The 285,269-nt window shown below is 47.6% G+C and overlaps 5 protein-coding genes across 14 annotated transcripts; 4 read left to right on the forward strand and 1 right to left on the reverse strand.

Annotated features, from left to right (window-relative positions):
* Window positions 1-725: 725 nt before the first annotated feature.
* Window positions 726-20,584, forward strand: TMEM59L (transmembrane protein 59 like). Of its 2 annotated transcripts, none has more exons than XM_089774911.1 (8): window positions 726-959; window positions 7,390-7,495; window positions 8,927-9,021; window positions 14,899-15,045; window positions 16,142-16,250; window positions 17,128-17,239; window positions 17,773-17,914; window positions 18,400-20,584. In XM_089774911.1, exons 1-8 carry the CDS (start codon window positions 837-839, stop codon window positions 18,559-18,561), a joined length of 996 nt encoding a protein of 331 aa, XP_089631037.1. In that variant the 5' UTR covers window positions 726-836; the 3' UTR covers window positions 18,562-20,584. The 2 variants fall into 2 exon arrangements, with proteins under 2 accessions (XP_089631037.1, XP_075759006.1); XM_075902891.2 differs by having other exon boundaries at window positions 728-959; window positions 17,797-17,914.
* A 24,443-nt stretch (window positions 20,585-45,027) lies between these two features.
* On the forward strand, window positions 45,028-77,143 carry KLHL26 (kelch like family member 26). Of its 2 annotated transcripts, XM_075902884.2 has the most exons (3): window positions 45,028-45,115; window positions 66,317-66,499; window positions 71,531-77,143. In XM_075902884.2, exons 1-3 carry the CDS (start codon window positions 45,069-45,071, stop codon window positions 73,110-73,112), a joined length of 1,812 nt encoding a protein of 603 aa, XP_075758999.1. In that variant the 5' UTR covers window positions 45,028-45,068; the 3' UTR covers window positions 73,113-77,143. The 2 variants fall into 2 exon arrangements, with proteins under 2 accessions (XP_075758999.1, XP_075759001.1); XM_075902886.2 differs by lacking the exon at window positions 66,317-66,499 and having other exon boundaries at window positions 45,032-45,115.
* Window positions 77,144-97,791: 20,648 nt separating this feature from the next.
* CRTC1 (CREB regulated transcription coactivator 1) lies at window positions 97,792-181,042 on the forward strand. Of its 5 annotated transcripts, XM_075902878.2 has the most exons (15): window positions 97,792-97,980; window positions 128,580-128,696; window positions 134,052-134,189; window positions 135,727-135,788; window positions 137,939-138,033; window positions 140,888-140,973; window positions 143,343-143,386; window positions 144,602-144,822; window positions 151,413-151,540; window positions 152,385-152,447; window positions 152,586-152,636; window positions 157,365-157,466; window positions 163,848-163,934; window positions 164,728-164,908; window positions 165,617-181,042. In XM_075902878.2, the coding sequence occupies exons 1-15, from the start codon at window positions 97,807-97,809 to the stop codon at window positions 165,826-165,828; spliced, it is 1,761 nt and encodes a 586-aa protein (XP_075758993.2). In that variant the 5' UTR covers window positions 97,792-97,806; the 3' UTR covers window positions 165,829-181,042. The 5 variants fall into 5 exon arrangements, with proteins under 5 accessions (XP_075758993.2, XP_075758990.2, XP_075758996.2 ...); XM_075902875.2 differs by having other exon boundaries at window positions 152,385-152,636; XM_075902881.2 differs by lacking the exon at window positions 157,365-157,466.
* A 3,789-nt stretch (window positions 181,043-184,831) lies between these two features.
* On the reverse strand, window positions 184,832-209,808 carry COMP (cartilage oligomeric matrix protein). 2 transcript variants are annotated; one of them, XM_075902883.2, is made up of 19 exons: window positions 209,491-209,808; window positions 207,141-207,226; window positions 203,806-203,857; window positions 200,838-201,004; window positions 198,761-198,898; window positions 198,578-198,655; window positions 198,286-198,444; window positions 197,728-197,832; window positions 197,383-197,490; window positions 196,245-196,404; window positions 192,618-192,736; window positions 192,176-192,228; window positions 191,337-191,521; window positions 189,748-189,926; window positions 188,384-188,432; window positions 187,271-187,467; window positions 186,836-187,008; window positions 186,458-186,597; window positions 184,832-185,711 (listed from the first exon to the last, which is right to left on the reverse strand). In XM_075902883.2, the coding sequence occupies exons 1-19, from the start codon at window positions 209,567-209,569 to the stop codon at window positions 185,653-185,655; spliced, it is 2,286 nt and encodes a 761-aa protein (XP_075758998.2). In that variant the 5' UTR covers window positions 209,570-209,808; the 3' UTR covers window positions 184,832-185,652. The 2 variants fall into 2 exon arrangements, with proteins under 2 accessions (XP_075758998.2, XP_089631134.1); XM_089775008.1 differs by lacking the exons at window positions 203,806-203,857; window positions 207,141-207,226; window positions 209,491-209,808 and adding an exon at window positions 201,965-203,244 and having other exon boundaries at window positions 184,833-185,711.
* A 44,477-nt stretch (window positions 209,809-254,285) lies between these two features.
* Window positions 254,286-284,951, forward strand: UPF1 (UPF1 RNA helicase and ATPase). 3 transcript variants are annotated; one of them, XM_075902871.2, is made up of 24 exons: window positions 254,286-254,789; window positions 263,197-263,339; window positions 264,298-264,387; window positions 265,553-265,720; window positions 266,518-266,698; window positions 267,607-267,768; window positions 268,578-268,662; window positions 268,861-268,959; window positions 269,464-269,581; window positions 271,133-271,292; window positions 271,439-271,557; window positions 271,841-272,005; window positions 272,281-272,395; window positions 272,979-273,122; window positions 273,592-273,805; window positions 274,016-274,133; window positions 275,976-276,132; window positions 276,647-276,789; window positions 278,144-278,318; window positions 279,412-279,493; window positions 279,815-279,976; window positions 280,387-280,604; window positions 281,803-281,941; window positions 282,516-284,951. In XM_075902871.2, the coding sequence occupies exons 1-23, from the start codon at window positions 254,589-254,591 to the stop codon at window positions 281,920-281,922; spliced, it is 3,339 nt and encodes a 1,112-aa protein (XP_075758986.1). In that variant the 5' UTR covers window positions 254,286-254,588; the 3' UTR covers window positions 281,923-281,941; window positions 282,516-284,951. The 3 variants fall into 3 exon arrangements, with proteins under 3 accessions (XP_075758986.1, XP_075758989.1, XP_075758988.1); XM_075902874.2 differs by having other exon boundaries at window positions 254,287-254,789; window positions 281,803-281,925; XM_075902873.2 differs by having other exon boundaries at window positions 254,287-254,789; window positions 269,473-269,581; window positions 281,803-281,925.
* The last annotated feature ends 318 nt before the right edge of the window (window positions 284,952-285,269 follow it).

A 285,269-nucleotide genomic window follows, 5' to 3' on the forward strand; every position in this document is an offset into this window, starting at 1 on the left:
TAAAGTCCCGGTCTTCACAACATCCTCTGGCGAGGAGTTCCACAGGTTAACTGTGTTGCCTTTTGTTTGTTCTAAACCTGCTACCTACTCATTTCATTGGGTGCCCCTTTGAACTTCTGTTATGGGAAATGGAATAGCTCCCTGGAGGCTGCGTGGCCGAGCTCTTCGGTACCACGGAGCCCTTTGCCGGGGTCCAGACCAGAATTTTTCCTGCTAATTTAACCCTAATCTCCTGGTACTGTTCGGAGTCACTCAAGTGACAGGACTCGCCCCACTTCCACTTGCAGACTGTCCATGTTTCGGCGGCGCATCCACGCGACCTGCCTGGCTTCTGGGAAGGCCCGGGCAGGGGGCTGCCAGTTCTCGGCCCGTCTCTTGGTTCATCCAGCGCATCGCATGCCCCCAACCCTGCCGCTAACTGGCACCTTCTGTTGTCCTGCGCCAGGCCTCTGCCCGCAGCACGATGGGCAAATTCATGCTGGGGGGGACCCCAACCAGGGACGGTGCCAGCAGGCAGGGTGGCACCAGCCCCCCCTCCCCAAAAGGGAAATCCCAGGCGTGCCAGAGGGGGCTCCCACAGGGTCCTGGCTGCCCCCCAGCTGCAGGGCTCGGGCTGCCCGCCCCCTCCAGGGCAGCAGGGATGCAGGAGGCCCCGTTGCATCCCCGCTGGCCGCATCTCTCCCCCCCTCCTCCCTCCCCGCGTCTCTCTCCCAGCCTCCCTCGCTCCGTGCACCGCGCGTCACGCTGCTCCTGCCACCGCCGGGCACCGCTCGCTCGCTCGCCCTCCCCGTCGGCTGCAGGCGCCCGCGGCCCGGGGAGTCCGGCCACGGCTCGGGATGGCGCTGCCGCTGCTCGCGCTCGGCCTGGCGCTGGCCGCCGCCCAGGACCCCTTCGCCCCGCAGCTGGGGGACATCAGCGCCTGCCGGGAGCGCTGCGCCCAGCCGCCCGGCGCGACCCGAGTGAGCACCGCGGGGCTGCGCGGCGCCTGGCCCGGCAGCGGGGAACCGGGGGGGGGGGGGTTGGGGGAGCAGATTTTTCCAAAGGGGGGCTGAGCAAAAGCAACACGCTGGGGGGGGGGGGCGTCAATCCAGCCCAGGGCGGGATCCTTGGTGGGGGGAGGTCCCCCCCCTCCCGTCCTGCTGTTGGATGCGGGAGGGGCACACCCCACCGATCTCGGGGCGCTGGTTTGTTTTGCATGCGGGGAGGAGGCGGGGGGGGCGTCATGATATTTGTATTTTGCAGCCGTGCAAAGGGGGGGGGGGGGTTTGTCATGTGTCACCCCAACCCCCCCCCATCCCTTCCAGCCAGGCCCTGCCGCTTTCTGCTTGGGCAGGGGATGGGGTTGCCAGGGTCCCCATCTTAAAGCCTTGAATTTCTTATCTGGTGCTGGATGGGGGGCGAAATCTGGAGGGGAGGGGAGCGTGTGACTAAAAATCGCGGCTATTCGTCAAGGCGATGCTCTTTGGCTAGCAGCGCCTGCTGCCCAGGTGCTGGGGGCAGGCCACGACGCACCATTCGGGTGCCGGCAAAATTGCAGTTCATCCATTTTGTTTGGCGAGGCACCTGGTGTCCAGTGAGAGCTAAAGCCAGTGGGCTGGATCTGGCTGGGTTATGCAGCCGGACACCTGCTTTCTTTCCCATGGCTCCCTTCTCACAGCCCTGCCACCCGGCTCAGCTGAAAGATGCCTGTGCATCCCCCCCACCCCTCAGACAACCCATGAGCGAGACAAAAGCACTGCATCCCCGGGGCAGCTTCTCCTCCCAGGATGCCTCCTCCGCGAGGGGGGAAGGGCCGTGTCGGAGCCTGGTGCCCGAGCACTGCCAAACTCGTCACACTGGCGTAGGCGCAGCAGGGGCTGAAGCTGTCGTTCGTGCTGGGGTCGACGGCGCTCTCAGGAAATCGCTTGGGTATCGTGGATAAGAGCTGCAGGGATCAGAGAAACCGGGCAAACAATAATCATGGGGGGGGGGGGGGAAACAGTTCTGGCTTCTAAACAAATAACTTCAAAGTAAGGTCTTGGATCAGAGCCTGCCTCAGCTTTTGTGTAATAATGTACCATGGCCGTACATTGGCAGGCGGAAAAGGCCATCAAAGATCCATGTGACAGATCCAAACACAGCAGTGGAAAAGCCCAAGTGGTTGTTTTAAAACCAGTCACATTTACTGCTGTTAAAACCACTTCTAGGAAGGAAAAAGCCTAAGAACGGCCACACCGGGTCAGACCAAAGGTTCATGTTGCCCAGTGTCCTGTCTGCTGACAGAGGCCAATGCCAGGGGCCCCAGAGGGAATGAACAGAACAGATAATCATCAAGTGACCCCTCTCCCATTATCCATTCCCAGCCTCTGATAGAGGCTAAGGACACCATTCCTATCCTCCATGGATTTATCCTTCATGGATCTATACTCCATGAATTTATCTAGCTCTTTTTTGAACCCTGTGAAATTCCTGGCCTTCACAATATCCCCTGGCAAGGAGTTCCACAGGTTAACTGTGGGCCGTGTGAAGAAATATCTCCTTTTGTTTGTTTTAAACCTGCTGCCTATTAATTTGATTTGGTGACCTCTAGTCATCCGACACTAAGGGTACGTCTAGACTACATGGCTCAGTCGACAGAGCCATGTAAAATAGTTTACTCGGCATAGTCAAAGAAGCAGGGATTTAAATAATCCCCGCTTCATTAAAATAAAAATGGCCGCCGCACTGTGCTGACGATCAGCTGATCCGGCACAGCGCGGCAGTCTAGACGCCTCGAGAAATGAGGTTTACCAGAGCGGTCGACAAAGGCTTCCCTTGTCGACTGCGCTACGTCTAGACTGCCGTGCTGCGCCGGATCAGCTGATCGTCGGCACAGCGCGGCGGCCATTTTTATTTTAATGAAGCGGGGATTATTTAAATTCCCCTTCTTTCACTATGCCGAGTAAACTATTTTACATGGCTCCGTCGACGGAGCCATGTAGTCTAGACATACCCTTAGGCTATGTCTACACTGTGGAGCTATTTTGGGATACCGGAAGTATCCTGAAATAGCTATTCCGCGTCTTTAAAGCAGCCCGCTTTTTCGAAATAGTTTTTTGAAATAGCGGGCATGGTATTCCGGCGTCCCTGTAACCCTCGTTCCAAAGGATATTTCAGAATAGTGCTTTATTTAAATTTCGAAATAAGCTATTTTGAGGTAAGGGTGACGTGTAGATCCATAATCCCTGCTATCCATAATCCATCAATAATAAGAGTTTACTTGAAATATGATTGAGATATCCCCAGGCCCGTTCACAGTATCCTCTCTGGTCATTCATCAGGAATGAAGAGTCTGATCTTTTTTCCCCCCAGATGTAGTAACCGATCCTTTGATGATATATTGAACAGGCTGATTTGTACTTTTGTTTGTGTGGGGACAATAAAAATATTTTAAAACTTGCAAGTGCCCAGATGTTCCCATGTGCTCCTCATGTCCAATTTAGGGTTTATTTTCTGGATCGTCCGTTTGCAGTAAACGATGTTTCGGGGGAAGGATTTGTTCAAATGAGTGGGGGCAGGAAGGGGGCTGTTCTGGGTGGGTTTCTGTGCATGCATGCGTATGAGAAGTCAAGTTATTCTGAAACGGGTGGCTCATTTTGAAGCTATGTGGGCTGCTTTCTGGTTTGTGATCCTGCTAGTTGTTAAAGTTGCTGGGTGCAAATCGAAAACATTTTTTGTGGGGGGGGGATCTGTGATTTTATATTAGACCCATTTAAAATGTGCAACCTGCTTGAAGTACAGGACACATACTGCAAAAAGGAGAAGCCTGCAGCTGGCCTTAGCAGCTAGCCCAAGTGTGTGGCTGTACGGTGTGGGTCTTGTTGCAGCCACCTTGCTCTGTTAATTCTGAGGTACGGCTCGTGAAGACTACAGGTCCCAACATGCAATGTTCTGTCAAGATCAGAGTGCCTTTGCTGGAGCAGTGCATGCTGGGATCTGTTGCCTCTGTCCATTACACCCCCCCTCCATGCTTAACAAAAACAGGGCAAGCAGTGCAGTGGAATTCCCATGGTTGTTTTTGCACGAGGCTTTATCTGCCTGCGGTGTGGCAGAGAATGGAGGGGACGGGATGCTCCTGCCTTCCATGGAGACATCAGCACCTTCTTCCTGCTGGAATCACCCCTCCGAGACAGGATGGGCATGAAGCAGTGATTCCAGAGGAACAGCCAGGGCTTGGATATGTCAGCTGGGGTATCCCCTTGCAAGTGGCTGTTTGTTTGCCTTGTGTGGGGACGGAAGCTGCCAGGCTGGAGCCCCCCACCCTCCCATCCCCGTTTAATCAGTTAACCAGTTAAACTGAATGTTTAACCAGTTAACTAAGTAAACGGGATTTTACATCCCTAGTCGCTGCCTGAAAGTGGAGTCTCTACCCTGCTACCTAGCTCTTTTCATGAATAGATCTGAAAGGCCTTTCCAAAGAGGTAGCATCACCGCCCCCCCCATTTTACAGATGGGGAAACTGAGGCACGGAGTGAGGAAAGTGACTTGCCCAAGGTCATCTAACAGGCCAGAGGCAGAGCCAGAAATTGAATCCAGATCGCCTGAGACCCAGGCCAGTGTTCTAGCCAAGAGACAGCAGAGAGACCCAACTAAGACCAGGCGGGAGTTATTCCCATCAGTCTAATAAGCACCTGCCCCAGTCACTGCCCAGCAGTCTGCAGGGAGGGTGAAGGAGGTGAGTTTTAAGGCAAAATGAGCGGGAAATTAAAGTGGTCTTGGACCAGCAATTGCAAGCAGGGCTCTTCTCTACGTGCAGGGCAACCTCATTGCAGCAGACTAAATGAGCATAAATCTAGAGTAGGCCAAGAAAGGAAACTGCCTAGGAATGGAGCCCTGGCCGGCAAAGGGAGCCCACGGAATTGCGTGGTTTGTTTTCAGACCATGAGCCATGTTCCCTGTAAGCTGAGTGCTTGTGCGGCCACCCAGGAGGATTCAGCTGCTGCCCAGCTGATTGGCAGCGCGCCCACCTCCAGCAGCATGAATGTCTACTGGTGGTGCACATCCACATCTTCCTTGGTGCATGTCACAAAATTTATTCTGCGTGCATATAGAAAAAAAGTTAGAGGGAACATTGACCACCAGTGATTTATTCCAAAAGGAGGGGGGCAAGGAAATTTCCCATCTCTAACCCGCTTGTCTTTTGGCTCTACATGGTCAGCCACCCCTCAGCCTGGCAGTGAATTTCTCCCTTTATTAGGGTAGCATTCAAAGACAGACTATTTACCTAGATCTACAGCTGCAGAACCTCGGATGGCACAGGATGCCAGGGATGAATCGCAAGCTGCTCTGAGCCCGGAGATGGGTGCACCGCCCTGCATTTCTCACACGCAAACGCGGCGCAGGCAACACAGATGCCGTTGGCTGGCCTTTGGCACCAGCCTTTAGATCAGAAGGATCCATTTTACACTTCCTCTCCCCTGTACCAGACAACTGGCCTTTCTACTGAGGGAAGCCCGAGGGCGAGGAAGCGGGAGAGAAGCATCCTTGCTAAGACGCACCTTAACCCCTTGCTGTCCAGGATCACTAAAGCAAGTTGCCCCGCATGTAGAGAAGAGCCCTGCTTGCAATTGCTGGTCCAAGGCCTCTTTGATTTCCCCTCTTTTTGCCTTAAAACTCACCTCCTTCACCCTCCCTGCAGACTGCTGGGCGGTGACTGGGGCAGGTGCTTATTAGACTGATGGGAATAACTCCCGCCTGGTCTTAGTTGGGTCTCTCTGCTGTCTCTTGGCTAGAACACTGGCCTGGGTCTCAGGCGATCTGGATTCTATTTCTGGCTCTGCCTCTGGCCTGTTAGATGACCTTGGGCAAGTCACTTTCCTCACTCCGTGCCTCAGTTTCCCCATCTGTAAAATGGGGGGCGGGCAGTGATGCTACCTCTTTGGAAAGGCCTTTCAGATCTATTCATGAAAAGAGCTAGGTAGCAGGGTAGAGACTCCACTTTCAGGCAGGGAGTATGGATGTAAAATCCGTTTAATTAGTTAACCGGCTAAACATTACATTTAACTGGTTAACTGATTAAACGGGGATGGGGTCGTGGGGGGCTCCAGCCTGGCTGCTTCTGTCCCCACAGGAGGCTGCCGGCTCCAGTTTTGTGTAGGGCTGCTGCTTCCGGCCTTGCATGGGGCTGCCAGCTCCTAGCCTGTGTGGGCCAGGAGCCGACAGCCCCACAAGGTGTGAGGAGGGTCCTACAGCAGCCCCAGGCATGATCCCTATGTGCATAAATAGCAGTAACGGAACACCACTTCACCCGGGTGGAAGGATGCTCAGGGCCACATGCTGTGTTGCCATGGCAACTCAGATGGACGGATGCTGCAGGGGGAAGCGACAGCCCGCTGGCTGCATGCAGTTGTGTGGTTGTTTCCAGGCAGCCTCCTCAGGGGCCGTATGGGGCAGAGGTGAGCCTGGGGCGAGGGCCTAGGCCTGGCCTCACCTCCCAAGGCTGCTGCTGAGGGAGGGTCTGGGCGTGAGGGGTGACTGCCTGGCAGAATCGGGCCCTGGCCTAGGCCTCTAACCGGGGGGAAGAGGCTGGTTCCTGCCGCAGCCCCGAGCCGCCCAACTGCTGCTTGGTGAGGAGCCGTGGGCAGGTTGCTGGGCGCAGACCACAGGTGGCAATTGAAGCCAACGGTACCTCGGTCCTTTTGCCGAAGTTCCGGGTCTGCTGAGAGGCCGGCGCGGCCCAGCCCCATGGTTGGAGCCGTTCCTCTCGGGCCAGTCGGGGCCCTGGCAGGGGGTGAGGCTTCCTGGTGAACGTGCACATGCACGGCGGCCCACAGACTCCCCCCCGTGCACGGGCCCACCGAGTCTGTGGGTGTGAGAAACACCCGGTGCCATCAGCAGGCCTGTTGGCTCGCCAGGGGCTCCTCCCAGGCCGGGGGGTTTCAGCCTTTTGTCCCGTGTGGATGCCTACGAAATGGCGGTGCGGACTCCTTTGGAAACCGTAATCACAGTCTGAGGCCTCTCCGGGGACCCCCAGACCACAGGCGGTAAACCACTGCTCAAGTCCGTCCCCCGGAGCCCTAGGCACAGTCCTTCCCTGCCGTATACTCCGCAGAGCCACGTCCAGCCTCGCTGAAAAGGCCCAAAGTCCCGGGGTGCACTGCCCCTCCGGGGAGACGGTGCCACCGCCTTGACGTTGTGCTGGGTCTTGCTGTGTGTGGGCGGTTGACAGGGAGGAAGGATCGGGAGCGGGTGTTGATGACCCAGCCACCAGAGTCCTGGTCCGGTGCAGAGAATGAGCCACCCTTCCCACCTCCCCTGCAGTCCCACAGCACAGCGGGGTCCCCAGGGGCTTTTGGGTATTGGCAGCGGGCTGGGGTGCAGCCGCTGTACTGTGAGCTGTGTCATCTCCTAGCTCTCCTCTTCTCTCGGCAGGACGCGGTACTCGACGCCTGTTACCGAGGGTGCCGGCTGTTCTCCATCTGTCACTTTGTGGATGTGAGCGCCGAGCTGAACGCAACCAGAGCCGAATGCGAATCAGGTAAAGAACAGCACAGCCAATTAACGTTCCCTCCCCTCTTCTCCCGCCGCCCCCTCTGTTACATTGTCCAGAAGGAGCTTCTCCACTTAGGCTGTCAGGACAGAGACTGTTTCTGCTCCTTCTGCACCCCCATGCCGTCCAGAGAAAGTGCCACGGCCGGGGTGCACTGTGGTGCAAATCCAGACCAGTTCCACTTGCTCCTGGGTGCAAATCTGGAGCAGTTCCACTTGCTCCCTGGTGTAAATCCAAACCGGCTCCATTCTCTCCCTGGTGTAAATCCAAACCGGCTCCATTCTCTCCCTGGTTCAAATCCAGACTGGCTGCACTTGCTCCCTGGTGCAAATTAAGGCTGGCTCTGCTCACTCTCTGGTGCAAATTAAGGCCGGCACCATTCGCGCCCTGGTGCAAATCTGGGCCAGTTCCACTTGATTCCTGGTGTAAATCCGGACCAGTTCCACTCATTCCTGGGTGCAAATCCAGACCCGCTCCACTCACCTTGTGGTGCAAACCAGGGCCAGCTCCACTCAGTCCCTAGTGCAAATCATGGTGGTCTCTGTGCACTTCCTGGTGCAAATCAGGACAGAGCTCCTGGAAGATGGAGGGTCACGTGGGGGCAAGGCCCCAGATGAACCCAGTGGGGCTGTGACCATTGCAAACACCAAGGGGATTAATAATGTTCCGACTGGGATTTCACGCTCTCAAAGCCTCGCCACCAGGCTGCTGCAATGATGTAACGTGCCCTCTGCAGCGACCTAACACCCCTCGTCGGGCTGAAGGCTGCCCAGTGAGCTCCCAGCACCATGTGAGCCGGCCGGGCTTCCTGCCCCCCCCCCCCCCCGGTGGCGATGCACTACCGTGCCGTGCCCTTCCCCACAAGGGATCCCACAGCGGTTTCCAGAGCCTCGCTGAACTGCAGCTGCCTCTGGGGAGGAGCAGCCGGGATTCAGCGCCGGGGAGGGTGGACTTCGTAAGCGAGGCTCTTTGGGCAAACCCCTCCCCTTGTGAAAAGTGCTCCCACCTGGAGGCTTTCATGGCCCTGCAGAGTCGAGGAGGCCTCAGCGTCTCAGGTATTGTAGGAGACACATTGCTGGGGTGCCAGGGTAGCTGCTTGGAATGGGGGCTGAGCTCTGGTCGGGGTGCTCTGTGGGTGATGGTCCCTTGGAAGGGGTTTGGCTGGTGCACCTGGCTCTCAGCCCTGGAGTAGCTCGGGGCAGAGGAACACTGGCAGCTACACTGGGAACCCTGGGCCGGCATAGCAGGGGGCTGTGGATTTTCTGGCCGAGCAGTGTAGGGTGGGTGGACACCCCTGCTGCCCTCTGCCTGGCTCTAGGCCGTGCTGCCGGCCCCTGGTTGTCCCGGGCTCTGAATCCACTCGCCGCCTGGTTGTGAGATGCCCGGGCCTTGACTGTTCCTTCCCTGCCTCTCTTGCAGCTTGTATTGAGGCCTACGGCAGCGCGGAGGAGCAGTTCGGCTGCACCACTGGATGCAGAAAGCAGCTGCCCGAGGCGCAGGGCTGGAAAGACAAGGTATGAGCCGCCTCTTTCCCAAGGGCCAGCGGGCTCAGATGCCGGGGTGATGGGCCTGGAAAGTGCAGATCATTGCGGGGGGGGCTGGAATACGCCGTACAGCAATGGGTGCGGGGAGCCACTGAACCAAACTGCACTTGGTAGATGATGGGAACCGGTTTGAGCCGGGGGGTGCGGCAGCCCCTCGGACCGCCTCGTGGCAGCGTCTATGGATCCTAGTCTGAGATCCGCCCCCGCAAAGATCCCCTCCTGCCGCCTGCTCAGTTGTGCGGCGTGGAGGCCAAGGAGCAGCAGGAGTTTCATTCCCATGAGGGTCGGAGGCTCCTGGGATCAGGATTAGCGCCAGGGTGCATTCCAGGCGGGGGCCGGCAGCCAGCTATTACTCATCGCTCTGCAGCGGCGAGCTGACCATCTGGCCAGCAGATTGGGTGAGCTGGGGGAAATCCTGGATCGGTCGCACCTGGAATGGAGGCCCCTTCTGCAGACAGTGCTGGTCCTTCCAGGGTCGTTTGATGCCACAAATGACAGTCGTGCCCTTCACTCGCCGCTCGGGGCTGTCTCTCCCGGTGCCCTGTTAGAGACAAGCAGCAACCCCCTCCAGGCCCTGTTATCACTCAGCACGGCTGCATGTGATGCCCCACACCCCGCTACATGGCAGGAATGCTCCCAGGGGCGTTCACGAATCACGGGCTAGGTTGACACTATCGGGTTTTATCAGAAAAAGCGCCGCAAATTGTGCTCCGCAATTTGCGGTGCTTTTTCCAATTGTTTTTCCGGAAGAGGCTTCCTCCTCTTTGAGTACATCTGCACTAGCCCCATAGATCTATCTAGGGAGGCTAATGAGGGCGACCGAAATTGCAAATCAAGCCTGGGATTTAAATATCCCATGCTTGATTTGCATGTTCCCGGCCGGTCGCCATTTTGGAAATTGACTAGCCCGAAGAAACTGCCCGGGTCTACACGCGGCATTGAAATGGGATTCTGATTTAAAGCCCCTAAATCGAATTAGCTGGTAAACCTCATTGCAGGAGGAATACCAGCTAATTTGAGTTAGGGCTTTAAATCGGAGTCCCGTTTCACTGCCACGTGTAGACGCAGGCAGTTACTTCGGGCTAGTCAATTTCTAAAAATGGCGACCGGCTGGGAACATGCAAATCAAGCGTGGGATATTTAAATCCCGGGCTTGATTTGCAATTTCGGTCGCCCTCATTAGCCTCCCTAGATCGATCTAGAGGGCTAGTGTAGACGTACCTTTCAGAGGAGCCCTTGTTTCTTATGAGACGAGGAATGTAGGGCTCCCCTAAAGAGCGTGTTTGCTCTTCCACAAAAAAAAGTGGAAGAGCAGACGCGTTCCCTGGACGCGGTGGGCTTTTTCCGGGATACCTCCGTTTTTTCCAGGATCCCAGAAAAAACCCTTGGTGTAGACATAACCGCACAGAGAAAGGCACAGGCCAAATCCCCCCAATCTCCCAGCTTCGTGCCTCAGGAAAAGACCACCCTGCCCAGCTCAGGACAGGCACTGCAAGCTTATGAGTTGTCTCACCACTTCATCAATGGCAAGTGGGTGTACAGCAGTCTCCATAAACCTGAGCCGATTTACCAGACACTTCAGGCGAACTCACTGGTACGAACAATCGCTCAGGGTGTGTCTAGACTACAGGGTTTTTTCGAAAAATCTTCCCCTGCATCTAGACTGCTGCCGCATTCTTTTGAAAGTAAATCGAAAGCACGCGGCAGTTTTTTCGACCGCGGAAAACCTCGTTGTGGGAGGAAGAACGCCTTTTTTCGAAAGTGCTCTTTCGAGAAAAGGCGCTAAGTTATGCAAACTGTGCTTTTTCGAAAGAGAGCATCCAGACTGCCTGGGTGCTCTCTTTCGAAAAAGCGGCTTGCCTTTGCGAAAGTACTGGTTGTCGTGTAGCTGGTCTTTTTCGAAAGAGGCTTGCTGTCTAGACACAGCCTCAGAGAAGTGTGCTGACTAGAAAAGATGGGTCTGAAGTCAGAGTCAGTGATCAGACACATCAAATCCAGGCCTGCGGTCTAAACACTCAACCCTGTTAGACAGGACACCGTGTCTAGATGCAGCAGTTTGGATATTGCAGTTCACAGGACACCGGTCGCACCCTGGAGCCCTGGGCTGGGCCGGATGGCGGCATGGGCGAGCCGAGCAGCTGCCCAGGGCGCCAACCCATGGGGGCGCCTGATGGCAGCTGGAAGGGGCGTGTGGTGTCCCTTACAGCTGCCATCAGGAGCCACACGCCCGGCTCCTACAGTGCTGGCCCCACGGCGCTGGACAGCAGCACCCTTGCCCCCACGGCTGTGGGGCCCTGCACGGCCCAGCGTGTGCACCAGCAGCGCTGGCCGGGCCGGGCTGGGCAGCACATCTGCCGTGCGTCCCGGGGGCAGGCCCCGGACTTTGCACCAGTGGCTGTGGCTGGCGTGCACATGTGCCGTGTGCCCAGGGGGCAGGCCCGCGCCCCATGGGTGGGCCTGCGCATGCGCACAGGTGGGGTGAGGAGGAGAGACCAGCAGGCCTGGGTGGGGCCTGTGTTGTGTCCATGTGCTTGTTGGATCTCTCCAGGCCCGGCCGAGTCCCCCGGCGAGGTGGGGCAGTGCCCCGGTGTGGCTTTGTGCAAGCGAGTCATTGCCTGGTGACTCCCTTGCTGGACAAGGGCCCTTGATGGTTGTTTGGGAGCTGGGAGCTGGTGCTGGGAAAAGGTGCAAGAGGGAAGAGGGACCCAACCCAGCCCGGCTGCGGCAGGGCCCACCAGACATGCAGCGGGTGGATCTGGGTGCTCTCCTAGGGCCTTCGACCGTGTTCCCCCCCCTTTCTGGTAGGCGGTTTGGCACGGTCCCCCAGGGGAGTGCTGCGCTTTTGGGGCAGGGCTCTGTCCCCTCGTGGCACCTGTCCACGGTGCCTGCGGGCGCCATTTCCAGAGCCGGGAGCAGGAAGCGCACAGAAGCCAGCTGCCCCCCCAACCTTCTTCTGCACCTCAACCCCCTGCCCCAGCCTAGAGCCTGCACCCAAACGCCCTCCCAGATCCCGACCCCGCACCCCCTGCACCTAAACTCCCTCCCAGATCCCGACCCCGCACCCCCTGCACCTAAACTCCCTCTCAGGGCCCGGCCTCGCACCCCCTGCACCCAAACTCCCTCCTAGAGCCTGGCCCCATGCCCCTCCCACACTCCAACCCCTTGGTGAAAGTGAGTGAGGCTGGGGGAGAGTGAGCGATGGAAGAAGGGGGATTCAGTGAGTGAGGGCGTGGCCTCTCAGAAGAGGTGTGGCCTCCAGGGAGAGGCGTGGCCTCAGGGAACGGCAGGGGCGGGGCAAGGGCTTTGGGTTTGCACAATTGGACAATTGGCAACCCTGGGCCGGCATGTGGGAGCCCAGGCTGTGCCAGGAGAACACACCCCGCAAGGCAGCTGGCGCCTACGACAGGCACCCTGGGGGCGGAGCATTGCTGCCCAGGAGCTTCCACCTCCCCGTGCCCCAGGGCTGGGGGGGCTGGGCCATGTGCCACCCAGGAGGCCGAAGCCACGAGCCTTCCTCCCTCCCCGCGCTCTGGGGCCGCATGTCACTGCACCTCCCCATGGTGCCCAAACAACTGTGTTAGCCTTTGGTCCTGGGTAGAGGCTTTCACCTTTGCAAGGATGGCTTTCTGCGGTGGAGAGCAAGGATCAGGCATGAGGAACCAGACTGCCGCGAGCTTCTCAGCCCAGGTGCTCAAAGGGCTTTCTATTAACTAATTGAAATGGAGACTGGCAATGAGCATTAAAGACGGGGAAATACAAGCACGGTCCAGTGACATGCCCAAGGGCGAACACAGAATCAGTGGCAGAGGGCAGGGTTTTGCTTTGGGAGGTGGACGTCTCAGTTGCATGGCTGTATCCAAGTGCCAGCTGTCCCTGTTAAGGGGACAAGCATTTGTCCCTGTGTCCCCTGAAAGAACTGGTGGAGTCGGGGGGAAGTCTGTGAAAGGCCAGGTCCGGAGACTGGTCTGCGCTGATTGCATTCCAAACATTCCTTTAATCATTAATTCAACCCAAAGTGTTTTTCCTTTGGAGTCGTGGGCAAGCAGGCAAAGCAGATTGAGCATGATGACGAGCTGCAGAATCTGACCTATTTCTTCCCCCTTTGCTCATCTCTCTGCTCTGGCCTTCCCCGCCTTAGAAAAAGTATCACACCCCATGGCAAGGAGCCGTCAAGCAGATGCTTTAAAAAGTCACACACCTTGCAAAGAGCCAAGAATCCAGGGCATGGATAAGCTTCCTGGAGAGAAAGGCCCTTTGGCATCTCAGCTCTTTTGTTTAAGACTTTTTCATGTGAGTTCAGTGCCGGTGCAAAGAGCCTTGTTTATCTGCCGTGCTTCCTGCCAGCGCGTATTGACTCTGATCTCGGGTCCCACTCTTCCTCCAGCCTTCATGCTGAGGCTGGTGGCGCGGGGCATTAGCGGCCCTTCAAGAAGGGCACAGATGCATAGACAGTAGGACCCCTGGACTGAGTCCTGCTGTGTCATTTCATTCCACTCACTATCCTGGGCTTTCTAGAGGTTCTCTGTCTTCTGTCCCTGTCATGGCTCCTTCCCCTCTCTGGCATGATAAATGCAGAAGTGGGGGCCAGCAAGTGTACCCCAAAGCCTTATCTACCAGGCTTTGGTATAAAACTTCCCCCAAAATCTTAAAAACCTAGATCTTGGGAATAAAACTTCCGCTGCCACCACCCAAATGTTTATAAAGAAATTAGGGGGAAGATCATTTGGGAAATCTCACCCCTAAGATAAAAATCAAGGCACACAATTAACCACTGCCAGGTTAATACAAAGAAATGAAAGAACTTTTATTATTACAACAATATTCCTGATGCAAACATAATGACTAGATAGGGAGGTAACAAAATATACTCATGGAGAAACTCCATGGGCCTAGAACTTAGTTACAAAGAAAAGCCAAAACATCTTTTAAGCAGGGCCAGATCTCAGATCCCATACCCAATCCTTAAAACAATAAAACCTAACGAAACTACCTAAACTTTACCCTACTTACAGAAAATGAAGAATGGTGTCTTGGAGAGAGAGAGAGACATGCTTGTCCCTCTCTGTAGCTGCAGAGAACTCACTCCCAGAGAGACAAAAGGGAGAAAGGAAAAAAACCCAAATTCCTTTGTCCCAGTTTGAAAAGTCCCACCTACATTCCTATTGGTCACTCCACCTGGCTAGGTGTAGTTAACCCCTTAATCCCCAGGCTGCTGGCTAACCCTCATAATCATGACAGTCCCCTTTGCTGGAATATCTGAGCATCTCCATGTCATCAGTGGATTAACGGGCAGGGCTGTAATCCCCCCTTGCACACGTGGGGAAACCGAGGCACACATCAGCTCAGGGACTTGCCCCCGGTCACAGAGGGACTCTGGCAGAGCTGGGAACTGAGGTCTAGTTTCACAAGGGCTAGGCTACTGTTCTAACCACTAGCCAGTGGTTCCCAAACTTTTCAGCATCACGTCTCCTTTTTGATTGTTGAGAAACTCTCACGCCTCCCCCCCAAAATAGCAGCAAAACTTGGAATGGGAGTGACGGGGGTGCGTGTGGCTGGGTCGCCTCGCGCCCCCCCTGGAATTTCAGCATGCCCCCTAGTTTGGGAACCCATGCACTAGACTATCCTTCCACTCTCAGAAGGTTTCATAGCTCATTTAGGCCAAGAGCACTGTCATGGGTCCTTCAGCATGATCTGGTCGATATACCCGCTTGAGAACCCTCGAGCAGAGCCTCGAGCCCAGAACTGCCTCTCCTGTGCGCGGGAAAGCGGGGCTGGGGTGGGGCAGGGCCACGGGGTGGTTCCCAGCTGAGCGAGCCGATGGCCTCTCTCCTCTTTGTTGACTCACAGAGTCTGGAGCCGCAGCCGGCGTCCTTCTCCATGTTCGACTTGGTCTCCAGCTTCTGCAACGACATCGTCAGCTCTGCCCAGAGCTTCATCTCCTCCACCTGGACCTTCTACCTGCAGGCCGACGATGGCAAAGTGGTGGTGTTCCAGGTAGGCCAGGCTCCCGCTGCGGCGGCCCTGGGGGGCAGTTGCAACAGAGCAGGGAACCCCCATGCTTCAGGGCACAAGCTGATGCTGTAGCAGGGGTCAGGAAGGGGGTTGCATTTATCCCACCCCCGCTGATCAGGTGCATTTGCCTTCCTGCAAAGAACCGGGAATGGGAGACCACATTAGATGGCCAGTGGTCAGGGATGGCAGGGAGGTAGGACTAGGGATGTAATCGTGTAATCAATTAACTGATTAACCGATGAGCAAAAGCTTATCTGTTAATGCTATAGACTACACACGTTTCCCTCTCCCTGCCAGTGTGTTTCTCAGGCCTGGCTTGCAATGGGTCCGGGACCTACCCCTGCTGCAGCTCTGCATTTCAAGTGTATTAAGAGCTGGGCAGGCAGACAGCCCGGCTCAGTTCTAGCTCACACTGGGTCCAGGAGCTCAGACCCACCCTAGATTGAGGCTGCTACCACCCCACGCTGCTGCCTCTTTCTCAGAAGCAGCAGCATGGGGTGACAGGCAGCCGGTCCACAACGGGAGCTGGTTTTTAAACTGGTTCCCCTCGCAGACCAGCTCCTGCCTGGCACCCCGCACTGCTGCCTCTGATACAGAGGCAGCAGTGCAGAGTGGCAGCGGGCTCCTCAGGAGGGAGGCCGGAGCGCACTGGCTGCTGGCCCCACCCCCAGGGGCTATAAAATAGTCGACTAACTGATAAAAGTTCACGAGGTTACTCGACTATTCAGTTAACCGATATAAAACATCCCTGGGCAGGATACTGGGCTACAAGATGGAGTCACGGTCCAGGGCTAGACTAGATTCTAACAGCCCTGCATGCGCGGACTAGAGAGTTTCTTAATCCCCTCCCGCCCTCAGGCACGGCTGAGGTGCAGGCATCCGAGAAGCACTCTGCACAGACAGGCTGACTGACAAACTGGTGGGTGTCGGGTTAATGCCGTCGGAGGGATCCGCCCCTCTAAATCCCAGCTGAACCTGCGCGTCCCTCGCCCCACGGGCCAGACCTGCCCCACAGGAGGCTTTGGGGCTTGGTCACCAACTGCGTGTTCGTCCTTTTTGTTTGTTTTTCAATGCTCAGTCCCAGCCGGAGATCGAGTACCCGGTGCCTGAGGTGCCGGTGCCCAAGTCGGACCTGATGGAGAAGTCGTGGCCTGTCTCCAGTTCTAACACCCTGAAACCTCACACGGGTGAGCAAGGAGCAGTGCTTGGGCCTGGGTGAGGCGAGGGGGCCAGGAGCCACTGGAAAGCTGCTTTCAGCTCTGAGCTTGTTTCTCTACAGCCCCCTGGGATGCCCAGCATGGGTGTGGTGTCTGCCTCGGCACCCCTCTCGCCCCATGCCCCTCCTCCACCGAGCCAGGCCCGTCCCCCCTGTGCTGGAAACTTCCACACCACTGTTTCTTAAACGGTGTTCCGCGGCACACTGATGTGCTGCGAGGCAGTTGGAGGTGTGCCGTGGGAGAACAACAGAGTACAAAATGGCCACCCTTAAAGGGGCAGGCGACTTTTTTTTTTTTTTTGGCTCAATAACTCCCCTCCTCCCGACCCTTTTTTCTTTCCTCAACAAAAAATCCTTGGTGTTCCTCATTAAAAAAAATTATTGTTTGGTGTTCCTCGGTCTTAAAAACTTAAGAAACACTGTTCTACAGGCATCCAGAGGCTTCGTCTTGACTTGGGGGGCGCCAGCACCTGCTGAGGCTGCCAGTGTGAGGCCCATGGGGGTGGATTTGTGCTGTGAGCACCTAGCTTCTAGGAACCAAAGCGAGACCCCCCCCCCCAAACTCGCACTGAGGGGACGGGGAGCCAGCACCCTCAGCCTGAAGGGCTTGGTGGTCTGTGCCCGACCTCCCGGGGCTCAGTTCAAGGCCTAGAGCGAATGGTGTTTTTAAGTCCTTTTGGGGATGGGTTCGTTCTTCTAGGCTACTATCAAGAAGGCTCCTTTTCTGCCCCCCCAGTCCCCAGCCTTGGCACATGACCAGGGGCCCCTGATTTCACTGGGGGGTCAGGTGGTTGTGCCCAGCCTGCTGTGGAAGGGGAGTCATGTGGGCCTGGGTGTCATCCTGCCAGGCCCCCAGGAAAAGCTGGAGAAACCCCCCCTGAAAGAGCCAAAGAGCAAACCCAGGATTCAGCACCCGGAGACCCAGCAGCCAGAACACGACTTCCTGGGCTGCATGTCCAAGTAGGTGCAGGCCGGGCCCTGTGGCGCGCGGGGAGTAAAGGGAGAGCCAGAAGGAAAAGGGCTGGCAAACGGGGTGGGGGGCGGTACGAAGGGGGAGGAAAGAGGATGGGGGCTAGAAAGAGGGTGGGGCGATAATGAGGTGGGGATGGGGATTTCCACTGCAGAATAAACCATGTTAGCAAAATGTTACTAGCAAGCAGTGAGGTTATTTGAGTGAGGGGCGGGGCTATTTGAGTGAGGGGCAGGGCTATTTGAGTGAGGGGCGGGGCTATCTGAGTGAGGGGCGGGGTTATTTGGCAAGGGGTGGGGCTATCTGAGTGAGGGTGGGGCTATCTGGCAAGGGGTGGGGCTATCTGAGTGAGGGGTGGGGTTATTTGGTCCAGGGTGGGGTTTCTTGGCAAGGGACCAGACTGCAGAGAGGATGTTCTATGGAGAAGGCAGGTAGGTGGTAGCCAGGGGAAACTCTTCCCTCACTGGCCTGTTTGTGGTCCCCACGCCCCGGTCCCCAGCCATAAACTTATCCTCTCTCTTTGGCGGGGGGCGGTGGGGTGCTCCAGGCGCTCAGGCCTTCCTCGCTGGATCCTGGCTGCCTGCCTCTTCCTCTCCATCATGGTGATGCTGTGGCTGAGCTGCGCCAGCCTTGTGACCGCCCCGGACCAGCACGTCAAGACCCAGGTAGGGAGCCCGCCGGGATCCTAGGGCAAACTCAGGTGCAGATCCCACCGAGCTGGGGCCCCGCGCGGAACCCAGCCGCAGCCTGCCGGGGGGACGCCAGGGAGACATCGGGGCAGGCTGGGGGTAGTTCGCAGCCTCGGCTGCCTTGCGTTAACTCCTGGTGGAGACCAGCGTGGCGGGGACATGGAGCGGGGAGGAGAGCCGAGAAAGCCCAGATACTAACTCCTCCTTTCCCATGTCCCCAGGACGCCAGGGCGCTGGCATGTCACAGCCGGTCGGGAGCCAAGCAGCGCCCCAGGCTGGTTTATTTTGGGGTGTTGGGAAATGAATCCCAGACACTCCAGAGCTGGGGTGATAACAACCTCTGAGCTGGGTCCCTGCTGCCACAGCCCCTCCTTCCAGAGAGGGCACCCACGGGTGGGGCTTAGCTCTGCCTCCCTGAGCCAGGCCCTGTCACCCACGCTGTGGCTCTGATTCTCTTCCAGCCGCTGAGCATCAACGGCGATAAGGAATACCTGGAGGACCTGGATGGCCCGGCCCCCTATTCTCTGCACCCTGTGATCGCTGTCACCATCTGCCCTGCAGACGACAACGAGGAGGCGGGGCCGCTGCCCGTCAAGGTGGATCTGGACAAAACCGTGCTCTAGAGCCCCGCCCCTCCCCGTCCCCCTGTCATCTCCATGTCTTATTTCCTGTGAACATTTTAATGCAGCCCCTCCCCCCGTTTTGATCTGCCTTCCCGCTTTCTGCTCTTTTAAAACCCGTCCTGAGCCGGGGGGTGGGCAGCCTGAACCGCTCCCGGCTCCCTCCCTTGTCCTCCCGCGGGTGAGGGGGGACTGTCCTCTTCCCTCACTGCCCCCCCGCTTCACAATCCCAGCAGGGAGCGGCAAGGTCCCACCAGGCAGATCTGGGTTCTCGCCTCCTGTCTCTGGGTCCTTGCAGCTTTTCTGGGAAAACACTGGTCTGGGGCCTCGGCTGGGTGGACTCAGGTGGCTGGTGGGAGCAGAGGGGAGCACAGGTGGGCGGGGGGGGGGGGCAGAGGGCACCCTCTGGTGGGGCGGGGAGAGGGCATGGTGGGGCGGCGCCTGTCTGGAACAGGGAGCTGCGTGGGGCGGGGGACCCCTTGGGGTTCACGGCGGAGCCCTCGCCTGGCATGCGCAAGCGGCTGGGGCGGACGTGGGGAGGGCCGTGGTGGGGCGAGGGTGCATCAGCGGAGTGGCTCCAGCTCTCGATTCGCCTTCCCCGGAGGCGGCGCAGGTCGGACGGTCCGAAAGGAGGCTCTGGCCCAGGCGTGCTAGGAACGGAGTCAGCCTCGGGCGCCGCAGCCAAGCGCTGAGGCCCAGGCAGCTCCCGGCTGAGGGGAGGGATGGCACCCCTGCAGCCCGGCTCAGACAACTCGGGTACATCTGGCAGGTAGGCAGGGCCGGAGTCCCCGAGGCCAGACAGGTGTCAGGGATCTGCCAGGACTCTCCCTCCCATAGACAGGGTGTCTGTCTGGTCCTTGCTCAGTGCAAGGAGCCAGGAGAAGCCTTGCTCTGAGCCAGATGCAGAGGCGGGTCCCTAAGAGTGGGGGAGACCCACGGGGAGCTGTATTTGGAACCCCCTGTGGCTCCTTCACACCGCTGCTCCGGGTTCTCCAGTGGGGACGGCGCTGCTGTGGAAAGGCTGGGTGTGGAGCCAACTTGAGCCATTTGGCACCTTGGCACCTTGCCCCACTGCCAGCCCCCTAGTCCCAGCTCCCACAGAGCTCCAGCACTGCCGGGGGGCAGGGGAGGGAGGTATTCCTGAGCCAACTCCTCCTGGGTGCCGGAGCATGCTCTCCCACTGCCCCCTTTTCCTGCAACTTCTCTAGCTGGCGATTGTGTTTGCACGACCCAGTGGGGAGGGGGCCCTGTCTCACAGACCTTCCGTATCTCTTGACTTCCCATGTCGCTCCCTTCCCGTGTTGTTGTGCTGGTGTGTAGGCCGCTGCCCACTGGGCGCTCTGCACGGGCGCTCGTGCTGAGAATAGCCTTCTGCAGCACCAGGGAAGCCGGCCAGGAAGCCGGCTACGCATCTGTCCGTTTGCCTAACGCCGTCTGTATAGATTAACTTATTCCCCTGGACTCCCTCACCGTGGGTTTGAAAGCTCTCTGTCTAGTGACCTTCTCCTATGACCCTGCCTCGGTTTCACTGGACCCTGTAGGTTGTTATTGCAAAGAGACTCTTTCATCCTTTCTCCCTTCTGAGTTCTGTATCGTTCTGTATCATTTTAATGTGTGCAACATATCTGTTTTTTGGAAGGGGGGGAGGGCTGTACCGGGAGGGGGCGGGGGGGATATTTTGTGTACGTGCTGGGATCCGTCCCACTCTTTTTCATGATCGCTTTTCGGCAGATCAGCTCAGCCAGGTGGCGTTTGTGATGGAGGCTTGGCAGCCAGTTCTAGCCAGCGGGGCCGCGCTGCCGTCCGAGTCAGCCATCGGTGTGCCCGGTGCGGAAAGACCCTCCCGGCTGTGGCTCCGAGGGGAGCTGGGTGGAAGCGGGGTGCGGGACTGGCGGGTCGGCAGCGTGTCTGTCCTGAATTGGTGGAGAAAGTGGGCGCGAGCTTTATTAAAAAAAAAGCGGTGAAGGGAGCGCGGAGCTGGCTGGGAGGCGTGGGGAAGGATGGAAATAAAGGTTTGTAAAAGAGCCAGCAGGGCCCGTGGCTTTTTTGGGGTTACCGGGGGAAAGGGGGCAGCGGCTTTCCATGTTGGGGCTCGATGGAGAGTGAAGAGAACCAGCTAAACCCTTATCTACTCCCTTCCCTGATGCCAAGTCAGGCAGTTGAGCTAAAGAAAGGGGAGGCCTCCGTAGAGTGTGAAAAGTGCCCCCCCCATCCCAAGAAGCAACCCCCCGGGAGACGGCAGGGGTTTATCGGCCCAGGACCCTCCACCCCCTGGGAGGCCACGGAGCCCTATGTTCCCCTCCTTGCCCTAACGGGAGCAGCTGCCCCATTGCGCTCTGCAGCGGGTGGCTGGCCGAGAGCCGCAGCGCAGAACGTCAGAGCTGGCTGGCCGAGAGCCGCAGCGCAGAACGTCAGAGCTCGCGGTGCCGCCTGGCCTGGTGTGGCCTCCCCGTGCCCAGGGCCGCTCCATCTCTCCAGCCCCGCTGCGCGTCGTTCGGCTGCTTTGGGCTTCCTCTCCTAGCTGAGGCCAGTGCCGTGCGGCTCCCACCAGGATGCGGGAGGGAAGACGTTTCCCATCCTAGACTCCTGCCAGGTCAGCTGAGGACAGAGCCTCCTCTCTTCCCTGGAGAGAAGGGCCCGGCAGCCAGGTCTTCTCAGGGCCCCACCGGGAGGCCATCACGGCACAGAAAAGGGACCAACGCTCTGTGGGAAGCCAAACGTGATTTGCCCCCGACTGAGCAAGAAAGGCAAAGTACCGGGCCTCTCTGAACGCCGCCCCCTCGCCGAGCAGGCCGTGGGCCCCGGGCAGGCGCCATCGAGTGGATTTCAGGAGTGGAATGCGGGGCTGTGTCTGTGTGATTTGGGGGTTGTTATGGCGACAGCGAGGACTCATTCCAAGTCAGCCAGCAAAGGCTGGGGTGGAAATCTGTGTGAAGGGCTGGATCTCACGTCGGAGCCTTCCCGGCCGTCTCGGAGACAGGCAGACGCAAGTGTCCGGGATGGAGAGCCCCGCCGGCTGGTGGGGGAGGGGGGAAGTCACATGCGGCATGAAAACTCTCCGGAGAAGAGATGCTGTTTGGGGAGCAGCCCTAGGGAATCCCCTCTCTAGAGAATCAACAGCTGCCTGCATCCAGCAGGACGCAGGGGGCTCAGAGGAACTCCACCCAGCGTTTCCTGCAGACCGAGGGCATTTCCCACCCAGGCTGTGGGGCTGCCCCCTCTCAGGGTGCACAGACCGGTCTGAAGAGGGAGTCGAAGAAAGCACCTGGCCGGGAGGGTGGTGTGTGATTGCACCAGTGCATGGTGGCTGGGCAGGAGGCTGTTGAAAGATGCATCATTTTTTGTGGGCTGTCTGGGCACAGCTGCTGCCTTGTCAGCCGGGCTGTCCAGCGGGGAAGGAATAGAGGGAGATACATACCCCCATGCACACACCCATGCATGCACACACCCACCCACTTATGCATGCACACACACCCATGGACACCCACCCACACCCATGCATACACACACACACCAATGCATGCACTCACCCACACATGCACACCCATGCCCATGCACACCCCCCCACACACCCATGCATGCACACCCATACACACACACACTCCCATGCATGCGCACACACACCCATGCACACCCACCCACACCCATGCATACACACACACCAATGCATGCACTCACCCACACATGCACACCCATGCCCATACACACACCCCCCACACACCCCTACACGCACACACCCATCCATGCATGCACACACCCACACCCACACCCATACACCCCTCCATGTATGCTCCACGCACACACCCTCAGGGGTCCTCCGGTACCTGCGCCAAGTGTTGTTACTGTTTTTTCTCTTCCAGGTACGTCACAATGTGGCCGCAGACTGTGTCCATGGAGCCCCCTTGCAGCTCCTGGAATGGCCATTTGTGCTGCCTGCTCCTCTGCGTTGGTCCCCGTCATGCGCCCCAACCCACCCTGGGCCCCCTTCCCTTTAGGGCTCAGTTCCCCCCTTATCTCGGCTCCACCTGCCTTGGGGGGGCAGCCATCCCGCTCCGCCCTTGGAGTTCCCTCTGTTTGTCTTTCCACCGCCCATCTGGGGTCTACCCCACAACTCCATTTCGGCCCCCCCTAGGCGTTGCCCGGTGCCTGTCCTGTCCCTGCTAGGGTGTCCTGGCCCACACCTCGCCGGCTGATGGATTTTGGGCCCCTCCAGTGTGAAGCCCCTGGGCAGCTCTGTCTGTTTTGGGCCTGCTAACTGGGCCAGGTGGCTTTGGTATTGACCCTCCCTTCGGTTGTCGTTGTCCAGTACCCCCTTACTCCTTCACCCCTTCTGCAACTTTGAGTGTCCCCTCCCGACCCCACTGCAGTTTCACCAGCCTGCTCTACACAAGCAACCCTGCCGCTGATCCACTCACCCCCACATCTGGCCTTCACAACACTGCCCCCCAACCCTGCAATGTTCCCTCTACTCTCTTCCATCCAAGTGCGAATTTTTTTCCACCCATGTGCATAACAAATTTTGTTTTGTGCACCGAGGCATATGCCAATGTGCACCACCTGTAGAAACTAAACCTAGCTGTGGGCGTTCTGCGAATCAGCTGGGCAGCATTGGACTCTCTCCTGATCCTCTTACAGAGAACGCTGACCCTGGGAGCTGATTGCGGTTACTCCTTCCAAGAGCTTCCCATCGCCGCAGTGCAGCCGCTGCGCTCCTGCCGTGCACATGCCGGCAGTGCCACAGAATGGGGCCTTTCCCCCCACAGGCAGCAGGTTGTATCCCGGCTGGTCAAAGGGACTGTATTTTATTCCTGCCTCGCACCCGTAGCTCTCGCTACTGCGGGAATCTTGCCCCCTTCCCCTCATCCTGCTTGTGCTGGACGAGCCGCTTGAGAGCACCCCTCAGCCAGTTTACCGCTGCCTCCAATGTCTCTCCAGGGCTTAGTGCAGCAATGGGGAACCTAAGGCCCAGGGCCTGGATGCCTGGATCCGGCCCCCAAGGCTCGGGGCTTCCCTCCCCCCAGCGTTGGGGTGCACATGCTGGCGCTCCAGCCCCCCACCCCTCACCACAGCTCCTTCCGTGGGGCTGGAGCGCCAGCGCCTGCTCCCCGGTGTTGGGGGGGAGCCCCAAGCCTTGCGGGCCCGAGTCATGGAAGCCAGAGCCGGAGCCGATCTATGGGCTTCTGCCTGGTGGGGGAGGAAACGGCTCGCACGCTGCCGCGCCTCCTCCCCTTGGCTGGTGCAGTAAAGTGCCACCTGGAGGCTTCCCCCCCCCCCAAAATCTGCTAGTCCGGGCCCCCCAGCCTCTGCTGTGTGAGGGGAACGTGCTTCTCAGGGGCCGTGTCTGATGGGGGGGGGGTTGCTTCTCACTTCTGTGTGGCCCCCGATTTATTTCCCCGTGGGTCAGCAGCTCCCCCACCCAAAAAAGGTTCCCCCACCCCTGGCTTAGTGGTACCTGGGACATGCAGCGTCACGTGATCTAACAGCCTGGCGTCCATGACCGTTTCCACATCCTGCCCCTCCGGCCTCAGCATCTGCTGCGCCCGTCAGTCAACGGCTGCACAAACGGGCCGGGGCTCACCCGTCAGCCCACCCGGCCGCCCTGAGTTTGGTGGTATCTTTCGGCTGACAAGCCCGCCCCGTCCGGCACAGAAGCCTCTACCGTGGCCTAGTTCTTGGCCTGCTGTTGGCTCGATGCGTCTCTCACCAGCCAGGGGCTAAGCCTGGTGAGCTGGGGTTTCCCCAGCGGTGGGCTAACCACAGCATCCGTTAGCTTTGATCCCAGCCAGGGCCGGCCTTAGGGAAAATGGAGCCGTGGGCGAACGTGTAGTTTGGTGCCCTTGACACGTGTAGGCATAGCACCCCCCAATTCTCCTGGCACTCATAGGCTCCCCAACCCTGCACCCCCATCCTGTGCTCGCTTGACCACTGGCCTGTGCACAGTGCCTCTTTGCCCCCAACCTCCGCACAGTGCTCCCTTCATCCCAATGCCTGCATTTCCCTCCAACCTGTGCTCCCAACCCCAGCCCTGCGCTTCCAGCATGTCCTGCCACACTGCCCAGCAACGCCCATACCCAGTTGCGCCTCACCCTCTGGCTACAACGCTCTGGGCATGGGCCCAGTTTGCCCAGCCCTAAAGCCGGCCCCGATCCCAGCCCACGCTGAGCACAGTCCATCAGTCCAGCTACTTCGGGATCATCCCCAGGCTCAATTTATGGAGTCCCAGCCCCCACGACTTCCATCCCCCCCCAGGGCTGTTGTCCCATGTTGTATTAATTTTCTTCACTCAGCACACAGTTAACCTGTGGAACTCCTCGCCAGAGGATGTGGTGAAGACCGGGACTTTAACAGGGTTCAAAAAAGAGCTAGATAGATTCCTGGAGGTTAGGTCCATCAATGGCTATTAGGACGGGTAGGAATGGTGTCCCTAACCTCTGTTTCTCTGGAGGTGTGTGACAGGGGAGGGATCATGTGAGGATTTGCTGTTGTGTTCCCTCCCTCTGGGGCATCTGGGATTGGCCACTGTCGGCAGACAGGACCCTGGGCTGGATGGACCTTTGGTGTGACCCAGTCTGGCCGTTCTTAATTGCTGCTCTCTCTGGTCCCTCTCACACTCCTGAAACACTGGCGGTTGCTCCTGCATTTCTCCCAAGCAGGCTTGTCTCTGGAAGGCCTCCATCACGCACTGCATCGCCCTCCCAGCCGCCGCGTCGGCTCCCCCCTCGTTCCCAGGTTCAGTCTGTCCTCTCACGGGTCACCTCGGGAGCCTGCCTGGCTGGCAGGGGAATCCTGGACAACTCCCCCCCCAGTTCTGAACGGGCTCCCCCTTCGGCTCCGAGGAGGCCCTGGGTGAACCCACAGGTACCTTGCTGCAGGGCAGCCGGTGGGCAGAGCCCCCTGTCCGCTCCTGGCTCAGCCCTTCTTGCCGCTTGCTGCTCGGTGCTGTCCAGCTCGTCAGCTCATGGCCTCGTTAGCTCAACGGACCCCGCAGGGCCAGTCCTCCCCGCCCCCCTTCCAAAGCCGAACTGCCTGGTGGGCTAAGAACCCGGCTGGCGGCTTGCAAAGGGCTGAGCTTCTAGCTGCTAAGAGGGCCCCGTGTGTGAAACATGCTCACACCCACACGTTTCACACAGACATGACGCCTCTGCAGGCTCCTCCCGCCCCACAGACACCCATGACACATGCATGCCCCATGCACAGCGCCAAGGGGAAATCCCAGGAGGAAGGCTCCCTTCATTGTGAACCTGCAGTTTCCAGGGACCCTGTGGTGGAGCCAGCCATGTCACTCAGCCCCCTGGGAACCTGGAGTTCATCGGTTTGCCCAGGGCACGTGGTGACAGGCGGAGTCCTGGGAAGTGACAGGATTTCTGCACCCCGGGCCTCAGCGTAACAGCCGCCCTCAGGCAAATCTCCCAGCAAAGCCAAAAGAGGCGTGGGTGGGTGGCATCCCAGCCAGGATGTGGGGCCACAGCTCCCCCGGGACAGGGGACGGACAGCGTCACACGCAGCGTGCCGCACACCCAGGTGTCTCGGCCGCGCTCTGGAGGGACCCCGGCGAGGGCTGGCGGGTCTCTACGGTCCCATAGCGTCATGCTGGGGCATTGGGGGCACCCCTCACTGCAAAGGGAGACCCCCCCCCACAGCCCTGCTCCCTCCAGGGGTGTTAGGGTCAGTCCAGACTCAGAGCAGAGAGCGCCCCCTACCGAGCCCCTTCCCTGCTGGGGGGGTGACTCTGCACCACCCGTCTCGTTTTTGCTGAAACCGACTCCCACGGCTCCCTCTCTGAAATCTATTTAGGTTGCTGCCTCTCCTTAGCTCCCCAGAGTCCTTCAGGCTAATTCTCTGGCGCGTGGAGCGGCCCTGCCACTGCGCGAACCACGCGGCGGCCTCGCCACAGGCTGCGTGTGCTCTGCCGGCGGCCCGGCCGTCACGTTGCCACGGCAACCGGGTCGTGGCCCGTTGCTCGTTCGAAAGCCACGTGCACGGGAGCCCCGGGGGGTGGGCGGGAGAGGCGACACCAGGGTGCAGGGAGTAAGCCACCACGGCTGCGGAGCCAGCGATGGGCGGGCGAAGGGCGGGGCAGCTTGGCCTCCATGCCCAACGCCTGTGTGAGGCCTACAGGCACGTGGGCCCCTAGGCCGGTGGGTTTCAAACGACGGGTCGTGACCCAGCGCTGGGCGGTGGAATGTCGGGCGCTGGGTCTCGTGGCTGCAGGGGAGCAGTGAGGGGGCTAAGACAGCTTCCTGCCTGTCCTGCTCTCGGCCCCAGAAGCAGCCGGCAGCAGGCTTGGCTCCTGGGGGGAGGGGAGCGCACAGGGCCCTGCGCACAGCCCCTGCCCTGAGCACTAGCTCCGCGCTCTCATTAGCTGGGAACCTGCTGCCGGCTGCTTCTGGGGCACAGCTGGGTCTGTGGTGCCAGGAGAGGCTGGAAGCTGCCTCAGCCCCCCCCCCCGCTGCACTGCTGACTGGGAGCCACTCAAGCGAAGCCCCTTCTGCTCCAGCCCTGACCCCCGCAAAGCCGGAGCCCCCTCCTACACCCCAAAGCGCCTCGTCAGCCCCACCCCGGAGCCCACACTCCAGTTACATTCTGTCAGGTTGCGGCATCAACGATTTTCTTCAACTGGGGCATGAGAAAAAAAAGTTTGCAAAGTGCTGTCCTATGCTGCAGCCTGCCAAGCAAGAGACCCTCCCTCTTAGGGCTCCGTGCCCACCTGTATGCGTCAGCTCAGTGCGGGACAGGTCAGTTCTCTCTGACAGGGAGGATTGGGGTCCAGAAAATCTTGGTCTTTGCGCTAAGGCTGCCCACCAAGGGCCGGGGAGGAACTGGTGCCACATGGGCTGTGGATACCTGTGACCCTAGAGCCTAGACTGAGCCCAGCCAGGCTGCCTGGCAGCTTGTGGGTCCTGCTGGCCTGGGATACACACAAGGAGGGACACAGAGGTGAGAGGCCAGCCCCAGGGCTAGGGTTGCCAGATGGTTGAAACAAAAATACTGAACACCCGCTTCCCCTTCCCCCCAAAAAAACACCAGGAAGAAATTTTGTGGAAGGAAAAAAAAGGGGGAGACTAAAGTTGTTGAGCAAAAAAAAAAAAAAAAAAAAACAACATTAAAACAGCACGTCCCCTTTAAGAGTGAGTGCAGGGATAGGAACAGCGGAGAAGTTGAGCACTCAGACCCAGGGGAGTCATTGCTGCCTCTTGGTCTTTTTGCCGGCAGCCATTTTGTGCAGGCAGCCTTGCGGAACCAGGTAAGCATGGGGTCTGGGGTTGGGGGTGTTGGGGGCCAGGAGGGGGGAGGGGGGAGGGGAGGCTATGTGCTGAGTGTTTGTAGGGTTGCCAGGTGCCTGGCATTTTCGCCTCCTGGCTGGGGAAAAAAAAAATCAGAAACTGCCAGACAGCTTAGGTGTCCAGTATTTTCTGAATTTTTTTTACTGGACAGGAGGCGAAAATACCGGACTGTCTGGGTGAATACCGGACACCTGGCAAACCTAGGGCCCTCATGGCTGTCCAGAGTGGGGCGCTGTCATTGCTACTGCAGCATTTATAATGATAAGGACCCAACGTCTTGTGCAGTGTTAAGCTTGTAGGAGAGCCTGGACGACCTTCCCGTGACTAGAGCAACAATGTCTGCAGTGCTAGGCCTTGTCCAAAGGATGGGTCTCTAACACACCACCCTAGGTCTGATTTTAGCCTGGGCATCCACATATGTACACATGCCAGGCCAGAAAGGGTGGGGAAAGTCAGTAGTGCTGCCCAATTATGCAGAAATTGTACAGGACAGAGTGACCAGGCCAAAAAGAGCAGAAACAACCTGGCACTAGTAAATCCCATTTTCTGATAAGAGAAAAATTCCAGAGACAGACGGAAAAAACTATGAATGAAGCGCTTTTGCAATATTTTGGCATAGCAAAATGTATCCTAGTTATTGACATAATAGATATTTTACATAAAGTTGTAGCTGATTGGTAGCTATGACCAGAATGACCAAGTCTCGCTTTGCTATAAATTGGGTTTAGTAAGGATGTTGGGTACATCTAGACTGGCAAGATTTTGCGCAAAAGCAACTGCTTTTGCCCAAAATCTTGCCAGCTGTCTAAACTGGCCATGAGAATTTGCGCAGGAGCACTGACGATCTAATGTAAGACTGTCAGTGTTCTTGTGCAAGAACTCTGACGCTCCTGCTCAGGAAAAAGCAAGTGTTCTTGCGCAAGAGGGCCAGTGTGGACAGGGACAGGAATTTTTTGCGTAAGAAAGTCCTGATAGCGAAAATGACCGCCGGAGCTTTCGTGCGCAAAACTGCATCTATGCTGGGCACAGATGCTTTTGCGCAAAAGCAAATCTTTTGCGCAAAGGCACTTGCCAATCTAGATGCTCTTTTGTGGAAATACTTTTAATGGAAAAACTTTTCCGTTAAAAGTATTTCTGCAAAATCATGCCAGTCTAGACGTAGCCAATCAGTGGGAGAGAATAAGCAGGATTAACTCACACGTCCTGCTCTCGATGTAACAAGAAGGAATGGATCCTTTCACACCAGGGCCGTTCTGACATGTGGGAAACAAAGGAACCACGACCGCTGGTCTGGCACTGTAGGTAGCATACGGGTGAAGTGTAGGTGAACTAGGCTTAATTATTGTATTATAATAGTTGTCTATTACGTGCTTTTGCATTGCTTTGTGCTGTATTAATTGCTTTAGATTTTAAACCTTACATATTTTCAATTGTACAGTGATTGTTTGTAAGGCTTGGAAAACTTCAATAACTATGTTAACTGTTTAAAGCTTGACATAAATAAGAAAATGGTTAGGTCTCTCCGGAGTGTTCTGGTTTCCCTTGGATCTAAAATCCGAACCACACGACAAAGCTCCAAGCTGGCATGCCCTGAGGATACTTCTGCTGCCTCACTGCTCATGGCATAACTTTTATCTACAGGGAGCTACTGCTGGGCAAAGAGTACTGCTTGGAGTGGAGAAACATCTCTCTCTGGGAGTCACCCTTGGGCCGAGGCCCTATGTAAGCCCCGACAGCTCATGCCCAGGGAAAAATTCACCCTGGGTGAACAGTGGCATTAAAGTCGTGGTGAATTCTGCCCCTCACCCTGCATCAGCCCTAGCAGGAATCCCCTGCTCGGGACTGAAGCTTTGTTTCTTGCTGGGGCTGCTAGCATCAAATTGCTCTCTGCTGGCTCTAGGGTCATGAAACAGCGTCCAGGAGCAGGTGAAGAGAACCCCAACCCTAAGTAGCAGGAGATGCATGAAATTAACTAGTTCCACTCCCCCCCAGAGGCGACCAGTCCATTTCCCTTCAGATCCCCCCCCACCTTCCCCGGTCCTGTATGTTTATTACAGAGGAGACCAACAACAACAAAATCTCGATGTGGGGCCTTAGCTGCAAAGAAAGAAAAACCTGCCAAGCAATCTGCAGTGGGATTGTCACCCTCCCAGCCCCGCACTGCAGCAGATTACACGGCGGGTTGTTCCCCCCCTGCTTTGGAAGCAATCTCCTGCAGCAGGCAGTGGCATCTGTGCTCCTCGACGCCCACACGCGCCCAAGCAGCCCCTGCAATTCCAGGCGCAGGTTGGAAGGAAATTCCAGACCAGTAGGTGGGGCCTGTTAGCCGCAGTAGAATAGAAAACATGAGTGACTCATCAGGTAGACTAGGAAAAGAAGTGCACACACCCGCACACACAAAAACCCCCTGCACATGCACACGCGCACGCGTGCACACACACACACCCCCCCCCCGCACACACAACCCCCCCCGCACATGCACACACACCCCCGCACACACAACCCCCCCCGCACATGCACACGCGCTCGCGTGCACACACACACACACGCACACACAAACCCCCCCCGCACATGCACACGCGCACGCGTGCACACACTCACGCACACCCCCGCACACACAACCCCCCCCGCACATGCACACGCGCTCGCGTGCACACACACACACACGCACACACAAACCCCCCCGCACATGCACACGCGCACGCGTGCACACACTCACACACAACCCCCCCGCACATGCACACGCGCATGCGTGCACACACTCACACACAACCCCCCCCGCACATGCACACGCACTCGCGTGCACACACACACACACCCGCACACACAACCCCCCCCGCACATGCACACGCGCACGCGTGCACACACACACACACACACACACGCGCATTCCCCACCCCCACCCCTCAACCCCTCTTAAAATCCATGTAGCTCCGTCTCTCTCTTACATTTAATACCTGTCAGCTGGGTGCCAGCGTGTTAGCCTCCTACCCTAGTTCCCTTGGGAATAGCAGCTGTGTGTGGCTGCCCCAGCTAAGACCTGCCAACCCAGGCCTCTTGCTGGGAGGGAAAGCTGGCAATTCAGCAGCTGAAGAGGGGGAGGCCAGCGGTGCTGTCCGTGACCCACGGGAGGTGTGTATCTGGGTGGAGAACTATTCTACTCCTCTGTTATTCCTGTGGTTGGGATGGTCACACTCTGGCAGCCTGTATAAATCGGCTTAGTGCCATTAACTCCTCTATGCACCAGCTGAGGATATGCTCCCGTGTTTCATTAACTCATTTGACTTCCTGTTTTCAAAGAGTCTCCTTCCCTCTCCCCTGGCACTTCCCTCACCCACTCTGCTCCTTCCTGGCACCCATCACTTGCCTGCATTCTTCACCATTTCTTTCTAACTGGAAAAAGCGCCTTGCAGGGCAAGTCCTCAGCACCATCATGGCCAAGACACCTCTCATGTTGGTGTGTGCCCAAGCTGGGAGACTGTAGGTCAGGGTCGGCCTTCAGGCTGGGCAAACTGGGCCCATGCCCAGGGTGCTGTAACCAGAGGGTGAGGGGCACCAGGGCATGGATGTTGCTGGGAAAGGGGGTGGAGGGTACTGAGCAGGGGGCAGTGTGGCAGGACACGCTGGACGTGCAGGGCTGGGGGCGCAGGTGAAACTAAAGTGCAGAAGTTAGGATGAACAGGGCACAGTGCAGAGGTTAGGGGCAAAAGGAGTAGCATGCGGGGGTTAGTGGTAAAGGGGGCACAAGATAGGAGTGCGGGGGTTGGGGAGCCCATGGGTGCCAGGGGAATTGGGTGGTGCTATGCCCACAAGGGTCGCGGGCACCAACACGCAAGTTCGCCATTTTCCCTAAGGGCTGGTGAGCACCTGCAGCTCCCTTGGCTTTCAGTGGTTGTTGTTCCAGTGGTGAGGAGTTTGGCAGAGCTTGTTCTCGCGCCTCATGTGTTCACCCTTTGGAGGACAGGGCCATAATTCAAAACGATCTGGACAAATTGGAGAAATGGTCCGAGGTCAACAGGATGAAGTTTAATAAAGACAAATGCAAAGTGCTCCCCTTAGGAAGGAACAGTCAGTTTCACACCTACCGAATGGGAAGCGACTGTCTAGGAAGGAGTACGGCAGAAAGGGATCTAGGGGTTAGAGTGGACCACAAGCTGAATATGAGTCAACAGCATGATGCTGTTGCAAAAAAAGCAAATATGATTCTGGGAGGCATTAACAGGTGTGTTGTGAGCAAGACACGAGAAGTCGTTCGTCCGCTCTACTCTGCACTGATTAGGCCTCAGTTGGAGGATTGTGTCCAGTTCTGGGCACCGCATGTCAAGAAAGATGTGGAGAAATTGGAGAAGAGCAACAAGAACGATTAAAGGTCTAGAGAACAGGACCTATGAAGGAAGATTGAAACAACTGGGCTTGTTTAGTTTGGAAAGGAGAAGACTGAGAGGGGACATGAGAGCGGTTTTCAGGTCTCTAAAAGGGTGTTGCAAGGAGGAAGGAGAAAACTTGTTCTTCCTGGCCTCTGAGGGTAGGCCAAGAAGCAATGGGCTTAAACTGGAGCAAGGGAGGTTTAGGTTGGACATTAGGAAAAACTTCCTGTCAGGGAGGTTAAACACTGGAATAAATTGCCCAGGGAGGTTGTGGAATCTCCATCACTGGAGAGATTGAAGAGTACGTTAGATAAATGTCTATCAGGGAGGGTCTACAGTGCTTGGTCCTACTGTGGGGGTAGGGACTGGACTCGATGACCTCTCAAGATCCCTTCCAGTCCTACTATTCTATGATTCTATGATATCACAACCCTCCCCCCACAGTCCGGGAGTTTCTGCTCCAGGACCAGAGTGAGGGGGTGGAGGCTGGCGGGCAGGCGGGCGCTGCAGTAGCAAACCTGCGTGAAGTGAGCTCGCTGACACAGGAGCGGGGATGGCAAGGCGGGACTGAAGGGAGGGGGCAATTCCAAAGACATCACTAGCCTTGGGCACGTCAGCCCTCCTCTGTGCAAGCCGTCAAAACTCGTGTGCGGATTAAAAGCGAAGTTTCCTCCCCCTCCTATTGCTGCTGCTACGGGCTGCTAGGAAGCCAGAGGGGAGGTTTCTTGTGAGGCCTGCGAGCTTGGCTGGGGGGGGGGGGTGTCTCTGTGTGGGAGAGGGAGACGAGCTAGCAGGTCATGTAAACCAGCAGGTTTGTCACTGCAGAGACCGCTGCTGAGGGGAATTACAGAACCGGCAGCGCCTCTCTTCACTGGAAAAGGACATCCGCAAGCGAAGCGGGCTGTGTCCATGAAAGCTCGTGACACCAGCTACATGTTGTGGTAGTCTCCACGGGTGTGTCTACACCCCCCCGTTATTTCGGAATGGCCGCCGTTATTCCGAAATAACAACGCGAGCCTCTGCCAGCCCTTCCATTTTTTCGAAATAACGGACGGCGTAGTCCGACGTCTGTAAACCCCATTCCACGAGGATTTGAATGTGCCATGGCCCCCCTATGACTTTAGAGCAGGGGTGGGAAACCTCATGCCTGGGTGCTGGATCCGGCCCCTAAAGCTCAGCATTGGGGAGTCTGTCCAGCCCCTAGCCACCCACCTGCAGGGTTGGAGCACATGAAATCTACCAGCCTGGGCCCCCCGAAGCTCTGGCGTGGAATAATGCCTCTTCCGAAATAGCTATTTTGAAATAGAGCATGAGTGGACACTCCACTGCTGCTATTTTGAAATAGCTCCTCCCCCGGGCCATTCTAAGTAATTTCTTCCCGGGGTTTCCTGGGGCTTTAAATGGAGGTAGTGTGTTCACATTAGGGGAGCCTGCCTCAGACTCGTTTTGAGGCTGCAGTGTAGACATGCTATTTCGAAATAAGCTATTTCGGAATACATCTTCCAGAATAGCTTATTCCGAAATAAGCGTGCAAGGTAGACGTACCCTAAGGTGCTGGTAGACTAGTCGTTGTTTTTAAGCTTTTCCAGTTACAGGCTAACACGGCTACCCCTCCGAAGCTCTGCTTTGGCTGCCTCCGTTCACCTCCCAGGCCTGAGCACCCGGCTGTAATCTTATCCTGCCTCAACAAGCACACCACGCTGTCATGGTCTCATGTCTTTATTTCTAAGGCTCAGTAGGAAAAGACTGGGTGCTGGTCAAAGCCACAGCATAGAATCATAGAATACTAGGACTGGAAGGGACCTCGAGAGGTCATCAAATCCAGCCCTCTGCCCTTGTGGTAGGACCAAATACTGTCTAGAGCAGGGGTCTCCAAACTACGGCCCGCGGGCCGGATGCGGCCCGCGAGGCCCTCTCATCCGGCCCGTGGAGACCTTTTTGTCTGGCCCCGCCTTCTTCCGCGTGCCGGTGTGACGAGGCGACCCCCGCCCGTCCCTGGGGCGCCGCCGAACGGGCCCTTCTTGCCGCGGGGGGGGGCCCTGTCAGGGGTGTGTGGCGTGTACTCACGCCGCGCCGGGGCAGGAGAAGCGGGCCGCTCCGCTGACAAGCGGCTGCGCGGCGGCAAACGGCACAGGGGGCGGGGGTTAGCACGGGCGGCGTTCCCCCGCCCAGACTGACAGGGCAGCCGGCCAATCAGGGGGCAGGATGGGCGGTGGTGGTAACGCCCGCCCGGCGACGTGCGGGGGAACGTGAACCCCGGTGGGAACTTTAAAAAGGTGACCCCTTCCGCCCGGGGGGGGGGGAAGGAGTGAGCGGTGGCAAGCAGGAGGGGAGGACAGCGTGCAGAGGAAGGGGAGAGCAGGGGGGAAAGCCCCCCCCCCCGAATCTCAGGTCACTGTTGATGTTAGGGACAACAAATCTAAAGCCAGAAATGTCTGCTATTTTGGCATCCAGGAAACAATTTCACCATTCACACTAATACAGATGTTCATGTGTAGTGTATCAATGTGTTATTAAATAATAACTGAATAAAATAATATTAAATAAATAATTAAAAACAACATCCATGTTTTGATTGTTTTTTATTTGGACCTCAAGTGTGTAGTCGGCCCCCGAACTGCTGTTTGATAGTTAATGCGGCCCTCGGGCAGAAAAGTTTGGAGACCCCTGGTCTAGACCATCCATGATAGACATTTATCTAACCTACTCTTAAATATCTCCAGAGATGGGGATTCCACAACCTCCCTGAGCAATTTATTCCAGTGTTTGACTACCCTGACAGTCAGGAACCTTTTCCTAATGTCCAACCTAAACCTCCTTTGCTGCAGTTTAAGCCCACTGCTTCTTGTCCTATCCTCAGAGGCCAAGATGAACAAGTTTTCTCCCTCCTCCTTATGACACCCTTTTAGATACCTGAAAACTGCTCTCATGTCCCCCCTCAGTTTTCTCTTTTCTAAACTAAATAAACCCAAGCATAAGTATTTATACTAGCTAGTTCTGGGCTTGATGCCCCTACCAACCAGTCTCCCTAGCAGGAAGCAGCTACAGGTGCAAAGGATCTCCTTATAATTCCAGTTCTCTTTGAGCAACCCTGGACATGAACTGGCTGCCACTGCCTCACATTGATTTTGAAGGGAGAGGGCTCTTCCCAACCAGTCAGAGACAACAGCCTTGCAAGGAACGCCTGGGCCCATCGATTCAGCTGTCTCCATCCGGGGCAGGATTTGCAAAAGAGTGAGCATGGCCATCTTCTGGCCCTATCCATCCCTCTGCCTCACTTTCTAGGGGGCTGGGAGAACGACGTGGAACCCCCTCAGTCAGCTGATCTGACTATTCCGAGGTCACCTCTGCTTCATTCCCATGTTACAAAGGCACCAACCCGTGTTCCTGGCCCACGGAGTACGTGGCTTTGTCCAGCCAGCCTTACGTCATGCCATTCGTGCCCCTCTCTTTGTGATGTCATCCGACGTGGCCACCCAACGTTGCAGCAGGCTGGGAAACTGGTTCCTGCCCCAGGCCTGCCTGCCCCGAACGTCCAGCCCGTGCGAGTCTTGTGAGCGTGTCTCCTCTCCCATCCCTTGTTACTAGCAAAATGCAGGACAATGTAGCACTTTAAAGACTAACAAGATGGTTTATTAGATGATGAGCTTTCGTGGGCCAGACCCACTTCCTTGTTACTAGCACTGAGCCAAGAGGCAGAGCTGCGGGTGACTCCATAAAAACACAAACAAATGAAAACCAGGCTCCTCCTGGCGATAATGGGATTGGTTCGGGCTCCACCAGGCACATTCCAGTGAGGCCCAAGGGACGGAGGCGAGGGGGGAACCTTAATGAAGCCAAATTACTTTCCATATTCAAATGTCAAAGTTCAGCGAGGTGCCGCTGGCTGCATCTGGCACGGCGGCTGCCTGGTGGCTAGGCGGCGGAGAGGCATCGTGCCCTCGGCAGCCAGCACGGAGCGTCTGGTGTGTGCCTCCCACCTCCAGCCAAGTGACATGCATTTTCCATTCCCTGCTCCTCATTAGGGTTTGGAACGCAGGCCGTGTTACATCTGGCCACGAGGGGCTTTGTTTCCCTTTGTGTTTCTTTTCCCTGTGTTTTGCTGTCATGTGCTCCCTTGCCAGACACGAAATCCAGGAAACCTGATCAGCGAAAGTACAAGTGTGGGGCTGTGGTTCGGCAGGGGGGCGGGTGGGAATTTTACTCCCCTGGCTGCTCACGCAGCAAAGCCCGTATGCACCTGCTTAACTTTTAGGCACTCGAGTCAGGTGGTGTCCCTGAAACGTCAAATCAGGCGCCTGCAGAAATGTTTGTCCGGATCAGGCCTGGGATCAGTGATTTCTACCACTGCTATTAAAGGTACCTCCTGATACTGTAAGCAACCCCTGCCTTCTCTGGGGCCGATCCTGGTGAGCCCTGGCGAAACCTTTGGGTTTCATTGACCTGAGTGGGAGTTGAAGGAGTTGAGCACCTCACTGCTGATACTCTCCCTAGATTGGGTCCTAGCCCAGCTCTGCACCCTCTAGTCTGCTTGGGGAACTGGGCTAGGGATGTTAAATATCGGTTAACTGACTAGTCGATTAACCTCCTGAATTCTTATTGGTTACTCGACTATTCTATAGTCCCCAGGGGTGGGGCCAGCAGCCAGAGCACTCCATCCCCATTCTCAGGACAGCCCCTGCTACTCCACGCTGCTGCCTCTGTATCAGAGGGTGCCAAGTGGGAGCTGGTCTGTGAGGGGAGCCAGTTTAAAAACCAGCTCCCCTCACAGTCCAGCTGCCTGTCACCCCGTGCTGCCTCTGATACAGAGGCAGCAGCGTGGGGTGGCAGCAGCCCCTATCCAGTGCAGAGAGTCTGAGCCTGGTTCCTAATACATTTTAAATGCAGAGCCGCAGCAGGAATAGGTTCCGGACCTGATGCGAGCCAAGTCTGAGCTCGGCTGCTGGCCAGCCTACTAACAAATTTACTGGTGGGGGGGGGGAGGGGGAAATGCACGTCATCTATAGCATTAACAGTTAATCGACTTATCGGTTAATCGACTACACTATTACATCTCTAGACTGGGCCATTCTTGGGTTTGCAAATGCAGAACAAAATCCCAGCATGCACTAAGAGGAGGCTAACATAGATGAAGTTTTATCCCAGGACCTGACACAGCTCCTAGTCCCTGTCTGCACAGCCAGGTTGCCTGCCCCATGGCGAGGGAGCAGATATCATGGCGAAGGGCCATGCGTTGCTCATATGCTGTATTGTCATTTCAGCAGTTTATTAGCTTAGGATTTGGGGTTTTCTTTGGTCTTCCTGCCATGCGAAAGAGAACAAAGCCTCATGAGTTTGACCTCTTCCCCTAGCTATTTGGGTCTGGTGGGGGGGGGGGTGTTTGCTGTGTCATGGGTTTTCTGCTTAGCTGGATGTTCATTAGCTGACCAAAGACACAGCAAGATTTGCAATGGAAATCGGCAGAGCTACAAAGAGGAAGAAAGACCGGTGTTAAGGAAGGTCCCCAGATATTCTGAGGGAGAAGCAAACGTGTCACCTGCTTCCTGGTGGATAACAATGCTTCAGCTGTCTAAAACTTACCAGTGTGAGAACATGATAGTAAAGAGATACTGTACAGTCAGTGCTAATGAGTAACTTGACAGGCCAAGATCTTGGGTGTCCAGGAATCAGGTCCTCCAATTATTACGTTGCCCGGCAACCCACTCATTTACTCCCACGCTCAGGGTACACACACATTCTCTGCCACATATGCTCTCCCCCTCTTCTCCCCAGGATTACGGGGGATTAAGGAAGGACAGTCTGTCAAAAATCAAGAGTGAACAAAGCCAGCTGAGACAGAAAGAAAGGCAACCGGCACTCACACAAATTAGAACAATGGGATACAATTATTATTTACATTCGTTTTATTTCTAGACCCTGTCTCAGCTACTTAAACTATGCTGATGTAAGAGTGATTCTTGCAAGCCAGGACAACACTATAGCTATTAGAGATGAGCAGTACCCTCATTTCGGGGGAAAAGGGAGATCAGTTGGCGTTACCAGCTGGGCAGTGGGTAAGTTTAATCAGCAGGACTCAGGGGAAAAGTCACAGGATAACTGGTCACCCCACCTGGCTCCAGCTACATCTCGCTTTGCAAAGTTGCAAATGCTGCCTCCAAAGCAGCAATTGGCCAGAAGGGTTCACTTTCGCATCTCTCCATGACATTTAGGCGATCTCTTATTCCCGTAATATTGCAGGAGAGCTGCTTAGGATGTGTTTCCTATCCCTGTTCCCTTCACCCAAATATGCAAGTGCTGTGGTTTGTGGTAATACTGTGTGTTATGAGAGATGCCTGTGTATATAGTTAATAAATAAAGTGCCAGTAGATGGCACTCGAGAATATGCAGTGCTGCTAACGCATGGTTTTCTCTCTAGTCTGGCAATATTTGGTGTGTTTTTCAGAGCTCCAGCTTCTGGATTCACGTGAATACGTGAGACTCTCATCTTTTATTAAAAAAAAAAAAACTTGGTAGACCCTTGTGGTTTCGGAGTAAAGCTTGAAAATGTGAGCCGAATGCATGCTGAAGGCTCAGAATACAGAAGGCAAAGAAAAACAACCACACATGTATTATTATTTTAATAACTCCTCTGGTCATTTGCAGAAGTGGGCTGTGCCCACAGAAGCTCATGATTCCATCTACATGTTTTGTTAGTCTATAAAGTGCTATCAGACGATTTGTTGTTTTTTAAGTTTATCCCGATTTTTAACACAGTCTTATGGGGGGAGGGGGGGCATTTGATGCATGATTTTTGTATGTTTGAGGTTGGAAACACTACATTCTTTCCATCAGTCCCACTGCTATCTTGTTATTTGCTTTCTGCATCCATGCCTGCGTTTACAGTCAGGCTGTGAGCATAGTACACAGGCCGTCCTCACTATAAGTCCAAGATACGTTCCAAACAACTTGGACTTATAGCAAAACAGCTTAAAGCAGGGAATTTTTCCTCCCGTGGCCGACTTCCATTTGCACAATTTTTTTTTTTTTGCATGGGAGAAGAGCGGGGAATGGGAAGACTTATAATGAATCAGTTCCTACAAGCATCAATGACTTTAGCGCGAAACAGATGTACACTGGGGCAAAGGATAGCAGGGATGCCCTGTATATCCACTTAGCTTGGGCGCTATATGAGGACAATTTAAGCCCTAGCCTGGTTCTTTGGAAGATTTCAAGTCCGTGCTTTGCCACAGAGTCCTGTGTGTCCCTGGGGAAATTACTCTGTGTCTTAATTCCCCATCTGTACAAAGGGAATGACAGCCTGGCTTTGTCTGCCTGGAGATTGGGAGAATAAAAACATTATAGACTGTGAGGTGCTGAGATATCACAGCAATGAGGGCCATGAAAGTACCTTAGAGAGATATAAACACAATAATGGCACGCTCCGGGCTACAGTCTATGCCCTAGGTAGGGCTAAACACACTCCACAATGAACAAAAGTAACAAAAAATGGCACATCCTCTCTGTTGTCAGAGATCAATGCCCAACAGTTATATGAAATAACCAGAAATATCCCCCATTGGTTTCCTGCTCCGCATGACACGAGGCACCATGCCTGGTGGCCAGAGGAGTTGTAGCATGCATCTTATAAAGGTGTTTTTCAGGCTTGGAAAGACCTGGTGGGGTTTCCTTTAACTGTGGTCTGGGGAACATGTGAACGGCCTTTACAGCATATGGCCTCACCAGGCTTTTCCTGCGGGGGAAGCAGAGGTGTGATGGTCATAGCTCCAATCCTTTGATCTGCCTCTCTTCAGAAAAGGCCTGTGTAGTCACTGCCGAGAAAGCCTGAAACTAGAGGGCAGCCTGGCTAGACAGCCGTCAGCAAAGCTGTTTTATTGCTTTCCATATATTGGGCTGAGACTTAACAAATAAAGTCAGAGTATGTCTTTTAAACATTTAAAGCAGTAGGGAGGATGCAGGGGGAGGAGTGTTTATAGGGCACCGACACAGCTACAGAAGGTAGCCCTTAGGGAAAAGTGTAGGTTGATGGAAAATGAAGTGGAGGCCAATTTCAGAGGAAAGTAGCACGTGTGTTTGGTTGGGGAACCACAGAGTACAAGGTTGGAGACAACACCTGAGCTCCTCGCCGCCAGAAAAACAGTTCCGACAGTACCGTTTGTGTGATGTGTAAACTAGTGGTATGCCGGGAGGGGTGACAAGTGCTCTAGAGGACAGGGTCATAATTCAAAATGATCTGGACAAAGTGGAGAAATGTTCTGAAGTAACATTGGATAAATGGACGGTAAGATGGATAGAAAGATGGCTAGAAGGCCGGGCCCAGTGGGTAGTGATCAATGGCTCGATGTCAGGATGGCGGTCGGTTTCTAGCGGAGTGCCCCAAGGTTCGGTTCTAGGACCGGTTTTGTTCAATATCTTTATTAATGATCTGGATGAGGGGATGGATTGCACCCTCAGCAAGTTTGCGGATGACACTAAGCTGGGGGGAGAGGTAGATACGCTTAAGGGCAGAGATAGGGTACAGAATGACTTAGACAAATTGGAGGATTGGGCCACAAGAAATCTGATGAGGTTCAACAAGGACAAGTGTAGAGTCCTGCACTTGGGACGGAAGAATCCCAAGCATAGTTACAAGCTGGGGACCAACTGGTTAAGTAGTAGTTCTGCAGAAAAGGACCTGGGGGTTACAGTGGCTGAGAAGCTAGATATGAGTCAACAGTGTGCCCTTGTAGCCAAGAAGGCTAATGGCATATTAGTTTGCATTAAGAGGAGCATTGCCAGCAGATCCAGAGATGTCATCATTCCCCTTTATTCGGCTTTGGTGAGGCCGCATCTGGAGTATTGTGTCCAGTTCTGGGCCCCCCACTACAAAAAGGATGTGGATGCATTGGAGAGGGTCCAGCGGAGGGCAACCAAATGATTAGGGGGCTGGAGCATATGACTTATGAGGAGAGGCTGAGGGACTTGGGTCTGTTTAGTCTGCAGAAGCGAAGAGTGAGGGGGGATTTGTTAGCAGCCTTCAACTTCCTGAAGGGAGGTTCCAAAGAGGATGGAGAGAGGCTGTTCTCAGTAGTGACAGATGGCAGAACAAGGAGCAATGGTCTCAAATTGTGGTGGGAGAGGTCCAGGTTGGATATTAGGAAAAACTATTTCCCTAGGAGGGTAGTGAAGCACTGGAATGGGTTACCTAGGGAAGTAGTGGAGTCTCCATCCCTAGAGGTGTTTAAATCTCGGCTTGACAAAGCCCTGGCCGGGTTGATTTAGTTGGAATTGGTCCTGCCTAGAGCAGGGGGCTGGACTTGATGACCTTCTGAGGTCTCTTCCAGTTCTATGATTCTATGATTCTAAATAGGATGAAGTTTAATAAAGGCTACTGCAAAGTGCTCCACGTAGGAAGGAACAGTCCTTTTCACACATACAGAATGGGAAGCGACTCTCTAGGAGGGAGTCCTGCAGAAAGGGATCTAGGGGTCATAGTGGACCACAAGCTAAATATGAGTCCACAGTGTGACACTGTTGCCAAAAAAGGAAACATGATTCTCGGATGCATTAACAGGTGTGTTGTGAGCAAGATACGAGAAGTCATTCTTCCGCTCTGCTCTGATTAGGCCTCAGTTGGAGTATTGTGTCCAGCTCTGGGTACCACATTTCAAGAAAGATGGGGGAAAATGGGAGAGAGTCCAGGGAAGAGCAACAAAAATGAATAAAGATCTAGAAGACATGACCTATGAGGGAAGACTGAAAGGATTAGATTTATTTAGTTTGGAAAAAAGATGACTGAGAGGGAACATGATAACAGCGTTCAAGTACCTGAAAGGGTGTTACAAGAAGGAGGGAGAAAAATTGTTCTCCTTGACCTCTGATGAGAGGAAAAGAAGCAATGGGCTTAAACTGCAGCAAGGACGGTTTAGGTTGGACATTAGGAAAAACTTCCTGTCAGGGTGGTTAAACACTGGAATAAATTGTCTAGGGGGGTTGTGGAATCTCCATCACTGGAAATATTTAAGAGCAGGTTAGATGAACATCTACCAGGGATGATCCATCCTAGACCATGCTTGGTCCTGCCATGAGGGCAGGGGACTGGACTTGATGACCTCTCGAGGTCCCTTCCAGTTCTATGGTTCTATAAGAGCAAAGAACTGGGAGCCAGGAATCCTGGATTCTGTAACTGACTCTATGTGTCTCAGGGCAAGCCATAGCTGTAAAACCAGAATAATAAGAGGTGTTGTGAACCGGTAGGTAGGGCACTAGAATGAAAGCCAAGAGTCCCTGGGGCTCTACTGTTAACCTGCTGTAACCTTATGCAAGGCACTTCTCCTCTCTTTGCCTCTCCCCTCCCCCTCTTGGCTTGTCACAGCTATTTACAGAGCCGGCCCACAACATTTTGGCACCTGAGGCGGGGAGTTCCAATGACACCCCCATGCCCCTTCGCTTGGGCAAAACTTTGAAAGGTCTCAATTCTGCCTTCTTCCTGTTGGGATTGGTCCTGCCTAGAGCAGGGGGCTGGACTTGATGACCTTCTGAGGTCTCTTCCAACTCTATGGTTCTATAATTCTACTCCCCTCATGGGACTGTTCTGCTACCTACATACGCACCAGCAGCAGACACAATTTTCTACATTCTGGGTCCTAGTGGCGCCCCCCCCAGTCTGGCACCTGAGGCAGCCGCCTCAGTTTGCCTCATGGTAAGGCCAGCCCTGGCTATTTAGCTTGTCAGCAACTTGGGGCAGGTACCGTGTTTAACACAACCGGAGGGGGGGGGGGGGACATTCTTGATTGAGGTGACTTTATACTATAGGAATGCAAATAAAGAACTAGTGCTTTCCTCCTTGCCAGGGACGTTGTGTGGCTGACTTCATGAATGTCTGTGAAGTGCCTAGACCATGGATGAAAGGTGCCAGGGAAGTGTCAGATATGCTGAAGTGCTCCACCAGATCTACAAGGATCAAGTTAGAAAAATACACATCCATGTTTATAGCTCACATGGAACATCAGCATTTTGCCCAGCTGTTGAAAACTTGCATCCCTTACCACTCCACTGCCACCGATTATGATGTTCCACAACAGTGGTTTTCACACTGGGGTCTGCAAACAGTATCGAAGATTTCCAAAATGTTGTAGGGGGCCTGCAAATGAAAAAAGGTTGCAAGCTGCTGTTCTGTGTGCATTGGGAAGTGGCAAAAAATGAAGCTTTGGACAAAGACCCAAGACCCGAGGATCTTTCACAACAGAACAGCACACTTTGGAGGGTATTGCTGTTCTGCCACAAAGCTATTTGTTTCCGTGAATGCTGGCACACCTGGGCAGTGTTCTAATAATTACACAGCTCAGGCTCCTTGCAGGGGTTCTCCTGCTGACCGCAAACAGGCGTGACGTACAGCATGTGCTGGTCCTGCACACGGACCACAAGACACAAAGCACAGGGGCTGCTTGTAATGCCTGCGCAGGGAGACTGCATAGTCTTTCCATGGGAAGGCATCGCCCCCTCTGAAGTCAATTACATACCAAACCCAAAGTGGAAAGGTTAATCACTTTGGTGCGGCCCAAAGTAGGTGCACGGAACTGTGTGAAATAATCATATCACATAGGAGAAGCTAGAGATGGAGTTTCAAGTACATAAAAGGGTGTTACAAGGAGGGAGGAGAAAAATTGTTCTTTTTAACCTCTCAGGATAGGACAAGACGCAATGGGCTTAAATTACAGCAAGGGAGGTGTAGGCTGGGCATGGAGGGAAACTTCCTGTCCAGGCGGTTCAGCACTGGCATAAATTGTCCAGGAAAGTTGTGGAATCTCCATCATTGGAGATTTTTCAGAGCAGGCTGATCAAACTCCTGTCAGGGAGGGTCTACTCTAGATGGTGCTTGGCCCTGCCGCGAGGACGGGGGAATGGATTTGATGACCCTTCGAGGTCCCTTCCAGTTCTATGATTGTATTGTCCAGGCACGGATGTTTTAGCCTGTGATAGCGGCAGTGGCTTGCAGCCGTGGGCACCTCATTGCCTGGTATGCCCTGTGGGCAGCACTGGCGGGGGGTCCCCTTCCCCCGCTGGCTCTGTGCCAGAGAACCCCTTCGGAGTGAGTCTCTCCACAGGGTCCCTCCCTCAGGGGCCAGCTGCTTTTTTGTAGGGCAGCACTCTGGGATCTGGCCAGTTCTGTGGGGTGACAGCACCAGGTGGCCCCAGGCCTCTTTGTGGGGCAGCGCCAGGGGACACCAAGGACCCAGTCTCCTTATGGGGGCACCGTGGGGCAGGGGACTCCTGGGGGCAGCGCCAGGGGACACCAAGGACCCAGTCTCCTTATGGGGGCACCGTGGGGCAGGGGACTCCTGGGGGCAGCGCTAGGGGGCACCAAAGACCCAGTCCCCGGGGGGGGGGCACCGTGGGGCAGGGGACTCCTGGGGGCAGCGCCAGGGGGCACCAGGGACCCAGTCCCCGGGGGGGGGGCACCGGGGGGGGGGGCACCGTGGGGCAGGAGACTCCTGGGGGCAGCGCTAGGGGGCACCAAAGACCCAGTCCCCGGGGGGGTCACCGTGGGGCAGGGGACTCCTGGGGACAGCGCTAGGGGGCACCAAAGACCCAGTCCCCGGGGGGGGGCACCGTGGGGCAGGGGACTCCTGGGGGCAGCGCCAGGGGGCACCAAAGACCCAGTCCCCGGGGGGGGGCAGGGGGCAGGGGACTCCTGGGGGCAGCGCTAGGGGGCACCAAAGACCCAGTCCCCGGGGGGGGGGGGGGGCAGGCTAGGGGGCACCAAAGACCCAGTCCCCGGGGGGGGGCACCGTGGGGCGGGGGGGGGCAGGGGGGGCGGGACGGGGGGGGGGGGGCGGCCGCCGGCTCGCTCCTGCCCCTTTAAAGCGGCGGCGCAGGGAAGATGGCGGAGTCCGGCGGGGCCGAGTTCGCCTCAGAGCGGCCGAGCAGGTGAGCGGGGCCGGGGGCCTCCAGCTGCCCCCGCCCCCCCCCCCCAGGCTCCCTCCCGGCCCCCGCCCCCCAGATCCCCTCCCCCACCTGCCCCACTTCTGCCCCCCCGGTGCTCCCCTCTTTAGCCCCCCTGCTGCTGCCCCCCACTGTCCCCCGCATCTGCCCCCTCTGCTGCTGCCCCCCTTCTGTGCCCCGCCCTGTCTGCCCCCCCCCCGCTCTCCTAGACTGTGCCCCCTGCCCACACACCTCTGGCTCCTGCAGCCCTCTGCCCCCCCCCCACCAGACCCCCCTGCCCTCCCACCAGACCCCCCTCTGCCCCCCCACCACACCCCCCCTCTGCTCCCCTTCCTACACCCCCCCTCTGCTCCCCTTCCTACCCCCCCCCGTGCCCCTCAGCGCCCCCACTTAGAAACTCCCCTGCCCCCCCACGGCTCCCCCTTGACACTCAGGAGAAAATAAAAGTCCCAAGAGAAAGAATTGGGGGTTTTATTTTTTTCCTGCTTTTCTGCTTGGAGACTGAGGCTCTGTTTTTTGCTGCGAAAAAGGCGGCGTTTTGATATGGCGAGCTCTATACAATCATAGCTGGCGTGAGATGCAGGTGATCTAGCTCGTGGGAGTCAGTTTTTGAACACACACACACACACCGGCATGTACACACTACTTGTTTACATCCCCATAACCATGGTGCAAAACTACGCCCTTTCTGCAGGGTGGACAGGGGCAAATCTGGCAGCTGGAGAGGGAAGGAGGAAAAAAAAGAATAAAATCTAGTTAATAATCCCTTGTCTTCTCTGATATTTGGCTAACGATATTAAAAGGCGCCCTTTCCAAACTCTGCAAAATCAGGGTCTTTCCTGGTACGCAAAGGGTGGAGGTGAATTCTTGCTCATTTGTAATTTCTGGATTGACTTCTGCAAAGACCAGGCCCTTCTGAAGTCAACTTTTTTTTCATAAAAAAAAGTAGACTCAAACCTAGTCACAAGTTCCTGAAATGAACAGTGGGCATCGATGTTAGTGTGGGAGGGGGAAATGAATTCTTAGGGTTTCTTCCAAGATTAATTTTCAGTCAAAATCTAGTGTTTGAAGAAATAATTGCTGCATCCTTGTTAGATTTGTATTGCAGGCTCTTTTCTTTGTGGGTGGGGGAGAGCAAGGAAGTGAGCTGTGGCAAACAGCAACAAAGTTTGCTCCCTGCCTCTCTCTCAAGCTGGTCTCAATTCTTGGGTCAGAGCTGCTTCCTAGGAAGGGGCATAAGCATTTGGGCTGAGATTTCTGACATGGGTTTTCCAGTGTGCTATTTGTCACACTCCAGGATTGCTGTCTATACAGTGTCAGTGAAATGAGTTACACTGAAGTCTAGTCTACAGTAGAGAGGTTTGCTGGTGTTTCTATGCCAGTAGAAAGTGGCAGACCCTTTTAGTGTACATGCGGTTATCTACCATCAGAAAGATGCTTTTGCCTGCATGGCTTATATGAGTTTCCCAAACAAAATAGGTTGTCAGCAAAACCGACATTTTGCAGTGTGACTATGTCTATGCTAGGGGTTTTTGTTGGTTTAGGAAAGGTATAAAAAATTGTACTGCTAACCAACTTTGTTGTACCAGCAAAAGTTCCTAGTATAAACCTATCTACTCGATGCTTACAGTGAATTTTGGACCTCATCATTTTGCACCTATAGTTAGGATTACATTTTCCAACTTGCATTACTTTGCATTTATCTGCATTGAATTTCATCTGCCATTTGTGTTGTCCAGTCACCCAGTTTTGTGAGATCCCTTTGTAACTCTTCATGGTCAACTTTGGATGTAATGAAACCTCGGGGGGTAGCCGAGTTAGTCTGTACAGAAAAAAACAACAAATGGTCTGATGGCACTTTATAGACTAACAAAACATGTAAATGGTATCATGAGCTTTCGTGGGCACAGTCCACTTCTTCAGATGACGAGAGTTCTGAGTTTAGAGTGTGCACACCCAAAATAAATAGATGGGGGGGAGGAAAAAAAGGAGGTGGTGAGAAACAGGGAGCAGAGGGTATAGAAAATAAGGGGGTTAAGGGAATCAGATCACTGATTTCCTTAACTTCCCTATTTTCTATACCCTCTGCTCCCTGTTTCCTTTCCCTTTCCCTTTCCTTCCCCCCCCCCCCTTCTTTCCTATTTATTTTGGGTCTGCACATCCTAAACATACCATCTACATGTTTTGTTAGTCTATAAAGTGCTATCAAATCCATGTTTTTAATTTAATGATCTTGTGTAGTTGTATATCATCTACAGACTTTGCCACCTCCCTATTTACCCCTCTTTCCAGGCCATTTATAAATACGTTGAACATCACCGGTCCCAGTACGGCTCCTTGAGGCACCCTGCTGTTTTCCTTTCTCCATTGTGAAAACTGACCATTTATTCCTACCCTTTGTTTCCTGTCTTTTTTTTAACCTGTTACTGAGCTATGAGAGGACCTTCCCTTTTGACCCATGACAGCTTGCTTTGCTTAAAAGCCTTTGGTGACAGACTTTGTCAAAGGCTTTCTGGAAATCTAAGTTCACTATATCCACTGGGTCACCTTTTGTCCACGTGTTTGTTGACTCGAAGTTCCTGTGGAACTTGTGGATAACTCTCTGAAAAGCAGTGACAGTCAAAAAAGCCAACAAAATATTAGCAACTGTTTTGAAAGGGATGGATAATAAAGCAGAAAATATCCTAATACCGTTATATAAATTATGGTATGCCCAATGCCAGATGCCCCAGAGGGAGTGAACACAACAGGGAAACATCAAGTGATCCCTCTCTTGTCATCCGTTCCCAGCTTCTGACAGGCGAGGGACACCATTCCTATCCATCTTGGCCAATAAGTATTAATGGACCTAACCTCCAAGGATGTATCTAGCTCTTTTTTGAACCCTGTTAAAGTCCTAATCTTCACCACATCCTCTGGCAAGGAGTTTCACAGGCTGACTGTGTGCTGCGTAAAGAAAAACATCCTTTTGCTTTTTTTTTAAACCTACTATCTATTCATTTCATTTGGTGACCCATAGTTCTTGTATTATGGGAACAAGTAAATAATACTTTTTCCACACCAGTCATGACTTTATAGACCTCTATCTTTTATAGATCCCCTGAGTCTCCTCTTTTCTAAGATAAAAAATCCAAGTCTTTTTAATCTCTCTTCATATGGCCCCTAATCATTTTTGTTGTCCTTCTCTGAACCTTTTCCAGTGCCAGTATATCTTTTTTTGAGATGAGGTGACCGCTTCTGTACTCAGTAATCAAGATGTGGGCGTGCCATGGTTTTATATAGAGGCAATAAGATATTCTCTGTCTTATTTTCTGTCCCTTTTTTAATGATTACTAACGTTCTGTTCGCTTTTTTGGCTGCCGCTGCACACTGAGTGGATGTTTTCAGAGAGCTATCCCCGATGACTCCAAGATCTCTCTTGAGTAGCTGTAGCTAAATTTGGTCCCCATCATATTGTATGTATAGCTGGGATTATTTTTTCCAATGTGCATTACTTTACATTTACCAACATTAAATTTCATTTGCATTTTGTTGCCCAATCACTCACTTTGGTGAGATCTTTTTGAAGCTCTTCACAAGCTGCTGTTTTTATGTTATTAGAATTAGCTGTATGGGCAGGGCTCGACAAACTATTGAATCTACTCGCCCATGGCGAGTAGATTTCAGCCCAGCGCCCCGTTTACCGGCGGCACACTCATGCGCAGTGCGGCTCTTGCTCATCCGCAGTGCAGGGCTGGCGAGCGGCTTTCGCCGCTGTTTGTCAAACCTTTTGTGTGGGGGATAGGAAACGAAGGAGCGCTGGAATTCCATGCGTTCCACTGTATTTGTATTTTTAAACAAGAAACTCCAGTAAAAACCCCAATGTTTTTATTGTGTTCTAGCAAAATTGTTTAGCACCAAGAGTAACTGGAGTGTTCTTTATCTGGGTCTCTAGAAAAGCTTGTTGTGGTGCAGGGCGAAGGAGGAGTTTCTTCCCACTTCTCCAGTTGGGATATTAAAACACTTTGCGATGTGTACGTCTGAGTCTGTGAAACTTTTTTGTTTTAATGAAAAGATGATTGTGTGGAAGGTTTGGTTTTCCTTCACTAGGAAATGTAATCATGCATAATGACAAGTTTTAACAGGTTCAGTGATCTGAAGCTGCAACAGATAAGTTGGTAAACATTAGCTCCAGATTTACTTACATTACTGACATAATGTTGAACCCACATGTTCTTGTCTAGAGCTGATGTTTCTGTTCAAAAACAAGGGTTAAACATAATTCAATTTCTTATTGAAAACAAAGCTTATATGACATTATTCCTGATTGTTTTTCAGGAGGTGTTTTGGATTATTTGGATTTTTTTAAATTTATTGATAGGGGTTAATAGGAACAGGGTTAAGTGTTCCAGCAAAACATATGGGTTTCCGTCAAAATTGTCCATCCCCAGCTGTTGTTTGTATGCAGAAAAACATTTGATTCCATTTAAGTATTGACAGATTATAGGATGTTTTCAGATTATTCGGGTTTTGGGGCCTATTTTAAAAATAGCAGCTATTTATTTTATGTTCTGATACGAAATATTTTATGTAGCTTCCATCCCAAAATCAAGTGTTGCTGCTGTACTGATAACATCCCAGCCTTTCTTGCTGGGCAATCCAACAGCAGCACATGTGAGTACAGAGAAACCTACCTAGCACCCTGCATGTGTTGTGCTGGCCTTCCGCTCATTTGCTCGTCTTCTGAGGATCTGGCAGGGGACTGAAAAGTACAAGAATTCTTCTGCACATGGTTTCAGTTCCTTAGGCTCAAAATAATGGTGCCACACAAATGGTGTAGAAGGACAGCGTAACATCTGTGAGGCCGGCAATGGGAAGGCTGATTTTTTTGGCCCATCAGAAACTATAATGTCCCTTTGAAAGGCTATGTAATATTTACAGTTGATTCAGAAAGCAAGCGCCAGATCTCTGTGCTACACTGTTCAGGTGGGGGCTCTTCCATGCGTTCATTAAAACCTCTTACTCTTTTTGGTGTGTGTGTATAAAAAGCTACCTAATACAGTGTGACAAAGGCCATTCAGAGAACTTTTCAACATAGACGTCTGCAATTGTTGTTGTTTATGTATGTACTGTTCTAGAATGTATAAACCATAGCTCTCTGTCACTTGAACAATTATAAATATTAACTTGCAAACATTCTTTATATTTGGCAAAAATCCTGAAGATACTTCCCTTCCTGGCTGAATTAGGTCGGCTTAAGGTACACAATTCCAGGTGCACAATAAAAAACATAGCTGGAGTTTATGTCCCTTAAGCCGAGCTTCAGTATCATCTTCATGGCAGGAGGTCAACGGGAGAAGCACTCCCATTGACTTCCTTTACTCCTTGCGAGAAGTAGCAGGGTCAGCGCAAATAGAGGTGCCCTCGGGGTGTGATTTAGCAGGTCTTTACTAGACTAACAAAATCAAATGCTGCAGCATCGATCTTCCCACAGGTGGAGACATGGCCATAGTCAGTGACCAATTGCAGACATGGTCATCAACGATGAGATTTGCTGTAGAGGGAATAGGACATTTCTCAGGGACATAGATCTTGTGGATTGCTAGAATAGGTGACATAATAGTACATTGCTGTAAATACAGGTTTGATTGTGTTAAGGATGTTAAATATCATGTAACTCACTAATTGAATATTGTGTAACTGACTAATTGAGTAGTCGATGCATTTCTTCATTGATTATTCGATTAGTCAATGGGGCAGCGCTGCACAGCTGATCCTGGGCTCCATGAAGCGCTGCCCTTTTGAAACGTCGTGCAGCATTTCAAAGGGGCAGCGAAGTGTAGAGCCTGGGTTCCCCCCCCTTTGCTGCCTCTTTTCTATAGAGGCAGCAAGTGTGTGTGTGGGGAGGGGGGAAGCAAGTAGTCAACTAGTCCTTAACATCCCTAGATTGTGTATGCCGAGGGATTTCCATGTGCTAGCTTTTCTGGATTCATGTATGCATTTATAATCTACAAGCTGTTATAGCTGAACAGTGCTCAGTAATATGCATTCCTGTCACTTCTAAATCTTGTACTACGGTGTCATTCCTTCACTCGGGAGTGCAAGTGTGCCCTCCCAACCTAAGCTGTCTGCCTTTGCGAAGGAAGTAGTTGACACATGTATCCCGCTAAAGGGAGGTCGTGTTTCTAGTGTCTAGAGTACAAGACTGGGGGAAGAAACCTTTCTGAATTGTAGCCCTAGCTTAGCTACTGACTGGTTGTGTATCCTAGGTGTGTCACTACACCTTTCTGCACCCCCATGCTCGTCTTCATAGAAAGGGTACCTTCTACTGTCCCTACTTCCTGTGGATTCTGGGAAGGTGAGTTAATGTCGGTGCAGCGTTTGGCAGAGTTACGGCGCTGTGGGAAGTGGTGTAATTTGTTCTGGAATCATCGTAAGCCATCCGGAGTGGAGCATCAGCAGCGTGTTCCCTGATCTGTGGCGAAACTGTTCTTGCCTCATTGCAGGTTGGCTGTTTTGAAATAAAGGGCTCTGCTACTCTCGCTACTGCGTTTGCTTTCTTAAGAGTGGGTTTGCCTGAGCGTTCAGGTGGTTGCAGGAAGCGCCTGTCTCGAGACAGCGGGCATCACGTGCAGTTGGCGGAGTGCAAGGGAGAAACTTTAAGGTTGTCTCCTACAGTCCTTCATTGCAGCTATCCATGCATATGGCATTTCAGTGGTGCGGGATTGTTCAAACAACTGGAAATCCTGTTGGTACGGAGCAATAACTACTGTGCTTCGAATGCTAATCACTTTAACACAGGAACCCCCTAAAAGCAAGGAAATTCAGCTGTGGTCACCAAGCACCCTATGAACCAGTGGGTTCAAACTTCTTTGATTATGACCCAGTTGATGCTGCAACCCAACATAATTTGACAAGAGTGTGGGCTCTGGGGTGGGGCTGAGGATGGGCTTTGGGGTGCAGGAGGGAGTTCTGGCTTGTGGGGGAGGTCAGGGTTGGGGCAGGAGGGGCTGACCTTGAGCGGCTGTGCAGCAGGGCGGCTAAGGCAGCTTCCTGCCTCTCCTGGCACCGCAGACCCTGCTGTGCCCCAGAAGCAGGTTCCCGGCCAATGGGAGTGTGGAGCTAGTGCTCAGGGCAGGGGCCGTGCGTGGAGCCCTGTGCGCTCTCCCCGCCCCACACACCTAGGAGCCGGGCCTGCTGCTGGCCACTTCTGGGGTGCAGCACGGCCAAGGAGCTGCCTTAGCTCCCCTACCCACTGCTCACCTGATTCCCCTGCAGCAATGAGACCCAGGGCCCGACATTCCATCATCCAGTGCTGGGTCACGACCCGTCATTTCAAACTCCCTGTTATAAGCTAACCCATTAAGTCAGAGATGGTCTCAGCCTATACAAGACCATAGGCGGTTCTACATGCTGCGGCGCCGAGGCACCTATGCAGCCCAGAGCGAGCAGTCATTATAATCCTGAATTTATCTGGGTTTTGCATTGTAAGAAGCATGTGCACACACCTACTGTACTTCCGTTCACGTTTTCTTTGCAGTGCTGTTCAGTTACATAATTCCCCTTTATTGTTGAAAAGGCTGTGGTAAGAATTTAGTGCCTTTTTAAAATCAAACCAATTCCCAGTCCAAAACCTTGGCTTTGGAAGGGAACACTTCCTGCTTTTCGTGAGTTCATGGAATGCAAAGGGCAGTTCCGTCCAGCCCTGTGGATCTTGGTGAGGGAGGATTCTGACTCCAGAGAAGGTGGGTACAGAAGAGACAGCGAGACTCGTTTGGTGTCCCTTGGGAGGAGAAGCTTCCTGAACTGTCCAAGGTTTATAATGAGGTCTGGGTGAATTTCACTGCAGCATTTAAAGGCAAGGGGAAGAGTCATGCTAAGCTGTAGAAAAAATCCTTTCGGACTCTAGGGAAAGGCCATTGTGCAGAATCTCTGAATGGGAACTGACGAGGGAAGGTGTCGGGGCGGGCTGTAAATCTGGAATGATCTATCAGGGATGTGAGTGTGTAGCCATTTACATGATTAACAGTTAAGCCTGGGCTGTTACACCTCCACCTTTTGCTGCTCCTGTATCAGAGGCAACAGGGGAGGCTCCTGCCTGCCCCCCTGCGTGAAAAATTCAGCAGTTACATGTTGACAAAAATCAGTGTTTGTTAACATCCCTGTAATCTATCACTGGAAATAAGAGAAGCAAGTGGTATAAAGTTCTTTAGAAAAGCAACCACGCCTGCTCCCCCCCTCCCCCCCAAAAAAAGCACCTGCACAAAACGAGATATGGGAAATATTCCCCCCAACCAAGGAATCCTATAATATGGGTAAGTGAAGGTGCTTTCAGCACAAACACCAAACGAGAGCAGAATGCATGGACATGAGAGATGTGGGAGACCTACAATTCTCTCCAGTTTAAAAAAAAATGCATGTGTCTCATTTCACATCAAGAGTAAACAGGCCTGTTTTTCTTTTTTCCTTCTAAAGAAGGTGGGAGAAAGAGATCAAATGTAACAGGAGGGAGGGGAACCCAGTACAAAAGGAGATTGTGGACTGAATTGAGAGACTAGGATTGAGTTTATGTTGCTGTAACCTAATATACCTTTATTGTGAAGTCTTTTCCATTAGGAGACTTTTTGTTTCTTTAGGAACTATTAAAAAATTCAGGTTTGCATAGATTTATATTCTGTACAGTTGCCGCAAGGAGCTATTAAACCAGATTCAGCTGCCAGCTATGGGAGACAGAAATGTATACTGGTATAAATGTTTATGCTGTTGTTGAGTCACTGTAAAAATGATTGCTGCTTTTGTTTTTTTCTTTCAGCATCTAGAGGCTTGAGAGCGGATGGCTTCAGATTATGTAGTTGAAAAGTAAACTTCAGCAGAGTTTTACAGGCTTGTGAGTTGCTCTAGGAGTATTGCTCAACATTTCCTGCACTGTAAGGGACAATCCTGCCTTGGTAGGGCAGTGGCCTAGAGCAGTGGTTCTCAATCTGCAGCCAGAAGACCGCTTGCACACAGCTGTGGCCCATGTGATACCTTCAAGGTCATACCGGCAGTGGATATTTTAGGGATGTTCAAATGAGCGTATGGTGCTGTGTAACCACTGAAAATTCCAGCTGTTACATGGTTCCATGCGGGGTGGCAGTCGGCTGTCTGGGAACCGGTGCGCACAGGGAGCAGGTTTCAGAGGGTCCTTGAAGAGATTACATGGGCCACCGCAGTGTGCAAGCGGTCCTCTGGCTGCAGAATGAGAACCACTGCTCTAGCCCGTGTGTACTGGTTCCCACCTGCCCCGTGCTGCTTCCTCTGTATCAGAGGCAGCAGTGCAGAGCGGCAGGCAGCTCCCTGGGAGCCGGTGCATGCTGGGAGCTGGCTTTTAAGCCAGTTCTCTGTGCGGCGTGGGAAACTGCATGTTGGGCTCATTAATTAACCATGTACATGGTTACACTTTCACATTCTTAATAGATATTGTGTGGCTGTGGCCCAGATAACTCAGAGAGACTAGACTGCATATGCGGCCCATGATGGTAAATAGGTTGAGAACCGCCAGAATGGACAGCCTATGAAGACTTTTTCGATTTCTAATGTATATTAACTATCATCACTGAACTGTAGAAGGAGAGAAAATGAAATGAATTGACCTTTCCAAGTGTAACTGACACACCTAGCGTGGTTCACTGTCCTATGCAGTGGCACCTAGACCACAGCAACAGTTAAGACCGAGAGACCTCTACAGTAGTGGCTGGGAGGAAGCTGGCTTTTAGCTCAGAGGGTAGAGGCTCCTATACTCAGCTTCAGAGGTCCTAAGTTCAAATCTGCCTGGTGGCAGTTACACAAGGAAATGCTGTGGCAATACTTAGGTAGGGCTTAAAACGGTTCTGTTTAGTTAATGGGTTCTGTTTAGTTAATGCAGAGTAGATTGCATTCAAGTTTATGGCTCATCCGAGAATCTTTAGGAATGCAGTAGGAAAGCTTATCTGTACCCAGAAGGTAAGTGAAAAGGGAGGGAAGTAAGCCATATTAAGAGAATATGACAATACAGAATTTGGAACTGACCTTACAGTTCCACATGCAGCTGCTTGCTGGTGCTGTAAAGTCTGATTTCTTGTCTTTGGATTGAAGGGGCGATGTTTAAAATGCTCTGGCAGGCGAAACGAGGGTGTTTGGTTTTTGTGTGTTTCACTCTTGTTTCAGATTGGCAGTGGTGAGCCGCACTAATCTGGTGTGCGTGTGTGTTTATGGAGGAAACTACTTAGTGAGTTATGAAAGCTGAGCTTTAGAGTCCTATTCCTTTTACTGTATTGCACATTTTCTGTGGGGACAGAACATAGGTAATTGATACTCTGTCAGTTAGGGTGTGTCTGCTGCAGTTGGACACCTGTGGCTGGCCCAGGCCAGCTGACGTGGGCTCCCAGGACTCTGACTAAAGGGGCTGTCTAATTCAGCCCTGGGATCCCCCTCCATCTTGCAGGGTCTTAGAGCTTTGGTTTGGACTGAACCTGAACATCTACATCTCAATTAAACTGCCTCTTAGCCCGAGGCCTGTATGCTGAAGTCAGCTGGCGTGGGGCAGCCATGGGGTTTTAACTGCAGTGTAGCCACATCCTGATAGAGCAGGAGAGCCTGGAGGTCCTACTCAAGCACACAAAGGCATACAGCAACAGAGACCTGTCCCGCCGCAAAGAGTTCACAGTCTAACTTGGGAATAAGTCGCGACAAGTGTGGAGAACGGAGGAGTGAGGGAAGCGAGGACAAGCAATGAAAATACCACTGCAGGGAGACGTAGGCAGCTACCACACACAGCGCCGTGGCCAAAAAACGTTGTACATGGAGTAGATTGATTGATTTTTGCAAGGCCAGAAAGGGAGGAAAACAACTGTGATCAAATAGTGTGACCTGCTGTGTAATGGAGCAGAAAATTTCACCCAGTGACTCGGAATGGAGGGGACTGTTCTTTCCTTCTGTGTGCAGGGTGTCAGTGTTCTATGTTGTGTGTGTGCATGTGTGTGTTGTTTTTTTAATACAATTGGCTCTCTGGGAGAGGTCCAATCTAGCTGGCACTGGTTTGTGATAGGCGGGAGTGAGGAGCAGGGATTTGAAGGCAGGCACAGGGATAATTTCAGGTAGGATGTTCCAGTGTATCCTGATCTAATTCAAGAAATACGGAAGTGTGTCAAGGGGGAATGAAAAACAAACCAAGAGCCCCCAGTTCGTAAAAGCCTGTTTGGGATTGGAATGAAGGACTGCATTTTATGGCAGGTTCCATTTAACTTTGGCCTGCTGTGCGGCTTGGCGCCACTAGATGCCTCTCTGTTTTTGCTCACCGGTCTGTGGGAATGTTGCCCCTCTCGTGATGGTTGTGGACTTGGGGGCATTGTAATGGGCAAAGAAAACAAATGGCAGAAAAACCACAAGGGCTCCCGTTTTGGGGCCTCCGGGTGGCACAACGATGCAGAGAATACGTAATGCTTGTAAAAGATCGTATTTTATGTCGTTGGGATCGGCTGTATTTGGCTTGTTGAAACAAGTGTCGTTTGGCTTTGGTTTGGTTTAGAGCAGAGATGGGCTAGTGAGTGGGCCACATGAGTGGCCCTCCTTCAGCTTCGGGGGCTGTCAGATTGTCGTAACCAAGATAGTCTCCTGGGATTGGATAGTTTTGCTAACTGAGTTTGCACACCTAGTATTTATGCAGAGTGCTGATTGGACCATGGCAGCGCTTTGATTGGCTGCAGAGGAAACCCTGGGCTCATTGGTTAACATTTATGGTTACATGCAGGCTCCTGGTACACACAAGGAGCCATCTTAAAAGCCAGTTCCCCTCACGCACTGGCTCCATGGTAGCCACCTGGTGCCCAGTATCCGAGGTAGCAATACGGAGGGTGAGGGGGCAAGCGAGAGCTGGCATGCGCAGGAAGCTGGCTTAAGAGCTGGCTCGTCACACACATAGGCTCCAGGGAGCTACCTGCCGCCACATGTAACCACTGACATTTTCAGCGGTTATACGATTACTTAATTAAATGCATTTTAACATCCCTAATCAGCACGCACCTCGCTTCATGTGCCCTTACTTTATGTGCATGTCACCAGTAGGAAAAAAACCCTGTACGGATGGAAACCAGTCAAATCTGGCAACACTGCAGGGGGGCACCCGTAAACAAAATGTCTAGCGGGCCACACACAGAACCCCTACGGGCTGCAGACTTTCCACACCACTGGGTTAGAGGCTGGATCAGGAGTAGGGATGTGAAAGATTAACCGGTATGCAGAACCCTTAACAGGTGATGCTTTCGGGTTCCAGTTAATCATTAACTGGTGGGTGCTGGAGCAGTCCGATGGGGGGGACTCACCACAGACAGGGGTCGCTCCAGACCGGACTTGGCAGGTGGAGGGGGCCACTTCAGTCCAGCGGGACTGGAGTAGCCCCCTGCACCTCCTTTAATCAGTTAAACATAATGTTTAACCAGTTAACCAATTAAATTGGATTTTATATCCCTACTCTGCAGGATTAGCAGACTTCAGCACCGGAGGATGTCACCGAGTCGGGTGCTTTATCATATCAGACAGTATTATTACATGCATAGTGTCATGAACACAGGGCACAGAATTTGTAGTCCTTGGGATCTGGCTGAGCCTTTCTCTCCCTTGAGCTCCTTGTGTGTTTGAACTATCCTGCAGCTCCAGGAATGGAAGAGAGTAGCTGGTGGTTTGAAATGATTGGGGTACAGTGTCGCTGTTGGAGGAATTTGTGGGATTAGGGTCATTTTATGTTTCCCCAAGAGGGAATCATCCCTGCAGGATTAGAACTGGGCCTAAGGATAGCGCAGTCTTTGTGACTAGGGGTCCCCTTTTATGATCTTCCCAATCACTGCCGGATTGGGAACCAATCACTGCCGGAACCTAGCTTGAATGGCCTTAAAGCAAAGTCGGGGCTGAAGTGCTTTGCTGACCTGGGATCTTAGACATGCAGGCACCAGGTTGGTGCTCTGGGGATCAGGGTGCAGTTCCAGGCTGGCCACAAATATTGTTTGATAACTGAGCAAGTCGCTGAATCTCTGCGGACCTCTGTTCCCCATCTTTGAAATGGGCACGATGGTAAGATGGTCTTGCCCACGTACGTTGTAACCTTTCGGAGGTGGGGACTGTCTCCAGACACAGTGGCTCTCAACTAGAGGTTCGAGTGCTCTGGGAGTGCACACAGGTCTTCCAGAAGGGACCGCAACTCGGCTAGAGGTTTGCCTGCTCTTATAACAGGCTACATAAAAAGCACTAGCAAAGTCGGTACAAACTGAAATAGAGTGATTTGTTTTTACTGATCTATATACTATACGCTGACATGCAAGTGCAATATTTATATTCCAATTGATTTATTGTGTAATTGTATGGTAAAATGAGTGAATAAGGAATTTTTCAGTAGCGGCACGCTGTGACACTGCTGTAGTTCGGTGTCTGATTTTTGTAAGCAAGTAGTTTTTAAGTGAGGTGAAACTTGCAGGTACACACGACAAATCATACCCTGACGGGTCTAGTTGAATGTGTCCTAGCATGTGTATTTTGTATTTACAATTCCTGGCACTGGGGGGGTCCCAACCTTGCGTGGGACTTAAGAGCTACCTTAACACACATAATAATGGTTGGAGTCTTGTGGATGTTCTTCATTAAATACCTTTACAATTAAAAATTAAACCCTCTTCCCTCCCTGAAGGGCAGATTTTTCCTAACCTCAAAGACTTGAAAAGTACAAGATAGGGCAAGGTTTTCAAAGGTGACTAGTGATTTTTGGCTGCCCATTTTGAGGCACTTGAAAAGAGCCTGGTTTATTCAGAAACTACTGAGAATTGGGCCCATTGAAAGAGTCTCAGTTTGGGCACCCAGCTCACTGGGCACTTTTGAAACACTTGGACAGACGTGTTAGGCCAGACATGTGTATTCCTCCTTATTGTTTATGATGAACGAGTAAGATGCAAGGGGACGAAGAGAGAAGAGGAGGAGAAGGTAACAAAGAAAGAAGCAACATTGATTGTATTCATAAATGTTGCTTCCTAAAGGGGGTTGTGTTTCATTACAACTCCCTCTCCCCTCTGTGAATGTTTAATTAGCTGCTGATCATTATTGTTAATTTGGAGGAGGGTAGATTATTCCTGATGTTGCACCACTCAGATTCCGGCTTGTTGCTGGGCATGCAAATGGGTTAATGGACCAGGTATTTTGAAGAGCCGCAGGCTGAGTAGCAGCTAACAGCCTTCCTCACCCAAATTCCAAGCTGTATGTGTTCTTTCTGAAGGAGCCCTAGTAGTGGGTTTTGGGAGAGGGAAAACGGGCCAGAGAAGTGTTGTCTGGAAGTCAGAGCAAATACTAATACGACTCCATCAAACTCTTCAGCCGTCTGTGTAGCTTTCTGCTCGTGGGAAATGTGTCACCGTGAGTTGCTGAAAACAACGACTGTATCGTTTGGGCGTGTGAGATAAAGCCCAAGGATGTGAAATATTATGGTAACCATGGCGACCACTGACTTATCCGAGGGAGTTTGACTTTTTTGTTTTGATTTTAAGTCTCTAATTGTAGTTTAGAAATTGGAATCTGAATGTGCTTTTTACACAGGCACAGAGCTGACGGCATTTAAATGAACTCCCTTAGTAAAATCGCTCTCGTCCTGTCTTGTGAGTGCTCGGAAAGGAGGCACTTTGTATTCCGACCATGCGTGCAAAATAAAGTGAGTCTCTTCGGCTTCACTTTGGTTTGGCTGTTCTCGCTTATGTGGGCTTCGCACTGCCTGATAGACTCTCGAGCGGGCAGAATTCCTTTTTTTTTTTTTAATCCACAGAAAAGCGGTGCCTATGCAAGCTCCATGCACATGCACAACCGGTGCTGCGTTTTACCTTTCGAACCTTGTCTACCATAGGGACTCTTACAAATCCCTCCAGAGCTACCCCTATTAATCCGGATTAGAATGAGTGGCAGCCGAGGCACTTGTGGTCAGTCCTGCCTGCCACCATCAGTTGTTGCTGTTGTGTGTTTGAATTACAGTAGTGCCTGGAGTTCTGTCTGGTGTCAGGGCGCCATTCTGCTATGTGCTATACAAAGGACGAGACAGCTCCTGCCCTGAGGAGTTGTCTGTCTAAACAGGCAACAGGTGGGAGGGGAAATAGATGCACAGGGAGAGGAAGTGACTTGCTGAGGGCCTTGCAACAGAGCCAAGAGAAGAACTGTAGTATCCTGAGTCCCAGGCTGGTGCCACAAACACGGGATCGTGCTTCTGCTTGAAGCTACAGAGCCCTCTCTCTCACTGGCACCAAATGTGGTTGAGCCTAACCAGTGTCGGAACTGGTGGTAAAATTCCCCGGCGTGGACACAGTGGCAGAATCAGAGGGGAGCTCAGTATCCATGGGCCAAAAAATCCTTGGCCTTTTTTTTTCCGGAGGCCTTGTCTACACAGGGAAAGTGACCAGCACAACTTTTGCAGAACTAGCTATTCTGCAATGGCTTTGCTAGAATGGCTCCTCTGTTCTGGAATAAAAGGGACTTTTACTCTGGAATAGCGCCCACGTGGGAGAGTTACCCTGGAACAAGCTCTGCTGGTCCCTTGCCCCTTTATAGACAAGGCCAAGCCTGCTGCTGCTCAGTCTTGTCTACGCTAGGACAATTCATTCTGTTAGAAAATGTGCTAGTGAATGTTAATTCCTGGGCCTCGCTGCTGTCGGCTGATGTGATATGAGAGCTCTTGGCCACACAAGGTTGGGGAAAATGTATTGAACATTTGTTCATTAAGACGCGGGTGTTCTAATAGAGTGTTTGCCCCGGATAGAAAAGACCAAATGCTGCAGTTGTTTTTTGTGAGACCAAGTGAGTGAGGTAAAAGCTTTGATTGGACCAACAAGCTTTCAAGCCATACACAACTCTTCTTAGAATCATAGAACACTAGAACTGGAAGGCACCTTGAGAGATCATCAAGTCCAGTCCCCTGCCTTCATGGCAGGATCAAGCATGGTCTAGATCATCCCTGACAAATATATGTCTAACCTGCTCTTGAATATCTCCAGTGATGGAGATTCCACAACCTCCCTCCGCAATTTATTCCAGTGCTTAACCACCCTTCCAGGAATTTTTCCGTGATGTTCAACCTAAACCTCCCTTGCTGCAGTTTAAGCCTATTGCTTGTTGGCCTATCTTCAGAGGCCAAGAAGAACAATTTTCCCCCCTCCTTCCTGTGACACCCTCTTAGCTAACCGCTCTGAAAACCGCTCTCATGTCCCTCTCAATCTTCTCCTTTCCAAACTAAACAAGCCCAATTCTTTCAGTCTTCTTTCATAGGTCACAGTCTCTAGACCTTTAATCATTCTTGTTGCTCTTCTCTGGACCTTTTCCAGTTTCTCCCCGCCTTCCTTGAAATGTGGTGCCCAGAACTGGACACAATACTCCAATTGAGGCCTAATCAGCGCAGAGTAGAGCGGAAGAATGACTTCTCATGTATTGCTCAAAGCACTCCTGTTAATTCATCTTCAGCCCTGACGGGTTTTTTTTTCTTCCTTCCTTCAGGTTGTTTTCTATGAGCAATACCATTGAGGCCCTCTGAATCCCTTTCATATGGGCTATCATGAAGTCACTGCTTTGTAACTTGGCTGGCTTCAGATAGCCGCAGCGAGATGAAAGCCGTTTCTGTCCCATTACCTGAGTCAGCCAGTCCCTTTCACTAAACAGAAGCTGCAACTATCTTGGAGCTTATGGGAACATTGGCTGCTATCATGGGCAGTGTCCATGAAAAAAATGGCATGCAACGAGTTGTACCCACCCTACTTAGGGCTCGGCTACTCGCAAAAACTGTCCTGCTTGAATTGGTCTGTTAGCAGGACAGCGCCCGTGACTGGATGTAATTTACTGATATAAAGATGCTGTACACTGGAACTGCCGTTCCTGCAAGGGAATGGAATAATTATACAAAGCTTACGTAACTATAAGTCATCCTTTCAGCAGTGTAACTGTGTTAAAAGCCCATATCCTGCAAACGCTTTCAGGTCCTCTTAAAGCTAGTGCATAAAGCATTTTGATGCCCTTGGATGCAATGTAGATTGAATACAGTGTTGTTACTTTCTGTCAATGTGTGGGTTTTTAAAAATTTGTTGAATGTTTACACGGGGTGAATTCTGACTCGTTAATACAGGCAGCCACTTTACCTTGCTCCCTGGACTTGGAGGAACTTGAAATGCTGCAGAGGCAGTATGCTCAGCTCTTGGTGAAAACCACTTGGCTTTTCTCTAGAGGTCTCTATGCCTTTTGAGAGGCTCTGCAACAGAGGGTGGGCATAATGCTTAGTTTTGAGAGGAAAGAAATAAAATAAGGAAAATCCCCAAGTGCCCCCAAACCGATCTTACTAAACAGGGAGGGGAGAGAAGGTTTGCACACCAAGGGCATATTTAGGGGGAGCTCGACACTGCCGCGGTCAGTCTTCTGGGGTTTGATTTAGCGGGTCTAGTGGAGACCCGCTAAATCAAACTCAGAGGGTGCCCCCTTCAGTGCCAGTACTCCTGCTTTTCCTGTTGCCCTTCTGCTGTGTGGATGGTGCGGAAATGCAATTAAGATACATCAGCTTTGGCTATGTAATTAACATAGCTGGAGTTGCATATCTTAATTTGACCTTCTACTGTAGCGTAGACAAGGCCTGAGGGAATAGCTGGGAACCTTTGCATGAAGAAGGCTCTGTAACTTGAAGGCGTGTTTTGAGGCACAGAGCGGTGGACGGAGACTCTTCCTTCCATTTGCCAGTGAAGCCCTTTCTTCTCTATCTGTCTGTTCCAGCGACACAGGTACAGTGTATGCAGATGATCTCAAATTAGATGCAAACAGCCTTGCAAAGGCACTTTCCAATATTCAAGGCTTCCTTTTATGCTTCATAGTCTCTGGCATCCAACTTCTGCCTCTCCTCATTTCTAGTGTAGCACAAAGCACGGAGAGCGAGGACACATAGTATACTGTGTTGCACCGTTATTTTGTGCCCTGTGCTATGTCAGACGCGCAGGTGTGAGCTTAACTTGTTTTTATTACAAATCCCCTTTTACTAACTGAAGTGTTGTGAGAGACAAGGCCGGGCTTGTTGCCTCTCCCACGCCCCTCCTTGGTTTCCCCGTGCCTCCTTCTGTTTCCTGTGGTTGTGGTTATTTTTCTCAACTGGATGTCAGGTTTCCAGTTTCAGTCGTTTTTATGACGGTTTTGGGGTGGTACTTTTCAATAAACCTAGCAAACACGGGCAAACAAAAGCACTCCTTATGCTACTGGATTTTTCATGTGTTTTATCTGAAGGCACTAAAGAGACTTCAATTGTTGGATCCTTTGCATTTTTCACCCGCAAGTGTGAACATGAAGTAGACAAGAATGATTGAGCATGGAGCAAGGCAGTATAACTTGGAGTAATGAGATGAAACTAAATAATGGTAAATGAAGGAGCAATATTGGTACTGGGCAAATTTATGAACAGTGAGATCTTTTCTCAGGTCTGGCTTACCCACAGACTTTGGCTGAGTCTCCACTCACCGGAGGATTGACCCTCTGGCAATTGATCTTCTGGGATTTGATTTAGCTGATCTAGGAAAGACCTGCTAAATCAAATGCTGAGGGCGCCCCTGTTGGCGCACAAGGGAAGTTGGTTTTTTCTCCTGTTGACCTCTCACTGTGGAGACAGCACTGAGCTTGGCTTAAGGTATGTTGACTCAGTACATTATTTACAGAGCTGGAGTTGCATACCTTAAGCCAGGGGTGTCCAAACTTTTTTCAAAGAGGGCCAGATTTGATGAAGTGAACATGCGTGAGGGCCGACCATTTTGCCTGACATTCTTTGAACCATTAAAATTAAATGCAAATTAACTATTTTATGCAAAGTTTATTGCAAACGGCATACTTTTCATTTTGTCACATGGATGACAAATCTAAACAGGTGTTAAATCACTCTGCCTTTCATATCTGAAGGCCAGATGAAAAAAAAATCCAGGAAGCTGAAATATATGTCGGGAACATTGTAAAGTACATTACATATTATTGGTAATAAAGGTTGTCTGTCAACTTTTAAGTTAAAAAAATATGAACAGGAACATAACACCAAGTATACATGTGTCCAAATATATTTATAACTGATTTAGACCAACTGACATTAACTGAGATTTTACAATGTATTCATCTCAATACATATGGATTCGTTGGGGGCCATAAAAGATAGATATTGCCAAATTACCTGTGGGGCCGTATTAAACCGGAACACGGGCCGCAATTGGCCCGCGGGCCGGACTTTGGACATGCCTGCCTTAAGCCAACCTTCCCTCCGCAGCATAGACCTGGCCTTTGTTGCACTATTTTGGTTCAGGGTATATTTTCACCAAGATATTACACCAGCACAGCCTCTAATGGGGCTCAGTTATACTGATGTAAATGTGGCCTGTGCCATTCTAGCTCATTCCCTCTCCTGGAGCGGAAGAGCTGTCCCAGGTTCGATTCATTGTATTTAAGGCCAGGGACTAGCAGATCAGCTAGTCTGAGCTGAACATGCTAAATGTCACCCAGTTAATCCTTTGCTGAGCCAAACAACTTGTCTTTTGACTGATGAAAAACTTGTTTGGCTAAAGGGCATCTGCCTGCTAGCCAGCCCCACGGGGACCACTTTGGGGCTTGAACAACATTGATCTCAGTAAAGCAGTGTGGCCTTTGCATGTCGACAGGCCCTTACCCTGTGGCATTGTCTCCCATGGAAAGATGGACATTCAAAAACGAAACTGAATGTTCCATAAGGAGAGATCCTGCCCTGGGGAGAGGGACCAGATGTAACCTAATAAATCTCTTCCAGCTTCACTTTCTGAGATGAACCGCTAGTAAGAGGAGAGCTTTTCAGCAGTGTTTTATCTGAACTTTTCTTTTTAAGCCTCTCATTCAAACTGAACTTGGTCCACTAGTTCTCTCACAGGGTCCAGAGAGACTAAGGCTTCATATGCTCCAACCTCATTTGTCTTTAGCCACAGAAGGGGGCCAGGGCATTTTAATCCAGGCAACATGCTGTTCTGCTCGCAAGGGGACGTGGATGAGGACTAGTGCCATTTTCACTGAAGTCAAACTGATGCCGGAACCGGATTGAGCTCTCTGAACTAAGACTTTGTAATTCTTTCAGTCCTGGTCTGTAGCTGATTTGTAACAACGAATTGCGTGTATCCTAGGGATGTTGCCTCAGTTGACCACCCCTAAATAGACTCACATTAATGCCTGGGTAGACCCCCAAAGTGCTCTACGATGACTAGGGATGTGAAGGACTAGTTGACTGTCCAAAAAACAAATGCTTATCGGATAGTCGACACATTAGTCGACTAGTCCCTCTCACTCTCCTCCCCCGCTGCAGCAAGGGTGGGGGAGAGGTGGGAGGAATTCAAAGCCGCAGCACCGCATGGAGCCTGGGCCCAGATCCCGGGCTCCATGCGGTGCTGCGGCTTTGAAACGCCGCATGCAGCCTGAGGACACCCCAGCTGGTCCCAGGCTGCATGTGGCGTTTCAAAGCAGCAGCACCGCATGGAGCTTGGGATCAGCTGGGGACTCCCCGGCTGACCCGGGCTCTGTGCGGTGCTGCCGCTTTGAAACACCATGTGGAGTCTGGGGCCAGCTGGGGTGTCCCCGTGGCGTTTCAAAGCAGCAGTGCTGCAAGGAGCCCGGGGTCAGTAGAGGAGTCCTCAGCTGACCCCGGGCTCCATGTGGCACTTTTGCCTTTGAAGTGTAACAACAGCCCTAGGGCTGTACCAGCAGTCGAACGGGGGCCAGATTATGGAGCTCCTGGGAACTGCAGATGGCCCCCAGGCTGTGAGTTTGAGACTCCTGATTTATACGATGCTAAACTCCTGCAGCACGGAATGGGCTGGACCTTGCACCCCGCTCTGGTTGGAGGTTCTCGGGGGACGGAGCAGTCAGACGGAGGTGCGGGTGGACTGGGGCATTAGTCACAACTGCGGGGTCCCAGGTGTGTGTGTGTGTGTGTGTGAGTTGCTTGGCCATGTTTACTACTGTTTAGGCTGGCTCTGATCTGCTAGCTCAGAAGCCCACGGCTGGCTGTCAGGAACGTGAAACCATACCGTAAAAACTCGACAGTCGGTGGCCATCCGGCTGTTCCCCCTCCCAGCCGCTTCCCCAGCAGGTCGCTCCGCAGCCATCGCCCACATTGCAAATGGAAAACCCAGCCTGTTTCTCTTGTTCTGTTTTTAGCATGGCGGACAAGAACAGCGCCCTGAAATGCACGTTCTCTGCTCCTGGCCACAGCACCGTGCTCCTGCAAGGACTGGCCTCGCTCCGGGCTCAGGCGCAGCTGCTTGATGTCATCCTCACTATAAATCACGAAGCATTTCAGGTTCATAAAGTTGTCTTGGCTGCCTGCAGTGACTACTTCAGGTGAGACTCTGGCAGGAAAGCAGACCCAGGCAGCCCTTTGCCTTTCCCCCTCCGCCCTAGGAAAGGTGGCGGGACGCTGTTTGGGAAAATGAAGGGCCGGCTGCTCCCTCGCACCGAGTCGGGTCTCACCGAAGGCCGTGGCATGACTTGTGGAGCGAGCTGCTAGGTGGTATTTAATTCTAAGCCTTCCTCTCCTTATAGGCTGCCCGGGCAGTGCTCTCTGCCTCTCGGGGAGGGAATAAAGCTCATGGCCCCTCACTCCCCCCAGCGATGGCTGGTCCAGCTCATTAATGAGAGTCACTGAGTGGCTCTGAGCTGGAAGGATGGTGGCCACATCCAGGGCCGGCCCGAGCCCTTTTGGCGCTCGGGAGCGTGGGCCGCCCCCGGGCTCGGCGCATGCGCGGGCCCGCCCCCGCAGAGTGTGCGGGCCCGCCCCCCGGGGCTCACGGCGCATGCGCTGCCAGGCCTGGCCCAGCTAGCACTGCTAGCGCACGCGCCGGGCCATGCAGGGCCCCGCAGCTGTGGGAGGAAGGGTGCTGCTGGCCAGTGCCGCGGGGCCGGCGCTGCGGGAGCCGGGCACACGGCTCCTGATGGCAGCGATAAGGGACGCCGCGTGCCCCTTACAGCTGCCATCAGGTGCCCCCCATCGGTTGGCGTCCTGGGCAGCTGCCCGGCTCACCCATGCTTCTGTCTGGCCCTGGCCACAGCCCCCAGGGGAGCAGTTAAATAGCACTAATGCAAATGCTGGCTCGTTGTTTTCTCCAAGGTGTTCAGAACATCACAGTGGCCCCCTTGGTCGGACCAATGGTCCATCGAGCCCAGTCTGACCTGGGCCAGATGCTTCAAGGGGGAATGAACAGAGCGGGGCAGTTACGGGGGGTGACCCATCCCCCGTCGTCCTGGAACCTGGAGCATGGAGCTGCAGCCCTGATTGGCTTGGCTAATAAGCCACCGATGGGCCTATCCTCCATGCACTTAGCTAATTCTCTTATTTGAACCTACCGATACGTTTGGCCTTTGGAGCATCCCCTGGCAGGGAGTTCCACAGGGCGCCTGTGTGTCATGTGACGAAGTCCTGCTTTGTGTTTGTTTTAAACCTGCTGCCCAGTCAGCTCATCAGGCAACTGCCTGGTTCTTGTGTTATGGGAAGGGAAACATTTCGCTTCCCTAGTCCCCTTCACACCGGTCACGATTTTATAGACCTGCATCGTGTCCCTCCTTAGTCCTCTCTTCTCGAAGCTGACTAGTCCCAGGCTGTTTCACCTCTTGTTACTAGCGCTGAATGGATGGGTCCTTCTAGGATCCCTGGGAGGCAGGGCAGGACTGTCACCCTCCTGCTACAATGCAGAAGTGAGGCAGAGAAATGAGCTAAATTGCCCTAGGCCAGACCTGGAGTGAATTTGGGGCAAAGCAGGAAGTCAGACTCAGCCCTCCTCAATCATTAGCCAGAATCCTCACCAGGAGGCCACCCGACCTCTCTATTAAACTGTTACAGCGCATTCCAGAGCGGAATCTCGTCCTGGCTGGGAGAGGGCAGCTTCAGATGCTACAGGTACTGGGGATGCCCCAGGTGTTCTGATCCCCATGGGCCGCAAAGAGTCTGAGTTGCACTAGAGTTCTTGCTGAACCGCCTTTCGATCCTGGCAGCAAAAGGGGCAAAGGGCCAGCTGGCGTAGTTGGCAGTTCCTGCAGGGACTTAGCTGCTGAATCCTGATGACCAAAAACACCAAGCACCGTGTGCAGGGACGTGTGTCTGATTTTTTTTCCACCTCGTGTTGCTGCTCCAGGCTGCCTTGTGTGTCTGTCATCTTAGCCATTCCAGGAGCCGTGTTGTTTTATTTTCCATTAACCTGAGCCCTAAAGGTTTATTGCTCTCCCTAACAGGCAGGCAATTAACGACGGAGACGATCTTCCTCCAAATGCTAATCGCGCCATTTGTATTCGTAAACGCTGTATGTGGTGCTGCTGCTCGGGAGTTTTCACTGTCGCACCGTAATTGCCTCGTAGGTTTCTTTTAGAACTTCTGCTGTGCTAAGAAGGGCTGTTGTGGAGAACAATGGTGGCAGAGTCTGCTTGTTGAAGAAAATACCCTGCTTTTTATTCCGAAAGGTGTTTGGAGGGGAGAGAGCAATAAATGCCTCTTTCGTGAGTGTCTGTAACCAGTATTGCAGAACCGTGACACCTTGGACGAGAATTGCATTATTCTGCCTGCCTGTTTCCTTCTTCGCGTTCAACTTCTCGACCCCACATATCTGTATGCCTCCCACGTGGCTCCAAAGCCGCCTGTTGCGCGGGGAGATGGTTATGTAGCAGGGTTGTAATGTAATGCAGCTTTCTCTTGCATACACCCAATACCAGTGAATAGTATTCTGGTCACTGGCCTATGGAAGACCCGTTTTATCTCCCACTGCTTCGATCCCTCTGCTGTCGGTGCGCCCACAGTGGCCTGCACCACTCCTTGGGACAAAGCGTGGGGAGGGAGATTGCACCCCCCTTGCCTCTGAGGTCCCCAGCTATTGTTTTGCGCCTGTGTCTGACTCTTTGAGGGTACCGCGTCAGTTTCCTTCTCGCCAAGATGCCTCAGTTGAGGTAGCCGAACTCCTCCAAACTGCCAGATATTTTTGAGGTCGGGGTGGGGCCCTTTTCCCCTTCCTGGCCCTTCTAGGGGATACCTCTGCTGCGAACTAAGGTGTCACTGGAGTGCGGGTGTGCCAGGCAAGCCGGTTTTCCTGAGGATTGTGGGGGTAGCCAGAGCAGTGAAAACATGGGAGCCCGGGCTTGCCTTCCCACCACATCTTCCCTGCTGCTGTGACCCGCCCTAGCGAAATGAAAGGCAGTGTGAGTATTCCGCCAGGCGCGACAGCCACATCCTAACCTTTCTGGGCCGGCTCCTGCCCTGGCTGCCCTGCAGCTCCCTGGGGATACACAAATCCAGGATGGTGGAACTGGGAAGAGGGAGGCAACGGGGCCAGTTGGGGGATGGCAGGCCTTATAGTTGGGGGAAGCACATCTTCATTAGAAGCCCTTTGGACCTTTACGCAGCCTGGTTTTGATGAAGCTGGCTCCTTCTGGCAGCCTGTTTGCAGGAGGCCTTTGATCACCGGGGCCCCTCTGGCAGTGCTAGTTGGGGCATGTGTCCCCAAACAACCTTTGCACTCAAGCTTCCCCAGAAGTAACCTAAACCGTGCCCAAGTTTAATGTCAACTGAGAAATGCTCCCCGGCTGCAGCCCCATCACGTCCACAGAGTAAGAATGGGGGAAATGCTGGATTGACCTGGTAGTCTGCAGCTCTCCACTCAGCACGGCCAACCCGTGGAATAGAGACGCCTCCCACGGAAGTGATCCAAGGCCTGCTCAGCCGATTTGCTCACAAATAGATGTTGTGTTTAATTGCCGGCTAGTTCTTGACCACCTCAAATAAAAACACTGATGGTCCTTTAATAGGCTCGGTCCAGACATTTCTGTGACTGTAGGGTTGCCAGGTGTCCGGTGTCCGGTGTCCTACCAGACAGTGCAGTGTCTGGAATTCTCTGATTTTTCCGGCTGGGCACCGGACAGAAGCCTGACATGGGCGGCACTGCCAGGCTCTTGCACATTCACAGCTGGGAGGCGGGGCCGCAATCGTCGCTGGGTGCCTCTGGTCATGTCAGAAGCCTGGCGGGACGGGGGGAGTGGCTGGGAGTTCCAGCCACTCCCCCTTCCCCCACCAGGCTTCTGTGCAATCACAGGCTCCTAGTGGCATTCGCGGCTGGGAGGCGGGGTTGCGATCGCTGCTTTTTTTACTCAACCAAAAAAATACCGGGTGTCCGGTATTTTTTGGGAGACCATCTGGCAACCCTAAGTGTAAGACTCAGCAACGGCTGCCCTGTGCTCCTACAGTGCTCGATATGGCCTACGTGCATGGGCATTAGCCACAGGCAGGCGGTCTCTGTGACTGGCCACCAGCCTGCCCTCTGCAGCTCTCACAATTCCTAAGTGGAATGTGACCCTCCAGAAACATCAGATCCTTGCCTTGAGATTTGCAGCCAATTGCAAAGTGCTCCTCATGTCCAGAATCTGAAAGCTATTAATGAGTTCATGCACAATGCAATAGGCCAAACTGAAATCCGGTCCACAGCACCCGGCTACATGGAAACCCAACACATCATCCAACCTCCAAAGGCCAGCACCTGCAGAAATTGGGGTGCTTCTGTTGCATCCACACACACCCTCCCATTTGCATTTGCTAATCAGGAATCTAGTTGTGCAGTAACCTGGTTGTTTTTACAGGTCCATTAGAAGTGACTGTTGCTAAAGCCACCAATGTTTCTAAGCCCCGAGCATATGTTTCTTAAGGTGCTTTTGTTGTTTGTTGTTGAAAATCATCAAATGAGGGGATACGTTTGTCAGGCAGTTTGTATTGTCTGCCTTTATGGCGGAACGGTTAGTTCACTAGTTAGGGTGCATCTACACAGGACCCTAAACTCGAAATAAGAGATGCAATTTGCGCCACACAAATTGCGTCTCTTATTTCGATTCTATTTCAAAATAACTGATTTCGAAATTTGGCGCATCTACACAGCGCCAAATTTTAAAATGATGCGTTAATTTGAGACATCCCTTAACCCTTGCAGAATGAGGGTTACAGGGATGTTGAAATAGCACACCCATTATTTCAAAAAATATTTCAAAATAACAGGCGGCTTGTTAAGACTTGGCGTAGCTATTTCGGGGTACCTCCGGTATCCCAAAATAGCCACGCAGTATAGCTGGACTGGTGCATCCCTTCTCCTTCTGGTGTCAATGCAAGGACTGAAACCTTATTTTGTAACTAGAATATCTCATTCTTATCTCCATGCTATGTACCGTGTATAGTATCTGTTCTTTTATCTGAGTACCTGTTATTTTGAGCTCCCATTTCTCTTGTGCAGTTAGGCCTTTCAAGACATTGTGATTTGATTACCAGCCTGCACCCCACTCCCCAAAAACCCTTGAGGTAGGCAGCACATCACTTTACTCTCTCACATTTCTCTTTGTGTTCTTGATCTTCAGGGCCATGTTCACCGGAGGGATGAGAGAAACCAATCAAGATGTGATTGAACTGAAAGGGGTGTCCGCCAAGGGACTGAAACACATAATAGACTTTGCTTATAGCGCCGAAGTGACCCTCGATCTGGATTGTATTCAGGATGTGCTGGGTGCGGCTGTCTTCCTCCAGATGGTGCCTGTGGTGGAGCTCTGCGAAGAGTTCCTGAAGTCTGCGATGAGCGTGGAAACGTGTCTTAATATCGGGCAGATGGCCACCACCTTCAGTCTGGCTTCCTTGAAGGAGTCGGTGGACGCCTTCACCTTTAGGCACTTTCTTCAGATTTCCAAAGAAGAAGACTTTCTGCACCTGCCCCTGGATCGCCTGGTCTTCTTCTTGCAGAGCAATAAACTGAAGAGCTGCAGTGAAATAGACCTCTTCCACGCTGCCATCCGCTGGCTGCAGCACGACCAGTCCCGCCGGGCCAACGCCAGCCAGGTGCTCTGCCACATTCGCTTCCCGCTCATGAAATCATCCGAGCTGGTGGACAGCGTGCAGACCCTGGACATCATGGTGGAGGACGTCTTGTGCCGGCAGTATCTGCTGGAAGCGTTCAACTACCAGATCCTGCCCTTCCGCCAGCATGAGATGCAGTCTCCTCGAACCACCATCCGCTCGGACGTCCTGTCCCTCATCACCTTCGGCGGCACCCCGTACACCGACAACGACCGGACCGTGAGCGGCAAAGTATATTACTTGCCAGACACCAATGTGCGTCAATTCAAGGAGCTCACGGAGATGGAGGTGTGCAGCAGCCACGCCTGTGTGGCGGTGCTTGACAACTTTGTCTACGTGGTAGGGGGACAGCACCTGCAGTACCGCAGTGGGGAGGGCGCGGTCGATATCTGCTACCGCTACGACCCCCACTTGAACCAGTGGCTGCGCATCCAAGCCATGCAAGAGAGCAGGATACAATTTCAGCTGAACGTCTTGCACGGCGTGGTGTATGCCACGGGTGGGAGGAACCGGTCGGGGAGCCTGGCCTCCGTAGAGAAGTATTGTCCCAAAAAGAACGAGTGGACCTACGTGTGCTCCCTCAAACGAAGGACGTGGGGGCATGCTGGGGCCACAGCGGGAGGGAAGCTGTACATATCGGGTGGGTATGGCATATCTGTGGAAGACAAAAAAGCCCTGCACTGTTATGACCCCACAGTTGACCAATGGGAGTTTAAAACCCCAATGAACGAACCCCGAGTCCTGCATGCCATGGTGAGTGCAAATCTGAGGATTTATTCCCTAGGAGGGCGCATGGACCACGTGGACCGTTGTTTTGATGTATTGGCTGTGGAATACTACGTGCCTGAAACTGACCAATGGACAACCGTGACCCCGATGCGGGCAGGACAGTCGGAAGCTGGTTGTTGCTTGCTAGAAAAGAAGATCTATATTGTGGGGGGGTACAACTGGCACCTGAACAATGTCACGAGCATCGTGCAAGTGTATAACACGGAAACAGATGAATGGGAAAGGGACCTGCATTTCCCAGAGTCTTTTGCTGGCATAGCATGTGCTCCCGTTGTTCTACCACAAATAACAACCCAGAGATAACCAGGTGCGACTGGGCTGGCTGCAAGACCCTCTCTTGCATTGCATGTTCTCAGGACTGTGCATTGTCTCTTTGTTTGCAAATAACATTGTGTGTTTGAGGGGCGGGGGTTTGGGGGAGGGAAGGAAGGAGGAAAATAGCTTTCACCCCCTTCTCCAGGAAACCTCCTCCTCCTCTTCTTTAGCATCCTGGCAGCTGTTCTTGTCGGCCAGTTAGACTTAACATGCTGCAGCTAGACAAGGCTCCTTGGTTTTTTGGGGGGGAGGGGGAGATGCATTACTTTGCCCATCTTTTTAATGCCCTTGCATGTTGCAGACCGTAACCGCTCTGCAGTGGTGCTGAAGTGCCGTGGGAGGTTTAGATGAATTCCCATGTGATTTCATGAATGTTTCCTGGTTCCCAGAACTCATTGCTGTGTGTAGGCTTGTGTCCTCTTGTTTTTAACAAACAAAACCAAACTATAACATACTGACCTCCAGAAGCAATAAGGGGATGCTGGGAAGGAGACAAGATGGGGGGCTTGGCTTCCCAAGATGTGATTCCCCCCCCCCCCCCGCTTTCCTTTTGACTAATAGGATACAGGCAGTCCCTGACTTACGAACGGGTAACGTTCCGAACACCTGGTTGTAACTCAATTTGTTCGTAAGTCGGAAAAACCCTTAAATGCGCTGCCCGCGCTGTTTGAAAAACTTGATGCATATGGTTCTCAACTCGAAAATATTGTAATGGGGTTAATGGGAGGTTGGTCATAAGTCGATGTGTTCGTAAGTCAGGGAGTGGCTGTACAGGGTATCTCTGACCACTGAGGTCTGTGTCGATTCTGTTTGCTCTTTGCCAAACAGGACAGTTTAATCAACCTTCTCCTCCCACTCCTCCAGAGAGCCGCATCATGTTCTACTCAACAAAACTCCCCTTTCATTAGGGCCCCCAGACTTTACAACCCAAACGGCCATGTTGGCAGCTCGCCAGGAGCTTGAGTGTGTTGCTAATTGAATCTAAACATGCATGACTTTCATCATGGCCACTAAAGCATGTGACAGGCCCAGCAATAAGAACCCTGGTGGTGTAATCCATCTGCATGCTGAGGATGTAGGCAGAGGGCACCGCTCCTTCCTGTTTGAGCTCATTTCTTCCCCGCCCCGGGCAAATTCACCCACACTGGGTGCTTGTCCTCCTGCGAAAAGGTTCCTTTGCTGCCCCATTTATGAATAAGAAATGTCCGCTCCGAATACCGCCGAAATCTGTGAAATGTAAAGTTCTCTTGCTCCCAGATCTTTAAGTTGTTAACTAGAGATTCCTTTTGAGGACTTTGTGGTGTGTGAAATATATTTGTTTTCTGCCGGCAGAACTTCTCAGTGATCTTCTTTGTCAGGTCAGTTTTCTAAGGAGATGGGCCTTTTGGGGCACTGGAAGTTTCTCCTTTTATCAGGAATATTGTGTCAAGGGCTTCATTACCTTTCTTTTTTGGTGTATGCAAAACTTTGAGAAGCAGGTTCTGGCATTTCTGTAAATGCTAAGTTGTTACCTTTTTAGAGGGCGTATAAAAATCTGTTTTGCTAACGTACCCTTGCTCAGGCCCAAGTGCTGAAGCAGAATTCACATTCATTGGGAGAGATTTCTCAAGGATTGAAATTCAAACATTTGCAGAAGCGATGCAGAAAGTTACCCGGCTAAGCCCCAGATCTGACACATTCACCGTGAAGACGACCTGGTGAAAAATTAAATTCTCTGGTTTCATTCCTTTTTTTGGCCACCGGTGGAGGCTTTATTTTTATTCCTTCATTTTGCTGCAAGATTCCAAATTCTACGGGTAAGCTCCACGCGCTGGCGCTGAAGTAGTTTGCTACCCCATCTCGCCTCCCCTTGTGCCGATGTTGCTGCAAAAAAGGGCTTCTTGCCAAGAAATTGACACCATTTGAGAGGAAAGAAATGTTAATAGAAGGACTAAAGCAACCAAATAATGGAAGCCCTTTTATTAATATACCCTCCCTACGTGTGTTTATCAGTCGTTAGAAAAACCCAAATGTAATCTGCCTTTTTTTCTTCCAGTTGCAAAGTCCACGTAGCTTTGCATGGGGTTTCCTCTCAGAGGAACACTTCAATGCTCTTCCTTATTTTTTTTCTAACCTCATATAAATACTATTTCTAAGTCAGCAATGCAGAGCCAAAGAACAGCCCTCTGAAAACAAACCCAGGGGAATATTCCTAATGTTCACAAACTACCCTACAATAAACAAACCAGAGAGCCTGCATTTCAAGCTTCGATGGTGGTGATTAAATTGTTGCAGGGGAAGAGAAGAGAAATATACCTTACAAACTATGAAGAAATACATTCTTGGGCTTCTCTTTTTAAAAATTATTCTTGTGGAGGGGAAAACCAGTTTAGAAGGGTGGCTTCCTTGATAGAGAGAGATAAAAAGTCAATCCACAGTGTGCATTAATTAAACAGACCTGCTGAATTAGCCTACTCACTTGTATTCCCCTTCCATTCCCCCATGTAATCGGTGCTAAGGGGAGGGTTCCTGATTCTCTAGCTGGAGGTTGCTAGCAGAGCAGGGACATGCACCATCTCTGTGTTAATGGAATGTTGTTTTTATAGATCTATATACAAATACAATTATTTTTCATAACGTTAACTTCCAAAATTTTAGCTGTTCCTAATGGAAAAGAAACTAGCTGAACTCTTGTGAAAATGTGTATCTTGCCTACCAGTAATAAAAGTGGTTCCGCTCATGTATGATACCTAGCAATGGCTCTGAGCTCTTCTATGGCCTAAGATCTGTTACCCTGAAAAACAACTTGGTGCTTTGCTGGATAGAAGCAACCTGACTATATATGGGGTCTCTTTGAGGACCATACTGCTTTATTCCCAGGGTGCACAGCTCAACAAACTTTGAGCCTCAAAAGGACTCAGTGACGGCAAAAGGTTCAGTTTCCTGTATGCATTCTGCTACAAGTCTGTCAGCTGGGACGGAGTTTGCTTGGAAACCATCTACCTACTTCCGAGTAGCATGGACCTGTTTAGATGCAGATTTCTCCTCTCCTTTGCCCTGATCTCGTTAGCTTTAAAAGTCTCAGAGGGGGAGCCAGGTTAGTCTGTAGCTTTAAAAACAAATAGTCCTGTGGCACCTTAGGCTACGTCTAGACTGCATCCCTCTGTTGACAGAGGGATGCAAATCAAGCACGTCGAAATTGCTAATGAAGCAGGGATTTAAATATCCCTTCATTAGCAAAACATGGCTGCCGCATTTTTTTTGAAACAGCTTTTTAAAAAAAACAGCAGTCTAGATGCGGATCTGTCGAAAATAAATCCTTTTTCGACAGATCCTGTATTTCTCAAAAAGAGTGGTGGCCATGTTTATGCTAATGAAGCGCGGGATATTTAAATCCCTGCTTCATTAGCAATTTCGACGTGCCTAATCTACAGGGCTTGCCAAACCGCGGTGAGCCCCGCTCGCCAGCCGTGCTGTCTGGCAATCTGCGCATGCACAGATCGTCCGAACCCAGCTCTTCCGGGTTACAATCTACTCGCCACGGGCGAGTAGATTGTATTATTTGTCAAGCCCTGCTAATCTACATCTCTCTGTCGACGGAGAGGTGTAGTGTAGACACAGCCTTAGAGACTAACCAAAACATTGATCGAGTATCATGAGCTTTCGTGGGCAAAACCCACTTCCTCAGTTGAGCAGAGTGGAGGAAAAAAGGGGGACCCTCACAATTTATAACAGAAAAAGAAGGGGGGGGAAGTACCTGTCAGTTGTAGTGCCAGTGCTAATGAGGCTAATTGAGTAGCATCCCATACGTAGCTTTTGATGTCCACTGGGTGTTGAATGTAAGGAGAGCAGGTTTTATAATGGGCTGTCCATTGCAGGTCTTTGTTCAAGCCAGGAGAAAGAGTATCACATTTGCGTAGTTCCGCACTCTCTCTCTGTAGTTGGCTTGTGAAATTCCATTGTAGAAGAATGGCTACTTTTAATGAGTGCCCAAGCAGGTTAAAGTGTTCTCCTACAGCCGGGGTGGGGAGCCTTTTTTGGGTCGGGGGCCGCTGACCTGCAGAAAAATCAGTCAGGGGCTGCACACAAGAGAGAAGCAAAAAAGAAAAACCAAACCCTTGCAGACGTGGCCCCCAACTGAAGAGAAAGATGCTCCCCACATTCCTCTCTCGCACTAGAGCCAAGGGGACCCAGGCTAGTAGATTTTGTACACTCCAGCTGGGGCTGGAGCACCAATGCGGGCTCCCCAGTGCTGGGGGGGAGGAGCCCAGAGTCTTGGGGGCTAGATCCAGGCAAGTCGGGGCCACATCCTTCCCCCAGGCCTTAGGTTCCCCACTGTTGCCCTACAGGTTTCTGCGTAAAAACTTAAAAAATAACGAATAGTCTAGCAGCACCATAGAGACTGACAAAAAATGTAGAAGGTATCATGAGCTTTTGTGGGCACAACCCACTTCTTCAGATGAATCAGGTTTCTGTGTGTTCCCATTTGTGGTGTCTGATTTGTGTCCATTTATCCTTGGTCATAGAGACCGTTTGGCCAGAATCCATGGCAGAGGGGCATGCCTTGGCTTTGTGCCGATAATAGGACAGTCAGTTTGATGTGGCAGTGAAGGGCTCAGAATAAATATGCAGCTAGATTTGCCCAGAGTGTTGGGGGACAGAGGACTTGCTTCCCGGTTTTGTAATTCTGGTAGAACTACTCCTTGGCCACCGTTTGGCTGGTGAAGCCGCACTCTGCGTGAGCAGCCGTTGGCCTGGCAGCCTCTCCCCGCAAAGAATGAACAAAGCCAGACAAATGTTTGATTGCACTCTGAGTCATTTGTTGGATTCAAAGCAGCAATAAACATGACAGGGATAAACCTGACTTGGCACGCTTTTAAATACGCTTGAACAGATGGGGAGCGGGAAAAGCAAAACGTCATTGGCTCTAGGTATTTGTGCAGCACGGGTATGTCCCAGTAGGGGCTCGTGGCACTACCAGGAGAATAGTCTTTGACTTCTCACATTTTATGGGCCTCAAAATGTACCTAAACCTGGAATGAAAAATGAGACCTGTTGGCTGTGTCTGTGTCACACAGCGGTGTCACCTAATCCTGTCCCAACACGGCCAGCTTTGTCATCTTACTTTCATTTCTCCCTACAACAAAACTTCATGAATTCTCACTTCTCAGCTCCCCAGGGAGGCTATGGATCGGGATGTTGTGAAGATCAGGATTTTTAACAGGGTTCAAAAAAGAGCTGGATCCATTCATGGAAGTTAGGTCCATCAATACTTATTAGCCAGGATGGGTAGGAAAGGTGTCCCTAGCCTCTGTCAGAAGTTGGGAATGGGTGACAGAGGAGGGATCACTTGATGTTTTCCTGTTCGTCTCACTCCCTCTGGGGCATCTGGCATTGGCCACCGTCGGAAGACAGGACACTGGGTTAGATGGACCTTTGGTTGACCCAGTGCAGGCCGCTCTTATGTTCTGCTCACAAATACATCCCCAGCTATCTCACCCCAATCCTTAGAAGTGTTGACAGCAGGGAATCTTTCTTTTTTGATTTAGAATGAATAAAAGCACTTTTAGTCTTTTATGCTACTTCTGAGCATCCTGCCAATTATTTAAGAGGACAAATGCCATACATTCGTCTCACCCCCTTAGCAAGCCCCAGCACATGAATTCAAACATTTCCACAGCTGTTCACTGGCCAGTTCCTCAATCCCTCTCCCCCTCATCAGAGGCCAAATGAACCAAAGGAGCCTGCAGTGTCCTCTGAAAGTCAACCAATCCGAGGGCCTCTACTGAGAGCGTCTTGCCAGCCAACCCTTTTCCGCTATAGCTACAGTGATCTAGAGTCGCTTGTTCTGCTGACCAGAACTGTGGCAGCATATCATGGGGAGTTGCTGTCTGATGAGAAGTCCTACTACCAAAACTCCATTTCTAATCATACTGATCTCCTTTGTAACGCACTTTGAGATCTGCTGATGAAAGGTGCTCGTTTCTGAAACAAATGATTCAGCTTTCGCTACCTTTCTTTTTCTTCAGGCTAAACGATTAAAATATACTTAACGATGCACCACGGTGTTGGTTTGAAGTTATGTTTATGAGCAGACTTAAGCGACCAACTTCCTTAAGTTACGGTAGCCCTCCCGTAGTTAGTGTGAATCAACAGGGTTTCACTGTAGGGACCAGAAGAGGAGATTGGAAAAGACAAGATAGTGTGACCTAATCAATCTAAAGCTCTGTTTAAAAACAGTGGGGCCCATCCTCATATTTCAGCTGGATGTGGGTGCTTTTCCAGCAGTGCCTCCTAATATTGTCTTTGTGGATGCTTGATCATTTTGACCATATTTCAGGAGCTTGTAACTACCTCTCTAGGTCTCTTCCAGCCTTACATTTCATAGAGTCGTAGGTTTGGAAGAGACGTCGGGAGTTCACCGAGTCCAACTCCCTGCCCAAAGCAGGACCCAACTCTAACTAAATTACCGATGGTTCTATCATTCTATGGTTTGCTTGGGAAGAAACTTAATCTGCAAGGTTCTTACCTGGGCATTGTTTTTTTAATGGAAAAACAACCTCCCCTGATTTGCATTTTGTTGTGGGGACTCTTGCATTGGACCGTGCATTTTAAACCATGCCTGGGCATGTTACACTCTGGATCCTTAAGCTTCCTGGTTTTCCATCTTCATCCCAAACTACTGATTGAATTTTAGTAGCACAAGTCTGTCACTTTTTTAGTGGAATATTTAAACTGGAGGGATTACACAGTGAAATCTGGAACTATATTTAGGGGCCAGTTGCGATTTTAAGATCATGACAGTTCAAACCCTGCACGTTCCACAAAGCATGCAAACTCTGCCTGAGGTCTCGGCTGTGGGTCTGGCAAGGAGCAGCCTGAAGACAGCTGCCAAGCTAACTTCATCCACATCCTGAAATTAGATTCAGCTTGTAGGAAGGACAAAGGGTAAAGATGTAGTGTCCAAGGACTAGACAGCGCTAGGAGCCCAGAGTTGGGAACAGAAATGGAAACCAGACTGACTGCTACAGCAAAAATCTACTGTTTATTTACTGCAAAGAGAGCAAATCAAACCCACTTGGCTTGGTCTTGGAGGGTTTGTAGCTGCGATTTCACACCCAGGTCCCTGTCACATAATTAGGTAAAGAAATTTCTGTGGCTTCTTTAAAATAAAACCTTGTTCTCTTGTTTATGCAGGCCAGGGACCAAACTCTCTGTTTCTGGTTACACGGGTTTAAATCTAGAGTAATTCTTTTGAAATTGCTGGATTGACTCCAGATTAACACAACCAAAGCAGAATTTAGCCGACTAGCGATTCGTATCTTCTTCCACACATTGCTTGAGAATTGTACCTAGGGGCTTCTTACATATGATTATCTGATAATATTCTAATCAGGTCATTGCTTTGTGTTTCTGTAGGCACAATGTTGTTTTGGTTTAAGTGCCTCATTTCCCCCTAATCGGCGACAGGTTGAAGCTCTCTAGTCTGGCACCCTTGGGACCTGACTGGTGTCGAACCAGAGAATTTGCCGCACCACGAAAGGTCGATATTGTCTAGCAGCACAACCAACACTTCCATTGCTTCCTGGGCTCTTAGAAGACATTTAGAGGTACATTGAGAGCTAGAGAACACAGAGAGCCAGGACTGGTAGCTATAAACAAACTTTATGGGACTGCGGGAAACTTGGCTACACCCATGATAAGAGGACATCTGGCTAACTCAAATCATGCTAGGCCCTGCATGATGCCAGACCAGAGAGGTTCAACCTGTCATGCGAGCCGTCTAGGATCTGAAAGCTGGAATCCTATTAAATAGCAGCCATTCATCTTGCTGAATGGAAATCTTCTTTTCCGTGTCGGGGTGTTAATGGCTGCATTACGCTTCTGGTGCCTACATACATTTGTAAACATCACTGAGGGCTGAAGGAGACCAACTTCGTTTCGTGATGCTGCTAGAATGCGCGGAAAGGATTTTTGCATTAGACATGCGTATTGGCACTTTCCTAGGAAGTGAAGGCAGTCGGATGCCACCGTGATGGATGCATAACCCCCGAGATGGAAATGCTTTCTAGGTCAAGACTCCTCCTGTTGAGATCTGGATCATAAAGCGATTGGTGAGAGAATCCACCTAACGGACTAAATGGAATTTGGAGTTGGAAACGATTGAATTAAAAAAGCCTAAATAAGGCCACCTCTCTCCTCCCCAAACCTGACAAATGTCTATTGATCATTACTCATATAAAGTAGGACAGTCAGCGTGTGTTGCCTGCCATAACCTTTCTCTGCTTACCATATGGCTGGGGGGCTTGTTTGAGACTTACCATAAGAACAGCCATACTGGGTCAGACCGAAGGTCCATCCAGCCCAGTATCCTGCCTGCAGACAGTGGTCAATGCCAGATGCCCCAGAGGGAGTGAACCAAACAGGGTAATGATCAAGTGATCTCTCTCCTGCCATCTATCTCCACCCTCTGACAAACAGAGGCTGGGGACACCATTCCTTACCCATCCTGGCTAATAGCCATTAATGGACTTAACCTCCATGAATTTATCTAGTTCTTTTTTAAACCCTGTTATAGTCCTAGCCTTCACAACCTCCTCAGGCAAGGAGTTCCACAGGTTGACGGTGCGCTGTGTGAAGAAGAACTTCCTTTTATTTGTTTTAAACCTGCTTCCACTGTCAAGACCTCAGACTTTTAGGCCGCCATAGGCAACGGGAAAGCCGTTGTTTGTCGTCTAGGGCTGCAGCTATGGGGTAGGGTGGCGGAAGCCAGTCTGTAGCAGTAACGTGGACAATACGTCAACCTTTGCACCAGGGCATAGACACCATTTTGTTGGAATTCGGAAAGAGTAAACCGTGACCCTGTAAATTCCTTCCTGGGAGAGTTTCTGGCAGGAGCTTTGTGACTTACTCCGCTGTGGTTTATGGCTCGCTGTTTGGGGAATGTGTCACGCACATCATGCAAGTGACCAAAGCGGCAAATATGAAATACAGATACAGGTGACCCCTGCACTTACGACCTAATTGGTTCCTGGAGAGCCATTGTAAGTCGAATCCTTATTTCCCATAGGCGCAATGTTATAAATGGCGGTTCTGTCCCTGGAAATCTATTTCATACCCTGAAAATACCAAAGTCAACTACGGAAATGGAGGAAAACGAAACTAAATAGTTCAAATCATGCACAAAAATAACTAAGAAGTGAAGAGCGATGTGGTGGAGATGCGAGCAGTTCAAGCAGCAGCTGCAGACTGGCAAGTCTGATGACTTCGTACGTTTCCTGTTTTGGGTTGATGTATGGAGTCTGCGTCGTACACCGTCGTAAGTGCGAGCTGCGGATGTAAACTGGGGTTTTTAGGAGCTATCTCGCATGAAAAAAATGGTTGTAAATGCGGGGGGTTGTCAGTCGGGTGGTTGTAAGTCCAGGTCGCCTGTACAGCGGTCAAGATTCCTCACTTCAGATACAAAAATGATACAGGCCTACAAAGGCGATGATCCTTTTCAGTATATCATAACCTCTCCAGCGATGCCTTATATGAACCATCTTGCATAAAGCACCTCTCGGTTATACCATGTTCATACCCTAACCATATTTCCATAAAGCATATGGAATGCCATGTCCCCTACCCCTCAGAGATTCCTGCCAGAGGCTTGGTCGCTCACCAACGCGGAGGCAGAATGCCTAAAATCCCCTTTTGGCTTTGACGACGAGGAGTCCTGTGGCACCTTAGGGCATGTCTACACTAGGAAATTATTTCGAAATAACTAAATTTGAAATAACAAAATCGAAGTAGCGTGTCCACGCTATGAGGGACCCTCGAAAAGACTCCAAGGCAGGCTCCGTTAACGTAGATGTGCGATCTTGATTTAGAGCCCCAGTAAGCACTGGGGAACAATTACTTCAGATTACTCTGGGGAATAATTATTGTGAAATACCAGCTGTGGAGTGTCCACACTAACACTATTTTGAAATAAGCGTTATTCCCCGAAGAAAGCAGGCGTACAGATTTTGAAATAACCAGCCTGTTAATTTGAAATAACAGGGTCGGTAGTGTGGACACTCCACTGATTATTTGAAATAACTCCCTAGTGTAGTCCAGGGCTTAGAGACCAACAGATTTCTGCCCTAATAAATGATTCGTCTGTAAGGTGCCGCAGTACTTCTTGTTGTTTTTGCAGATACATAGAGGCCCGCAGATCTGTGGATATCTGCTTTATATCCACGGGTATCTGCAGCTATTAATGTGGATATATCCGCAGCTCATTTTTGTGGCTACAGATGCAGCTGTGGATACAAATTTTGTATCTAGAACCCTACAAATTTGGGGCTACCCGCTTTCTATCCGTGGGTATCTGCCTCCGCGGATATGGATGTGTATATCTGTGGCTCATTCTTGCAGGTATGGATGTGGATACACATTTTGTATCCCTGCTGGGCTCTACAGATACAAATTAATACAGCTACCCCTCTGAGACTTTTTAGTATTGGTTATGCAACCTCCAAATATTACCAAACACTGGCCTGTCATCCATAGGTGCTTTTGTTCCCAGGTTGCCTGAAAATGTTTTGGTGTGCAACATTGCTAATATAATGCAGATAGCAATGTCTTTTAAAAGGTAGGTGTCTTGGCAGTTAGACACCAATGCTCTGAGGTGATGTGCCTCAGTTTCCCCTTCCACACAGCAGTCTCGATTGGTTAAACTTTCTCTGCTGTGCCAAGTGCTAGCCTGTTTACAGGTGCTATTTGAGCAGCAGTAGCTTTATAGGACTTTCTTGTTACCACTCCTAGGGTGCGTCAAGACTACATTCCTCTTTCAAAAGAGGAATGCAAATGAGGGAAATTGAAAATGCAAATGAAGTGTAGATTTACAAATCTCACGCTTCATTTGCATAATCGCATCTGATCACTTTTTCGAAAAATTTTTGGGAAAACAAAGCAGTTTAGATGTGGTTCTTGCGGGGGAAAAAACCCTGTAAACCTCATCTTTTTTCAGGAATAAGAGTTCTTTTGAAAAAGAGTTGGTTTGGGTTTTTTTGAAAGAACTGTGTCTAAACTGCTTTCTTTTTCAAAAAAATCTTTTTCAAAAAAGCGACCGGACGTGATTATGCAAATGAACTGTGAAATTTGTAAATCAGCGCTTCATTTGCATTTTCGATTTCCCTCATTTGCATTCCTCTTTCGAAAAAGGAATGTAGTCTAGACACACCTCTAGTCCGTACTAGAGATTTTTCTACAAATCATGCACATTGCATTTTTAAACAGATTTGCCACTAGTATCAGTTTTAACCGACAGAGTGTGTAGTAAGAGATGTAAAATTACCAGCAAATTCATGACCAGGAAGTGCATCCAATTATGATTATCGTACCACACCTTCTGGCTAAACAGATCAGTTTGTTCAGTGTTCATTGAATCTTTCAACTTCAGTGTGTGTTTAGATACAGGTTTTCCTTTCCCTTTAGTAAAGGTTCTCAGTCCAGGTGTGTCTCTGGGTAGGCCTGTACACAGGAATTTCTCTGTGTGTGAGGGGTGTGCTTTTCTTGTAAATGTGGACTGCAGAGGTGTTGAATGCACCCCCCATGGTCCTCCAAGTAAGTGGGGAAATCAGCCCCAGCCTTCCCCCCACCGGCTAGGCCATGCTTAGTTGGGAGATGTTGGGGGGGTGTTTTCACACCCTTCGCTCCCCCCTGCATATAGGCCTGCTGGGGTTTTCGGGAGGAATGGGTGAATGAAGACCTTGTATGTTACTGACCCACCCCCTGTGGAGTTGCATTTCCTTTGCAGGGTGAAACCCATGCAAAGAATCCACCTCCTCCCCTGAGTTTATGTTGATCACCCCTTCACTCAGTGCTCGATGCCTGGATGGTGGGGAGGGATCTCCTTGCCTGGGAAGTGACTGTCACGGCCCCGTCATCAGGGGCTTCATTCGAGGGCTTGGAGGCCATGTCTATACTGACAGCTGTAAAGCGCTGGCACTTACGGTGCTATTCCCAGAGTGCAGCCGCGAAAACGCTACTGGGTGCCCACACTGTCCGCCTCCAGTTTAGGGAGCGGTGGATCCTGGGCGGTTATCCCACAGTGCCCCGCTTCCTCTTCTACTGCAGGGGAACGCGGGGCAGGCTGGTCCTGTCCCAACGCCCCATGGGGCATCGCTTAGCCTCCCAGCAATCCCTGCGCTTCCGTCCGCATTTGGCGCCATCTTTCAGTGGCTTCTGTGCTGTGCGCTCTGCCTCCCTGGGGTGCGGGAATGGATCCCCAGCTGCAGATGGGTCTCGCCAGCACCTCACCCGTGGCAGGGGAGTCGTTCCTGAAGCTGCAAAGTGATAATGAAGAGTCTGAGCGGCATTCGCACGCCACGAGATTGCTTGCGGCATTCACGGAGGTGCTGGCCACAGTGGAAAAGTTGGAAAAAGTTTTGGGCTCGGGGAACAAGCCCTAGTTGGTGGGATCCCACCATCATGCAAGCCTGGGGTGACGAGCAGCGGCTGCAGAACTTCCCAAGGAGGGAAGCCACTTTTGTGGGATTGCGTGCTGAGCTCGCCTTCACCCCGCAGCGCAAGGACATGCGTATGGGAGCTGCCCTGCTGGTGGAGAAGCACATGGCGATCGCACTGTGGAAACTGGTTATTCCAGGCAAGTTTTGGCTTGGTCACCAATCATTTTGGAGTGGGAAAGTCGACCATTGGGCTCCTGCTGATGGAAGGGTGCAGGGTTATCAGTCGCATCTCGCTCCGAAAACCTGTGACTCGGGGCAAGGTGCGTGAAATTGTGCCTGGCTTTGCACAGTTGAGCTTCCCAAACTGCAGAGGGGTGATTGGTGCCAATTGGAATGTGCGTGCCATCCGACCACCTAATCTCCAAGTACAGTCGCCCACAAGCGGTATTTCTCCACGGTTCTGCAGGTCCTTGTGGATCACTGTGGGCGTTTCACAGATATTAACGCAGGCTAGTCTGGAAAGGCGCACGACTCATGCATCTTTTGGAACGCTGGCCTGTTCCAGAAGCTTTAAGCGGGGACTTTCTTCCTGGACTGGACGATCACTGTGGGGGAAGTGGAAATGCCAGTTCTGATCCTTGGAGACCCTGCCTACCTCTTGATGCAGTGACTCGTGAAGCCAGACACATGGAGCCTTGACAGCAGCAGCAAGGAGCGTTTCACTAACAGGCTGAGCAGGTGCAGAATGACTGTGGAGTGTGCTTTTGGCTGTCTGAAAGCCCGTTGGCGATGTTTGTATGGGAAGCTGGACCTGGCCAATGATAACATCCCTCTAGTTATGACTGCAAACTGTACCCTCCATAATATTTGCAAAGGGAAGGGTGAAAGCTTTACTCAGGGATGAACCGAATGAAGCACAGTGCCTGGAGGCCAGGTTTGAACAGCCGGAGGCCAGGGCTATTAGAGGAGCACAACATGGGGCTATAAGGATCAGGAATGCCTTGAGGCAGCAATTTGGCGCTGAAAGTCAGTAAAACTTGTTGCTATGCATGGGAGTGCAATGGCTGCATTACTAGGGGGCTACTCTCATTGGTCCATGCGCTGGTCTTAGCACTGCACCAACCTTAGCTTTGCTGGGGTACGCGTGCTTGCTTGCTTTCGTGTAATGGAATAAAGATTTCTTTGCAACACATGAATTTTATTTATTAAACACGAGAGCTACATCTAGACTTCCCCCTCTTGCGCAAGAGAATCTGCAAATGAGGCGCAGCGTGAATATCGCTGCGCCTCATTTGCATACTTAATGAGCCGCCATTTTTTGCACAAGGGGCTTTTGCCCAAAAAAGGAGCCGTCTACATGGCTCCTTTTTGCACAAAGCCCCCGTCTTGTGCAAGAGCTGTTCTTCCTGGGAAAAAAGCGGCAGAACGGCTCTTGTGCAAGAGGGGGGTTTTGCGCAGAAAGGATCTATGTTGATTGCTCCTTTTTTGTGCAAAAGCCCCTTGCCCAAAAATGGCGGCTCATTAAGTATGCAAATGAGGTGCTGCAATATTCCCTGCTTCGCCTCATTTGCAGATTCTCTTGCGCAAGAGGGGGAAGTCTAGACGTAGCCAAAACGTAAACCTAGGACAGCAACGAAGCATGAAACAAACATTCGCAGGGAGGGAGGGTGGTGGAGCCTTCTTGTGCAGCGTGGTCCAAGAATGTCGCAGATTTGTATAAATCCACGGTTCATATGCAAGCTGCTGTGGAGGGAGGTGGGTGGCCCCCAGGGACAGAGTGGTGCCCAAATTGCACTGGCAGGGGCGGCGGGTGTGTATTGGAAAAAGTCCCACAGCTGCTATGTGTGCAGCGCATCCAGCCGGCTTGCTTGCCTCTCGATAATGTTGAGGAGCTGCTGCATGGTCTAGCTACTATAGAGGCTACTGCTCTCGTCAACTAGTCATACTCAACCGGCCAAAGAACCCCATGTGGCTAGCGTGTTGGACACCCCGGAACTAGAGCCTTCACAGTCTCTCAAAGGGGACGAACTTTTCCATCGCATTCCCAGATTCATTCTAGGTTGGGCACGACCCTGCTCCACGTATGGATTTTTGGGGAGATGGAGCCCCCTGCTGTGGGGTTCTGTCTCTTCCACTCCACCATGGTGCTTCATGCTTCCTTGGTCTGTTTCATAGCGAACATCTGGGCTTCCATTTCTGTACGTTTTATGTTCCAGGGCTAATTTCTGCCTGGCTGTGTCTGCTTGTAGTTAAACACTGGAATAAATTGCATAGGGCAGGGCTACTCAACATGCAGCCTGCGGGGCGGTTTGCGTTTACGTGGGGCTCAACACGTGGCCCGCGGGTGGGATCTTTTGAACACTGGGAACACGCTCCACCACGGTGAGGCATCTCCCAAGCGGGGTGAGCATTGAACGATGCAATCGGACAGGCTGGCTGGAACAGACGGGTACAGGGTGTCGGCATTTCTAGCCCCCAGGGAGGAGGTGCCGGGAGCACTGGGTCATTGTGTGAAAGAAGCTATTTGCATATATTTGCATACGTATTTGCATGTATATGCAACCACACTTAAGTTGTGGCCCTCAGCATGTGCGGTGAGTACATTGTGGCCCCTGGGGCTTCCAAAGTTGAGTAGCCCTGGCCTAGGGAGGTTGTGGAATCTCCATCTCTGGAGTTATTTAAGAGCAGGTTAGACAGACACCTGTCAGGGATGATCTAGATGGCGCTTGCTCCAGGGGCCTGGACTTGATGGCCTCTCGAGGTCCCTTCCAGTTCTAGTGTTCTGTAATTCTATGCTTCCATTTCCTTCTCAGCCTCGAGTTACTTTTGTTGCATGGATCTCTGGTGAGCTGCTTTTTGCTCCTCAGCTTCCATCTGTTTCAACTCCAAGGCTGTGTCTACCTTGGTGCGATCTTGCACCAAAGCAGCCGCTTTTGCGCAAAAACATGCTGCCTGTCTACACTGGCGGGGAGTTCTTGCGCAAGAACACTGACGTTCTAATGTGTGAAATCAGAGCTTCTTGCGCAAGAACTATGATGCTCCTGCTCAGGAATAAGACCTCTTGCGCAAGAGGCCAGTGTAGACAGGAAGCAGGAATTTCTTGAGCAAGAAAGCCCAATAGTTAAAATGGCCATCGAGCTTTCTTGCGCAAGAGAGCGTCTACACTAGCACGGATGCTCTTGCGCAAAAGCACATGCCAGTGTAGACGCTCTCTTGCGCAAATACTTTAACGCAAGAACTCTTGCATTATAGAGTATTTGCGGAAGATCATGCCAATGTAGACGTAGCCCAACTGTCTCCTGTGTTCCTTCTGCCTGGAATCTCTAGATCCGGCTTTTGGGTCGCTTCACTTTCACTCCTTTTGCTGGTTTTCCTGGCCCTAGTTCCTTTTCCTGAAATAAGCAAATAAAAAATACCAGGGAGGGAGAGGAATTATTTAAGCTTAATACCAATGTGGACACAAGAACAAAGGGATATAAGCTGGCTAGTAGGAAGTTTAGACTTGAGATTAGATGAAGGTTTCTAACCATTAGAGGAGTGAGGTTCTGGAACGGCCTTCCAAGGGAAGTAGTGGGAGCAAAAGATCTATCTGGTTTCAAGATTAAACTAGATGGGTTTATGAAGGGGATGGTTTGATGAGATAACATGATCTTGGTAACTAATTGACCATTCATTATCAGTGGGAAATAGGTCAATGGAGGGATGATAGGAGTTACTGTAAAGAACTTTCTGGGTGTCTGGCTGGTGAGTCTTGCCCACATGCTCAGGGTTTAGCTGATCGCCATATTTGGGGTCGGGAAGGAATTTTCCTCCAGGGTAGATTGGCAAAGGCCCTGGAGGTTTTTCGCCTTCCTCTGTAGCATGGGGTACAGATCACAGCTGGAGGATTCTCTGCATTTTGGGATCTTCAAAGTATTTGAAGGCTTCAATATCTGAGATATAGGTGAGAGGATTATTCTCAGAGGGGTGGGTGAGATTCTGTGGCCTGCACTGTGCAGGGGGTCAGACTAGATGATCATAATGGTCCCTTCTGACCTTAAAATCTATGAGTCTATGAGAAAATAACAAGCCAGTTACAACACTTTGTCTGTTCTCCAGCCACCATGCTCAAAACACTTAAAATCACCACCAGGATTTCCAGGCAACACGCTGTGTACCCTATCCTACTCGACGCTGCCACCCCTGGGAAGTTATCTGAGATGCTTAGACATGACTGAGTCCCCTCTGCCAGCCGGGGCCCCCTTTTCTCTTGGTTTCACTAGCTGGAGAGCATGGCTCAGTGAGAGCAAGAGAAGAGGGGACCCAGGCTAGCAGGGAAGGGGATGCAGTGGTATCTACAAACCTCAGGTGACTTCCCAGGGGTCCTGATTAAGGATGCAATACTGTCGTCGATTAACCGATAAGCAAAAGCTTATCGGTTAATACTATAAATTACACACATTGCCCTCCCCCCTTTGCCAGTAAATTTTTTAGCAGGCTGGCCAGCAGCCCGGCTCAGTCCTGGCCTGCAACCATTCTGGGACCTATCTCTGCTGCGTCTCTGCATTTAAAATGTATTAGGAGTCAGGCAGGCAGCCAGCCTGGCTCACGCCGGGTCTGGGTCCGACCCCCGCTGCAGCTCTGCATTGAAAGTGCATTAGGAGCTGGGTGGGCAGGCAGCTCAGCTCAGTTCCAGCTCACGCTGTGTCTCCTTCCCGCTTCAAATTGCTGTTGCATTTTGTTTGCCCTTAAACCGTTCAGCTCGGCAAGGAAGAAGCAGTGATCACGCCAGGGTCCCGCACCAGTTTTCTGCTGTCCGTAGTGCTGATGAGGAGGAGGACAGGTAAAACCAGGAAGTTAAGCAATGTGAACCAAATGGAAATACTCTTCTTCCAGGAGTGTCCCTAGAGGGGCTTAGGTGGGCATGTGCCCCTCAAACTCCTAATCGGAGGAGTTTTTTTTTTAGTTAGCGGCGTCTGTTCATTTTGCAGAGGCATCGAGTACGTTCTCGGAGCTTGTCCATGGCATGATTGACGCTCGCTTCTTCTCTCCTGCCTCAGTCTGAGTCAAGACCTCAGTGCGTCTGCTTTGCTGCGGCTAGTTTAGTATTAACACCGGTGCGGGTGTTCCTGGCCTTCGCTCGGCTTCAACAGTCGCCGTGACAACGGATGAATCCCTGTGATTGTTGGTACTCTCACGGCTCAGGCCAGAGGGTCACCTCAGGGAACCAGTCTCTGCATTACCCTGTCAGAAATCAGGGTAGTCAGGAATACCAGCCCCTCTTCAGGGGGGAATAAAATCCAGATCATTTACAGGGGTTGGTTCTGGGGTCGGTTTTGTCCAACATCTTTATCGATGACTTGGATGAGGGGATGGATGGCACCCTCAGCAAGTTCACAGATGATACTAAGCTGGGGGGAGAGGTAGATACACTGGAAGGTAGGGAGAGGGTCCAGAGTGACCTAGACAAATTGGGGGATTGGGCCAAAAGAAATCTGATGAGGTTCAACAAGATCAAGTGCAGAGTCCTGCCCTTGGGACGGAAGAATCCCAAGCATAGTTACAGGCTGGGGACCGACTGGCTAAGCAGCAGTTTGACAGAAAAGGACCTGGGGGTTACAGTGGATGAGAAGCTGGATATGAGTCACCAGTGCGCCCTTGTAGCCAAGAAGGCTAATGGCATATTAGGGTGCATTAGGAGGGGCAATGCCAGCAGATCTAGGGAAGGGATTATTCCCCTTTATTCAGCACTGGTGAGGCTACATCTGGAGTATTCTGCCTAATTCTGGGGCCCCCATTACAGAAAGGATGTGGATGCATTGGAGAAGTCCAGCGCATGGCAACAAAAATGACTAGGGGGCTGGAGCACATGAACTACGAGGAGAGGCTGAGGGATTTGGGCTTGTTTAGTCTGCGGAAGAGAAGAGGGAGGGGGGCTTTGATAGCAGCCTTCAACTCCCTGAAGGGGGGTTCCAAAGAGGCCTAGAGCAGGGGGCTGGACTTGATGACCTACCATCCCCCCTATCCCAGAGTATCCCTGTTGCCGTTTTTCAGTGAGATCCCCAGTGTGCTTGGACACTGCTTAAGGTGGAAAAAGGGGCAGCCAGTCCTAGCAATAAGATTCATCGCACCTGCTCATCCTTTTGTCAAATACATGGCGCAGCATTTGCCGAGGGAAGGACGAAAGCTGACACTGGGCTGAACGGCCTTCTTGCCAGAGCCTTATTGCAATCAAGATTCATTTTGGCTGCCAGGCCATGCTCTCGGCTGTAGCCCAGTCCCCACCCACACCTTACACTGTGCCGCTAGGAGTGGGCGAGAGACTCCAGAAGCAAGGCAATGTGTGAATATTTTTGTAAAGGGAATTGAATAACATTTTAAAAACTATTTATTTAAGAAGTTTTAAGCAGTTGACAAATACTTGCCATGTAAATAGGAGGAAGAAAACCGTTATCCCAACAGTTTAGCTTTTTTTGAGAGAGAGACGTGTCGGAATAGAGACATCAGCTCTTTCTGTCTCACAAGCTGTTAACGTATTAGGTGCTGCAATGAGTCTCGCTCTAGAATGTCGTTGCTACTGATTTTATTAAGTTTAACATATTTAGCAGACCCAGCAGGTCCATCGGATGTTCATATTCAGGAACAATTGGACAGGTGTGCTAGTTATTTTGCAGGCCAGTATATGTTGAATATTGAAGATAAGGTAAGCAGATCTCTATCTGTCCACTGACTGCTTTGCCAGGTATGTAATCGATGTGTTAATTTTCCATAACCACAACCGCCCATAATTTTGGAGCCATTACTCAATGGTTGGAGTAGTTTTTCTTTTTCCCATAAGAGTTTTCCACAGCTACTATTTGCAGCTGAAGGGCTAATTTTTCATTTCTTCATGTGTAACCATTTGCATTAGGAAGCCCCTGCAGGATTACCGACGGGTGATTACACAAATTATTTAAAAACCATGGAATGTGAGCACAGGCACAAAAACCTTCTTGAGCCATTGTAATTCATTCTCCCAATAACCTAACAGGACCACACACACAAAAGCAGTCAGGTAGCTCTTTAAAGACTAACGAGATGGTTTATTAGGTGATGAGCTTTCATGGGCCAGACCCACTTCTTCAAATCATATTCTGAAAGTGAACTAGCATGACCAAGGCCCGACAAATCAGTGAATCTACTCATCAGTGGCGAGTAGATTTCAGCCGGTCGCCTCATTCACCGGCGGTGCGCGCATGTGCAATGCGGGTCTTGCGCATGCGCAGCACGGGACTGGCGAGTAGATTTCGCCGCCGTTTGTCAAGCCCTGGGCATGACCATTATATAATAGAGGGATACAATGAAAAAAGTAAACAAATTCCAAACTAAGGAATCAGCTACATAGAACAGAAGGTGGGGGCGAGGGGACAAGGAAGAGACAAGGAGGGAGGAAATTGCTTATTGTAAGAGTCAATTAAGTGTCTAATCTGGAGTTACTACAAGCATCAAAAGGTGGGGAGGCTGTCTTTGTAATATGTAAGGTACTTACCATCTATATTAAGGCCCATTCGCAATGTGTTGAATTTTAGCATAAATAAAAGTTCTGAAGTTTCCCTCTGGACTACTGAGCCAAAGCCACTTGAGAAAAACATTGTTGGGGGGAAAAAAACCCTGTGTTCCCCCACCATATGCCATCAGAGAATCAGAAGTCGGGGCCATTAAAGGCTCTGCTGCTTTTGGGGTGCAATCTAAGCAAGCGGTCGTCTCTCACCCCCATCTTACTTCACAAAAGGAGAAAGGAATTTGAACTAAGTTTCATCTTTAGCATTTAATCTTCTGATGCCAATGTCAGCAGATTGGTCTTTAGATCTAAGGATGTTTGATATTCTCATGGGTATTAATCAGTTCTTCGATTGGGGGTAACTCTGCAAATCATTCCCACCCCTCCCAAACAAAAAATAAATGCATGTGGTTAATGAGTCTTCGTAAGTCACAAAATATCCATGTGCACTTAGCTCTGCAGATGCATTATGCAGCTTGCACTCTGTTAATATCACTGTACAATCAGTTCCATTTACTTTGCTGGGCTGTATTTAACGAGATAGTCTGCTGTTTATCTAATTATTTATTCCTGTTCTGTAATACATCAGCTACTATGTTATAAATCAACGAGGGGTTGGCAAATGGAACTTAAGGTAAAATATTACCTTGCTATTCATAGTAATAGGCTCTGCTTACAGAGGCATAGTTTCATCCATCCATAAAGGTGGATAAGTATTATTCTCTCTCCAAAAGGAGAGGCGGGGAACTGGGGCACAGAGAGATGAAGTGAGTTGGCAAAGACTGCATGAAGAGGCAGTAGCGGAGCGAAGAATGGATTTCTGACTCCTAGGTCTCTGCTCTGATCAGTCAACCATTAGAAAATACACCGTTATTGCTAGTATGGCAAGGACTGTGCATGTGGCAAAAGAATGCACCCAAAAGTTAGGACGCCCACTTTGCCTCAGCTGCTCCATAAAAATGGAAGTCTAAAGGCCAATGTGTGGGTGCTGGGAAATAGGAGAATGATCAGGATTTATTACTGCTGAATGCTTGGATCTCACCTATCCCGGTACTTGACACCATCAACACATCACTAACACAGCTGCAAGGATGACTTAGCAGCCTAAGTTTCTGTCTTAAAACAGCCACACTCCCTGGAACTGCAGTCTCTCTGCATTGTCATCTCTATCCTCCATGTTCTTAAAATCAGAGGCAGTGAGCTGCATGGATTTTACCAAGGGTGGAGGAGTCTTTTCAGGCCTAGCCTGCTCATCACAGACAGTAAAGATGCCAGGGCACTTTTCAGAAGAACGGGATGCCACCGAACAGACAGGATATATGTGTGTGTGTGTGTGTATGTGTCAGACGGGGTGTGTGTGTGTGTGTGTGTGTGCTTTATATACATATAGGAAAAATAAGGTATATTTAGAGGTTGGTGGAGGGGTATACAGTGGTAATTCTGGGGGGCCTTGTTCAATGTTCCCTCTAATTTTTTTCCATCCATGGCTATGTCGACACAGCTTCCTTCTTGTGCAAAAGCCTATGCAAAAGGCTGTTAGTCTTTAAAAGTGATCTTGTGGTTCTCCAATCTTTTGAACCACAAGATCACTTTTTCAATTTAAGTGCAATGTAAGATCTACCTCCATATCGTGCTAATATGCGGATTAGCATATTGCCACACTTCATTTGCGTAATTAATTAGGAGCCGTTTTTGCGCAAGAGGTTTTTGCGCAAGAGCTGTTCTTCCTCATTTTTTCAGGAAGAACGGCTCTTGCGCAAGAGGGGGGTTTTGCGCAAAAAGGCGCTGTGTAGATGGTGCCTTTTTGCGCAAAAATCTCTTGCACAAAAACCGGCTCCTAATGAATTATGCAAATGAAGCACAGCAGTATGCTAATCTTCACTTCATTTGCATAGGCTTTTGCAGAAGAGGGAAGCAGTGTAGATGTAGCCTTATAAGTGTGGAAAAAAATTTATGTGCACCAAAGTGTGTGCAGATGTGCATCCGCAATTGAAATGCCTGCTGCCAGGTGTGAGAGGCTGTGGGTGCTCTGCTAATCAACTGGCCGGTATTGGAATCTCTCTTGGGCAGCGGTCCAGATGCTCAGCTTAGGGAACACTGGCTATTATGCAGTTTACTGTGACATGTGCTGCTTTTATTGTTACTTTGTCCTCATTTGCATACCGAATGAACCGCCATCTTTGCAGAAGAGGCTCTTGCGCCAGAAGGCGTTGTCTACACTGTCCCTTCTTGCGCAAGAAAAATCTTCTTGCGCAGTGCCGTTACGCCAATTATTTTCAGGAAGAACGGCATTGCGCAAGAGGGTTTTTCTTGCGCAAGAAGGGGCCGTGTAGACAGCTCCTTCCGGTGCAAGAGCCTCTTCTGCAAAGATGGCGGTTCATTCGGTATGCAAATGAGGCTCAGCGATATTCCACGCTTAGCCTCATTTGCATACTTCTGACACAAGAAGCCGGGAGTGTAGACATAGCCTTTGAAAGTGGGTGTGAACAATGGTCAGGATGAGTTAATCACAAATGCCCCCTGCCCGCCTAGGACAAAAGGGATTATGAATCTGCCCATGAGGTTTACAGTGGTTAAGGGCTTTTGCTGTTAGCACTGGCAGCAGGCTGAAGAACATACAGAACGAGAGAGAGACAGAGGCAAAAAGCATGCAGCCCAGCAACAAAAGCTAGAGAGAAGTTCCTTTAGGTTTGGGGTTGGTTAGAGAAGCTTGAAGCTTTACCTAAGAAATCCCATTGCTGGGGGGCTGACAGACTTGCTCCTGGACATGTTCGGGGGGGAGGAGGAGGAGGCTTCAGCCTGGTGAGCCGGGAAGAGGCGGGGCCTAGGAAGCAAGGCCCTTTGCACTCTGGCAGCTATTTAAAAGTGCCAGGCCTATGGCCACCACCACTCCAGCCATGGTGGTGGCAGTGGCTGAGAGCCCCAGGCCCTTTTGAATCACCTGGCCTGCCTCCCCCCCAGTTCTTCCTTTGTTTGGAGAAGCAGGACTTTGCAACTTCCTTGTAAAGAGACAAGACTGCATGAAAGAAAAGACTAGACTCCATGGCTGTGTCTACACTGCACCCCTTTTCCGGAAAAGGGATGCAGATTAGACAAGTCGCAATTGCAAATACAGCGGGGATTTAAATTTTCCCCGCTTCATTTGTATAAACATGGCTGCCGCTTTTTTCCGGCTCGGAGCTTTGCCGGAAAAAAGCGCCAGTCTAGACGGGGATCTTTCGGAAAATAAAGCCTTTTCCGAAAGGTCCCTTATTCCTGATTTTAAGAGGAATAAGGGACCTTTCGGAAAAGGCTTTATTTTCCGAAAGATCCCCGTCTAGACTGGTGCTTTTTTCCGGCAAAGCCCCGAGCTGGAAAAAAGTGGCAGCCATGTTCATGCAAATGGAGCGGGGAAAATTTAAATCCCCGCTGCATTTGCAATTCCGACTTGTCTCAGCTGCATCCTTTTTCGGGAAAAGGGGTGCAGTGTAGACACAGTCCATCAATTTAGAGCTCACAACTGGACCATCCCCAGGGCTCCAAAACTTTGACTAGCCATTCAGGTCAAAGGTGGACATTGCTCTATATAACTAGCTACACATGCAAACAGGGTGCAGCACAAGAGTGCCCCGAAATGTGAACAGGGCCTGCAGTTGGCATCGTACTACAAATGCTCGTAACAGAAGCTTCAGGGGGTAGCCGAGTTAGTCTCTACAGGATAAACTTAAAAAACAACAAATGGTCTGGTTGCACTTTCTAGATTAACAAAACCTGTCGATGGTATCATGAGCTTTCGTGGGCACAGCCCACTTCTTCAGATGACCAGAGTCAGTGAAAGTCATGACTAGATACAATATGGCTATGTCTACACTGGCATTCTTGCACAAGAACATCTTGCGCAAGGGTTCTTGTGCAGGAACTCTTGCACAAGAATGCGTCCACACTGCCATGTGCTTTTGTGCAAGAGCATCCATGGCAGTGTGGATGCTCTCTTGCACAAGAAATCTCGGATGGCCATTTTAACCATAAGGCTTTCTTGCACAAGATATCCCTGCCGTGCATCCACACTGCCTGCTTGTGCAAGAGCTCTTGCGCAAGAGGGCTTACGTTTGTTAGAAAAGAGAATAGCTCTTGTGCAAGAAGCCCCATCTTCTGATATTCTTGTGCAAGAGCAGGCAGGCAGCATGGATGCTCTTGCAGGTTCTTGCGCAAGAACCTACCAGTGTAGTCATAGTCTATGTGTGTACAGCTTCTGGCTAGGGCTTGAATCCAGTTCTCCTGAGTCCCAGCCCAGTGCCTTATCCACCAGGCTTGAGCAAAGTCCACAGGGGCTTGTCTAGTTGACTCAGCACTGCCACCAAGAAGCAGCCAGAAATTAGACGTGAGGCCCCTCAAATTAATGAGCTAGGCTTAAATATAACATTAATGCACCTGGGGTGGTGGGTGTGGGGGAGGGGATGGGGGTAGAGCGACTAGGGACCGCCCCACCCATCTGCTCTTGCTGCATGGGAATAGGAAAGGTGGACTCTAGACTTACTGCGCGTGCGCGCTGGACGGTGCCCAACTTGTTCCTCTTCTTCCCCCCCCCCCTCCCAACTCATCTTTAAAGGGCCAGTCCCGGGGGCGGGTGAAAGCAAGACACTCCGCGCCTGCGCAATGGCGCCGTCCGCCTGGCGCCCCCGCGCACGCATGCGCCCGTGGTGTGCTTCGCCCCGTCTCAAGCGCGGGCGCCGCTGGTCCCCCAGCCCCCGCCCGGCCCCTCCCCCCGCGCATGCGCCTTGCCCCCTCCGCCCGGGGAGGGGGATGCGGACGGGGGAAGATGGCGGCTTCGAACAACCCGCGGAAATTCAGCGAGAAGATCGCGCTGCACAACCAGAAGCAGGCGGAGGAGACGGCGGCCTTCGAGGAGGTGATGAAGGACCTGAGCCTGACCCGGGCCCACAGGGTGAGTGAGCGGGGGAGGGGCCGGGGGGGCTCCGAGGAGCGGGGGGGCTGCGGAGGCGGGGGCAAGTCGTGTCCGCTCGGGGGGGGGGCTGAGGAGGGGCGGAGGGAGCAGGGGGGCGATTGACACCCCCCTCTGGGGGGCTGAGGGAAAAGGGGGCGATGGACAGCCCCACTCTCGGGGGGCGGGGGGATGATTGACAGCTCCGCTCTCTGTGGGGTGGGGGGGACCTGAGGGAGGAGGGGGATGATTGACAGCTCTGCTCTCTGTGGGGTGGGGGGGACCTGAGGGAGGAGGGGGATGATTGACAGCTCCGCTCTCTGTGGGGTGGGGGGGACCTGAGGGAGGAGGGGGATGATTGACAGCCCCACTCTCTGTGGGGTGGGGGGGACCTGAGGGAGGAGGGGGTGATTGACAGCTCTGCTCTCTGTGGGGTGGGGGGCAACTGAGGGAGGAGGGGGATGATTGACAGCTCTGCTCTCTGTGGGGTGGGGGGGACCTGAGGGAGGAGGGGGATGATTGACAGCCCCACTCTCTGTGGGGTGGGGGGGACCTGAGGGAGGAGGGGGTGATTGACAGCTCTGCTCTCTGTGGGGTGGGGGGCAACTGAGGGAGGAGGGGGATGATTGACAGCTCTGCTCTCTGTGGGGTGGGGGGGACCTGAGGGAGGAGGGGGATGATTGACAGCCCCACTCTCTGTGGGGTGGGGGGGACCTGAGGGAGGAGGGGGTGATTGACAGCCCCACTCTCTGTGGGGTGGGGGGGACCTGAGGGAGGAGGGGGGTGATTGACAGCTCTGCTCTCTGTGGGGTGGGGGGCAACTGAGGGAGGAGGGGGATGATTGACAGCCCCACTCTCTGTGGGGTGGGGGGAACTGAGGGAGAAGGGGGATGATTGACAGCCCCACTCTCTGTGGGGTGGGGGGGAACTGAGGGAGAAGGGGGATGATTGACAGCCCCACTCTCTGTGGGGTGGGGGGAACTGAGGGAGAAGGGGGATGATTGACAGCTCCGCTCTCTGTGGGGTGGGGGGGAACTGAGGGAGGAGGGGGATGATTGACAGCCCCACTCTCTGTGGGGTGGGGGGGAACTGAGGGAGAAGGGATGATTGACAGCCCCACTCTCTGTGGGGTGGGGGGGACCTGAGGGAGGAGGGGGATGATTGACAGCCCCACTCTCTGTGGGGTGGGGGGGACCTGAGGGAGGAGGGGGTGATTGACAGCTCTGCTCTCTGTGGGGTGGGGGGCAACTGAGGGAGGAGGGGGATGATTGACAGCTCTGCTCTCTGTGGGGTGGGGGGGACCTGAGGGAGGAGGGGGATGATTGACAGCCCCACTCTCTGTGGGGTGGGGGGGACCTGAGGGAGGAGGGGGTGATTGACAGCTCTGCTCTCTGTGGGGTGGGGGGCAACTGAGGGAGGAGGGGGATGATTGACAGCTCTGCTCTCTGTGGGGTGGGGGGGACCTGAGGGAGGAGGGGGATGATTGACAGCCCCACTCTCTGTGGGGTGGGGGGGACCTGAGGGAGGAGGGGGTGATTGACAGCCCCACTCTCTGTGGGGTGGGGGGGACCTGAGGGAGGAGGGGGGTGATTGACAGCTCTGCTCTCTGTGGGGTGGGGGGCAACTGAGGGAGGAGGGGGATGATTGACAGCCCCACTCTCTGTGGGGTGGGGGGGGAACTGAGGGAGAAGGGGGATGATTGACAGCCCCACTCTCTGTGGGGTGGGGGGGAACTGAGGGAGAAGGGGGATGATTGACAGCCCCACTCTCTGTGGGGTGGGGGGAACTGAGGGAGAAGGGGGATGATTGACAGCTCCGCTCTCTGTGGGGTGGGGGGAACTGAGGGAGGAGGGGGATGATTGACAGCCCCACTCTCTGTGGGGTGGGGGGGAACTGAGGGAGAAGGGATGATTGACAGCCCCACTCTCTGTGGGGTGGGGGGGAACTGAGGGAGAAGGGGGATGATTGACAGCCCCACTCTCTGTGGGGTGGGGTGGGGGGTAACTGAGGGAGGAGGGGGATGATTGACAGCCCCACTCTCTGTGGGGTGGGGTGGGGGGAACTGAGGGAGGAGGGGGATGATTGACAGCCCCACTCTCTGTGGGGTGGGGGGTGAACTGAGGGAGAAGGGGGATGATTGACAGCCCCACTCTCTGTGGGGTGGGGGGCGAACTGAGGGAGAAGGGGGATGATTGACAGCCCCATTCTCTGTGGGATGGGGGGACTAATAGCCAAGGAGGGTGATGGACACCCCTCTTCTCTATGGGGCCAGGAGTTCTGAGGGAGAAGGGGTGATTGACACCCACCTTCTCTATGGGGCACTGAGGGAGATGGGGATGCTTGGTGCATGGTTTAATTTCTGCCTCTGGAGAGCTGGGTTCCTTAGGTTGCTTCTCCCCTATAGACACAGGGTAAGGCACGCCATGTAGTCTGGTATCTCACTGACCAGTTGGTTGGATTTGTGGCATGGGGATTCTTCAGGCCCTTTTGCCTTGTCCAGCTTTTGGTGGTTGCCATGATGCCCACCTGCTGAGCAGAAGTAGGTTGTTATTGCTGGATAGGATCCGTTTTTAGGAATAATAATGAGCATCATTGTGTGGGTGAAAGCTGAGACTGAGGTGAGAGAACCATCATCTGGGTGTAAGGTGCATAAGGAATGCGGGGAAGATTTCAAATACTAAGAAGGTAGCACCCATCTAGGTTCAGGGCCTTTTATGCTTGGTCCTGTGCAAACATACAGAAAGGCATTGTGTCTCTTACTAAGAGTTTACAATCTGATCCTTGTTCTTCAGTGTAAATATGCATTTGCTTTCTTGCTGCCTTCTGTAGAGTGCTGAAAGCTTCCTTTTGCTTTACAAAATATAGAGCGATGAAGTCCCTGCCTTGATTAGCTTATAACTGAACTTAGACATTGTGCAGGATGAGTTCAGACACAAGAACCACACTGATAATAAATAGAAACTATGTGACTTCATGGAGTTGACATCATTAATATTTTTCCTGTTATATTTTAATTATTAGTGGTAACTAGAACACTTCCAGCTCCTTCTTGTCTTGTGCTGTCTTTGGGAAACACATAATTAGACATTACAGTGTAGCAAATACATTTTCAGTGCTTGCCAGGAACGTCAGGGTGCTATTTTGACTGCTTATGGATTTTTCTTGTTTAGATCTAGTGATGGTGGAGAGCGAGAGCAAGAGCCCTGTCCTTTAGTGTCTTCAGCTTGTGTGTGAACATTGTTGATACTACTTTAAATTTTTTTTTAAAAAGCATGCCTGTTTGTAGCCCCATTGCACCATGAAAGGGGACATGTTGAATTTCTCGTATTGCTTTATATTCCTTGTTATCAGAATAGCGTAAATACTTGTTTATTGGTTTACTGTTCTTAAAATAACTCGGTCTCTTTTACAAACAGAACTTTGTCCAGTAAAAGATATTACCTTACCCATCTTGTGCTTTTGTTTTAATGGAAAGACATCAGCTAACTCTTACTATGGCATATGGTGACACTGTTCACGTTACACTATTTGTTGACATTTAATGGAGGATGCTGTGTGAAGTTACGCTCTGTGTTAGGAGAGTATACTGAAAGCAGTTTAGTGATGTTAGCTCTTATCTGAATCTTTTCTTATCCCTTGTCAAGTTCTACCAACACAGTAGCAATACAAGTTGGATTTTGTAAAGAATCTATTTACATTTTCAACCCTCTGGATACTTCTCAAGATTTGAATATTCTTGAGAGAGAATTCCTGAAATGAACTCATAATGTGCCCTTTGAACAGTGATATTCAGTACTGAGCATTCACAATTTGATATACTTATATACAGTACGGCTGGATACAAATCACACTCCCAGATACAAGCATATCCAAATGTTTGTGTTCAAAAGCCGAGTTTGAATTTTACAGATAGAACTCTTCTTTAGTTTAAGGAAGACCAGCATTGAGAAAGTGACCCAAGCTGAATAACTTGTTTCAGGATTTTGGGTTGTGAAGTGATGGAAATTTTGACTAAATAGCTGAGCAAAATCTCTCTTTAGTGGATTGTTTATAAAATGATTTTTATTATAGGTATTTGAAATGCAGTATTAAAAGAATTAAGCACAATTTTGCTATTTGCTCTCAATTTCACTTGGCAGCCACATACACTTTGCTGTCAGTTTGAAAATGTGTTATTCTGATTCAGTTTGTGGAACCAACCCAAAATTTGTTCTTATTTTTTCATGATTAGTAATTGTCTTTTTGAAGTGTTTACTGTATTGTCTATTTGGTGTTAGTTATTGGTCATAGCAAAGGCAAAGACTTGCTATGGTAAAACTTGTGTATATATACGCAGTGACACTTTTCTGAGTTGGTATTCTTCCACCTACTTGTGCAGTATAATCAGTCGCATGTGTGTGTTTGTGTTTGTGTGTTTAAGTCATGGTATTTTCTTGCTCTTACCCAAGTATTTTAAATATGAAACAGGAAAGTCTTGATATTTTTTTCACACCAGAAACATATTCCCCCTCCTGCCCTGAAATTTAAATATTTTACATTTTAAAGGGAGCTTAGCCTACTCATGAGGAAATCGGGAAGAGCCATGAACTTACAGCAGAGAGAACTTGGGAGCATTTTTTTTAATTATGTGAAGCAGTGTGGGTGGGGAAAGGGAAGTGAATGGCTAACACAGGGAATGTACTGAAGTGTGGATGTGTTTCAAATAGAATTGCCCCTTGTGTATAGGACTTGTGTATAGGACTATAGCAATTAGAGAGATCTGTAAGACTCCCATCTTACCAAAGTGAGTGAAAAAGAACTCTTTATTGTGGGTTTCAGGGTCATAAACGGAAAGTAGAAGCAGTTTTTAATGCAGGGGAGTGGCTTTTTTGTGGACAGCCTCTTTCTAGGGACAGAGCATGAACTTCCAAGAGCTTTCCCCATACCGGTTACTCCTTTGTTTTGATCAGTAGGCCAGTCGCATCAGTCTCCCCAACAAAATACCTGCTACAGCAGAGCCTGATGATGCTTGCCACTGTGTATGTTACCTTAAATGATGGAGTAGCCACCTTTATCTTACTATACTTAAAAGTTTTTCCTGTGGGATGACAGAGTGGGATGACAGAGTGACATCATCACATCACTCTGTGTCCCACAGGAACATGCCCCACCAACTCCCAGCCTGACCCACCTGGAGGGCTGGGGCTGCATATGGCAGGGAAGCATGGTCCGACCCTTCCCAGTGTGAGCGGGTGTGGGAGAGGGAAGCGGGTCCAGCAGCTGGGCTGCAGTTAGGCCAGGGTGGAGAGGGAGAAGGGGGCCCTGGCTGGTGGGTGGGGCCCGAGTGGCAGAGGGGAGAACGGACCCTGGCTGGCATGGTGGCCAGGGAGAGCCAAGGTTGCTTATCTCCCTTGATGGGGAGTTGGTGAGCACAGCGAGCAGGGAGCGCAGCCCCCTAGTATATCTTGATAAATATTAATCAGTTTTCAAGATTATATGGACCAAAATGTTACAGACCAAAAAAAATTTCAAATAATGGTGGTCTTCATATATGGCCCTTCAAATGTCAGAACATTCAGGGTCTAAAAAAGTAATTTAGGGTCAGAATGCCATCTGCCGTTTAAAGGTGGTTCTAATCCAGTTGGGGAGGTCCTCTGGATTCTAGCTGTGTATTTAATCATTTTTGGAAGTTACTAGGATTTGAGGGATCTCTGCCAGAACAGTGTTTGAGCTCCCTCTTCTGGACTCAGCTGTGTTCACTAAGTAAGCACTGTTCTGAGAGCTGTGCTGACATGGATGAATCTGGTTCATAGACAAGGAAGTAAACAAAAAACTAGCGTCACATTAACATTTGGAAACATTTTACATTGTTCCAGTATTCTTGTGCAAAGGTTTCTGTTGTGGATAAAATCTTAATGATAATGGAAATACATGGAGTTGTTTCATTCATCCTCTTCATCTAAGGACTATTAATATGCCTATTATTCCCAATGGCATACATTGATTTTATTATGTTCTATAACAAACAGTCCATTCATTGCCATATTAATCCATATGATAGTTCTGTTAATGTTTGTCTGCATACTTTTTAAGACATGAGAAAACGGTATCTGCCTACATTACTTGTGGTTTTTCAAATGTTACTCAGTTATTGAAAAATATTTTTGTGAAATTCGTGCTCAAAATTCAACTTGACACAGTCTGAATGCTTGCATTTTGATGACAATAAATTTCGTAGCTTGATTTTTTTTCAATCCTAAACACAGAATGTGAAAACAATAACCTTAGTGTATTAGCAGTGAATAGTCCTCTGGCGCTGCAGAGACTAACAAAAATAGAAATCATGAGCTTGTGTGGGTAAAAGGGACTTCAGATGAATTGGCATGTTTTTTACCTACAAAAACTCATGATTCTATATATTTTTGTTAATGTCTAAGGTGCAACAGGACAACTCATTTCTAAAGTTGCAGATGAACATGGCCATGTGAAGTATCAGAGGGGTAGCCGTGTTAGTCTGAATCTGCAAAAGCGACGAGGAGTCCTGTGGCACCTTATAGACTAACTGAAGTGTAGGAGCATAAGCTTTCGTGGGCAAAGACCCACTTCGTACATGCATCTGACGAAGTGGGTCTTTGCCCACGAAAGCTTATGCTCCTACACTTCAGTTAGTATATAAGGTGCCACAGGACTCCTCGTCGCTTATGGCCATGTGAGACTTCTTAATGTATAAGCTGTAGCCACATGACTGAAATAACATTAAAAGAAAATGAATGAATTATTAAACAGTAAGTTAGCAAAATTTTTATGAATTGAGAGAATTTGTTTGCTTTGTGTTGAAGCCTATGTTAAAGAGCAATATGTCTTTCATGTTCATAGAACACACAATTTGCAAGCAATCAAATGTAGACACTATGCAAAACAGTATTTAAAGGTTAGTGAAACCAAGAATGCTAATTCATACACTCTTTAAACACCAGGCTAAATATTAATGATGGTAATGGTGTTTAATTTTATTAAGATCATGTTTGTTTTTGTTAAGAGTTTGATGAAAATGATTGAATAAATAAATGGTCTTTATACATGTGTAAAAACTAAAATATATTGAAGAAATACATCATGAAAAATGAGGGCCCAACATTGCAGATGCTGCAGGTAGTACTTCGCACTGGGCGTAGTCCCACTCAAGTCAGTGCAGGCTGAACCTGTCTAGTCTGGCACCCTTGGGACCTGACCGGTACCAAACCGTGGGAGGTCAATATTGTCTAGAGCATTACCACTTCCACTGCTTACAGGGCTCTTGGAAGACATTTAGGGGTAAATTAAAGCTAAATAACAGGGCAGAACACAGAGATCCAAGACTGGTGGCTGTAAACAAACTCTATGGGACTGCAGGAACCTTGGCCACATCCTTATAGGTGGACATCATATATATAGTAGCCCAGTGTCTGAGAGTCTGTAACGCTGAAATGCTGGCTGTTCCCTCTGGGCGGCCTGAGCTGCATGGGGAGTGTGGGGCCCAAACGGCTGCTTGCTTCCCCGCGGCTCGGCTGAGCGCCGCGGTGGAAGGGGAAGAGGGGCGGGGCGGTGATGTACATGGCCAAGGGGCGGGGCCATGGTGCTCGGCTGACTTCTGCGCTGCTCAGCCGGGCTGCTACGGGGGAGCCCAAATGGACTCTTGCTCCCCCGTGGCGGCCTGGCTGAGCGGTGCAGAAGTCAGCCGAGTGCCACGGCGGGAGGCAAAGGAGGGGTGGGGCAGTGACATGTGGTGTGACAGTGGCTCCAGGCCCTGCCCCCAGCCGTGAACGTCACCATCCCGCCCTCCCCCCCTTCACCTCCCACCGTGGCGCTCGGCTGACTTCTGCGTTGCTCAGCTGGGCTGCCGCGTAGGAGCAAGTGGCGCAAGCGACTGTTTGTGTTCTGTGCCCACATGCAGCACGGGGAGTACGGAGCCCAAACGACTGTTTGGGCTCCGCGGTACCCCAAGTGAGAGGCAGGAGGGGAAGGAGAAGAGAAAGAGAGAGACAGAGAGAGAGAGGCAGGAGGTGGAGAAAAGCTGAGAGAGAGAAAGAGGGGGAGGCAGTAGGAGGAGGAGAGAGGGAGAGAGAGACGGAGCGAGACACCGGAGGCTCAGGAGAGAAGACCGACGTGGAGAGACCTGAAAATCCCATCTTATGACGAGCTAATTGGCTAGTTCAGCTAAGAAATCATGCCGGACCAGAGAGTGCTGGACTAAAGAGATTCAACCTGTACTACTTGTGAAAGTCAGCACTACAGCTCTGTTATGAGGGTTTGAGAAATCAGGCCACAACATTACTTAATCAGTGTCTAAAATGCTTAGTCATTTTTAGGTTTTATTTCAAATCTCAGCTGCTAATTTCTTAAGTGGAACAACATTTTTATGTGATATTGTGCTTTGGTAATATTTTAAATATTGCCTAAAAATCAACACAAATGATACAGTAGGGATGTTAAAAATGGTTAAGTAACTGTAACCACAGTATAAAGTTTGTACTTCGGTGCCTGTAGTGCAGCTGGCAGCCTGGGAGCAAGGCTGGCAGTCAGTGTGCGTTGGGAGCCTGTTGCAGCCCCAGTCCAGGAAGCCTGCTGCACTGCATGTTCTGCAGGATAAGCTTTATACTGCAGAATCTGCAGCCTAGGGCAGCAGCCGGCTCCTTGGGAGCAGGGCTGGGAGCCAGAGTGAAACCGTTACGTTATAACAGAGTCTGAATACAACATAAGTCATGCAACTGACATTTTTAAAAAATTCGATAGGCATTGTGAAATAACGTGTGAAAAGAAGGATCTTCTGACACCGCATTTTAGATTTTTTTTAAAAAAAATTTAAAAAGATTTTGGTACTGCTCGTGATCTTTTTTTTAACAGAAGACTGCTTGTGTATTGTAAATATTAAAGAAGCAAAGGGTTAACTGGTTACCCAGTAAGTATGCATCTTACCGATAACTGGTTGAGTGGCAGCGGGCTCCGCCTTGCCAGATCACAGTTAACTGGTTAAAAGTTCTGTTTAACTGATTAACTTTTTAACCAGAATGTTACATCCCTAGTAAAACACATGCTTATAAATATGTAATTTTCAAGGACGTTAATCTAATTTTGATTTTTCCCCTCAAATGTGCATATTAATTTTGATTTTATCTCCTTAGGGTTTTTTATAAAGGTCCTCCCCTTTAAGTCCTTCATAATGATAAAGACTCAGGCCCCTGGATACCACATCTCTAAGACAAAGACTAGGTCAAAAAGTTTCAGAAGGGTAGCTGTGTTAGTCTGTAACTTAAAAAACAGTGAGTAGTCCTGTGGCACCTTAGAGGCTAATCAAATCTCTCTATCTCTCTATCATGAGCTTTTGTGGGCAAAATCCACTTCTTCAGATGAACTGGAAGCACATCACTTAGGGCTGGTTCATAATCTTCTCATATAGTAACTGAAGTTCTGTGTGCAGGTCAGAGAATAAAGCCGTTACCTTGCAATTGTCTGTGTGTGGGTAGACATCTGTGCATGGATCTAGCATCCCTGAAATGATTGGGGATTTGTGTGCGTGCAGGGGTCTGCTGGTTTGTAACAAGTTGCAGAATGCAGGCCTTAATGTCCAAGGGGCCATACTGTGTGTCCATTATCTTCGTGCATCTTGTACTTCTGATACTCACAGTCTTAGGGAGAGTTAAATGTGCAGAAATAATTGCACCAAATGTCATTCATTCTTTAGAAGATTTAGTGTGAATTGCATTGTGTGAACATGAAAGTTAATTACCCGCAAGGGAATAAAGAGTTTCTGTTCTTAAGGGACACTGAGTGATGTACAACTAGTTTGCGCTGTCCAAGGTCAATAGACCTGGTTGGTGGTTGATAGGCACACATACTTTATTTACTAGTGTAGTATTTTTTACTATAAACTTGCTTACATTTCTTTTGAAGAAAGAAAGGGAAGAATTACTTTGGTTTTAATTTGTCATTTACATGCATTCTGATTTCCTCTTAAGAAAATTCGGTAGTCTTTTCCTATAAAGTTGCAGTGTTCTTGTATTCAGGGTTATAGTGTTTTGTTAGATTCCTATCCACACGCAAGAAATTACATTGGTACAAATCTGTTCTATTTCAGCAGCATTTTGCAACTGGCAGTGGGAGAACACCATGTTCCGTTGAAAAAGTCCTGCATTTAAAGTTATTTTCTTTAGTTCAAGGGCTGGAGAATATCTAAGGTGCTTTGCCGTTGATAGGACTTGCTCAGTTTACAAATAAATCCATTTTAAAAAGATAAATGTGCTCAGCTCTTCCAGTTGTTTGAAGTCAAACTTAGCTTTTCCTTTCCAGTAAAATGCATTCTTTGGATCCCAGACAGAAATGCCAGAAGCCACAGTATTGGGATATAGACCAGTAGTGGAGAACAGTTAGTTTTTGAGAGTAAGTGTTTCCATGGTTAAGAGCCCTAAAAGTTGGTTTGTGGTGTTAATTTCTCAGTGTCCTGATTATAACCTAAAATCTGTCATTTTAATTAGTAATGTCTATAGTTACAAAGCTTCAGAGGGGTAGTCACATTGGTCTGTTTATAGTTACAAAAGTTGTCTTATTGACCTGAGTGGAGACCTGATCATGAGAATAAGAAACTCCTGCATGAATATGGGGTTGTAGGACTGAACCACAAAACCGTGTCTGTGATATTGAACTATTGATGAACGTTTTAGCAACATGTTTCTCTTAAAAATGTTTGAATGTAGATCAGGTGTAAAAACTATCTCAGAAAGCGTGATTGTGATTCAGTGGAAGAAAACTAGAGAGAACAATTTTGAACAGTCAACTCTTTTCAGTCATGGTTAGGGTAACGGTTGCAGAACATCATGCTCAGTAATGATTCCATTTCTTATAGTAAAAAAGACTTAAGATAACAGGTTATTACAACTTCTGCATTGCCAGCTGCATCTGATTTTTCCGTGGGACATCTTTGGCATCTTGTTTTTTTTTTTTTTTTTTTAATCACCTTAGATTTGACTGCCAATTGGGAGAGAGCAGTTTTTTTTTTTTTTTTAACTGATGGACAAAATACTACTTCTGAAGTAGCAAATAAGTAATTGGTGCTGGAGCCGATCCATTTATCTCACTGATTTTGTTACAAACTATTTGCTACATTTTAAAGAGATTAAGGATTCCCTCCTTCAGTGAGCTCAGTGTGAGTGAACTCATGCCCAAATGGAGCGCCTTTGAAATTCTGTGCAGGATCAGTGCCTGTGAGGTGGTATTTCAGCTTTTCATGTTTGAGCACAATAATTCTAATTATTTGTACACTTCACTGAAGTGTTTGCATTGAGAACATGTAAGGTGCTATTGCTTAGTAATTTTAAGATGATATATATTTGTTTACATTTATTCTTAAATTTTCTTGCTATGAACTTCTTTGCTTTCAAATTTTTTACCTGCGGTATTCAATTGAAAGATTTTAGTTATTTTAAAAAAAATTAACCTGCAGTAATGCTAAATGATTGGTTCAACAAAAAAAGTTAGTTTTATCAAAGTACATTTGGTTTGTGTAAAATGATTTGTTTGGTTTGTGTAAAATGACCATTCATATAGTACTGAACATGCTACACATGACAACTCCAACAAGACATTTGTCAAGGTTTCCCCTGGTACTTGTGTTTAGGGTCAGATTAGCATTGCAAAAGAGCATATTTTGTCAACCAAAGATGTTTGAATATGTATCACTACTATTATAAATGTAAGTTATAATGCTGTCCCTGAATAACTATATCACTGTTCATAACTGATTTCCTAGGAATTAAACATTCTTATCTCTCCCAGAACAATCCTTTGCATTATTTAAAAACAATTAATATGAAATTAATATTATTTGGCGTTTTTGGGGGGTGGGGGAGAGAAATAAAGTGACACATTCATTTTATGGGGTACCCTTCCAAATTTCATAAACATGCCCATTTCAATATTGGGAGGAATTGTGGTCTAGTGATTAGCATAGGTTATTGGGAGCCAGAACTCCTGAGTTGAGAACACCAGTTTCAGCCAGTAACTTAGTGTGTGGCCTTGATGATATCACTTAACTTGACTGTATTTCCCCCCTCCTTTAAAATGAACATAACATTTTATTTTGGGTCTGCACATCCTAAAACCAAAACTCCGGTCATCTGAAGAAGTGGGCTCTGCTCATGAAAGCTCATGATGCCATCTATGTGTTTTGTTAGTCTATAAAGTGCTACCCAACCGTTTGTTGTTTTTAAAGTTTATCCTGTACAGACTAACTTGGCTATTCCCTGAAGCATCTAGTTGATTAGTAAGGCATAATTTCCCTTTTCAGAAGCCTTGTTGACTTTCCCCCTCCAAATTATGTTCATTTATGTGTCTGACAATTTTACTCTTTATTATAGTTTCAACTAATTTGCACTGTGCGGACGTTAGACTTACCCGTCTGTGATTGCCAGGATCACCTCTAGTGCCCTTTTTAAATATTGGCATCGCATTAGCTATCTTCCAGTCATGAGGTACAGAAGCTGATTTAAAGGACAGGTTACAAACCACAGTTAATAGTTCCGCAATTTCACATTTGAGTTCTTTCAGAACTCTTGGGTGAATTCCATCTGGTCCCGGTGACTTGATATTGTTAAGTTTATCTATTTGTTCCAAAACCTCCGCTAATGACACCTCAATCTGGGACAGTTCCTCATATTTGTCACCTAAAAAGAATGGCTCAGGTTTGGGAATCTCCCCATTATCCTCAGCTATGAAGACTGAAGCAAAGAATTCATTTAGCTTCTCTGCAATGACTTGATCATCTTTGTGTGCTCCTTTAGCATCTCGATCATTCAAGGGCCCCACTGGTTGTTTATCAGGCTTCCTGCTTCTGATGTACTTAAAAAACATTTTGCTATTACTTTTTTAGTTTTTTGGCTAGCTGTTCTTCAGATTCCTTTTTGATTTATATTTTTACACTTAATTTGACAAAGTTGATGGTCCTTTGTATTTTCCTCACTATTATTTGACTTCTCCTTTTAAAAGATATCTCTTTATCTGTCACTGCTTCTTTTAATTGGTTAAGCCACAGTGGCACTTTCTTGGTTCTCTTCCTGTGTTTTTTAATTTGGGGTATACATTTGAGTTGGGCCTCTATTATGGTGTCTTTGAAAAGTTTCAGTACCGTTTGCAGAACTTTTACCTTTGTCACTGTACCTTTTAATTTCTGTTTGTTTAACCTCCTCATTTTTGTGTAGTTCCCCTTTCTGAAATTAAATGCCAGTGTCGGGCTGCCGAGGTGTTTTTCCCACCACAAGGATGTTAAATTTTATTACATTATGGTCACTATTTCCAAGTGGTCCAGTTTACCTCTTGGACCAGATCAAATAAAAAGTTCATTTTTTATTATTAAGAAGTGTTTCTAGAAAAGTTGTTTTTAAACTGTGTTCCACGGCACACTGGAGCGCTGTGAGGCAGTTGGAGGTGTGCCGTAGAGAACATCAGAGGTCAAAATGGCTGCCTCTCTTTTTTTTTTCTCAAAAAAAAAATCTTTTGGTGTTCCTCATAAAAAAAAATTTATGTTTGGTGTTCCTCAGTTTTAAAAAGTTTAAGAAACACTGTTCTAGAATGATATTTACTTTCTTGCCAATTAATCCCATCTCTGTTTTCCTTGGTGACTAGAAAAATACCATCCTTTGTGTCTGCACATACTTTTATTTTTGAGGCTGCTTGTGAGTCTTCTGCATTATAACAAGAATCAGAGGGGTAGCTGTGTTAGTCTGATGGTCTTCCACTGGGCAGGCAGCTATCAGCAGATAAGCAGGGAAGGAGTGGCTGGGAAGAGGGAGTAATTAACTGGCTTGGGGGAAAGTCCCATCTGCAGAGGAGAGAGAGGCAGAGACCCAGCAGTCTCTTCAGTCCTCCTGGGCTGGGTAAGGGGAGGTAAAGGGGCAGACTGCATGGGGTAGGAGGGGGAAAGAGGGAGTGATTAAGTGTTGGCATCCATGCAGTGAGGGGGGAGTCAGGGGAGTCAGGGGGCAGTTTGTTTGGGCATCTGACTCACTGCAGTCCTCTCTGTTAGGCTGGCTTGGAGGAATGGGGGGAAGCTTGGCATGTGTTTGTGCTAGGAGGACATTTGCGTGATTACATTTCAAACAAAGTTTGCATATAGGTGTTAAAAGAATCTTTTCTTTCTTAAGCCATTAACAGTTTGAGAGTCGGTAGCTGAAAAGAACAGTGACTAGTACTAAGGGGCTGCAGGACTTATTTGCAACATTCAAATGTCTACAAACCCTGAAGCCAGGTGTTAATTTGTTTGGGGGCTTCTGCTTTCCTCCAGCGGAAGGAGGCTAATTCCCTGCCTTTGTACAGCACCTTTGTAGTCAGTAAGGATACCTCACTGCAACTAGTCACAGGGGTCTTGTTTTAATATATTTTATTCCACATACAGCTCATTGAAAGTGCTGTCATATGGGTGGAAAGCGGATAAATATTGCATTTTAATATCAGCAGAACTGTCTTAAATGGGGCCTGTGTGTTGTGTAGTCTTGCCTTAATTGTATGCATGCCCATCAGTGTGAAAAGCTATTTGCATATATTTGCATGTATATGCAACCACACTTAAGTTGCCGCCCTTGGCATGTACGGTATCACTGTGTCCCCCTGGGCTTCCAGAGTTGAGCAGCCCTGCTCTAGATCAAGGTTTCAGAAGGGAGGTAAACTATAATTGATTGCCCCAAATCCCCTATCTGCCCAAGAATCGTGCTCAGTTCAAGAAGGCGTGTTACTATTTGAGGCAAATGATCATTTATTGCCAGCTCTTTAGAGGCATCAGCTTAAAAAGAAATATGTGGAGGGGTGTGTGGCTTTACAGAGATTTATTGTTTTCATTTCTAATAGTTCTGATGCTCTGAAATCCCTCAAGTGGTGCTCTGCGACCTCCCTGGGGCTGGACTGGAGCTCCCTTTTCTTTTTCCTCAGTGACACACAGATGCCATTTTTATGGTCTCTAATCCTGTTGGGTAGAGTGGGTTGTCTAGTTCTTCCTCTGTCTATAAATCCGGTGGCTAGCAGATTGCTTAAAAGCTTATGACAAGGACACAATTGCAGGATTTTTTTTCAGATTTTTTTTCAAATTTGTGGCATTGTTCCACCTTAAGAGGGGGTGACTAAGGAGGACAATTTGAAAAGTGCCTGACTCCCACCCTTGCCCATGGAGTTCAAACTTGGTTAATCTTTTCAGCAAGACCATATTTTTCACTTTTCCAGCAAAAAGATTTTATGTGAGCTTTTAGCATTCTGTGAATGCCACCTGTTTCCACACTTAAGGGCTTGTTCCTCGGCGGTACAGTTCTTGAAGTGCAGCATGAAAGTCGGAGGGTCAAGAACAAGTGTAGCCACAATTTCAAGAACTGTCAGAGGGAAAAGCATGTTGCAAAGTTTGACCTTGTTGGGATTGGTGAAGTGTAAATTGGGTAGCACTGACATGGTTAAATAACCTTCTCCTACGTGTGAATGAACACAAGACTCCACACTGGTTGAATCATTTATTTATTTTGTAACAATAACATTTTAACTAATGACTCATACTAGGCATGCTCCCAGCTGCCTGTCACTGGTGTACAGCCATGTGCCCTCATAGTACACTTCAAAGAATGTAAATATGTCCTGTTTGCCTTCTGATTTATGAAACCTGTAGGGTTACATAACTAAATATTCATTCTGTGGCTAAAAATAAAAACTGGAGCGTAAAAGGTTATTTTTATCATGTTTAATGAGGGCACCTCTGCTTTTGTTTTATCTTTCCTGAGGCATTTCTATTTGAGGAACAGGGCATGGGGCGAGGAGTAGGTATCAGGGAGGCAAACTTCATTCCAGATTAGAGTTGTTAACTTTCCTGACCAGATGGACCAGACATCGTTCGCAGCAGTGGTGTCCAGTCAGGAAATTTGGCAACCCTATTCCACATTATCTTGTGAAATACCCATCTGTAAGCAGACACACTTCAAAAATTGTTTACAGTTGGCGAAAGGTGGCTGTACCTCATTAAACGTAGATCATTTCAGAAAGGAGAGTTATTTTTATAATAAAATAACAAGCCAGTTTCAAGTCTGAGTCCAGGTTTAAGCTTTATTTTTAATTGTCAGTGGAAACCATCTCCTTTTGGCTGGATATTTTTCAAAAAGAAATGGTAACATTTGCAGAACTGGCCGTGCGTGCGTGCGCGCGCGTTTTTGTTTTAAAGCACAGCTAAGTTTTAGTTTGGTTTGTAGCTTACCTTGGCTCCATGCCCAACAATAGAACAGAACTCTGAAGAACAGTCACAATTCTAAGTCTGTATCCTGTTTTTACTTGTTACTCAGTTGTGACTGAGTTTTAAACTGAAAATTTTTGTTCACTAGAAATAGCAGTGTGTTTTTCTATGTTTAAATACAATCTGTTAAATTTTATTTTATTTTTTTACAAATGCTGCAAGATATGTTATGATTCCTTAGGCAAATAAGTTATACTAATGCATTTTCCAGAAGATATCAAACTTGGCTATTAAATAAAAAAGTGACACAGCATTCTATTAAACATCCACCCATATTTCTTTGGTATGTCCTATCTGGCTTCATATTCATATGCAAAAGGAATTTTGTCTATGAAGTATCAATGCAAATTCAGCATGATGTATGAATAATAAATATTTTCACCTCTAAAATGCACAATTGGCTTCTTCCAGAATAAGAGGCAACTATTGTATATCAGCAACCATATCTCCTCTTGAAGACATGTGGGTGTAACTTATATAAAATATATAATATTGCTTTATTCATAAGACAAATCTCTCTATTTTAGAGAGTTTGTGCGTTTATCTGTTCTTGAGTCCGTCTGTCAGCCCGTTTGTTCAAGAACTCCTTAACTGTAAGAGCTAGGACCACGAAATTTAGTATGCAGTTTCCTCTTACCCTAACTTAAAGCAAGGTCAGGTTTTGGTTTTGCCAGGAAAATGGGATGTGCCTAGAATGGGATTGTTTTCCATAATCTGGAAAGGGGCTGATGGGAAGGACAGTTACATGTGAGTGATCACTGGGGGCAGCAAGCACAGGGGACAGCTATATGGCAGGGTGACCATGGGGGGAGTGTGTGTGCAGCCAGACCAACAAAAGTGAGTAGCTGGGACCAAAGCTCTCTCTGTTGGTGGCCACCTGCCCAGGTAAGTCATTCCCAAACCCCTCCCCCCGGGCCTTTGGCTGCAGTGTTGGATGGAGGGGCTCTTGCCAGCCAGCAACCCTGCCACCCCAGAGGAGTATCGCTGGGAGCCGAGGTCAGGTACTGTAGCCTCGTTCCCCTTCCCTGCTCCTGAAGATGAGAAGTGTTGTCTCCCCTCCTTCCCCCCCCGGTGGAGAAGCTGGAGGGGTGACAGCTGCAGCACCATCCTTGGTGCTGTGGACAGCCCAGGTGAGTCCACCCAGTCTGACCCTTCCCTCCTATCTTGATTCCTGAGTCCCCCCCACTTCCCACCCCCCTGCCATCCCCCCCCCACACACACCCTCCCTCCAGCCCTCAAGGAACCAAGCAATGCCAGGTAAGTCTTCTAGTAACCTTCTAATTGAGGCCACCTTGAAGATTTGTTTTAAGCAGATGTGGGAAAATGTAGAATGTCATGGAGGCCTAGCTTTACGGAATTTATAGAAGAAGCCTAAGAGAACAAGTGATTTAGTGAAATGAGCCAAGGACTCAAATATAACTTGTTCATTAAGAATTCAGAAAAAACTTCTATAAACTCATGAAAGGCTGTAGTAATTCTTGGTTGCTTTGTAATTGTATGCAGTAAATACATCCACATGTTCAGAAATCTTGGCAGGGAATTGAATGATCACTGACTAAGCTTATATCAGTAAATACCTCAACTTTGACCTTTTATGATTGGGTGTTGTTTGATTGGTTGGTACTGATTTTTATCAATGCAGCATTATAAGTTCTGAGAACTTAATTTACGGCGTGTGTGTACAATTGTTACCCTATGAGCAGAGCTATAAAAAGGTATGTCTACACTTGCAACCTAGTTCGAACTAGGGATGCAAATGTAGGCATTCGAAATAGTCAATGAAGCGGGGATTTAAATATCCCGCACTTCGTTAGCCCCCTTGGTTCGAACTAATACGTCCCGGCATGCACTTTCACTTTCGAAACAGCTGTTGATCGGAATAACGTGCCGGCGAGATCATGCTAATGAAGCGCGGGATATTTAAATCCCCACTTCGTTGACTATTTTGAATGCCTACATTTGCATCCCTAGTTCGAACTAGGGTGCAAGTGTAGACGTACCCATAGACATTAGAAATGGGTACTACTTATTGGGCCATCTAATCCAGAGGTTCCCAAACTTTTTTTTGGTTCGCTCCCTTTCAAAGAGTTCCATTCTATGCATGCTGCTCTCACCCCTCTTCCAGGAGAGACAGTAGAGCAGCTGTTCCCAACCTTTTCCTCATGGGGACCCATTTTGACAATTGAGGAAGACTTGGTGACCCAGGGCAATTCAAAAAATGTGTGAATGGCTCCTTAAGAGCCACCTGGGGATACACCTGGCGACCCTTTTGAAATATAATGGCGACCCATATTTGGGTCCCTACCCATAGGTTGGGAAACCCTGCAGTAGAGAGAGAGTGCAGCCAGCTAAGCGGGCAAAGCTGGAAGAGTGGGAGGCAGGGGTGAAGAGTGGGTGGTGGGTGCCTGGGAAGATATTGGGGGGAGATTATATGGGAGACGGGATGGGGGATTGTTGGGTGCCTCTGGACACCCAAACCTCCCTCTGTCTCACTCCTGTCAGGAGCAAGGCATAGGTGCCCATATGCCCCCTTCCTCTTACTTGCTGCTGAGCCCAAGTAAGATTTGCTGATGCTGGGGAAGCTCCACTTCTGTGGAACTCATCACCAGGGGATGTTGTGAAGACCATAAATATAACTAGGTTAAAAAAGAATTAAATATGTTCATGGAGAATGGATCCAGCCATGTGTGGCTATTCGCCAAGTTGCTCAGGAATGCAACTCAGTGCGCTGGTTGTCTCTAAATATCTGACTGCCAGGAGCTGAGAGGTAACATCAGGGGATAGATCACTCAGTAATTGCCCTGTTCTGTTCATTCCCTCTGAAACATTTGGCACCAGCCATTGTTGGGACATAGGACAGAATGGACCAGTGTGGCCATTCTTCTGTTCGGTGCATATTTCTTCATGTGTTATCTTGTGTCAAATGACCTGCATAGGTTTTCCATCCAATCCATAGCCTAGAGCTGTGGTCACCAACGCATCAATTGTGATCGACTGGTTGATTGCGAGGCCTCGACCAGTCGACTGCAAGGCATTCTGGGCCCTTCATTTCCCCCCGCCCCCAAGAAGCCCCACTACCTACCTCCAGTGACAATGGAGATAGTAGCAGCTTCCCGCTGGGTGGATGGAAGTCCTGAGCTGCGCGTCACTTCCGGCGGTTCCGGAAATGAGCTGGCTGCTTCCTTGCCCCAGGTCTGTGGCGTGCCGGGAGCTTACTGGGGGAGTCCCCAAAGGCGCGTGCTGAGACTTCCCTTTTCTGTGGGAGGGGGGAGTCATCCCCGAAGGGGGCATGCGTGGGGGCTTCCTTCCTCCGTGGGAGGGGCAAAGGGAGGCAGGGTCAGCCCAAGAGGGGGCACGTGCGTGGGTTTCCTTGCTCCGTGGGAGGCTCACGCTGGCCCCGTGCAATAGGGCTTTCCTCCTCTGCGGGGGGGCGGAGGGAGTCCTGGGAGGAGGCGGGTGCAGGGGATTCTGTCCCCACTGGCACTCTGTCTCCTGCTGCAGAACCCTGTCTCCTGCTCCCCCGGCACCCTGTCCTCTCTCCCCTGCCCCCAGCTGCAGAACCCAATCCCCACTGGCACCCTGTTCTCTGCCGCAGAACCCTGCCCCCAGTGGCACCCTTCCCCGGTACCATGTCCCCTGATCCCACCAGCACAGTTGGGGCCACATTAGTGAGGCTTGGGGGGTTTTGGAGGAGTTATTTTTTTGCATCTCACTTGTGTGGCCCCAATTGACTTTTCTGTGGGTCAGTGACCCCGACTCAAAACAGGTTCTCTGACCTTCTCAGAAATAAAGACAATGCAGAAACTTTGTTTTTGACATAGTATTTTATTTAAAAATGAAGCCTGGCCAACAAACCCCCAATTGGGGCCAAGCCCCCTTCTGGCCACAGCATCATAACACTCCTGCACCCCCCTTTTCCCCAGACCCTAGATCTGAGCCTATCATACACTGGAACCCCTTGCCCTGAGCCCCTCACATACCCTGGCCCTAATTCCTGCACCCTCACATCCACAAGCCTGTGGCTTGCTTAGTACCCCAACCCTCCATCTGACCCCAACACTGCCTGGCCTGAAGCCCCGTCCCCGAGCCAGCGTCCCCTTCTTCACCTCTTCCTGCATCCAGATTTCCTCCCAGAGCTTGCACCTCTCACCCCTACCCACCCCCAAATCCCTCATTCCCACCCTAGAGCCTACTCATCCTGTCTCAACCCAGCGAGGGTACAGCTAGACTGCAGGAGTTTTTCAGGATTCCAGAGATATCCCAGAAAAACTTTTCTGCATCCAGGGATGCGTTTGCTCTTCCACTAAAAAAGCAGAAGAACAAACATGCTCTTTCAGTAACCTCTTTCCACGAGGAATAAGAGGGCTTCCAAAAGAAGGGGTTTTTCTAACATTTGGTTCAGTCTAGACAGGCCAAATGTTGGGAAAACCTCTTCCTACAGAAGAATGGGGGGGGGGAAGCAGCAGTATAAATGTTGGGGATAGCAAGTGATGGAGAGGAGAATACAGAGGGTGGGGCGGGGCTTCAAGGAAGGGGTGGGGTTTCAAGGAAGGGGTGGATCTTGAGGGGAAAGATGGGGCGGTAGATCTTGGCTTGTTCTGTCATTTAAAAAGTGATCTTGGGTGTAAAAAGGTTGGAGACCACTGGCCTAGAGACCTTATGGTTAGCAGACAGTAAGTGAAGTTGCAGCACACTTAGGACAGGAGTGTTTTCAAAGAGTTTGAGAAGTTGTGTCGATGAATTTTTAGTGCATGGGGCAGACTTCTGGCGCTTGGGCGTGAATATTGCATTTGATAGCATGTAGATGGATTGCTTATGTCAGTGGAGCTGCACACAGGTGCAGCAGTCCACCCATGTATGGTAAATTGCAGAAATGAGGCCTTGTTGGAAAATTGTGCAGCTTTTACTGCTTGGATGGTTTTGAAGAGGGTGGGTTTTATTTTAAAAAAGCTCCATGAAGTATAGCTGTGTAGTAAAAACACAGTTGTCATTGCTTTTGTCACTAAGGCTATGTCTACACTATGGAGTTTCCGGGATACCATCCTGGAAAAACTCTGCCATGTCCAGGGAATGCGTTTGCTCTTACGAATTTTTTTTTTTTATGTGGGGCAGGGAAGCAGGAGTTGGGTGTGTGTGTGTGTGCGTGCGCGCGCAGAGGATTGGGAGATGGAGGGGCTTGGGTGCCAGAGACTTGTCTGGGTGATGCCTGGCCAGCAGCCCAGCAGGGTTCTCAGGCAGCCTCCCTGCCTGCTCCCCCCTGCACAGGCTGCGTGGGTCATGCACATTGTGAATAGCTACAAGCCGGAAGGGAGGGGAAAATGGTGCTTTGAGCATTGCCTGTTCTTCAAACAGGCAGCTCTCATTGGCTAGAAACTGGCCAGTGGGATTGTTCTGGGGGTGGGGGCCGTGCATGAAGCCTCACTTCTCTCCCCACAGCTGTGAAACTCAAACAGCCTGGCAGCTGCTTTTCTGAGCAGTGTGTGGAGGTGGAGGGGGGGAAGCAGGGAGTCTGTTTGAGGCTCCCCACTGCATCTTGGTGGGCTGGATTCAGCCCATGAGCTGTATTTTGCTCAGCCCCATGTTAGTCAATAAATAATTTATTCTGTGGTGGGAGGGGGTGTAGGTTTTCTTAAATAAATGGGGTGAGGATCTGTGCTGTATACAGGTGTAACGTCTAAACATTCTAAAATAGTTATGAACCTAGACTGAGAAACCTGGTGATATTCTAACAAAAAGAGCTCTGAACCATGCTTCTAGCTGTTTCCATTGTTCCACAGTAACTGAACTGACATACTAGGCTTCAGAGAGGGAAAGACGGTGACAATCCTGGAAGTTTATTAAATAGATTAATCAGAGAGTGATTGCCATATTCTTAAGATTTTTATAGTTAAAAACGCAATGTGAATTTCAAAAGTTGGAACAAGAGGATTATTCTTCAGTAGTTAAAAATTAGTTTATATTTGGAGTTAAACTGTTGTGTAGTTTTGGGAAGTTTCTCAATCCAGGTAGAAAAAACAATATACTTTAATTTTTTGATGGCTTAAATTGATTGTTTTAAGTAGTGGCTTGTTGACTTAGCCGAAGGTTAGGCTGTCAAGTCCAGATCTATATATGTGAATCTCTTCTTTGTTATTCACTTATCTTTTCCTTTTAACATTTTATTTGCTTATCTTCATGGGGAGTCTTGTTTACTTTGGGAGAGAGTCTCAAATTCCCTGTTGAAACAACCTGGCCAGTCCTGAGGTTACTAAATTTTGTGTTTAGTTTAGGCCTGGAGAAAGGTGCCAGATTGACAACATTGGAGGCTGTGAACACAGCCTGGTCATTTGGATTGGCAAGCTTTTCTACTGCCGTGGTGGTGTTCCTTACTTCTGATCTTTAGGGGTGAGAGGGGAGTCTGGTCTCTATTTACCCATGTGGTCCTTGGCCTCTTCTGACTAACAAGGATAACGATTATGTTGGTGGTCTTTTGTCGATGTGGACGTGCAAAGAGGGAGCAGGACCGGCACCACCTCATTTCATATACAGGAGACCACATATTAGCTATTGAATAGTAAGGGTGGGTGCCATCCCAAAAACTTCTAAGCAATTGTAAATTCTTCTGAGATGTCTCTGTCTCTCAGATGGTGGTTTAGGAAGGGCAGTTCCTGAGCTCTTTTAAATGTTCCCTATCTGGGGGACTGTTTGGAGTGCTGCTCCATGCAACCTTATTTCAGCTCAGACTGGTTTGTACTAACAAACTGTCTGAAGACTCTTCTGTAGAGTAACTTTATGTATTCAAGATAATTCCTGCTAGCCCTTTAATCAGAAGTTTAATATCGCTAATGATTTATTTTAAATGATAAATTAGATGTAATCTTTGTTTAATTCACTATCTAACTTGAAAGTTAGACTGGCTTATTCTGGAATGGCCAAGTTTGAATTTGAATGCAAAATTTATTATGGAAACTGCAAACTGGCAACTCTCCAATGATTACTTCCTGTGCTTCACAGAAGATTATCTGTGATCTCCTCTAAAGGACACTCCACCCTTACTATGATACCAGACTTGTGGGAACTAAGCATTTTGAATGTATAGAAAGATACATTTTAATAAGGGTGATTATAATGGGACTTCAAACAGTTCTCTTTTGAAATTTGTCATCATATTGCATCTGAGTTCTGTGTACAAGCTTGCAAATTGTTTGCAATTTTGTGGGGAAAAGGATTTAGAGAAACTAGTGTTCAGTTTGCATAAATGCTGTTACATTCCCAGTGAAAAGCAATTTATTTGGCTTCCACCTGCATATTTCATACTTCTTAAAGTTCAGGAAACCCCATGTAAAAGTAACTCACTTCTCACTTCAAGATCTGCTCAACTTCTTCCACTGTCCAAACTCCTATATTTTTAGAAAGCTTTAGCCCAATTTAAATTGGATTTTTGAAGATAAGTCAAGGGAATGTGACTCAAGTTCTTGTGTGCATGTCATAAAACAGGGCAGGTAAGGGAAGATTGTGACGCTTCTGGCTGTTAGGAAAAGAGGGTAATTGTGTTAGACCTGGTGGTGCTGGATTCTTGTCCATATTCTGGTCTGTGTTATACTGCTGTAAATCCAGAGCAAATCCATGAACTTCAGCAAAACTGTTTTAGGTGCCTGTTGATCTAGATTGCAAACTCAGTTACTTGTTTGGAATGTGCTTGCAGTTGAGAAATCAGATGGTTATATGACAAATTCTGGTTCTTTGCAAAGGTGGTGCTGTCAGCATAAAGGAGGTTCTTGATGGTATTATTTTTGTAACCTTTTGGAAACTTGTTTGTTTTAAAATATAGCTTCTTTCACAAATGAAACTAGCAAACTAGTAATGTGGAATTTTCATTTGCAAATTTCGTTTACAATATACTACTGCTTAATGGAAAACCATTGGTTTTTAATTATGAAATATCTAGATTGATCTTTTAATTTAAGATAAATATTTCTCTGAGTGGCATAGGAAGAAGTATTATTGGGAGAAAAAAATTACAGAGTCAATTAAGACGTAATTTGGCAAAAAGTAAGAATACCAAATCCCTCCTCTCCCCTCCCCCCCCCAAAAAAAAGCTTTTCTTACCATGAATATAGCATTCTGAAGAAATAGCTGGAATATGCAGCATTATAGTCAACTATCTATCCTTTGTCAGTCTCCTGCCCAAATTGACAGCAGCTATCATGTATACATAGTACAAGATGATTATGTTGTCTTGGACCAGGAAGGTAAAATATCTTGGTGAGGTCCCAAGAATTCAAAATAGAAAGCTTCCATTAATTTAATCTCAATAGACCTAACTAGAGTTACCATGGGAATTGCAAAGGATTTGAGAATAATCTGGCTGTGTTTAAAGCAACCTTTTATTTTCAACAACAATGATCAGAGTATTTCCAAGAGTGCAAACTCTCTTGTCTCTGGAATTTCATCTTTAATTTACATTTTGTGCATATAGTTGAAAAGTTCATACCCTGATGGGTATCATTTTTATTAGAAAAAGGAGGAAGTATTTGCTCTGGTGGCATCCAGTGTCTATTCTGATCTAACTTGCATTTTGTCTATGGAAGCTAAGTAATTCCTCTAAGATGAGTCACAGGTGTAGAGCGCTAACAAATTGTAACATTGACATTTGCATTGCTGCTTGTCTGGTTTATGAACACACAGAAAACTTGAACTGCATTTTCTTGATTTCAGGCAAATATTTAGTGCATAAAAATGCTTGTCAGACTTTTAAAATATCAGTCAGCTGACAACAGCATCATTTAATCATACAGAGTAACTTCAGGAAGTGGCCAGATTAGGGTATCTCTTCTTAATCTTTTTTGAGTGACTGTTGTTGTTATATATGCCTCATGTGCCTAAGACTGGAACTTTTTTTTCCCCAGCAGTGCCCACCAGCTAACCACTATTTGCCTTGGTGTCCCCCTTCTAAGGTCATAAAAGCCCTGAATAGGACCAGCTGCCTTTAAATACCTTCTTACCTCATTTGCCTGAGAGATGGTTGGTGTCTATGCTCTAGCTATTTTTTCCTCTTTTTTTTTTTCTACTGTAAATTTTATATGTAGTTAGTGTTAGGATTAGTGTTGAATTTCTTTTGGGAAACTTTTCATATTGCTTTAAAAACTTAATAAATAGTCTAGCAGCATCTTGAAGATGAACAAAACATATAGTTGTAGATGGTATGAGCTTTCGTGGGTACAGCCCACTTCAGATAACAGCTGAAGAAGTCATCTGAAAGAAGTGGGTTGTACCCACGAAAGCTCATAATACCATCTACATGTTTTGTTAGTCTTTAAGGCGCTTAGACTATTAGTTGTTTTAAGTTTTTTCCAGTTACACACTAAGGGTATGTCTATACTAGTTTGGTAGTTCGAGCTAGGTAGGCAAATGAGGGCAACTGGAGTTGCAAATGAAGCCCGGGATATAAATATCCCGGGCTTCATTTGCATCTTCCCGGGCGCCGCCATTTTTAAATCCCCCTTAGTCCGAACTCCGTGCCCCCAGCTACACGCAGCACGGAGTAGGTAGTTCGAATTAAGATCTCTAATTCGAGCTACCGTTTCGAGGTGTAATGGTAATTCGAATTAGAGATCCTAATTCGAACTACCTACTCCATGCCGCGTGTAGCTGGGGGCACGGAGTTCGGACTAAGGGGGGTTTAAAAATGGCGGCGCCCGGGAAGATGCAAATGAAGCCCGGGATATTTAAATCCTGGGCTTCATTTGCAACTCCGGTTGCCCTCATTTGCCTACCTAGCTCGAACTACCGAACTAGTGTAGACATACCCTAACTCGGCTACCCCTCTGAAGCATATTGCTTTAGTTTCCCAATACTGGATCTTCAGTCCTTATGGCTGATTAGAAATCTCCTGACTTCAAACCTCTCTCGTTTAACACAAGTTTGCTTCAGTGATGGCCTTTCTAAGTGCCTTTTGTGTAGGTGAGGGACACATCACAAGCAAAATGCTTGTTTATTTCAAAATTGAATTTGAAACTGTTCCAGCACTGGTCTCATTTATCTAGTAGGATGTAATTTTCTAACCACTGAACACATGGGGCAGTAGCCAGCTCCCTGGGAGCCAGTGCATGGCTTTTAAGCCAGCTCACAGTGAGTACCGACTCCCACCTGCCATCCTGCTCTCAGGCAGCTGGCTGCTGCCCTGTGCTGGTACAGAAGCAGCTGTGCTGGGTGTACCCAGCTCCCTGTGAGCAGGAGCCATGTGTAACCATTTGGGTAACTGATGCATTTAAACAGCTACACTCCTACATCCCTGGATATGGGTATGCTGAGTTCCGTTTTGGAGCTGTCTTCTTCAAATGGTGAGCCAGCAGAACAAGGCCTTCTTTAGCAAAGATTCTGGTTCAAAAAATCTTTGTTTAATAAAAAAAACAAAACAAAAAAACCAAAGACACCATCATTCTTGTAGAAAACTTAAGATCACCTTTTCATGGAACCTCAAAGAAAAGACAAGCATTTCCTGACCCAGTCTCTAAGGGTAGTTCAGGGCATAAATGTGGTCCCTTTGACACCTAAAGAAAGTCTGTATTTTTGGTACTAGACAAAGAGCAGCCCCTTGTGGTTAACCATGCTGCATTGTAGGGATGTAATTTGTAGAGTAGTCACCTGCTGTTCAGTTCATACATTCACAAAATATGGTGCTATTGGGGATGTTTTCAGAGTAGGTGTTTGCTTTCGCATAGTGGTCCTTCAGTTATTTGGTTAAGAATCTGATTTCCTAGCACAAGGTTACTGTACAAGTCCCAAGAGTGGAATACACAAAGACAGTTGCTTGAAGAAGGAAAGACCATTATTTAACTTACAATAACGGGTGTATTTTGAGATGTATTTGTATGTGTATTCCATGACCTGCTGTCCTTCCTTGCTATTTTGGAGTCCATTATCATTTGGATTGTGGTTGGCTAAGGAGCTGAGGTGGCTGGCCCCACTCCAACCTTTTATGCCTTCCCGAGCCGGGAGCATGAGAGAAGCAAGGCAGTGGTGGGCAACTTTTTATTTACTGTTGCCCACACGCAGGGTTGCCAGATTCCGTTGGTTTCTGTCTGTGTGTGTGTGTGTGTATTTTACTATTAGCATTCCTAAAGTGACGTGCACGTAAAGCATGGGCATGTGAAGAGAAGTGCATGCTGATTGCACTCAACATTGACTGTAAAAACAAGAAATAGTCCTGTGGTACCTTCGAGACTAATCAAAATATATAGAAACATGAACTTACGTGGGTAAAACTCTCTGTAATTGTTTAGTGAAATTCCTTTATAGAAGAATGGCTACTTCTAAATCCATGATTGAGTAGACCAGGCAGGTTAAAATGTTCCCCTACACGTTTGTGTTACCATTTCTGACATCTGATTTGTGCCCATTTATCCTTTGTCACAGACACTGTCTGCTTTGGCCAATATCCATGGCAGAGGGGCATTGCTGGCACTTGATGGCATAGACCACAGTAGAGCCGTGGTCACCAACCCGTCGATTGCGATCAACTGGTTGATCAGGAGGGCTCGACCAGTTGATCACGAGCCGTTCGGGGCCCCTCCTTTTCCCTCCACCCCAAGAAGCCCCACTGACGCTACCTCCAGCAACAATGGAAGTATCACTGGCTTCCTGCGGGGTGGGGGGAGTTGTATGAGCCCCTAATGTTGTGGCTTATGTGGTTAGGTCCTGTGAGAGCCTGCAGAACTGGAATTAATCTACAGATTTGACACTGTTACCCTGGGCTTGAACAAAGACATTAACTGGTTGGCGTATTATTGACTACTTCTTGAGGGTAACATTTTTCAACTTTCTAGAGGAAGTAAATTCCATGCCTTGACATCACTGTCTTTGTCCTACCCGAAGTCTTTGTTGTAGGCCTTTTTAAAGACTTTAATGAGTTTCATTTTATCACTTCCATTACTTTAAGACATTGAAAAGGAAGAGAGAGGCCGAAACAAACATGTAAACACTGAAATTTGGGGATGCCAAATTTTTAGTGGCATTTCCAAAGCTCATTCTCTGAAATCCTGGGATCCCGCAGAGTGGTTTAAGGATCCATTTGAATGTGAAAATGAGAGGTCTGTTGATATACACAGTATGGATGTTGGATATAGTGTAATTGAATAGTCATGTAACCGCACACAGTATTACATAGCTATTTGATAGTCCCCGGGGGTGGGCCTGGCAGCCAGTGTGCTCCCAGCCCCTCTCCCAGGGAGCCCCCACCATCTCACACTGCTGCCTCTGTATCAGAAGCAGCAGCATGGAGTGGCAGGTGGAGCTGGTCCGTGAGGGGAGCTAGTTTAAAAATCAGCTCCCTGCCACCCTGTGTTGCTGCTTCTGATACAGAAGCAGCAGCATGGGGTGGTAGCATCCCCTGTTTATAAGGGATCCAAATTACCCAGAGAGAGACAGCTTCACGGGATGCAGAGCAGCCTCTGTCCATGGGGACTCGAACTCCCTGCAGACCGGCTGCTGCTGCAAAGCAGCTTTTGTCTGTGGGGAGCTTGAGGCAGCAGCATGGGGGTGCAGGTGGCACCACAGTGCTGCGGGGGTGGGTGTGGGGGGGTCAGAACCAGCTTTTACATTAGCTTCTGTCTGCCCTCCTAGCTTCCTTCACATATTGGCTCCACTCTCGGCACTGCTGCCTCTCTATATCAGAGGCAGAAGTGGGACAGGGGGCAGGCAGATCTGGTGCTTGTAGGGAGCTGGCTTTTAAGTTAGCTCCTTGTGGGCACCGGCTCCTGCTCTCCCTACCCCCTTGCTGCCTCTGGTCCAGAGGCAGCAAAGGGAGGGGAATGCATGTAGTCAACAAGATTAACCGATATTGGTTAATCATAGAATTATAGAATACTAGGACTGGAAGGGAAATCGAGAGGTCATCGAGTCCAGTCCCCTGCCTTCATCACAGGACCAAATACTGTCTAGACCATCCCTGATAGACATTTATCTAACCTACTCTTAAATATCTCCAGAGATGGAGATTCCACAACCTCCCTGGGCAATTTATTCCAATGTCTGACTACCCTGACAGGAACTTTTTCCTAATGTCCAACCTAAACCTCCCTTGCTGCAGTTTAAGCCTATTGCTTCTTGTTCTATCCTCAGAGGCCAAGATGAATAAGTTTTCTCCCTCCCCCTTTTAGATATCTGAAAACTGCTATCATGTTCCCCCTCAATCTTCTCTTTTCTAAACTAAACAAACCCAATTCCTTCAGTCTTCCCTCATAGGTCATGTTCTCTAGACCTTTAATCATTCACGTTGCTCTTCTCTGGACCCTTTCCAATTTCTCCACATCTTTCTTGAAATGTGGTGCCTAATGTGGTGTAGTCGACTACACATTGAAATCCCTAATGCACAGTGCTGTGATTCTAGTCCAAAGGTTGAATGTTCTTTAACAAACCGTTGATCATTGTCAATCTAGGGATTCTCTTGTTTTTCTGAAAGTAAAACAACTCATTATCCCAGCCCACGCTTAGTCAGTCTAGCAGAGGGGTCTGGTGGCACTGTGACAGTAAATCTGAATTTGCTGTGGAAAAGTAGTGTAGCGGTCAAGAAGAAATGACTGAAAACTGGGTTAGTAACCAGGTAGACACAATTTGGATGCAAGGTTTTCTGATAATGAAAAGAGATCTAGTCCCTTAAAATTTTGATAAAGGTAGGTGAAGGACATATTCCTTCTCTTTTCAGAGAAATGCAACAGTGAATATAAGAACTTAATTTTATGTGCAAAGGTGCCTTTTTTCACTGATTGCGTCACAAAATTGGTTAGTTGAACATGTAGAAAAAATGCTAAAATGTTTTTCAGGTAGTGTGCTGTCATTTAACCATCGAAAATAAGATGTTTCCTGCATTCTTTGAAACGGCTGTTTGTGCCACATTGTTCACTCTGATACAATTCCTCCTAGATTGAAATTTTACATTGTGGAAAGAAGAGCTGTTGGCAACTTGTCTGAGGAGCCTTTTCTAGCGTTAAGAAACTGGCACCCTGACAATAAGAGGATGTCCTTACGTATCTTCTAGCTCTGTAGTGTAGTAGTTGAGATAAATACCGTATGGTTTCACACAGTTTATTGATATAAACTTTCATGTAATCACTCTGATTACAAACCTAACTTCCTAACATTTGTCAAGCAGAATTGTGAGCTGTCCTCTAAAGTCTTACTCTTCATAGTTAAAACTTATTTATTCATAGTTAAAACTTATTTCATCACACTTTTTGGGGTGGAAGCCATTCTTGGGGATGTCTGAAATTAAGCACAGTTGAATGAAATGAACAGTGTGGGTTTTTTTTTTAAGTACCTCTCCTAGCTGCTATCAACCTTTCTAAATTTTCTTTTTTAGTTACAATTACAGAAAACGCAGTATTTGCAGTTGGGACAGAGTCGTGGCCAATACTATGGAGGGTCACTGCCAAATGTGAACCAGATTGGGAACAGTGCCATGGATTTGCCCTTCCAGGTGAGCATTAGCTGCTGTTGACACGTTTTAAATCAGTCCTGTGACTGTCTTCAACTGGAGAGACTGTACCATAAAGGTTGATAGCAGCACCAGAACATAGAATCACAACCAACTTGCACATCAGCATAACTGTATTAAGAATGATCAGTCTTGAAGAGTGTAATTTTAAAGTGTAAAAAAATGGCAAGTGCTCTATGGAGCAGCATGTATGTTACCAAGAAGTTGGTGGATATATTTCTGCTGTGCTCTGGTTGTGGACGCCTTTCGCAATTGGTACCGTGTATAAGTGCATGTTGTCAAACAGCATCTCTGCTTTATTAATTAATATAGTGCCTGTGTGCATCTGCACTGTTTTATTCATAGTCACGGCCCCTCGTTTTCAGGATTTATTTAATTTAAAAGTTTCTGGGAATGTATTGGTATTTATTACAAAATTTAAAAAGCAGGTAAAAATAAATTCAAAAATTAACTTCAGTTTCTTGAGTAAATATTGAGATTTAATCTTGGAGGACAGGAGGAAAGGAAAAGAGCAACACACAAAGGAAAATAAACGTACTGAAAGTAAAAACAGTTTAATGCTGTAGTTTATTTCATAGACTATAAATTAACAGTACACACACATACATGTGAGTATTTGCCATGACACTGTTTTACTTTAAAAGACGGCCTGGCCCCTCTACATAAGCTTAAAACACATCTACTTAATGTATTGAATTTTCTTAACATAAATGAGTATTTTTACATACTTAAGTGGTTGATCAAAATTGGGGAAAACCATGTATTTGTTTTTGTTTTCAATGGGAGTTTTCGGTAAACCTTCCCCCCCCCCCCCACCCCAACACTCCCACCCCCCAAAAAACAACACAAAGGCTTTATTCATAGTGTGACCACTATTGGACTTGTAATGTGACCCTCCTCAAAAGAGTCGACAGTCTAAAGGGAAAAGTGGAAGCACACTGGGCAAAATTATCCTGGCTACCATGGGGCAGGAGAAGTGTCTGTTACAGCATTAATATTTTGTGGAATTGGGTGCCTGTTCTTGGAACTTTTTTTAGGGGGTAAAATTCTTTCATCAAATGTCCTGTGGCTAAACTTCAGCTTCAGAGTTGGTCCCATTCTTTAAAGGGGCTAATATTGAGGTCTTGTTACATTCTAGCAAAATGCAGGACAATGAAATGACTCCTTTATCTAGATTATTTTTCTCACGGTGCCAGAAACTGGTGACTTGTTTCATTGCATTATTTGTGGTTTATGTACTAAATAAACTTAGCTTGCTGCTGTATTTAATGGACACTGTCAGGACAATTTTAGTTGTACATTTTTTTGGCCCATGTTACTGATTAATATCCCATATTGCTAAAATTAAAAAATTAAAATCTCAGATAATTTTCTCTGTTTAGGCTGATTATATTCTATTTAAAGATTTTTATATCATGCCAGTTGTTACAGTTTAAGTGCTGTCCTCCTATCTTCTCAGCTCAAAAGAACAAAACCTCTTCCATCCTCCTAAGAATCAATCCTCTGCCCTTTTTTTCCACCCATCTTAAGCTCTGCAGAATTCCTTCTTATTATATCACAGAAGGCTGCCTCCCAGGGTCTTCTCCATGGAGGGCTTATATTCTCCTGAGACATTGACTCTCATGGTTTCTTGTGTAGTGCCTTTCTTCTTTAGGGTCTCCCTCTCCCCAGCATTCATCGCCCTTCAGGGTCAATTTCAGTATAAATTCCTTCCTGCAAACCATTCTGTTGTTCCTTACCACTATAGTTAGGGTCTTCTGTTTGTATACTTTACAAATTGGTATTTGTACATTTAGTTAGAGATGCTAGATAACGTTTATTTTAGTAACTGAAGCCGCAAACATTTTTACTAGTTATAGTTACTAAAATACTCCCTAGGGTGGGGCTGGCAGCTAGTATGCTTGCAACTCCTGGCCCCACTCCTGAGGAGCCCCCTGCCACACCCCACGCTGCTGCCTCTGAATCAGAGGCAGCAGTGTGGCGTGGCAGGCAGAGCCAGTCTGCAAAGAGAGCTGGTTTAAAAATCAGTAAGCCCAGGCTTATCAGTTAATCGTTTAAATGACTGTATGCTAACATCTCTACATTTAGTGCCTGCATTCACAGATTTGGATGGACATGTGTAAATAGTACTAAAGGTTGAACCTCTCTAGTCTGGCATCCTCGGGACCTGACTGGTGCTGAACTAGAGAATTTATCAAACTACAGGAGGTCAATATTATCTAGCAGCATTACCACTTCCACTGTTTACTTGGCTCTTGGACGTTTAGTGGCAAATTAGAGCTAAATAACATCACAGAACACCAAGAGCCAGGACTGGGTTCTGTAAACAAATTTTATGAGACTGCGGGGAAAATTGGGCACATCCATAATAAGTGGACATTCAGCTAATTAAAATCATGCTGGACCACAAATGTTGCCAGACCAGACTGTACTGGACCAGAGAGGTTCAACCTGTACCTGATTTAAAATGTTTTGTAATTTGATAGCTCCGTTGGATTCCAAATCCTTAAAGTTGTGTAGAAATTAAAGCACAATAGCCACCATTTTTGTGGAAAACTCTTCTTAGAGCTGTACAATGTCCCACTGGAGATAGGAAATAAACAGTATAGGTGCTTTGGGATCTGATATATTAATAAAGAGGAGAGTGGCATATGGAGAGAAAGGAGATCAAAAGTTGCTAAACAGAAAAGGATAGCATTTCTAAGGAAAAAAATGTGGAGGGTACTGCAAAAAAGTGGATTTAAAAATAAATTTAAAATTAAACATCCTCTGGAGTTTTAAAAATATCTAGATGGTTTTAATTGGGCAGTTTTTTTAAAAAAAAATAAACGAGTATACTGGCAGGATGGCTCTCTGATTTGGCAGGTAGGACAATATATTTGCCAGATGCAGAACCTGAATGAAGGAGAAAATTTAGGCGTTTGAAACAGATGGAGCAGAGGGATTCAGCAAAGCTATTACAGTTTTCCTCAAGATTTAGTCTGCGTTGGCTTGGAAGTCTTATCAACAGCTCCTTCAAGTTCTGGGAAACCTGTTGCCAACAAGTAAAAGTTCTGAGGGCATATATATTAATCTAATGCAGTGTTTCTCAACCTTTTTTTTTTTCTCTACAGTTTTCAGCCACACAATTTTTTTTCTACCATTGTAAAACATTTGTTTAAACAACTTAATTGTAGCTGGGCAGGCAATGAAATTTTTGGGTGTAAAAAGTACAAAAAAAAGTGCTTTAAAATGTAAACAAAAATTCGTTTTTTTCTAAATTTCAGTTTTGTTGATGTGCCGCCCTGACTTCTCTCGAGTACCCCTAAGGGTACTTGTGACGGGGTGAGGCAACCCCGCACTGGAAGGGCCCCCCCCAGCGAGGCAGGGGAAAGCGGCGCGGCTTGTCTCGCCGCCGCCGAGGACGCGTCCGGTGGGGTAACCGGGACGCGCCGCTCGGCAGGCGGGCGAGCGGGCGGGACCCCGAGCAACATAGGGGAGGGCGGTGACGGGGTGAGGCAACCCCGCACCGAGGAGGGCCCCCCCCCAGCGGGGCAGGAAGAGACGCCACGGCTGGACCTGCTGCCGCCGGGGACGCAGGCAGCAGGGCAGCCGGGACATGCCGCCAGGCTGGCGGCTCCAGGGACGCAGCCCGGGACAGCGCGGGGGAAGAACCCCCCCCCGGCAAGGTTAGTGGGGACAACCGGGCAGGGACGGCACCCCACCAGCCTCGGGGCGGGCAGCCCCGCGGGCGCCCCAGCCGGCCCTATGCCCCACAGCTGCAGGAGAGGGAGAGAACGCTGGGGGGTGAGGAGAAACAGCTGGGGAGGAGAAGCTGGGGCCGTGGATGAGCACAGGTGTGAGTGTTCTGGAGGGGCGGGGCGGCACCTTCCCCAGGTATAAAGTCAGGAGAGGCAGAAGCAGGGGAGGAGGAGAAGGAGGACGCTGGAGTCAGAGACTGAGAGACACTGAGGAGGCGGCGAGACCAGCCAGCTGGTGAGCGGACGAGCGAGGGCGTGAGGAAGCAGCCCAGGGCGGGTGTACTGGAGCCCGAGGGTTGATGCGTTGCGGCTCTGTGCCCCATCAGCCAGGTCGGGGGAGAGAAGAGCATCTCCCCCGCCTTAGGGCCCTGGGCTGGGGTCTGGAGAGAGGGAGGGCCCGGACCCCCCTCACCTCCTCGCTCGCGGGATCCTCGGGGCAACCACCGGGAGGGCCGACCCGGCGCCGCGGCACCGAGACTGGGACCTTCCGGGACGGCAACCGTGGGAGTGTGACTGCCCAGGACGGGGTGGGCTCACGGACCCCGTAACAGTACTCGTACCACTGGTTGAGAAAAACTGGTCTAATGGGTAAGACCAAAGAGTGGAATTGACTGTTCTAGTTGTCTGCCCAATCCACATCACATTTCTAGAAAGTAAATCGAATTTTGAAATGTTCAGTGCTTTAATTATCTTTGTTAGCAGCATGGGAAAGAAATGTCTTGTTTTAATGTTTTTATTTTGTCAGTATCTCTTAAGGTAATTAGTAATAGAGATGTAGCCGTGTTAGTCTGGTCTAGCTGAAACAAAAGACAGGACTATACAGCACTTTAAAGAGTAGCAAGATGGTTTATTAGGTGATGAGCTTTCTGGCCCTCGAAAGCTCATCACCTAATAAACCATCTTGTTAGTTTTTAATTAGGTGATGAGCTTTCTGGCCCACGAAAGCTTATCACCTAATAAACCATCTTGTTAGTCTTTAAAGTGCTGCATAGTCCTGTTGTTTCTTAAGGTAATTATGATGCTGATTAAAAAGGGGTGGAAAATGCCCTGAGACTCCCCATTTTCTACAGAGCATCAAGTGATAGTTAGGAATGTGACATAATTCAGTATACTGGATGAATCTCCTTTATCTTTTGCCTTCATAGTCAAGTTTAAGCTCCATTTGTCAACATGTTCCTTCTGGATTCATGAAGCATGATACACCATGAGTAACTTACTGCAGTAGTTATCAATACGCTCATAGTTTATGCTGCTCATTTCTATCATTCCTGATGTTTCAAAGTGTGGTAGGACTTTAAAGACTGGAAAAATAGTGCAAATTTGAGATCTGATGCAGCCTGCCTCCCTCTATTAAGAAGATTCTCATTTGGGAGGTGGTTTCCAGTGCTTCCCTATTCCAGATAGTGTGATTTGTCTATTATATGAAAACTGCATTTAAGGAAAAAGTTACCTTGTCCACTCAATGATTGGCTGCTGTGTCCGTAGCTGTCGGGTTTATTTTTAGTGCATATTGAATCAGTCCTAGTTATGTTATATTGATGCTGGGCCATTGGTTTCAGCATGTATTTTTCTGTTAATAACTTTTTATCTTTCTTAGACTCCTTTTCAGTCATCTGGATTGGATACAAGTCGGACAACTCGACATCATGGTCTGGTGGACAGAGTGTATCGCGACAGAAACCGCCTTGGGTCACCACATCGGCGTCCACTGTCTGTGGATAAGCACGGAAGGCAGATATCCTTTGGTTCATGGCACGGCATTAAAATGTTGCCTTCATCAGCATTGTTTGTATTTAAAATGTGTTCTACAAATTGCTTAAAAACCCCAAAAAGATAAACCTCGAGTGTTCTAGAGAGCAAGTGTGAATTATAACATGGGACTCTTGAGTTTCATTCTGGTTTTACCAATGCTTCATATAGTGACCATGTAAGAACATGCTGACTCAGATTAGAAATCTATCCTGTCTTGTATCTTGACAGTGAATCATGTCAAAGAAGGTGCAGAATCCCATATAATAGACTACAGTCTTCATTGCAGGTCACGTTTCTTTTGAAATCTGGACAGTTAATATTTCCTGTTTTGAAGTGTTATCCAATGTAATGTAACTGGATAATCTCATTATTGCTGTATGATGTCTGATCTTTCACAGAGCTTAATACTTTGCTTCTCTGTATCTCAGGATTCCTCAGCTGTAAAAGGGGGGCCAATAGCACATATTTACCTCCCAGAGCTGAGAGGCTTAGAGAGTGTTTTGGGCTCCATTAGTGAAAAATACAATAGAAGTGCAAAATGACAGTGTTGGTGGATCTGATTTGTGTTTCAAAACTGAGCAGAACTAAGACTGAAGAAATGTTTTGTAAGTGATTTCTTTCCATTTCCATTACAAGCTGACTCATATGTGTTCAGCAACTGCCAAGCACTATTTCCTGCTGACGTTCATAAAATAGAATTAGCTTATTGACTAGCGTAAAAAGTGCTAGTGCCAGAGTGGTTGGTGGCCAAGTCTGGGACAATGGCCGTGAGGACAGAGGTCGGCTTCTCAGCTGTTAGAAATGAGGGTGCTCCTCCTGCTACTAACGAGTGATAACTGCTAGCAAGCTGAGTAGCATTATGTGATCTCTCCCCTTTCAGCGGAAAGTTGTGTTATAACCCATAGACACAGAGGGAGTAGGTATTAGTGTATGCGTGGTGGGGAGAGATTTGTAGGTGGAGTAAACTGTATCTGAAGCTGTAGGTTGATTTACATGTCCGACTAGCAAGGCTCCATATCTCATGATCCATCCAGGCTCGCTGTGTCTGAGAAAATGTCAGCCTGTGGGTGGAAGTAGGGAGGAGAGAAAGAGGAGGCCAGTCAGACAATAGTGTGTGGCTGGTAAAACCTAGCATTACCGGGGAGGAAGTCAAGAGAAACGTTTGAGAAGGAGGTGGAGAGTGACTTCGCCTCCTTTTGACAGTTCAAAGTGACTTCCTCCATACCATGCTACCCCAGGAAGTGTCAGCATTTTTGGTTTCTGTAGTGTCAGGGTTGAATTTTTAAGTAGGGATGCTTTTTCCTACAGCATATACAAAGCCACCATTAACATGCATATTTTGCTTAAAATGTCCTGCCAAAATCAGCATGGCCTCCACAGGAAATGCTCTTCATTTTCCTCACTAAAGTGTATTGGCTCTGACAAAGTAACTTACATTATTTCTTGTTCAAAGCTTTCAAATGGGCCTGTTATTTAAACAAGAAGCTCCTGCCTTTCTCCGCCTTAACTAATTGAATCACGTGGACAGTTGCCCATATGGCACTGTGTATCTGTCGCCTCCATCGGATACAAGCTGGAGAAGGTTAGTGTCATAATTCCATGTGCATTATAGTCTCTGACCCAAGGTCTTAGCTATGGTGACAGCCCTTAGAGGTACAAGAAATAGTTTTTTTCCTGTGGCTGCATACAGCACTCAGAGTAATCTGGATTGCCGGTTTTTTACTGAATCTAGAACTTAATTTTTTGTCAACTCTTTATGGGGGTCTTTAAGATGGGTGGGGAACCTTTTTTGTCTCGGGGGCTGCTAATCCATGGCAAATCAGTCGGGGGCCACACTAGGGATGTTACATTTCAGTTAATCTGCTAATCGAGTAGTCGATGGAATTTCCATCGATTAGTCGATAAAGGGGGGGAGGGGCTCGCTATTTACTGCTCCTCTCCCTTTGAAATAGGGATGTTAAATATCGGTTAATTGAATAGTCGAGTAATCAATAAAAATTCATGAGATTACTCCACTATTCTATAGTCTGCAGGGTCAGGGCTGGCGGTCAGTGTGCTCTGGCGCCATTCCCAAGGAGTCCCCTGCCACTCAGTGCTGCTGCCTCTGTACTTTGGGGTGCCAGGCAAGAGCTAGTCTGCAGGGAGAGCCAGTTTTAAAACCAGCTCTTCTCGCAGACCGGCTGCCTGTGCAGGGTGGCAGTAGCTCCTATCCAGGGGAGGTCTGAGCCGGGCTCCTGGCCAGCATGCTAAAATATTTACTGGTATCAGCAGGGAGAAATGCGTGTAGTATATAGCATTAACCTATAAGCTTTTGCTTATTGGTTAATCGACTACACTATTACATCCCTACTTTGAAATGTACAGGAGGTGCCCCTGGCTCTTGAATATTTCAAAGGGACAGAGGCAGCGGGAACCTTGACAGCAGGGAGCAAAGGGTTCTCCTGTGTGCCTCTTGCTCTGACTGTTTCAATCCCTGCTCATGATGTTTCCCTGCCCTCCCCCAGCTTTCCCTGCCCCCCACGGAGATGGTGCTGGTGGGGGGGACGTCGTGTCCTCTCCCCCCTTGCCTCTTCTCTCTGATGGAGGCAGCAAGAGGATGGGGGAAGCAACTAGTCGACTGGTCACTTACATCCCTAGGCTGCAGAAACAAGTGAGCCCCCCTCCAAAAAAAAAAACCCCTTCAAGTCTCCCTGATATGGCAGGAGAAAAACACTCCCCTCATTCTCCTCATACCACCAGAGCTTAGGGGGGCCTAGGCTAATAGATTCTGTGTGCTCCATCCCCACACGGGAATGGCGGGGGCTGGAGTGCCAGTGTGGACTCCCCAATGCTGAGGGGAGCACTGAGCCTCGGGGGCTAGATCCAAGCAAGCCGGAGGCCGCATCCGGCCCCTGGGCCTCCCTCCCCCTGTTTTAAGAGATGATTTTTTTTTTAGGCTTAAAAGTGTGCCCCTGTGTGCTTAGATTTTGGGATGTAGTTGCCCAGGCATATGTCTGTAGAGGGTAAGAAGCTCAGAATTGCTGAGTTAAAAAATCTTGAGGTTTTTATCACTCCATTGAAAGTGGGGCTGGTCTTCCTTCACAAGCAGTCCTGCGAGCGAGGAATGTGTAGTCCTCTGTCCCCATCATGCCGCTTGCACCTGAAATTAGGAGACAAGAAGTGCCTAAGTGGTGTGCTATGCTTACCAGTTTGAGGACACTGCATCATGCGATATTGGCATAGTTTGAGAAGAAGACTTGGATCCTTGGACTCCCACAATTTAATACTGGCTCCAACGCATGCAACTTTGGGGTTCCTTGGGAAGTCAGTTTTCTTTTCTGTAAAATGTGGTTATCTTCCTCATGGAGATCCTGTGAGGTTTAAGCAACATTTATAAATTGCTCTGAATTACACAAATCCTGCTGCTTATTATTTTATGAGCCCAGAGACTGGCCCCAGCAATACCAGCGAGAGTACACCCCAATAGCTTTCTATCTATAGCGATTCATTTGTTTGTCTTTGTTCCTCCTAAACTCTGTTGTGTTGTTGGGACTATTCTATAAACCTGTAATAAATTCACTTCTGTAAAGTTAGCTGATCATTTCATAGAGAGTTCTTACCCAGCATAAAATTTTACAATTACCAAGTGGTATTTCAAGTTTCTTTTAATTTCCAATGGGACTAAGGGGATTGTTACCCTCAGAAGCATCCTTCATTTTAAAAAGCTAACAGGTTTCTTTGCCTTCTTGCCAGGACCAATTCAGATTCTGCCTTGCATCAAAGTACAATGACCCCAGCTCAACAAGAGACCTTTTCAGGAGGGTCACAAGACATGCAGCAAAAAAGAGGTAAACTTTTTGGAGAGGGGGAACATCTGTTTCAGAAGTTGAAATCGTTAAAACATGTTTTTGCTGTGTAAGTGAGACTGTGGGAGTTACCAAAATGGGGTTGGTGCTAGAGAAAAATGCCTTAGGGTACATCTAGACTACATGCCTCTGTCGCCAGAGGCATGTAGATTAGGCTACCAGACATAGTAAAATGAAGCGGCGATTTAAATAATCGACGTTTCATTTAAATTTACATGGCTGCCGCGCTGAGCCGACAAACAGCTGATCAGCTGTTTGTCGGCTCAGCGTGATAGTCTGGACGCGCGGGTGGCGACATCAAAGGTATTTGTCGACCACCCAGGTAAGCCTTCTGGGATGAGGTTTACCTGGGTGGTCGACAAATACCTTTGATGTCGCCACCCGCGCGTCCAGACTATCGTGCTGAGCCGACAAACAGCTGATCAGCTCTTTGTCGGCTCAGCGCTGCAGCCATGTAAATTTAAATGAAGCGGCGATTATTTAAATCGCCGCTTCATTTTACTATGTCTGGTAGCCTAATCTACATACCTCTGGCGACAGAGGCATGTAGTCTAGACGTACCCTTAGTGACCGTTCTGTAGACAAATCCAAAAGAGTTGAGAATTGTCACGATATGGAACAGGCGTCTTCTACACACTAGTCTTCTACACACTAGCATTTTACTTCAGCCTTATTTGGAATGGCCCATCTTCAAGAGTGAGAAGGTATTTGAAATATCCCGGACCATGCAGCCCATGATTTCAGTGCTCAAGCTTTCGGGGCTTCCAAGTAGCTCCAGTTTGTAGTGAACATTTGTATTATGGATGCGTTTTAGAACTGGACTGAGATCACTTATTATCTCACATGGGTCATTGAGCAGCCATTGGGTAGCAACAAGCTTGGGTACAATGAAAGCTCCTTTTACAAAGCGGCTGTACTACAGATGATTTTAAGCAAGATTTAATATCTACTGGTATTAATAGTACTGATAACTCTGTTGGGGAAAATTCCTGTAATTGACCAGATTACTTTTGGACGTTTTGTTTGTAACTTGTTGATGGCTACTGGCTTGTGACACATTCCAAATTGCAGTCTCATAAAATATTAGAACAAGTCGTGTCTCCTTCTTCCCCCCCCAAAAAAATCTTTGAAGTTAATTTTGGCTTCAGAGTCTTAGGACTGCTACATTTCCTTTCCAGTAAATTAATGCAACAGATCTCTCAGGCTTTCTTCCCGAGACCAACCCTACCTTTAAGATCTAAAACTTCCAGCATTCAGATTAAAAAATCAGGGTTAAGTGTTTTCAATGTGCAAATTCTTAACACTGAATATTACTTAGGTTGAGATCATCAAGATTCTCCCCTTGGGCACATACAGTGGATTGTAAACATAGTGAAACTACCTTGGCCTTTTGTTTAATATTTAGGGGTGCCTTTGATAACTTTCACTTTCCATTTAACCACTGCAAGCTACTTTTGCAAAATTTGTCAAACATCTGTGATGGAGACGAGAGTCAAATATGGTACCACAGGGCAGGGATGTAAAACCCCAGTAAAAAGGGAACTAGTGAAATGGAATGTTTAATTGGTTAATTTTGATCCTGAGCTGGGAGCTGCTCCTGCCCAGCCAGGACTGCCATGCAGTGGGCTGCTCCAGCTAGGGATGTAAGCAGGTAACTGGTTAACTGGCGCCTGGCCAGAGTAGCCCCCGCAGGCATGGAGGGGCGCTCAGGCTGGATGGACTGGAGCAGCCCTCAGCCCGTGGTGTGTGGTGTGGTGTGCTGTAGGCAGGGGCTGCTCCAACCCAGCGGGGTGCACTGTGCTGCAAGCAAGGAGCTGCTCCAGTGTGATGTGGCAGTCTGGTTAACCGGTTAAACATATAGCTTAACCTGTTAACTTTTTAAATGGGATTTTATATCCCTCGCTTAGGCCGGGCTGGGCTTACCATAGTGTGGGCTGCTCCAGTCTGCCCAGGTTGAGCACCCTGCCGGTGTACCATGCCGCATGCTTACCAGGTAACCAGTTAACTGATTAACCTTTTACCTCCCTATTATAGAGGCATCTTCTCCAGTTTTATGGGGAGCAAATAATCACTGTTTTATATCTTGATTACCCATGTTTAGAAATAATGGTTTGCTGTTCTTAATGTCACTACAGACAGGTGTCAGTAACTGTTAAGCACCACTGATGATTGTTGGTGCCCTCTGCTGGTTATTGCTTTTATTATCAGTTTCAAAATACATTGAAGGTCTTTTAATTTGTGCAGTGAGATTTATAAATTCCTCTAAAATGACTTTGTTTTTACCCTTGGAGAAATAACAGTAATAGTGAAATATATGTCAAGTACACACCTCCTCTATTGTAACTTCTGTTCTGTGCTCCTTAAACCACTGCCAGTGAGCAGTAAAACTTGCAATTTAAATAACTTTCTACGTAGTACTGCAAATGTATACGGTGCTTTCCAGACATAGGCTATGGTCCTGCAATCAGATGCATGCATGTGGACGTTTGTGCCTGTGTGAAACCCAACTGGGTTGTGAAATTAGCATGGATACATTTATTGGATTGGGGCCACAGTGTAATATGTCATAGCCTGGAAAGGTTTCTGCAGATGACAATCTGATTTGTATGGATGTGCATTTTTTTTAGTCCATTCCATGTTCATTTTCTTTGACTTAGTGTTGATCTGGATATAGATTTATTCAGAAATATACCTCTTATTTTTCAATTAATAATAGGACTTGTTATTTTGGGTTTAAAATTGCCATCATTTTTCCTGAATAAAATATATCTTTGTTTCTTCGGGATTTAGAAGATTTATAATACTAAGGTGTGCTATTTTTTATTCTCTTTTGTAGTCTTATTATTGACTGTCCCTGGAATGGAAGAAGGCACATCTGAAACAGACAAAACCCTCCCTAAACAAGCATGGGACACTAAAAAGGTAGAAACTCCAAATCTTTAGTACAGTTTATTTTTTAAATATATTTAGGTAAACATTTTGAATAATTGTAATGGACTTTGCATTCTCAGACTTAAGCTGAATTTCTGTATTCTGCAGCTAACCCTCTTAAGTGAGATCAGGGAGCAGTATCTCTCTCTCTCTCTCTCTCGCTCTCTCTCTGTGCCTGTTGTTGTCAATTATCTCAGGGGAAACTGTATTCCAAACCTGAGTCTTGGAAGATAAAGCAAAAATGGTTTCCAGCTGACTTGCTTTAATATTTATTAGTAAATGTAATGTCTGCATGTATAAACTCCATTAAAAGGTTGGCTCCGTATTCAGTAGCGTTTTTTTTAAAAAAGCACACAAGCATTTGTTTCTTTTCCAAAGGGTTGTCAGGAATTGACAGAGTCCAGGAAATCTTAAAGTAAAGGCTGGTGTGTCCTTCTTGTCCTGCATAGTTAATACAGTAGTGCAAGCTAACACAAACAAAATAAAGAATTAAAACATTCTCCCCATCATCTTTTCAAATGGAAAAAGCCACTTTAATGAGATAACATCCACTCTACCCCGGCTTGTATCTATTTTTATTTCTACCTCTCACCATCCTGCCTCCTCTCTCTCTCTCTCTCCTCATATTTCTTTTTTTCCTGTGAATGTGTCTCACTGGCATTTCTCAAGGCAGCTTCAGCGCCAAAACAATTATTAGCTTTTTGTTGTTTGTAAAACAAATGATAACTATTCAGGATTTTAGTTATTTTGCTCCTGTAGAGCTGCAGTTGTCTCCATATTTCACGCATCAGCCTGGTTTTTAGATAGATAGAAGTAGCAATGGTAGCATTTGCTTTTGAGAGCTGAATAACTTTTCTAATAAGTCATCTAAATCTGGATGTTTAAGCAGGTCTGAATTATTGAATATTAATACACTTTTGAAAAAATATATTAAAAAGCAAACTGGGAAAGGATTTTTGGTTCATGATGATCTTCAAAACCCACGCTGAATTAATGTTTTTCTTGAGCTGTTCTGTGTTAAAGTATTTTCAAAGTTTAACCGTGATTTTTCAGTGTGGCAGTTTTCCCTTTTTTTCCTCTTTGCTACAGTCTCACTGCTTGCCTTGGGAATTGTTTTAACAGTCGGTCTCTATCAAATGTCACCTTTTTAGAAAAGGGTATGCTTGTTTTATAGAAAGGTGTGCATTGGTGTATCAAGTGGTTATTCCCAGTGTTATATGTAGTTTTTTATTTATATGAGTAGCTCATTCTGCTTTATGATCATACGAAGTGGCTACTGACAACATGTGGGATTTTCATATGAGAACCCTTGAAAATGACGTTATTGGAAGGACTGTAAAGTTCTTTTTCTGTGGATTACCACATATTATTATTATTATTAATGTCCACAAAGTGAATAGGCTAAGCTAGCAAAACACACGAAGATATTCTGGAGGGACTATTGATGCATGAATATTTGGTTTTAGTAGTTTTGTGCCACATCTAAATAAGAGCTTTTACTTGCTAATAACTGTTCTTCTAGAACAAAGATGTGCTAGACAAGGCAATAATTAATACAGTTTGTAATACTGTGCCTCATCAGGAAAGTTGCAATCCTGTTTTGGTAGAGTGTATCCTGCAATTGTTTGGGCAGTTTTTCAGGAAAACAAAATGTGACATGGGACAGGCGAAGTAAGACCTATCAAAGTGGAAATACTTAATTTAACAAATGTGGGGAATCAGAATTTGTATCCTGAGCTGGAAGCTATGGGAAGCAAGCACTTGTGTAGCCCTCTTGCACACTCATGGAGCAATGTTAGAGAGCATTGCCTTTTTTCCGTCCATTGATATGAAAGAATCTGTGCTGCGGAGCTTTTGGAGCATGGCACTGCGAGGTGGAAGAATACAAGTGCACAGACTGAAGTTTTATTGCTCTACCAGTCTTGTACTTTCCAAGGTTTTTTCCAAAGTGCTACTTCCTTTCCTGTCAACTAATTAATGCCTTTAGTTTGTAGATTTTCATTCGCTGAATGTCAACACCCCAGACAGAGGCTTAGATTGTGTAAGAAAAATCATATGACTGATATTTGCTTGCTAACTCAGGCAGGAGATGATTTACCTTTGCTCCAGCTTAATTTTGTTTAATTTATCATTGGAACATTAAAGTTTCGCTGGCTTAAAGTCCACGCTGAGATCAGTTTTTTGGTATGGCACCAAAAACCCATTTTGAGCAAGGAGAGAGACTTTTAAGAGCATATGAGAAACTGCTCTCCTGGAGTTGTTTCATTTCGTAGGTTTCCTTTCTTTTTAAATGCAGTCTATCCTAAGCGTTGTTTTGTACATGTCTTTGCCTTTCACAGTGTCTTTCTCTTCTATTTTAGACAGGGTCTTCAAGGCCTAAATCATGTGAAGTTCCAGGAATCAAGTAAGTCTAGAAACGGAGTACATAGTTTTGTAGGGATGCACACAATCCCCCCCCCCCCCTCACGTCCCCAAAAAAACCAAAAAACAGAACCTCTCTTACTGACCCTGGCCCCCAAGTGAGAAGGAAGAAGGGGGTGGGAAATGGCCCCTGACTGAAGCAGGAGAGGTGGTCTGGATGGGAGGGGTTGGAGGAACAGGATGTGGGGGGAGGTTTGGAAGGGGAGGGAGGCTGCAGGAGCAAGCTGGGGGTGGAGGTGCAGGGTCTGGGCAACAGGAAGATGGTGGGAGTGGAGGGTCTGGAGTGTATGAAAAATGTTTCTATATTACTAAGACAAAATGAATAGCATGTTTCTATGTGATATGCATAAAATATCTCAAGTAGAGGTTGGTCATTTAGACGTTGGCTTTTTAAGCACCCAATGGATCATAATTCTCCTGAAATTCATAGTGTAGTTCCCTATTCTCAAAAATGTGGAAACAACTGAAAATATTGTCATGTGACGACCATGTGTATATGTCAAAACTTTATGTAAAGATAACCACTCTTGTAATATTTTATATGCATACTTTGTACCTGACAGCTTCGGATTAGGGATGTTAAATATTGGTTAATTGAATAATTGGTTAATCTCAGAATTCTTATCGGTTACTCGACTATTCTATAGTCCCCCGGCAGCCAGTGCGCACCGGCCCCACTCTCAAAGAACGCCCGGTCACTCCACGCTGCTGTCTCTGTATCAGAGGCAGCAGCGCAGGGTGACAGGCAGGACCTGGTCTGCGAGGGGAGCCAGTTTAAAAACGAACTCCCCCTGTGAACCGACTGCCTGTCACCCTGCGCTGCTGCCTCTGATACAGAGACAGCAGCACAGGGTGGCAGCAGTCCCTGTCTGAGCTCCCAGATGTGGCGTGAGCTGGAACTGAGCCAGGCTGCCTGCCTGCCTGACTCCTAATACACTTTAAATGCAGAGCTGCAGCAGAGAAGGGTCCTGGACCCAGCACGAGCCAGGACTGAGCCAAGCTGCTGGTCAGCCTGCTAAAAAATGTCCTGGAAAAGGGGGGTAGTCTATAGCATTAACCTATAAGCTTTTACTTATTTGTTAATTATGTAGTTGATTACACTATTACATCCCAAATTTGGAGAAGCTTTCCTTTTGTACATCATGTGGAAAGGGTGTACATAGACGAATATCTCAGCTATTTTTTTTTTTCAATTTAGCATCTTTCCATCTGCTGACCAGGAAAACACTACAACACTGATTCCTGCTGCACATAACACAGGTGGCTCTCTGCCAGACCTGACAAACATCCATTTCCCTTCTCCGCTCCCAACACCACTAGATCCTGAGGAATCCACATTCCCAGCCCTGAGTAGCTCCAATAGCACCGGAAATCTTGCAGCCAACTTGACTCACTTGGGGATCAGCACTGCCAATCAGGGTAAGAACGTAGCCAAAAGACTAACTTATGGATTGTCTGTCAATAAAGCATCACTTCCTGTCCCTAAAGTTCTGTAGCATTACGGAACATTACTAACAGCTGCTGTGTTTCATCTCAGAGTTGGCTTCATTGGTGTTTGAAATGATTTCTATATGCGCAACTTGAATGAATCATTTTGGGATAAAGAAATGTAATCCATCATCGTTAAACTATATTTTGCATATCTATACTGTGACATTCTTCCATCTTATATTCTTGGCCCACACGTATTTTTCTGGTTTTATTTTGTATATTTTTTCCCAATATATTGTATCTTGGCAGTAACTCATCTCATTTTATAGAGTACCACCCAGAGTGCTTCTGTATAGCGAAACTGCCAGCAAACGTCTATATTTCCATTCCTTCTGTCCTCTTCTATCACTCCTTTTACTCACCCAAATGTGCACTATTGGGCAAATGAATTAGTATAGAAGTCCCCTAAACTATGTTCTAATCAGGGTTATTTATAAGTTTGTTTCTTAGTGCAAACTGCATTTTTTTAAAGAGATCCTATAGACCCCCACTTGTGTAAGGCTTTCAGGAGTAAACCTCCAACCTTCATGTGATACCCTACTGACTCCTTTTTGTTTTGTTGTCGCTGTGGATTGTAAGCTTATCAGGGCAAGGACTCTTGTGTACGTCTTACAGCACAATAGACGTTGATGGTGGTTGTAGCGTGAGGGCTTGCTGCAAAACGAATAATGTGATTTTTAATTATGTATTCTCAGCCACACTAGAAAAATGTCACTGGACCAGCACAAATGCTGCATCTTAAGGATCTGTAACCTTTTCCAGGCAAATACCGTGAGCCAGTGATCACAAAGAAAAAAAGAATCCGTCTGTGATTTGGGTTATTTTATTTAGAAATAATTCACGTTGCCTGAGCAAGCAGGTGCCTTATTGCACTGAAAATACCATTAGCAAAAAAGTAGCATTTTATAAAGCACCAGCCCTCAGGGCAACTGAATGAGTATTGCCAGCTTTCATTTCCTAACACAAGTTGTCTTGGTTATACTGCATCCTTCCTGCCCCTTCTTGTGTAATGTGCCTCTGTTGCTGGGCCTTGTAACTTTATATCCGCTGTGCATCATAGGCTGCAAAAGAAGCAAAGAAATGGGAAAGATAATGGGGAGGAAGAAAACCTGACAACAGAGTAGGAGACAAAGGACAGAAGGGAGGAGAAGAAAGGTGGCGGCTCTGGTGCATGAGGCCTGGGAGTTGGGAGAAATACTCTTTTTATATGGTTGCTGTCAGTGATAAGTACGGAGCTTGGCTCGTCAGCATGACTGCATTGTAACACACAAACCTGCAGGAGAGGAGCCTGCTAATTTAGACTGCTTAGATCAGAAGACCTTAAAGTTGTGGGGTCTGAATACCCCTCATAAGAGGGTTTCTAAATTACTGTATATTTGCGAGTGTGTCTGTCTGTTCAAGAATTCCTCTTAAACGGTAAGAGCTAGGACCACCAAATTAGGTGTTTAGCTTCTGCTTATCATAACTTAAAGTGACAAAGAGTTGGATTGTGCCAGGAAAATCGGCTGTGCCTGGAATGGGATTGCTTCTCATAAAACCATACAGCAAAGACAGAATCACCAGGCAGGTGAAAGGGACTCACTGGGGGCGCCCTCCCTGTCCCCAGTCTGGAACTGCCCCAGCCCCGATCCTTCCACTCCCACAGGTGTCATTTATGGAAGGCCCCCAGATTCATAAGGGGACACTGCTGGCTGTTTCCCTTTGTTAGGGAGTGAGGGGAAAGTGCACAGTTTGCTGCATTCCTCACTCTGACTGGGGAGTGCAGGGGGCAGACGAGCTGTGCGCTTTGCCCTCGCTCCCTGACAGGGACAGGAAAGGGAAGAGCAAGCAGCCCTGGTACAAACTGGGGGATGGGGGCACAGCACTCCCCTCCTCTCCCCTTCCACGCTCTTCCTCGCCCTGAGCCACTCCTTACCTCCCAACCGTGACTTCTGCACTCCCCCACACCACCAGCCCCCTGCCCTGAGCCCATCCTTAAGGACCCGAGTAATTCCTCATAGAGGCTATCTGTTTTTCTTCTGAGGTTATACTTACTGAAGGAATAGATGTGAGTGGAGTTAATACTTTCTGACCATCAAATAATTACAGGCAACTTTTGTTTGGTGGTCATAAAATGGAGTCATGACATTGTATCTAGCAAAAGATGTTTACTTCCTTTGGCAAACAACCTTGCACACTTTTTTTTTTTTAAAGTACTCCGTGCGTAGTATACTAAGAAACTATGATGATTCTAATCTGGTGGACACCTAACCAATAATGATGATTTAAAGAGCGCAACAAGAATGCTGTTAAAGATATTTTTATTCACTGCATCCTTTTAATAATTGAATCAGAAAATGCTTTTTAGAACACTCACTCCTTGCTTTGGAGGAGGCATAAGGGGAGATAAAACATCTTTTGGGATTTCTTCTTCGAGCTGATTGGAAATATTTACCCAAAACATTTTCATCAGAACTTGCTGATTTATCAAAACCTAAGCATTCTGAAGGGCTGTGTTGATATCCATCAAATTCAAGTGGAAATTTCCTGCCGGCTCACCTGCCCAGTTCCTCAGCAGTCTGTACTTCCAGGCTAGGGATATAAGCGAGTAGCTGACTACTCAATGAGCAAAAGCTTATTGGGTAGTCGACTAGAGTATCGACTACTTGCTTCCCCCCCTGCCTCTCATAGAGGCAGCAAGGGGAAGGGAACAGGAGTCAGTGCTGCGGGGAGTCAGCTTAAAGAGCCTATCAGAGGCAGCGACAGGGGAGAGGGCGGATAAAGAAAGCTGCTGCGAAGCAGCCTCTGCCCGTGATGGGCCAAAGCTCGCCATGGGCAGAGGCAGCTCTGGCAGCAACCCCTGTCTGTAGGGGTCCCAGCGAGAAGCTGGGCCCACCCCCATGGGCAGAGGCTGCTGCCGCCACCAGCACCTGTTCGTGGCTACCCAAGCTGGCCGCACGCAAGGGCTGCACACGCTGGTCCGGGACGCTGCACCTCTGCCTTTTAAATGTAGCTAGTCCTGTGGCTCTTGCTACATTTAAAATACAGAGCTGTAGTGTGGGTAGCTCCTGGAGCTGGCACGAGTCGGGACTGCTGAGTCCTACCTCATGTCGGCTCCTGGAGCTTCCCCTGCTGCGGCTCTGCATAGTTGTCCTTATCGACTAGTTATGTAGTCGATAAACTGTATAAACTACACAATTAGATAACTGCAATTTAACATCCTTTTTCCAAGCTCTTCAGCAGCCCAAGAGGCAACTAACAGGATCCTAGGGATTTGGGGTTCTCACACATCAAGCAGTCCAGCCTTCCGGAGTTTCTGGCTTCAGGACAGCCCTCCAGGCTGACTGCTTGAGTTGAGACTTCCAGTGGTGCTGAGCAGAGAACAGTAATTCTGTTTCTTGTAGGATTTTGGGATGTTTGATGTTTTTTGTTTCAGATTGCTATGCAACCCAATTTCTAAATCCCTGGTGAAATTGAGTTGCTGTTCTCTGCCCAGCTCAGTTTCTCATGGCTCATTGCAATCTATTCTTTAGTGCTTAGATACCAAAGTGCATAGGTATCTTAGATACATATAGTTATGAGTCTCTTTAAACAGTTCCTCTCCAATTTGTGGGGGTTTTTTGTACCAATTAGATTTTTTTATAGATTCCAAGGCCACTGTGATCATCTAGTCTGACCATGTGCATAACACAGTCCAGAGGGCATTTCCAAAATAACTTCTAGCACAGATCTTTGAGAATATCTTCCAGTTTTGATTTAAAAATTGAATATTAAAAATATTGGATGTTGCATGCCTTCTTTCCACGCCACATCTTTAACACACCCAGATTATTGTGTAAAAAGCTGTTTGTATTTAATTATTTTAGACAATTGCTTGTCCGTCAGTTTTTGTACTTGTCAGTTCCTCCAGCTGATCATTTTTGCTGCTCTTCGAAGTTCCCTCCAGCTTGTCAGTAGCTCTCTGACATTGCAGTGTACAAAAACTAAAATTCAACTGTATCGAATGGGCTTTCCCTTCCTTGCTCCATCACATAATATCTAAATTTGAGTTGAGTTGCTTTGGCATGAAGATGGTAGCTCTTTGTTGAAAGCTCTGGCAATCTGTGTAGTGTTGCTTCTTGCATCAGCCTCCAGTGGGTACAGAGGGTACTTTTTTATAATTAAGAATTAAAATCTCCTTTTGCAGTAGCTACATAGTGTTTCTATGAGTGTTGCCTTTATCCTAGTTTTTCAAGGATGAGCTTAAGCTAATAATAGATAGTACAGGTCCGAGTGAATGCAGAACCTTGACAGATGTTACCTGTTGAGATTGGTTGCTTTTGTGGGGAATTCATCTTTAATGCAGTTAAGATTATTGTAATGAAAAGTACTTTGTGTGTTCTGTGAACAAATCTGTTATACTGAAAATGAATCTATTCTTGATTTGCCCTTGTTTTGCCTGCCAGTAAATCATTTCTCCTTTCAAATGCAGCTGGAATAAGGACTCGTGAATACCATAGGCCAGAAGCATTGTTCAGGATTCTGAGGCATAAGGACAATGGGGGGGGGGAGATATCTGTTAAATGTACTATCCCATGCAGTGTATAATTCTGGGGGAAAGGGCAGAACTAAAGCACACGTCTCAGGGCATCTACACTTCAGCTGCACTGCTGTAGCTCTTCGTTGTAGACACTGGTCACCCCATAGAAATCCACCTGTTTGTGAGGGAGTAGCTAGAATTCTTCCATTTGACATAGCACTCTCTGTGGGGACTGAGATCGGCTTAATGTCCTTCAGAGGTATGAATTTTTCTCACCTCCTAGTGGACGTAGTTCAAGCAACCTGCTATGTCACTAGTGTAAACCATGGCCGAGTAACTTGCTTCATTGTTTTTCTGCTCCAAATTTCTGCAATTCTGATACACTATCTGGAGCTGTTGGGTTGTTGTGGCTCTCAATCACGTGACAACATTGAAGCACTATTCAAATTGTGGCACAAGTTTTGGTGTCCAATTTTGCATTGTTCTTCTCTCACTGATACCTCAGCCATGACTACTCATAGCAACATGGTCTCACTCTTTCACAGAAAGAGTTGGTAAATTATAGCAACTTTGCAGTCTTTCATTATAAGGTTGTTTGCTTTAGCTTGAGGAATGAGAGGGTATCTCGTCATTTAACAGCACTTCTAGGGAGTGAAAGGAATGTTGTCTAATGGGCAGAGCAGATGGTGTTGTTGGGACTGCCAGATTCTATTTTCAGCTCTGCCCTTGTCTTGCTCATTGACCTCAGGAAAGTTATTTCATCGTTGTGCATTCAACTTGCCCAGCTGTAAAGTGGACATGATATCTATGCCACAGGGATGTTGAGGCTTAGTTAACGAAGTGCTCAAAGAGCCCCTGATGAAAAGTGCTATACTTTGAAACTCTCTAACCTGGGACTCTCTGGTCCAACAACATCCATTGTCCTTCTGGAACGACAGGGTCAGAAATGACAGGGGGTCAGAAATGACCTCCTGCTGGTCCGGCAAAATCCCTCATCTGAGGCTGGTCAGGTCCTGATGGTGCCACACCTGGGAGGTCCAACCTCTCATACCATGCAAAATGAGGAGTAAAAATATTCCTGTAACCATTGTAGAGCATTCTGTGCTGACCATTAAAACCTCCCTCCTCTATAAATCTGACCTCTTGCCCCAGTGACAAAAGAAAATCTCCCCCACAAAGCAACCATTCATCACTGATTCGTCAAACACGTACTTTCTGCCTAGGTTCTTTGTATGGCCCTCGGCATTGTAGTATATGAACACCTGAGACTGCTTAAAAATGTGGGCCCCCTACATGGTTTCCAGAGTCTATGTAAGACTTAATTTAACGTCTTTACAGCTCTTGAGATCTGTGAATGGAAGGTGTCATAGCAGGATATGTATTAATAAATAGGATTGCTTGCTGCCAAAGGGAGACCATTTGGCATGGAACAGTGGTAGCCACAATGGAGGGTCTTGAAAGTGACATAAGAAGTGGCTCAGGAGATGAACACAGGTAACAGCCTTCTCCACCATTCGAGGAAACAAAATTAAGGCTCTGCTATTATTCGTTTTTTATAAAATGACCTGACTTCATTTGCCTGGGGAAGCTTCCAGTGGGTCTCTTGGCCTTTGGGGTAGGTTTGTTCTGACTTGCAATCCGGGGGCCACTTCGTTAGAAAGAGCACTGCCTAGTTCTCCACATTTTCTGAAGCACCCAGAAAGGTTCTGCGTGCCAGTTTGACAACCACTGGGCTAATTGAATGGCATGGTCAGCAGAGATGCTTGCAGCCATCTTCTTTCCCTCGTGGCACTTTCACTGTCACAAACCCATTATAGATTTTCGAAGAATTTCTGCCCCGTGCTGCATTTTGCATAAAATATTGGCCTAGCTACTTTCTGTGCTTACTGTGAAGTTTTATACAATTCAGCCATTTATTCGTCTTCATTTTATATTATGTAAACAAATCCTTAAATGGGAACCAGCATCAGCACTTCATCAGCACAGTTCCCATATAAACTAGTTTCTTCCTTCATGGCAGGAATGACAACAACACAAGCCTCATCCCGGCAACCAGCTGTCAGTCCCCTCTCTCTGAATGCAGACTCCAGACGCTCACAGTCCCAACAGATGTCTCCGACACTCTCACCTCTGTCGCCAATTACTCAGGTAGGAGGCTGCTTAGAGAGAGAACAGCAAACTTTATTCCACTTTGTAAAGAGTGTGGTTTGTTTGTTTTTTGTTTGCTTTTGTTTGTTTTGTTTTTTAAGACTGTAGCTGTCTGTTTTTAGCTGCATTAACATAGGGTAATGTTAGCTGCAAGATTGGTAAAGCTGGTTGTCACATCATTATTTTTACAATTTTCTGCTTTAGGTATGTTTGTAAAGTTAGTGTCATATTCTTTTTTTATATATATACATGCTTTGGGACTGTTTTAAAAAAAAATCAAAGCTAGCAGGCCGACCTGAGCAATTCTACCAAGATAAATGCATGTATGCTGTTAGACAACAGAGAAAACAGTTGAAGGAATCAGAATTCACTGTGTCTTCCAAGGCCATTGAAGCACAAAGGAAAACATCTTTCTTTCAAGCTACCACCATAAGAGTTCCCCTTTGTTTCATTTTTCCATGTGATTCATTTGAAACACTCCTTTGGCTTTTAGGATTTTTGACCATTTGACACATGTGTAGGCTGCCTTTGCATGCCCTTCCTGGCCCGCAACAGGGACTTAGATGGATTTTTCTTGATTGACTGTATTGTCAAACATTAAACTAGGTTTGCAAGCAGACTTGTTACTTACAACAAACATAATATCAAATTAGTCCCTTTAAACCACATCCCTGAAGGTTTAAATATAAGGGTTTTTTTAAAATGCAAGAGGTCAGATAAGCAATCTAGGTTATATGTTATGTAATGCTTAGATACTTAAGTATATTAAATGTGGTGTGAAATTATAGGGGTCTTGAGTTGTGCAAAACTCCATTTCAGTACATTTTCCTGTTTTCTCTTCAAGGCTGTAGCTATGGATGCATTGTCTTTGGAACAGCAACTTCCACCATATCAGTTTTTTACACAGGCAAGTTCCCAGCAACAGCAACAAACCCAAGTGGCAAGTAGTCTGCCTCAGAATACCCCTTTAATGCAGACTTCTGGCTTACAGCGAGGAGCACAGCTTCCCCCCCTCTCAGTCACGGTACCTTCTACCATCCCACAGTCACCTCCAGGCAGCCAGACCCAACCTTCCATGGGCATAGACATCAACTCGGTAAGTTTGGACAATGACTGAAGATGATGCAAGTGGAAGAAAATAGCTTTCTTTCAGAGAACGTGACCGTGCAGAATTCAACAGCAGCACAGGCCTGCATTGTCCTAACCTTTGTAGCTGTTTGACATTTGGGCACTGTCTACACTGGATTGAAACCGTTGTTAACGTATTTTTATATGTTTAAACTGATTAATATGATTCCTAAAGCACTTGGAAAAATAGAAATGGTTCCATAACTCTGGTTAACTCTGTCTAAATTCTGTGGAGATGCAGCTTCAGGGACATAGTTTCAGGGCCAGTAAAAAATAAACAGGTTGGCAATTAAGACAGTACCCTTATTTTTGGGACGGGCAGTCTATAAAGTAATTCATAAACTGCCATGTCAGAGGTCAAGGTCATATATCAGTAGTGATAGAAATGTAGCCGTGTTAGTCTGGGGTAGCTGAAGCAAAATGCAGGACAATGTAGCACTTTAAAGACTAACAAGATGGTTTATTAGATGATGAGCTTTCGTGGGCCAGACCCACTTCCTCAGATCAAATAGTGGAAGAAAATAGTCACAACCATATATACCAAAGGATACAGTTAAAAAAAAAATGAACACATATGAAAAGGACAAATAACATTTCAGAACAGGAGGAGGATGCGGGGGGGGAGGGAGGAAGGAAGATAAGTGTCTGTGAATTTATGATATTAGAGGTGGGGAGAGTGGGATGTCTGTGAGCTAATGGTATTAGAGGTGATAATTGGGGAAGCTATCTTTGTAATGGGTAAGATAGTTTGAGTGTTTGTTCATTCCTTCTTGGAGAGTGTCGAATTTTAACATGAATGACAGTTCAGAGGATTCCCTTTCAAGTGCAGATGTAAAAGGTCTTTGTAGTAGAATGCAGGTGGTTAAGTCATTGAGAGAGTGTCCTTTCTGGTTATAAGATCAAGAACACATATTCCTGCGCATCCAGAAATATAATTTATGCTCTCATGTGCCGAAAGTATCCGTCTGCTATGTACATTGGACAAACATCTCAGACACTTCGCCAAAGGATTAATGCCCACAAAACAGATATCAGACAAGATCACAAAGAAAAAACAGTTTCTTGCCATTTTAACCAGAAAGGACACTCTCTCAATGACTTAACCACCTGCATTCTACTACAAAGACCTTTTACATCTGCACTTGAAAGGGAATCCTCTGAACTGTCATTCATGTTAAAATTCGACACTCTCTAAGAAGGAATGAACAAACACTCAAACTATCTTACCCATTACAAAGATAGCTTCCCCAATTATCACCTCTAATACCATTAGCTCACAGACATCCCACTCTCCCCACCTCTAATATATCATCAATTCACAGACACTTACCTTCCTTCCCTCCCCCCCCCCCTGCATCCCCCTCCTGTTCTGCAATGTGATTTGTCCTTTTCATATGTGTTCATTTTTTTTAATTGTATCCTTTGGTATATATGGTTGTGACTATTTTCTTCCACTATTTGATCTGAGGAAGTGGGTCTGGCCCACGAAAGCTCATCATCTAATAAACCATCTTGTTAGTCTTTAAAGTGCTACATTGTCCTGCATTTTGCTTCATATATCAGTAGGGCTTTTTTAGGAAGGAAGTGGCTGGGGAAACCAATGGTCATTTTAAATGATGCATTTGTTGGTTCTGAGTGCCCAGCATTTTCAGAAGGAAAGATGAAAGTATGGTGTGTTAGCACTGCAGTTTAGAAGGAGTTGGAAAGCACCAGTGACTAGACTACAGTAATTCCTCATTTAACATGTGCCCGCTTAAAACGTTTTTGCGATAGCACTATTTTATTTTTTTTAGGGAACTTTTTTTGAATTACATGACCGTCCCCGGAATAATACGATTTCCCCAGCTGGCCCATTGCCGGCGGCTGCGCGGGGTTTCCCCTGCCTCCCTGCAAAGCGGCAGAAGGTTCGCCGCTTGCTACGCCATTCCCTGCTGACTCCCCCTCGCCGGATGCATTGTCGTCTCTCCTCCACCCCTGCTTGCAGGCCGGTGGCTGGGTTTCCCCTGCTGGCCCGTCGCTGGCAGCTGCACGGGGCTTCCCCCGCCTCCCTGTAAAGTAGCGGAGGGTTCGCCGCTTGCCACGCCATTCCCTGCTGACTCCCCCTCGCCGGACGCCTTTTCCCCCTCTCCTGTACCCCCGCTTGCAGGCCCCCCCTCACTGGATGCAGTGTGGGTTCTGGCAGACCCATCACAGGGGCATACTCCCAACCCAATCCCCCTCCCCTCTCCTCCCCTTCATTTCCCCAAAGCCAAACACCTCCCGTCCCTGCTGTAACCCAGTCCCCTTTCTCCCCCAACCTTATGTCCTGGTCCCAACAGACACCACCGCTTGAAACGCAACCTCCACCTTTTCCATTATTTTCAATGGGAAAATTGACCCCGTGTAACATGTTTTCACTTAACACGATCATTTTCTGAAATATATCTCTAGTGTTAAATGAGGAATTACTGTACTGGTTAGGAATGGAGAGAGTGAACTAAAAAGTACCATTTTATAACCATCTGTCTGAGCATGAAAAGGCTCTTTTGAAACATGGCAAGTTTTAAATTCTGAAAGACATTTCTGTGCAAATGGTAACAATATCTTAAAACTGAAAAATGGTTATCCTTATTAACTGTGTGCATGATGTCTACCAAAATGAAGTTTGGTCAGACTAGCTTAATTTTCAGACTGCAGAATTTGCATTTTAGTGCTACTTTACTGTTACCTTCCCAGCTATTATATGTACTTATTTTTGCCCCAGGTGAATTGGTAACCACAGGTTGAGGAGTTCACAGTCAAGATGAGAAATGTAACTAAAGTTGTGCTAATCAGCATTTTCCACCAATGATACAGAAAACCACAGATGTTGCTTTTTAAAGCACAGCAGTTCAAGAGGAAATTCTTTTGGCTATCGTCGTTTCTTGGAGAGTTTGTTAGAGTTGCTTTTATGTCTCTCTACAGAACTGGGTATACACAGCTATATGCATGGTAGTTGAAGGCCAGAGTTAAAATCTGAAGGTAAAAATTGTCCATTGTAAATTGTCCAGTCTCTTCCCACAAACTGAAATTCAGAAGGTGGTTCATTATAACAGGCCAGCCCTTATACGATGTCCCATTGCTGGGAAAAGGTGTCTGGCACATTCTCCGCTGGCTCTGCTCTATAGGACCATGAATTGTTGTCTCTGATTTCATTGGAACATCTTCTCTTCCTGACAGTGGGGCAATACTAGCAACTGTATAGACAGCAAGAAGAGCATTCCACTATGGAGGGCTAAGACTTGATTATGGATTTCAATCTGGGGATAACAGGTTGTGCTGGTAAATACTATTCGTTCTTGAAAGAGGCAGCTCCTCTGCTAGGATTGTGAGGAGTAGGAGAAGCTAAAGGTGAAAGAGAAGTCCGTAGTTTGAAGGGATATTGGTTTTGACATGCCAGCTACGCAAACCAACATGTCTGAATGTTTTGATTCTAATATTTAAGCAGTAACTAATACAGATGTTCTGATTTTCCTTCTCTGCTTTATACATGGCTTTCCTCATCCTAAACGTCTCTGAACCCTTCACATTCAAAATGTCCGGTTTCTCTTTTGAACTGCAATTGTTGTTCAAGGACACTACATTTTAAACTTGGATAAAAAAGTATTCCTAAGCCACAGTGCAGCTTCATTGAAAAGCTTTCCATTAATCCTCATTGCCCCATTGAAGTCCAGTCTGCAGTTCCCTGGTATAATACCTGAAGTCTATGGATCCAAAAAAAAAAAGAATATACTTGTCAAGAAGTTGTACTATCTTGAGTTATTATTTATGTATTTTAAACAATGTTAGAAAGTGTTCCCAATATCCCACTCCTCTGCCCTATAAAACCATCTGATTAAATTACTCCTTGCTCAGTGATAATGAACTGTAGTTCTTCCTCATAATAATCTTGGTTTACAAAGACAGCATTATAGGAAGAGCTGTGTTTATTATTTAAACAGCTGCTCTGTATCTGTTTTGAGTTTGTGATTCTCTTACCGTAATCCAGAGTACATTATGTACAGTGAGTGAAAAGGTAATTCTGTGAACATCTTATCTCACTAAGGCTAAAAACATAAGGGCATATAGATAGCATTAGTCTACAAAGTACTACTATGAGTTACCAGGCGTTGTATCACTAGTTCATGTGGTAGCAAAATATGTAGTTATGAAAAGAGTTGGTCTTTGCAGTTATACACTTTAACCTAGTTAATAATGAACTCCTACCAGTAGGAAGAACTGTACTCCCATCACTTTTCTAAGGGCCATAGGTATCAAATTAAGAATGGGGGAAGTATCAAATTAAGAAAGAAGTGGCAGTTGACTTCTAGGGCTTCAGTGCCAATATTTTCAAATTATTCCGAGGCCCCTCTCTTCCACATGGCTCTCCCATGTGTTGGCTGGCAGGTTTTTTTTTTTTTTAATTAAAATAAAACATAAACCAGAAATACTTCGGTTGACCCAAATAATAGCACCTCTCTGATTTTAGGTATGCATTACTAGACACCAGACCGGGTCATTTTGGTATCTTGACCTGTTTCATGATGTTTGGGGCATTATTCACAGTCATAGCAAAATTGCTGATGTCCTGGAATTGTTGAAGATGGTTCACCTGGCTTTCCCAGCTGTACACCAATAAGTATATAATTTTTCAACCTTCCATCAATCCCATGGTCTTTAATTCTGTGTTGTTCTGTAGGCTTCACTCCAGCAGTACCGCAGTAATGCTGGATCCCCAGCCAACCAGTCTCCCACCTCTCCTGTCTCCAATCAAGGCTTCTCTCCTGGCAGCTCCCCTCAAGTAAGGGACTCTGTGCTTCCACAGGCCTTGCTTCTTGTGTTTGTTTTTAGTTGAGTCTTTCCATTACTGACCCATGGCTGTCTCACTTGACTTTATGTGCTTCATGCATCACTGATGTCTCATCATGTTTGCAGTTTCATTCAGATACAGAGTTTTTCAAAAGGTGGTGAATTCAGACTTTAATAGAAGTTACTGCTTAAAAAGGTTTAACTCAGCAACTCCCTGAGAGCTCTACAGAAAATGGACCCAGAAAGATCCCTTTTTAACAAAGGGAATGATGCCTCCTAGAAAGCTGAGAGTCTATAGCTGTGATTGTTGGAATGGCTGGTAGGGGGTGGGGATGTGAAAGAAAAGTCTGACCAGTGGGTTTGTGCACCTTTGAATACAGCTCACATCCTCCAGTGCAATTAAAGCAGGAAACAGTGGGCACTCCTAAAGAAACCTCTATAGAAACTGAGCTCTCAAAAAGGCAGCAACTCCACAGTTTGAAAGAAACAGGTTAGAAAACCATACATCTTAGTCTTGCAGGCTGGCTATCTTCCCTGCCTGTGTAAATATTCATTTATATATTCCCCGAGTCCCACAAATCACTGTGCACATATTTAAACAGAGCAACAGGAATTTAACAGAACCGTTAAAGAAATAATGAACCAATTATTTGGGTGAACTGCTCATCGGGTAGTGCCAAGATGGTTTAATCTGCTGAAACAAATCAAAGTAGATGCCCTTTCCTGCATCCCCAAAGCAATGATGGGATGCAGGAGAGAGTTCTCATTGGACATCATGGTAAAGCCTGAAATTGTACTTTTGTTTTCTATTGAGGCATTTGTAAGGAGGAGCATAATTAAATAACATTATTTCCTCAAAGGTGGAGATTGATCTCTCCCAGCCATTAGCCAGAGAAGTACGTTGGTAGTTTCACAACTTTAGTGAACTCAGTAATAGGGTTGAGTCTCAGGGCTGTTAGTGTGGCTTCTTTAACCTTCACTTACCTGCCACCATAACTGTTTCTTCTACTTATCTCTTCTAGCTCTGCTTTGTCTTTGTTTGGCTCAGAGTAGACAAGAAAATGTACACCTTTTCTCTAAGCTGCCATTAGGATACTGCTATTACCAAACACTGTTGCTAATTCTCAGTCCTGAAACCCATTTGGTCACTGTCCCAAATGTAGGTTTCTAATTGTCCATTGACTGGTCAGTAACTCGTCCCTGGTTGTGTCCTCAGACTAGTTACCTTATTATCCTGGGACAGTCTGCAGACTAGTTTTCCCCACTGCTCGTCCCCCTCCATCTAAACCAAGCCACTGTGATATGCCTAATGTTTATCAACCTAGCAGACGTGTGATTGTTCCTCTAACTGCTGAGAGGAAGGAGGTGGGGAAGATTGGAAAACAGTTCTTGTTCCCTTGTTCAACTAGAAAACACATTCTCCTTCCCGCAAGCTAACAGAAGGGGGTGACATAACTAGCTACATCCTTTAGATCAGTGGTCCCCAACGCGGTGCCCGTGGGCGCCATGGTGCCCGCCGGAGCATTTATGTGTGCCCGCCTAGTGACCAGGGCCGGCCTGAGCCATTCTTGTGCTCCGGGCTCCCAGCGCGTGCACAGCCCCCACCCCGGGCACATGGCGCATGTGCGGTGCCGCCTCCGCCCACCCGGCCCGGCAGCCCCAAAGGTTGGGGACCACTGCTTTAGATGGAGTGAAGTGATAGAAAATGGTGTAAGTAGGAGAAGAAATATGAGGAAGATGTAATCTGAAAGGCTTGCTTGGGGTGCTGGAGAGAAATTGCTAATGGAGAGATTGGTTAGACTTGAACACAAGGGAAGAGGTTGGCTGTGATTTTTTTAAAAATAAGATGGTCAAGAAACTAGAAGACGTAGGGGAGCCAGTTGGCTCTGGCTGCCAATAGAGTGGTAGGTTAAATGTGGCTTTGTGTGCCTCTACCATCTCTGACTTCCATTTTTCTGATTAATTTTAGGTAAGTCTCACATTTTAGTAGTAAATAATAGAGCTTGCTCTTTATGTAAACTTTTAGAATCTAATTCGTTTAATCACATCTAGTTCATGCAACTGGAATTATTCCTCAACTTCCCCACCCCCAAATCTATTTGCTAATCTCTTGAGTTCCAGATGCTCATTTCTGACCTATATAAGGGCTTTCCGTTACAACAAAAATTGAAAAGCTCTGCTTGTGGTTCTCAGCTTGTGTTTGCATGGCTCTTCATTAACACTGGCTTTGTTTATATTACTTGATTTTTTTTCCTCAACATCATTGTCCCAGTTAGATATAAAGTTATTTTTTTATAGAATGGCCGAATGCTTGGAAAATATGGTGTGTTATTTTAGACAATGATTTAAGGTAGGTTTTTCTAGTCACCATGTCATTAACCAAGGAAGATGTACTGTTGACAAAACAGATCTTTTACACTATTTCTGTAGGAAGGTGGGTTAGTGAGATGTCAGCTGGTCTGAAATACAAATTATTTTTGGACCCTGATGTGTTGAAGTAGTGAATTATCTGGTTGATTTCTTTAGGGAACTTTACCACTCATAAAGTTAAGTAGTTTAGGAGTCTCAAGAAAAAATTAATGTAACTTGGGTTTCTGTGATTTGTTCAGAACACTTGGTGAGAAATGGGGGCTAACACATTCAGGTTTTGTCCAGTTCATTTCTTTTCATGTTAAGCTTCAAGCTGCTTCTAGTAAAGGAGTTTTGAAAATCGTACTAAAGCAAGGACCTTCTTTCCTTCTTTCATATTTTTGAAAAGCCTTCGTATAAATGGCAGAAGAAGGGTCATGTGTAGGTTCTGTTTGGGACTGCTGCATGTCAGCTGTATTTCTAATGACAATTCCTGACTGGCTTTAGATGTTCATAGTGAGGTTACAGTTTTCTGAGGCTAAAGCTAGAAGTTGATGTGCTAAGAAGTGTAGACAAATGGTGATTAAGAAACAAGGAAGATTTTTTGTTTCAGCAACAAATAATAGTGCTGCTATCTTGCTGAAATGCTGAGATTTATCCTTTGTTAGGGTGAAGTTGGCCAGTCCTGACTGGTTTGTCTGTGTTAAGTTGTACATTTAGTTGTTGCAGATATGTGACTGGTTGGGGTAGTTTTGAATTTTGGTGAGTAGCTGTTAGAGTAATTATAGAGCAAAGTGCATTTGTGCCACAAGTGTAACTTGAATAGTTTTAAGGAAGAAAATGTAAACGTAACCTTCTTAAAACAATGATGCTTTGTTGTAATGTTTTGCTTTTCTGTGGCTAGGCTCTCACTCTTGCCAATATCTGGTTACTGACTTGTTGCCCCCACTCATTCCAGTGATATTGGAGAGATACAAAGCACTGTTGAGGTTAGTGTTTGTATTGGGGACAAGGCAGTCATGTCTTCTAAATGAACAGTGGGAGTCAGTAAGTTACTGGCAAAGAAACTCCTTGCTTAACATGCAGGATACAATTCTGGCAAAACATGTTATGTAGAAGACAAAGTGCTTTTCTTTTTCACTTTGATGCAATTGTAATTTAGTTGAAGAATTCTAGAGAGTGTTTCAGTCATCTCATTCAAATGTAAAACATGAAGAGTGAGCCTGTTGGGTGAAGGAACCCTGGTTTTTGCTGTGAAATCCTGTTCTTTGTTGAGCCGGTGTTAAGGAGAAGATTCCTCGCTTCATTTAATAGCCAAGCCCTTTCTTAGAGTGACAGGAGCCTGTGCAATCTTCCCTGCCAGACAAGATTTGCCGAGCATCAGCATATTTTCTGACTTGATTGATCACAGTTTGGTACATAGAACCTTGGGGTATATCTACAGGGGGCCCCACAGCCTGTGTAGACAGACTCCAGCTGGGGATGTTAAGAAGCGTTTAATCCGGTAATCATGGAGCCGACAAATATTTTGTCAGTTACACAGTTAACCGCTGCAGCTCTGCATTGACAGGAGCTTGGGAGCAGGTAGGCAGGCAAGAGGGCTCAGTCCCAGCTCGTGCTGGGTCCCAGCAACTACTCCCTCTGTGGCTCCGCAATAACAGGATCAGTAAAATTTACCTATAGATAAATAAATAAAAATAAAATTTACTCTGAGCCACAGCGGGGAGAGGGAAAGGTGGTTGTGTGTAGCTGCTGGGCATCGGCTTATCAGTTGCTCATTTAACCAGATACACTATCATATCCCTAAGTCCCGCTAGCACATTAAAAATAGCAGTGTGGGTGTTATTGTGTGGGCCTTTAAGCCCCCCTAGGTTTGAGAGCCCAAGCCATGCCATCCAAGCTCCTAGTGCATTAGCGCAAGACCTGCTAGGTCTAGCCTGTCTACCTGGCCTGGGAGACTCCGTTCCAGTGCAGTCTAGACATAAGCCTTGTCAGTGTTTCTCAACCAGTGGTACGAGTACCCTTAGGGGTACTTGAGAGAAGTCTGGGGGGTACGTCCACACAACTGAAATTTGGAAAAACTGAATTTTTGTTTTACGTTTTACAGCGCTGCTTTATTTTTGTCCTTTCTACACCCAAAAATTTAATCGCCCGCCTGGCTACGATTAAATTGTTTAAACAAATGTTTTGCAATGGTAGAAAAAAGAAATTGTGTGTGTCTGAAAACTGTAGGTACTGGGGGTACTTACATTTTTTTTAAAGGGGTACTTTATAAAAAAAAGTTGAGAAACGCTGCTCTGAGGATGTTGCAAGCTTTCACCACTTTCCAGCATTCTGTTGGAATCAGGTGGAATGATGGCAACTCAGGAGTTCCAAACTGTTATCGGAATGCACTCAAACTATGCCCTCTGCCCTCCTGCACACAATGGCATGGGGTTCACAGTATTATTAAGAACAGACGTGTTGCAAATAGGATCTGTTTACCAAACGGATTGACTATGTGCCCTATACAAAGCCACACTGAGTCCCTGCTGGGCTTTCCTCAAGGCTGTTAGTAAACAGGCTATGAATTCCTCCACTCATGCCACAGTAGTTCAAGAGTCTCCGTACAGCAGAACAGCCCTGGAAGCTTCTGCCTCATGGTAGAAAGTCTTTTTTGCTTACTGATGGCTTCTTTTTACAAAGGACTGTTGGAAGGCTTGCTGAAAAGAACAGATAACCATCGTCTCTCCTCTTTCATGCTGATTGTACATTTGTGTGTGTGTGTATATATGAAATAATTCAAACACACACACAAATGATCAGTGCCATAAGGAAAAGTATTTCATCTGAGCTTTTACTATTGGTTACCTTAACTGTTGTCTGCTAAATTGATTTTATGTTCACTGTTGTGGACTTCATCCTGTGCTTTTGAGTATTTTGCAACTTTGCCATGTTAATGTCCCTAGTTGTATGAATTGGTGTAATTATATACTTGCTAATTAGGCTTTTGCTTAAAATTTCTTATGTCATTCAACTTTGTGGGGAAAAATTATTTGTCTCTTAACCTTGTGGTTGAATTTCATGAATTAAAATTGCTGGAAAATATTATGCAAGACATTTAAAAAATGAAAACATACATAAATATGTGACAGATTTTCCAAGTACGTTCTGTGTAAGTATACTGCTTGTGTTGGGGACTAGATTTCAACTAAAATCTGCAAAGTTTGAATTTCAAGAGAGCAGTGTATCTGTGCTTTCTATTATAGCCAGCAGTGGTTTAGGTAAATAGAATTTGAGAGTTGGATAGTATTTAAAAATAAAACATGACACAGTGTTATTGGTCATGTTCAGAATTACTGATAGATGGATATTTTAATAGAAGAGAAAGACGGAACTCATTATGGTTAGAATTCCTCCAAATTTACTTTCTCTTGGTACTGCTAAAAGCACATTTGATACCCAGGCATTTTAGTAACTCTTCTGATTTGCTCTTGCACTTGATATTGTAAATCGGAGTTCACTGTGGCACCTTATTCTAATTACACTGCTCATTTTGTAAATACTAGGTGAGGGAGATGGGTAAACCAGCCATCCTTCAATGGCATGTTGATGACAGAAGAACTGCATTATCTGTCATTTGCAACGTACACTTTGCTGCCTTAGCTGTATTTGTAGTTTTTACTCTTTTTGTGGAAAAATGTTTGTCTTTTGTGCAAAAATTGCAGAGTGTTTGTCAGTGTATTTGCATAACTCCTGTTATAAAGCAGGAGTTTCTTTATGTCCCCTCCTGGAGAAAGTTTAGAGTTCCCTAGATTCTATGTTTCTTGTCCTTAATGAAAAGTGGTGATACAGATGGACTCTTGTTTTGGAGGGGAAATCCTGTATTTTATTTTGTTCTTTATTAGTTTTCCTTAATAATGAATGGCATTTCTTGATCAGATTTGGTACCATTCAGTTGGAAGAGTTCAGTCACTCACACTTCTTGGGTACGCCTAACTATTTGTGTGACTTTCACAACATAAAGACTCTGTTTTGTTTTCAGCATTCTTCCATTCTGGGGAGTGTATTTGGTGACTCCTATTATGATCAGCAGATGACAGCTAGGCAGGCTAATGCCCTATCCCATCAGGTGAGCAAATTCATCTCAGATCTTGACTATATTTTGGCCATTCTGAAATTAAAATTAATACGTAGAATTCAGTTTATGGCTATTCTAAAGAGCACATTTCTGTCCATATCTTACTACTTCTGTTTTTGTTTGTAATTGCACTGTATTTCATTTTATTTTGTTCCCCTTCAGCATTTCAGCAGGTAAAGGGACTCTGCCAAGGCTATTAGATTACCAAAAAAAACCCTTCCTTGACAATGGTCCCATTTTTGGAAGATCTCGCTTTGTGGGTGGCAACAAATACATGTATATATAATTTGCAGCCAAGCTGTGTGGGATCCCAAAATTTAACAAGCAGACCTCCATGCCTTTGACAAACCAGCCACCCACTGGAGCCCCTGCTTCAGCTGTGACATGTGCCAGTGTAGTTGAGAAAAATGCAGTACTGATCCAAAGCCATTTCACTGAGGCAGGCAGATAGTTGGCTTTAATAGCATCCATCATATTGCTTTAGTTTGTTTTTGTTTTTTCATTTTTTAAAAAAGTATTGTTTTCTTTCTTTATTTCTAAGGCTTGACAGCCTGGTAGGATCTAGTAGGCAGCAATTGGATTTGATATAAGAGCTGAATTTGGCAATAAATGATTCTGCAAAGCTAGGTAGAAACGGGACCATGTTCTGATCTACCAAACCTAAAGATGAATTTGTTTGCCTGTCCTTTTGAAATGTTCTCTCCCCACCCAGTGTTTTGTAAATTGCTTCACTGTGTTTCCTGCTGGCTTAGAAGTAACTCTTCTTTTGTGCCTTGGTCTTCAGCTTGAGCAGTTTAATATGATAGAAAACGCCATTAGTTCCAACAGCCTGTACAGCCCCTGCTCCACCCTTAACTACTCCCAGGCAGCCATGATGGGACTTACCGGGAGCCATGGCAACTTGCAGGACTCGCAGCAGCTGAACTACGCCAGCCATGGAAACATCCCCAATATCATCCTCACAGGTAAGGCACATGGGGACCTACCTTGGGTTTTGCCTATGATGTTGTAAAGCCCTTCAATTTACCGTATTTTAGCGAATATACCCTGCGGTTTTTCCGAATTGAGTAAAAAAAAAAAATCTTGTATACCCCGCGCACGAGTATAACCCACAGTGTATACAAGACTTTTCTTTCAAACTGTGCCGGGGTATATTAGCTAATTTACAGTGCGGGAGGAGGGGGAGTGGAAATTAGCCAGCCTAAACGCCTCGGTTCCTGCGCAGCCGCCAGCCTCCAGGCAGGGGAGCTTTCATCCCCCTGGTTCCTGTGGCTGCACAGGAACCAGGGGGATGAGCGCTCCCCTGCCTGGAGGCTGGAGGCTGGCGGCTGCGCAGGAATTCACCAGATGAGTAAAAAAAAAATATTGTATACCCCGCACCAGAGTATGCCCCGCAGGGGCGGGTGCAGGGTTTGTAAAAACACACATAACCCACGGGTTATATGTGCTAAAATACGATAATTGTTGTGATGCACTTTGACAAACCTACAATGTAGGGTTGGAACATCCTCCCCACCCCATCCCGATTTATTCTTGCTCATCCGGTAAACCCCACTGATCTTCATGCAAGCGGTTTCATTGCTTATCTTTAGCTAGAAGATTGTGCAAAGAAGTGCATGTTTTGGTCATGGAGCAACAATTCTAAGGCCTGTCTCCCCTCCTCTTCACTCTAGTCACAGGAGAATCTCCTCCCAGCTTATCAAAGGAACTGACCAACTCTTTGGCAGGTGTCGGAGATGTCAGCTTTGATTCGGATTCCCAGTTCCCTCTGGATGAACTCAAAATTGACCCTTTAACCCTGGATGGACTGCACATGCTTAATGACCCAGATATGGTCCTCACCGATCCCGCCACAGAGGACACTTTCAGGATGGACCGGCTGTAGAGCGAGGACACCATGAGCCTGGGAATGAAACTAGTTCCTGGAGCCCTACCGAACTGAGGAGTCCAATGGGTCAGTCATGTCAGATTCAAGTTCCTGAGAGCGGTAGCTCTGTCATGTACAATGAGTAAAGCTTGTTGTTCTAAGCTTGCAGTGCTGCAAACCCCCATTCCCTGGTGCGCCATATTTTATCCCTTATTGACTCATTGCCATTAAACGAGTAAGGAGTTTGCATCAGCCTTCTCCCCTCCAAACCCACCAGCAAAGTTGCAGCAAAAGGTGGTCAGTTTATCCTTTGCACTAGAAGAGGGTGTTTCTGGATAGGTGATAACGGTTCAGAAGCAAGGGTGAAGAAATTCTATGTGTAAAATACCACATCATTAGCATTTGATCCTTGGCTGCTTCTGTAACTGAACAACAGCCATTTCCTTGCGAGACTGAGGGGAAACTCTAGACTACTGACCTCTCATTAATGCTAAAGCAAAATGCCTGTATGGCCGCCCTCTCTGAAAAGGAGGGAGGTGTGTAATTTTGACTCTCCCAGACTACTTTGTGACAGTTGCTTTGTAGAGTAAAATGCTTCTCCCTTGATTGATCTGCCACATTTGTTTTCAGGTTTGTTTCCTTGACTGTTGTCCAGCACCTACTGCCTGTTTGTATGCCCTGAGCAAACTTGTGTACTTTGCAAAGCAGGAAAGCGGCCTGGCACCTCCTTGGGCTCTTGGTAGCTGGTGATCCAAAAAAATCAACTGTAAACACTATTCCAGAGCCTTTCTTGTTTTTCAATTTCTGAGCACACAAAAAAGTACTATAATTCATTACCTGGTGAGTGTGAAGGAGAAGGTAGAGCCTTTGGAAGCTACTAACGGAATATTGGTGGCTAAGTTGCAGAGAATTTCATTTTTAAATTCTACTTGTGTGAAATTCATGAGTAACAAGAAGGGCCGTTGTGTAGCAATACCTAGCCCAAAAATGAGCATCTATTTTTATGATTTTTTTTTATTTGTTGCCTATTAAATATTCTGTTACTGTTATTTATGCATTTTTATTTAAGTATTTGGATATTAGAAAAGTAGCTAAACTACGTAGGGCCAAGCGAAGCACTCTGCATAATACTAGAATTTGAAGCAGATGCTGACCAGAAGTAAGCAAACCCAGGGCAAGACTGTCCAGTGTTTGCTATTTTATATATTCACATTAGGCTAATAGGAACATACATATCTTTGACATGGTTATTGGCCTAATGGATAAGGGGATGAAGATGTAGAGTGATGGATCTTGATTTCACTGAGTTTCTTGACTTATTCCTACATAATATTCTCTTAAGCAAATTAGTGAAATGTGGCCTAGATGAAATTACAAAAAGGTGGGTGCACAACTGATTGAAATCCCATACACAAAGCATGGTTATCCATATTTCACTGTCACACTGAGGGGGCATCTCCAGTAGGGTCCTAAGGAGTTAGTCCTGGATCCAGCACTATTCAATATTTCATTTATTGGTTGGATAACGGAGTGGAGAGGATGCTTATAAAATTTGTGGATGATACCAAGTGGGGAGGGATTACAAGCACTTTAAGGAACGGGTTTCGACCTTGATAAAATAGAGGATCAGTCTGAAATCAACAAGATTCAATTCAGTATAGAGAAATGCAAAATATTACATTTAGAAAGGAAAAATCAGTGGCCCAACTACAAAGTGGGGAAGAACTAGTGAAGCAGTAGTAGAGCTGAGAAGGATCATAGCAGGATATAGTGGATCTCAAGCTGAATGAGTCAGCCGCGTGAGGCAATTGTGAACAAAGCTAAAATCTTGGGGTGTATTAATTTTCACACTTATTTGGCACTAGGAAGGCCTCAGCTGAGTACTGTATCCAATTCTGGGTGCCACATGTTAGGAAGGATGTGGATAAATTGGAGAGTCCAGCCGGAGAGTAAAAATGATAAGATTTAGAAAATTTGATCTGTGAGGAAAGGGTAGATAAACTGGGCATGTTCATTCTTGTGAAGACACAAAGGACCCGATAGTCTTGAAATATATTAAGGGCTGCTATGAAGAGGAGGGTGTTGTCCTCTATAGTTAGGACAAAAAATAACGTGTTTAATCTTCAGCAAGGGAGATTTAGATTGGTTCCAAGAAAAATGTCTCGCTATAAGAGCAGTTAGTCTCTACAATAGATTTCCAAGTGAGTTTGTGGAATCCCCGTCATTGAAGGCTTTTAAGAACAGTTTGGACAAACACCTGTCAGGGTTGTTCTAGGTTTACTTAGTCCTGTCTCAGCACAGAAGGCTGGACTCGATGACTTCTCTAGGTCTCTTCCAGCTCTGTGTTTCTATGAGTCTGATATTCCTTCTGTCACTCTAGGAAGAATGACATGCTAATAGTGAAATGCGCTGTATCCTTGAACATGCTGCGGCTCTTAAATTCAGACTACTTCTGTTAGTCACAGCTAGTATTCTCTGGTACAGTGTAACAGAATGATGAATGATTTAAAAAAAACCTCGCTGATTCTAGAATGGTGATTTCACTTAAATGTAATGCCTGATATTGGCCTACAATGAGTCCTGACTCCCTGGCACTAGGTCACCTTTTTACAGATCTGAGAAATATGCTTAGCTGTTTACCAAGAGCTCAATGCACTTAGGGTAATTGAGAAATATAACTCTTAAAATATTGTGCTATTTACTCTGTAGTCTTCACAGTAAGAGAACCCACATACATGGCCCTTCTTGTCAGCAGAAGTTAAAATCAACATCATTTGACTTGTACTAAGAAAAAAAATTGAGTAGTACATTGAATGTGTTAATGAAGAAATTATTGCTAAGAGAGAATATTTCCCTGCAGCAGGGACTGAACATCCAAATATATTTTGATAAATACAATTTCAAATAAAAAAGCCGTCTTAATTTATGTTTAAAGACATTCGTTTGTTTGCTTTTTTGTTTTTCCCCTTTCAAGAATGCTATTTATTCTCCAAATCCTATTCTTTTGACATAGTCTGTATTGCCCTGTTTTGCATTTGGTCAAAAAATGTATGAGGTTATTTTTTAATTTCAGTTTTAATATTTTTTATTAAAAACATTCCCCAAACCCAGTCACCCTGCCCCCAAAATGTTTTCCTTGCTTTTTTTTAAAGCAAGGAATGTAAATGTCCCTGGCAAAAGTGAGCTACTTCTAATGAGTTATAGCTAGGTTTCTGTGTGCTTCCAGAAATCTGTGAGGTGCTGTCCTAAGATGCATAGAGACACTGCTGAGCAGAATTACTGCTGGGATCCTGTATAATGGGGTTGTGTGTTGCTCACGTATTTGTGCCATTAGTTGATCGTTTGCACTAAAAGTGATGTGGGATTTTTATTTTTTGTCTCCTAGCTTTTGTGTAAGCTTCTTGTTAAAGGATGGTTTTCTTTGGTTCCTCCCCACATAATAGCAAGGCATCTGCATTTATAATGTTCATCAACATTTAAGCCTGATGTTACATGTTACTCCTAATGTCCGCTTATTGATTTGCTAATGCTTTTTCAATTAAAAAAGGTAGCTTTAAACAGGAGGATACCCTAAAAGAACGTGAGTAATTTGGGCACAGATGATATGAGGTTCTTTGCTTCAAAACCACCAAAGGTACAGCGTGAATTGAGTACACTTTGTGCAGTTTACTTAATCTCCTTGACAGTACTGTTAATTCATTGATTGGATTTTTGTCTATATCAACCTCTTGTTCAGATGTCTCTTATGCATGGAATCCTTGTGTGTAATGATCTATTTTTTTAAAACCAGAGTCACTTAAAAGTGAAGCATCCAGTTAGAGGAAATAAAACTGCTGACTGGATAGTTTTACAGGGAGATATCGCTAAATGCTACCTTCTATTTTTTTTTTAACTACATGTGTATATAGGAGAGCTTGTTTATTAGACTTGTAAGTAGACATTTAAAATGGCCTTAATTTAAAAAATATAAACCCATCTAGATGCAATTGTCAAAAATAAAACGTGTGTGTGTGTGTGTGTGTGTGTGTGTGTGTGTGTGTGTGTGGAGGGGGGGGGAAATTAGGGATCGCCTAGGTAGAAGAAATATTTTTTTTTTCTGGAGGGTGCAAGGGGAGAGGAAGAGGCGGTCATTGTCGGAAGAGATGATCAATGTATGAAAGAATATGCTTCATATCTTCAGCCCCTGTTGTGGGGAGCTGGCTAGCTGCTTTAATTTTTAACCCTTTGAGAATCTGTGCAGTTATTTTAGTACAGTGTCAGTAACGTTTCAATAGTTTCTGCACTTCGCTCCCTGGGAGAATGGCCCGTTGACCCTTATTCTAGTAGAAGAATATTTTCCTTTTCCCTTTAAATCTGATTTTTTTTTTTAAACCATGGTGTATAAGTTTACATTATTTTAAACAATAAATGTTTAAAGCTTTTCAAGTGCAAGCACAGGGTTGATCCCCAGTGATTTCAGAACATAAGTAGATTTCTATTTCAGTTTCAAGTTAAACAGTTATCTTTTGCAATTTCTACCCAGCAGATGAGGGTGATAGATGTGGAAAAGCATTGACCATTAGAATAAAGGAACGGATGATGCTTGGAGGAGGAGGGAAGAAAAGGCATTGCTTGGGCGAAAAATACAGTGAAAAAATTGGAAGCATTAAGTTAGATTTAATTGGGGTTTTTTAACAGTCTCATGTCTCAAAAGGTTACGTCCAAACATATACCTGCTGATTGATTTCTGTATAGCTATGTTTTTATAAGAATTTCCCAAGACAGACTGTTGCATTTGCCGATACTTTGGAGAATTAATAGGAATAAACTCTCAATATATAAAATACTGTGATTTTAAAAAGAAAAATGGATTTCTGCTATTTATTGCAGCTTAGGAGTTGGGGGTAGGGAACGGGAGAAGCTCTTTGGCATTGTATATAGTACTGACTTCTGCATTCTCTTTAAAAATGGATCTGCACAGGCCGAGTTATGGTAGTTCTGTATGCTGCATGCATGGTTGACCGCAGGCAGCATCAAACATGTCTGTCTCACTACTGCTTCTGCATGTTAGTGAACACTTTGCCAGCATTCTTTAACTGTGCAAAAACCTTTCCTGTACAGAGAGAACCTTTGCTTAAAAAAAAAAAAGGAAAGAAAGATGTTGACTTTTAATTATGGATGAAACTATTGATAATTTATATACCATTTTTTGTTTTGCTTTAAAACAAAATCTTGTGCCTGAGAATACTGGCGCACGGCCTTTGAACTAAGGTGGTTGCTTAAAACTTCCTGCTAGGTAAATAGAGCCACACTAAGTTTGTAGTAACTGGTTCAGGTTTCTTTTTTATTAAATTCCACTTTAATTGTTATTTTTAAAAGCTCTATTTCAGTAGGAATGATATTTAAGACTTTCCCTTCCCTTATTAGGATATTACTCAATTTGGAACCACCTCAGTGTACATTATGGAAGAGGAAACCCTCCCTCATATGTAGGTTAAAATGTACTCTGTGCTTTAAGGGTGAGAGCATTTCTTACTTTGACAAACGGACCCCCTGTCACTGTGATGGCAATGTGAAAGAGCAATTAGCATTTATTATATGTATATGTTCTCTTTTTAAAAAAGAAAAAAAATTTGTAGTGTTCCTGTTATTTGTATTTTTAGTTGCTTACTATTTATACTGCGCAGTGTAGGCATGGATTGCATGTCAGTTTTCTATGCGGGCACCATGATGACATTATGAAACTGTGTATTATAAATCATTTTTACCTTTTTAAACAGAATCATTGTGTGGAATTTCTATACTGCAAAACAAAACACTACATTAAGTTCTATATTCATTTGTGTTATTTATTTTTTTTTGTGGGTGGGAGGGGGTGGTTTTAACTGTGGTGTATATTGCCTTATATGTGGGCTTGACCGATTTTATCAAAATAAAGGCATAAAGGGGTAAATATGCTTACTGTTTTATTCAGTAATAGAACATGAGGCTGCCACAAAGTAGCTGCAGAAAAGTGTGTTGTATAAGCATAGAGTGAGAATCAAAAACATAGTATGTCAATTTTTATAGGACAGCAAATCCAGCCATGTAATATAGGCAACAAATGGTGAGGAGTCTTAAAGTCCCATGTACAATTAAAAGTATTTCTATTGTGATAATTATGCCAATAATTTTGTATTGAACATTGTAAAAGCCCATTCTACTCTGTTCCAGCACTTCGAATGTATGTTCTACAGTTTGTGTGAGGAAGCTCAATCCAGTAAAAGTTTTGACTTGGACGTGCCCTGACAAATCTATTCTCCTGCACCTTGTTGGTTGCAGAAACTTAACAGACAGTGCAGGTCGGTTACCTGCCCTTGCAAGAGATTGTTGCGTGTTTTCTGGGGTTGATGTATCAAGGGTACATTGGGATGCTGACGGCTGCATAGAAACCAGGCAGTAAAAACGATCAAAGGACATAAGCTTTATTTTAAAAGAAGAAAATGCTCTATATTCACACATTACAGAAAAACATATTAACCAGGGGCTTGTGTATTTAAAAACTGCACCAGAAAATTGTCCATAATACATGACTTCTGATAAGTGTTCTTCCTATGTGGCAGTTTAATTTCTCCTTATACACTTCCCACACCATTCGCCCTGTATTCACGTCTTCCTATAATGCTAAAAATATAAGGAGGCATGTTTAAAGCCACAGAATATCTCTAATCTGTCCTCATATTTCAAATGCAACTAGAATCTATTGGAGTTCATTGTGTGTCTTTCCCCTCTTGCACTGCAGGAATTTACAAAGCTCTGGGGAGAGTTTTGGTGTACAGCAGAACCGTGACGTGGGGGCCCATATCTTGTAGTGTAATCTGGGATAATGACGGTCATGTTTGCAAATGTCTTCAAAATGGAGTGGTGGGTTTTTCTTCTGATCTTCTATCCCTCTGATTTTCAATACCAAATAATTAGTTCACGGGCATGTAGGGATGCTTTCTAGAAGCAAGTGGAGTGAAGAGCTTGCCTGCTCAACACCTGCTGTAATATTAGCTCAGAGGTATGTGTCTCAGGTCCTGCAGCGTAATACCTTCCAAACGGGGAAATCAAGGATTGAACAGTTTGTTGTGTAGGGCTGAATGCAGATTGGCTCTAAGTGTCATGTGTAAGGAGACCTTAGTGCTGGAATAGTTGTGCTACTCCAGTAGAGCTTTTTTAGTTGTGACTGCTGGCCATGTGTTACGAATTACTCACAGCTGCATGCTATAGGTGCCTTTACACCAGTAAGTGTGCAATCTTTAGGTGGCCAGTATATGGCTTTTATTTTTGTGTTGGATCGGGAAAGAAATTAGCACCCTCACCACTGCTTCAGTGATATCTGCAGCAACATCACTCAGCTTTGTGAAGGGCAGCCGGTGGACAGTGAGGGAAAAAATCTACTTCAGGAAAGCTGGCAGGCATAGTTTAAAAAGCTTGGGAAAGATGAATCACAAGTAACAACTCTCTTGCTGTCCTCAGGCTGTTACAGCCAGAGTATTATTGCTAAATTTTTATGGGGGCTATTTTTAAAGGAACAAAAGGGCATTAGTAACCCAGCTGTCATTGAAAGTCAGTGGGAGCTGTGTCCTGGTTGCATTTGTACCTCTGTAAATCTTCCTTTTGAATCACTCTGTAATTGGGTGCTAGTAATTAAAACAGAGCAGGTTTTTAACGTAAAATATAACACCAACGTTTCATAAGGTAAATCCCCTAACGAGAGCAGTTCTGTGCATGTCATTTACTTCTGCTCCGACTTCTTCTTTTGAAGGGAATGCTGGCCATCTCCTTAATACTAGATTAATTGCACTATTGCTTCTTTTGAGGGAGAGAGCTGTGCGTACATTTGATGTAATTTTAGCGTGACTTTTGCTGGAACCCTCGATTATATATTAAATAGCGACCAATTATGTATGTTGCATTTCTGTTTTGTAGTTTCCACCCGCTGGAGAAGCAGCCAGATGATGTAATCTGTATCTCTGAAGATCCCGGTTTCTGTTAAATGCATTTTAATCTGGGACATGGCCTAGCATTAATGCAGCATTGTGGTTCAGCGAAGAAACTGTGGTGAGATTGTCAATGTAAAAACAAAACGTAAAACCTAGATATCTTAGCCAGTCTCCAGCAGTCTGCTGGAAACCATGTGCCCTCTTAAGCAGTACAAACATAATTGCCTTGTTTGTAGGGGATTTGCATTTGTTGTCAGAGACTCGGTCGATCCTCAGTCATTGTCTTAAGCACTTTTGTGTGTTCTGGCTGCTGTTGGCTGTGGAGCATCTGCCCTGAGAGATGTCCAGCTGTACCAGGCAAGGGCACATGCAACACAAAGCTGATTGTCACCCGGTAGTGACACGCTTAGATGGGAGGTATCTAAGAGAGCAGAGGTGTCAAAATGTAACAACCCCTCCCCCCCCAAAATGGAACCACATCTCTGTTGATGCTGCTATTTCACTGGCTGGTTTATCCAATTACACAGCTGCATTGGTCATTTTGTGAAAGCATTTGGCACTCAAAAGGGTTCCATCCTTTTTTGGAAGGAACAGTGAGTACTAGGCGAACACCACAAAACACTGAAGCTGTTTCACTGTGAACGGATCTGGCTTGTCCTGACTAATGAGAACTTACAGTAGCTAATGTGACAGCAGCAAAACTTTTAATAATTAGAACAAGAACAAACACCTCATGAATCATTAACTCTGCTGGAGTTAGCAACAATGACCAGGAAGCTGTTACTACTGTATCTGCAACTTTTTCCCTAAACAATATAGAAAACCAACTCACTGCAGGTTGTTGGGGGTTTTTTCATTATAGCCACGTATTCAACAGCTGCCCGTGCATGGTACATGTTGCAAGCAGTAGTACGTTCCTGGAGACCTCAAATGATTTTCCCACACTCTGATGACGGGGGAAGTGAAGAGGACAGTGTTAATTAACTATTTTACTTCTTAATTTTGCTTTCCTGCCCTCATCATAACTTACACATTTTTACTTTTTAAACTTGTTGAGGGTGTTGAATCTTTCTTTTCGTTAAAACATACAGCGTAGGGCGTGAATGAGTGGAAGACAGCTCTATGAACTGGCCTCGGTACAAAAATTCATCACAAACCAGATTACATGGCCAAACCGTGGTACATGCAGGAGCTGTGCATGAGAGGGTGCCAAGTGTGTGCATAGTCATAGCTTGTCAACACACTCCCTTCGAACGTTAGAAAGCTGTAGTCCAGGAATATCTGTGCTCTTTGCCTTGGAGAGGGAATGAGTTTGCATTTTATAAGTCACTGATTCTGCTGGTTTTGTTTAAAAGAGCTTAGAAATCTAAACTAAATCCAGCTGACTCTGGGAGCTAATTATCTGTTTCAAATGGCTTCGCTCTCAACTAGCAATTTTAGACTTGTCTGTGCAGAGAAGAGCATTTTTCTGAGCGGGGGTGCTGGGATTCCTCCCTCTCCATGAAGTAGATCTCTCCTACACTGCCTGATTGTAAAACAGGAGTGGGCTGCAGAGCCTGGCACTTTAGCATAAATCCTCTGGAAAACAGAGTGCTTATTACTGAGTTAAAGAAGGCCACCCACTCATACATCCACCTTGCAGGCTTGTCAGGCTGGGAAGTTGCTTCATACCTATAAAATCCGGCCTGCAAACTTTGTGACCAGTGCGTGTTGGAAGGGGGTGTAGTTCCAGCATCTCCAACTCCTGCTCAGCAGAGTATTTGTGAACAGGGTGAATTTGCTTAAAAATGCCATGTTCAGGACAGAATCCTCTCCGCTCTTTTGCGTCGCCATTCTTAGGGTGTGTCCAGACTACAGGGTTTTGTCGACAAAAGTGGACTTTTGTCAACAAAACTATACCTGCGTCTACACTGCCGCTGAGTTCTGTCGACATAACGTCGACAGAACTCAGCAGTTTTGTCAACGGCTGTAAACCTCATTCTACAAGGAATAATGCCTTTTGTCGACAGAGTTCTGTTGACAGAAGGCGTTATTGCATCTACACTGTCACTGTCATGTCGACAAAGCGGCTTGCTTTGTCGACAGAACTGGATGTCGTCTAGACGCTCTTTGTCGACAGAAGCTTTGTCGACAGTATCTGTCAACTAAACTTCCGTTGACAAAAGCCTGTCGTCTAGACGTACCCTTAGAATCGAACAATTGAATCTGTGCTGTAGGATAGACCACATGTAACACGATTAGAGTACCCAGAAGTGGGAGGACAGACACGGATGCTGGGGTCTGAGTCCACGTTTATTTTTACCTGTGGATCGACGTTTGGGAGGTCAGTCCTTTGGCATTCGATTTCTCAAACACCGAGGGCGCCCCCATTGGCACCATTATGCCAGCTCCTCACGAGGAGCAAGGGAAGTCTAAGGCTTTTGTACGTCTCCATGTGGGCCCCCCGTGTGCACGTGTGTTTAAAATGAGGTTCAATATGAAGAATGAAAATTCTTTGAAGTGTGGATGCATAATAACCCTCTAGATACTGCATGACACTGGTTTTCCCATGTTGATGTGTAGAGCTCAGATCAGCTGGGTTGAATGAGGTGCTTGGACCATGTTACGGTAGCTCTTTTAGCTCTTTGTTTGTGTTTTTGTTCAATACTGGGACCAAGCCTGGCATCTTTTGTAGTATTTTCCTTGGGTTTGTGTGGTGGATGAGTCAGAATGAGGCTGGAACCTTAAGTGTGAGAAGCAGCATGAGCAAGTTGGATGTTTAACGTGCTAGCGAGTGAGTGACAAAGGCTGACTCATGATATTTTTCCATTTGGCTGTTAAATATGTTTTCAAAATTCTAGATGTGTTTGAAAAAGGTCAAGTGACTCAAATCCCTCCCCTCCCTCTCACATCCAGCAGAACATTGCAAAGTCCTTCACTTGAATATTTTAAGGCAGACAAATTATGGTGAGTTGAAAAAAAAATAAATTCTGAGCACACCAGTTAAATTGGGTTTAGGCCCTGCAAAAATTAAGTTTCAATCAGTATTAAGTAGGGATGTGTTCTTGCATTTAATCAGATAATTTCCATTGACTACTTAATTAGTCGATAACGGGGGAAAGCTCCTGGCCCCAGAAACTAATCCTGCTGTGGCTCTGCCTTTTAAATGTATTAAGAGCCCCAGGCTTTTAATCTCGCTCTGTATTTAAAAAAAAAAACTTTTCCTGCATCCAACCTGCCGCCTCCCTCTCTCGTCCCTCCCCCTCTTCCAGCTTGAGCTCAACTTCGTGGTTTCCCCTCGCCACGTGGAACTGCTATTTTAAACCAAGCCCCTGCTCCCTTTCCTTCACCCTCACCCCACAGGGCTTTCAACACCAAGAAATGTGGCAAAGTAGCCGGCAGACCTCACATCGCAGCCATGAGAGGCCGGGGGGACATTTTGCGGCACTCAGGACAGTAGCGGGGAGGAGGGGGGAGCGTTAGAAGCAGGACTCCCAGCCGGGCTTATGTGCCAGCAGCAGGCTCTAGGGGAGCTGGAGCACAGTGCCCGACTGCCCAGAGTCTGGCTTCCCCCGTGGAGACTCACCCCCTCCCCAACGGCTGCCAGAGCACCCCCGAGCCGCCTCACCAACGTCTGCTCCTTCCTTCTGCTCCCAGCGGACGGACAGGCAGCCCCGGGCTCTGCGGGCGGGGCTGGGGCAGTGATCAGCACAGGCGGGACTGCACGGGGGAGAGGTCGGGACAGCAGCCCCCCGCACTGCTGCTTTCCTCACTTCAACAGGCTGCAGCGCCCCTGCGCCTCACTGCGCCCCATGCGGTATGGGCAGGCACTTCTGTCCCTCCCCAGCCACCGGAGTTAGAGCTGGGCCTGGCGCATGCTGTGGCTGGGGGTGAGGGAGTTAGGGTTGAGAGAAAGGAAAAAGGGCCCAGGCTAGCAAGGAGGGAGAAGGGGCCTTGACTCATGGGGGGGGGGGGGAAGAGGTCCTAACTCATGGTGGGGGGGGGAAGGGGCCTGCACTTGCATGGCAGAGGACGGAGGGAGAGGGGCCTGGGCTGGCGGGGGCGGAGGGAGAAGGGACCTAGGTTAGCGTGGCCACAGCCTGGTCCTCCCTGGTATCCGGGGTGGGGAGAGCTGGGGTTTCCTACCCCCCACAAGAGGGGGGTTGGTGAGTGCAGCAAGCAGGGGGCATAGCCCCCTAGTGTAAATTTAAAAAGCAGGGGCACAGCATCCAGGCTCAAGCTGGGACAGCTGATTCCCGGCTTGTACCCAGTCTCCTCCTCCTCCTCTCCCTCCCCCCCGCTACGCCTCTGCCTTCTTCCTCCCCTCCCCTCACGGAGATGGTGCTGAGGGGTACCGGCTTTTAAGCCGACTCCCCCAGCACTGGTTCCTGCTTCATCTCCCCTCTTCCTGGCTCGCTGCCTTTTTCTGATAGAGGCAGTGGGGGGGGAAGTGACTCGCTGAGTCACTACTCGACTGCCTGACGATCATATGCTTAGCAGGCAGTCGACTAGTCGCTTACATCCCTAATATTAACCGAAGGTCTCCCCTGCTGCTCCTAGCTTCTTGAAAGTTTGTTCCTTACCGGATTAAAAGTATCTGAGCCTCATCTTTGTGCACTTATGAGTCAAGAGTGATACACTCTCCCTCTCTCTCTCAAGCCTCCTAAAATCATATGTGCAGATGAGACCACAAAACCAGTTGGTTATTGTATGGAAGAAAATGCAGATCTTAGAATCCCAGAAAAGAGCAATAGGTAAAGGCCTAGTGGATTTTTTCCACCCTAAACTCTTCGGGGCAGCTGATACCTCGTTTGTGCCTTATAAAGTGCCAAGTTTCTTATCATCTCTGAATACAGAGTCCCCTTCGCAAGTGCAGGATTTTTCCCTACATTATGCTTGTCGGTAGCATTTTAAATGTCTCGAGCTTTTACCACTTCAAGTTGGAGGTTAATTGAAGAGGAGGAAAAGGAGAACACTGATGTGAGTTATCTTGCTTTGAGACTGCTGTGTCGTAGAGCACCCTCGTGTAATGGCCACATGCCATGATAGTTGAATCAGCTACAGGTTGCTTGACTATAATGAGCCTTTTTAAAAACTTATTCATATGAATGTTTAATGTTGGGGGAAAAAAATCTTGTATAACAGTTATATATTAGGCCATGTCTATACTTACGTGCTGAAAATCGATGGTCTGGCACTCAATTTACCAGGTCTAGATAAGACCCACTAAATTGAACACTGAGGGTGCCTCTAGTCAGTGTTAGTACTTCTCACAGTCGCTTGATACAGTAGATGGAACACTATGAAGATGGCCCCAAGATCAGCTTGAGGTATGCTGACTCCAGCTACGTTATTTATGTAGTGGGAGTTGCGTACCTTAAGCTAACCTTCCGGGTCTAGTGTAGACCTGGCCTTAGAAAAAACACATGTTTTGAATTCTGTGATAGGGAACTCCTTTCTTTAAGCCCTCGTCATAGCGTAAACATGAAAGAGAGCCTTTGATTTTTTTTTTCATAATTGTTGTTCAGGATTTTTCAATATCAACATATAAAGCTACAGGAAAAGATGTTAATGGGGAAGGTAGGGCGTGAAAGGGACGTTCGTCCTACCCGTTGAGGGAGTGTCATTTTTTTGCCATATGTAAGTTTGCTCCTGTACTTTGTACCAACACCAGCCTGAGATGTGTGCAGATTCATGTGACCTTTATTTCTCTTTCCTAAATCTGTGATTCAAGTTGTTCCTGAAAAGCTTAAATTGTAGCGATTGAGAGAAAGCGACAGAGAAGTGGGTTTCCTCAGATGGCAGGACTTTTACCTCTCTAACGAATCTTCAGTAAATCTGTAGGGTGAGGCTCATTGGTTGTTTGAAGCCCGTCTGATCTATCTTACATCACTTTGGAAAGCAAAGTACCAAGCAGTTTACGGAACGGCTCCTGTACCTTCCGCCGCTTTTCTTTAGAAACGTGTCTCTTTTCAGAGCCACCCTCTTACTCCGCCTTCTGACCTCTTTGTATTTATACAGCAAATGAAGTGTAACGTTTGTTTGTACTTGTCCTGTGGACTATTCAATGCAATCTTTTTATACTATGGCTTAAGAAAAAAGAACGACGCAGCGTGTTTCTATTTATAAACCTAGGATAGGGGATGCATTCCTGCCACTTTAATAATGGTGTGTCAGTATTTCCATCAGATATTTTAGGGGCTTATAACATGGACATAGAAATTAACTCTGGTTTGCAATTTACCATACTGGGGAAATGTATTTATTAAAATCCGTTCTGGATATTCAGTGATGAAGAAAAAGAAAACTAGTTGTTAGTAAGTGTCTTTATGCTTTACATAATGTCATAAGAGTGAGAGGAAAAGGTAATCATTTGCCTAAAATTTAAACAAACCCAAGGAAGATAAGCAGATAGAAAAATCTTCCTTTATTTGCAGTGTAGAACATAAATAATAGGTATTATGTAGTATTTATGGACAAAGTATTGCAAGGAAATAGGACTCATTTAAACAAATCTTTATCTACTTGCTGGATCCTGCATATTTATGGCATGAGCATTTGCAAACCTAGATGATACACGGTATATGTGTATAAATATATTATACACATCCAGGTGCTGTTTGGTCAGCATTATAAAGTGTAGCAATTAAAGATATTATATTTCAGTCCGTTCAAAATAAAAGGACAGTAGATATTAAGGATTTGTTTTCTTTTAGAGGGAATCGGAAGTTGTCATTTTTGTTTTTACCTAAGCCAGGTTGCCTAGCTTTGATTGGATTCCTTTAAAAGAACTGCAAGTCAAATGCAATGGGAAAGTACTTACAAAGGGAAGGTTGGATTTCAATACAGTTAAATCCAGCTGCTCCTGGCAGCTTCTCTCACAGACTGGCAGCTAAATACAACGTCACGTCGTACACCGAGTGTGGGGGAAAATGTTGCTAGATTAATGTATTTTCAGAGACAGTCCAATATGCTGTTCTTTACAAGCTAAACTTTTCTATCAAAATAACTTGTGGATTATTTCACTGAGATATGCAAATCCTATATTCAGCTACAGCTTTGGTAACCCAGGAACCCTGGAGAAATTGTCCCTGCAACATGGAAGTATATTTTAATTGTGCTTTTCTATAGGTAAAGTGGAAAACTGAAGTTGGCTTTTATGTGTGTGCAATCTGAGAAATGATGTGAAAAAGCAGCTCGTCTCAATGTACATCCTTTTCAGTCCTTTCTTTTGTGTGAAGGCTTTTGTCTTTGTATCTTTGCATTTGTAAATGAAATGTAATAAAGTTAAAATGTTTTCGTCTCTAGCTGTCCAGCTTTTCTTCCTGAGTAGTTTTCCTACTGAAGCTTTTTAGTATTCAAGTAAAAAAAAAAAATTAACACATGGTCTGGTAGCACTTTATAGACCAACAGAACATGTAAATGGTATCATGAGCTTTTATGGGCACAGCCACAAAAGCTCATGATACCATCTACATGTTTTGTTGGTCTATAAAATGTTACCAGACCATTTGTTGGTTTTTTTCCCTGTAACAGACTAACTCGGCTACCCCCTGAAGCACCAAAAAAAAAAAAAAAAAAATTAGTAATGCTGACCGTGGAGGCAAATCATTGTGGCTGACTGACATGACACTAAATCAAAAACAAGGAGTCCGGTGGCATTTTTAAGACTAACAAATTTATTAGGGTATTAGAGCATAAACTTTCGTGAGCTACAACTCACTTCCTCAGATGCTGACGAGGAAAAGAAAGAGGGGACGGGGGAAAAAAGGATACAGGGAGTGTCCTTTCCCCTCCTCTCTTTCTCTTCGGCATTTGAGGAAGTGGGTTGTAGCGCTCGAATACCCTGATACAGGGCTTGACGAGCATCGGCAAGCGCCACTCGCCAGCCACGCGGTTTGGCACGCTGCGCCTTCGCAGACCACGCTGCGCATGCGGCACCATGCCGGCTTAAAATCTTCTTGCCCCGGGTGAGTAGATTGACTAATTTGTCGAGCCTTGCCCTCATACATTTGTTTGTCTTAAAAGTGCCACCAGACTCCTAGTTTTTGCTGGAACAGCCTAACCCGGCTACCCTCTGAAACCTGTTATGCAAGATAATGCTTTTGTGGGTTGCAAACTGACAGTGATCTAGGTGATGAAATCCCAGCTTCAAGATGTGCCTTAAACTTTTAGATGACAGGTCTGGAAAGATAATAACGCATCATGTTAATCCTCAACATTTAATTTGCTTGGAGAAGTCCCCAATTCTGTCAGTGCCAGTAGTAACAGTAGAATCCTGCCGTCTTTTCAGTGGGTCACAACTCAAGCTTCTGACCATGGGTGCTCTTGACTAGCCTGTGGGGCTGTTTGTAAACACGGGGTGTCTAATGCTGGGATCCTGACCGAATTCTGAACTCCATTATCGCTGACTTGGCTGAATTCCCCTGGCAATTGCGTGGTAGGTGTGGTATTCTTCTGCACTTTGTGATCTAACTTTGCTGTTGCTGTGTTACATTGGGGTGAATGTCTTATTAAAGGGGGGTGCATTTCACTAGTGGGAGAAGGGATTTCTACACATCCTTCACAACTCAGCAGCCTGCGAAATAGGTTACAAGGCAAAGATGTCTGAAAAGGTTCTAAACATAGTTACTTGGTGAGCGCCACACATTATATTTCAGTGATCTGTAGATAAAGGTTTCCCCTACTGGCAGTCCCACAAACTTCACCTGGGACCTAAAATAGTTACCGCCACAATTTAGCCTATCATCTCACTGCTGATGCACAGCATAAAACACTCCCTCCGACGGCTGTATTAACTTGGCAGTGCCAACTGCTGGAGTGTCAACAGAAGTAAGTTGTAGTGGAGCGGGGTGGGGATACAGCATCAGTACAAACTGGGTAACTTGGCTTTCTTTCCCAGTATTTCAGAATTCCTGTGTGACCCTGGCCATGTCATTTCACCTGTCTGTCCTACTCCATCTAACATGTCTAAGCCCGTGTGCGTAGGTGAGTTGTGGAACATAGTTTAAGTTTATTAGTGTTATGTAGTCTTAGAGCGTAAGAAGGAGCTGGTTTAGAGTCATGTTTAAGCTATAATTGGACTTGTAAAAAAAAATTCAAGCAATTGGTTCGCTTGCGCTTTCAAGATTACATCCATATACTACAAACCGACACCCAACACAGCGAAACCTGCTATCTAAGTTGGTTGTTAGAGCTGCGAGACCGGTGTGACGTGTGAGGAACGGGGCAAGCGTTCTGTTCGTGTTACAGAAGTAATTCAGAGCTAGGATGTGGAGACCAGCTGTTTGTCTCTAGAGACAGCTATTGCTGACCCCTCCCTGGAAGGACATACCCTTTAGTTACATTTTGATTTATTCCGGGTGTCGCAGAGGTAAACAGGTGGAGGTTTAGTGCCAGCCAGAATTCTAAATTCAGGGGCAGCAGGAATCCTGGTCTGATAGTGATGAGATGCAGTTGTGGTGGACCTGTTTTGCATGAGGTGTAGATTACGGTGAGGGCGAATCTGCTCTGTCTGACAGGAGGCAACGACGTGATTTATTCTTTTGTGCCGGCAGCCATCCTGAAGATGTATTTAGTTTTTCAGAGGAAGTTGTGGAATCCACATCTCTCAAACGGTTTAACACCAGCTGGGGACTAAATCTTGGTGAACAGAATGGTTTTTGAAACAAACTTGCACCGTTCCCTGTGGATGGACTTTCCCTTGAGGGATCATTTCTTGAGTTTTTAACTCCTGTCCTTACAATGCCTGTGTTCCTGCCCCATTTGGCATAGGGATTTTTAAAAGTGACTTGAAAGCCTCATCCTTACTTTTGGAACAATTACCCATCTGCCTTTTGTCCTCCACTAGAAAGACAATTTGGTTGGCTCCGTGTTTTCATGGTAAACTTAGAGGGATCAAGGAACCTTGGTGAAATCCCTGCCCCGTTGTTCATTTGGCTAGAACAAGACTTGACAGCACCGTGTTAGGCTCCTTGTACGTGGAGAGGAGGAAGGATAATGTGTGATTGGTTGCTGTAGTATTCTTGTGGCAAGTCCTGTCCTACAAACAAACTCCCTACCCAACGCTTGCTGGGCTATGTGCAACTCTGTAAAATGTCTGTCGCTTTCTGGATGTGATACCATTCGGATGCAGGCTGAGAGACCACATCTGGGTTCTCACCGATTTGAAGCTCTTGTGCTTGGTTACACAGTGACAGTCATCAGTGGCTAAAACCGCCCGTTCTCGCCGGGTACCTTTTCAGGGAATGGCTATATTAAGAGTGCCCAGAATAGCACAGGGAGAAGCAGGGTGTGATGTGTCCGGTCTGGAAATACTGAGCCCGTGACCTGCAGCGATCACAGACTGCAGTTCTGCAAACCAGACGCATACGGAAGCAGTGATCGATTGAAGAACCACACTCCCTGCAGTGCTAGGGCCACCGTCAAAGGTACTGAGATAAACAGGGGGGTGAACCTCCCGTGGGCTGTTTTTTCCTGTGGAATTCAGTCTCTGCCGTAATCCCCTGCTTCAGAGAGAGAAAAGCCTTTCAAGGGAGTGTTCCCGCAGGGCATGGGGGTGTTCCCACAGAAATGCTCTTAGTGAATTCAGTCTGCCGCCTGATCAATTATCCTGAGAAGAAAAGCTGTACCCTGCAGTACTGGGTTCCTCGGCAGTCTGCAAAGTGTACTTCTGGCTCAAGGTTACCTACCGCTGTAAATAGCGCCAGCTCCCCCATGTGGTGGAGTGGAAGAACGTGGTAGGTACAATCGAAGATGTGAAGAGCACAGGAGACGTCGCTAAAGCCCTGGGTGAGAGGGGCCCTCTTAATATTCTGGCACTTGGGGCTGCCTGGAGCTTAAACCCTCCAGCACAATTAAGCAGGACTTTCAAAGACACAGAACACAAGCCAGACCTGAACCCCTTTCTCCTCTGAGAGCTGCTCAGCTGCTGTACATTTGCACCAGAGAAGGGATGGGCTTGAGTTATTTTTACAAACCCAGCACCGTGCAGGGGCACCAGCGGCCGGCCTCTGCACTAGGGAAACAGCCAGAGACTCCGGCCGCAGGAACATCCCCAGCAGGGGTCTCTGGACAGCCAGACCCTCCTCCAGTTTTAACTGGACTTGGCCTTTTTGCTCCTGCTGTCTCTCCACCTCAGTTCTCCTCCCCAGGGCCCATCTCTTCCCACCTACCTCAACCCAGGATTAAAAGCTGTCTTGTGTGTTGAGACTGGAAGCTCTTGGGGGTAGGGAATGTCTGGTTTTTGCAATGCACAGCTTTCTTGGGGAGTCCTGAAGTCCTCTGACACAGCACATCCAACTGCTTGTCACCTATTTCAGCCCCTCAGGAAAGGAGATTTAAACATGTCAGTGCTCAAGGAAAAAGTACTCAAGTCTATTTGAGTGTCATTTATTATCCACATTATTCCAGAACAGAGGTGCCCTCTTAAAGTGCCTTTTGGGTTCCATGAGTGACTCAAACATTGTGCCCATCTCTACAGTGGGAAAACTGACACTTTCTGGCCTGCACCTGTCATGGGGCTTGCCCTAACAGGCGGTGAAGTGACAAGACCTGTAAGGCATCAGAAACACTAAGCAGGGGACGGTTACTGCCAGTTCTACCCACAGCAGGTAGGATCTCTGCACATCTGTTTCCATGCAGGACGGAAGACTGGTGTTAACAGCACAGTCAGCGTTTTGGCTTCTATTCACACTTCATTGATGAATCTCCTTCCGGCACCTAGAATGTCTGCAGTTCCAATAGACTGTCGCAGTTTAAAGAGATTTGCTATTGGAGGAAATATGCCAGCGAGGCAGTGACACTCGCTGCTGTCCGGAGTGCGGTGGTACGTTACATAGTTCTTCCCGCGGTATATCAGAGCTGCAGTACTGGAGAGCGGGGTTCTTTTTTGAAGCACGTTTTGATGGACAAACTTTTAAGCCATGGGCTGGGTCAGCTGAGTTTGAAACACCTTGTAATCTTCCGGAACGGTATCTGGAGAGGATGAAAGTGAAGCCGGTGTAGATTAGAAGCGGGATTTGCAACTGTGAGTAAACCGGTAACACCTGTCGGGTGTGCGGACTGGAATCGAACAAAACCTAAGTTATGGGAGTGGTCCAAAGAGCTGGGAATCCCAAGAAAAGCCAAGTATGATTCAAAGGGATTGGGTTTGCTAGTGGCATTCAAAAGTAATAGTGTTTTGTCTGAAACCCCAAATGTCGTAGCCAAAAGTAGGTGAAGTGGCTACTCTCTGCCTCCTGCAATGAAATTGAACTTGGCTTCCTATCTCAGAGTGCTGCGGGAGAAGTGCTGCCAGATTCCATCCCAGAGCTGGGTGTGTTTTAGTAATGCACCAGGCTTCCCCTTCTAGCCAACCTGTCTCATTAACATGGGATCCTGTAAATGCTGCTTCAGCTCAGTTATGCAAAGTAGAGATTCATTTCCCTGTACATCGCTGAAGTGCAGCTGTCCCTTGGGGGGGGGGGGGGGAGAAGAAGAGGGTCTGTCATTTGGGAGGTAGCTGCCACTAGTCAGACGCGACGGTCACAGTTAGATTTTGCCTTCCCAGCCCGCTGGCCGAGGTATTTTTAGGATAAAATATACATTGTGTTGCTTACTCTCTGCGTGGGTGACAAGGCTGTTGTGTTCCTGGCACGACTGGCAGCAACATTCCTGTGGATGGGAGCAGGAGGCTAGTCCCCCCCCTTCTCCGCCAGGCGTCAGCACAGGGAACAACTCACCATTGCAGCGGTACCGCAGATTGGACCAGATAATGTTCTCCTGGGAGAAGCAGAAGACTCCCAGACGACCCCCCCGCATGGTTGTATCAAGGACGACTCCGGAGTCTGCTACCATTTCAGGGCCTTCGTAGAAGCGAGCTCTGGAAGGAGATGTCCCTTAACATTCAATAGGGCTAGGCCTGTACTCTTAGTTCCTTTCCCAAAGGAGGAGGGTGTATTCCCCCTTCGGCCCCCTGAGCGTGCTGAGTAAGGGTTCAGCGTTTGACTTGGAGCAGAGGTTAGCAGTTGGGTCCTCATTTCTTAAAGGGTGCTTAGTGCAGGTTTGGGGTTGGCTCGCTCTCTCCTTGCAAAAGGAACAGAGCAAGCCCTGCTCCTTACCTGATGTATCCAACTTGAGGCCGGTGCTGGAGGAACCAACGATACGAGGTCTTGTCCTTCCAGCCAGAATTCCTGGGGTCTTTCCACAGCAGCTTGACCTGGTCGGTCGTGTCTCCCGTGTGCCAAAGGGAATTGCGGAGATATTCTCCTGGCCCTGTTCTAGATTTCACTGCCTGAGGGAAGAGAGAGGGCCGTAGTCATGTGGCAGGAACACTACAAGAAGCTAGGGCTACATTCATGGCATGGACAGACCACCTGGTCCACAAAGAGCAGCTCTGGCCAGAGCACAACAGAGGCTAGAGCATCCTCCCCCTTCCCCTGCATCACGTGCTTGATCTAAAGACAACTGATGCCCCCCATGCCCATGGTAAGAGACCAGAACCCTGCTCTTGTCCTGCTATTTGAACCATCTCTGGTGTTCTGAGGTGGACTTACCTTCAGCTGAATCCCAGGCTCTGCCACTGCTCGGAAGGGGTTTGCCTGCCAGTACGTCTGCTCCGTCTGCTTCCACATCACCACGTAGAAACTGGAGCTGTCCTGGTAGCCGAAGATAAAGCCGGCGTAGTCGTCGTCTGTGGCAGTGTTCACGTGAAAGGTGCCCTCGAAATCCACCCCGTTGAACGCAGTGTAACCTCAACCGGTAGGAAGGAGGAGAAATCACCACTCACGAGCCAACAGAAAACAGCCCCGTCCCCCCTACAGCCTCAGCCATCCCGTGGGGATCCAAACCTTCCCTGCCTGGGATTAATCCAGAGACCCATATAAACCCGCTCCTGTGCGCCTCCGGCATTAGGGCCAAGTAGATCAAAACCAGCCTCCTCCCCAAGGGTCTCGTTTGGATAACATGAAAGTTGGACTGAAACGACTCCCGTTTGGGGGCTTGCTAAGAAAAATCCCTGACATGACTGCAGCCAAATAACTTATGACAAATATAAGCAGGGGCGGCCTGAGACGAGCTGCCGGCAACTGGCGCCCCAGCGGAATGCGTGATCGGCGCCCCGCCTCCGAGACGAGCTGCCGGCAACTGGTGCCCCAGCGGAATGCGTGATCAACGCCCTGCCTCTGAGACGAGCTGCCGGCAACTGGCACCCCAGGCGGAATGCGAGATCGGCGCCCCGCCTCTGAGACGACCTGCTGGCAATGGCACCCCAGGCGGAATGCGCGATCAACGCCCCGCCTCCGAGACAAGCTGCTGGCAACTGGCACCCCAGGCGGAATGCGAGATCGGCGCCCCGCCTCCGAGATGAGCTGCCGGCACCTGGAGCCCCAGGCGGAATGTGCGATCGGCGCCCCCGCATCCAAAGCCCTCCACAGCAGTGCTTCGTCATTGGGCGCCCTGTTTAACACGGCGCCCTAGGCAACTGCCAAGTCTGCCTATATGCACAGGCCACCCCTGAATATAAGACAAGAATTTCTTTCCTCCAAAAGGAGGGAAGTTGAACAAACCACTACAACTATCTATCGCTAAAAGACGCTGATTATTGTGCTGGAAAGAGGAATTGCACCTATTCATAATGGCCTGCGAGGCCAGAGAGCAGAGTGTCTTACCCACAGCCAGGCCGGGATCACTGTTCATGGTCTGGACAATTTCCATGCCCTGCAAGATGCAAACGTCACCTCGTTACCCTCTGGAGTTGAAAACTATCGTCGAGTGGACTTGGCAAAGCAGTGCAAACATGCTTCCCTCTCCAGGGAGGAGAGAGCAAAATCCTCCTCAGAGTTCGTTCCCCTCATGTTTGGGAAACCTGGTGCTGATTCCAAATGTTCTGTTGTCCCCACTCAAGGGGGCAGGAGCGAGGCGAGAGTCAGGTACCCGCTGCCGAGAAATTCCGGCAGGTTGGTGAAGTGCCAGCCATAGAGCGCTCCAGCCGTGTCTCGCTAACCTGACCCATCTCGCCTGACCTTAATGGCTCTCTCTACTGACCACACAACTGGGCAATGGGTGAGAACCAGGCTCCAGCTTTGAAGGTCCTTCCCCTCCCACTCCACCAGCCCACAGGAAAACTTTGGGGTTTGCCACTCTAAGTGGGTCGATGAAGTCTCCCTGGTCCGGCACCTTTGGGACTTTTCATTTTAGAAAAGAGGAGACTGAGGGGGGATATGATAGAGGTCTATTTAATCATGAGTGGTGTGGAGAGGGCGAATAAAGAAAAGTTATTTATTAGTTCCCATAATAGAAGAACTAGAGGACACCAAATGAAGTTAATGGGTAGCAGGTTTAAAACTAATAAAAGAAAGTTCTTCTTCACACAGCATGTAGCCAACCTGTGGAACTCCTTGCCAGAGGAGGCTGTGAAGGCTAGGACTATAACAGAGTTTAAAGAGAAGCTAGATAATTTCATGGAGGTTAGGTCCATAAAAGGCTATTAGCCAGGGGATTGAAATGGTGTCCCTGGCCTCTGTTTGTCAGAGGCTGGAGAGAGATGGCGGGAGACAAATCGCTTGATCATTGTCTTCGGTCCACCCTCTCGGGGGCACCTGGTGCTGGCCGCTGTCAGCAGACAGGCTACTGGGCTAGATGGACCTTTGGTCTGACCCAGTACGGCCGTTCTTATGTACAGGTTGGACCTCCCTGGTCCGGCACCTTTGGGATTTTTCTGGACTAGGGGAGGTCATTTCTGGCCCCCCTGTTGATCTCTCCTCTGCCCTTCTGCCTCACCGGGCTTCCAGCTCCCCCTTCCTCCCAGCAGCACGGCTGCTTCTCAACTCCTGGCTTCCTGCATTGGACTCTTACTCTCCCCCTGCATTGGGCTGGGCTTCTGACTCTCTCTCTCACTCTCACTCTCTCTGATCCTGCCAGACCTCAGATGTTGCTGGACTAGAGAGTCCCAGTTTATGGACGTTCAGCCTATAGCTGCCTCACTCGCTGAGTGCTAGTGTCCCTTCGTGCTAAATTTGGAGCCACCTCCTACCTGATTGAGGACAATCCAGTTAGGGTCGATTTGTGCATCGCCCTCAGGATCCAACACGACTGTCTGGAAAGCCCTGAAGTCCGTGAGAGTCACCTCTGCGTTCTCTGGGCACACGTCGATTCTGTCAATCACCCGGTCCTGGTCAAAGTCATCTTCACAGACATCCCCCACTCCGTCGCCTGGGGATGGGAGTTACAAGGGGCACTAAGTCTCCTTTTTCCAACGGCACCATCTCAGCACTCGGTGCTACCCCCCGACAGCCATCTCCACCACCTTGTGATAACGGGGCCTACCAGCTGGGAGCTCGCCTGGGAAAGATTGTGTCAGTCACCTAGAACAAGCTGTGCTGAGAGGAAAAAGGGAGTCGGACCCGAATTAGTGCAGACACAAAAGCCTCCTGGTACAACTCAAGGACTCTGTTAAGATCGTGCCTGGTAAACAATAGGGATGTAAAAATCCCATTGAATAAACTTAATGTTTTATCAGTTAAGCTAATTAAACAGGGGTGGGCACATCTGGGGCTCACTGCAGATGGGCAACTCCCGCCAGGTTGGGGTGCCCCCATCCATGGCTGGCCCCGTAGGGCGGAAGCAGCCCTCTGCCTGTGGCAGGCAAGAGTCTATTCCAGCCCCCACCGGTTAACTGTAACCGGTAAGGCTCACCCTCATCGGTTAAGGGAGAGGCCAACCCGTTAACCATTAACATCCCTAGGCAGCAAGAGCAGGGGGAAATCGAAACAAAATCGGAATCCATGTGGGTGGGTCAGAAATGGGACCTTATTGGTGGGCAACATAATGGGCAGGCTGCCCCAGCCATCGCTCTGAGGTGGGGGTCCTTAAAAGACTGGTGGGCTGGGGATGAAAGCTACACCTACTGACCGACTGAAAGAAGGGGAAGGAGTCAGCTTCCCCTGCCACCCCCAATCTCTGGGGATTCTGGACCTTCACCCTCTGCAACTCCAGCCAACTCCTCTTTCCCGCCAAGACACTGTATTGCTTATTGTTGCTACCATCGGAGAGGTGGCAAACTGCCCGGCGAGGGGGCGGGTCCTCCGGAAAACTCTCGCCAGGGAACAAGGGACGACGTGAGCATAAGAGCCTGATTCAATATTTTCCTTTCAAATGTGTTCGCCCGTCTCCCTTCTGTGTCCTTAATAAACGGTTAAGGATTTGAACCGGTGTTTGCGCCGTGGAGCTAACCAGGCTGAGGTCTCTCGCGAGCAAACCCTGGACCCTGTTTAGCCCGGGGTAGTGACTGGGTTTGGCTCACTCCTTTGGCCCATGCATTCCATCTACATTTAATACAGACTCCATCCCAAGTGTCCATACCCAGCTGGCGTTCTCTGGAGACAGGACCACAGGAGCCCCCGTGTGGGGCTGGTTCCCCCTCCCAGTCGCAGATGGGGATGGGAGGAGAGTCTCACTCCCCTTGGGATTGCTCTAGCTTGAGGACGCTGTGCCCCTGAGCAATGCCCAGCTCCAGCCCTGCCTCTGAGAGGGGGAAGTCACGTCTCCTAAACGTTCTTTAAACCGGCTAGCACGTGCCAGGGGCAGGTCACGCAGAGCTAGTGTGATGCTTGTCCCCCTTACGGTCTGTATCCTCCTGGCTGGGGTTGGGGATGAGCCGGCAGTTGTCGGGTCTTTGATCAGGAACCCCGTCGTTGTCGTCGTCGTCGTCGCATTCGTCTCCAATCCCGTCGTGGTCCGTGTCCTGCTGGGAGCTGTTCGGCACCGAGGGGCAGTTATCCCGGGAGTCCTGGTGGCCATCCCCGTCTCTGGCAGAGAGAACGTCGGAAAAGCCTATCTCAGAATATCCGGCAAGACCACAACCGGGGCCCGTGAACTCTGCCCCGCACGCAACAGCAAGAAACCCCCAACAAGTGTGTGTTTGACAACACCACAACAGCCTAGAGCAGGGGTGGCTCTTCTCCCCCAAAAATGTGGCTCGAGAAGCTGCTCCTGCGCCCTGCCCCCTGGCTCCCCCCCACAATCCCCAGCTTCCCTGTGGTCACTGGGGCAGTGATTCAAAATGGCGCCAAAGATGGTGGCCATTGATGGGACTAATATGGCCAAAAAACCTAAGCCAAGCTTGTTTCTTAAAGGGGCAGCTTTTTTTTTTTTTTTTTTTTTTTTTTTTTGGTTCGTTCGATAATTCTGGTGGATTTTTTCGACTGCTGTTTCAGCTCTCTCTGTGAAATGGATTGGCCACCCCTGGCCTAGAGCCTGCCAGAGAGCAGGAAAGGTGGCAGCTGGTGGCTTCACCGGCCATAGAACCAAACGGGTGGCCTAAGCGATGGTGAGTTTTAAATTCCCTCTAGCTGGCCGTGTCTCCATAGCCGCTTCCAGACCCAGCGGTTACTGGTTCCCCAAATGCTCCTGCTCCTGGATTCTGTGTGGCCTAAGCCAGACTCGTTGCACCTAGTTCTCACCGGTCTTGGTTGGTGTCACATACATCCCCCACGAGGTCGTGGTCAGTGTCTTTCTGGTAAAACAGAACATTAACACTCAGCTTCCGCCTGCCACGGGGAAGACGATCGAAACCCACGAAAGAACTGAGACGCGGTGTGGGCCTGAAAGAATCTGCCTCCCAATTTGCCCTATTTAGAGGTGGTGCGCGCCCCACAGCGAAAGCAATGTCTCCTGCAGCGCTCATTGCGAAATGGCATTTTGCCACCACTCCTAGGATGCAAAGCAGCCTACTCGGGCCCATCACGTGCCAGCCGTTGAGAGCTCCCCGGGCTGCGTTGCTGTAGCAGAGACCGAGCTATTCGCAACAACCATCTTGTCACGCACGTTACCGGCCAGGCAGCCCAAGGCTGGGCAGCCGCCCTGCCTCCAGGCCCGCGGGGAAGAGACGGAAGGTTGACTTGCCTGGTCTGGGTTACTGAGGGTCGGGCAGCTGTCACAGGCGTCTCCCACGCCGTCCCCGTCGCTGTCTTTCTGATCGGGGTTGGGAATCCGTTTGCAGTTGTCCACGGTGTTTTTGATCTCTGTAAGCCACAAGCACGGGACCCTTCGAACCAGCACTGCCACAGGGCACGTGCAGCAACCGTGGCTAAGTTAGAACAGGAAGCTGGGGCTGCCTCTGTCGCCATTTCTCCTGCCTGCCACCTCTGTGTGTGTTTCGTTTATTTATAGGCCCTGGCGCTGCAGGCGATTTTTTGGGAATGAATTTGAAGATTAGTTTGAGCCTTGTAACGGGTCGGGGCAAAAGCACACACTGTAAACATGAGTGAGTTAACTCACCACTGGGTCACCTTTGGCCAGGTCTGCACTAGACCCAGAAGGTTGGGTGAAGGTGTGCAACTCCAGATATGTAAAAGACGTAGCTGGAGTCAGCTTATCTTAAACTGAGCTTGGCGCCACAGCAGAAGGCTGCGGGGAGCGAACGCTCTCATTGGCTTCCCTTACTGCTTGCGACTGTGAGGAGTAATGGTGCCGACTGGCGCTGCCCTCAGCATTCCATTTAGCAGGTCTTAACTAGACCTGTTAAATAGAGCACCAGAAGATGGATCTCTGGCGCAGCAAGTGGAGACGTGGCTTTTCTAACTAACCTGGGGGAAGGACCCCGAACATTTGGATCAAGTAAACAGCCGGAAGGGAGCCTCAGGCCAACAGAGAACATTGAATTGCTGAGTTTTTTGCACTAGAGGGGTGAAGACCGTTCAGAGACCCTTTGCGATTATCAAAATTGCTGTTCGCAGGTGTCTCCCAGCCTGGGGGAGAGGCTGCAGAAGCTGCGGTGAGTTTCCTGCAACTTCTGGGAGCCGGGGTGAATTCGGGAGCTGTGGGGAGCTCTTCATGGGGGGCGGGGAGCTGGGGCGCCCAGTATTCGTGAATTTCGCAATGCGCGGTGGTGTCAGGAACACATCCACCGTGAATGGCGAGGGCTTTCCGTACTCTCTTGAGTTTTGGCCGGCAATACCCGACGTTGTCCACAGAGGGCAGCTGTGCCTACCGAAGCAGACCCACAGCTGTTGGCTGCACTCACCAAACTGGGCTTTTGTCTACACTTGGTTTCTCCCCCTTTGCAGCTCTAAGGGTTGGAAATTCCAAGCAATGAACATTAATCCCACAGTTCCACCCATGATCCCCGCCCCCCCACTAGCACACAGGATACCACCACCCCACCCCCTGTGACCCAGGTGGGAGCTGAAGCTTTCCTGTGTCCTCCAAATATCCAGCTGGTATTGGGGGGTGGGGGACCAGGGAGGAAGGGGGGGGTAAACTGTGTAAGCACTATTAGAAAATCCGCAGGGACTATTCGCTCCTAGGCTGTGGCTCCGCGTGCTGGCACTTGGCGTTGGCTCTCCTCGTTGACAGCTGCTTCCACAACTGTCCAGGCTTCCTGCTACAAAGGAGCCCGCAGGCCACGTGAAGCACCCGGAAACGGAGCCAGCCAGCTTCCCGGCCTCGGAGCCAGGAGCCACCCTGGGTTGCAGGTCTAGAGGACCAACCGGCTGGGGCCCACCTTTACCCTGCACGGCCCCTGGGCTGTCCCGGGACCCTGCGGGGGGGGGGGAGTTTCTACAAGATGGTTCACGGCAATGGGGACGTTTGCAAACACCTGCCAGGGAGAGGATCCCGTGGAAATGTACTCCAGCATCTCGGCCGGGTTGTTATTCCTAGACCCAGCTGGCAGGCCTGGGATGGGAACTGTCCTCAAATCTCCGCTCCTCATGGAGCGACAGAGCTGCAAACAGCGCCGGGGTAACTGGCTGCAGAGGGTTTAGACCAGGGGTGGGAAATTGCAGGTCCGGGGGGCGGATGCGGCCCCCGGCTTGCCTGGATCCGGCCCCCGAGACTAAGCATTGGGGAGCCTGTGCTGGTACTCCAGCCTCCCTGCCCCACACCCGTGGGGCTGGAGCACACACAATCTATCAGCCTGGGCCCTCCTTGGCTCTGGTGAGCAAGGGGAATGTGGGGGGTGTCTTCCTCCTCAGTTGGGGGCTTCTCACTTGTGTGCAGCCCCCAAATGATTTTTTTTTTCTGTGGGTCAGCGGCCCCCGGCCCAAAAAAGGTGTCCCACCCCTGCTTTAAACCAAGGGGGCCAGTGTTTTCCCAAACGCCTCTCAAGCCGAATTTCTGTGCTAGCCTTGGCTTATTTACTGTGTGCTAGGTGTTAGACCTGTGAGACGGAGGCAGAGGTCTGAGATGGGACAGAACCAAATGTAATCAGCAACCTCTGAGAGGTAACGAACTAGCACGACGGTGGGGCAGGGGAGAAAAGGGCCAGCTGCTTGGGGAACAGCCTGTAAAGGAATTTCATCTCTCCCAGGCCCGAGGCGCTGGTGGCGTCTGGCGTGGGAGATGTGGGCTGGGGTAAATGCCCAGCATCTGTCGGTGACAGAGAGCCAGGCAAACCTTTTCCAGGACCTGCTGCTTCCTTAGCTCCCTGGGTGGGCCCTCACCAGCCTGGGGCAGGCAGTGCCCTCAACGGGCCTGAATCCACTGAGCTGAGGCCCAGCGGTTTCATTTCTCCAGGGAAGCAGCTGCAGCTCTGATCTGAGTTCTAGAGCCAGCGTGAAGACCCCGTGTGCAGCGTCAGTCAGAAAAGCAAAGAGACTTTTAGGAGTCATTAAAAAAGGGATCGAGAATAAGCCAGAATGTCTGATTGTCTCTCTCTAAAACCACAGTGCGCCCACAGCTTGAATCCTGCCCGCAGCTAGATTGGCACTGGAAAAGGTTCAGAGAAGGGCAACACAGATGATGAGGGGTTCGGAACGGATGCCCGATGAAGAGAGATTAAAAAGACTTGGACTTTTCATCTTAGAAAAGAGGAGACCAACGGGGGCTAGGGTAGAGGTCTTATACAATCATGACTGGTGTGGAAAAAGTGAATCAGGAAAAGTTATCGACTTATTCCCACAATATAAGAACTAGGGGTCACCAAATGAAATGAACAGGCAGTAGGCTTAAAACAAACAAAAGGAAGTTTTTCTTCACTCAGTGCAGTCAACCTGTGGAACTCCTTGCCAGAGGATGCGGTGAAGGCTAGAACGTTAACAGGGTTCCAAAAAGAGCTAGCTAGATTCATGGAGGTTAGGTCCATCAATGGCTATTTGCCAGGATGGGTAGGAATGGTGTCCCCAGCCTCTCTTTATCTGGAGGTGGGTGACGGGAGGGATCATGTGAGGATTACCTGCTGTGTTCCCTCCCTCTGGGGCCCCTGGCATTGGCCACTGGGCTGGATCTGACCCAGTCTGGCCATTCTTATGTGGCATCTGGAGCTGTAAAGGCTCTTGGCGTCTGTCCCTGGTGATGCTGAATTGGTACCCAAGGTCACTGGGATGGGAAGTGCGTTAGCCAATCAGAAATGAGCCCTTCCTGGGGAGCTGTCTCCATATCTGGTTTCTGCCCATCGCAACATCTGTGCTGGATACTCGGATGTTGAAGGGGACAGCTGGGCCAGCCTGAGGAAGGGCCCATCTCGCGTGGCTGTGGTACCGGTTCCCCCGCCAGCTCTTTGGGGTCCCGGCCCTGTCCCCCAGCTCTTACTGTCTCCGTCGATGTCATCGTCACAGACGTCCCCTTTCCCGTCGCCGTCGCTGTCCCGCTGGTCGTTGTTCTGCGTGCTCCGGCAGTTGTCACAGACGTCGCCGAAGTTGTCCTTGTCTGCGTTGCGCTGGTCCGTGTTGCGCACAAAGACGCAGTTGTCCTGCGGGGAAGAGGGATGCGGGGAGGGGAGGGAGCCACAATGAAGCTGCGCCCAGCCGTGGGGAAGGCACAGAAAGGGGTCCCAGGGATAATGTCCTCATTCAAGGCAGAGTCCCAATGCCCGGGAGTGGGGTGTTTAAAACTAATAAGTGAAAGTTCTTCACACAGTGCATAGTCAACCTGTGGAACTCCTTGCCAGAGGAGGCTGTGAAGGCTAGAACTAGAACAAGTTAAAGAGAAAACAGGACAATGTAGCACTTTGAAGACTAACAAGATGGTTTATTAGGTGATGAAACCATCTTGTTAGTCTTTAAAGTGCTACACCGTCCTGTTTTGTGTTTCAGCTACACCAGACTAACACGGCTCCATTTCTGTCAGTTTAAAGAGAGGCTAGATAAATTCATGGAGGTTAGGTCCATAAAAGGCTATTAGCCAGGGGGTAGGAACGGTTGATCGCTTGATCGTTGTCTTCGGTCCACCCCCTCCGGGGCACCTGGTGCTGGCCACTGTCGGCAGACAGGCTACTGGGCTAGATGGACCTTTGGTCTGACCCAGTACGGCCGTTCTTATGTTTTTATGTTTTCAGCTGGGACCAGCATTTGCCCAGGACCAGATGCGGAAAAGCTGGGAGCTGTTTGCCCGGGGCCGTCCCTTCCACTCCCTCAGAGAGGCTTGATTTCATCCAGTCATGAAGTTTCTCCCCCCTGGCTCCACCCCAGAAAGCCCCCTTTGATTGAGGTACTGTGGGGGCTGCCCAAATTGTGCCCACGAGAGGCGCAGCCCGATTTAGAGCCAGCCTCCTCCTCAGTATCCTGGTGCAGCAGCTACAGGTACCTAAAGCATGTGGGCGGAGACAGAGCACTGCATGCTGGGATTTGTAGTTTCCCTGCCCTCCTCATCCAGTAGCTGTAAGTAGGTTGCTCTGTGGGTACAGGCTGGCAGGGTTTGGGGGCGGGGCCAGACAGCAGAGAGTCCAAACCTCAGCATTTAATATCCCGTCCCCGTCAGCGTCGTCGTCGCAGGCGTCGCCGATGCCGTCCCTGTCCGCGTCCTCCTGGCCAGAGTTGGGGACGGTCACGCAGTTATCCTGCAAGAGCAGCAGCAGTGAGGTACCCTGGGGGGCACACCCCTTCCTCCCCGCACCCCAAGCCTGTCCTTGGAGGTAGGGGGCTCCCGAGCCAGCCAGAGGGGCTGCTGGGTGCGACAAGCCTGCATGGCAGAGGGGAGCCCGGTTGGACGGCTGTAGAAAGAGGTGGCAGCCTGTGCTAGGTGTTACGCCGGCCTCTTGCTGCGCATCGCCCTGGGGTCCCTGAAGGGCTGTTACCTTGCGGCATTTCCGGTCGGGGCAGCGCAGCTTCTCGTCCGGGAACCCGTCGATGTCGGTGTCCCTCCCGCAGACGTAGCCGTTCCCCGCCCACCCGACGATGCACTGCGAGACAGCGGACGGGGGAGTGAGGAGGCAGATCTGCTGCGTGCGCCCCTCCAGGGGGCAGGTCTGCCCACCACGGTCTGCGCTCGGTCTCAGAAGTCCTAGGGGGTGGGATGCCTCGTTCCACGGGTGAAGCATCCCTGGGAACAAGGCAGCTCTGCCATGATGTGGCGTTAGCTCCCAGTCTGAGCAGGGCTCAGAGGCGATGGCTGCAGAAACAGCAACTTCTCCCCCACTTCCCCCCCCCCCCCCCCAGGTGCAGGGAAGTTCTCCCGGCTGGGCTGAGAGAGGGGAAGGAACTGAGGCAGGCTTGAGCCTGTGCAATGTTGTTACTGCCCCGACTGGCCTGCCGCAGACACAGGGCCCCTGTGCGAAAGCAAACAGCTGGGAAAGTTCCCCGCCTCCTCCTCCCCCCCACCCCCCCGTCGAAGCAGAGGGCAGTTTGCTTCTCACCACGCACGAGATGGAGCCGTCACGTTCCACGATGCAGCGAGCTTTCTCGTGGCACGGGCTAAGGGCCCCGTTGGCACAGCGTCTCTCCGCCTGGCTCCTGCACCCGACGGTCTGGTCCCCCACAAAGCCGGGCTTGCAAGCCCCGCACTTGTAGGAGCCCTGCCGGAGGAGCAACAAGAAGTCACGCGGGTGCGGGGAAACCTTGGCCGGAATCCCCGTCCAGCTGATGGGGGCTGCTCCGTCCCCACCGAGGGGAGAAGCTGCCCGGGTCTAGCAGCACAGGGCTAGTTACCCGTGTGTTGATGCAGATGGAGTTTGGGACGCAGACCCTGCCGCTGTCCGTCTGGCACTCGTTGATGTCTGTACACACCTATCCGGGAAGGAGACAGCGGGAGGGTCACACTTGGGGAGAAAGCAGCCACCTCCCTTCCGGTGCCATTGGGGGCAGGGGCTGCAGGGGGGCAGGGGCACTTACCTGTTTGTTGGCTCTGGCGAAGGCTAGCCCAGTCCCTTGGGGGGCAGACCCCGTGTAGCCAGTGGGACAGGGTTCGCAATGGAAGCCAGGGAAAGTGTTAACGCAGTTGACTTTTGAGAAGCAGGGATTCGTGCTGCACTGTAGACGAGAAGCAAAGTTTCTTCTGATTTGCCGGTTGTGGCTCTAAACCAGCCCTTCTACCGTCGGCCCCCGGCTCGAAGGAAAGGCCCCCAAATGCAGGCCAGAGTGACCGGGGCGATTTGAATTTCTGTGCCATTGGAAAGTGCCGCATCTCATCCAAGTGGGAGGGGACACAGGCCAGGAAAGCAAATCAACGGGGCAGCTTCCTTCCCTGTCGTTTCTAAGGAGGCACCAGCTTCCCAGGCACGGGACTAGTGCCTGAGTACCATGGAGGAGAGGCTGAGGGATTGGGGCTTATTTAGTCTGCAGATGAGAAGAGAGAGGGGGGATTTGAGAGCAGCTTTCAACTCACGGACTGGGGGGTTCCCAAGAGGCTGGAGAGAGGCTGTTCTCAGTGGGGGCAGGTGGCAGAACAAGGAGTAACGGTCTCACGTTGCAGCGGGGGAGGTCTAGGAAAAACGATTCCCCTAGGAGGGTGGGGAAGCGCTGGGCTGGGTTCCCGAGGGAGGGGGTGGAATCTCCATCCCTAGAGGTGTTTAAGTCCCGGCTTGACAAAGCCCTGGCTGGGTTGATTTAGTTGCGTTGGCCCTGCTGTGGCCGGGGGGGCTGGACTCGATGACTCCTGGGGTCTCTTCCAGCCCTATGAGTCCATGATTCTACTAACGTCCACTTTTATTTGTGCTTGGCACTCTCGGCAAGTCCAAAGTACTGCAGAATTTGCCATGCTGGCTTGGAGGGGCTCAGAGTTCATTCCTAGCGCTGCGATGTCATTGTCCCTCTCCGAGGGAGAGCATTAGCGTTCAACTGCCAATCCAGCCCCGAAGATGATACTTTCCTCAAGGACAAATTGCTCAAATCTTTTCCCACCACCATTTTAATTGACATTCTCAGGCCTTCTACCCCCTGCGTCGTTACCCCAGGAAACCTGTTGACATCCAGCAAACCTCAGCACCGGCACCAAATTCTCTCCGTACAAAGGAAATAAAACCTGCCGTTTAGAAGTGACCACCCAGCGAATCGGGGGGAATGATGATTGATCTAATAGAAGCTGATCTGCAGCTGGAGAGGCGGGTTGGAAACAGGCAAACGGAGTTGCTTGTGCGGATTTCCCTAGGTGTGGGGCACCCGGTGCAAGGCAGTGTATCTCCAGGAAGAGGCAAGGGGCCAGAAGAGGGAACCTTAGGATCAGCTCGTCTGCTCTGCACGTCGCGGGCCAGCGGGTCTCACCCAATCATGTTTGCAACACGCCCAGGCTTCCTGTTTGACCCATTGCCTCACTTTTAGGAGGAGACATCTGCCCTTTAAAGCAGCAATGGGCAACCGAGGCTAGTGAGGGGGCCGCAGAAATGGCCCCTCCCTCTCAGGGGGGCTGCAAGACTGTTGTAACCAAGATGGTCTCCCGGAATAGGGTCGTTTTGATCCCTGCGCTTGCAGGCCCAGAATCTCCCATGGCCGGCCCCGCTTCCCCCAACCTCCTCCCGGCCGGCCCCGCTTCCCCCAACCTCCTCCCGGCCGGCCCCGCTTCCCCCAACCTCCTCCCGGCCGGCCCCTCCCTCCACCTGAGATCAAGTGTGTCCGGTATTTTTTTTAAATCATCTGGTAACCGTAGTGGGGGCGCACACGTAGCCTTCTCCGCTCTGCCCCCACACTGCCTCACCGGCCACACCCAGATCCCTGAGCAGCCACGGGCTGCCCACCACCGCTGGAAAGACGCCTCGCATGGCGCGGGAAGCAGGAAGTTTTGGAGCCTTAGGCATGAGTTTCACGCTGGGTAAGTTGCAGGGGCATCGCCTTGTTGCCTGAGGCAGGGGAGTTTAACCGTGTGACCTCCGTTCACGAGAACAAGGCTCCAGCGAGAAACCCTCCCTCTGCTCCAGCGAGGAGCTAGCCACGGGGCTTCGTGACCTCTCGTGACTCCTTGCCCGTGGTCTCTAACCTCGTTAATATCCGAGCAGTGGGTTCCGTTGCCTGTGAAGCCCGGGGGACAGGCTCCGCAGTGGACGCCGGAGCTTGTCGCCATGCAGGTCACTCCCGGGAAACAAGGGTTTGGTGAACAGCTGGGAAGTGGTGTTACGCTGGTCGGCGCCACCCAGGGCTTTATGCCTGGGGAACAGAAAATCGGTTAGGAACAGAGCTGCAGCCAGGCCCTATCCTAGGTTACGCGTACACGGTGTCTTCTAGAGCTGGCTCGCCTAGCGGTTGACAAATGGTGAATGACTTCACGCTACCCTGAGCCGTAAAACAATCAGGTTCCTACTTTGCAGCTGGGTAAACTGAGGCACAAGGACTAGACTTGTTCTCAGACGCCGTGCCCGAGTGGGAAATGCAACCTGGCTCCCCATCTCGTACATGAATCTCCTCCCTATCCTTCTCCAAAGGCTGCTCACTTAGTAGTCGCAACCATCACCCACACCCCCGGGCTACCGGACGCTCTAGAACCAGTCCAGGAAGGGAGTTGTTCCTAAGACTCCCGGCTGGGCTTCTACTCCCGGGCTACTCAACTTTGGAAGCCCCGGGGGCCACAACGATATTCCCAGCACGTGCCGAGGGCCGCAACTTAAGCGTGGTTGCATAGATATGCAAATAGATGCAAATAGCTTTTCACACTGACAAGCACGAATACAAAGATTAAGCCATGGCACCAGACCCAAATGTGGCCGAAGTGAGCCAGTCGGCACCTCTCAGGCTCTGCCCACACGGCTAAGCAGCCTGCACTTCCCACAATGCCCCGGCGCTCCCGGCACCTCCTCCCTGGGGGCTAGAAACGCCGATACCCTGCACCCGTCTGTTCCAGCCAGCCCGTCCGCTTGCGTCTTTGAAAGCTCATCCCGCCTGGGAGATGCCTCGCCGTTGTGGAGCGTGTTCCTAGTGGAGCCATGTTCAAAGGATACTGTGTGTTAAGCCCTGTGGAAACCCAAACCACCACAGGCCGCGTGCGGTCCATGGGCCGCGTGTTGAATAACCCTGCTCTACACATTCATCTATTTCAGAAGCGCCACGGGAGGACTGTTACCCATTCTGCCTTGAAGGTAAGGCCTAAGCCGCAGCGAGGCAGTAACGTACTTTCTTTCAAGGCACTGGCAGCTCGAAGGATGGCCCGAGGCGTGCCAAGCAATCCATCTTTCTCCCGTCTCTTTGTAAACCAGAATAAGAAGCGGGAACGACAGAGATCAAGCGAGAGGAAGAAAGTTCAAGACAGTTTTACGAGCAACTTATTAAAGCAACTGCAGCGGATGAATGCAATTCTGTCCTGCCGGTCCCAGAGGCCCTGGCTAATCTTTTTTCCTGCTGAAATGTGGAAACAGTCACTGCTCTGTTTTTGTCAGATGCCTGAGCAAATACCGGAGCCCGTCTCCGAACGGGGCTCGCCTAAAACCAAAAGCGCTGGGAAGTAAATCTCAGTTCCGAGAGTCCGTGAGTGAGGAGTAGATGGCAATCGAGGTGCATAATGCCGGGATTGTTTCTCTGTTTGGCTTGGGCAGCGGGGGCTTGGAAGGAACCGCTCGGAGCAACGTTCCATGTTGTTCACAACTCCAGAGCCGCCAACTCTCACTGCCGCCCGGTGCTGGATTCTAACGTGGCCGAGGGGGGGGTTATGAAGTGACGTGTGTCTGTGTGCACCGGGCTGTGCAGCGTGGCACGTCGCAGGGCGGGTGGGAAATGGCGCGGAGAACCAGGGACGCGTGCAAAGCGCTGGCGGGCTTGGACAGGTGTGAGCGAAGGCTGTTTCTGCCGCAGCGGGAGATCAAGAGGACTTCTCAGATGCCGGGCTCGCCCCTGCGGGGGTTGAACGGAAGGTCTGATTTTTCAGACGGTTGCAAAAGGCCTGGCGGACGCTCTGAGCGCAGGCTAAGAGCGGCGGTTTGGCTCAGACATGTCCCGAAGCAACTTACGCTCTTCTAAAATGCAATCAGCCGCGCAGCATTTTACACTGGGGTAATGAGAGTGGTGCCAAGGCCAGGTCTGTGTCTGTCCCTTGTACGTGACAGGGCCCCCGCACTGCCTCCTTGCTCTGCCTATGATTGCTAATGGGTGACTCTAACCTGAGCCCTGGGAGCCAGGTTCTAAGCCCAGTGCTGACAGAGTCCCTGGAGGCAAGTTGCTCTTCTGCTGACTTTACCCAGCTGTGAAACGAACATAAGAGCGGCCAGACTGGGTCAGACCAAAGGCCCATCCAGCCCAGTGTCCTGTCTGCCGACAGCGGCCAGTGCCAGGGGCCCCAGAGGGAGTGAACCAAACTGGTAGTGATCAAGCGAGCTCTTTCCTGCCATCCATCTCCACCCTCTGACAAACAGAGGCTGGGGACCCCATTCCTTACCCATCCTGGCTAATAGCCATTAATGGACTTAACCGCCATGAATTTATCTAGTTCTCTTTTAAACCTTGTTATAGTCTTAGCCTTCACAACCTCCTCAGGCAAGGAGTTCCACAGGTTGTCTATGCGCTGTGTGAATTTCCTTTGGTTTTAAACCTGCTGCCTGTTAATTTCATTCGGAGGCCCCTAGTTCTTATATGAGAACAAGTCAATAACTTTTCCTTATTCACTTTCTCCACACCGCTCATGATTTGATAGACCTCTATCCTATCCCTCCTTAGTCTCCTCTTATCCAAGCTGAAAAGTCCCAGTCTCTTTAATCTCTCCTCATATGGGACCCGTTCCAAACCCCTCATCAATTTAGTTGCCCTTCTCTGAACCTTTTATAATACCAGGATATCTTTTTTGAGATGACTCAGACATGTTTCGAAACGGGGTCCTGAGGGTTAGTGAACCGATCGAGCGCTTTGAAGCGGGGCAGTATCCCGTCGGAGGAGCTGATGGTGCTACTAGTGAATGGGAAGAAGTCACAAGGGGATAGTCTGTCGTTCTTCGCGACACACGTCGGAGACATTAAACAGCAACTCACCGCAGGCATCACACTCCATGACTGTGTTTTTCAGGAATACGATCTCCTTAATCTGGAAAGGAAACAGATGCCGCTAGTGAGCCTGCCGGCAGGTTCCCCCTTCCATGCCGGCCTGGCGTGCGGAGGATTTTCAGCACAAGGAGGGAATCGCACGCCTTTGGTGTTGCACGTTTGTTCACAAGAGGCCTGTTGTGCACCAAAACCTGAGTGGTGGGACGTTGTGTAGACTGAGGCTAAGGCTACAGTGCTTTACCGTGCGGGAACTTTCTGGCTCGGGGTGTGTGAAAAAACACCCTCCCCAGAGTGTAGCAAGTTACGGTGCTGTAAAGCACCCATGTAAACCAGCCTACACTGCTGAGAGCCGGGTTTCCAGCACTGTTAGCTACTCCCCTCCTGGAGGCGGTTTACATGGGAGAGCAGCCACGCCAGCGCTTTGAGCTAAGTGTCGACAAAACCGGAGCCCGCTTTACGTCCCTCCCCTCACCGGGCAGGCCAGCCTGGCTACCTAGCTGAGCTTCCAACGTGCTGGGGCAGCTGTCAGCACAAGGGAAACATCCCCTACCTCTGAGCTGGAGGGGCTGTGTCGTCCCCCCCCCCCCCCCCCCCGCCAGAGTGAAAAGGAAAGTCAGAGCCAGTAGAGGATCAATTAGTGTTGACTCCTGGTTTCAGCCAGGTGGGAAATAGAGGGAGATCAGAAGGCCTGTGGGTGTCTCACCAGCTCAGAGACCAGTGCTCGGTCCTGACCTCCCCTTCCAAAAGACCCTGGGGTCAGGGAGCCCCCCAAGTACCTCTTTGCAACCTGCCTGGCTTTCTGTGAACGCCACGCAGCTGGTGAACTGGCCACTGGCCTGCACCTTTAATCTAAGGGAGGGAGAATCAACAGGGTTGTTAAAATTCCCTCCCAGGCTACATCTACACTGGCATGATCTTGTGCAAAAACTCTTTAGCGCAAGAGTTCTTGTGTTAAAGTAGTTGTGCAAGAGAGCGTCTGCACTGGCATGTGCTTTTGTGCAATTGCGTCCTTGCCTGCGTAGACACACTTGCGCAAGAAAGCTCCGATGGCCATTTGAACCACAGGGCTTTCTTGCGCAAGAAATTCATGTTGCCTGTCCACACTGGCCTCTTGTGCTAGAACAGTTGTGCAAGAGGGCTTATTCCTGAGCGGGAGCATCATAGTTCTTGTGCAAGAAGCCCTGATTTCACACATTAGAACGTCAGTGTTCTTGCACAAGAACTCGCGGCCAGTGTAGACACAGCCACTGAGTCCTGCTTCCAACACCTGATCGTCTGCCGTGTTGGGGGTGGCGACAGGCTGTCCCTTCAGAGGAGTAAAGGGTATCAGCTTGGCACAGACCCGACTGTGAGCGTCGGCTTCGGGGTGTCTGTAGAACTGAGCCTACCAGCTCTCTCCGTGACCCCGGCTCTCCTAAAGCTACAACCCAGCCACAGCTCCTGGGAACAGCCCCGAGAAAGTGAAGAGCAAGGGTTAACTCCCCCTTACCCCCCTTATTCCGGCCCTGCGCCTTCGCTCTCCACGAGATGCACAAGTCTTTCTCTAGACATCATTTAAGGATGAGCCTGGCCGAGAGGGGAACAGTCAAAGCAGGGCGGGAGGAGAACAGATCCAAACAGCCAAGGGGCGACGGCTGGAAGGGAATGTTGGAAAAGCACCGCCCCAGGCTACCAGGAGCCAGGTCTACCCTGGTTCCAAGCAGACGCTGGATATTTATGCAACAGCCTGAAATGTGAGAGTCACTCCGTGCTACAGATGGTTTTGCAGATTAGAGGCTGCCCACTTGGTGCTGGCACAGGGACCTGGCTGCCTTTCCAGGGAGCTGGCCGGCCGCGGCAGCTGCCTTCCACAAACAGAGCGGGGCGAGGGAGAAAGGACCCTTTCTACGGCGTTAAAAGGGAGCTGACCGAAGTGCCGCCGGCGCGGTAAAACGGGCCGCGATCTAAACTCGCCTCAAGCGCCAGACGCCCTCGGATGCCGGGGGAGCCTGCGAGGGGTAGAATTAAAGCAACAGGAGGAAATGGAGCCAGTCAGTATGAGGCTTGTTTAGATCCCACAGGACTTCTGGTTCCTGGACCCTTCTGGGTGGCCAAATGGGCTGCTATCTTCCCGCCTGGCCTCTGCCTGTTGACCTCAGAAACCGACAAAACCGAGGAAAAAATGACTCTCTGGCTGGCCCTGCCCCATGTGACTCCTGTGCGTCCGTCTGGCTAGTCACGTACCAAATCAGCCTTCATGTATGTCAGTTGTGAGTAGCTGAAGGCCCAAGCAGCAGCGTTTGCATGGAAATTTGAATCCACATTAGCCCAGAATTCAGGGATGCTCAGAACAAGCGGGGGAGAGGGCAGGTTAGATACACTGGAGGGCAGGGAGAGGGTCCAGAGTGACCCAGACAGATTAGAGGACTGGGCCAAAAGAAATCTGATGAGGTTCAACAAGGACAAATGCGGAGTCCTGCCCTTGGGATGGAAGAATCCCAAGTATTGTTACAGGCTGGGGACCGACTGGCTAAGCAGCAGTTCAGCAGAAAGGGACCCGGGGATTCCAGTGGATGAGAAGCTGCATATGAGTCAACAGGGCGCCCTTGTAGCCAAGAAGGCGAAAGGCATATTGGGGGGGTATTAGGGGGGGCATTTCCAGCAGATCTAGGGAAGGGATTATTCCCCTTTATTGGTGAGGCCACATCTGGAGTACTGCGCCTAATTCAGGGGCCCCCGCTCCAGAAAAGATGTGGACGCATTGGAGAGGGTCCAGCGGAGGGCAACCAAAATGATTAGGGGGCTGGAGCACACGACCTACAAGGAGAGGCTGAGGGATTTGGGTTTGTTTAGTTTGTAAAAGAGAAGAGTGAGGGGGGATTTGAGAGCAGCCTTCAACTTCCTGAAGGGAGGTTCCAAAGAGGATGGAGAGAGGCTGTTCTCAGTGGTGACAGATGGCAGAACAAGGAGCAATGGTCTCAAGTTGCAGTGTGGTAGGTCTAGGTTGGACATTAGGAAAAACTCTTTCCCTAGGAGGGCAAGAAGCGCTGGGATGGGTTCCCTAGGGAGATGATGGAATCTCCGTCCCTAGAGGTGTTTAATTCTCGGCTTGACAAAGCCCTGGCCGGGTTGATTTAGTTGGGATTGGTCCTGCTTAGAGCAGGGGGCTGGACTTGACCTTCTGAGGTCTCTTCCAGCTCTATGATTCTATCACCTGAGGCTCTTCCCACGGGATGAGCGTGTCCATTTTAATCCCCCTATTCAACAGGCCTGCGTGCAAGGCAGCGGCCTCGTGGGTCCCTCTGGCAGCGGGCGAGAGGCAACCAGGCCGTGTTCTCACGTACCTGCTGCTTCAGCAAATCGGTGACTTCCTTCAGCGCCAGGTTGGTTTCTCTCATCTCCGCAAGCATCTGGCGCTCCACATCCCTGCCTAGAGAAAACAGGAGCGTCAGGGGCGGAGCCTGCCAAACGGTCTGCTCGCCTCGGTGTTGTACTGCCCGGTTCCGCCTCTCCAGATCGTCACGACCTCTAGCAGCGGCTCCCCTCCCCAGCGTGTGGCGAGGAGGCAGCTGTTGGGAGGAACGAGGAGTTGCATGCTCCAGGAGGAAGGTGACAGGACTCCAGCGGCCCTGAGTCAGACTAGAGCGCCAGAGCTTCCTCGCCAATCCCCCCTCAAGAGGGAGGCGTTGGTAATGTGGCAGGGAGGCAGGCTGGCGTGGTAAGTTGGTGCTGGTTGCATCCAGGAGGGGGCTGCTGCTGACAGGGCAGTAGGACAGAAGTCAGTGTATAGCGCAGGATGAGGGGCAGCCCCAGACCTCAGCCGGCCCGAAGGCCGTGAATGGGCACCGACCGAGCTGGGTGTCTAGACTGCGTCCCTCTGTCGGCAGAGGGATGCAGATTAGGCAGGTCGACATTGCAAAGGAGGCAGGGATTTAAATATCCCGGGCCTCATTTGCATAAAAATGGCCACCACGTTTTGCCGACTCGGCGCTTTGTCGGCAAACGGCGGCAGTCTAGAGGGGGATCTGGCGAGAAAGAAAGCCTTTTTATGACAGATCCTGTAAACCACCTCACAGGAGGTATAAAGGATCTGTCGAAAAAGGCTTTCTTTCTCGCCAGATCCCCCTCGAGATTGCCATGACATTCAAGGCCTTCGTTTTAACCCCCCGTAAGGACTGCCAGATGCGCCCCCCCCCAGCTTGCCTGGATCCAGCCCTCGAGGCTCAGGACTCTCACCCCAACATTGGGGAACCCCCTCGGCCGCTCCCTCACAGAATCTACAACCCTGGGCCTGCCTAGACACTGGTGTCTTTCTGCTTCTCAGTCGGAGGCCATATCAGTGACCCAGATACGGTTCCCTCACTCCTGCCCTATAGCATGCTTAGGTCTAGGAACTAACCTCCAAACACGAAGTCAAATACCAAATGAAGCCCCCTGATCCCCCTTTATCCAGAGCGTGTAGTCAGACGTTTTTCAACCTCACAAACATTTTCCTTTACAAAGATAGCTACCCCAATTATCACCCCTATGTCATTACCTCAGAGAAACTAACCTTCCCCCTTCACCCCCACTCTGTTCTAAAATTTGATTTGTCAATTTCACATGCGTTCATTTTTTTGATTGTATCACGTTGGTACATATGGTTGTGCTGATTTTCTTCCACATATTGATCTGAGGAAGTGGGTCTGGCCCAGGAAAGCTCATCCCCTAATAAACCATCTTGTTAGTCTTTAAAGTGCTACGTAGTCTTGTCTTTTGTTTCAGCTACACCAGACTAACACGGCTACATCTCTATCACTATTTTCCATGCGAGTTCTAGCTGCTGGGTAAGGTCAGATCCTCCGATTGTATCCAAAAGGGTTTGTCTGTCCCTAAGAGCAGGATGCTGTTTTTAAGTGAACACACAAGATTGCCTGGGGCAATCACATCTGGGCAGCTAGGTCTCTGTGTGGGTCTTTAATTATTTTACTCTCACTCTAAGCAATCCCAGCTAATCCCTGTGTGTGGCAGGCCCTACTCTTCCCCTCCCTCATGCTTTCCATCAACACATTGTGCCCTGTGGAACTTGGTCTTTTAGGTCTCAGGTTGCTGGATGTGGGAGTCAGGGATTCATCAGGCGCTGAGCAAAACCCCCGACATACTGCCAGGGAACAAGGAGGATCCGGGTGCCACCTGAATCACTAACAATTTTATTCTGGCACAAACCTTCGTGAGTTGCAACTCCTTTCGTCGGAGGCAGGAAGTGACAAAAACGAGGCACTGCTCTGAAAACAAGGGGTTGACTTCCTAGCCTAGGGGGCTAGTTTTCCTCTGAGCTGTGTGTGAATTCAGGGCGCACAGAAATCCCAGGTAGCGGCCAGAGCACACCCTACAGCCAAAAGGGCTTTAATTTCATCATTTGCAAAACAAAGACGCTTTGCCAAGGGCACGTTCTGTTTGCAAAATAACAAAAAATGGGGGCCTTTCTGCTGCCGTAGGAAGAGGCTAATTTGTCAAAACATCGATAAACAGAGGGGAAAAACAGCCTAGAACTCGAATGTTTAAACCTGTTGGCTCAAGATTTTGTATGACACTCCAACGGGTAAAAATCGACCAGGTATCACCAGGTGTTCTTTACCTGGCAGCTGCTTTCTCGCTTCCCGCAGTGTTTGCAGAGAAGGGCCGCGCACATAGAAGTGATTAAAACCCACTTACCTCCTGTACTCGTCATCTGACTTGATGCAAAGGGACACCAGAGGCTTAGGAGGAAAACGAAGGCTCGAGCCGAAACCATGCTTGGATCCAAGAGCAGGGAGGGTGTCTGGGCTTCTCTTGCAAAGAACTTGTTAACCTGCAGCTTTGCCTCTGCTCCCCATTAGCGTCTGTGGCTTGCTCTTTCTGAAGTTGCATTCCTTCCTCTGAAGTTCTTATTCTCTGATGCTGGACGAGGGGTGGACGTCATTTCTGGCTCCCAGTCCACAGGGAAGGGTTACAAAAGTAAACAATATGAAAAAGTCATCAGAAGAGCAACGTACAGTGTTTTATTTTAAAAAAAACCCACATCAGCTTGCACCACAAAAAGGTCAGAAAATTCCAGAGGTAAATGGATTCCCTTTTGGTTCAATGACTTTTTTGTTTCGGGGGGTGGAATTTATCACCCTGGCTCCAGTGGCATTTTCCTCCTTCCGTCGCTCATAAGAGCCCATCAGCTGACGGTGAACGTGGGCTTAACGAGAGTTTCATCCAGGGCTCTGGGACTTCCAGAAGACAGTGCTGCCACTGGGGCTGAGCAGCAGAAATATCCCATCCTCTGACAGCCAAGAGGACAAAACTGTCCCTTGCTTCTCCCGTTCAGTCACTTTCCATGGGGCTAGAATAGAGAACATGTGGGACCCCCACTAGCAAATCTAGGACACCCCTCCCCTCATTTCCTCCCATCCCATCGGACACACGAGCCTAATACTAAGGAAGCAATCAGCGGAGGCTGGGAACTTTTAATTCACCCAGCGTGGAACCTTCTGCGTCTAAGCGAGGTAGAGAATTTAGCAGAACGCACCTGGTCAGGGCTGGTCCCCACTTTGGCACTCGGCATGCAGAGGTGGGGTCCCACCATGACTTTAAGTGCCTTTGCCTCTAAGTCAGGGCTACTCAACTTTGGAAACCCCGGAAGCCACAGTGCTGCTCACAGGACGTGCCGAGGGCTACAACTTAAATGTGGTTGCATATATGTGCAAATATATATGCAAATATATGCAAATGAATTATTTCACGCAATGCCCAGGCGCTCCCGGCACCTCCTTCCCGGGGGCTAGAAATGCCGACACCCTGTATCTGTCTGTTCCAGCCAGCCCGTCCGCTTGTGTCTTTCAGTGCTCACCCCATCTGGGAGACACTTTGCCATTGTGGAGCGTGTTCCCAGTGGAGGCCGTGTTCAAAGGATCCCACCCGTGGGGGGCGTGTTGAGTAGTCCTGCTCTAGGCTCCGCTTCTAAAAACTCCCAGGGTGGGTCTAGACTACAGGATTTTTTCGAAAAAAAAGTGGCCTTTTTTCGAAAAAACTTCCCCTGCCTCTAGACTGCCGCCGCGTTCTGTCGACAGTAAATCGAAAGAATGCGGCAGGTTTATCGGCCACGGTAAACCTCATTTCACAAGGAAGAAATGCCTGTTTTTCAAAAGTGCTCTTTTGAAAAAAGGTGTTCTTGAACGCAAACAGGGCTTTTTCAGAAGAGAGCATCCAGACTGCCTGGGTGCTCACTTTCGAAAAAGCGTCTCGCTGTTTCGAAAGAAGTGGTTGCAGTCTAGACGCTGTCTTTCGAAAGAGGCTTGTGGTCTTAGATGTAGTCCTAGACTCTCAGATGCCCAGGCTCTGAGAACAACGAAAACAAAAGCTGCCACCATCAAGTGATTTACCCTGAAAAAAATTTTTTTTTTGGGGGGGGGGGGGGAAAGAACACTTGACCAAGCTCTTTTGCCCCAAAAAAGCTTGAAAAAAAAGAAAAGAGAAAAACAAGTTGCTGTCTCTGGTAGTTAAGCACCTAGTCACAGGCAGGCAAACACACACACACAGACCCAGGGCCGCATTATGACTTTCATGGGCTCTAGGCACTTTTGCCTTCGTGACTCCTTCCTCCATAAAAAAAAATATTAAAAATTATTTTTGATATAACTTTAAATACTTCAACATTTTATTTTTTTCTGTTGTAGGCAAAATGTAATAGATTGTCGTGGGCCCTAAAAGTTTCATTTTTCTCTGATGTGAGGAAAAAAATTAAAACATTTTCTTCCACCCTAAAAGTTCATTTTCTTTGCTTCTGATTTTAAAAGAAATTCAAACATTTTTGTGGGCCCCTAAAAGTATCGTGGGCCCTAGGCACTGTGCCTAATGGATAAGTCGGCCCTGCACAGACCTGCGTTACTTTCCAGGACACAACAGTCAAATCGTCACCTTACGACAGTGATGTCGACTAACAAAACGAACGAGATACATGCTATAAAGTGTACTGGGTTGCTAGATGTTACGGAGCAGCCAGGAAAGAACAAATCAAAACACAAAGAACCATTGTCTTTTGGGCAGTGATTTAAATGGTGACTGGGAGAGGGAGGCCTAGATTCCCACAGAGAAGTTTAAACCAAACGACCCAAAATAAAGAAAAATTCCCTGATTGGCACTCGATCAGGGCTGGCCTTACCATGAGGTGAACTGAGGCGGCCGCTTCAGGCGCCAGACTGGAAGGAGACACCACTAGGACCCAGAGAACTGAGACCTTTCAAAGTTTTGGCCCAAGCGAGGCGAATGGGGGGTCATTTGAGCTCCCCCCCTCAGGTGCCCAAATATTGTGGGCCGGCCCTGCACTAGATACACATTTCCCCTTCCTTGGTCAGTCTACTCCCATGCCGCGAATTCCTGGGAGGCATGGTAGTCCTGGCTGGGTTTAAACCATCCTGTGTCTCTCCACTCCTGGCTTAACTCTCCCGACAGAGCAAACGGGCGCAGGAATATGTTTACAATTTAAATTTCAGCACTGTAGCCCATTGGTGGTGCTGGTTCCCTGTCAACAACACCCCTAGCTACCTGAGGTTAGCCCTGTAGGAGGCCGGCACTCCTATCCCTCACACCCACTGAGATTGGTTCGTTTTAACTCCCCCCCGCGGAGGAGCGAGAGACGAGATTGTTCTGTGGACTCAGCATGGTGCTGGGATGCCACAGGCGTAGAGCCGGAAAGGCTGGGGTGTCGGGCTGTGAGGGGCAGGAGAGCGTTTTCACTGCACACCCACCCCCTGCCGGCAGGGTGGGGTAGAGGATCTAGATTTGGAGGCTGGAAGGAAAGGGCCGTCTCCATCGCCCATTCAGTATCCTCAGCCTCAGATTAACACCCTATGACCACCCTCCACTGCCTGGTGGGCGTTTTAGAAACAGGCATTTTCCCCACTCCATGTTTGTTCTGTGCACATCAGATGTCGGCAACTTTCAGTCCCCCCACCTGGTCTAGGTTGGAATTGGAAATCCGGGCGGGGGGGGGAACCGCTAAGCTATCCCACCACCAATCCCTTGTAGGCCTCATTCCTAGTGCATATTGGTGTATGCCAAACTGTTACTAATTCGACAGAACAAAGCCAAAGCCCTCCCCATCCACCCACACCCATGTATTTTTAACTATATACATAGAATACAGACTTCTTCAGCAGGCTACAGAAGATGGGTCTCTCTCCAATGCCGCAAGCATGGAACAGTCCCCTGAAATGCATTTTCTTAGGTGCCATGTTTGAAATCTGGGCCTGCTTCACTTTTCGGGGTATGTCTACACTCTAGAGCTTTTCCGGGAAAATGGCTGTTTTTCCGGAAATACGACACTTACGTCCGTACTGCGATTGCATTCTTTCGACAGAAAGTTGAGAATCCAGGGGTTTTTCTGACCGTAGTAAACCTCTTTCTACAAGGAAGAAGCCTTTTTCCAAAAGACCTCTTTCGGAAAAAGGCATGTAGGGATGGGAAAGAGGAGGGGGTTTCGAAAGAAGAAGTCTCCAGAAAAAAGCACAGGTGCCCTAGTGGCCACTCCATCCATTGTAAACACAGCTTAAATGCGAGATAGCGTCCAATCAATGTGGACGCTCTCTTTCGAGAAAGCAGATTGCTTTTTCGATGCGCTTTTGCTGTGTGGACGCTCTCTTACGAAAGAAGTTTCTCTGGAAGATCTCGTCCGGAAAAGCTTCTTCTGAAAGAAGCCTTCAGTCTAGACGTAGCCTCAGTGACATCACCCTAAATCGCAAGTCACTCCAGCGAAGTCCATGGTGAATACTGCAACATACGAGGATCTTGTCAGGTCCCAATTGATACAAACGCAGCAGATCCCTCCCAGAATGCAGGGAAACTCAGTGATGAGATGAGAATCTCTATCGCTATTGACAGTGGGGGAATCAATCCAATGCAGAATAACGACACTGGAAGGGTTTCAAAACTGAAGCGCCAAACCCTATTAAATATAGATAAAACCGTGTTACTGTTCTAGGGCCAGCTCTGTGTAACTTGGGGCCATAGACTTTTGCTGGTTTTAGCCTTTCCTTTGGACGTTATAGGTCACTGTTCTTCCAGAAGAGCTTTTGGGTGTCATTTCCACACTCATTCATACTAGGAGTATACACACACAGAGGAAAACAGTGAACGGTTTCTACATGTCTGTCTGGAGCTTAGCAAGCACACAGTGTCCTCACTGGGTGACATCATTCCTGCTCGTATTTTCCTTGGACTCATCCTACACCTTCCTTTATTTGTGTGAGAGAACTAGGAATCGCTCTACAGCCAACATTCTTAAATACACAGCAGCAGGCAGAGTATACGGCTACCTCTTTTCTTACAAAGTCCATATTAAAAGTCTTGCCATACCTTAAACTTGTTTGGATCTAATGGGAAAAGGTCTTCCAGATTTCCAGGGTCTTATTTTTAATACGGTGGAGACAATAATGAACAATAGCCAATATTTATGTTGTCTGTAGCGTAACAGTATTTTGTTCTTTGTGTAGTGGCAGAATTCCATGCACACCTTGTCCTGGAGTTTTGCTGACCTCACCAGGGAGGTTGGGGCACCCACAAAGAACGAAAAACAAAACAAGAAAAAGCTTGTGTCGGTTTCAAGCTCAGTTAAAAACACCGAGGATGGAAAATATTCAGCGAAGGAAAAATAAGTGGTTTTCAAGACTCTGAGGGTGGAGTTATGAACAAAGAAGCGTAAACCATTTGTAACCTTTAGACTAGTATTCGTACATAGTACTTGACAATGCCCTTTAGAAACTGGTGATCATATTAAGGGCAGTGCTAGGTGTTTGTGGAATACATGGGCATTTTTTATGTTCGTGGAGATTTTATACATCTAGCATGTAAAACTGGTGCTGAACAGGCAGCCCACAAGTTAAGGATGGAAGGAAAAGATGGATCGAAGAGACCTACATGTCTTCATGAAATTTGAGACCGCACAGCCCAAGATCGGATGCGATACCTCTAGCGGTAGCTTTCAGTGCCCTACAAAGATGGATTCCAGCCCAGAGAGGGGAGGTGGCAGGGTTAGGGTTAGGGTTGCCTCAGTGCTAAAGCCAGGCCCACCGACGGAGGTAGAGAGGGTGGGGAGGAGGCCTTCTGAGCTGGGCACTCAACCAGCAGTTGCTGCTCTCCAGCCGCCCAGTTCGGCAGGCAGCACCGCAACCAGCAGCATCACAGAAGAGAAGGAGGGTGCCGTAGGTCTGCTGTGAAGAGCGAAAGTGACCATGTTTCTTAACCCCTCGCCCCCATATTAAATAACTTTTTTCCAAAGCACTTTTCTGCCTACCACAATAAGGCTATGTCTAGACTGCAGGCCTCTTTCGAAAGATCGTGTCTAGACTGCAGGCGGATCTTTCGAAAGAGAAATCCGCTTTTTCGAAAGAGAGCACCCAGCGAGTCTGGATGCTCTCTTTCGAAGACGGCCTCTTTACATTGAAGAACGCCTTCTTTCGAAAGAGGAACTTTCGAAAGAAGGCGTTCTTCCTCGTGAAATGAGGTTTACCGCCATCGAAAGAAAAGCCGCGTTCTTTCGAAATAATTTCGAAAGAACACGGCTTGAGTCTGGACGCAGGGGAAGTTTTTTCGGGAAAAGGCTACTTTTCCCGAAAAAAACCCTGAGTCTGGACACGGCCTAAGTCAATAACAATGGGGTTGAGTCTTCATTTCCAATTCATTTTTAAACAATAGGATTGTAAATTGAAATTAGTGTTACGCCGAGACAGAGTGAGAGCCACTGTACTACTGTCATTTAGGGGTCACATAATGAAAACGATCAGGACTAACTATAGGGACACACAGCAAGACATGCTGTTAATTAAAAAAAGAAAAGAAAAGAAAAACACACCAAGGAGGCAAAAATCTCAAGCTACCTTCGGCCTGCCTACATGGTTTCTCTCGCTGTCTTGTGCCAGAGGGTGTGCCATCTGCCCCACATTAAGGGCGACGACAATCACTGAAGGTTGGGTCTGATGCTAATCCCATTTAAGTTAATGGCAGTACTCCCATTGACTTGACCCGCACAAGATCATGCCTCAGTAGTGGGCGTGGCTCTCGTGCCTTGTGGTCAATTACTTTTAAGCATAAGGCTTATGGTTTTTCCTAGTCCCTCCATCCTATTCATGGAGTCTGAAGAAGATGAGGATTGCTACCTGGCCTGATTGTTTTTTCTTCAATAAAAGTCTTACGCCAGTGGTTCCCAATGTTTTTGAGCATACGGACCCCTTTTCGATCCATTACAATTTCATGGACCCCCTCCCGCCTGGGGGAGAAAAAAGAAAAGGAAACAAAAAGAAGAGTAAGGAAAGGGGAAAGTTTTTAAAACTTTCCATGGATCCCCCTGCAGTACCATCGTGGGCCACCAGGGGTCTGTGGACCACAGGTGGGGACCCACTATCTTACCCCATCACTCAGGTTTGACACTGCATCCAGTGACAATGGAATCTTTGCAGTGGGGCAGGGTCCCTGCATCCCAGCCTACAGAGTGGCAGGAGCTGGAAGCCAGCTGGCCTCCCTTCCCAGCCTCCTGTTCCAACCGCAGCCAAGTTCCATTCTACTGTTCATGGCATAACCGTGTCTCCTTGGAATTGTCTTGCAGTGCGGTAGCCTGAGGCAAGGAGGGAGAGAGAGCACAGGATAATGCTACCAGAGCTACTTAGCAAGAATGCCCTGGAAAGTTGTGAAACACTTGGAAGAGGAGGATTTTAAAAGTTACATGTGAAAATTTCTTCAGTCTAAAAGTTCCATTTTTCATCCCCGGGACTTGAACGTTTTAGAGGGATTGACTATCCACCATCACACAAAAACCAACAACTAGTCTTGCAGCAGCTTAAAGACTAACAAAACCTGTTGATGGTCTCATGAGCTTTCGTGGGCACAACCCATTTCTTCAGATGATTGGAGTTAAAGAGACAGGTCCAGTTTTTCCTGGACTAACCCAACTACCCCTCTAAAGCTATTCATCATCACACAGTCCCGGTGGGTAACTCGCTATGGAGTGCCAGCTACATCCTTCTGAAAAGATACACACAGACGGTCCTTGCTATAAGTCCATGATATGTTCCAAACAACTTGGGCTTATAGGCTGCGTCTAGATTGGCATGATTTTCCAGAAATGCTTTTAATGGAAAAGTTTTCCGTTAAAAGCATTTTCGGAACAGAGCGTCTAGATTGGCACGGAAGCTTTTCCGCAAAAGCACTTTTTGAGGAAAAGCGTCCGTGCCAATCTAGCTGCGCTTTTCTGCAAAAAAGCCCCGATCGCCATTTTTGCGATTGGGGCTTTTTTGTGGAAAACAAATCTGAGCTGTCTACACTGGCCCTTTTGTGCAAAAGCTTTGCACAAAAGGGACTTTTGCCCGAACGGGAGCAGCATAGTATTTCCGCAAGAAGCACTGATTTCTTACAGTAGGAAGTCAGTGCTTTTGTGGAAATTCAAGCGGCCAGTGTAGACAGCTGGCAAGTTTTTCCGGAAAAGCGGCTGATTTTCCAGAAAAACTTGCCAGTCTAGACACGGGCATAAGATATGCCTACATTGCATTCCCCTTTCTAGAGAGGGATGCAAATGCAGAGGAATGAAATTGCAAATGAAGTGCGGATTTGAATTTCCCACACTTCATTTGCATATCACGTCCGGGTGCTATTTCGAAATCTCTTATTTCTAAAAAAGAAACGCAGTCTAGATGCGGTTATTTTGAAAGAAAACCCTTCTTTCAAAATTACCCTTAAACCTCATTTTATAAAGAGTAAGGGTAATTTTGAAAGAAGGGTTTTCTTTTGAAATAATTGCATCGAGACTGCATTTCTTTTTTCGAAATAGGATATTTCAAAATAGCACCTGGACGCGATATGCAAATGAAGCGTGGGAAATTCAAATCCCCGTTTCATTTACAATTTTGCTCAGCTGCATTTGCATTCCTCTCTCGAAAGAGGAATGCAGTGTAGACATACCCATAGCCAGGGCTCGCCGAACTGCTGCAAGCCCCGTTTGCCAGCCACGCTGTCCGGCAGTCTGTTCATGCGCAGATCGCCTGAACCCGGCTCTTCCAGGTTACAATCTACTCACCACGGGCGAGTAGATTGTATTATTTGTCGAGCCATGCCCATAGCGAAACCACTTAAAGCAGGGCATTTTTGTTCTGCAGCTGACTTCCATTTGCACAAATTGTTTTGTTTTGGGGTTTTTTGGCGTGGCTTAAGAGCGGGAAATGGGAGGACTTGTAATGCATCGTATCCTACAACACCAACGCCTTTCGTGCAGAACGGGTGTATACCGGGGCGACTTATAACAAGGGCGTTATATGTGAATATGAAACTAAAATAAGGAGTGATTCCTTCCAACATCTGAGAGCGAACACCCATCAATAAAACACCACCCTCAAATCCTCGTCCTCTTCAGCTCAGAGCCTCTGGCCAAATGTCAGACTCAACCTTAGCAGGATTGGACTGGGAGTTATTCAGCGTGGCCCTGCGGGAGACAAGCTGCGTAACAAACACAGGCTTGCTAAGCTCTCTGGGAGCAGGTGATGCCTGTAATCCAGCACGTGCCAAGCAAGACAGAAAGGTGCTACACGGACACAGGCGCCAGTTGATTTTGCAAAGGGAATTCGGTGCTGCTGAAAGGTGCGGCTTGAAAACGCTGGAGACTGAATCGGCTGCTTGGCCACAGTGAGAGCAGTGTGGGATGTGTGTGCTCTTTCCTGTGCGACTCAGCCCTGCCCTGGACAGGCCACGACTCAGGGTATCAGTAGACTTATTTCATGGTGTCTCTGCTTGGGAACCAACTGAGAGTCGCTTGTGTGGTGTCCACTAGGAAAACTCATTTCACATCGTCAAGACCACTAGACAATAACTTCCTGTGACTACAGCCCTCCAGGGCCAAACTCACCTGCGATCTAGAGGTAAAGGAGGTTCCATCTCTCACTACCAGCCGCTTGAAGGCTCTGATGCTCCCAGAACAGGGGTGCTCTGCATTTGAGGGGATCCCTGATGTCTTAGGTATTCAAAGGGTCCTGCTATAGAACCTGAGCCCCTCACTATCTAATGTATTTATCCTCCCAACAACCCCAGGAGACAGGGCTAGGCTACAGTCTTTTACAATAGGGGAAACTGAGGCAAAGATGTGTGACTTGACCAGGGTCATGCAGGGAGTCTGTAACAGAGCGGAGAACAGAAACTGGGTCCTCCCAAGTGACTGTTGTAACCACGGAGCCATCCTGCCTCTCCAGATGTTTCCCACATCATTCCCAGAGCTGGCAGATGTGATGAAGGTTGCAGTCGGTACACACACAGCCGCAGCAAAAGCAATGGGATATTGATCAAGCATCCCCAGAGATGCTATCTGCTTGCAAAGGGAGCCTCGGCGGAGGACTGAGAGGGGACTGGCAGGAACCAGCACAGATTTCAGAGCAGAAGCGGAACGAGGTATTTGACTCTGGGGGAGAGAAATAAAAAAGAGAGGAAAGGAGCATTGCATCTGTCAGTTAATCTTCAGCAAAAAAAACCAAATATCCGTAGCCAGTGACTGCCCCCAGTGTCCAGCTGTAGCAGAGCTTCACAGACCCTGAGCTACGGCTCAGCAGGGCATCTGGATCAGGCTAAAGCAGACCAGCCAATAGCTGGGGCAGTTCAAATCTCTGTTCAGTGTGTAAATTCTACACTTTCCTCCATCCCCCACCCCTGGTGTAGGAGGAACATCTGTCAATTACCCAGCATTAGTGTGCAGCTTGCAGCCTACCCGCCCCCCGAGGTCAGCCACCAGACCCCAGGGAGGTGTAATCGAGGTCGGGAGGCTGAGTTCGGCAGGAAGGGATCGGGGTGCGAAGGAACTGGAATGGCTCGGAGCGCTGCGATCACTCGTGAAGGCGGGAGCCACGCCGTACAAGCTGGAGTGTCTGGGAGACGACAGACACACGAAGCCAGGAACCATTCCCTGCAACCAACCCCGTTGCCAGCTCTGTCCGCACATCTCCCCGGTGACACCGTCACACGATTGAACCTCGGCCGCCATCCCGTCTAAGGCTCATTCCTGTTCACATCCGCTGATGTGATCTATGCCATCGTGCGCTAGCAGTGCCCCTCTGCCGTGAACATCGCACAAACGGGACTTTCTCTATGCCAGGGTAGCCGCTTAAACAATTTACGATAAGCAGCTGCTTATCCGTTAACGCTATTGGCTACATGCAAGTCCCCCCTCCCCCTCTGGCTCTGCATATAAAGTATTTTGGGAGCCAGCGGGCCGCCATGCTGGCTAAGTCCCGGCTCACGCCAGGTCTGGCAGCTACCCTTGCTGTGGCTCTGCATTTAAATCCATTCTGATTTAATTACCTCCCTTCGTGGCCTGGCAACCCCTTCCTGGGAGCCACGGTAAGTGTTGCTGGCACCCCAACCCCTCGCCCCAGCCCAGAGCCTCCACTGTGCCCCAAACGCCTCATCCCTGGCCCCACCAGAGCCCAGCCCCCCAACCAGAGCCCTCACCCCCATACACACACCAGCCCCCTCCTGCCCCAGCCTGGAGCCTCCTCCCGCACCCTGAGCCCCTCATCTCTGGCCCCACCCTACACCCCAACCCCTGCTGCAGCCCAGAGTTCCTTCCCTCATCCCAAACCTCTTATCCCCGACCCCACCTCAGGGCCTGCACCCACCAGCAGGAGCCTTCTCCCCATTCCTGCCCCAGCCCGGTGAGGCTGGGGAACAGGGCGTGAGAGGGATGGACCAGTCTGCACGCTGTGGCTCTGGATGATACGGGTCCAATTTCCACTGGCCATTACTCAGCCCAGCACACGCTGCCCGCAAACCACCACCAGCAGTGACACGTCCAAGTGCCATTACCCCTTTGACGGCACAGCTGCGACAAGCCTCCCCTTTCAACGGGACTTTCTCACCAGCAGACGCCCAAGGGACTTGGCAAACTGCATTTCTGGCACCACCACACCACACCCCTTTGGGATGGGGAGCCGCCTCCCAGCCCCGGCAGAGCGCGGAACAGCGGGGAGAGGGGAGCGTTTTGGATAGCAGTGCTGGAGCAAACCTCACCACCCCTTGGTATGAGCCACGGAACGGTGAGTGGCCATTCACAACAGACAGGCTCCTCTCTTTCTAAAGGCTGAGCCCAAAGAGACCCACACACAGAGGAAACAGCCTGAAATTCCAACCCTCTGCCTTGGAATGATGTGGTGAACGAATTCCAGCCTCTTGATCCAGTGACTCCAGCAGCTGCGTTTCACACAGCCCACAGGGCTGTCCACTCGAATGATCTCGTTAATGTGCTCTATGCCATCCAGTGCCAGCAATGCCCTTCTGCCAGGACCATCGGCCAAACCAGACCGTCTCTGCAGCCAAGGATAAACGGACACAAATCAGACATCGAGAAATGGTAGCAAACTGGTCTGAGGAACATTTTAACCTGCCTGGTCGCTCAATCACGGATTTAAAAGTAGGCATGCTTCTCCAAAGTCATTCATCACCTCATTACAGAGAGTGCAGAACTAGAATTCATCTACAAATTGACATCTGGGCTTGAATAAAGACATGAATTGGTTGGCACATTACAAAGCCCATTTCCCCTGCCTCTAAAATGCACTTTTTCACATCAAAAGCTATGAAAGGGACATAACCAGCCCACTTAATTAGCCTCATTAACATGGGTCCTACAATTGACAGGTGCTTCTTCTGAGCGATACAATGTGTTGTCTGTTATTTCCACTCCATCTGATGAAGCGGGTTTTACCTACGGAAGCTCATGATTCAAGGTGCCCCAGGACTACTTGTTTCACTCGAATTATGACCTTCCCAGTGGAACAGCAGCACAGAACGGGGCCATGCCTCCTGGACATCCCTTCCACAATAGCCTTTAAACTTGTCCCAGTGTTGACCAAATCTTAATAAAGCATAGTTTTTGGAGAGGTCATTCACAGAGCCTACCTCGCCTACCACGGTTTCGTGCTTATATAATTTCCCTGTGGGAAACCATGCTGTAGTTTACTCCGGGGGAAATAATCAAGGAAAGATTTAGTGTCTGTTTAGCCATCTTCCAAGGCTCAGTCTGTGGCCACACTGTCAGTGTAAAGCGCTGCCACGCCTGCGATTTAAACTGTTACATGTAGATAAAGCCTAAATCTCTTGCTCCAGATACACAAAGTGGGTAACATACCAGACATTCTATCTCTCTCCCCTACTGCAGCTGGTTGCTCTTTTTAATTTGAGAGCTTGGGAATTACAGACTCAGAAATCTAGATCTTCTTTTCTTCAGCTCAGCTCACTCCGGTGTCTGAATAGTGTCATTGACATCTGTGTTTTTGGAGGGAGATGCATAATTCAAGCCTGTTTTCACCACTTTTTTTTTTCCACCGGTCTTTAACCACACATAATTTTCCTGCTTTCTGAAGTAAACACACACACGCTTCAACTATTTTCCAGGGAAGTGATATTTTCTGGCTTTAAATCCTTCATGTAGTTAATGGGACTCGTCACACGCTCCTTGCTTTTTAGTTTACTGTTTGCCTTTCCCCACCATCTTTTCCTTTTTCTGGTGCTCTCATCCTCCTGCCTGCAGAAACACGTAGCCAATAAATACTCTCTCTTTGGCTCAGGAACCAGAATGGACTCTAGAAAAACGTCCTTTTGATGCAAAAAATATCTATTTTCTGAGGTACCTGCAGCTCACAGTATCCTTTATGGAGAGAGAGTGTGAAAGGGCCAAGAAAGCCTAGTTCCAAATGGGAGCCCTTAGAATAAGCAGGGTCTCTGGAAGAAGCCAAATAGAGCATGATGTTCGGTTATACCTCTTGCACCTCTTGCCAGCGTGTAACCTGCAGTGGGGGAGAAGAAGAGGGAGGGCAGGCCGGGCCTGGTCCAGCGGGCACCACAGGCCTGGAGTACTCCCCTACCCGGGCAGGTGGGGAACTGCTCCAACCCCTGCTGGTTAACCTTCCCCAGCTGTCCCCGTCCCCCGCGCCAAGAGCTTCATTTCAGTAACAAGACGTGCCAGGAAACCGAAATCTGAGGAGAAATTCTCTGAAAGAGGAGAAAGCGCCTTGTGAATTGCCATGGAAATCCTTCAGGTGCAGGGGCTCGCTGCAGTTGCCATGGGAATGGGAGGGACCTTCACACAAGGGAGGCTCACGAGGAGTGCACAGCACACCAACGTGAGGTGATACACCCGGCCCAGACAGCTTGGCAGGACCCTAGGCTGAGGGATCCTGGTGAGTCACGTGGTAGAATTACAAGCTCAAGGATCAGGCTGAGTTTGAGACTGTAGCGGAGCCTCAGCCTTGCAAGAGACCCTATTACACTGTGAGGCGGCCGCTTGGCACAATACTTGTTCCTTATCAGTGTTTGCCTGTGGAATCTTGACAGTTCCTGTCTAAGGCTATGTCTACACTAGAGTTTTTCCGGGATACCGGAGAAAAGCTCGGCCGCATCCAGGGAACACGTCTGCTCTTCCCAAATTTTTTTCGAAAGAGCAGACGTGGTTTTTCGGCATCCCTGTAAACCTCATTTTACGAGGAAGATGGGATGTTCCAAAAAGGTTTTTTTCCCCAATATTTGGCACAGTATAGAGGGGCCAAATGTCAGAAAAGCCTCTTCCAAAAAAAGAGTTCGCAATTTGTATAGCTTTTCCCGGAAGAACAGTGTAGTGTAGACATGTCCGGCTGTTCACAGTGGGGAAGGACACAGCTACTTGGATGAGGGCTCACTTTGTCGCGCCCACAAGAAAAACGCAGCTGGTCGTAAAGATGGAGTTTTAAAGAGACACAAGATCCAAACAGCTGAACCCTTTTTCACAGCTGGCTTGTAAATGGCCTTGACTGACCAGAGAAGCTCTCATGCATAAACCTCCTCCTTCTGAGCCCTCAAAGTCTGCAGGTGCTGGTCAGTGAGGTACCCAAAGCCAACGCAGTGCTGATGGGACCATTCGTGTTCTCCGGCTGGAGCAACCTTAAAGTTGTTACTCACCAATGGGAGACAGCTGGGCTCAAGAGTTTCACAACTTTTGTTTCTGTGCAACTGAAAAATAAAGCTACAAGCTCCCATTTCTCTAGTGTCTGCTGTGTAGCTGTAGCCGCGTGGGTCCCGGGATATCAGAGACCCAGTAAAAGATATTACCTCGCCCACCGTGTGTCTCTAATTTCACTAGTGAGACACACCAGGACACTAGAGTGTGAGCGCCCCCTGTTGTGCCAGGGTGTCACTTCACCTCCCTGTGTTTCTTCTAGACTCTAGAGCAGTGGTCTCCAACCTTTTTACACCCAAGATCACTTTTTAAATGACAGACCAAGCCAAGATCTACCACCCCAACCCTTCCTTGAAGCACCGCCCCTTCCTGGAAGCCCCTTCCTTGAAGCTCAGCGTGGGTGCACCACGCTCCACATGGGCTGGCGCAGAGGAGAAGCTGCCTGGCCTGCTGGCTGTGGCCTTCAGCCCGGAGGAGGCTGAACCGTGCTCCAGCTGATCGGGAAGCTTCCCCTCTATGCCTGCCCACGTGCAGCTTGGTGCACCCTGGCTGAGCGCCATGGCCAGCTGGCCAGGAAGCCGCTTCTCTTCGCTCCCGCCCAACTTCCCTGCGCTCAGCCTGGGAAGCTTGCTCCAGCACAGCTGGAGCCTGACTCAGCCTCAGGGCTGAGCGCAGGGCAGCCGGGCTGGAGGGAAGAGAAGTGACTGCCCGGCCAGCTGGCCATGGCGCTCAGCCAGGGTGCACCGAGCTCCACGTGGGCAGGTGCAGAGGAGAAGCCGCCGATCAGCTGGAGACCTCCCGACCTCCCAGCTCCCACCATTCCCCGCAGCTACTCACCTGTGGTGTTGCTCGGTGAGCAGCTGCTCCTCAAATGAGGAAATCTAATGTAAATGTACTGCGCAGGCACGCAGTTCAGAGAGGGCTCAAGAGCTACTCTTAGAGCCCCTGAGATCTACCGGTAGATCGCGATCTACTGGTTGGTGACCACGGCTCTAGAGCATGGGTTTCCAAACTGGGGGGCATGCAGAAATTCGGGGGGGGGGGCGCAAGGCGACCCAGCCCTCTCCCCACCCCCCTGTAAACCTCCCCCCTAAGTTTTCCGGCTATTTTTGTTTTTCAGCTCCAGTCAGTTCCCTTTTTTTTTCTTTTTCTCAAAAAGTTTTGCTGCTATAGGGACGGGGGTGGGGTGCGTGAGGGTGTCTCAAAAATCAAAAAGGGGGCATGAAGCCAAACATTTTGGGAACCACTGTTCTAGAGTATTCACCATGCTTTAGCCCTGATGGGATAATGGCCAGTCTGAAACTTGGGCCTTTTAGTGCAGCACTCACAAGCTTGAGGCGAAAAATCCAGCCGGCAGCATCCTCCAGGTGCAGACCAGAAGGGCACAAGATGGAACACATCTGCCCAGGCTCACTAGTAAGATGCTTGGAGCCTGGAGGCTTAGCCCAACCTCTCAAAGTCAGCAAAAATCTCAGGCCGGAAAACTATGCAAGACTGAGCTGGCCCTCCGGAAGCAACAGGGGCAGCCAAGCAGAGCAACAGCAAGGACGCATTTTGATTGATTGATTGATTGATTGATTAATGGCCCTCGGGAAGAAGGTGAAGATTCAAGATCAATTCTCATCTCTTAAAGCTACTTTGCCCATCACTGGGTTGGACCTGCGTAAGCTCCCGCTCACCTCCAGCTCGGCAGCTTGCTCTAATTTTAATTCCATAAACAAAGCCCGTGTGGGTCCCATAGGCTCTGGTTTTAGGCCAGGCTTCCTCCCACGAAGGCCAATCTCCTCCAACAAGCACAGCAGCTGGTTCCCCTTAGCAGTCTTGGCCCTACTGTGTACGAGAGGCACTGAGTTCCTAATGAAGGATGTAGTGGCCAAGCAGAGAAACAGTGAGGAGGGGGGTGAATGTGAGAGCCCTTCTGGACGCCTCTCTCTTCTGCTTGACACTTTTCAATCTTCAAGCTCTGGGCAGTGCCAGGCATTTCATACACTGCTCCTTGCAGCCAAAGACGCCTGTTATGCTTATAAGGAACACACAGGATCTTTTTCATGGGAAAAGGCAATAGGCTGCGTTTATTGCAAATACCAAATAAAAAGAGCATATGCAATGTGTCTCTCTCTCTCTCTCTCTCTCTCTCTTAGGCTATGTCTAGACTGCAAGCCTCTTTCAAAAGAGCGCGTCTAGACTACACGCGGAACTTTCGAAAAAGCGGCTTGCTTTTTCGAAAGAAAGCACCCAGCGAATCTGGATGCTCTCTTTCGAGGAAGCCCTATTTACATTCAAGAACGCCTTCTTTCGAAAGAGGAACTTTCGAAAGAAGGCGTTCTTCCTCGTAGAATTAGGTTTACCGCCATCGAAAGAAAAGCTGCGTTCTTTCGATTTAATTTCGAAAGAACGCGGCTTGAGTCTGGACGCAGGTGACGTTTTTTCGAAAAAAACCCTGAGTCTGGACACAGCCCTGCTCTTACACACACACACACACACACACACACACACACACACACACACACACACACACACACACACACCCTGCCGATGGTGCGTAGTTACCTGTCTGTCGTGGCTCAAGTCCATCTTACTGGCCAGGCAAAGCTGATTGAGTGAGGAGTCGGGGTTCCTCAGAGACACCCCTCAGGCTTGGCTCACTGGACTGAACCTGAGTCCTAATGGCAAACGGTCCCCACTTTATATATGTCAGTTCCAATTGGCAGGGCTTGACGACCGCGGCGAAAACCCACCTGCCAGACCCGCACTGCGCATGTGCGCACCGCCGGTGAACGAGGCGACCGGCTGAAATCCACTCGCCATGGGCGGGTAGATAAGCGGATTTGTAGAGCCCTGCCAATTGGAGTCTGTGGGTTTTGCAGTGTCATGCTGCAATCGACCATCCTTAAGAGGTGTTAATCTGTGTTTTCCAGAGTTATCCTTTGATGGTGATTGTCAGACTTTGCATCCTTGTGTCTCACGCTTGGGGGTTTCTGCCTGTCTCCAGGGTTCTGTCAATGGTGCTAATTCAATTCAGCCTCAGACACAATGGCGGTTTCCTGGTAATCTTCAAGATTTCCACTTCTTGATCACCTGGGCATCTGTGATGTCTGTCCCGCTGATACACCTCCTCCAGTCACACCATACAATTGTGCAGAGCATCAGACATGATCAACAATCACTACAAGACACAGCTTAGTTTGTGATGCAGACAAGGAAGACAACTTAATTTGCAATGCTAACAGGAAGCAAGGCCTTACAAGAAACATTATCTACTCATGAAAGACAGGGTGAAATAGTAATAGAGAGGTAGCTGTGTTAGTCTGATCTTGCTAAAACAAAAGGAAAAACTATGTAGCACTTTAAAGACTAACAAGATGGCTTAATAGCTGATGAGCTTTCATGGGCCAGACCCACTTCCTCAGTTCATATTCTGGAAGAGAATTGGCATGACCACATATACCAAAGGAATACAATGAAAAAAGTTAACACATTATTAAGCTGACCAATCAGATTTAGTACAGAAGGTGGGGTGAAGCTACAGAACGTATAAGCAAGTCATTATACATCAAATTATTATGCATCACACTTAGGCTACGTCTACACTGGCACCCTTTTCCGGAAATGCTTAAAACAGAGCAGTTTTCTGTTATAAATATTTCCAGAAAAAGAGCGTCTACATTGGCAGGATGCTTTTCCGGAAAAGCCCTTTTTCCAGAAAAGCGTCCGTGGCCAATGTAGACGCGCTTTTCCGGAAAAAAGCCCCGATCGCCATTTTCGCGATCGGGGCTTTTTTCCGGAAAAGACTACTGGGCTGTCTACACTGGCCCTTTTCCGGAACAGTTTTCCAGAAAAAGGACTTTTGCCCGAGCGGGAGCAGCGTAGTTTTTCCGCAAAAACACTGACAATTTTACAGTAGATTGTCAGTGCTCTTCCGGAAATTCAAGGGGCCAGTGTAGACAGATCGCAGCTTATTCCGGAAAAGCAGCTGCTTTTCTGGAATAAGTGGCCCAGTGTAGACACAGCCTTATAGTCTTAAAACCAATACCCCAATACACATTTTTGCTACACCCGAAGCTTGAGTGAGACAGATTTTAATGGCAAAGCAGTGGGGGGAGCGGCGGAAGGGGTGCTCTCCACATGACTCTTGGCCTCCTGCTTATATGCAAAGTAAAGCGAACAGGCGGAGGTCAGCATGTCTCCCAGGGACATCCAGGAAAGTGGGTGGCAACACCTGGGATTTCCCAGGAGAGTCCCATCCAAGCAGGGGGCAGGTCTGATCCTACTATTTACTGCTTACAATCAGATGAGATCTCAGCCAGAGGCAGCCTGCAGGCTTGTACTCTCATTGGGAGCGGCTCCTTTAACTCAGTTGGCAGAGAAATGGTCCTACGGAGATCCAAATTCCAGTTGCGCCTCCAGATTCTCCCTATAAAACACGGAGCGCTGTGCCATGTACTCCGGTTGGTGCCCTTCTCTTACGCCAGGTTTGCAGTGGCCTCTAGTGGTATGCAGGGAGAACGGTCCCCACTGTAACCTCGCCAAAAAGCGATAGATTCATGTCTAGTGTCTCCAGCAAAGCGGACCAGCCACTCAGCCATGCACACTGACTTCCTGTGCTACCTCACCTGGCAGGATGGGGGTAGTACCCGGAAGACAATTCCAAGATGTTGGGATGAAAGAATCCATAAATTCAGACCAACTGTGTCTGTATAGCCGGGTCAGACTCGTACAGAATCAGGCCCTCACATGACTTCTGGTGCTTCCTGATATTCATCCAGCTGGACATGGCATAAGAACAACCTCTCCAACTGGCATCGCAGCATTCTGTGTCCTGGAGAGCCAAAAGGACGGATGTGGGGAAATGACCAGCCATATTTTTCTAAGCTCCAGGAAAAAGGTTCAAGATCAGTTTCAGATTTTGGCAATGGCTCAATTCAGTGAGCGAACCCAGTTCTCCCATCCATCACGTATTGGCATTACCTGAAAGCCTGAGTCAGTAGCCACATACCGATGTAATAAGTATGCCAGGAAGTGGACAACATCCCGTGGCAAAGTCTGCTTGCTTCTGGGATAAGGATCCTTCAAGTTTTATTCCAACATCTGGTGTTTGCACAGCATGACAAAGGAGAGCTATCGATGGGAAGGACCCGTATCCACCAGAAGTTAGAGCAGGGGTGAGGAACCTCAGGCCCAGGTGCCGGATGCAGCCCCCCCCAGCTTGCCTGGATCTGGCCAGCCAAGGCTCCCCTCCTAGTATTGGGGAACTCCTGCCTACTGAGGGACTGGCGCACACAAAATCTACTAGCCTGGGCCCCGACTGATTTTACCATGGGTCAGCGGCCCAGACCCAAGAAAGATTCCCCTCCCCGGAGTTAGAGCAACATGAAAATCCCCCCCTGCCTATCCTAGGATGAACATGCAGCTTCTATGGTGTTCCCATCAGCCCAGCTTCCAACTTCAGAATCAGCAACACGTGCTCGGGTCACAGATGAATGCATTTGTCACTTGAAACCCTCTCCAAACTCCACTGCTCCCCAGATCTGGAGAACTTGCTGGGCTTTCGGTTTGGTGTGTGTGTGAGTGGGGGTGGGGGGTTAAAGACTCTTTCCAACTTCTCTTGGAGTCCTTTTCTCTCCTGCCTTGGGGGGCGTTGGACTTTCTACAAGTCGTCTGTTATATTGTGCAAGTTCCTCTCCTAATGCCGATAATATTTCCCCATGTCCCGATGTCTTTTGGCCGGCGGCCCTGTGTTTTTCTTGGTCCGCAGGAGTCCACTGACCAATGTAATCCTATTACTCAGCATGAGTTGGGCGGGGAGCAAGGCGGGATGAAAAGCATTCTGCAAGTTCCCTTTAGAATTATGGCTCCACCAGCCTTCCCACAAGGTCCACTGGCAAACCTCCCTTCCAGCAGCGTCACATGCAAATTGGCTGCCAGTAAGGTGTCCTATGGCAGCCGCCATCTGCTTCCCGAAACGCTAACCACATGGTGCCTCCCCTTTGCCTTGGTGCAGCTTCTGAAACCACCAGGCATGGGAGGAGGTTCTGGGGTCCAGTTCAAGTTGAGTGACATTTCACAGAATCATAGACCATTAGAACTGGAAGGGCCCTCGATAGATCATCGAATCCAGTCCCCTGCTCTCATGGCAGGACCCAGCACTGTCTAGACCATCCCTGAGAGACGTCTGTCCAACCTGCTCTTAAATATCTCCAGGGATGGAGATTCCGCAACCCCCCTAGGCAATTTATTCCAATGGTTCACCATCCTGACAGAAAATGTTTCCTAATGTCCAACTTAAACCTCCCTTGCTGCAGTTTAAGCCCGTTGCTTCTTGTCCTATCACCAGAGGCCAAGGAGAACAATTTTTCTCCCTCCTCCTTATAACAGCCTTTTAGATACCTGAAAACCGCTATCATGTCCCCTCTGGTTACGTCTAGCCTGCAAGCCTCTTTCAAAAGAGGCTTTTTCGAAAGATACTTTTGAAAAAGCCTCTTTCGAAAAAAAGCCTCTAGACTACAACCAGTACTTTCGAAAAAGCAAGCCACTTTTTCGAAAGACGAACCCAGGCAGTCTGGATGCTCCCTTTCGAAAAAGCACAGTTTGCATTACATAGCGTCTTTTTTCGAGAGAGCACTTTCGAAAAAAGGCCTTATTCCTCATACAACGAGGTTTTCCATGGCCGAAAAAGCTGCCACGTTCTTTTGATTTCCTTTTGAAAGAGCATGACAGCAGTCTAGAGGCAGGGGAAGTTTTTTCGAAAAAAGGCTACTTTTTTCGGAAAAACCCTGTAGTCTAGACATACCCTCTGTCTCCTCTTTTCTAAACTAAACAAGCCCAATTCTTTCAGCCTTCCCTCATACATCAAACTTTCCAGACCTTTCAAGGCCTTTATCTCTTCAGGCACACTGATGGGGGTGGGGGAGAGGAACTTGCCTCAGGGCCTGGCAATTCTAAAGGGCAGCGCTGGGGAGGTTGGGGTGGCATGGCACACTTTGGCCAGTGTTGAGGGCTGGCTGCTCCGCCTCCACCCCTTCCACTTGAGGCCTCTTCTGGGAGCGCGGAGCTTGTCCAGGGGCCCAGCGTGGCTGTCGGCTCCCCTGGGTCTGTTTGATAAACATTTTCCAGCAACTGCATAGATCCTCTCCTCTTGCTTTCCCCACATGACATCAGCAAAGCTCCTGGATTCCAAAGCTCAGCAACAACACTGCGTCTTGCTTCTGTTTGGTCACGAATCAAGCCAGCTGTCACTTTATTGGATTTTGAGGGGAGCAGCCGGGTTACCGCTGCACCCATGGGGGGGCTGTTTGCCCCAAAAGTGGTACAAAGGGAGCCGTGTGAGGTGTCAAACAAAAGCTTACTTTCTACTGGTTCTGTATATGCTCTTCATATATCTGTATAATGTCTGTGTGTGGAGTTATGAATGTGTACTCTGTATGGAGACTGGAAGTTTCTCTGTATGTGGGTGAATAATGGGCCAGGAATGTTTGCTTATGGACATGCTAATGAGCAAGTCTCCAGGGAACAATGGATCTTTGGAGGCCAAAGACACACCTGGCCACTGGCCATGTGACTCTAGCCAGCTTGGAAGGAACCAGAAAGGAGGTATAAAGATGCCATGTGGCCGACTCCATGCTGGTCTTCAGATCTGCTTCTGACCCCAGACGCGGCCTTGCAGGGAATCACGAGCCAGGAAGAAATGTGGACCCATCCTGACATAGGATGTGCAACAAGAACTTTTAAGCCAACAGCTATAACATCTCTGCTAGAGCCTGCATCGAGAACTGGGAGATTCGATGCATGTAACGTATGATTCTTTAACAACCTTACTCTCAGGCTTTTCTTTCTTGTAGTAATAAACCTTTAGATTGTAGATTCTAAAGGATTGGCTCAGGGGTTTGTGGGTAAGATCCAGAGAGTAAATTGGCCTGGGATCTGTGGCTGGTGTCTTGGAACCGGTCAGAACTTGTTCGGGGTAGGTGGGATTGGGTTCTAAGACTCCACCCCCCCCCCATCTGTGTCTGAGGTCCGGGGCCAACTGGGGCACAGATATTGCTGGGGTGTCAGAGGGGTTTTGCTCGTGAGGCTTCAGGCAGGCAGCTGAAGTGCTCGGTGGGACTGGTTTGTGGCCTATTTGGGAAAGTCTCCAGTCTGGGGGCTAGAGAGAGCCCCAAATTTGAGCAATTCGCCCTGAGCGGACGCCCGAGACTCTCACCGGGGACTCTCTCTGCTCTCTGTGGCTGAGGCTGAGCAGCTGACCAGTGGGCTATGAGCTTGGGGCTGCCCATGAAACTCTCCAAACAAGGTTATGTCATTTAAGATCCACCCACACCTTTGTAACAGGGGAAGAAACATGCAAACGGCAGGACCCAACCACCTCCGAACGCATTCTGTAATTGGACTGGAAGGAAGGGTGCCAAACAGTGACCCCCAAACAAGAGAACAAAATGAAAGCCTCAGTTGATATTTGGAAATATTGTTTCTGGGAGGCAGAGACAAGCCCACAGCTGTTCAGGCCCTGGCTCAGGATGCTGGCACTAGAGATGTAATAGCGTAGTCCAGGGCACCTCAGCACGCAGTATGCGGCCCGCGGCCTGTTTGTTTGCAGACTGTGGTGCAGTTTGGGTTTACGTGGGGCTCCCCGTCAGTGTGAAAGAAGCTATTTGCATAGATTTGCATATATATTTGCATGCATATGCAACCACACTGAGTTGCGGCCCTCAGCATGTGCTGTGAGTATCACTGTGGCCCCCGAGGCTTCCGAAGTTGAGTAGCCCTGGGGTAGTAGGTTAACCGATTAACCGATAAGCAAAAGCTTATAGGTTAATGCTACAGACTACATGCATTCCCTCCCGCCCCCCACTACCAGTACATTTTTTAGCAGGCTGGCCAGCAGCCCGGCTCAGTCATGGCTTGTGCCCGGTCTGGGAGCTATCCCCGCTGTGACTCTGCATTTAAAGTGTATTAAGTTCAACCTGTGGAACTCCTTGCCAGAGGAGGCTGTGAAGGCTAGGACTATAATAGAGTTTAAAGAGAAGCTAGATAATTTCATGGAGGTTAGGTCCATAAAAGGCTATTAGCCAGGGGATAAAATGGTGTCCTTGGCCTCTGTTTGTCAGAGGCTGGAGAGAGGTGGCAGGAGACAAATTGCTTGATGATTGTCTTTGGTCCACCCTCTCTGGGGCACCTGGTGCTGGCCACTGTCGGCAGACAGGATACTGGGCTAGATGGACCTTTGTTCTGACCCAGTACGGCCGTTCTTATGTTCTTATGTAAGAGCCAGGTGGGCAGACAGCCCGGCTCAGTTCCGACTCATGCTGGGTCCGGGTGCTCTGACCCCCTCTAGACAGGGGCTGCTGCCTCCCTGAGCTGCTGCCTCTTGAACAGAGGCAGCAGCACAGAGTGACAGTCAGCTGGTCCACAAGAGGAGCTGGTTTTTCAACTGGCTTCCGTCATGGACCAGCTCCCGCCTGGCACCCCATGCTGCTGCCTCGGATTCAGAGGCAGCAGCACGGAGTGGCAGGGGGCTACTTGGGAGTGAGGCTGGAGCTCACTGACAGCTGGCCATTCCCCCAGGGACTACAGAATAGTCGAGTAACTGATCAGAATTCATGAGGTTACTTGACTATTGAATTAACCGACATTTAACATCCCTAGCTGGCACCCTCTCTAGCAGTCTGAGACATCCACTCTCAGGAGCACAGTTAAAAATCGTGGCTGGGGATCCTTAAGAGTCCTCACAGATGAAGTTCGACAAATGGCTCAGGCTCGCTTTGGGAGAGCAGGCAACACACGGCACACTCGGCCCATTCCTGACCTTTGTCCGGAGCTAGTTTGGAACCCGCTCAAACCCGCAGCATTCCGAGAGGTCAGTGTGCTGGGTGGAAACACATTCTTTCCACTAAGAGTCAGTTTCCTCATCCCAAAACCACTCCGGCTTACAAACCCAATCTCCGGCCGTCCTGCACTGCCCCTTGGCACATCAGGGCTAATATCTCCGAAGGGGACTGGCAGTTCCGCGGATGAGGGCTTTCTGGTCTGCCTCGCACCCTCATCGCTAGCTTTGGTCTGTGGGGAATAACATACAACATCAGGATCAGCCTGTGACTATGGCATAGAAGAGCTTACAGTGACAGTGTGAAGCTTTAACATCTGCAGAGGGAAAACATTTTGTTTACTTGGTGGGGTCTGCACAGGACATGCAGGAAGTGTCGAGAAGTCAGGGCAGGCTGCAGCTGAAGATGCACTAGACAGGGAATGTGTGATCGGCATTAGTATGTGCTATTGATCAAGGGATTGTGGGATTGGGCCTTTAAGCTGTAGGCTCTTCAAGGCAAGGACTCCCCCTCATGCTTGTACAATGTTTAGCACAATTGGATCAGTAATGCTCACTTAAAATAGAAAACAGGACTGTGTAGCACTTTAAAGACTAACAAGATGGTTTATTAGGTGATGAGCTTTCGTGGGCCAGACCCACTTCCTCAGATCAAATAGTGGAAGAAAATTGTCACAACCATATCTACCAAAGGATACTTTTGTCCTTTTCATGTGTGTTCATTTTTTTTATTTGTATCCTTTGGTATATATGGTTGTGACAATTTTCTTCCACTATTTGATCTGAGGAAGTGGGTCTGGCCCACGAAAGCTCATCACCTATTAAACCATCTTGTTAGTCTTTAAAGTGCTACACAGTCCGTTTTTTTTGTTTTAGCGGCACCAGACTAACACGGCTACATTTCTACCACTAACTTAAAATAGGTGATAGACATGCCACAGGGTTCCATATACATTATTACATGTACAGCTTTCAGAAGACTTTAATTACAGAACCCAGAGGGCAATGCAGCTAACTAATGAACTCCTTGCATTATTTCATTTGTAACACAACTGCCAAATTAACAGATTTCTCCCACAGCAGGCGAAGGCTATTTCCATTCCCGCATACATTCCAAGTAAAGATTTTATTCAATTAATTACACTCTCGGCTGAAACACAGCAACAACTAATAATGAAAAAGGCAGGGTGGGACTCAAAAGTATTGTTTTTCAAAACGTAATTCATTCTCTCAAGATGTCACTTGCAAAAGCCAAGTTTATATGTAACCTCCAGGCAGACTACACCACATCAAAGTTAAAAACAAACGTCTAAGACAGTCACAGATTTGAAGAGGAAGAAAGCTGTCTCCATCATCACAAATCATGTTGCTACAATTGGAAGTATTTACAACCTTAAATGAAGTACCAAGGAGAATTGAAACCCATTTTTCTTATTTTCTTTCCTCCATGGAAACAGAAGGGAGAAACACAGACGATCCATCAGCTCTTGAAATTCAAACAAACATAAAAACCCTGCATGCGTTGCGGTGTCAGGTTCTACATGATGCTGAAAACAGCCACGCGGCTCACCATCTGCTCTAGTAAGTGCCCAGAAATTAAAACAAAGAAAATAGGCAGTCTCTTAGTGAATCAAGAACTTTAAAAAACTGTTTTAAAACTCAGAGAGGAGCTTGGTTGTGGTTTTTAAATCCCACTTGAAAAACCTGTGCTGCTCTTTTGGAAAACACTATTTTCATACGGTTCTACCTTTTTCCCATGTTTTTTTTCTGTGCAATAGAACTTGTACGAAGAACTAACTTCAGTAGGAAAAAAGCTTCTCTCAAGCTACTACTTGAAAGTATTCCCAGTATTTCCAGTAAATTTCCTTGAACTTCAAAAGGCCAGTCCTTTCTTGAGCAAAGAGATTTTGGTTAGTCAAATGAAAGAAAGCCATCCCGTAATTCAATTCACCCGATTTTACTAATCACACAAAACTTGTGTGTTTATTCTTGAGAAGGTTCTTCCATTTTCATTCTCTAACTTAAAAACTGTTTGAACGTTATGATTGTTTGGGGCAAGGGTTGATTTACAACAGAGAGTAAGGCATGTCTTCACTATGGGGCAGATCAAGGCTGCTGTGATCGATCTTCCAGAGTTCAATTTAGCAGGTCTAGTAAACACCTGCTAAATCAAACTCAGAGGGGCACTGGTGCTCCTGCTCCTCACAAAGAGCAAGGGAAGCTGAAAGGTGCGTGTGCTCTCATGAGCCTCCCGCTGTGGAGACCGTGCAGAAACTCGAATGAAGGTACAGTGACTCCAGCTACGTAATTAACGTATCTGGCATTGCATAGCTTAATTCGACCTTCCCCGTTAGTGTAGATCTGGCCTCAGTGTATCTAGCAGGAAAGCTGCAGCATGTCCTCAAAGAGTTCCAGGTGGAAGTTGTCCCGCTAATGAGTGATTCTCCTATGAGATCTTTGCTTGCTCTTTATCTAAAGAGGCGTTGATGAGGATTTGTTTAAAGGGATACTGCCGGGAAAGGAAATCCTATATTGAAATAATTATTTTCCTACATTACTGATATTTTATAACTAACTTGATGTCATAGTTTATGCTGTTTGTGCTCTCCCTCCCTCCCCTTGGAAAGTGGAATTAGATTAGTCATAGCATTTAAGGCCAAAAGGGATTGTTGGCTCATCCAGGCTGACTTCCCGTATATCACAAGCAACCAACACCACCCAATAACCACACACTGTACCCAATAGCTGAAATTCGACTAAAGTATCACAGCCCACAGGAGACTAGACTATTCCATGCCAAACACAACAGGAGGGACTAATGGACTAAGGAGCTCATTATACAAGTTCTGTTGCATAGAAGAATAAATGGGAAAGAAACAGAACGGTCTGAAAATACTCAGTTTTCCAAAGAGGCACCACAGTTTCTTCAAGTGAGAAGAGCAAAAAAATGAGTAAAGGTCTAGAAAACATGACCTATGAGGGAAGACTGAAAGAATTGGGCTTGTTTAGTCTGGAAAAGAGAAGACCAAGAGGGGGCATTTGAGCAGTTTTCAAGTACCTAAAAGGTGGTTATAAGGAAGAGGGGGAAAATTATTCTCCTTAATCGCTGATGGAAGGACAAGAAGCAATGGGCTTAAATTTCAACAAGGGAGATTTAAGTTGGACATTACGAAAAACTTCCTGACTGTCAGGGTGTTTAAACACTGGAATAAATGGCCTAGGGAGGTTGTTGACTCTCCATCACTTGAGATAGAGCAGGTTAGATAGACATCTCTCAGGGATGAGCTAGATATGGCTACTCAATATGCAGCCTGTTTGTTTGTGATCCACGGGTGGGAGCTAAAACAAAAAAGTAGCCAATAGAATGGTCTCCTGTTGAGATGCATTTTAGTAGTTAAATTCCTGGACTGTCATTGCTCATTAAAAGTGCTGTCATATGGATGGAAATCGGGTAAATATCGCATTTTATTAATATCAGCTGAACTGACTTAAATGGGTACTGCGTGTTGTGTAGTCTTGCCTTAATTTTTGTATTCATGCCCGTCAGTGTGAAAGAAGCTATTTGCATAGATTTGCATATAGATTTGCATGTATATGCAACCACATTAAGTCATGGTCTTTGGCATGTGCTGTGAGTATCATTGTGGCCCCCAAAGTTGAGTAGCCCTGGTCTAGATGGTACTTGGTCCTGCCATGTGTGCAGGGGACTGGACATGATGGTCTCTCAAGGTCCATTCCAGTTCTATGAATCTATGACTGAGATGCACCAGTTTGCAGCACTTTGTATTTATAACTCATTTACTGGGCTCATAAGTTGCCTTTATTAGTACCAGCTCTTTATGGCTCTCATCACCAGACTACCTACACATGGTTACCTATACAAAAGATAGATTACAAAAAGAATGATTCTTCAATAGAATTATCCTTACAAGTCGATCTTTATTTCAGCTTGCCTCGTGACTGCAAATAATCACAAACTCCTTCCCTCTATCATATTACAGGGGCTATTAACCCAAAGTGGTAAATTCATGGGTGATATCTTTATCTCCGTAAGTGAACTGTATTACTCTCCGAGCAGATGAACACAGACAATATATTGGCTTCAATGGGTTTACCACAGAGATGGCTTTAGCTCACTGTGCTTAGCAATACAAATTTGCTTTCATATTTCGGAGGCTGTTTTTAGAACTACTCAAGAGAGAAGCACACGAGGGATTTAGACCTGCCTGCAGTGCATGTGAAATTAATTGAAACAAGGATCACCGTCCATTCATAAAACACTTAGGTGAGAGTGGCTAGCATTTGATATGAAGAACAAAATAACATTCAGATAAGACGAAGGTGGGGAGCCAAACTGAGAAAAGCGAGGGTTTTTAGAAATCATTGGCTACACTAATTTGCCCTGCCTGTTAGCCATGTAGCTGCATAATCTCCGAACATGTTACATCTGAAAGATTGGTGGCATCAGCATTCAGAGAACATAGAAACAGCCATACTAGATCAGACCAAAGGTCTATCTAGTGCAGAATCCTGACTTCTGACCATTGCCAATACCAGATGCCCCAGAGGGAGTGAATGGAATAGGTAATCAAGTGATCCCTCCTCTGTCACCCATTTCCAGCCTCTGAGAAACAGAGGCTAGAAACACCATTCCTTCTCATCCTGGTGAATAAATATTGATGAACGTATCCTCCATGAATTTATCTACCTCTTTTTTGAACACTGTTAAAGTCCTGGCCTTCAAAACATCCTCTGGCAAAGAGTTCCGCAGGTTGACTGCACTACATGAAGAAATACTTCCTTTTGTTTGTTTTAAACCTAAGGAAGTATTGAGAAAGCTGAAGGAGGCTAAACAGGTCCACCCTCGAAAGCCCCACTTCCTGCAAGAGAGCTCTGGGGTGTATCTGTGCACAGTTTCCATAGAGATGCTTAGATCATCAATTCAGATCAGGTTGGTAGTGATTAAAAGTTACTGGACTGCTCAGCAGGGCTTATATGGAATTGGTCGGCAAATCGATGTTCAGCTCCCAATGGCGAAGTGCCTGCCTCGGAACTGGTACCCTCACTAGCAAGATCAGCAGAAGGGCCCAGTACATATCCCTACGGAGCAGTAGTAGAGCACATGCACGTGGCAAGGATGTATATAAGAAGCTTCCACTGCCTGTGTATTACCCGTGCAGCACTTAAACATGGGACATCGCTCTTCAGAGCTGCCCTTTCACCAGGATTAAATTAACCACAACAGGTATCAAAACATCCCATGGGAGCATTAAAGGACAGGAGAAAGGAGAAAGAGCTTCTTCCCTATTGTTGCTTTATCTAGTTCAGGTGGAGCATCATTAGAGGCCTTTCCCTTCACCCCTGAGTCTTGTCATGCAGACAGAAAGCAGAAGACCAGAAGTGTGACGTGCAGGCAATGCCGTGTTTGTTGGGGGTTGTGCCAAGCAAGCCTATCCAGAGCTCTAAATGCCGGCAGAGGCTGTTTCCCGGTGTTCCCGTTCCAGAGGTATGCCGAAAAATCTCCACTGCATCCAGGAAACGCGTTTGCTCTTTCGGAAGCCCCTGTATTTCTCGTTCCACGAGGAAGAAGAGGGCTTTCGAAAGAGGATTTTTCCCAAAATTTGACCCAGTCTAGACAGGCCAAATTTTGGAAAAGCCTCCTCCAACAAAAGTATCGGAAACAGATACGCTAAATGCAGAGCGCGATTTGCATATCTTTTTCAGATAGATCCTCATAGTCTAGACTTTAGCCCATGTGCCCTTCCCAGCTGACAACAGCCAAAGATGCAGCCCCAGGGCGTATCACATAAGTCCAGTCATGTCAAGCGGATACATTGCACTGAAGTCACTGGGATGCAAGATGATATGAGTTTGACTATTCACCGTGCACTAAGTACAGCATAGTACTTGCTAGGGCTGTGCTTTGGAGTTCCTTAGGAACCCAAGAAACCTTGACATTTGCTTGTTTTTCCTAAGGCTTCTTGTGTCTCAGGGAGCCACTTACAGGGTGAAAGAACATGAGAACCCATCTCCTGCATAACCTAACACTACAGCTGACTTTCCAGAAGGAAAAAGGAAAGGACAAGTTGTTTCAAATAAGAGCCACTCTATGTATTAATAATTATTATAAAAGTTTCCAACATCCATAAAGCACTTTGGGATTGTTTGGGATGAAAGAGGCTCTAGACATAAATGTTATTCCAGAATAACCTTCCAAACAATAGCTACTATATATCTGAGTTTGTTTGTTTGTCTGTCTGTTCAAGAATTCCTACACAGTAAGGGTATGTCTAGACTACATGGCTCCATCGACGGAGCCATGTAGATGAGTTTACTAGACATAGGAAAATGAAGCAGTGATTTAAATAATCGCCACTTCATTTACATCAAAATGGCTGCCGTGCTATGCCGATCAGCTGTTTGGAGGCACAGCGGGGCAGTCTGGACGCTCCGCAGTCGACAAAGGCTTTCGACAGAAGCCTTTGTGGACCACTCCGGTAAACCTCATTTCATGAGGCATAACGGAGCAGTCAACAAAGGCTTCCATTGTCGACCACAGAGTGTCCAGACTGCTCCGCTGTGCCGCCAAACAGCTGATCGGCACAGCGCGGCAGCCATTTTTATGTAAATGAAGCGGCGATTATTTAAATCGCCGCTTCATTTTCCTATGTCTAGTAAACTCATCTACATGACTCAGTCGACGGAGCCATGTAGTCTAGACATACCCTGAGAGCTAGAACCACCAAATTTGGTAGACAGCTTCCTCTTATCATAACTTTCAAGTGAGGTCAGGGTTTGGTTATGCCAGGAAAATCAGATGTGCCTGGAATGGGATTGCTTCTCGTAAAACCGTGTAGAAAAGAGACAGAATCACCAAGCAGGTGAAAGGGGCTGGCTGAGTGGCTGTCTGTCTGCCCCAGCCCTAAGCCTCCCACTCTGCAGGCACCCTTTAGGGCAGGACTACTCAACACACAGCCTGTGGGCCGCATGTGGCCCGCGGCCTGTTTGTTTGCAGCTTGCGGTGAGGTTTGGGTTTACGCAGGGCTCAACACGCGGCCCGCAGGTGGGATCCTTTGACCATAGCCTCCACTGGGAACACGTTCTACAATGGTGAGTCAATATAATGGTCTTCTGTTGAGATGCATTTTAGTAGTTAAATTCCTGGACTGTCATTGCTCATTAAACATGCTGTCAGATGGGTGGAAATCGGGTAAATATTGGATTTTGTTAATAGCAGCAGAACTGATTTAAATGGGGCCTGTGTGTTGTGTAGTCTTGCCTTAATCTTTGTATTCGTGCCCGTCAGTGTGAAAGAAGCTATTTGCATATATTTGCATATATATTTGCATGTATATGCAACCACACTTAAGTTGCGGCCCTCGGCATGTGCTGTGAGTATCATTGTGGCCTCTGGGGCTTCCAAAGTTGCATAGCCCTGCTTTGGGGAGTGTTGTGGAGGGGAGCTGAAGTTCTCCACCGCTGAGTCATGCGGGAACATTGCTGGCTGTTCCCCTTCATCAGGGAGTGAGGGGAAAGTGCCTTTTGCTGCATTTCTCACTCTGGCTGGGGAGTGCAGGGCCAGATGAACCAAGACCTGCCCCAGCTGGGGACATGCACCCCTCTCTAGCTGTGCCCGCTGGAGCTGCAGTGATGATGAAGAGACACTTCTCATCTGGCCCCAAGCTGTTGCTGTGAGAAAGGGTGAGAGTTGTCCTCACTGTCCCCAGGGCATCCTGCACCCTGAACCCCTCCTCCCCCGCCCCACCCCAGACCAAAGATTCAGACGAAGCCTGGACATTTTCATTTTCTTTTCCCAAACCCGGAAATTAACTAAAGACCCGAGCATATATGTGTGTATAAGTTGCTTTGCACCTGCACAGAGCTGTTCTCGGCTCACTGCTATGCTCATGTCCTTCTATGTCCCTCTTGTGGCGATGAAGTCGTACGGCAACATCTACAATGTGGCTAGATTACTTACTTCAAACTGCAAAACGTGCTCCATTACTGCTGCTGTTTCATGTTTCTGTCTTCAAGATTCTTTGAGAGTAAAATGTTCCCAGTATATTTTGACACAAAAACTTGATTCGTGTAATGAAAGATCAGGAAGTATCTGCTGTGCAGCAAAACATTCCAACAGGAAGGCTGTGCTTTCTTTTAGGTTAAAACAATGACTAATTAAAAGCAAAAATCAATTTGGATAACAAGAAAGAAGAGGAGACAGAAAGAGATGCCTAAACACAGAAATAAGAAGGACATCACAGAGATCACTGGTTATCACCGACAGCCCCCAGGTAAAACCCCTCCAGCGCGTCATTGACAGTCTACAACCCATCCTGGAAAACGATCCCTCACTCTCACAGGCCTTGAGAAACTGGCGAGTCCTCACCTACAGACAGCTCCTCAACCGGAAGCAAATACTCACCAGCAGCCACGCAATGCATTACAGAAACACTTACCCAGGAACCTATCCCTGCAAAAAACCCCACTGCCAACTCTGTCCACGTATCCACATGAATGACACCATCACAGGATCTAACCACATCAGTGGCTCATCCAGCTGCACCTCCTGTCACGTGATATATGCCATCATGCGCCAGCAATGCTCCTCTGCCATGGATATTGGCAGTCTCTGTGCCAAAGGATAAATGGACACAAATCAGACAATTCAGGAATGGTAAACACACAGAACCCTATAGGGTAGGGGTAGTGAACCTCAGGCCCGGGGGTCGGATGCACCCCCTGGCTTGCCTGGATCCTGCCCCTGAGGCTCAGCATTGGGGAGCCCGCGCTGGTGTTTCAGCCTCTCCGCCACCCACCCACGGGGCTGGAACACACAAAATCTACTAGGCTAGGCCCCCCTAAGCTCTGGTGTGCGAGAGGTATATGGGGAGTGTCTTTTTACTTCTCAATCAGGGGCTTCTCTCTTTCTCCGTTGTGTGCATCCCCCAACTGATTTTTCTGTATGTAAGGACCCCCCCGCAACCCAAAAAAGGTTCCCCACCCTAAAGTAGGGGAACACTTTATTGAAAGTAGCCATCCTTCTACAAAAGGATTTCAAACCGCGATTCCAAAGGGAGACAGGGAATTCATTTGCAAATTCAACACTATCAACTTAGGACTGAATAAGGCTCTCACCTAGTTAATGCATTACAAAGGCAATTTCACCTCTCTGGATAGTCACCTCTGCACACTAAGTGCTGTGAATGAGCCACTTCCACCCTGATTTGATTAGCCTCATTAATACAAGCAACTTCTTCCTTATATACCCCCCTGCTTCTGTCACTTCCACTTCAATTCATCTGATGAAGTAGATTTTAGCCACGAAAGCTAATGTCTTCATAAATCTGTTGAGCTACATCTAGACAGCGGGGCTATTTTGGGATACCATAAATATCCCGAAATAGCAATTCCACGTTTTTAAACGCACCCGTTATTTTGAAATAACAGGTGCACTATTCCTGCGTCCTTGTAACCCTCGTTCCAGAAGGGTTAAGGGCCTTGTTGGAATAGCACTTTCTTTTGAAATAACCTTGCAATAAGCTACGCAATTTGCATAGCGCAAATTGCATCGCTTATTTCAAGGTCATGGTGTTGTGTAGATGGATCCTTAGTTTCTAAGGTGCTACAGGACTCGTTTTTCAGATACAGACTAATATGGACCCCCCTCTCTGCGACATAGCAGAGAGAGAGAGAGAGAGAAAGAAGTTGAAGTTGTTAAATGTGCATGATAATTTATCACGTGACGCTGCCATTCCATAATTCTTTACATCATTTTTTATCATATGAATATCACTAACACAAATGCAGTGAGGGTGTGTGTGGAGTGCTCCCTGAAGGTGAGCACCTGGGTGGCTGCCCAGCAGAGATTCAGGTGCTGTCCAGCTGATTAGCAGAGTGCCCACCGCTGCTCATAGTGGACAGCATGTGTTTCTCTTGGTGGTGCACCTCCACACATTCCTCAGTGCACTTAACAAAATGTATTCCGCCCAAGGATGGAAAAACTTAGAGGGAATCTTGTGTGAGTATATGCACATGAACAAGCACATTCTAAATAAACACAAGGGCTGCGTCTAGATTGGCATGATTTTCCGGAAATGCTTTTAACGGAAAAGTTTTCCGTTAAAAGCATTTTCGGAACAGAGTGTCTAGATTGGCATGGACGCTTTTCCACAAAAGCACTTTTTGCGGAAAAGTGTCCGTGGCCAATCTAGACGCGCTTTTCCGCAAAAAAGCCCCAATCGCCATTTTCGCAATCGGGGCTTTTTTGCGGAAAACAAATCTCAGCTGTCTACACTGGCCCTTTTGCACAAAAGTTTTGCAGAAAAGGGACTTTTGCCTGAACGGGAGCAGAATAGTATTTCCGCAAGAAGCACTGATTTCTTACAGTAGGAAGTCAGTGCTTTTGCGGAAATTCAAGCGGCCAATGTAGACAGCTGGCAAGTTTTTCCAGAAAAGCGGCTGATTTTCCAGAAAAACTGGCCAGTCTAGACACAGCCAAGGGGAAAATGGCAGCATCAGTTATAATGGAAAAACCACACATTCTAAGAAGCATAATAGCATACCTCTGGGGGTGGGGAGTAAGTACAATTAAAGAAAGAGGGGGATGGGAGAAATTGAGACATCTGATGGAAAAAGCCTTTCCAGATTCTGGTTGCTGAAATGAATTGTTCGTCTTTTCTTGGTGTGATTCTTGTCAAAAGTAGGACTATTTCCAAAGCCAAACCAGGTAGAAGAATTCAGAACCTTTACTTCCCTTCCTCACAAATGATCTCTGCAACATGCATTGCACAGTTTTTGTGACACAGATGTGTTCTGCTCCGTCCTATGTGCGCATCTGAATAGTGACTGTTTTGATGACACAATGGGAGAGGAAAAGCCGCACTGCTGTTAATAATCAGAACAGACAAAGGTATCTTCTGTAGCAATTTACCCTCTCTAACCTCCCCCTTTCCTGAACTACTTCAACCGAGATCGGACATCTCTGTGATAGCATGCTGTTGCTAAGGGATGTTGCTAGGCATCATCATATACATAAATATGGATACTCAGTCTTTTGGATGGAGCTAACTTCAAACAGGAAACTGGAGCAGTACATGTGAATAACGAGTTATTTATCTTACTTTGCTTTGGTTTCTTAAAGTTCAGATAACAGAGGGGCCAAGAGGCAGTAAAAAGACCGGAGAAGCCCCAATTTAACCTCCAGATTATAAATAGCTTGTTAATATAACTGGTCCTCCCTGCCTGAAATGAAGATTGGAGCAGACACATACTCTCGCGGATGAGAATGAGAAACTGGAGACAATGTCCAAAAATGAGGGAGGACCAGTTATATTAACAAGCTATTTATGTAGCCACACGAGCAAATTAAAAGAAAGGGGGGTTCATATCTTTGCCTTCAGTATCATTTTCTCTAACTTCAGTTACACAATCGAGCACTTTCCACCCACAATTTATAATTAGCAAAGTGAAAGACAACAGTTACTTCTGATGGGACAGAGGTAAATGGACGTCTAAAAAGGGGAATGGAATGATATGGGCCAGTCTGAAATTCAGTCCTTTGGCATTAACAAAATAAAATGATAGTTCTCAAATGTTTATAAGGTAGCCTTCGCCCTCACCTCTCCCTTCTTTTGAGAACTCCCCCCTTGTAAATAGATGACCTCTCCTGATGGTCGTTCAGGTGAACAAGGGCACGTGCTTTGCATGATAATTCTATGGTCCCCTTGCCCTGAGCTGTTTGCATCCCAGATAAAATGGCTTGGATTCCCTGGCTCTCATTTCAAACAAGCAGTTTTGTTGCAATTTTTCACATTCATGTCTATTGGCTCGGAACATTCCACGTCACGGTGACACTTCCTGACACTGTCTCCACGGCGTGGAGTTTTCAGGGACCAATCAGCTTCTTCCTTTTTATAAACAGCTTGTTTTCTCTGAATGGGGGATGTTATCAAATCCCAGCATTCATGTGTCTTGGGAGTGGAATGTGTCAAGGCAAATCGTGTCAAAGCTGGCTATTCTGAAAGCGACTCACATCATTTGCACTCTAACAGATGAATGGTTGTATATACCACTTGTATAGCTGCAATCAACTGCATAGAAACACCTGTTTGGGGTACACACGGGGGAATCATAAACAAATTAAACCACCTTGCTCGCTCACTGAAGCATGCAATCAGCAAACATAAAACATCCTTTGCAACAACAAAAAAGTCATCCATTTATGTTTCCTGCACAGTTCCATACTACTGAGTGCTGCATATAAAAAGTAGCTGACGATAATAGTGAAGAGCAATAACTTCTACAAAGATTGCACTCTAACTTTTCAGAGCTTTACTTTCCTTAAATTTATGTTGGGTGTGTAGCAATAAAGACTAAAGACTCAGTACGTTTTCTGCATGAACACAGAATTAAAAGATAAACTTATTGTTATTAGTGCAGTTGATCACCAAATAAATGCAGCCATGGAAAACACGAATGCAAAATCCCGGTTAATCAGTTAATTGGTTAAACATTAAGTTGGCCTAACGTTTAACCAGTTAACTGACTAAGTGGGATCCAGGCTGGGGACCACTCCTGCTTGCCTGGAGCAGCCTCAAGCCCTCAGGGCACCCTCCCCCAGTTCCGTGCTGTGGCTGGCTGCCAGCTTCCAGTTCTGTGTAGGGACTCGGGTTGCTTCCAGCTCCCAGCTTCCAGCTACCACTGGAGCAGCCCCTATTCAATGTGGGCCCATGTTCCCTGTGGACAGAGGCAGCTCTGGATGCTGGAGCAGCCCCTGCCTGTGGAGCACCCAGGCTCCCTGTGGACAGGGGCTGCTCTGGCCGAGAGCAACCTGTTTGCAGGGGTGGAGTGGTCCCCTGCCCTCAGCATGCAAGGAGCTGCTCCAGCTTCCACCGGGTACCAAATAACCAGGCAACATAACCCATTTAGGGTGCTGATTACTGGATAACCGATTAACCTTTCACGTCCCCAATGGAAATTCTACGCTGCAACCCACGGCCACGCTCTCATCTTCACTATGGCAGTGCTGCCCTGAGAGCACAGATCCACGCATGAATGCTCTATGGTTTGAGCAAAACTGCCCAATCATCCTATTATTGAAATGATAACCTGTAATTGTCACAGGCCACATCTTCACGTTCACAAAAATAGCAATGGCAGGCCCCTCTGGTCTACACAACTCAGGCGTGTCGATCAGCTTCTTGGTCAATGACCGGTTTGGTTTTGGTGGGCCTTGTCCATACAAAGTGAGCAGAACGTGCTCAAATACCTGGCTCACTATGGTTTACTCCTTGTTTGGCATTGGAGAGACTGAACCGGCTTTGAAGGGGTGGGGGGATGGAGAACCTCCCTTGCAGACCTCCCGTTTCAGCACCTTAGACAGCAGCCTGAGTTTGTAGGAGAACACAGCCCATGTTCATGTTCCCAATTCAGAAGTTGAACCAGCTGAAAAATTCACACTGTGTGTTTGTAGATGCCCCAATGTTGCTTCATCCTACTCGCATGCTTTGTGAACCAGATTTCTAAAGAACATCTCCCTCTTTCGGCTTCACCCTACTAACATCCTTTAGGGAATCCTGAGAAATGGATCATTCAGATTGTCCTGTAACACAGGTGAACTGATATATGTATAACATTTTGGGGACGACAACTTGCTTTTTTTGGACAACTGAACTGAGAATGATGGTCCATAGATCGGGACCTCTGTAGTTGGTGTCATTTGAAACTTTTGTTTTGCTTCAGAAATCACAACTTCCCCAAAAGGAAGACAAAGAACTGCCCTCCAAAATTTTAAAAAAGGATCTACAGAAAAATGAAGAGGCTATTGGTTTGCAATTAGGATGCAAAATCTTTCAAAACCTCTAGGTTACCAGTGAAGCAGCTCTGGGTTGATAATAAATTCATCATATTAATTGCTATCAATCAATGGATTATGGTTTTAATTTTGATGTATACAAATATTTATCTGTAAATATTTTTTCAATTTTTATCAATGCACATTTTCACATTTGTGCAAAAATATGGGTTGCAAGCATTTTTATCTGTTTAAATGTTCACAGTTTCAGGAAATTCTTGGGAATATCACACAGTAATTACTTAATGATAGCTGAGGTGGAGATGTAAACAGTTAAAGGTTTATAGTTGTTAAAACACAATTTGTCAACATCACATTTCAAAATATACCAAGTAAATATCTTGAGATCCAACTATAAAAACTTCTCAAAACTATTTCTCTTACTTTGCCTCCCTGTACATTTTTATTATTGATAGAAATATTTTTTCAGTGGAGTGTATATGGTGAAATTGACATTTACCAACATTTACTGATAAAAAGCTAATCTTTTCAAACCCGTCTCTCTAAAAGGGATTGCTGATCTTGAATTCCTAGTGGCACCTTTTCTATATTATAAAACCACTTCCACAATTATTCTCTTTATTGGCAATTTCAGAGGAAACGGCAATGCTCTCAGTTTTTAATCGGTTCCCTCCAGAGTACAGCTGAGGTATATTACAGGGGAACAGCATGGAAGAAGCTTGCATGGCAATTTCCTAGGCCATGCCTGTTGTAGATAAAGAGAGTTTCAGTTTTCATTTCTGTTGGACTGCTGCCATTCACTAGAATAAAATTCATGATCATGTGGTGGGCAAACTCCTGGGAATAAGCCCAGACTGAGTCAGAGGGAGTGCATTTTACTCTCCTCTCTAAACTGGCTGAGCAATGTTTCTGTTAGTTTACGCATTTGTCACTAGGGATATTAAATATCGGTTAATTGAATAGTCGATTAACCTCATGAATTTTTATTGGTTACTTGACTGTTCTATAGTCCCACCTAGTACACTCTAGTCCCACTCCCAAAGAACCTCCTGCCAGTGCAGGCTGCTGCCTCTGTGTCAGAAGCAGCAGCACTGGGTGCCAGGTGGGAGCTGGTCCACGAGGAGAGCCATTTTAAAAACCAGCTCCCCTAGTGGACCAGCTGCCTGTTGCTCTGCGCAACAGAGGCAGCAGCATGGGGTGGCAGCAGACCCTGTCAGAGGGAAAAGGGGGGCGTGGAGCTCCTAGACCAGGTGCAAGCCAGAACTGAGCCTGGCTGCCTGTCCTCCTGGCTCCTAATACACTTTAAATGCAGAGCTGTAGCAAGGGTAGGTCCCGGACCTGGCACAAGCCAGAACTGATCTGGGCTGCTGGCCAGCCTGCTAAAAAATGTACTTGCAAAGAAAGGAAGGGAATGTGTGTAGCCTTACAGCATTAACGTATATGCTTTTGCTTATCGGTTAATCAGTTGATTGACTACACTATTGCATCCCTACTTGTCACCAGCCTCCACTCTCTCCAGGCTCATATATATCCCCTTTACCCATGCTGTATTCACAGACACTTCTTTCATGAAAATCCAAGGAAGGCTACAACTATCCGGAGCTTCATGACTGAAATGGGGGTCAGGTCTAAAGAAATTTCAGGACCCGGATAATTGTGTGTCTGCTATTTCTGACGCATAGGTCAAGCCTGCTTTATTTCTCTCCTCTCTAGAATGGGGAAGTTGTAAACTATATAGAGAGGTACTGTAAGTATTTGGCAGTTCCCTTTCCCAATAACTCTACCGTTGTTATGCTTATAAGAATCACAAGGGATCTTTTTCAGGGGAAAAGGCGATATGCCGAGTTTATTGAGAATACAATAGAAAAGCAGTTAGCATACGCTTCATAAAGACAAGCCCACGCATCTATACACACACACTGCCACACACACCCCGGTCCTGCAGATGGTGCATAGTTATCAGTCTGTTGTGGCTCAAGTCAGTCTTAGTGGCCAGGTAAAGCTGATTAAGTGAGGAGTCAGGTTTCTTCTGAGACTCCTCTCAGGCTTGGCTTGCTGGACTGAACCCGGAAATCCTAATGTGCAAAGGTCCCCACTTTATACATGTCAGTTCCAACTGGAGTCTGTGGGTTTTGCAGTGTCCTGCTGCAATTGTCCATACTTAAGAGGTGTCAATCTGTGTTTTCCAGAATTATACTTTGATGGTGATTGTCAAACTTCCCATCTTTGTCTCTCACTCGTGGGGATCTCTGCCTATCTCCACGATTCTCTCAATGCTGCTAATTCAATTCAGCCTCAGTCAGAATGGTGGTTTCCTGGGTATCTTCAAGATTTCCACTTCTTCTTGATCACCTGGGCATCTGTGATGACTGTCATGCTGACACACTTCCTCCATTCACACCAAACAATTGTGCGGAGTTTCAGACAAGATTAATAGTAACTAAAGGGACAGCAAAAAGAAAGGAATCTTCCACAACTTTTGTCATGCAGACAAGGAGTACAACTTAATTTGTAATGCTAACAGGACACAAGGCCTTACAGTAAACATCATCTAATCATGAGAAACTGGGTGAAATAGAAGCATACAGAACTTATAAGCAAGTCATTATACATCAAATCATTATGCATCATACTCATAGTTTTATAACCAGGGCTCGCTGAACCGCGGTGAGCCCCACTCGCCAGCTGCGCTGTCCGGCGATCTGCGCATGCACAGATCGTTCTATGCATGCGCAGATCGCCCAAACCCGGCTCTTCCCGGTTGCAATCTACTGCTTATAACCAATACTACAATATACATTTTTGCTATACTGTCATAGCGCACAAAACAGAAAGTACTTTAAAAGTCCTAGGTCATAGAAACCTGACGGTGTCATTTTAACACCTTTCTCCCTGGAAGATTAGAAATAGTGAGGTTATTAAAAAATCAAAAAGTCTGGTAGCACTTTAAAGACTAACAAAACATGTAGATGGTATCATGAGCTTTCGTGGGCACAGCCCACTTCTTCAGATGACTAGAGTGTTGGATGTCCAGAACCAAAAATAAATAAATAGAGAAGAAGGGAGCGGGACAGGGGGAGAGGAAAAAAATGGGAGGGGAGGAACAAAAAGAGGCAGTGAGTATAAAAATATCAAAGGGAAATCCGAGCTAGTATGTAACAGGCAAAACTGATAGTATATAAACACGTACCTAAAGACTGGATAGTTAAAAGAAGCAGATAAAAACCATTAGTTAACAATTAGAGAGGAAGAGTACTAACACCAGGTGAACTTACCTTTGAGACTTGAAGGACTCTAGTCCTGATTTTATATTTACACAGAAAACACCTGGCACTTGAGTCTATGTGTGCTGAGTTACTGTTGTCCTGTTATCTGAAGAAGTGAGTTGTGCCCATGAAAGTTCATACCATCTACAATACATGTTTTGTTAGTCTTTAAAGGTGCTACTAGACTATTTGTTGTTTTTTAAGTTTTTCCTGTTGAACTGTGGAAACTCGATGGAATGACTTAACTTGATATTGCTGCTTCTTGCAGCTAGTGGCTCATTTGACTAACTTAGCATAGTCTTCTGGCTCTGTTTTCACAACAAGGGACTTCTCTTAATGACTGTGGGCTAAAAACACATCACTACTACCCCTCATTATTAAAAAAGACAGTGGCACAGCCGTGTGAAGGGATACTAGATAGCTCAAAGTCAAAACAAGCAAGTCCTTTTCCAGCTAAAGAATGGACTCAATAGAATCCTACATCTATAGACAGGCCAGCCCTTTGGAATCATAATGGCTTGATAAAACCGATCAAAGATTGTTTTAGCCTCAAACAGCTGAATTTGTTGCATCAGGAAATATATATATTTGTGATTTACAGACCTGGAAAACCATTCAACCAAATAGGAGAGAAGATCAAGAACTGCCCCAGCACAATACAAATGTCATTGGGCTAAGTCAAATGATTCTGGATGTCGACAGTTTAAACGGAAACCTACAGTGCATCCTGCTTCCTCACAGAAGCGTAGAAACTGAGGGTACGTCTAGACTACAGGCTTTTGTCGACAGAGGCTTTAACAGACACTGTCGACAAAGCCTCTGTCAACAAAGAGCATTTAGTCTACAGACAGTTCTGTCGACAAAGCAAGCCACTTTTTCGACAGAGTCCAAACGCTCTCTTTTGAAAAAGCACAGTGGGGATGCAACAGCACCTTTTGTCGACAGAACTCTGTCGACAAAAGGCGTTATTCCTCACAGAATGAGGTTTACCGCCGTCGACACAACTGCCGCGTTTTGTCAACTTACTGTCAACAGAACAAGTATAGTTTTGTTGACAAAAGTTCACTTTTGTCAACAAAACCCTGTAGTCTAGACACACCCTAAAGGTGAAAACAAACAAGCCATGTACGGGAAATAATAGCCCTTCCAACCACTCTAATTGCTTTTCTATGTTGGAGTAATGCATGATATTTCAAAGAGAAGGATGTTTCAAAGAGAGAGAAGGAGCAATTGGCCAAATTCCATCAACGCAAATATTTTATCAAAATCTGATGGACACTGGCAAACCTGGTCCATCTGTTTTCTTCTCCTACACTGGCAATGGGCAACTGAGGCTAGTGAGTGGGCCACATGAGTGGTCCTCCTTCATCTCAGTGGGCTCCAAGATTATCGTCACAAAGATGATCTCCCAAGATAGGGTAGTTTTGCTAACTGTGCTTGCATACCTAGAACTTGTACGGTGTGCCATTTGAACTGTAGCAGCAGTTAGGATGCAGAGGGAGCACACGGCTCTCCCAATGTTGTGGATAATAAGCACGCACCTCACTTCACATGCCCTTGCTTTATGTGCATTTCACTTTGGTAATACAGGTCGAACCTCTCAAATCTGGCAGGACTATGGATGCTACTGGACCAAAGAGCCCCCGAGGCCGGAGAGCAAGCCAGCCAGGAGTCCGCCAGCAGCTGGGGAGCCCCAGGTGAGCTGGCAGCAGATGGGCCAGTGGCGGCTGGCAAGCCCTGGCCCTGACAAGCCCCAGCCAGACTGACAGCAGTGGGGGTGGCAGCAGGGCAGAGAGCCCCATAGCCCAGAGGAGAGCCCAGGAGCAGGGTCGGCGCCAAGCAGGGGAGAGTTGACCTCCCTGGTCCAGAAAACTACCTGGTTCAGGATCGCTCAGGTCCCCAGGATGCTGGACCAGGGAGGTCCAACCTGTGCCAGTAGAAAAAAAAACCCTATGCGGATGGAAACCAGTGGGATCTGGCAACCCAGTGTATGGGCAAAGGTAAACAAAATGTCTCACAGGCCACCCCTAGAACCCTGATCGGCCAGAAGTTGCTCATCACTGTCTTACACTGAAACTACAAACATAGAGGTTAGATATAGAAGGAAACGTATGTTCACTTTCCATAGCCATGAATACAAGTTTCAGGGTTGTGGGGAGGGAAGAGAAAAGGTTTAATGTGCTTGACATGCCTGTTTTGCCACAACTAACCTTAGAAAAATTCTGAATTTTGTGCTGGTAAAAATTGATGGGAACCCTAGAAATCAAAATCTTCTGTTTGTTTATCTCACCTACACCATAATTCTAATGTGCCTCAGTCTTACGTGGAAGGCCCTTTTTTAATGATGAGTAAAGATTTCAGTCTCCACAGTACATTTGATTATTAGCCTCCCCGTCCAGGCACAACTGTTAGCAATCAATCAATATAAATCAATAATAATAATAATACTTAACACTTCTCTATCACCTTCTGTCTGTCTCATGGTGTTTTAAAACATTAGTTAATACTCACACCTTTCTGTGATATGCATATTTCTATTCCTGGCAAAGGGAAACTGAGGCAGTGAGCTGGAAAATGAACCAAGTGTCCTACTTCCCACACTCTTGTTTAGCATCTACATCACACACGCTCTGATCTGGGAATGGAACCAGAGTCCTGGCCCCAAGTACCCCACTTTCACTACATCACAAATTGCACATGTGGCTTTTGAGATGTAAACAAGCATTCCCTAAAGATTGGCTTGAGACCCACCAAACTCATTTCAAATGGAGGCAACCATTGTGAATCCAGTGTTGGCCCGGAGTGACTGCGTAGCGACACAGAGACATGACATGCAGTCACTCTGGGCCCATGGTGGATTCAAAACAGTGACAGGAAGGTGAAAAGTCCCTTCCATGAACCAGAGGCAGCAGAGATTTCTGCTTGCTTTCTTCGCTGATAACACAGAACTTCCTCTCTCTTGGGGGAGAGAAGACAGCTATAGACCTTCCTCACCAACAGTGTGGGGGGGGGAGCGAGCTTGAGACCGGCACCCACCTACATGGAGGAAATTAGAGACCTCTCTCTCCCCACCAAGAGGGGAAGTTAGAGACTTTCACCTGTTTGTGTGGGAGACCTCCCACTCCCACCTATGGGGGAACTGGAGACCTCCCCCTCACTACTCATGGGGAGCAGTTAAGCATCTCTCCCTCCCCCCCACCCCATGGGGTAGAGGCAGACTTCCCCTCCCCACATATGGGGGGCAGTGGTAGTCCTCCCCCTACCTCCCTGGGTGGCAGTGAAAGACCCCCCCCCCACACACACGTGTGCAATGGCAGATCTCCCCTCCCCACCCCACCCCCACACCTGGGGGCCGTTGGAGACCTCCCTCCACTCCCCATGGGGGCAGTGCCCCCCCCATGTGGGGGCAGAGACCGCCCCTACCACTCCCTGTGGGGGGAGGGGGGGAGAGGACAACTGGCGGCCCCTCCCCTCACGGGAGCCTATGGTTACCTCCCACCTAGGACCCCGCCCCCGGGCCTTCCCTCCGCCCCCCCCCCCCCACCTGCCGCCGGGCATGCGTGCGTGCGTGCGTGCCTACGTCACGGCCCCACGCGTCCTGAGCGCGCGCCGCGTCCCCCCCCCCTCCTCCCTCCCCGTGCGTTCCGCGTCACCCCTGCTCCCTGGCCTGCCTGGCGCGCGGCGGTTCCCGGCCGGCCTGCTCCGCTCCCAGCGCCTCGGGCTTCGGCACCGCGGCGGACCCTCGCCCCCGCTTGATTCGGCTGCGTCCGGCCGCCCGGCCCGAAGAGGAGGGGCGGAGGGGGGGGGAGAGGGGCGGTTGCTTCGTTGGCGCCCGACGCGCCGCGCGGCCTGGTGCGCGCGGCCCATCCCGGCGCTCGCGTAGCGCGGTTGCCCGGCCGCCGTGAGGCGAGGCCCCGCCGGCCCCTCGCCGCCGCCATGAGCGTGGAGGCCTACGGCCCCAGCTCGCAGACGCTCACCTTCCTGGACACCGAGGAGGCCGAGCTGCTCGGCGCCGACACCCAGGGCTCCGAGTTCGAGTTCACCGACTTCACCCTCCCCAGCCAGACCCAGACCCCGCCCGGGCACGGCGGGCAGGGGCCGCCGGGGCAGGGGCCGCCCGGACAGATCGAGGCACAGGTGGGTCCGCGCTGGGGGGGGGATTCCCCTGAGGGAAGCCGCAGCAGCGCCCCGCGTGGGCAGGTGGCGTCCAGAAACCCCCCCCACACACTCAGCACAGGGGGGGGGGTTACTCTCTGCCTTCGCCTTAGCCCGGCACGTGCTGCCAGTGTAGGGGGGTGGGGGGCAGGGCTGGACCCGGTGCCCCTTCCTCTCTGAGAACACATGGCCGGGGGGGGGGGGGGCTGTAGAAGTGTCAGATTTCAGGGTTGCATCATGAGGAATGTGTGACTTCCTTCCGTGTTGTGGGTAGGAGCTGGCTTGAACCCCCCCCCCCCCCCCCCGTCTGCCTTTTGCTGCCTGTGGGGAACAGCACAATCCGCTGGCATGCCCCCCCCCCCCCTTTCCAATTGGGCAACTTAGTTGTGATCAAATTCTGAAACACGTTGCATGGGGCTAATTCGTGTGGTTGTTTTTCCCTCTTCCTTGTTATCCATCTTTTCCCGTTGCATTGTGTGTGGTGGCTGGCACGTGTGTCCTATTCCTGTGAACCCAATTTGGGATTGAAGTTTGGAGACGATTAAAATGTATCAGAGGGGTAGCCGTGTTAGTCAATCTGCAAAAGCGGCGAGGAGTCCTGTGGCACCTTATAGACTAACTGAAGTGTGGAGCATAAGCTTTCGTGGGCAAAGACATGCATCTGACGAAGTGGGTTTTGCCCACGAAAGCTTATGCTCCTTCACTTCAGTTAGTCTATAAGGTGCCACAGGACTCCTCATCGATTAAAATGTAATAGACAATATTTTAAGGGAAATGTGGTAGCATTTGATATACCACTGAGCAATAGCCTTGTATAGTCCCTTCATATTAAAAAAGAAGGGAAACCAGGATTTTCTTGGAATAGTGAGTGTAAGAAAAGAGGAAGTTAAAAAAGAAGGGAAACCAGGATTTTCTTGGAATAGTGAGTGTAAGAAAAGAGGAAGTTAAAAAAGAAGGGAAACCAGGATTTTCTTGGAATAGCGAGTGTAAGAAAAGAGGAAGTTAAGATGCATATACACGATGAAATATCATAAATGAAGGTAACCTGCATTTAAGCTTTATGACTCTGTGTGGCAGAAAATTTACATTGCTGTTTTTAAAGACATCTAAGCTTCATAGTTGCTATAATATTTAAAAAGATCACAGAATGTGTCAACTAGTCAACTGCATGGACAAGCAAATGCTGATATATAATCCCAGTACCAACAATAGTTTGTAAACTATCTACAGATTAAAATGCAAATTAAAAGGTGAATTGAAGTGCTACTAAGTTTAAGATCCCAGTTCAAGAATATCGTGTGTGCTTTCATTTCTCCATTTACTTATGAAGACTTGTATTCAGAGTTCTGTCCTCTCCAAAAGTTGATAGCTGCATAAAGACAGAATCAGGGATGCAATTACCTGAGCTGTTCGTAATGTTGTCTATTGTAAGAGAGAGACAGACTCCTGAGCTCAAGTCTGGCAGTAGAAAGGATTCTTGGTTCATCTTCATTGGTCTCTTTACTTGGTGCACTCTGATATCAACCTCAGTAAAAACTAGGGATGTGAAAGGTTAACCAATAAGCATCCCACTTGATGCTTAGCAGTTCTGGTTAACTAGTGGGGAGTGGAGCAGCTCACTGCCCCTCCCTCCCCCCAGCAGGGGCTGCTTAAGTGGGCTTGGGCCCATCGCAGGCAGAGGCTGTTCTGGCCACCCACCGCAGCCCCTGCCCATGATGAGCTCTGCTTGCAGTGGGGAGGCTGCTCCAGCGGGATTGGGCTAAAATGTGCCCCCCATCCTCTCTTTAATCAGTTACATTCCTAGTGAAAACTCATGTTGCATATGCCTAGACAGAGGACTTATTTAAAATAGAAGCTTAACAAATAAGAGGGGAAACGTTGCCATCTGATCCACATGCTGGAGAGAGCCATACTAACAACATGTATAGACCTCCTGAAAGTCTTTGGCAATCTTAGCACCCTAAGACTCCTGTCTGTAGATTAATATCAAATACAATTTCCTTTAAATATGTGGTCTGAAAGGAAAACAAATATAGAAGTTAAAAACTATGTACAGTGTATTTAGAGCTTTTATAATAATAAAATCTATTGCTATCCTGTGGGAAAAAAATTGGTTTTATATCTCTATCAAACTGCTGAAACAATTTCTTTCAGAAACTTTTGCAAGTTGTCATATTCTTCTTGATACTCCTGTTGCCTCCTTGTTTCACAACCTGATTTTCTTTAGATGTTTAGATAATGTTCCTTTTGAACCGCAGTATAGCAAGAACTATAGATTTCCTTAGTTTTCCTAATCTTGTTACATAGCTGTCTAGTCTTGTACATTTTAGCAGACTCATCTTGGGTTTTGGGGAACATTTTGCTGCCTTAAAAAGCTACATAAATTTGTACTCTGCAAGAGAAGTAACTAAAAATAAAACTTTTTACAAGGCCTGACAGATGATCACCTTTAAGTATTATTTCCATACCATTAAATCCAGTTTAATCTTTTATTTTTAAATGTATGCACATTGTTTATTTGCTATGGATTAATGTTCAGATGTCTCAAATTCCTAGATGTTATGAGGAGAGAGTTAGATATGGTTCTTTTGCCTGCTCTTCTAACAAAGTGTAAGCAATTGATTCTTCTCTATATCAGAGCTTTTTTCTGCTAATGTACATTAAACCAGGAACTTAAGTGTTTGTCAGAATCAGTTGGTGTCCCATCACTGACAAAAGTATTAGGGGTCAGCAGTGTGAAAGTAATGACCATACTATTTCTTCTCACCAAAAATCAGCTGACTGAGCCATTCACCTGCAGCTCTTGCTTAATTGGTCTTTTTAGCTGCACAGTGATGTTTCTGATCATGTCACTACCACTTCTGTTTGCTGTCTTACCCCTGTTGAAGAACAAACAAGTTGTAAGAAACATTTTCCCGCTCTTCACAGCATTTTTAAGAGTACCATTTGCATTTGTGATATTGAAGTTGAATGTAGAAAAGGTGCAGTTTCTTTTGTGTGCTAAACTGATTGAGCGACCCCATCCGAAAAGAATGATGGTCCAGTGGTTAGGACTTTAGCGTAGGAGATTTGGATACAATTCTCTGCTTCCCTTGTGACCTTGGGCAAGCCAATTAGCCTTTCTGTCCATTTCCAATCTTTAAAATGGGGAATAATAATTATGCCTTGCCTTACAACCTCACAGCGGTGTTTTGAGGATAAACATTAAAGATTGGAGTCTTCTCATACTGCAGTAATGGGGGCCATGTAAGTACCTGTAGTAGAAAAGTAGTGTGCCTTGTCTACACTATTTTAAAAATATGCATACAGGTTTTAGTTAATATTAAACCTTATAATATGCTAGATTGACAAAGCCCAAATGTCCTTGAATTATTCATGCAAGTAGCATTACTGGTACAAGACTTGTGCATCTTATTGAGAAATCATGGTTTAACTGCTATTGTTATCCTCTTCCATCCTCCCTTGTCTCTCTTGTGATCTTCATTTTCTGTATCATGTTAAATTTAAATTGTGGTGTTTGAGGTTCTGTTTTGATCCTGGCACATTTCTGGGAGCTTAAAAAATAAAAACTTGTGATGCTACAGTATAGGGATGCATGAATTTAACTGGTTAACTGATAAGCATTAGCTTATCGGTGAACCTTACTGGCTAAACTCCCAGGAGTCTGTGGAGCCAGCTGCCACTGGGAGCCTGCGGGGCTGACAGCCTTCAGAGTGTTTAACTATGTAACCAATTGAATTTAAATCGGTTACACGGTTAGGGTTTTATTTAAATTTTTACATCTCTTCTTCAGTACACTGTCTTGTTCTAGAGATAATTGTGCAATGCTGAAAAGGTTATTGCACCTTATACATAGCCTGTAGCCTGAAATAAACCATTTATATGAATACTGGAAGAGTTCTGTACACAGGAGGCCCCCGCTTTATGACCTTTTCCATAAGTGCGAAAGGGGCTGAAATCCCCTTACTTATGTCCCCAGCTTGAGTAACGACGCCCCCCCCCCCACTTGTGATGCTATCCCAATAATGTTGCAAATTGGGGGCAGCCTGTACTTGTTTAAATGATTAGTGTTTATCCCACTGTAGCTTTAAGCATGGCACCTATCTTATAAGTGGAAGGACAATAAGGCTATGTCTAGACTGCACTGCTTTTCTGGGATACCAAAGGTATCCCAGAAAAGCAATGCCACGTCCAAGGAACATGTCTGCTTTTTCAGAAAAATTTTCAAAAAAGCTGATCCACTAGTTTGCCATCCCTGTAAACCTCGTTTTATAAGGAATAAGGGATGTGGGAAAAGATCCACAATTTGTGTATCTTTTTGTGGTTTAACTCTGCAGTCTAGACTTATCCAAGTGGATACATTTATGTGGCTGCCTATATGCAGATCGTGGAATTGCCCGACATTGTTTTCTTTCAGAAATTGGAACTGTGCTTCCATAATATTTTGTTATCGCTGACTTTAGAAGTAATAATATATTTGTGTCCTGAGCCTGATAAAGTATTTTTTGTTGCTGATGAGTTTTGCAAGGGAAGAGAACAAAAATGCTGAACCACAGGCCAACTCTTTTGTGGTGTCAGTATTTTTATTAGCTTAGCCCTGGTCTTTCAAAATGTTTGTTATTAGTGTGCTTATCTAATTTTTTAAGATGAGCACAAGACCTCTTTAATAAACATTTGTTGTGCTGGATCATTAACTAGGTTGTACATAGGCTAAAATTACATGGTTTTAAACAATAGTTGACTCACTTCCTTATTACTTGCCTGCCAAGCCCTGAGCTAGGCTATTGATTGTACTAGCAACAGGTGACATCACGCACACCTAAAGTTCTGAAAGGATGGAAGTTCCATATGTTATATTGGGTGTAGCTGATGTGCCATATTCCTACTGCAATTGACCACAACTGTGAACTCACCTTTTAGCTGATGAAATCCTTTTAATTTCACTCATTTAAAAAAAAGGAAAACCTGCACATTTCCCCAGAAGCTAATTGCCCACTTTGATGTCTAAGTTTATGTAACCATACAAACAGTTTGACAGACAAGGCAGCTTTTTTTAATTTAGGCCATTTACATTCAAAGTGCACTTGGAGGTGCTCAGTATTTGTACTTGTAAAATTTCGGATTTGAAGATCTGAATACCTTTTTGTCATGTTTCATGATCAGTTAATGATATTTTACAATTGCAAAACTGCACTATATATTTAAGGAAGTTACCCATTATTGTCTTTCTGTGTCTTCCAGGGATCTGTTGTGAAGTCATTTAGTGGATAAAGTTTTCCTTCCCTTTGAAGTCAGTCCAGAGTACTGTTGTTAGGTATTGCAGTCCCTGTGGTCTCTGGAATTGTTCTTTTCTCTATCAACCTTGATTCCTCAGCAGCAGCACTCTTTAAGCCTCTAGGCTGACTACAGATCTTTTAAATAAAAGCAATATGTTGAGTAGATAGTTACACTAAAGATTCATACTCTTCCATTGGTTGAGTGCTTGGCACTGTGCCTCATACCTTACCTGATGCAAATTAGAATGCACAAACACTTGCAAACTAAAAATGTATTTTATAAATTAGAACTGAATATCTTTTGAGATTAACTCTGGAATTGGGTGTTAACTTTAGGATACTTGGATATCTAGATCAGAAGCATGCAGTGCAGCAGATGTATTGTTCTAATTCTATGTAGCTTTTATGATACTTATGGAAAAAACTAAGGCTACTTCATTGAGATATGAAGTGTTTAGCCTGTAATTTTTCTCTTAATATGAAGTCTACGAAGAACGTGCCTCACTGCTTAGCTTTAGTTTTGCTCAGACTGCAGAGAGGTTTCACCAGAAAATCCTTGAGTTTATTAATGGGGGACTACAAAAGTCTGAAGAAATTCTTAAATAATGTCAGAAGACCAGCATTTTTATATATATATTTTTTTCAAAGTAGATGTAATAACTTTCTCTATGGAAATGAGACCTAAATAAATAATTTGAAGCTTAAAGTAGATATTGTGAATAGATTTAGCATTAAATGCCTGACTCAGTAAACACAATAAAATAGTTATCTCCAAACCAAGAGCCTCATGTTGTCCTTAAATTTTAAGCTTGAAACTTCCCTTTACAGTGACATTCAGAGGCAAATACTTGTCATGCATTTGTCCAGTCCTATCTAATTAACCTAATCCCCTGTAGAATAATTAAATCATATGTTCCTTGAGAGTGTTTCTTCTGTGGAGTAACTTTATCCCATAACAGTGTTTCAAAATGTTATGTAGATTAAGCCTATGCAAATCAATATCAGATAGTGGTGTGTGTTTTCCAAGACTTCATACCTAAATGTAGATTTGGGATTAAGCAATTTGTGTTGTTTGTATTATTCTTTGCCTCCATGAGAGGTGGTCTTGTCTGCAAGATGAAAGGTCAGATAGGTGGGCAGGGTGGTGGACACAGCTTTTTGCAATATACATCCTGACTTTGTTTCTTTTGACACTCACATATTAGCTCAGACAATTTTCACAAGCGTGTGACAAGCTAATATTTATCTGCTTTCTACATGTTATAATTGAAACTGGAATTAAACTAGCACACCTATAACTCTGGCAATGGCTGCTTTAATCAGGGTGGATTGATTTAAATCAAGGGAGTTTCAATAACTGATATAATCATTAGTTGTCACAGAAATTCATTGATTTAAATCAGGTTTCCCACTAATGCTCCTTCACATATTTCCTGAAACACTGGTGCAAATATGATCACTAAAACATGTTAATTTACAGCTCAGTACAGCATTTTACAACCTCTAAGAAGGTATACTTTTTTATTAATACTCATTACCTGGGTCAAGCTGCAGGTGCAGCAGCAGTAGGTTAGGAATGGTAAGAACCAAATCTTATACACAAACACATTAATACTTCTATTTGATTAAACTAAATCTTAAACATTACATAAATGTTTCACACTTGCAGTTGCAGCAGTCTCCTGAGTTGCTGGCTGATGGCTGTCCTTATGCTCTTTTTTTTCCCAAATTTTATTAACACATCCTCAGAAGACCTGAATGTATGGTGTTCTTAACACTTCTAGAACTAGCTCTCATCTCCCCCACTCCAACTGTTATTTTGATGCAGCTCTGATTCCAAGTTACCAAAAAGCTAAGACTGACTGTGCTGACAGTGCACTTAATTTTGGAAAAAGGAAGAGTCCCGTGGCACCTTAAAGACTAACAGATTTATTTGGACATAAGCTTTCATGGGTAAACACCACTTAAGCCCCATTGAAAAAAGTGTATGATGGGGTTCCTTTGGGGGAAGCTAAGTCTTTTCTTATGTGTCTTTCTGTCTTTAGACAATGTCTTCACTAATTTTGCCGTGCTTGGCCGAGGTTCACCACCACATAAGCACAGAACAAAAACAATCCAATCCATCCTGTGTCTGTCTTTGCACATGTTAATCTGCTGAGAAACAGAAATTGAAAGCCCATTTCAAGAAGCAAGAGCTGGTGGTTAGGCTGAACAGACTAGAGCCATTCATTCATTTTTATGAGACTAAGTTCAGGTGTAGCATGTTTGTTATGAGATTTAATTGTAACTATTTTTAAAGGAGAAATCATTCTGATTTGCCAGATAAGATTATTGCAGTGATGGGCAACCTAGGTTACTGACTAGGTTGCATGAGTGGTCCTCCTTCATCTCACTGAGCTGCAAGATTGTTGTAACCAAAGTGGTCTCCCAGGATAGGGTAGATCTGCTAACTGCCCCTACGTATGTACAACTTGTGGAGTGCCAGTTGAATGGTGGCAGCACTTTGGCTGCAGAGGGAGTGCATGGCTCTCACAGTCAATGTTGTGTACAATTAGTATGCACCTCACTTCACATGCCAATGCTTTACATGCATGTCACTGTAGTAATACTGGTGGTGGTGGTAGTGGTGGGGTGGGTGGAATACACAGACAGAACCAGTGAAATCTGGCAGACCTGCACATGATCAGTAGTAATGTCTCATGGGCCATACACAGAACTGCAATGTGATCCACAAGCCAGAGGTTAAGATCCTATTTTGGGGTAAGTATCCTTAGGAAACTGTGGAGGATGGAAAAAACATATTTGACACCTATATAATTAAGTATAGTTTGTGATTTGAAACTGACTATTGGCAGAACAGCAGCCCATCTATATTTTTAAACTTTCATATGTATTTTATTAGATTATTCTAGCATCTCACACACTGACTCGCATTAGTCAACGTTTTGTTTGTTACCAGTATATATCCCATTATTATTCTTTCTTCTTTTCCCTCCCAGTTATAAGCACTTGTGAAATAGGCTATTTCCCCCAACCCTTTTCTTTCTAGCACGGGGTTAATTTATAATTGGGGCACTGATTATATAATTTAAACAATCAAATTTCTCTCTCAGGTTAATGGTCCTGATGGAATCCTCCAGAATGGTGCAGTGGATGATAATGTAGCAAAAACCAGCCAATTGCTTGCAGAATTAAACTTTGAAGAAGATGAAGAAGATACCTATTACACCAAGGATCTTCCTGTGCATGCTTGCAGGTAGTCAAAGTTTTATATGAACTTCAAAGGGAGCCTCAGTTAGACTTAATTTATCAAACTGAAAATTGTATGTATCTTAATGACATTGCATACCCAATAAATATCAAAGGGACATCAACATCTTTGTAAATATGTAAGATGTAAATATACACTATTTTGTTGTAGCCAAACTTAATAATTTAAAAGTTTGAGAGCCATTTTGTATACCTTTTAATGAAGCACTTCCTTCATATCCAATATGAGCAACCTTGTTTCTGCCTTAATGAAGCAGAGGTCCATTGGTTAAGCACATGATTGGAAATTGGATCATAGCTTTAATCCCAATTCTATTGTTTATCTTTGGGAAACTGACAGATTGTCAGTTGCCTGTAAAGTGGGGATATTTACCCAGTTTTCAATGGTGCAGACAACTAATTTAATGATTGTAAAATGTTCTGAATGGAAGGTGCTATAGAAGTGACCAACTGAAGTCTTAAGTCCTTTGAGCATTTGTGTATTTATTACAACTAGCATTAAAACGGCAGATATCTAGCTTTACCTAAATACTAACAGCGCTAGTCTACTGCAGTTTCAGCATATTGTAACACAGTATCATAGCAAGGAATAGTGCTCTCTGATGAGGCGCTATATACATAATACATGAGGCCAAGCACCCTTCAATATAAACTCAGCTGCTAAAATAAGTCTTAATTAAAACTGGGAGATGTTTGACCTCAAAATTAGTATTTAAGCAGTGCAACTTGGATGGAAGTGACTGAGGCTGACTTGGTGGTTTGAAATCTGGATTGCACAGAGCATTGTAAAGATTGTCAAAATGAAAATTAAGAATATGGAATAATAGGTTAACTAATCTCACACCATTTCCCCAGTGCTACCTAGCTGCCAAGTTCAGCTTATGTCTATAGTATAGTGAATTGTCCATGCATTTTTAATTTTACTTTTTCCTCTTTGATTTTAGTTATTGTGGTATCCATGACCCAGCTTGTGTGGTTTACTGCAATACCAGCAAGAAGTGGTTCTGTAATGGACGTGGCAATACATCTGGCAGGTGAGTGACTAGATGTCAGAAGTGGCAATAATAATATTTATAGAGAAAACCAATTAAGTATCTGATGCAGCATACATATTTTTTTATGTGATTGACTCCAAAAGAAGGTGGGCTTTTAAACATCTGCTGAAGTTTTTAACATGCACAATTAACCTTTTAAAAATATATATTTGCTCTGTGGATCTGCATGCGAGTTTTATCTTCCTTCCCCACCCAATCTTTCCTTTATCGCCAGCACATACCAAGAAAACACTCACTTCCTTAATGACAGTGAGGTGACTTGGGAGAGTTGCCTTAGTGAGGCTAGCAATGATTTCATTGGTCATTAGTCTGCTGGATGAACTTTAGTTCCTCTCCCTTTCTGTTCTTCAGCAGCATCCATAATTGTGACTTTTGCCCCACAGTTGATCTGTAGAGAAGCCCTAGACATTTAACTATTAGTAATTTGTTTTTAAAAAGCTGCATTTTTTTGCAAGTCATTCCTTCACATCTGTGCAAAGGCTTGTTTACACCTGCAGCGCTGCAGCTGTAGCTCTTACAGCTTGTCTTTGCTACATGGAAGATTGATGCAGTTGATCTTCCACAGTTTGATTTAGCAGGTCTAGTAAAAACCACTAAGTGAAACTCACAAGGAGTAAGGGAAGCCGATGGGAGCGTTTTCTCCTGTCAATCTCCCGCTGCAGAGACCACACAAACTCAAAGTAAGGTGCATCGACTACTGTAGTGAAGACCAGGCCTTATTGAAGCCCCTGCTCTATGCTGGTGGAGAAGCTGACCCATCAGCATTGGTACTCTACCTCCCTGAGAGGCAGTAGTTATGATAAGGGGCTGACCCCTTCCTGTTGACATAGTGCTATTTATATTGGGGGTGGAGGTGGGGTGGGGTTAGGTCAGCAAACCTATCTTGTGCAGGCTTGAGTGACCTAGTTAAACCGGCACAAATTCCTAGGTAACCTGCATTCTAGATCAGCAGCTTCTCATCGGCTAAATGAAGTGCTAGTGATTAACTTGATCTATTGGCAAAAATACCAACTGTTTAAAAGAAATGGATGTTTAGTGCTAACTGAGCTTCTTTGCTGTTTTAAATTAGGCTAAAATGTGAGTCTAGTAGTCAGAATTTTTTCCTGCGTTGAGTGCATACAAATTGTGTGTGTTCTGCTTTCAGCCACATTGTAAATCATCTTGTGAGAGCGAAGTGTAAAGAGGTGACTCTTCACAAAGATGGCCCTTTGGGAGAGACTGTTTTGGAATGTTATAATTGTGGATGCCGAAATGTGTTCCTCCTTGGCTTCATTCCAGCAAAGGCTGACTCGGTAGTTGTATTACTGTGCAGGTGAGAGAATCTCTTTTTTGCGGGGAGTTCAAATAAAAGCAGTGTAGAATTTGATGGAGTAGCGTTATGTATTTCTTAAGGGTAGCACTTCTTGTTTGCACCTAGTACCTAAAATATTTCTTGCATCTGAGCTGTCCTTTCTAGGTGAGCGCTTACGTTTCATGTATTAACATTGTTTAAACACATTACATTTTTGAATAATTTTATTTAATATATTGCACAATAGCACTTTTAGTTGGAAGCTGACCCATTAACCTTTAACTAGAGTGGTGTCCAGTCTAAATTGCAGTACAAGGCTTCTCACCCCATAAAATGACAGCTGTTCAAGAAAAGAATAATTGTATATTAAATTGAAAATGGTCCTGTAACATATCTTAATCATGGTCTCTGCTGTATCTATTAAATGCTATTGCTTACCATGTATCTAGAAGTAGAAGGTCCATTTCTATGGTAAACTTCTGTTATCTTATTTAAGTATGTAATGGGGTATTATAAACTATCCTGTTTGTTCTGTACACGGTCCTAATGAACAGTAACTGAATCAGAGGCAAAGACTCTGATAAGCTTGGCATCTAAGTTAGCTAGTTTCTAAAAGTGATGCAGTATCATTCATGAGTATTTCTAAGGTTCCCATCTTCATGGTATCATAGTGGCAATGCAAGTGCTAATCATAGTGGACTCTAGTCTTTTGGCCAGTATTTGAAATTATTGAAAGAGTTGACTTCAAAAGCATAAACGTGCATGTTTTTACACTTGTGTAATTTAATACATTCTTTATCAATATCCTGATTGTGCAGGCAACCGTGTGCCAGTCAAAGCAGTTTAAAGGATATTAATTGGGACAGCTCACAGTGGCAACCTCTTATTCAGGATCGCTGTTTCCTTTCCTGGCTCGTAAAGATTCCTTCTGAACAGGAGCAGTTGAGAGCACGTCAGATTACAGCTCAACAAATTAACAAACTAGAAGAACTTTGGAAGGTATGTGCCACTCTAAATTAGGAATGTGTAATTAAATATTAACAAATCTGAGTATTTAATTATGATGGAAGAAACCTCATTATTAACTATTTGTATTATGCCATAGGTTTGCATGGAATTTTACATTCATGCAGATAAGTTTCCCCACACCAATTTTACCATCCAAAATCTTGATGTAACAGTTCCTGGGAGTGAGGGCTTGGGAGATTAGAGATAACTGTTCAGATGGAAGGAAGGATTGCTGATTAATAGCGGATAATGCTGTGGGTTCTGAATCTTCGTTAGCATCCTGCATTTTTTTTACTAGATCACAGAATTCAATCATGCTCTTATTTAAAATTGAAAACACCACTAATTTAAACTGTATCTGTAAAACCAAATTTCCTTACTGGTATTAACACATTAAAGTACAGTTCTATTCTAAACAGTACTATATACAAATGTCTCAGTAAGAAGAAGTCAATCTGCTCTTGGTATTCAGTCTTATCTAGCTTCAGGGACAAACGTTTACATCTATTAGCAGTTCAGAGACCACCTAACTAAGGGAGAGCAACTTTGAATTTGCACAGTTTTAATTGAGGTCAGAATTTTGCCTTGGGTGATCTATTATTGATAGTGGCGTGTGACGCAGAGAACACAGCTTAACTTTTATGTCCAAGTCCAAGCTTGCAGGAATGACCATTTAAAAAACAAAGTTAATCAGAAGTCAGATAATGGTAAATAAGGAACCCCATGATGCTGTGTTTAGTCACTTTTTAGAGGACTGTTTTCAACTAAAAATTCAATCTGTAAAATTTACTTTACTTTCCTTGTAGTGTTTTCTACTCTCCTCCCAGCTTTAATAATGAAAATCTAGTCACTTTGATGTTCTGGGTCTCCTGTCTTAATACACTGTTTTCCATTTCTAGGAAAATCCATCTGCAACCCTTGAAGACTTGGAAAAACCGGGTGTCGATGAAGAACCGCAGCACGTTTTACTTAGATATGAGGATGCTTATCAGTACCAAAATATTTTTGGACCTCTAGTCAAGCTTGAAGCAGATTATGACAAGAAACTCAAGGAGTCCCAGGTAGTGTGATTGAAACATTGAAAGATGCTTATTTAGTTATACTTAAGTGTTCGAATTCATAATATGAAACATCTGGGTCCTAAAATAGAAAAGAGAAGACTTAAGTGAAATAAACACAAGGCTCTTTACTTTAGTAGCAACTGTCACCATTATCATTACTTGTACAATGGGAGGTAGATGGAAAATGATCACACAATGTAAAGAGATTGGAGGCTGGGAGGTGACAGAAAACAGCAGTGGTGGTGCTACTGGCTTTTAAAATGTCTGAATCCTCAGTCTCCCCAGCCGCCTTTGAGTGGAAATCTCCTGAGTCTTCAGAGACTGTGATTCTATGGGGGACACCCCAACTTTGAGGGAACTGTTACCAGTTTAACTGGCATTCTGTTGGGTCATCTCCTCCATGGAACCACTCTTGCCTATCTGCCAGTTTTGGATTTCTCAGATGGGCTCCCAGCGGAACTTAGGGTGTCGTATGGGGGCACATAAACACCTGGCATATGTGATTAGCGCACACGCTTATGTACAGTGCCTGAAATTTGAACATCTTTGGGGCCAAATGCATCATTCTTGAAGAAACTGTAAAGAAATTGGAGATGACTCAGTACCTCAGTGGTGCCAGTTGCTGGTAAGTAACCCAGTTTTTGTAGAAATATAGTTGTTACACAAATGGTGTAAACTCTTTAAGTGTGTGTAAATATTTGTCTGTGCTGAGCATTATAAAAAAGGATAGTCAAGAAATATCTGGTACAATTCTTTAAAAAAGTAAAACATGGCTTTTTTTTTTTTTTTTTTTTTTTAAACAAATTTAGACCCAAGATAACATCACAGTGAGATGGGACCTGGGCTTGAACAAGAAGAGAATTGCTTACTTCACTTTGCCAAAGACTGACTCAGGTAATGAGGCCTGAGTTATATCTTCCTAGATTGTTTTGGGCTAGGTATGTTATAACCAAGAAGTAACATTAAAATTGCATACGGTCTGATGGTCTGTCCTAGGCCCCAGAACATTTTATAATGTTTGGTTTTTGTTGGAGGGCGGATTCACCAGTACACACATTTCAGAAATAACTGCTTCTATGTTCTTCTTTTTAGATATGCGTCTTATGCAGGGAGACGAAATCTGCCTGAGATATAAAGGAGACTTGGCCCCTTTGTGGAAAGGAATTGGTCATGTTATTAAAGTTCCTGATAGTATCCTTTACTTAATCCCCCCCTGAGATGCAGATCATTTCACTGACACAGCTGCACCGTGATTTGAGTAGTTCAGGGTTGGGTTGGTGGGACTGAGGCAGTTACTCAGAGGAAAATTGAAGTTTTTTTTGCTTCTGGCTCACCTTAATTATTTCACTAGTGTATGTAAAGTATTTATTACACTGGGCAGGTCACTTAGCATCTGTGTGCCTCAATTCCTCACTTGTACAGTGGGGTAATAACATATTCCAAGATTTTTTTTAAACTCAAATAGAAAAAAACGCTGGGTATATTTGCTAAATTACGGTAATGGCAGTCTCTAGAAGTACCTGAGATGATCTGCCCATGAAAGATGGTAAAGGAGGAAGAAAGGAAACTAATTTTGAAACTGCTTTAATCACTGTCCAGCTGATGCCCAGGGATCTGCTTATATTTCAACATTCCAGTTGCTTTAAAGTAGAAAAATAAATTCCAAACTTACAAGATAAATTACTACTTAACAAGGTTCTGCAGATTACGGTGATGAGATAGCTATTGAGCTGAGGAGCAGTGTTGGAGCACCTGTGGAAGTAACTCATAACTTCCAGGTGGATTTTGTGTGGAAGTCTACTTCATTTGACAGGTATGTAAACTTCCTGGCAGTCAGAAAGCAGCTTAGAATCCAGCAGGTGTCATACATAATCAAAACACCTTTTCCTGTCGTTCAGTTTGAATTTTCGCTATTGATGAAGTACTTCTGTACCTTATTTCCTGAAATTCACTTCCAGAGACAAAAAGAGGTACATACAGCAGAATTGAAAGCAGAGAGGACCTTTCTTGAGAGAACTGTTTTCTTTCTCCGTGTTCTGTTTAGAAGCTCCACTGGCCACCTTGTTTGTTGTGTACCTCATTCTGAATGCGTTGTTTTTATCATGCATATTCATATAAAAGAAAGGAGAGACAAACTTTCTCCCAACAGGTTTTTTTCTCTTGTGCACTGAAGGGAGTTGGTGTGTTTCCACACAGCAGCTTGCTCAGCAATGTTCAGGATGCTCAAATTTAATCTTTTCTGATTTATTCTCCAGAGCTTCAGTCCATTTTGGAGATGTCTTTGCTGCAAGTGAAGGTGTGTTTGTAGCATGACTAGGGTAGTGAAAATGTTGTCACCAGCTTTAGTATGTACCTAGAGCTGCTGATGGCTAACCTTTTTGTACTACAAACACCCCTCACTTTGCAGTAAAATCACAAAAATAACAGTTCAGTAGCGTAAGTATCCAGCTTTTCCTCTAAAACAGCAGTGGGGATCTTAAGGCCCGGGGGCCAGATGCAGTCCCTGGCTTGTCTGGAGCCAGCCCCCAAGGGCTCAGGGCTGTCTCCCGCTCACCCCCAGTGTTGGGGAGCCTGTGCTGGCACTCCAGTCCCCACTGTTCCCCACCTGAGTGATTTTTTTTCAGTGGGGTTAGTAGCCCCCAACCCAAGAAGGATTCCCCACCCCTGCTCTAAAACCATAACAGCTGAAAATGTCAATGACATGAGAACAGTAGTCTTTGGGGTTGTTAATCATTGGGACAGTAAAGTCCTCAAACTTAATTGCAGAGTTCTGTGAGGCATGCAAGGCTGCTCCAAAATAGGGATGTTAAAAAATATACAAATGAAAAAAGTCATGTAACTGACCAAAATTCCATCGGTTAAATGGCTCCCGTGAGCTCCCAGTCCTGCAAGCTCCCGGTGCTGCCAGCCCTGTGCTCCCTAGCAGAGTTTAACCTTTAACAAGAACCGATAAGTATCAACTTACTGGTTAATCAAGTAACTGGTTAAACTCGTACATCCCTACTCCAAAAATCCTGCTTAACACAACTCGTCTTCAAACCCTGGGTGGCTGTCAAAAGTAATCTTGACTACCTGTAGTGGCATTTGTCTTCCTTGGAATTTTTCCGTCTTTGGAAGCACACTGTGGTTCTCTTAAACGAGAACAGTATCTAAGAATATAGGGAGCTCATTGCTGGCTAGCAGAATGGTGGAAGGCTTATTCTGTTTGCCACTCTGAAAGTATTTTGTATCCTCCCCAACCCGCTTATTAAGCCTAATGGATTTTGAGTTTGTAACTTGTACCTACTTAACCTCCACATTACAGAAGTTTGTGGATAAATGCATTCAGTTCATGTTTTGTTTCCTTCTGTGTGTTCACTTGTAGAATGCAGAGTGCTTTAAAAACATTTGCAGTGGATGAAACTTCAGTGTCTGGCTACATCTACCACAAACTGTTAGGTCATGAGGTGGAAGATGTGATTATTAAATGCCAGTTGCCAAAGCGTTTTACAGCACAAGGACTTCCTGACCTCAACCATTCTCAGGTAACCCTATCTTTTCTCGTCAGTCACAGTTCCATAAAGGATTTAATTACAAGGTTTATAGTCTTGAGTGAAAAAATGTAATAACCTTGCTATGCTTACACTTTAAGTACCAATTGTATGCTAAAATAGCAAAACTTTTTTTTCAGGTTTATGCTGTAAAGACTGTCTTGCAGCGTCCTCTTAGCCTTATCCAAGGTCCCCCCGGTACAGGAAAAACTGTGACATCAGCCACTATTGTCTATCATTTAGCTCGGCAGGGCAACGGGTAAGAAATTTTAACTGATAACTCTGCATATTTTATGTATGTCGAAACTGTGATACTTTAAGCACTTCTGCATTGGTAAATAGAAATTATATTCAACAGATATAAAAGTGAAAATGCAATGAGAAAATGCTGAATTTGAAAAACAGTGAATAGCTTATCTGAGGATATATTCAGATTTTAGATTTTTCTGATCTTGTCTTGATTAGTTTTTTTTACCTCTAGGAAATGTATAATCCTCAGCAATTGTGTTTACCTCAGTTTGTTCTTCTCTTTAATTTTTAAGGCCTGTGTTAGTTTGTGCCCCAAGTAACATAGCTGTGGATCAGCTCACTGAGAAGATTCATCAGACAGGACTAAAAGTTGTTCGTCTGTGTGCTAAAAGTCGTGAGGCGATTGATTCTCCCGTATCTTTCTTGGCATTGCACAACCAGATCAGAAACATGGATAGGTAAGAAGTTGTCCAGGAAACATGGCTTGGGCTCTTGTGTTGCAATAGGCTAGCTATGTAGCAATGACAAAATGCATTCAATTTAATGCAATGACATGGTTACGCTGTGACTTAATAAATTATACAAGCTCAGTTGTCTTGTGGACAGCCAAAAGAAAAGTTCGCTTGACAACTGCTGTTCTGTGCAAGGGAATTTTAGAACCCCAAATACAGGAATTTTACACTTGAATTTTAAGAAAACCTGATTGTTTTGATGACAAATTTCTTTGCCGTAGTATGCCTGAGCTCCAGAAATTGCAGCAGCTGAAAGATGAAACTGGAGAATTGTCATCTGCCGATGAGAAACGCTATCGTGCACTGAAAAGAACAGCAGAGCGTGAATTGCTTATGGTAAAGACTTTTTTTCTTTGTTAGCACTTGTAATGTTTTTGTAGACTAGTAAAGGTTGGATACGTAAATATTACAAAGTGTTTCTTGGAGCAGGGCCACATGTGTTTCATAGAGGCATAATAATTTGTTTACAACCTGTGATTGATTAATGTTGCTCTTTTAAGAGCTGCCTCTTTTCAACCCTGGGGTGGCTATACTTCACTGGTAGATGCATATCTATGTATATAATTTGTAAACCACCTTGGGAATTCTTTCAGATTTGTCAATTGCAAGGCCTTAATGGACCATTGTGATCATCTAGGCTGATCTTCTGTCTAATACAGGCCACAGAACTTCCCAGAAGGAAATTCTTAGTGTATATGTTATATCAAAACCAAGTGTTTTTCTAAAAATTGCCAGTGATGGAGAACCCAGCATGAACATTGGTAAATTGTTACAAAGAACTAAATAACTTTATTGATTTTCCATATAAAAATATTATCTATTGATATACAATTTGGTATTTACGAGCATGTCCTTTCATAGCTGAAACTTGTAACTAAGAATGCTTGTGCTGAAATACGTGTTTTTGTCTGTTTCTCAGAATGCAGATGTTATTTGTTGCACGTGTGTGGGAGCAGGTGACCCGAGACTTGCAAAAATGCAGTTCCGTTCCATTTTAATTGATGAAAGCACACAAGCTACTGAACCAGAATGTATGGTGCCAGTTGTTCTGGGAGCCAAGCAGGTAGGGAGGACTGCACTAAAAAATAATGGAACTCGCAAGCAGAAATAAGTAGATATCTATTTGCTATTTGTAATTCACAGAAAATTATTCCTGCCATTTTCCCTGTTTTTGCATCTGTTGGAGTAAAAACTCCCCACTTTCTGGACAGGCATTTAATTCCCTGTTACAGGTCCAAACAACTTGTCAATAAAATTGCCCCTCCAAAGTTTTTGCAGTGATTGTTATGTTCAGGTCTGACTGGAGATTCCACTTATGGATGACTAGAAGGGACTGCTAGGTCTGGATATAGAGCATATGGTGAAACTCACCTACATTCTTACTGATGGTGTTAGTGTGCTGTACATTCAATCTGACTTGCAATCATTCTGTTCTAGAATTGTATCAGCTGGGACACCTGTGTGAACTTCACACAATACTAAATTACATTAATGTGTATTGTAGTTAATGCTGAATGTTTCTTTTTTCACAGCTGATCCTTGTAGGTGATCACTGCCAGCTTGGTCCTGTGGTGATGTGTAAGAAAGCTGCAAAGGCAGGCTTGTCTCAGTCCCTTTTTGAGAGGCTTGTGGTGTTGGGTATTCGTCCAATTCGCCTGCAAGTGCAGTACCGTATGCATCCTGCACTTAGTGCTTTTCCATCCAACATCTTCTATGAGGGCTCGCTCCAGAATGGTGTTACTGCAGGTAAAAAAAACAGTTGGCAAAGTACAAATTGATTTCCATTCAGTCCTCTGAAAATCAGCATGAGAGCTTTGTTAATATCTTAACTGGATATACTGAAAAGGGGGCATTGACACTGGACTGCAGCTAAGTTTAATAACTGCTAAGTGCAGTAAAGGAGTGTGATGCTAAAGGAGCATTGTGAATATTTTGGCTTTTTTTTTCCCTCCTCAGCGGACCGTGTGAAAAAGGGATTTGATTTCCAATGGCCCCAGCCAGATAAGCCAATGTTTTTCTATGTGACGCAGGGTCAAGAAGAAATTGCCAGTTCAGGCACCTCTTACTTAAACAGGTAAATAGAATTCAATGCTGCTGTTAGATAAATAGGGAAAATTTTCAGTAGTGACTAAGTTCCATTGGAAATTAATGAGACTTAAGTGCCTAGATCATCTTAATTTTTCCCATCTGCCTTCACATTTAAAAAAGTAATGATTCCCTAACATTCATAGGAAGGAGACCTTGTGTCTAAGGCACTGGGGAGGCACAGACTGACCGTGGGCAAATCACTTAACCCTAGTGCCTCGGTTCCCTATCTGTAAAATGGAAAAAGTCTCCTATCACAGGACTCTTGACCAGCTCAATCTACTACATATTTTAGTGAGTTTGTGCATCTGTGTGTCTGAGTCTTTGTCCAAGAACTCTTCCTAAATGGTAAGAGCTTTGACCGCAAATTTGGTAGGCAGTTTCCTCACATCCTAACTTAAAGCAAGTTCTGGATTTGGTTGTTCCAAGACAATGGGATATGAGTGGAATGCATTTGTTTTGCATCAAATGGAAAGGGAGGGGTGTGATAGAAGGGACAATAATGCTTACAAGTGACTGCAAAGGCACAGCAAGTGCCCCAAACCCTGGGAGCAGCCACCCACTGTGCCAAGCTGCCCCTTCTGCAATGGGCTGGCCCAGGGAGGAAGTCTGGCAGGTGGCCAGCATGACTCCCCACCCCAGTAGGTTAGAGTGCCATGTCGTTATGAATATAGACATTTATTTCTTATCTAAAATAATATTTGTACCTTAGATCAGTGCACTGGAATACAACTACACAATATTGCCCTAGTCTGTACTCCAAAATAATATATTAAATCAGTGGGAGAGAAGGATTCATATGCTGTCAAGTCCTGCTAACACCAGTGATTTGAAATAATTTCATGTCCCTTTAAGTTGGTGAGCTGTGTAATACTGTGGACACTTCTCACTTTCAAAAGCAAGCCATTATCAGGCACAGATCTGTGATGGTGTGAATTGATTACTGCAGCAGCAAATTCAAATCAGCTGCTGTCTGGAAGCATTGGGCTCCGATATACACTGGCTTCTGAAGAACAAAGTCTTCTCTCTTGGAGGTGTCAGTCTGATACAATAGCTCAGTGTGACAAGCGCATAGTGGGAAAGGATTTCTTTAATCCTGGCATTTCTCCCTCCAGCTCCTTTAACACCACTCCAGGAAGTTTACTGCCTTGTTTATTCAACTATTGGGGGTGCTTGTCATTGCTTCAGTCCCATGGTTTCTTTACAGTTTCTATTATAATGCCTTTCATCACAATCTATTATACATCATGGCTTAAATGCGGCAAGGAAGCAAACCAGCTTGCACACGAATGATACATCAGCAGGCAGAAAGCAAAGTTTTGTTGAGAATTGTACTATGTTAAAGGATTTGTTTTTAAGATCTCCAAAATACATATGCCCAATAAACTTATGGTATATAGATTCTTGGCTTTGGAAGGAGAAAAACACACTTGTTTGTCTTTCCAGGGCATTTAGGTATTCAGCTTTGCTTGGTAGGGAATACCATATGTAATGGAAAGTTCCAGTTTCCAAGTTTTTCCTTTTTCAGGCACCAGTAGTTTTAGCTCAGAGAAAATTTGGTTAAAAACTTTCCCTGTATGGCCTCGTGCTGAAGATGAAGCTTGAGTTGAATCGCTCAAGCTGGTTGAGTAATGCAAGCGTAAGAAAATACTTTTCTTTCATAATATTCATATAGAAGCTAATGCAGCATTAAACCTTGATTGTTTTTTTTTTTGATAACCCTGGTAACTTGCAAGAAGTATTTAGCAAGTTAAATGTAATGTTCATTTACCTTCATTCTGCAGTGTATTTATTTAGTGTCTTAAAAAAACCCTAAAATCTTTCTTTCTAGGACGGAAGCTGCTAATGTGGAGAAAATAACTACAAAGTTATTGAAAGCTGGTGCCAAGCCAGATCAGATTGGCATCATTACTCCCTATGAGGGCCAGCGTTCTTACCTGGTGCAGTACATGCAGTTCAGCGGTTCCTTGCATACAAAACTCTATCAGGTAATGTGTCTTTGTACACAGGAGACTTTATTTCTGGGCTTCTGTTCACATTCAAGATACTATGAAGTTCCAATTGTTACAGCTTTCTTTAAAAGACACGTTCTTCCCCGTTGACTGTATAATTCCAAGTATTATATTCTTGGGTAATTGCTGCAAACAAGACCAAAGCTGTATACTTAATAGAAGCCATTTTTTGTAATGCTGAAAACATTTTGGCTAGCAGAATGTTCCTGGACAGAGCAAATCTGATTAATGCTATCTAAAATAGCAAATGCTTTAGAATAATGAGGATTCCACAGCACAGTATGACAGCAGTAGTAATATTTTTTTTTCTGGTACAAATGTTTGTATTCCTGGTGAATGCCAGCATAATCATAAAACACTGAGCTATATGATGGGGTTGGTTAGAGATGTTCAGCCAGAATAGTTTGTAATACTCATCCGTAGCACAGTTCTCTTCCTTGCCCTGGTCTTCAAATGGAACCTAGTTTACATGGGGGGTTCTTCTCTTCAGGAAGTGGAAATCGCAAGTGTTGATGCTTTCCAAGGACGAGAGAAGGACTTTATTATCCTTTCTTGTGTAAGAGCCAATGAGCACCAAGGAATTGGATTTTTGAATGATCCCAGACGTCTTAATGTAGCTCTCACCAGAGCAAGGTGCGGTATGATTATAATACTCTGCATGGATGTAGTAGACTTTTTATTTCTTACATGAACTCTTGCCCAACAAAAGGTCCACTGCTTCAGGGGGTAGCAGAGTTAGTCTGTACATAATGTAACAGTGAACAGAGCCATCTTGTAAGCTGATGGGAACATTAAAATGATGCCCACATTACTAAGAGTGTTCTCATGCCAACTGAAATATTAGTAATATAGCTTTAATGTTCAAGTGACTGATTGTCAGAAAATGACCTATTTGTAAATGGAGGAGTCTGACCTTGAAGCAGGCCTGCCCCTTCCTCACATCCACTTGGCTGGAGCAGAAAGGGAGTTCCATGTCCTCCATTTCCTCCCCGCTATCCAGCAATCAGCAGAAGCTAAGGCATCTCCACTGAGCTCTCCCCCTCTCTCAGTAGTGGTTTCTGTGAGTTCTTCTCTCCGGTGACTGGTTCTAGTCAGCCTCTGCCTCATATGGGGGGAGGGGAGGATGCTTTGATAGGAGCATGAAATTGATGCTTCTTAATCAGTTTTACTGATGCCCACAGGTTTATTTTAAAAGCTGTTCTTTTGAGTTAAACTAATCTGGTTGAAGTACACAGTAGGTTTGTTTGATAAACGGTCACTAGAGCATACCATTACTGGTCTAATAAGGTGACTTCAGTAATCTTCCTTATATGATTGGCATAATAAAGTCATCTTGTGATTAAATATTGGCCACAGGATTTCTGTCTCTTGGCTTTCCCTTAAAGGACTTTCATTAGATGTGTTGATCTCTATTGCAAAGGAGCTAGTTACTCTGAGGCTCCATCTATTTCCATTGTTCTCTTTCAAACCTTAGCGTAGGGCTCATATTTAAGACTAGGAGTGTTTCATTGTAGGCACAGATATTCATTAGCACAGCACAAGCAGCATATTCTGCAGTCCCATGTGCTCCTCCTTTTCTTTCTCTCCTCCTTGACACTTCTAGCAGAAATAAGCCGTGAGGCCTGTAAGGCAATCTTTTGAAAGTGATATGCGCTAGCAAGATTCTGTGAACTCCGCTGGTTTGGGAAAAGCTGGAAGCAGGGTGTAAAACTAACACAACCTGCGTGTCAGCTGCCACTCAGTTGCATACCTAGGAACCTGAGGCCTAAGCTTGCGCTGGGACCATACTCTGTTTGCAGTTCGTGCATGCAAGGATAGTGGGAGCTACAGCCAAGTAGAGGGAGAACATATCTCAATTTGAGGAATTTACTACATCTTATTCTGCCTTTTTTGTAATGCCGTGTTAATCTGGTGAACGTAGAATTTCTTAAATAAACTTTATAGTTGATTTCTGACTTAGCCTACATGACCATCTGATATTCCATAGATACGGAGTAATTATTGTTGGGAACCCAAAAGCTCTGTCTAAACAACCGCTCTGGAATCACCTGCTGAACTACTACAAGGAGCAGAAAGTACTGGTAGAGGGACCACTAAACAACCTCCGAGAGAGCCTTATGCAGTTCAGCAAGCCCCGTAAACTTGTCAATACCATCAACCCAGTAAGTTACTACAAATGTACCAGTTGTGGGAGATGGCAGAGAAGTCCTGCTTTCCTTTGCCTGGACAGTGCTCTTCTAGGGCATGCTGCTTCAGGGCACTGCAGGGCTGGTTCTAAAGCCCACCTCCCGTTGCCTGAATTGGAGTCCTGTCTGGGGTGAGGGAAAGGGGGAAGCTGCCCAAAGATCTAGAGGCAGGGCAGTGGCAGAAGGGGGTAGGTCCTAGCCAGTTTGTTTGCTGTGGGTTTTTCCTTAGCTGGTGGCATGTGACCACACAGGTTGCCACCTCACATCTGCTTAGAGGGCCAGCCCTACTAAATGCAAAGCCTTTTTGTAGTTAACCTCATCTTTCCTGTATAGAGATCTTAAATGTAGGAAGTAGTTTCTGAGAGAAGGCATTCTGTAGAATTTTCTGTTTCCCTAAATATGACTAACTTATTTAGGATAAAAGCACATTTAAGCTTCTGTCATTCGCTAAATATGGATCAGTGGCAGTGAATAAAAATAACTCTAGTAATTGGATCTGGTGGTACCTTAAGCCATGAGTACAGAGCAAGGGAGAACTGTAAAATAGAGTCACTCTCTCAAAACTCCAGCCTATTTAAATTTTAAAAAACACTTAAAATACTAACTGGAAATAAATGAAGTGACTACTTGCCAGAGGATGTGGTGAAGACTCGAACTTTAACAGGGTTCAAAAAAAGAGCTAGCTAGATTCATGGAGGTTGGGTCTATCAGTGGCTATTAGCCAAGGTGGGTAGGGATGGTGTCCCTAGTCCCTGTTTGTCTTGAAATGGATGACAGGAGAGGGATTACCTGTTGGGTTCCCTCCCTCTGGGACATCTGGCCACTACCAGCAGGCAGGATACTGGGCTAGATTGGCCTTTTGGTCTGACCCAGTGTGGCTGTTCTTATGACTAGTTTAAATGGCAGATTTGGGTGTCTGCGGTTCATGCTGAAATGTGTTTGATACCTTGACAGGCAGAGCCCAACAGAATCCCTACCCTGAAGAACTGTAAAGTTGCAATGCTTTTCATTTTGCAGCAATGGTTCCGAATGGAAGGATTTATTGTCTAACTTCATGTACCATTTCTAGGGTGCCCGGTTCATGACCACTGCCATGTATGATGCACGCGAAGCCATTATCCCAGGGTCAGTCTATGACCGGAGCAGTCAAGGTGAGTAAGCTGCATGAGTTGAACTTCTTTATTGATTTCTCCATCAGGTAGTCATCAGGTGGCTTCTTGATGCAGAACTAGGATTTCTCTTGAAAGCTCCCAAGTAAAGAACACCTGTGCACCATGTTTTAGGCAAAACTTTTAAATGAAAGCTCAACCACCATACAAATGTGGCGTTTCCGAAACCCCAGATTAACCTTCAGTGTAAACTGTTTTGTACCTTGACTCAGCTGCTTCTGATCTGTGGGTTGGTCTGAAGAATGCTTTGGCAATACAAAAAAATCCTGAGACAATAACATTGAGCTGTTTACATTTTTCTAGGGCGCCCCTCCAACATGTACTTCCAAACCCACGATCAGATTGGAATGATTAGTGCAGGACCCAGCCATGTCACTGCTATGAACATTCCTATCCCGTTCAACCTCGTGATGCCCCCGATGCCACCCCCAGGATATTTTGGGCAGGCTAATGGACCGGCCGCAGGTATGTAACTGTTTAAATACAGACCAAACATAATTACCTTTTGTCTCTCCCTGTCGGAGACACTACAGAAGGCCCCAGTGGAGGGTAGGTTTCGTAAGAGCTAATGGTAACACGGCCTCGAAGGAAATTGTCTAGCCTTCCTTGGCTGTAAAGACTGGTGGACATGCCATAAAGCCTCTGACTATCCTCCAGGCTCCAAGAGAACTCTGCCCATCACAGTCTACAAGTTTACTTTTTATACTGTCTGTCTTTAAACCTTTTGATTTACAGTTGCTACTTAACAGGGTACAATGCTGTGTAAGCCACCAATGTAGATGTGACTAGAAACAAAGTAAAATCATTAGAAACAAAGTAAAATCATTATGTGTATAAAGTATTTTCACTCCCTTGGTGGGAACTAACTTTTTCAGGGCGTGGGGCACCTAAAGGAAAGGCTGGTCGTGGTGGGCGCCAGAAAAACCGTTTTGGTATTCCCGGAACAAGCCAATCAAATCTTCCGAACAGTCAAGCGAGCCAAGATGTGGTGTCCCAACCATTCTCCCAGGGTCCGCTGACTCAGGGCTACATCTCCATGAGTCAGCCATCGCAGATGAGCCAGCCAGGACTCTCCCAACCAGAATTATCCCAGGTAAGAATGTAACAATCCTAGCTGGAAACTGCCTAGGCTACAAAGGGGCTTTTTTGATCACACTTCATGTGCGTGGAAGAAGCTTGTGGTATGTGGGAGTAGCTTTCGTTGCCATTCCCCTCAGTCTGAATATATAAGGGTATTTCCCCTTGAGGTACATCCTGTGCTGCATATGTAGCCAGGTATATGGATGACATGTATCAGCGTAGCCAGGTTAGTCTGTATCTGCAAAAACAACGAGGAGTCCGTTGGCACCTTAAAGGCTAAAGGTCTGTGGGTGTTAGCCTTCATTTCATTTCATCATAGGCCCTACCCTGAAATCAGACCCATTCTTAAAGAGAAGGGTATTCTAGTACCTTAACAGAACAGTTATTGCAAACACCAGTAACTTGCAGCAACTACACTGGGTAAATCACTGTAGAAACTGAACAGCGAGGGGGTTGATTTGAGGGATAATCTGAGCCCTGGTCTACACTAGAACTTTATTTTGAAATAACCCCCCCTCCCCTTAAGTCAAATTTATAAGTGGAGCATCAACACCACCAAGCCCATTATTTCAAAATAATGGGCTGCTTAATTTGAAATCTGTACTCCTGCTTTTCAGCAGGAATAATGCTAATTCCGAAAGTTATTTGAGGCGTACAGGATCATTTCTTGAGGAGTACAGGATCTTTTGAAACAGGGCATTTCTGTTGAAATTGCCCCGTCTAAACTGCTGGGGTTTTTGTTGTTGTGTTTGTTTTTGAAAGCCCTGTTTCGGAAAAAAGCAGCAGCAGCCATTATGCAAATGAAGCACAGGAAATTCAAATCCCGGCTTCGATTGCAATATCGACATGCCTAATTTACATCCCTTTATCGAAAAAGGGATGTAGTCTAGACGTAGCCAGAGTAATTCGAACCAGTTACTCCCCAGTGCTTCCTGGGGGCTCTTAAGTCCGAGGTACCCAGTCCACATTAACGGAGCCTGCGTTGGACTGATTTTGATGCTTCCCCATAGTGTGGACACACAAGTTCGAATTTGTTAAATGGAGAGTGAAGTCGAATCTAGTAATTTCAAATTAGCTTCCTAGTGTAGACGTGGGCTGAAGGAAATAGTCACTTGGCAATCACAACTCCATTTGCCAAATGTAGCATACTCTTGTGAGACCCTGATACTGGAAAGCTTTTGGGACCTAATAGAAAAAATTTCTCATTTCAGGACAGTTACCTTGGTGATGAGTTTAAATCTCAGATTGATGTGGCGCTGTCACAGGACTCTACTTACCAGGGGGAACGTGCATATCAACATGGTGGAGTGACGGGGCTGTCACAGTATTAGAGTGTAAGGCACTTAAGAGGTTCGGGTCTGTGTTGGTTTCCTCCCATGACGGAAGTTCTTAAAAGCAATCTCTAGCTCACGTGGCAGTAGAGAAGTGGTTAATGCAGGGCTACTCAACACGTGGCCCATTTGTTAGGGGGCAGCTTGGGTTTACGCAGGGGGTGGGATCCTTTGAACATGGCCTCCACTGGGAACACGCTCCCCCCATTGGGGTGGGCATTGAAAGACACAAGTGGACGGGCTGGCTGGAACAGACAGGTACAGGGCATCGTTGTTTCTGGCCCCCAGGGAGGAGGTGCCGGGAGCGCCGGGGCATTGTGGGAAGTGCTGGCTGCTTAGCCTTGTGGGCAGAGCCTGAGAGGTGCCGACTGGCTCTCACCGGCCACCTTTGGGTCCGGCGCCATGTTGGCTTAAGGCTTAATCTTTGTATTCAAGCCCATCAGTGTGAAAAGTTATTTGCATCTATTTGTGCATGTCTATGCAACCACACTTACGTTGCGGCCCTCGGCATGTGCTGTGAGGATCATTGTGGCCCCTGGGGCTTCCAAAGGTGAGTAGCCCTGGGTTAACGTGGTGTCTTTTCCTTTCTTCAGGTTGAGGAAGAAGAGCTAAGCTTGTGTGGAGCTTAGTTCCATCAGCATTTTATTCTGGGTAATAAAAAATAAAAATAAAATGGATACCTGTTTTCCACTGCTAAAACTGAAGCACCACTGTGTGAGAGCAACAGGAAAGAGAAAGAAAGAAAGAGAAACCAACCAATGGAGAGGAGAGAGAGAGGAGCGCGCCTGAGAGCCCACTGCTAGCTCACTGAGACAAGGAGACTGACCGGAGAGGAGAGAGAGCACCAAAGGACTGGCTGGCGCCTCACTGAGAAGGCAACTCGCCCTGAAAGAATAAGTGGTCCGCTGAGTCCCTGCTCCCCCCGTCAACCAAGCCTGAGAGAAGGGCCTTAAGCAGGTTTCACTTCATTCCATACTTCTCTTTGCGAGCAGGGCATCGCTTTTCAGAGCAGGAGGGGAGAGGAAAACCCTCATCTCAGAGTTGTTCTCATTTGAAAAGGTACTATATCTTTTAGCAGTATCGCAGTTTTAAAAGCAGAGTATCTAAGGAGGAAACATCCTGCCTAAAGGGGACAGTAAGCCGTGCAGAAAACCTGCCAGAACCTGGTGACTGTTCAACGCTGAGATGCAGGTTTTGTTGTCCAAAACTGGCTCTGAAATTCTAGTGTCACCATGTCGCCCACATTCTGAACGGGTATTTCGTGACAAGGTGGTTTTAAGAGATTCTTTCAAAGGAGCACGGCATTTTTAGAAGTGTCTCTGAATTCTTAGTAGTGGACCTGGGAGATCCTTGTTCTGAGAAGCTTACAAAAAAAATTAAAACAAAAAAAAAATCTAACTTAGAGTACCGACCTTGAGAACTTTCAGTGTGATTTAAAGTTGCAGCAATCAGCCTCTTCTTCCTACAATGGATAGCAGTTAGAAGTGAAAGGAGCCTGCATGCTCAAGCAGGAGGAGGGTTTCAAAGTGTTTTCTGTATGCTTTAATTGGCTACTGTCTGGACTCTACTCTGTGAAAACAAGCCTTTCTGTAAGACGAACTGTGCGCTTAAAAGGGGATGGGTTGCTGTACCCTTCGGCCCTGGAGGAAAAGATGCTAGTAGGCCTGCTTTATTCATTCCCGCCGATGTTGGGAGGAAGTAGTGGAAACTGGGGATTATATTGGTTTTGAAGTAAAGACTACAATGATACTGAAGCAGGTTTAAAAAAAATGGAAAAAGCAGGCAGTTGTTGGAAGGTGGCCTTTGATGGGTGTAATTAGAAACGATGGATTAGGCTTTTGTGTGGCTTCTTCAGTGATTTAATTCAGGTAGATGAATGATTCAGGTGTTCAAGTGAAAATCAACCCTGGAGAATGCTTTTCAGGTGGGGAACATGGCTAGTGGCACCAGTGCTAGCTGGCTTGAGTAGTAGTTGGAAGTCAAACTGAAAATAGCACATAAAAAGCCATCCAATTTCTAAATTGTACCTGTGTCTTAAACAAGTGGGAACACTGGGAGCATTTTATTTGTCTAAACCTTTTTAGAAACAGCACAGAGAACTTAAATTCCTACTAACACATTTTTATCAGATCCCTAAATTAGAATAATCTCTACCTCCTAATTGGCTAAAATCAGTAGTGTGTGTGAATTACTAAACTAGATGTTTTTTAAAGTTTATGAATTAAGTTAGCTTTATAATCAAAGGGCTCCAAGTGTTTCCAAATCTTTATTTTATTTTAATTTTTTTGAGGAACTAAAACAGAAAAAAACCTTCTCAGTGAATGTACTTTATTAGAATAAATAACAGCCCACTTCTTGTAATTTGGAAACATCCACTTTCATTACTCTGTCCTTTCTGTACATGATCTACTTTCATAACTTGTATTTGCTGTAGTTCTTCATGTCTTCCCTTCCCCCCCCACCCCAGTTATAGTATAATGTATCACCAGTTTTGTAAGTAGCATGCACATGAAATTTAGAACCGGTGTTCTGAATTCCCTTTTTGTTTAGTCCTGCAGTGAACAATGTTCAGAAACTGCAAAATAAATTAGAAACCTTTCTGAAACAAAATAATCTTCTTGTTTCATAAAAAGCCTCCAGAGTTTAGACTTCTACAATGTGCAAAGAATGGAGACACAGGCCACCTTCCTTCATATGAGGGACTATTTTATTTATTAACACTTTATTTTTTTTCCTTCTGGGTAGGCTGAGTAGTTGCATAGAGTTTTGATAGGTTTAAGCTGTAACTCTTTGTGCAATTCAATCCATTGAGTAATGTAACCCCTTTTTCCCCCTTCCCCCAACCCCTTTATTTCACTGGTTGGAATGCTTGCCTCTGCTTTGTGCTGTTTTTTTTCCTTTGTAGCAGTTACTCTGAGTTTTATAAATCCACAGACATCAGTGCTAGCACTGTTACTCTTTTGATTTTGTCTGTATGTTTTAAACCTGTTTGTCATCAATAAAAAATAATAAACAGCTCTTGCATTCAAGCTGGGGTCTGTGTTTCAATAATCAGTTTGAACTTTGTTAAAACAATATTTGTGAGTTTGGCCAGTGTTTGGTTATATAAACTTCAAGTTTATTAACACATTTGTACAAAAGTGTGTGTGTGGGGGGGGGGGGGGCTTATAGTAATAGACATGGCTCGCCAGCTGTGTTGTCTGGCGATCTGCGCATATCGCCCTAACCCAGCTCTTCCAGGTTACAATCTACTCGCCGCGGGCGAGTAGATTGCATTATTTGTCGAGCCCTGGTAATAGAGATGTAGTCGTGTTAGTCTGGTCTAGCTGAAACGAAAGACAGGACTA

The sequence above is a fragment of the Pelodiscus sinensis genome, chromosome 32 (genome assembly GCF_052426305.1).
Source record: "Pelodiscus sinensis isolate ZL-2025 chromosome 32, ASM5242630v1, whole genome shotgun sequence".
NCBI lineage: Eukaryota > Metazoa > Chordata > Testudines > Trionychidae > Pelodiscus > Pelodiscus sinensis.

Bases quoted from the DNA above. Each gene is read 5' to 3' on its own strand.
- TMEM59L (XM_089774911.1), top strand. From the start codon at position 837: ATGGCGCTGCCGCTGCTCGCGCTCGGCCTGGCGCTGGCCGCCGCCCAG. The intron at 16,251-17,127 runs GTGAGCAAGGAG...TCATCCTGCCAG, and splicing joins CACCCTGAAACCTCACACGG to GCCCCCAGGAAAAGCTGGAG. The intron at 17,915-18,399 runs GTAGGGAGCCCG...ATTCTCTTCCAG, and splicing joins ACCAGCACGTCAAGACCCAG to CCGCTGAGCATCAACGGCGA.
- KLHL26 (XM_075902884.2), top strand. From the start codon at position 45,069: ATGGCGGAGTCCGGCGGGGCCGAGTTCGCCTCAGAGCGGCCGAGCAG. The intron at 45,116-66,316 runs GTGAGCGGGGCC...TTCTGTTTTTAG, and splicing joins GCCTCAGAGCGGCCGAGCAG to CATGGCGGACAAGAACAGCG. The intron at 66,500-71,530 runs GTGAGACTCTGG...CTTGATCTTCAG, and splicing joins GCCTGCAGTGACTACTTCAG to GGCCATGTTCACCGGAGGGA.
- CRTC1 (XM_075902875.2), top strand. From the start codon at position 97,807: ATGCGCCTTGCCCCCTCCGCCCGGGGAGGGGGATGCGGACGGGGGAAG. The intron at 151,541-152,384 runs GTAGGAGGCTGC...TTTCTCTTCAAG, and splicing joins CTCTGTCGCCAATTACTCAG to GCTGTAGCTATGGATGCATT. The intron at 164,909-165,616 runs GTAAGGCACATG...TCTTCACTCTAG, and splicing joins CCCCAATATCATCCTCACAG to TCACAGGAGAATCTCCTCCC.
- COMP (XM_075902883.2), bottom strand. From the start codon at position 209,569: ATGGTTTCGGCTCGAGCCTTCGTTTTCCTCCTAAGCCTCTGGTGTCCC. The intron at 196,405-197,382 runs GTTTGGACTCTC...TCTTCCCCGCAG, and splicing joins ACGGGATATTAAATGCTGAG to GACAACTGCGTCTTTGTGCG. The intron at 185,712-186,457 runs GTGAGTTGTTCC...CATCCTCTCCAG, and splicing joins TCTGCGGTACCGCTGCAATG to ATACCGTTCCGGAAGATTAC.
- UPF1 (XM_075902871.2), top strand. From the start codon at position 254,589: ATGAGCGTGGAGGCCTACGGCCCCAGCTCGCAGACGCTCACCTTCCTG. The intron at 267,769-268,577 runs GTAGTGTGATTG...AAACAAATTTAG, and splicing joins AGAAACTCAAGGAGTCCCAG to ACCCAAGATAACATCACAGT. The intron at 276,133-276,646 runs GTAATGTGTCTT...TCTTCTCTTCAG, and splicing joins TGCATACAAAACTCTATCAG to GAAGTGGAAATCGCAAGTGT.